General features: G+C 42.1%; 1 protein-coding gene across 2 annotated transcripts; it reads left to right on the top strand.

The window, feature by feature from the left end:
- The first annotated feature begins 48,646 nt into the window (after positions 1–48,646).
- Slc35f4 (solute carrier family 35 member F4) lies at positions 48,647–279,980 on the top strand. Of its 2 annotated transcripts, XM_041634085.1 has the most exons (8): positions 48,647–48,980; positions 255,914–256,099; positions 259,204–259,501; positions 263,706–263,925; positions 271,683–271,808; positions 274,000–274,192; positions 277,827–277,916; positions 279,541–279,980. In XM_041634085.1, exons 1-8 carry the CDS (start codon positions 48,878–48,880, stop codon positions 279,780–279,782), a joined length of 1,458 nt encoding a protein of 485 aa, XP_041490019.1. In that variant the 5' UTR covers positions 48,647–48,877; the 3' UTR covers positions 279,783–279,980. The 2 variants fall into 2 exon arrangements, with proteins under 2 accessions (XP_041490019.1, XP_041490020.1); XM_041634086.1 differs by lacking the exons at positions 48,647–48,980; positions 255,914–256,099; positions 259,204–259,501 and adding an exon at positions 259,808–259,832.
- The last annotated feature ends 8,378 nt before the right edge of the window (positions 279,981–288,358 follow it).

Below are 288,358 nucleotides of genomic sequence, written 5' to 3'. Positions count from 1 at the left end.
TATCCAAGGAGATGTTCCCAGCTTGTTCCTTGAGCAGCTGAGTAGAGGGCACCTGAACTGGCCCTATACTATAGCCACACTGAAGAATATCTTGTATATCACCATAGGGAGGTATTTGTACAGACATGTGAATGCCATTGAGCATTGTTGGTTTACAGTCAAGGTATCATGGCAGGACAAGAGATCACAAAGAATACAAACTCCTCAAGATTCCCTTCCTTAGGTTATTGGACACTCACTGACACTTCTAAGCACTGGTTGACTTTGGTGCACTGTAGATTCTGGAAGTGATTGCCAAGAAAAGCAGAAATAGACAGTCGATCCTATCTTCATTAAAATGGTACCTGAGGTTGATATGCCATGTGCTTGCCCAGTCTAAGTCCATCCTGGACGCTTGGGCCAGGTCTCTGTCTACTCACAGAAGTGTGGGCTGTACAATGGAATTCTGAGAAAGTTTCTGAACTCATTTGTTGTTGAGTGACCTTGCTGAGTACTCAGGAAGCCTCCTAGTCACATACCTGAAGCCATCTAGCATCTAACTGTGACCAATGTTGTGTGAATTAGGCACTCACTGCACATTCTTCTGCATGCTCTGTCAGGGAAATACAAGGAAAGGCTTGCACGCTGACTTAAGATAAATGATGAAGCGAAAAAAATCTGTCAGCTCTTCAGTTATATTAAGTTTTAGCAGTCAATTTCAATTAGCTGTCTATTCCTACAACTCCCAAGTGTTCTTTTACTTTCAAGACTCGTGAGGGAAGCAAGACTTCGTGATGCAGGAAGTTTTTACCCAAAAGAGGTGTATGAAAATGACTGGTGGTTTTTTTTTTTGGTAAGTAAAAATTAATTATTCCAATAAATAGTTTTGTGTCAGGATTTGGTAAAAACTTACTAGCAAATATTGTAAGTTTGGTGAAATGCAACTAGCTAAATAAATATACAACTCAACAAATCATCACAAGGGAGACCATTGGTTCAGCCCCACTTGTCTGTGTGCATTTATACTTTGGGGAGCTTTTTTGTTGTTGTTTTTATTCTGACCTTTGTGACTTAATGCTATATTATACATTTAGGCAATAACAGAATCCAAATGTCCTTCTTTCAAAGGTTGCCACACTGACATAAATAAACGAGCAGCAGAGCAATTCATCTCTCACTGAACATTTAATTTTCTATTTGTTCGCTACTAAGCAGTGCCACAAAGGGATGGTTTATTTACTCGACTTTTCTTTCAAGCCATTTTCTTAAAATTTGAAATTATGACTTATAGTTGTGAATTATGTTAGAATTGTCTTTTTCCTTAATTTTAGATTCCATGCCCTGACAGCAATCTAAAATGCCTTAAATAGTATTTACTTAAATTTGCACAATAATGCCAAACACAGAGTTCTTTTGCTGATTTTTATTGAGCTCTACATGTTTCCCTGATCCCTTTTTTGTCTCTCCTCTCCCCCTCAACCCTCTCCCAAAGTCCCCATGCTCCCAATTTACTCAGGAGATCTTGTTTTTTTCTACTTCCCATGTAGATTAGATCTATGTATGTCTATCTTAGGGTCCTCATTGTTGTCTAGGTTCTCTAGGATTGTGATTTGTGGACTGGATTTCTTTGCTTTATGTTTAAAAACCACTTATAAGTGAGTACATGTGATAATTGTCTTTCTGGGTCTGGGTTACGTCACTCAAAATGATGTTTTCTAGCTTCATCCATTTGCCTATAAAATTCAATATGTCGTTATTTTTTTTCTACTGTGTAGTACTCCATTGTGTAAATGTACCACATTTTCCTTATCCATTCTTCGTTGAAGAGCATTTAGGTTGTTTCCAGGTGCTGACTATGACAACAATGCTGCTATTAGCAGAGTTGAGCACCTGTACTTGTGGTACGATTGAGCATCCTTTGGATATATACCCAAAAGTGGTATTACTGGGTCTTGAGGAAGGCTGTTTCCTAATTTTCTGAGAAATCGCCACATTGACATCCAAAGGGGTTGTACCACCTTGCATTCCCACCAGCAATGCAGGAGTGTTCCCTTTACCCACAACCTCTCCAGCATAAGTTGTCATCAGTGTTTTTGATCTTGGCCATTCTTACAGATGGAAGATGAAATCTCAGATTGTTTTGATTTGCATTTCTCTGATGATTAAGGATGTCGAACATTTCCCTAAGTGTCTTTCAGCCATTTTAGATTCCTTTGTTGAGAGTTCTATGTTTAGGTCTGTACTCCATTTTTTTCTTGGATTATTTGTTCTTTTGATGACCAATTTCTTGAGTTCTTTGTATATTTTGGAGATCAGATCTCTGTCTGATATGGGGTTAGTGAAGACCTTTTCTGATTCTGTAGGCTGTCGTTTTGTCTTGTTGATCATGTCCTTTGCTTTACAGAAGCTTTTCAGTCAGGAGGGTCCATTTTTTAATTGTTTTTCTCAGTGTTTGTGCTACTGGGGTTATATTTAGGAAGTAGTCTCCTGTGCCAATGCATTCAAGTGTACTTCCCACATTCTCTTCTTTTTTTTCTTTTTTTATTGAGAAAAGGAGAAGAAAAAAAAAAACAAGTTTCCACCTCCTCCCAGCCTCCCATTTCCCTCCCCCTCCTCCCACCCTACGCCCCCTCCTCCCACCCTTCTCCCCCTCCCGCCACTCCTTTCCCCCTCCCTCTCCAGTCCAAAGAGCAGTCAGGGTTTTCTGCCCTGTGGTAAGACCTAGGACCTCCCACCTCCGTCCATATCTAGGAAGGTGAACATCCAAACTGGCTAGGCTCCCACAAAGCCATCACATTACGTAGGATCAAACCCCCGTGCCATTGTCCTTTGCGTCTCATCAGCCCTCATTGTTCGCCATGTTCAGAGAGTCCAGTTTTATCCCATGCTTTTTCAGTCACAGTCCAGCTGGTCTTGGTGAGCTCTCAATAGATCAGCTCCACAGTCTCAGTGGGTGGGTGCATCCCTCGTGGTCCCGACTTCTTTGCTCATGTTCTCCCTCCTTCTGCTCCTCATTGGGACCTTGGGAGCTCTGTCCAGTGCTCCAGTGTGGGTCTCTGTCTCTATCTCCATCCATCACCAGATGAAGGTTCTATGATGATATGCAAGATATTCGTCAGTATTGCTCTAGGATAGGGTCATTTCAGGTTCCCTATCCTCAACTGCCCAAGGAACTAACTGGGGACCTCAGCTTGGGCACCTGAGAGCCCCACTAGGGTCAGGTCTCTTGCCAACCCTAAAGTGGCTCCCTTAACTAAGAATTGTGGTTCCGTGCTCCCCTGTCCAACCTTCCTTTATCCCAATCCTCCTGTTTTCCCAAGGCCCGACCTCCTTCCCTTCTAACTTTACTCTCCCAATCTCCCCTTACCCCCATCCCACCCCACCACCAAGATCCCAATTTTCTCCCCGGCAATTTTGTCTACTTCCCTTAGCCAAGAGGATAACTATATGTTTTTCCTTGGGTTCCCCTTCTTACTTAGCTTCTTTAGATTCACCTATTGTAGACTCCGTGACCGTTATTTATGGCTAGAAACCAATTATGAGTGAGTACATCCCATGTACATCTTTTTGGGTCTGGGATACCTCACTCAGGATAGTGTTTTCTATTTCCATCCATTTGCATGCAAAATTCGAGAAGTCATTGTTTTTTACGGCAGCGTAGTACTCTAATGTGTAGATATTCCATACTTTCTTCATCCATTCTTCCATTGAAGGGCATCTGGGTTGTTTCCAGGTTCTGGCTATTACAAATAATACTGCTATGAACATAGTTGAACAAATGCTTTTGTCATATGATAGGGTATTCCCAAGAGTGGTATTGCTGGGTCCAGGGTTAGGTTGATCCCGAATTTCCTGAGAAACCAAAACACTGACTTCCATAGTGGTTGCACAAGATTGCATTCCCACCAGCAATGGATGAGGGTACCCCTTCCTCCACAGCCTCTCCAGCAAAGGTTATCGTTGGTGTTTTTGACTTTAGCCATTCTCACAGGTGTAAGATGATATCTCAAAGTTGTTTTGATTTGCATTTCCCTGATTGCTAAGGACGTTGAGCATGACCTTAAGTGTCTTTTGGCCATTTGAACTTCTTCTGTTGAGAATTCTCTGTTCAGATCAGTGCCCCATTTTTTAATTGGGTTAATTAGCATTTTAAAGTCTAGTTTCTTGAGTTCTCTATATATTTTGGAGATCAGACCTTTGTCTGTTGCGGGGTTGGTGAAGATCTTCACCCAGTCAGTTGGTTGCCTTTGTGTCTTAGTGACAGTGTCCTTTGCTTTGCAGAAGCTTCTCAGTTTTAGTAGGTCCCATTTATTCAATGTTGCCCTTAATGTCTGTGCTTCTGGGGTTATATATAGGAAGCGATCTCCTGTGCCCATCTGTTGTAGGGTATTTCCCACTTTCTCTTTTATCCTTTTCAGTGTGTTCGGGCTGATATTGAGGTCTTTAATCCATTTGGAGTTGAGTTTTGTGCACGGTGAAAGATGTGGGTCTATTTTCATTCTTCTACAGATTGACATCCAGTTGTGCCAGCACCATTTGTTGAAGATGCTTTCTTTCTTCCATTGTATACTTTTAGCTCCTTTATCAAAAATGAGGTGTTCATAGGTTTGTGGGTTAATATCCGGGTCTTCTATACGATTCCATTGGTCGACTTCTCTGTTTTTATGCCAGTACCACACTGTTTTCATTACTGTAGCTCTGTAATAGAGTTTGAAGTCAGGGATGGTAATGCCTCCAGAAGATCCTTTATTGTATAGGATTGTTTTGGCTATCCTGGGTTGTTTGTTTTTCCATATAAAGTTGATTATTGTCCTCTCCAGATCTGTGAAGAATTTTGATGGGATCTTGATGGGGATTGCATTGAATCTATGAATTGCCTTAGGAAGAATTGCCATTTTTACTATGTTGATCCTCCCAATCCAAGAGCAAGGTAGATCCATCCATTTTTTGGTATCCTCTTCAATTTCTTTCTTCAATGCCTTAAGTTCTTGTCAAATAGATCTTTCACTTCCTTGGTTAGATTTACCCCAAGATATTTTATGCTGTTTTTGGCTATCGTGAATGGTGAAGCTTCTCTGATTTCCCTCTCTGCTTCCCTATCCTTTGTGTTTAAGAGGGCGACTGATTTTTTGGAGTTGATCTTGTATCCTGCCACATTACTAAAGCTGTTTATCAGCTGTAAAAGTTCTTTGGTGGAGTTTTGGGGGTCGCTTAAGTACACTATCATATCATCTGCGAATAACGAAAGTTTAACTTCTTCCTTTCCAATTCGAATCCCCTTGATCCCATTATGTTGTCTTATTGCTATTGCTAGAACTTCAAGTACTATATTGAAGAGGTATGGAGAGAGTGGACATCCTTGTCGTGTTCCTGAGTTAAGCGGGATGGCTTTGAGTTTCTCTCCATTTAATTTGATGTTAGCTGTCGGCTTGCTGTATATAGCTTTTATTATATTTAGGTATGACCCTTGTATCCCTGATCTCTCCAAGACTTTTAACATAAATGGATGTTGAATTTTGTCGAATGCTTTTTCAGCATCTAATGAGATGATCATATGGTTATTTTCCTCCAGTTTATTTATATGCTGGATTACATTGATAGATTTTCGTATGTTGAACCAGCCCTGCATCTCAGGAATGAAGCCTACTTGATCATAATGGATAATATTTCGGATGTGTTCTTGGATTCGGTTTGCCAGTATTTTGTTGAGGATTTTTGCGTCGATGTTCATGAGTGATACTGGCCTGTAATTCTCTTTCCTGGTTGAGTCTTTGTGTGGTTTAGGTATCAGAGTAATTGTGGCTTCATAAAAGGAATTAGGTAATGACCCTTCTGTTTCTATATTGTGAAATACATTAAGGAGTATAGGTATTAGCTCTTCTTGGAAGTTCTGGTAGAATTCCGCATCGAAACCATCTGGTCCTGGGCTTTTTTTGGTAGGGAGGTTTTTGATAACAGCTTCTAATTCTTCGCGACCAACAGGTCTGTTTAGATTGTTCACCTGGTCCTGGTGTAACTTTGGTATATGGTATTTATCTAAAAAAGTGTCCATTTCTTTTACATTTTCCAGTTTTGTGTTTTACAGGCTTTTGTAATAAGATCTGATGATTCTCTGAATTTCCTCTGTGTCTGTGGTTATGTCCCCCTTTTCATTTCTGATCTTATTAATTTGCGTATTCTCTCTCTGCCGTTTGATTAGTTTGGATAGGGGTTTATCAATCTTGTTGATTTTCTCCAGGAACCAGCTTTTTGTTCCATTGATTCTTTGGATTGTTTTCTGTGTTTCTATTTTGTTGATTTCAGCCCTCAGTTTGATTATTTCCAATCTTCTACTCCTCCTAGGTGAGTCTGCTTCTTTTTTTTCTAGAGCTTTCAGGTGGGCTGTTAAGTCTTCAATATGTGCTTTCTCTGTTTTCTTTAAGTGGGCACTTATTGCGATGAACTTTCTTCTTAGCACTGCTTTCATAGTGTCCCATAAGTTCGAGTAGGTTGTTTCTTTATTTTCATTGAATTCCAAGGAAGACTTTAATTTCTTTCTTTATTTCTTCCTTAATCCAGGTATGGTTCAGTAGTTGACTGTTCAGTTTCCATGAGTTTGTATGCTTTCTGGGGGTAGCATTGTTGTTGAATTCTAACTTTAATCCATGGTGATCTGATAAGACACAGGTGGTTACTAATATTTTTTTGTAACTGTGTAAGTTAGCTTTGCTACCGAGTATGTGGTCAATTTTCGAGAGGGTTCCATGAGCTGCAGAGAAGAAGGTATATTCTTTCCTCTTCGGGTGGAATAATCTATAGATGTCTGTTAAGTCCATTTTCTTCATTACCTCCATTAATTCTCTAATTTCTCTGTTAGGTTTCTGTTTGATTGACCTGTCCATTGGTGAGAGAGGAGTGTTGAAGTCTCCTACTATTAGTGTGTGTGGTTTGATGGCTGCCTTGAGTTTTAGTAATGTTTCTTTTACATATGTGGGTGCTTTTATATTAGGGGCGTAGATATTCAGGATTGAGACTTCATCCTGATGAACTGTTCCTGTTATGAGTTTAAAATGTCCCTCTCCATCTCTTCTGATTGATTTCAGTTTGATGTCAACTTTGTTAGAAATTAGTATGGCCACACCTGCTTGTTTCTTAGGTCCATTTGCTTGATAAGCCTTTTCCCAGCCCTTTACTCTGAGTAGGTGCCTGTCTTTGTGGTTGAGGTGTGTTTCTTGTAAACAGCAGAATGTTGGATCCTGTTTTCGTATCCAATCCCTTAGCCTGTGCCTTTTTATAGGTGAGGTGAGCCCATTGACATTAAGTGATATTAATGACCAGTGGTTGTTAACTCCGGTCACTTTTTTAGTAGTAGGGTTTGTGTGTTTCCCTTATTTGAGTTGCGCTGGTGAAAGGTTCTCTAGATGACTGAGTTATTGTGGGCATTGTTGGACTCCTTGGTTAGTGATTTTCCTTCTATAATTTTCTGTAAGGCTGGATTTGTGGCTACGTATTGTTTAAATTTGTTTTTATCCTGGAAAATTTTGTTTTCTCCGTTTATAGTGAACGAAAGCTTGGCTGGATATCGTAGTCTGGGCTTGCAGCCATGATCTCTTAGTTTTTGCAGTACATCTATCCAGGACCTTCTGGCTTTCATGGTTTCCATAGAGAAGTCAGGTGTAAATCTGATAGGTTTACCTTTATAAGTAACTTGGCCTTTTTCCTTTGTGGCTCTTAATATTCTTTCTTTATTCTGTATATTTTGTGTTTTGATTATTATATGGCGAGGGGATGTTTTTTTTTTTTTGATTCAGCCTATTTGGTGTTCTGTATGCTTCTTGAACCTTCATAGGTACTTCTTTCTTCATGTTGGGAAAGTTTTCTTCTATGATTTTATTAAGTATATTTTCTGTACCGTTGAGCTGCACTTCTTCTCCTTCTTCTACTCCAATTATTCTTTGGTTTGGTCTTTTTATTGTGTCCCAAATTTCCTGAATGTTTTGTGATGAGAATTTGTTGGTTTTGCTGTTTTCTTTGATCAGTGTGTTTATTTTCTCTATGGTATCTTCAGTGTCTGATATTCTCTCTTCTATCTCTTGTAATCTGTTGTTAGGACTTGTCTCTGTCGTTCCTGTTCATTTACCCAATTTTTCCATCTCCATTCTTCCCTCGGTTTGTGCTTTCTTCATTGCTTCCATTTCATTCTTCATGTCTTGAACCGCTTCCCTAACCTGTTTGATTGCTTTTTCTTGTTTCTCTTGGTTTTCTTGCGTGTCTTTGAGCGGTTTATTCATTTCCTCTACCTTTTTGTTTGTAATCTCTAATTGTTTATGGCAGTTTTTCACCTCCTGTTTAAGGTCCTCTATTATTTTCATATAGTTCACTTTTGAGTCGATTTCTTCTATTTCTTCAGGAGTAGGGTGTACAATTCTTCTTATTTCGGGATCCCTGGTTTCTGGTGGTGTCATGTTGCCTTTCAGGTTGTTGGAGGAATTCTTGTATTGACGCCTTCCCATCTCTTCCTTCAAATGGAGCCAGGAGAGGCCTGGTCTCTTGGTCCAGTCTTTGCTGTGATTGACTCTCTGGGTATATCTCTTCAGTGTAGAAGCAGGAACCGTTCCCGTCCAGATGGGATTCCTCAGCAACTAAACAGGGCCGCCAGTAGCCCAATGATCCACGGCCAACAGGATGAATGGAGCAAGGGGGTGGGGGTGGTATCCAGGAGCGCGCAGGAAGCCTGGCCCGGAGCTGAAGGTGCCAGGCTCCCTTACAGGGGACCCTGAGGCCTGCCCGGCTGGCAGGCACTCACCGCTCTGGGTGGGTCGCCTTAGTTTAGGAGCTTAAAACTGTACTTGAGCACTGGTCCTAGCATACAGCAGGGCAGGGTTGGGGAGGGGTGCTGCGGGGGCTGGGTCGTGCGAAGGAAAGACAGCCCTGCAGAAGGAGCTGGGGAGGGGGTTTGTGCTCTCTTCCGGGTCAGTCTGCCCCTGGATAGCACACACTCACCCGTCCTGATGGGATTCCTCAGCAACTAAAACCCCACTTTCTCTTCTATAAGGTTCAGTAAACACAGAGTTTTATACATAGCTCTTTGCTTTAGTTTATATGGAATATGAGTGTATAAACTCCTTGCTCTGATCTATCTCCATCTGCTATTTTCTATCAACTGGCTGGCATGACTTTGACAACCTAGAGCAGGGTATCATCTAATCGTATCAATGCTCAAAGTATTTATAGGCATAAACAATTTAGTTATCATAATTTAAATTTACATCAAAATACTGTTGATTTTCATGAAAAAATTCCATCGATCATTTTGGATTAAGAAATAGGTTCAAATTCCTGTAGTACCTTCATTGAGGGGTGAGATTGCTGCTTGTTGTCATGGAGAAGAAAGTCCCATTTAACTGAAATCATCATTTAACTCTTTAAAGAGTAGAAGGGAAAGCAGTACTTCTACACAGCTGACATGCTTTGTTGTAGTGTTATATACAACATATATGCACTATGTGTATAAATAAAATATGCAGGCTATTTCCAGTGTGCATGATTGGGTATTAGTATTTTTGCTTGGATATAGTGTGCATCTAGTGGGTGATACAAAAATGAACCTAGAAAGGGAATTTATTGCTTCTGTGTCTCACCATGGTGGCTTCAGGAGAGGAAGCAAACCTTGGTGTCCTTCCACAGAGATTCCAGAAAGGTCTGCTAAGCAGGTGACAGAGATCCTAACTGTGACTACCAACTAATAGATTGGTTGAGCCGAGACTGTATTCTGTCTTCCACGAAGTCCACTTTCATTCTGTGGGGGTTTGCTTTCTTTTAAGAAAGAAACAGGGAGGTATAAACTAACCGCAGCAATAATGGAAACTGCTCACAGACTGACTTTTACAAGTCAGCATTTACAAAACTGTCTCTACTCAGATAGGGTTTCAAGTCATTAGAAACCTTGGTAAAAGTACAAAACATGAAGCATGGTGCTGCTTGTGGAGAAAGGATGATGGACAGGAGGGGTTGGGCTGTGAGTGTGGCCTGCACGGTGAAGATGACAGCTTCATGACCTCAGGGAAGGTTCCAGTGAGAGGCAGCAGCTAAAGTCAAAATTCTAATCTAATTCATATGTTCCTCAAACTCAAAGCAAAGTATCTGATACACTCCTCATCCCTCCTTCCAGGGATTGATTGGGTATTGATATCCATAATGGGTCTTGTAAGTTCTAAATGAATTGCTCCTATAACATCTGCCAGTTTCTCTCCTGCCAAGTGACCTGGGAGCTATGGCTGGAAGAGTGGGATTATTTTTGGCAAGCCTTTTAGCTTCCCATAACGTGATAATGGACTTGGTCGATAGGCAGCCACATCCTGCATGTGGTTGTGCAGCCAGATTGCTACCCCTGGAGTCCTCCAGGGGACAGTGGGGGGAGGACATGGAGAAAATGACTTCTGGTGAGACCAGAACTGTCATCCGGGTAATGCATTTCAGCATCGTTCTACTCCTGGAGTCCTCCAGGGGACAGTGGGGGGAGGACATGGAGAAAATGACTTCTGGTGAGACCAGAACTGTCATCCGGGTAATGCATTTCAGCATCGTTCTTTCCAAACTGGGAAGGCCAGGATACAGGCTTAATCACAGCACCTCCCTACAATATGGCTTCATGGAATCATACACGGTGTTCTCAGGCCACATTTTCCTGCTCTCATTCTGAAATGATTAAAAGGGAAGTGATGAAGGAGAATATATTTAGCCAAAAATGTGAAAGACACCCCCAAAACTAACTAACTTTATCATAGAATACTAGAAAGTTATTGATTAATAATCGGATACATAATTTTTTGGAAGATTATGTATATATATAAACTGTTTTCTCAAGATTTTTGGAATTCTTTAAAATCCTGAGAATTTTCTAACTTCATTTAATTTGTATAAGCAATAAATTCATTAAGAGGATGCAAGAGAGAGCAATGGGAAGTGAATTTGAGCAAAGTGCATGATTTGACTGTTTGAAAATATCACAAAATTAATGTTGTATTCAATGAGTATATGGTAATGACAAAATGATGTTTAAGATTATTTTATGATGAATAAATCGGTGGCTTTTCCACAGTATTTGAAGAGCTGCACACCTGACTAGAATGGGCAGCAGTCAGCCTGTTACCGTCACTGCTCTTCCTTATCTGAGTGGCCACACTTCTCTAGGACAGCACCTCCCCCAGCAGGTAGTGTGGCTGACTTAGGACCAGATAAAGCAATGCCAGCCGCACTGTTGTAGCTGCTTTGTGCAGCCTTGTTAATGGGTGACCTCTTTCCACTTAGAAATGAAGACAGTGGTGAGATAAAGGAGACTTTGGTTTTGCCCTTAGACACAAGAAGTGTTTGTTTGGTTGTTTGTCTGTGTATCTGTTTGCATGTCTGTTTATTGATTTGTTTGTTTGTTTGGGTATCTTTTGATACTTATAAGAGACAACAGGAGACTGGGTAACCAGAATTTTTACCCCATAAAAGAATTTAGAGCCTGGAAACACCCAAGGATAAATGAGTTGGTCCATTCTTCCAACACTGGGAAGGCTCCAGCATTCCTGGCTTTTCTTTTCCTTGTGTGAGTTTAGCAGGAACAAACTTCTCTGGGAATCTGTTTCAGTTGCTGTCTTTTCTTGTGTCTAACCTAAAACCACTGAGAGAGCTCATTTAATTTTGTTTCCTCTTTAGTAAGGAAGAGAAAAGATTCTGTCTATACCCTTTGCATTTCTACGATGTTTTAAAATATTAGTTTGCTCCTTTGTTGTTCTTTTCTGACATCAATCAATGGTATTTTTAGACACTAGATTATGGACCTAGTACTTTGCTTTCCTACAGTCCCATGCCTTGAATATAAGACTTTTTATATCAATTTTCATCATTTTTTATATGTTCTCCAATTTCTTTGCAGTTTGCCTAAACAGCCAGTCTACAAACTAGCCATGCAATGGTCAGTGCATGGAAGACAAATAGCTTGTGTCAAGATTGTCAGAAAGTATAATAGTTTTAATATAAACTCAAACCTTAAGAGTAACCAACATTTTCTTGATTCTGTATTAGCGCATCATCATTAAAATCATAGTGTGGGACAAACCAACCCCAAACTAGTGAAACCGCAAGTACTTACGCTCACTGTCATAGGTCTGGGCCTGCAGTTTATCTAACTTGGCAGGTGTCCCCAGTGCTGTCTGGGCAGTTCGGGTTTATCTGTCTTTAGGATATGGGTAGGTCCATGCCTTTACATTTTCTCATTATCTTGGACAGTGGTTGCCCAAAACACATTGTTCCCATCAAGAAGAAGGTCATGAAGGAGAAAGGCGTGTTGGTGGTGTGTGTTCACTTCTCAACTGCTAACACTCTCATAGTTTCAACAAATTAATAACCTATTTTAATTTCAACAACCAAGTCCAAGTTCAATGACTTCAAAGAGAATGAATTGCCCATAGTGAGAGGGCAGGGAACAAGCACTTGCTGAGCAGTAATTGAGTGATCACTGGGTCCATAGACCATAAACTTTACAAGGGAAGGACTTGGATCCATCTTGTTCTTTACTGCATCCATGGTGCCTGGCACTTGCAGTGGCTTCATCATCGTCTACTGTGTGAATAAGTCAATAATTTAGTTTTGGTAGTAGTAGATTAAGAACAGGCTCTTTATTTCTTGAGGCAGGAATTCATTGTATTGACCAGGTTGGCTTTGAACCTGTAGAAATCCTCCTGAATGCTGGGATTATAGGCGTGGACTGCCCTGTCTGGATAAGGACTCCATTAATGACCACAGAATAAGATACTTCTTATTTTTTTATAAAAAAGTGTCCATCTTAATAAGAGACATTTAAAAATTAGGACACAATTTATCTAAGATAGTTGCACATAACATAGAGTCTGCACATAACATAGACAGAGACTGCACATAACATAGACAGAGTCTGCACATAACATAGACAGAGACTGCACATAACATAGACAGAGACTGCATTCACACCTCAGTATTTGCTGAACTTATGTGCTCCCATCAGTGCAGCTCTGGCCCTGCTCTGGCCAGAATTCCTCTCCACACTGAAGAAACATAGTGGCATTCTGCAAGTTTGAAGATGGTAGATCCCGTCTTCCACTGAACTTCCTGTGCCTGTGCCCCCCTGTCTGACCAGTGTTTTTGCTGAACACGAATCATGTGGCAGAGATTGCTCTGTGAAAGTTTCCCCTCTTGTGCTGACCTTGACCATTGGGTCACATGATTTGAAGCTATGCTGCAAGGTACATTTCAAGTTTTTTGTGCTGTCCATTCTGGTTAGAGTCAACCAATATGGCTTATGCTTCCTTAGTGGCCTGCTCTTGTTGATGCTGGCACTGTACATGAAGCTGAGCATGGCTTGCTACTACTGCATCTCAGAGAGGTGTTAAAGATCCCCCTAGAGTTTATTACTCAGGGTTCTCTAGGGAAACAGGATGAATAGAATTTATCTACATTGTTGGAGCAGTCTTACTACAACCTATAAGCCACTCTCAATAAATCCCATGTCTAATATAATTACATATCTAATATATAATATACATATATATTTAATAATCCTATATATTATACATATAATAAATATATTTATGGGATTTATTAAGAGTGGCTTATAGGTTGTGGTTTGACTATTTCATGAATGACTGTCTCCCAGTGAAAAGTCTAAGAATTGAATAATTGTTTACTCCACAAGACTGAGTGTCTCAGGTGGTCTTCAGTATATGTCAGTCTCAAAGAAGTTGGTTCTAATACCATTGAAAGAATGAACTTACCAGTAAGAGCGAGAGCAAGCTGGCAAAGAAGAAAAGCTTCCTTCTTCCACATCCTTTATATAGGCTGTCAACAGAAGATGTTGGCCAGATTTAATGATATGTCTTCCCACCTCAAATGATCCAGTCAAGAAAAATTTCTCACAGACATGCACAGCAGCTAGGGTTTTAGTTATCCCAGAAGTAGTAGAGTTGACAGCCAAGAAGAGCCATTGCCTTAGGAAGACTCAAAGTTTATCTAGGGTGGATCTAAAAGTTATTGGTAAATAGTAGCTCAAGTATTGTAAGTTTGGTCTAGATGGAAACTTAATGCAGAAAGAAACATATTTCAACTACCTGAGCAGAATGTAAATTTGGGGCAGATGACTTATTAGTCATGTTTGACATTGTCATCTTAGTGTCTGGCACCAGGCAAAACTTACAGTGGCCATTCAGCTATTAATCTTTGAATGACGAGAAAGCACATGCATTTTCCAAACTATTTACACTTAGCTTTCAAATTGTTATTCATTATACCATAATATGGATGCTGTCTAGTGTGTGATGGTTTAAATGACAAGTTTCTGTGTTTAGAGCATTAAAAGGCACATAATAAAAATCACAGTGTTCACAGCTGAGTAACTATAATGTGAACCTGTCCAGGAAGATGTACCCATTGGTATAATAGTGGCATGACTGTTATAAGGATAATCAGCTGCTCTCTCTTTGGATTTGAGAGCCCACTCTACGGGAGTTAATCTGTGCTTCATATTGTAAGTACAGACAAAAATCAGTGGCTGAAGAGGTTTTAGGCCCTACTGATGTTCAGCTAAATTGACATGATGTTATAATGACTTCTAAATATTTATCTTTATATTCATAGACAAATGTTATTCTCAGTCTTAATCACAGAAATGTCTTTTTTCCATGAGTGGCCAAAATCAAGAGTAAGTGATGATTGAGTGCTCAGACTAAAGAGGACATTTATATCACTCCCTCTAAAGTTCAGGAAGAGAAGGGAAAACATGTAAGAGCTGGAAGGTAGAGGGAAGAGCGGAGAAATGTCACTCGGGCAACAGCTGAGGTTGGTACCCTGGGCCTGCACAGGACTGAGTCTGTCAACAGTCAACAGAGAATCATAGACAGGAAAAGAGATCATGAGGCCTGTGGTGGTTTAGATAAGAAATCCCCCATACATTCGTATCTCTGAATACTTGGTTCCAGTTCCTGCTCCTGCTGCCATACATTTCCCACCATTTCAGACATCTATTTACCTGGAACCACGGCCAAAATGAATTCTCCTTTCTCTATTTTTTTTTAATCTTGATATTTAACACAGCTACAGAAAACTCACTAATATAGAACCCTGTAACTCCCCACTGAACTAATGGCTGATAATGGATTCTGAGTGAGGAGAAATAGCTGTCTTCAGTTGCATACCTACTGATGAGCCCAACAGGCTCCAACAAATGGTTCTAAGCTCATGGTCACACAAATGGCCCTGGTGAAACCCAGTAAGTCATAAGATAAAACAAAAAGACATGAATGTGAGAAAGAGACTTGCAAGGATGAAGGGAAGTTGAGAAGAGAGGAAGGGAGATAAGAAGGGATCTGTGGGGAAAGCAATAAGAAAGCATTATGTATGTACATGAGCAAATTTAATAAACTTTATTTAAAAATCTATTTTGTTTAATAGGGTAAAGTAAGTTCAAAACAAGAATGAGATACATTTATTTTTTCCTATTTGAAACAGTGTAAACAGCCTAATTTCTCAATTATGGTTCTCTGCCTTCCAATGTCTTCCTTGGGTTGATCATATCATTTAAAACGATGATAATGACTGTGCCAACAATAATATACTAATGTTCACTCATCAGGCATGATTGTGTTACTTTAATTCTTACAATGAATGTATGCAATAGATCACACGCTGTTGTCTTTCTACAAAAATCTCTAACTCTCCATGGTAAACAAAGGCTGTGGCTTTTGCCACTGTGTTCCCAACAGCAGGAGACTATAGAGAAACACGCTGATATCAAGAATCAGCTGAAGAAAGAACACAGCCATTATCAGATACCTCTGAAAACCCATTTTTCCTGTTGTAAGCAGAAATAATAAAGGCCAGTGTAACTCCATTTGGTCTGAACTTCATGAGGAAACTAAGTCAACTTTCCTCTTAGGTACTTCTTACCTTAGACACCATCATAAGAAATGTGAAGAGATAAGGTAAAAACTAGGGAGGCAGGCTAGGTGTCCACCAGCAGATGAAGAGAGAAAGAGCAGCATGCGTGCATAATGGAGTTTTCTTTGGCTGTAAAGAAGAATGAAATTTATCTTTGCCTTTATTACTTTTTCCACAAACCCACCCAGGTACCTTTACTGAAGCCTTCTGTGAGTTCAGACTTGTAGCAAAAGTTTGGGAGCAACTGAGGGAAGGAGCAAATGTGCATGTAACAAGGTAGCATTGCTAGTAGAAAGACAGTCAGAGTGCAAATATTCCCCCAAAAGCCACACTGCCGCCCTAAACTGAAGCAGGTTTTTAAATGAGTATATTACAAACCACCTTGAAATCAAGATCATTTTGCCTCAGCTTCCCTAACTCTGAAATTACACATTTATGTAACCATCATAGTCTAGGTAGCTATTTTTAAATTAGTTCTCTTTTGAAGTTTCTTGCCTATTTGCCACACAGAATGTCTCTGGAACATATTCTATTAGGGTCATTTCTCTTTCCTAGCTGAACTCGTAACACCCAATATACTCCTGTATTCTTATGCACAGTAATCTATTTTGTATATTTCCTATTCATGCTCTGACTAGTTCCATTACCTGCAGCCCAATGCTCAATAATGAACTCTGCTAAAGAACATCCTCACCCCTGACTTTAGCCATACAAATAAATAGCAGACTCTTAGAAATTGCAATTTTTTCTCTGTAAATAGAGGTTTATCTGCCCCACCCTGTCCTGAAGTCACTTCTAAAAGAAAAATCACTCAGAGACTTAATATTCTGTAGAATGTTTGGCCTATAGTTAAGGCTTATCACTAACTAGCTCTTACACTTAAGTTAACCTATTCCTATTAATCTTTGTATTGCTACATGGTTGTAGCTTTACCAAGCTGCTGGCATTCTGCTTCTTGGGCAACTGGCTCAAGTCTCCCCATCACTCCACCCTTCTTTCTCCCTGTATCTTCATTTGACTTTCCAACCTGGCTTTATTCTGACTTGCTATAGGCCAAATCAGCTTCTTTATTAACCAATGAGAGCAACACACATTCACAGTGTACAGAAGATTTATATCACAACATTGCTCCTCAAATTCTTGGTAACATGACAGAAAATAGGGAGGAAATACATAAATCCCTTCCTCCCCATATCCTTTCTCCTATCCAGAAGAAGCCACAAGGAATACAACATCCCCTCCTCTGAGTTACATTATGATGTTGACTTCTAAGTGCTTACATTTGGGGCAGAGACACTTTAGACTATTTCTGTGCTAATTCTGAAAATTAATTCTGCCAAAAAAAAACCTGGTGAGTTTGGAAGCATATTTTCCCTACTTGTTCCAAATGACAACATTGCTAATAATGATAAGCAATATGTTTATCTAGTGAGCTCTTTTTAGGAAACACTGATATGTGCTACTGGTCCTACAGGAAGTCTTTGGCATTCCTGATGTTTATGAAGCCAGGTAACAGCAGAGGCAAGGGGGAAGAATTCTCCAACATGGGAATTCTTACCTCTCATGCTTTTCTATAAAGTGACTGACCTCTTACTAAGAAGGCATTTGCTATTATTGTTTGTCTTATGCTAATCATAATAGAAGAAATATCCCTGTTTCGGATCTTAGATTTTTAACAACTAATTTCTGAATTACATAGGAAAGCAACTGCCAAACACACTGTAGAGAGGTTTTAATGCCAAGGCATGACATAAATAAATTGCTGGAAATTAGGGAATGAAATGGGTGCTTCTGTCAGGAAATGCCCCATCAGGAAAATCAGAACTCTACCCTTTGGGAAGATATCTTGGAATCAGTAACTTGAGTGAAATGAAACCAAACAGAAAACAGCCCTTATCTGTTTTCAACATTGGAATCAGACTTCAAACCCAGTATTTGGAAATTATAATACTAGGAAGAGTGGGTGTGCAATTACTTATTCTTGAATTCTGACTACACAGACTTTCCTGGATGAGTCTGTATTGCTGTGAAAGGTGGTTTCATAGGTGATTAAAAGTCAAAGCCTATTGAGGAAGAACAGATGTCCTGATAATCTTTAGCTTTACTTGCTTGGAGTCCTAAAAATAAGAATCATCTACAAAAGAGTTATAGTCAGTGCTTGGATATAAAGGTACTCAAGATTTGTCAATATTGCTAAAAGGCTGAGAAAGAACTTAGAAAATCTAGAAAAGCTGCTTAAACAGTACAAGAACCTGACACTATAATTTCGAAGCTATTTTATCCACTGCTATTCTTAACTCCATCACCAGACCTGTAAGTTGGAGAAATTTTCCTTCTCCTTGCATTTGTGATTTAAAAGTTTAAAATTAGTTGGAGTTTATAAATAACTCTGACAATCAAGCACAAAGATTTAAAAAGGAATAGTGGTTAGAAAAGGATGGCTCTAAAGTGAGATTGGCCTGTAATTCTCTTTCTTGGTTGGGTCTTTGTGTGGTTTTGGTATCAGGGTAACTGTAGCTTCATAAAAGGAATTTGGCAATGCCTCTTCTGTTTCTATATCGTGAAATACATTAAGGAGTATAGGTATTAGCTCTTCTTGGAAGTTCTGGTAGAATTCTGCAATGAAACCATCTGGTCCTGGGCTTTTTTTGGAAGGGAGATTTTTGATAACAGTTTGTAGTTCTTTGCGACTAGATCGTTCACCTGGTCTTGGTTTAGCTTTGGTATATGGTACTTATCTAAAAAACTGTTCATTTCTTTTGTGGGAGCCTAGGCAGTTTGGATGCTCACCTTACTAGACCTGGATGGAGGTGGGTGGTCCTTGGACTTCCCACAGGGCAGGGAACCCTGATAGCTCTATGGGCTGACAAGGGAGGGGAACTTGATTGGGGGAGGGGGAGGGAAATGGGAGGTGGTGGAGGGAAAGAAACAGAAATCTTTAATAAATAAATAAATGGAAAAAAACCATAAAAAAAAGAAAAGATTGTTTCAGGTTCCCTATCCTCATCTGCCCAAGGAACTAACTGGGGACATCACCTTGGGCTCCTGGGAGCCACTCTAGGTTCAAGTCTCTTGCCAGCCCTAAGGTGGCTCCCTTAACTAAGAATTGTGCTTCCGTGCTCCCCTATCCAGCCTTCCTTTATCCCAATCATCCTGTTTCCCCAAGTTCCCCCCATCCTCCCCTTCTCACTTTTCTCTCCCCATCTCCCCTTACCCCCAACCCACCCCACCCCCAAGATCCCACTTTTCTCCCTGGCAATTTTGTCTACTTCCCATAGGCAAGAGGATAACTATATGTTTTTCCTTGGGTTCGCCTTCTTATTTAGCTTCTTTAGGTTCACCAATTGTAGACTCTGTGACCCTTATTTATGGCTAGAAACCAATTATGAGTGAGTACATCCCATGAACCTGAAACGACCCTATCCTATAACAATACTGATGAATATCTTGCATATCACCATAGAACCTTCATTTGGTGATGAATGGAGAAAGAGACAGAGACCCACACTGGAACACTGTACTGAGCTCCCAAGGTCCCAATGAGGAGAAGAAGGAGGGAGAAGATGAGCAAGGAAGTCAGGACCACGAGGGGTGCACCCACCCACTGAGACAGTGGGGCTGATCTATTGGGAGCTCACCAAGGCCAACTGGTCTATGACTGAAAAAGCATGGGATAAAACCGGACTCTCTGAACATGGCGAACAATGAGGGCTGATGAGAAGCCAAGGACAATGGCACAAGGTTTTGATCCTACTTCATGTTCTGGCTTTGTGGGAGCCTAGCCAGTTTGGATGTTCACCTTCCTAGACATGGACGGAGGGGGGAGGACCTTGGACTTTCCACAGGGCAGGGAACCCTGACTGCTCTTTGGACTGGAGAGGGAGGGGGAGAGGAGTGGGGGGAGGGGGAGAAGGGTGGGAGGAGGGGGAGGGAAATGGGAGGAGGGGGAAACTTTTTTTTCCTTTTCTCAATAAAAAAATGAGAAAAAAGGATTCAATGAAAATAAATTCACAACATAAAAAAAGAAAAGAAAACGGTTGGCTCTAGGCAAACTTAAAGGATGCACAATTAAAACAAAAAATACATTGAAGTGGAGCCTTCATCACCACCATCTCATCCTGAATACATATTTACAGAGAAGATTATGAATCACCAAAGATGGTTTTTAGACAAACAATGTTAAGCCCATTAAAGAAGTAGGAGCCTATTAAGACTTGAACCTAAATTGTGTCTTGACATGACTCCAGTGTGAAATTCCCCACACAGACTCGTGTTTTTAAACATGTTATCCCTGGGTAGTAGTGCTATTTGGGGAAACCATGAACACTGGAGCAGGAAACCTAACCAGTGTAGCTGAGTCAGAAGGCAAGCCTTGAGGGTCATCAGCAGGCCTGCTTCTGGCTTAACTACCTGCTTCCTGGTCAGGCCATGTAACAAGCAGCTGCCACAGGCCTCCACTGAGAGAGCCACCATGATATGTTGATATGTTGCTGACATTTTTGTTTGTCAGTCAGGTTGACACATATGGGAGAAGGAACCTCAACTGGGAAAGCACTTGGAATGGCCTGAAGGCAAGTCTGTGGGCACATTTTGATTAATGATTAATGTGGGAGGGTCTGGGCCACTGTCGGCAGTATCACTCATGGACAGGTGGTTATGGGCTGTGGAGGAAACGCAAGTTGAGCGAGCTATGATGAGAGCAAGCCACAAGCAGCATTCCTTCATTCTCTGTGCTTTAGTTCCTGCCTCCAGTTCATACTTGTGTTTTTGCGCCAATTTCCTTCAGTGATGGATTGTCACCTGGGAATTGTAAGATGAAATTAGCACTTTTCTTTTGACCACGATATTTATATTTAGTGTATGAATCCTTTGGAGATAATAGGTATTTTAAATGCTGTTTTAGTATTAGATTCATTCTATCATAGAGTTTGAGCAATCAGCCTTTTGAAAAGTGATCAGCCCTGGGAGTGCTTATCACCTGAAGATCATGATAATGAGGTAGATATGATATTATGCAAATATTTGGTATCCCAAATAGTTAATATTCCAACTTCCATCTTGAATTAATTAGCTCTTCGCTCATGTTGTATAGAAAATCTCATAGGCATACCCCTTCAAGCATGTATTTTCCACACTCCCGAAGTATAACGTAGTTAGGTTATGGCAACTGAACTCTGCTTGAGGCTTCAGGTCAGGCTCTTTACTCTAACACCCTCTTCTTGAGTCCAGCTGCTCCTGTTTCTCCCTGCCATCTCTTCTGTCTCTCTCTTCCCCTCCTCTCTTTCTCTCTCTCTCCTTCCGCTCCTCCTTCCTTACAGAGTAAAGATACAAGAAGGCACACACAATTGCCCTAGTTCCTACTTATATTTTTAGCCAAAACAAGTCACATGGTCAGGCCTGCAGTTAACATTGGAAGGAATAGCCAGTCTTTCCTGGGTAGAACAGCATAGACAGCATGGTTTCTGCTGTGTATACAGAAAGAGGCAAATGTCTGGGTACAAAAAGTCATATGTCCTTTAAAATCACGTCACTGTAATCTCTCACATTGAAACTTACCACCCAGAGGGAGACGGTGGAAACATGACCTCCATAGTGAGAAAACAGTCTAGAAAACCATGATTTGTGAAGAAAGAGGACTTCCACAAGCCTGCTGGCTTCCTTTTGACAAATCTATCATAGGCCAATGAACCTAGATTGTAGCATTTTCCAGTCCAAGGAAGACTTTGCTTGTAAGTGTTATCAGCTGCACACACTGAGTATCAAGGATGTGAACTAAAAAAAATCTCAAGTGTTTTCCCATCCAAGACATATTAAAAATAGAGAGTTTAGGTAGAGAGATGATGATAATAGATAGATAGATAGATAGATAGATAGATAGATAGATAGATAGATATAGATAGATAGACAGACAGACAGATAGGTAGAACAGACCACACTCAAACTGAGAAGTATGTGTTCCTCTGTCTTTCTCTCTCTCCCTTTTTCTCTCCTGAAGCATTGTGTAGGAATTGGGAGGTGGTTGGGCAGAAAGACTCTCCTCTGCTTCCTATTAGGATGTCTAGAGGATGTTGGCCTGACTGATCTGCTCCAGCATAAAACAGAAATGCCTGAAATGCAGACATGATATACTTTGGCAAATAATGGCTACAATGTGTTCCTAGATGGTGCGCTTCCTGTGTATCCTGGAGGGGAAGAAGGATTTTCTTAGTTTTTCAATGAGTCAAGTGTACATCTCAGAAGAAAGCTGATATCTGAGTTACTCTCCAAGAGGAACTGTGAAAAGAAGGGACACAAATATCCCCTGTGCAGTGAACCCCACCACTCAGGCTGGATCCAGATAGAGGCCATGTGTGAGACAGGATGTGAGAAAGCCCAGAACATGGCAAGGGAACTCAGAATTTCCCTCTCCAGGAGGCTGTGTAAGATATGCTCATCCTCACTCACTTGATAATGCCACCCAGAAGAGAAACTAAGGATGAAGCATGAAAATGACGCATGAAATCCAGAAATTATGTATACCTAAAGGAGTTATTTAAACTATCTATTTTATTAGGTTTGAAACCAGATTGGACCAGATTATAAAACCCCAAACCCATGTAATAGGGGTTCAAGAAGACCATAATAATGATGCACAAAATAAATAAGCAAGCTTTGCCTCTGTGTTTCTAAACTCCATACAGTGTAAGCAATATTTCCATTTCTATTACTGTGATAACTTCCATTAAGGTAAAGGGTGTGTGTGTGTGTGTGTGTGTGTGTGTGTGTGTGTGTGTATGTGTGTGTGATGCAAGTGTGTGTGGGTTATGTACACTTGTATGTGCAGGATCATGTACCTGTGCATATGCACAGAGATCAGAGAAAATGGGTGTTCTCCTCTATCACACTCCCTTGTTCCACTAGGAAGCATCTTTTAATAAATTTAGAGCTTGCCTTTTTTTACCTAAACTGGTGTCCAGAAAACCAACAACCACTCTAACTATCCCCTTTAGTGATGAACTCATAGGAATGTTTAGGACCAGCTCTGTCTTTGATATGGGTTCTGGGATTCAAATCTGATCTTTATGCTTGTACAGTAAGCAGTGTTATCCACTAAGCCATCACTCCAGCCAGGAATAAATATTTGTTTAGCACCCACTCTGTACGCTGAACATCATTTTCTTATTTAATCCTTATAACAAGAATTTCAGGCAGATGTTCTTAATATTATACCCATTTTATTTATCATTAGTTAATTGTATTTTCTTTTGGTTTTGGTTTTTTAAGGCAGGGTCTCACTATGTATCTTCCTGCATCAGTCTCCCAAAGATGACTTTAGGCATGAATCACAATGTCCAGCTTTATGCTTATTTTAAAATGGAGTCTGGGCCTTAAAGAGGTTAATTATTTTGATCATTAAATGTACAACAGATATTCCAACTGCATTAGTATCAACCCCTCATTATATATATGCAAGGAATACTTCGTTCATATAAATGTTTTGTGCTATCTTTACCTTTTGTTTCACATCAAAGTCCTGGTAAGGAATTGTTGGAGGAAAGCATCTGTGGAGTGGACAGGAGGTGCCCTTCATGAACAGGCAGTTGAAGCTAAAATCAACTCATACAAGATATGTTTCAAAGTCACTCAGGCACAAAGTGTTTTGGAAGTAAGAATTATGATTTAGTTACTGAACCCTTGTTGTAAGGAGGCTGCTTGTTTGTTTTCCAAGTCACCCATACTCCTGAAATAATCACACAGAAACTATATTATTTAAATCATTGCTTGGTCAATCACTTAAGTGAATTGCTAGATAGCTCTTACATCTAGTATTAACCCATTTTCAGTATGTTATGTTTTACCACGAGGCTCATGGCCTACTGGCAAGGTTCTGGTGTGTCTGTCTCTGGTGGCAGCTCCATGGCTTCTTCTTGAGTCCACCCTTCGTTCTCCCAGCATTCAGTTTAGTTTTCCCTGCCTGGCTCTCTTCTACTCTACCATTCCAAGATAGTTTCTTTGTTAACCATCAGAGAGGAATCCCACATCACTTCCCTTTTCTGTTTAAATAAAAAAAAGGTTTTAACTTTAACATAGTAAAATTAGATATAAGAAAACAGATATCAATCAAGAATTACAGTTACAAAATTTATATCTACTTTATATTTTATCATGACTAAGGAAAACTATAACTATAGCTATCTATTCCTCAACTCCATCAAAGACTCCAGATGGATATAATATTACCTAAGTTAACAGAAAGTACATTGTAAACAACTTCCAAAACTCTATAATTGACAGACACTCCTTGCTGCCTGGAGAGTACCTAAAAGTTCTTCTCTATCATTAGGGTATCTATCTTCAGCCTTCAGGCCCATAGTATCCAGCAAACTTTCCCACAACACAGGAAATTTCAAAGACAGTTCTGCCTATATTGGAAATTTGTTAGTCACTTTTTTCTGTGTCCTGCAGAATGTCGAGCAGACATTTCATGAAGCAGGAACCCTGAAGGATGGTCTCACTTTTAGGCAAGTTCAGCAGTCATTTCTCTGTGGGTCCTGCTTGTCCATTTCATACAGCATAACATCAAGCAATCCAGGCAAGAGCAGTTTCTTGCCCAAATAACTATCAAACTCCATAAGAAGCCTCTTCAATGTTCATCTTCCTTTTGAAGTAGTTGGTGCTGCCAGGAGCAGATGTGTCTTATTGTCATGATAAGCCCTAAATTATTAAAACATTTTAAATGCCATATTCTGTAGTCTTTGAAAGATTTGAACAATTTCTATCCATCTGAAATACCTCTCTGTACATCTAGAAAATCTAACTAATATGACTACAAGCTTGACTATTATAGATGACTCTATATTAACCTATATTTCTTAATTATATATTACATTTTTAATGAGCTACACAAACACAATACCTTAATCAAGAACAGAAATACATATACACAGTATAACAAAATTGATGTTAAATTTATATCAATAGACCAGGATCCATACCAATGCAAATCCCTATAGCATATCCCCCTTTAAATGTAAACAAACATTTATAAACAATTTTTTAGGGAAATTGGGGTAGTTTTCTCCAAACTATTTCCTGCTGTTTGTTGGGCAAAGTAATTTTTGGGGACGTGTTTACAACAACCTTTCAGAGGGTCTTGGTTCATCAAACCACATTAGTCTGGAAAAATTCCACAGGTTCTCATCCTGTGTGGAAACAAAAGAAGAACCTCTTTTCCAAAGCAACAGATCCTTAGGCTCAAATTTTGAAGACAGGATACCTTTAAAGTATTTAAAGTATATATGTTGGTTACTTAGCTCCTTCACAGTCAAAAAATTAAAAGAAAACACAATAATATACACAATCCAGGCTCTCTGTGTATATTTCATCCTTATGTGGTGTATTTTTTATTTTAATTTATGGCTGTCTATACTCTCTGTACTCTGTCTCTTTAAAGACTTTATCTTATTTAAAACAATTTACTTCTTTTCATAACTGTCTATATTCTTTTTCTTCTCTCTCCCAAGCCTACATACATTTATCCAACACCATGACCCATTTAGAGGTCTTTTCCATCTGAATTTGTCTTTATCATGTATTTATAATTATTTTTTGACCAGGACTGCTTATTAAAATGCTAAGAACTTCTTAAAAACCTAAGCTGCAACATTGCTAGAGCAAATACGGCTCTCCCCGCTTGCTCCACCCCGTCCAATTAGGTGGAAGTCCATTCACTGCCTCTGAGTCTGTTGTTGTCACCACCTCAACTCTGATAACCAATTGACCCTTGCTGCCACCAAGTAACTTACAGCATGCTGCGCACAACCTCCATTTAAATACTCAGCCTCCTGAAAGAGCCAGAGATCACATTGGCGGCACAGCCCAGGAAGCCACAGTTTCAAAACAGCATGACTTTTTTCTGCTACCACTGTATCAGAAAAACCTCTCTTAAAGGAGCCATGCCTCTTCTTGCTTCTAGCAGAGTCCACCCAAGAAAATGCTGCTACCAAATTAAGCTTAATTGTTCTTTTGTGTCTAGGATTCCTTTTTAAACTTCCTCAGGTTTTGCGTGGATTTAGTATATCACATTGGAGTGCCAATTTGTTGTATGGAGGCCACTTGTTTGTTTTACTGGCTGCCCAGACTCCCAGACTAATCACACAGAAACTATATTATTTAAATCACTACTTGGCCAATCACTTAAGTGTATTGCTAGCTAGCTCTTGCATCTAGTATTAACCCATTTCCAGTATTTTATATTTTACCATGAGACTCGTGGCCTACTGGCAAGGTTCTGGCATATCTGTCTCTGGCAGCTCCATGGCTTCTTCTTGAGTCCACCCTTCTTTCTCCCAGCATTCAGTTTAGTTCCCCCCACCTAGCTCTATTCTACCCTATCAGGCCAAGCTAGTTTCTTTGTTAACCAATGGTATTCACAGCATACAGAGGAGAATCCCACATCAGACCCTAAAGGTGTAATTGATGGTCTTATTATGTTGAGGAGGAAAGTATAAATTTAAAAAAGAGTTGGCAAGCATTAACTATGGGAAGATCTGGGTTCAGATCATTTGCTGATAGCTTTAGAAATGGTCACAGTGGAATAGACTCCATTGCATTTATAAAACACACAGCTTTCTTTGGCTCTAGATTCAATAAGCAAATTTCTGAATATACCTTGACTATTTAGGTAGATCTGTCAGTAGGAGAAATAGTATTGGTTGTCTCAGCTTGTTCATTCTCCCTATGCCCTGTTTTCATTATAGATTAATACTTTAGCAAATCAGCTCATTAATTGGGACACAATGACCTGTCTGAGTTGGTTTTTCTGAGTTATTTTTCAAAGAACTTGTTTGAGCCCTGTGCCAAGAAATTGAAATTTTCAGATCTGCAAAGATACGGGTTGAACTCTGAAAAGTGTAAAAACATAACTGTACCCTACAAGGTCTCCAGGCAATTGGAACAGCCTCCTCCTGAGAACACTCTGTGCACATTGGCAAATGTCAGCACTTAAAATAATGTCTTATTGTTTTGTATAAAAGATTAATGTCACTATCCAACTCATGCAGCTTCAAAAAAGACTTAGTTTAAAAAATGTTAACTACTATGGTCCATATTTTATCATTTAAAAAGTTTTACATTTTTATTGACTTGTGCAAGCATATGTGTATGAGTGTGAGTGCCTGTACAAGTCAGAGGACACCTTCCAAAAGTTAATTTTCTTACTACCATGTTAGTGTCAGGAAACAAGGACAGATCATCAGCCTTTACTACAGGCATCTTTGCTGGCTAAGCTGTCTCACTGGCTCACTGTCCACATTTTAAAACATAATGGGGGTGGGGAATATAGGAGTGGGTGCTAGAGAGATGTCTAGGTTGTTAAAAGCATTTGTTGCTATTGGAGAAAGACCTGAGTTAGGTTTCCAGCTTCTAAATTGCACTTAAAACCATCTGAGCCCAATTCCAGAAGGCCTGATATTTTCTGGTCTCCTCAGACACCAGACACTTACATGACACACATACATCCATGTACACTGAATAAAAACATACATTTTTAAAATCCTTAAAAGCTATAATGAAAATGTAAAACAAAACTACTCTGATGTCTCCTCTTGCTCCAGTAAGAATGACAGAGATCAAGGGAACAACCTACAACAAATGCTGGAGTTCAGGGTGGGAGAAGGAAACCATCATTCCCTCTTGGTGGGATTGCAAACTGGCACAGCCACTATGGAAACCAGTGTGGAGTATTCTCAAAATTCTTTTTTTTTTAAAAAAAACTACTGTATGATCCAGCTATGCCTAAAGGACTCAATGTTCTACTCTAAAGACATTTGAGCAGCCGCATTCATTGCTGCTCTATCCACAACAGCTAGGAAAAGGAAACAACCTGACAGTCCTTGATCAGACAAATGGATAATAAAAGTGTGGCACAAATACACAATGGAATTTAGCTGTAAAGAAAACATGAAACCATAATCTCTGCAAGAAAATGGAGAGCACTAGAAAAGGTAATAATCTGAGAGGCAACAAAGACACAGAAAGATAAAAGTCTCTCTCATTGGAGGCTCCCACCTCCAAATCTTCATATGTGAGTACATAGCCTGGAGTAACTAACTATAGAAGCCAGAAAAGTAAAACAGAATCATATCCAGGATAGGGGGTTGAAGAACAATAAAGGGGGATTATCAGGGTAAAGGTAAAATGGGAAAGGGGGGTACTCCTTCTATAGAGGTTATGGGATAAATTCAGAAGATGGTAAAGAGGACAAAAGGGAATAGTAGAATACACATGATCTGATAGGGAAAAAAGGGGGGCTCCCAAGAGAGGAGAAGGGAATTAAATACAGGAAAAGGAGGAAGGTCAAATGACAATGAGATTATCTGAAGAAGTCACACAGAATTATACTATTAACAATTTACCAAAAAATGAATACATGTAACTCAATGTATATAGTTTTAATGAACCTTTATTATCTGGGCTGTCTTCTTCCCTTGTCCTACCCACCTCACGCTTCCTACCTTCACTACTTACTCTGTTTTAGGTGCAACATTTCCAGTCAGAAAGACAGATGTTGGAATATTATTTCAATGCAAAAATTCTCACCAATATAATTGCCCAAATGTTTGCTGAGCAAGGATGAAACTAATAAACATGACAAAGTAGACAGAGAAAAGCTCGTGAGACATCAACTCTACACAAAGAAGCATAGACAACTGAAGAAAGCTGAGAATAAGAGAGGTGGTCTTCCCTGGAAAAGAGCACATCACTCGGTTGTCTAACATCAAAGGAACACCCCTGCAAAACAGAGAGGTAGCATTATATGGACAGAATATTTTATATTTGAAAATACATATGCATGTGTGTCTGTGTGTCTCTACATCTATATGTATACATATATGCCTGCAATAATACTTCTTAAAAATAAGAGACTTAATTTGAAGAAGAGTGAAGAGGGGTATATTGGATGCTCTGGAGGCAGGAAAGGGAGAAATGTTGTAATTAAATTATTATCTTGAAAATTTTAAATACACTTCTAAAAGTCAAGAATATTCCTATCCTGATGGAAATATTAACTGCATCATGAGTACTGACATCTAGTAACCATTTAAAATATAAATTACTGGTTAAGGAACAACCCAGTAACTCTCCAAAGGAGGCTAAGAATACCCTGTGATGGCGACTTTACTTCTTAAAGCAGTACACCCTGTCTCTAGACGTCTGTGGCCATGAGAAGCCTTCACATCAAGAAGGCTCCAGTTTTGTCCTGCATCTATCAGGCCCTCCTTTCACACTGTTCTGCATTCACTGAGTCCTTGCTGCATGCAGATACCATGCCGATTGCTTTACATGCTCATTTCATTCTATGCCATAATAGTTTCCAGGAAGAAAGTTGCATTTTTATTCCCATTACATAAATAAAATTTCAGAAAACTACGAAGCCCTGAAAATATTCAAAGGATATAATGATTTCATTCCTTCTTTCCTTGTCCTACACACCTCACCCTTACTACCTTCTCTACTTACTCTGTTCTTAGTGCAACGTTTGGTAATAGACACATCAAGAGGAATCCAGACCCAAACCTTGCTTTATAGCTATTGATTTCCAGTCGGGAAGACAGATGCAAGAGAATTATTTCAATGGAGTGAAGCAGAAATCATGAAAGGAGGTACCAAACATTATGGAATTCAAAGAATGAGGGAGGATTCCAGTGCCTCCAGAGGACTCAAAACATCTTTTAATGGAAGTTTTGCTACATTTATGACTTGAAAGAATTCCTTCTGGTGGAGAATGATGGTGAGGTTGGGAGAGGTCATTGAAATGCAAAATGCAAATAGAATGGAGTTCAAGCCTAGAGTTCAGAAACAACCTAGCCAGCTTGGATAAAGTGTGTACTTGGATGCATAAAAGACAACATTGGCAGGATGGCAATGCAGTGAGAGCCAAGAACTCTGTTGTTTGGGGGTAATTTTTAGAGATCCCCAGGATTTATTGCTCGGATATCAGGCAGAGCAGGCTCTGGGGAGGGGGAGTTGGGGTGTTGTCCAACTCTGGGGAAAGATTGAACCATATCCTAGTTCTCCAAATCAAGTGGGTGGTCAGTGACAGAGTCCAGATAAGCTCTATGTCCCCAAGTCTTCTTAGTGATGGGTTAAGATTCTCAAACTCAAATTACTTTATAGTGTTGAATATTTTGTGAATCTCTTGAAAATGTTGCATTCAGCATCATCTGATTACACTTTTTCCACACTAAATGACCATCATGGTCTAAAAGTATAACATGTGGGGCTCCATAGTACACATTGTATTGATAAACTGCCATGTGCCACTTGAGTTCACTGAGAAGTTATCTGTGGAATTAAAGCTGCTGGTCTCAAAGTGTTCTCCAAGGCCCCTTGTCTGGATATAGACTGTCCCCTTATCTCTGCAACAAGAAAGGAAGATAACAGCAAAGCATGCCAAGGGGGGGGGGGGGAAGCTGTGTCCTTTAACAATAACCAGAATGCAAATCATTTCCAACAGAGGTTGCTATCGTTTATCAAATGATATAAAAAGGCCTGCACGGGAGACTTGTCTACGGAGATGGGAGATGGAACGCTCAGTTGGGAGCTTTGGCTGACTGCTTCATTTTCCCAGATGGTTTCTTCCAGATGCTGTGAGTGCCTGATTTGATAGTTTATCTCTGTCTGTTGCCATTTGTCTTTTTACATGAAAGTCTCACCTGAAGGGATACCATCTTCAGCCTGGGACTCTCGGCATTAGAAACTCCAGCTGACTGCCTCAATGGAACTTTCCAAACAGCTGCTGCTGGATGCTTTAACACCCAAATTTGATGATGCTTCTCTGTCCGTCTTCATATCTACCTATCACTATTGGTTTGTTTACCTTGACTTGCTATGTGCTTAATAAGCTCACTCACCAAGACCAAAACCATTGCTGTTATAGTTCACTCCAGACTACAAAGAACAGTGCCTCAATATATGCCCATGTTGAGGAATGGGTTACAGCTTGTTTTATAAGGAAAATATTGGTCATGTATGCATGGAAATAGAAGAGATGGTATGTATTGTTTAGTTTAGTTCAGGGAGCTAGTTGGTCAATGTTCTTAAGTTATCAAAAATTTCTTTATATTTGTTTTCATTTAAAAGGAACAAATTGACCTTCACTTAAGGAGTAACATAGACTATATAGTTCCAAAGGTTTTTCTGTGGTAACTAATGTTGACTAATTAATCAATTAATAATGTGATATCTATTAAAAACCTCTCGCATTGTGCTGAGTGGGATTTAAATGAGCAAAAAACAAACAGAGAAGCTCTGTGGGCAGCGTTTACAGTCTAGAGAGGGAGACCAACAGGGAAAGATGTCCTTGTTGGGGAAACACCTTTTGTATTGAGCTGGGAAAGGAGCATTCCAGTCAAGGAAGGGGTCAAGGGGTTGATTGTTTCTGACAGAGGAAAAAAGCACTTATAAAATTGCGAGGAGCAAGACAGATAAGCTTCTTGGGGAACCTCAAAAAAGTTTGTTCAAGAAGCTGAACTGGGAACCAAGTGGAATGAACTCTTTGAGTGAAACTGAACTTGGAGATGGGGGCCTGAAACATACACCAATATTAGGAAGCTGGGTTTGCTCTAAGAGTTTTGTTGAGCCATTTGTGTACTTGGAGCTTTATTTTAGAGAGAGCAAACTGTCGTTTAAGAAGGGGGATTGAAATAGTCCAGAGGCAGTCTTCTGTTGTGTTATGCAGTGACACACACTAGAAGGAAGATCGCCTGACCTTGCCTAGCAATATTGGAAAATAAAAGAAAAGGCCTTCAGAGAATGGCTGTCTGAGGGATTTGGTAGTACTCATGCTTCTTATTTGAGGGAATCCATGTTTGCAGAGATTTCCTGAGGGTTAAGCGGCCCACTGCTCTCCAATCTTCGGTTTGGGATTAGTTAAAAATGATAAATAAGTCCCATGTTTAAAGCACACTCACATTATACACCCCACAGTGCTTTTGGTCCTATTAGACACTGGGGTCTTGTGTTTTCCTGTGCCTGCTCTTTGGGGTGCTGCTTGGAACATTGTGTGAGATGCTCTTTAGGGGCACATCTGGGAAAACTTACACTTGGTGTTCACATCAGGATTGAATTATGCTTCTTTCGGTCCTTAGCTTCTGACAGTTATGTAAAAGCCACAAGAAGGAAGTGTGCTCTGTTGTCTAGGAAGCCTCCAGACACATTATTGCTGCTTTTTACAAAATGTGTTGGCCTGCTCAACACTGTTGACCTCATTCTGGCTTTGTTTTCTGGCTTCTATTTTTAATTTTACTTTCTCCCCAATATTTACTTGCTTATTACTGTTGTTTAAAAACTAGCACTTTAATTCCTTTCTGGGATGAAACTGAATATAACGTCATAGATATGAACCTGTCTTGTCTCTATGGGCTAGACAGAAGCTAAGCAGTTAATACTGTGTGTGTGTGTCCTTTAAGTATTTGACTATAAATCAAAACTGTAGATGAAAAACATTTAATTCAAAGGTTTCAGTTCCTTTAATAAGCAAAAACATGTATTTCTCAATTCTTTTCCTTTTGTTTTATAATTTGATTATTATTTTCCTGATTTAAGGCAACAAGCTGAATTTTCTAGCGTTGAAATAGTAATTTATCTTCATCTAGCATTTCCATGTTTTCATATGTTAGAATATCTAAGTATTTGATTAAAATAGGCATTTAAAAATATAAATCTGGTTATATTGGGTTAGTTATATTGGGTGAGTCATAGAAACAATTTCGTCTGTCTTTCTCTTCTTCCAACAACCAGGTTCTATAATTAGAGAAAAGAAATCTGGATTTAAAAGATGTATTTGTGTTTCCAAGAAACTGGAAATACAGTATGTATGGTGAGAAGAAGCATCCATCAGACCTTTGCTCCCACACCCAGTAAGCAGAGAATATCCTAACTGTCCAGGTTCCCACTTTTATCGTGGCTGAGGCAACAGTCCCACCCACGTAATCAAACTCACTAGTCTTTGTTTGGTATATGTGATTGCACCTGTGTTGTGCAGGCACCAGCCTATATGGGTGTTAGATATTTTACTCCTCATTTTGAAGTCAGGGGCTTTGGAATTACATGTCATGCAAAAGGCTTCAGTTTCTCTTCAGATCTTACCTTACTGCTATGTGTAACTTTTCAATGCTAGACTAATAAAATCAGGCCTTGGTTAACCCTCTACTAGAAGATTACTTGGTGCTGATCTGGAATCAGGGAATTCTGCTAAAGGTCATGTTCTGGGAAAGAAGAATCAAAAAACAAAACATAAAATGAAGCTGTCAGACCCCTAATTAGTCTTCTTAGCAAGACTGATTCTGAGTTACCATGCTGGGTGTGGTAGAACAGGGAAATGGCCCTATTTCCTTACAGTAATACATCAGCTAGAAGGATTTGCAGTATATTACATATGACATATTCTGTTGGTCAAAATAAGTAACATGGCAAGAACAGAATAGAAAGGTAGAGAAATTGATTCTGCCCATCAGCATGTGGACCCCTAGGTAACTGGACAGTCTATGTGGCTTTCTCTCACCTGTCTACTACTATGCTTTGCTTCACAACACAAATGGTTATCACAAGCTTGCTCATGACAGCACAAAGTCTGGAGACTAATAGTCAGCTATACAAAACTTTGGAGATCTAGACCAGTTCCCAACTGGCCACTTGCTAACTACAACAATGCCTAGGTGAGTCAAGCCATAACCATCACGCCTGGGACTATCAGTAGAATCACTAAGTGACCAATAATGATAAGTTCCCAATGGTAATAAAGCCACTAACATTTCTGGTTATTAATAAGCAGTGAAAGCTAGACAATTGGAGTACAATTTTGATGCACCCCAGTCACAAGAAAGTCCTAACAGACTTCAGAACAGAACAGGATTAAGGAAAGAAGGAGGATAGGGAACAGACGAAAATAATAACCTGCATGCATTTGATCTGTTTCTGGGGGGCAGATGACTTTTTCACCCCCATCAAGGAAAACATGAGTGAACACATGTCTTACACATGAGATCAGGAAATTATACATAAAGGAGGAAATCCAAACCTCTTAGCTAGTTATACAGCCCAAGAAATTTGCAGAACTGAGCCCATATTGACTTTGGCAGTGAATCCCGAAAATATCATCCATGAAAATAAGGAGATGAATAATTCCATTCATTTGCAAATACTAGCTTTGTTTATTTCTACCCCACACCCCAAAGGATGAAGGACAGCACTTCAGCATGACTGGATGCTGAGTTGGTTAACTGAGTGGGTATTGGTCATAACAGAAATGCAACTCACCTAGATTGAGGAATAGACATCTTGAGTTTCAACTTAATTTGAGGATTCTTTGATCCTTCTATCTGCTGAGCACAGGGTTTGGTCATAGCAAGAGAGAATGAAGAGGAAAAAGGCAAGCAGGTAATCAGATTAGGAAGGGTATCAGAGAAGGATATATCGGAATAAGCACGAGGACAAGTTAGAAAGCCATGTAGTTAGACAGCATTCCACAGTGTCAGGGAAAGGATGCTTCCCTGAAGGGCTGCCACAGACTCAAGGAAAGGCCACTGAGCCATTGGCTTAGATGTCCAGAGTGCAGTATTTTCATTTTAAGCTCTGTAGTAAGGGTTTGTTACATCCCTGCTCCTGAGACTAGACAACCATATCAGTGTCTGTGCCTTGCCTCAACTTTTGGAAGGTGGATCAAGGCTACTCATGAAAGTTTTTGTTTATTAAAATAATTTATTTTGTGTTTCATGTATACTGACTGCCTAACAGTGCCAGACACTCTGAGAAGCACTGGTCACTTACTGGTCATGCAATGATGAACAAAACATAGTACCTACTTTTGAGGAATTTCATCATACAGCACAGCAAAATCATGTAGGACACAAAGAGCTATGTTGGAGAAAAGACCTGGCCCCTTCGGGAAAAGGGTGGGCTCATCAGGAAAGGCTCCTCAAAAGAAAATCTTTGTTAGTAGCCAAACAACTGATAACATTTTTCAGGTAAAAATGCATCGACCAAAACAGGACCCAAGAGCACTCAAGCAAGGATTCTCTCCTCGCTTGGTTCTTTTGCACAGCATCACCTGGCACGTGGAGCTGGACTGTTGTGAACCAGAAGCACCTTGTTAGTGAAAGAATCTGTAGGTTTTAAGGCTTCTTGGAGATTTAAAAACTTTTTATGCACTTGTTGTCATGGAGCTCTCAGTTATTATTTATGAGAACATGGAGAGATAGAAGAATTAGAGACCTTTAGGCAGACCTCATGACATTTGCTGGGATATAGATAATTGCAATTACCGAAGAGATTAATGTGCAGGCAGCACACAGCAGCCCGTGACAGCATGGTGCACATAAAACACTGGAGAACAGACTTTGGAAGGAATTTTAAAGGTTTGTGTGTGCATACATGTTTGTCCTAATGTAATATGACTAAATAATATTTTAGAATATTTTTAATCGTATTCATAATAGAGATTTTTATTGCTCCATGGTCTTTGCTACTATTATTTTAAGCTCTTCAGAATATTCTAATCAATAATTATCCTATCTTGACATTTGGGTTGATGCCAATCTTTTTTGTTGTTGTTGCTGTTGTTCTCAGTAATGTTCCTCAATGGTCAGAACTTTTTGTTGTTGGTATTATTTGTTTGTTTGGGGAGTTTGAGACAAGGGTTCTCTGTGTTACAGCCCTGGCTTTCCTGGAACTCCCTTTGTAGACTGGGATAGCCTTGGAGTCATAGAGGTCCACCAATAGAGTGCTCGAACTAAAGTTGTGTGCCACCACCACCTGACTGAATAAAGAACTGTGAGAACATTAAATATTACTTTAGTCTCTTTCCCTCTTGGAACCCAGAAGAGGTTGGGCTTCCATAATGCACAAATTGAATGCCTAACTAGACAATGGTTCCCTCCCCAGACAATGCTATTGGATGGCCTTGGCGACATAACAGACTGTATGCTGTAACTATATGGATAACAGAAAAATAAAAAATCTGTAATTTCAACCTCAGACATTAAAGTAGTTGTTTTCACAACTTATACCACTGACATGTAGCCCACTGCCAGCCTGACCTGTCCTTTCTCCACATTAGTTTCCAGCTCAGAAACTGGAGCAGATGATGAGAGCCTGAAAAATGAAAGTCTTTAAACGAAGCCTGGGAAAGAGGTAGGGATTTCTATACTAGGGCAGGTACTCAGAAGGGCAGATTATTGTACTGACCAGGACTTAACATTCAGACTGAGCAGTAAACTGATTCTTGATCTTGTAGGAAAGAAACTGATAAATGACTGCTTCAAAGGGCAAGCTATTGGAAACAGAAGACTTTATGAACCAGCGCTGATCTCCTGGTCTTGCAGCTTGGTCTGGTGCTACATCTGCCCTGAACTTTTGGGTTACAAGGCCTGATTCAAGCAGATGCACATTCCTGTCAGTATCAACATGGAAGCCCCTGGCTGACAGTCTCTGGCTCTTCTGAAGCCCATAGGAATCCACACAAAGCTGGACATTCCAAGGTTAAGCAAGAGAACCAGAGCACGAAAGAAATTTGACACAATCTTTTCCATGCCTTTACTGAGAGCTAGGCTGTCTCTAATTAGTCAGATGTCTCTTCCAGCATCACCATAGCCAGAGAAAGAAAGAGAATGGTCCAGTATGCTGCCTCTGTATCATCTTATGGTATTTAAAGAGCATTTTTGGATGAATACCACAGACATTGAAAATAATGGTGAAATAAAGCCTTGGGAATATATTTTCTAAAAATTATTTCTTGACACAAAAGCCAAAGTCTTTCTTAAATTTCTTTTAATAGCAGTCATTGTTTCAGATGTGGTTTTACTGAGAATATGTTGTGGGCTTTCTATCTTTTTGGTGTATTCTAAGGAATTTGAAATATTCTGTTCTCTATGATTTCTCTTCCATTCATGATGTTTCTAACAATGTGCTTTTGTCTTCTGTATGGTTCATTGATGAATTGCTTTAACAACTTATGATTCTTCAATATGTGTGGTATGTCTTTGGACAAGAAACATTTGTGGGGGGATGTATGCCTGTAATCCCAGCACTCAGAAGAAGGCTGAAGCACGAAAATTATGAACTGGAGACCTGGTCAGGACCATACAGAGAAGTCCAGAACAAGCCTTACCAAACAAAAAAATAAATAAACAAGCAAATACCCAAACAAAGGGAAAAAAATCAACCAAAACAAAACCCAAAGGATAAAGAGATGATTTTAAATTAAATATAGCATTAGTGAAAGGAATTCAAATTCCTTTCCATTTTAATATTTTAGTAACATTACATTTGTAGTTCAGAGTCATCTTTTTTTTTATTAAGAAAAGAAGGAAAAAAAACATAAACAAAAAACAAGTTTCCACCTCCTCCCAGCCTCCCATTTCCCTCCCCCTCCTCCCACCCTTCTCCCCCTCCCCCCACTCCTCTCCCCCTCCCTCTCCAGTCCACAGAGCAGTCCGGGTTCCCTGCCCTGTGGTAAGTCCTAGGTCCTCCCCCCTCCGTCCATATCTAGGAAGGTGAACATCCAAACTGGCTAGGCTTCCACAAAGCCAGCACATTAAGTAGGATCAAAACCCCCTGCCATTGTCCTTGGCGTCTCATCAGCCCTCATTGTTCGCCATGTTCAGAGAGTCCGGTTTTATCCCATGCTTTTGGGGTCACAGTCCAGCTGGCCTTGGTGAGCTCCCAGTAGATCAGCTCCACTGTCTCAGTGGGTGGGTGCACGCCTCGTGGTCCCGACTTCTTTGCTCATGTTCTCCCTCCTTCTGCTCCTCATTGGGACCTTGGGAGTTCAGTCCAGTGCTCATGTGTGGGTCTCTGTCTCTATCTCTATCCATCACCAGATGAAGGTTCTATGATGATATGCAAGATATTCGTCAATATTGCTCTAGGATAGGGTCATTTCAGGTTCCCAATCCTCAGCTGCCCAAGGAACTAACTGGGAACCTCATCTTGGGCACTTGGGAGCCCCTCTAGGGTCAAATCTCTTGCCCACCCTAAAGTGGCTCCCTTAACTAAGAATTGTGGTTCCGTGCTCCCCTATCCACCTTTCCTGTATCCCAAATCTCCTGATTCCCCAAGTCCCCCCTCCTTCCCTTCTACCTTTTCTCTCCCCATCTCCCCTTACCCCCATCCCACCCCACCCCCAAGATCCTAATTTTCTCCCCGGCAATTTGGTCTACTTCCCTTAGCCAAGAGGATAACTATATGTTTTTCCTTGGGTTCCCCTTCTTACTTAGCTTCTTTAGGTTCACCTATTGTAGACTCCGTGGCCCTTATTTATGGCTAGAAAACAATTATGAGCGAGTACATCCCATGTTCATCTTTTTGGGTCTGGGACACCTCACTCAGGATAGTGTTTTCTATTTCCATCCATTTGCATGCAAAATTCGAGAAGTCATTGTTTTTTACCGCAGCGTAGTACTCTAGCGTGTATATATTCCATACTTTCTTCATCCATTCTTCCATTGAAGGGCATCTAGGTTGTTTCCAGGTTCTGGCTATTACAAATAATACTGCTATGAACATAGTTGAACAAATGCTTTTGTCATATGAAATAACATCTCTTAGGTATATTCCCAGGAGTGGTATTGCTGGGTAGAGGGGTAAGTTGATCCCGAATTTCCTGAAAAACCGAAACACTGACTTGCACAGTGGTTGCACAAGATTGCATTCCCACCAGCAATGGATGAGGGTACCCGTTCCTCCACAGCCTCTCCAGCAAAGGTTATCCTTGGTGTTTTTGACTTTAGCCATTCTGACAGGTGTAAGATGATATCTCAAAGTTGTTTTGATTTGCATTTCCCTGATTGCTAAGGAAGTTGAGCACGACTTTAAGTGTCTTTTGGCCATTTGAACTTCCTCTGCTGAGAATTCTCTGTTCAGTTCAGTGCCCCATTTTTTAATTGGGTTAATTAGCATTTTAAAGTCTAGTTTCTTGAGTTCTCTATATATTTTGAAGATCAGACCTTTGTCTGTTGTGGGGTTGGTGAAGATCTTCTCCCAGTCAGTAGGTTGCCTTTGTGTCTTAGTGACTATGTCCTTTGCTTTACAGAAGCTTCTCAGTTTAAGTAGGTCCCATTTATTCAATGTTGCCCCTAATGTCTGTGCTTCTGGGGTTATACATAGGAAGTGATCTCCTGTGCCCATCTCCTGTTGGGTACTTCCCACTTTCTCTTCTATCAGGTTCAGTGTGTTCAGGCTGATATTGAGGTCTTTAATCCATTTGGACTTGAGTTTTGTGCAGGGTGATAGATAAGGGTCTATTTTCATTCTTCTACAGGATGACATCCAGTTGTGCCAGCACCATTTGTTGAAGATGCTTTCTTTCTTCCATTGTATACTTTTAGCTCCTTTATCAAAAATGAGGTGTTCATAGGTTTGTGGGATAAAATCTGGGTCTTCTATACTATTCCATTGGTCGACTTCTCTGTTTTGATGCCAGTACCACACTGTTTTCATTACTGTAGCTCTGTAATAGAGTTTGAAGTCAGGGATGGTAATGCCTCCAGAAGATCCTTTATTGTATAAGATTGTTTTGGCTATCCTGGGTTTTTTGTTTTTCCATATAAAGTTGATTATTGTCCTCTCCAGATCTGTGAAGAATTTTGATGGGATCTTGATGGGGATTGCATTGAATCTATAAATTGCCTTTGGTAGAATTGCCATTTTTACTATGTTGATCCTCCCAATCCAAGAGCAAGGGAGGTCCATGCATTTTTTGGTATCCTCTTCAATTTCTTTCTTCAATGCCTTAAAATTCTTGTCAAATAGATCTTTCACTTCCTTGGTTAGATTTACTCCAAGATATTTTATGCTGTTTTTGGCTATTGTGAATGGTGAAGATTCTCTGATTTCCCTCTCTGCTTCCCTATCCTTTGTGTATAAGAGGGCGACTGATTTTTTGGAGTTGATCGTGTATCCTGCCACATTACTAAAGATGTGTATCAGCTGTAAAAGTTCTTTGGTGGAGTTTTTGGGGTCGTTTATGTACACTATCATATCATCTGCAAATAACGAAAGTTTAACTTCTTCCTTTCCAATTCGAATCGCCTTGATTCCATTATGTTGTCTTATTGCTATTGCTAGAACTTCAAGCACTATATTGAAGAGGTATGGCGAGAGTGGACAGCCTTGTCGTGTTCCTGAGTTAAGTGGGATGACTTTGAGTTTCTCTCCGTTTAATTTGATGTTAGCTGTCGGCTTGCTGTATATAGCTTTTATTATATTTAGGTATGACCATTGTATCCCTAATCTCTCCAAGACTTTTAACATAAATGGATGTTGAATTTTGTCAAATGCTTTTTCAGCATCTAATGAAATGATCATATGGTTTTTTTCTTTCAGTTTATTTATATGCTGGATTACATTGATAGATTTTCGTATGTTGAACCAGCCCTGCATCTCAGGAATGAAGCCTACTTGATCATAATGGATAATTTTTCGGATGTGTTCTTGGATTCGATTTGCCAGTATTTTGTTGAGGATTTTTACGTCGATATTCATGAGTGAGATTGGCCTGTAGTTCTCTTTCCTGGTTGAGTCTTTGAGTGGTTTTGGTATCAGAGTAATTGTGGCTTCATAAAAGGAGTTTGGTAATGACCCTTCTGTTTCCATATTGTGGAATACATTAAGGAGTATAGGTATTAGATCTTCTTGGAAGATCTGGTAGAATTCCGCATCGAAACCATCTGGTCCTGGGCTTTTTTTGGTAGGAAGGTTTTTGATAACATCTTCTAATTCTTCGCGACTAACAGGTCTATTTAGATTGTTCACCAGGTCCTGATTTAACTTTGGTATATGATATTTATCTAAAAAAGTATCATTTCCTTTACATTTTCCAATTTTGTGGCATATAGGCTTTTGTAGTAAGATCTAATGATTCTCTGAATTTCCTCTGTGTCTGTGGTTATGTCCCCCTTTTCATTTCTGATCTTATTAATTTGCAAATTCTCTCTCTGCCGTTTGATTAGCTTGGATAGTGGTTTGTCAATTTTGTTGATTTTCTCCAGGAACCAGCTTTTTGTTTCATTGATTTTTTTGTATTGTTTTCTGTGTTTCTATTTTGTTGATTTCAGCCCTCAGTTTGATTATTTCCAGTCTTCTACTCCTCCTAGGTGAGTCTGCTTCTTTTTTTTCTAGAGCTTTCAGGTAGGCTGTTAAGTCTCCAATGTGGGCTTTCTCTGTTTTCTTTAAGTGGGCACTTAGTGCTATGAACTTTCCTCTCAGGACTGCTTTCATAGTGTCCCATAAGTTTGAGTATGTTGTTTCTTTATTTTCATTGAGTTCCAGGAAGACTTTAATTTCTTTCTTTATTTCTTCCTTAATCCAGGTATGGTTCAATAGTTGACTGTTCAGTTTCCATGACTTTGTATGCTTTCTGGGGGTAGCATTATTGTTGAATTCTAACTTTAATCCATGGTGATCTGATAAGACACAGGTGGTTACTAATATTTTTTTGTAACTGTGGATGTTTGCTTTGTTGCCGACTATGTGGTCGATTTTCGAGAAGGTTCCATGACCTGCAGAGAAGAAGGTATATTCTTTCCTATTTGGATGGAATGTTTTATAGATGTCTGTTAAGTCCATTTGCTTCATTACCTCCATTAATTCTCTTATTTCTCTGTTAGGTTTCTGTCTGATTGACCTGTCCATTGGTGAGAGAGGAGTGTTGAAGTCTCCTACTATTAGTGTGTGCGGTTTGATGGCTGCCTTGAATTTTAGCAACGTTTCTTTTATGTACGTGGGTGCTTTTATATTAGGGGCATAGATGTTCAGGATTGAGACTTCATCCTGATGAACTGTTCCTGTTATGAGTATAAAATGCCCCTCTCCATCTCTTCTGATTGATTTAAGTTTAAAGTCAACTTTGTTAGAGATTAGTATGGCCACACCTGCCTGTTTCTTAGGTCCATTTGCTTGATAGGCCTTTTCCCAGCCCTTTACTCTGAGTAGGTGCCTGTCTTTGTGGTTGAGGTGTATTTCTTGTAAACAGCAGAATGTTGGATCCTGTTTTCGTATCCAATCCCTTAGCCTGTGCCTTTTTATAGGTGAGTTGAGTCCATTGACATTAAGTGATATTAATTACCAGTGGTTGTTAACTCCGGTCATTTTTTTTAGTCGTAGAGTTTGTGTGTTTCCCTTCTTTGTTTTGTGTTGGTGAAGGGTCTCTAGATGTGTGAGTTATTGTGGTCATTGTTGGACTCCTTGGTTAGTGATTTTCCTTCAATTACTTTCTGTAAGGCTGGATTTGTGGCTGCGTATTGTTTAAATTTGTTTTTATCCTGGAAAATTTTATTTTCTCCATTCATAGTGAATGAAAGCTTGACTGGGTATAGTAATCTGGGCTTGTACCCATGGTCTCTCATTTTCTGCAGTACATCTATCCAGGACCTTCTGGCTTTCATGGTTTCCACGGAGAAGTCAGGTGTAAGTCTGATAGGTTTACCTTTATAAGTAATTTGGCCTTTTTCCTTTGCAGCTCTTAATATTCTTTCTTTATTCTGTATGCTTTGTGTTTTGATAATTATATGGCGAGGGGATGTTTTTTTTTGATCCAGCCTATTTGGTGTTCTGTATGCCTCTTGCACCTTCATAGGAATATCTTTCTTTAGGCTGGGAATGTTTTCTTCTATAATTTTATTAAATATATTTTCTGGACCATTGAGCTGCCCTTCTTCTCCTTCTTCTACTCCTATTATTCTTAGGTTTGGTCTTTTTATTGTGTCCCATATTTCCTGAATGTTTTGTGATGAGAGTTTGTTGGACTTGCTGTTTTCTTTGATCAGTGTGTTTATTTTCTCTATGGTATCTTCAGAATCCGAGAGTCTTTCTTCTATCTCTTGTATTCTTTTGGTTATGCTTGTTTCTGTAGTCTCTATTCGTTTACCTAGATTTTCCATGTCCAGCCGGCCCTCTGTTTGTGTTTTCTTCTTTGCCTCCATTTCACTTTTCAGGTCTTGAACTGTTTCCATTATCTGTTTGATTGTTTTTCCTTGGTTTTCTAGGGTATCATTCACTGATTTATTCAATTCTTCAAACTTTCTGTTATATTTCTCATCCATTTCTATAAGGGCGTTTTTTACATGCTGTTTAAGGGTGTCAATCACTTTCATGAAGTCAGTCTTTTCTCCTTCCTCTTGATTAAGGGGTTCTTGTCCTCCCTTTGTGAGGTCGCTAGTTTCTGGTGGCTTCATGTTGCTTTTCAGCTTGTTGGGTGAATTCTTGCCTTGACGTCGGCCCATCTCTTCTTCCAAATGCTCCCTATGGATCTTCTTTTACCGGATCAGGTCTCCGTGCCTACCAAAGGCTGTCTCTCCCCAATGTTGGCTCTCTGGCGACGAGAGGTCAGGCCTCCCTGCTGTTTGGGCAGCTCGCAAACAAAGCACCTACCCCGCTTGGTGCAGGCAGGCCACAGAAACAAAGGAACTGCTGCCCGCCCGGGAGCCCCGAGTACTCGGACCCAGCGCCCAGATAGGCTGGGCTGGGCGATGCCACGCGCCAAAAGAGGGCGGTGGGGCCGAAGTGGGGAGGGCTCTGGACGGAAGCTGGGTGGGCCAGGAAGAAAGAGGCAGAACCCAGGGAGTAGAGGCCCTGCAGAGAGCCCAAGCAGGACAGGGGGCCAAGAAACCCCCGAGCTCCCCGTCCCAGGCTGGCGCCGTGGGCCAGAAACTCACCCCAATGCTGTGTCTCCTGGCGCCGAAAGATCAGGCCTCCGTGCTGGTTGGGCAGCTCACAGACAAAGCGCCTACCCTGCTTGGTGCAGGCAGGCCCCAGAAACAAAGGAACTGCAGCCCGCCGTGAGCCCCGAGTACTCGGACCCAGCGCCCAGATAGCCAGAGTCATCTTGAATGCTGACGACCACAGTGCCAAAAGGAAAGAAAACACTTGTGTGTTGTACGACCCTAGCTGGGATGCCAACTGTCCCCTTTTGATCACAGAAGAGCATCAGTCACAAAACTTCTCACAGCCACAAGGGGGCAGGAAGTGCAACTCCACCCTATGGCTAAAATGGGAGAGAATGATAACTATTTGGCAAACGGTACTAATGATTACTTCAGCAGACTTGGCATTTTTACAGCTAATGTTATATTTAACCTCATGTCAAAAATAACACAAAGCATCTTGGAGACTGTGGCCTGTAGAACATATTTGGACATTTGATTACAGAAAAGCTTACTTATAAAATAATATAGCTATTCCAAAAGGTTTGAAACAGTTCTACTCTCTTTAAGTTACTGTAAATTTCACCCTAACTTCCCACCCTGATTAAAAAAAAAGACAGAAATTGTAGTCTCAGTATTTTTGGGGCTCCTGTATCAGTGCTAGACATCCAGAGAAGATCTTTGGCTAGATATAAACCCTGGGGCTATGACTAAGACTTCAGTTCTCTGGGCACTGCAGGGACCTACGTCATTCAAGCTCTGCTGCTCTGGACAAACTGGGCGGTGCCAGACATCGCTGAGGGTAAGAAGCCCAGTGGCAATTGTTCAATCTCCCACAGAATACCACAAAGATCTTCCAAGCATGCTCAACCTCCTTAGAACACTGTCACCAAGTCACGGCAGTGTCTAAGAATGGGGCTTCACTGGTTTTGGCTCCTCTCTTATCCTGAAGTCAACTCTTCCTGGCAGTGTAGCTCTTCAAATGATAGGAAGCATACTCTCTCTCCTCTGAGACTAGCTTGTTCCTTGGATAAAGAAGACTTGCCTCCCATGATTCCTGTCTTCATTCAAAGAATTGAAGAAGATCTGGAAAGTAACTGCCACAGAAAAATCCCAAAGGGCGTTAGAGTACGAATTAACGTAAGTAATAATCAATGGATGGAACAAGGGTAGGGTTGGAAGAACAGTATTAACGTTTCTCCTGGAAGCCAGGTTTCTGCCATGTTTTTATTTACCATCAACTTCACTGCCACAGAAATACAGTGAAGTAGAAACAATGAGCCAGTTTCACAGAAGAGGAGAGTAGCTCAGAGACTCCAGGTATGCACAGAGGAAAACAGTGCTACCCACCACTTACAGAGCTTATGATGTACCAGTCACTGCTGCTATGTGAGCAGGGTACCAAGAAGTGTAACTGTTCCTATTTTAAAAGTGAGAAAGTGGAGACATACATAATTTAAGAGACTTACCACCAAAGTTCCACAGCTAGAGAATGATGAGGTCCTATAGGACCCATGACAGTCTGGCTCCAAAGTCTTTGCTCCAAATGATTGTGCTGTTCTCATGAAGGAGAGGGAAGGGGAATTGGAGAAGAAGGAACAGAAGAATACAGACACAGGCAGCAAAGGTGTAGATATGTTCTAAACTTTAGCGTTTGCCAAAATTACTTAAGACTTTTTCTAAAGAAGTTTGATGCACTTCCAGGGAACTGAGCTTGGGAAATACGCCCTGGAACAAGTTTGCCACTTGGGGGTGAAGGAGCACAGACTCAGCCCTGACTTCCCACACAGACACCCAGATTTCTGGATCTCCAACACCTTTCAGCTGAAAGGTAAATTAGTAATGCTTGCCTTTGCCTAAGATTAGAATAGAAAGGCCCTGTCAGCATTCCAAATAGAGCAGCTGATGATGTAATAGCTAAATATTCAAAACAACTTTCTCTAAAGTGGTGTATGAAGGCCATGACATTTTCTTCCCAGGTGCCCTTTCTTGACAGATGGTTTAAACAGTAACCCTGTGCAAGTTGTTTGGGGTCAGCTCTGGGAACAGCCTATATGATTGTTATCCCTCAGAGAGAAAAGCTTCACCATTCCTGGTTGTCCAAGCAGCCTTATTACTTTTAGCTTGAGAAAGTATGCACACTACATTAGCTTCTCAGAGGAGTGGGGAGCAATTCCACTCCTTTCAGCAATATGAATGTATATTGTGTGTGCTTGTAATCATGTGATTGTGTGCAATGTGCCCATCACATGAACTACTTTGCAGATAATTTGATACATTTTAACAACACAGACAGGTTTTTTTATGCCCGAATTAGCATAAATATCTAAGCTGAGTCTACCAGATCACTAAAATAAATATGTCCCAGATATCAAAACTCAGAATCACAGTTGGATGCCCTTGGTTAAATGCCTTGAAGGTATGCCTAAAATGCCAGACAGAATCTAGAGAAATGACTCGATGATTAAAAACATTTCATGCTCTTCCAAACGACCCAGAATTCATGTCAGATGTTCACAACTGTAACTCCAACTTTATGTAATCTGATGCCCTTTTCTGACCTTTGACCCCAGCTGCATGCGCATTCACATACACATCTCCACATATGTTCACACAATACTTACATCTTTAAAACATCATAGGCAATTCTTAAGGTTGGAGAACAGTTTATAATGAGGAGAGAAACTATGTGAAAGATTACCATATGTATCATGAGTCGCTTTCAATCCTCACTTGTTAAATTACCTCTTATCTTAATTTTTCCAGAATAGACTTGAGGCGATTTTATAAAATTGACTATCTTGATTGTGGAAAGTGATGTAGCATGTAAGCACATAAAAAAACTTTACAAATTCTTCTCACCATATAATTTCTGTAATTTTACAAGAATGTCCAGAAGAATATCTGAAAAGCTAAAAACCCATTATTATATTTGCTAGTGAATATATACCTTCATTACCATCCCCTGACAAAGCATGTTCTAGATTATAATGTCTACTTGTACTTCAACTGACCATTTGGAATGTTTGTGAGTGTTCTCCTATTTAAAATTTTATTTCCAAGTCAGACTATTAACAGTTTAAGCACACATGGGAGAGAATCAGTTGCCTTTCAAGTCAACATATTAATATGTTTGTTACTTTTGAAGATTTTTTATCATTCTAATTACTTTTTCACTAAATGCACCTTAATGTGTTCTGTTATAATGAATGATATTAAATTCATACTAGATGCAGTACAGGCAATTTATGTTTTATAGAAACGTTAAACAAAAGGAAGATTTTAAACTAATGTGACTAGCGTATCTTTCTATGCGCAGTGAATGTGTTTTATATATGATTTACTATACAAATAGTAAAACTAACAACATCACGCTACGCATTGCGTCGGGGTGGGGACGAATATAATCCTTCTCTGTTTTGTTTTAAGCATTCAGTTTTCTCCCATGGCTCTGTGCATTTCTCCCATTGAAAGTGTCCCCTTTGACTCCATCTGATTGTTTTGCTCCTTTCACACTTCTGGTCTAACCCAGTCAACAGGTGCAGCAGGAAATTGGTTCCCTTAGGGACTCTCTTCACAGTCACACCCACCTGAGGTTCAGTCTGTTCTCAAGATGCCCTACAGAGCTTTGTGTCTGAACAAAGGTGACCAGCCCACTGTGAAAGGTAATGCTGTTTTTTTTTCACACACTTGAGCCCACATCACCTTAGGGCAATAGTTGGCACATGTCTTTGTTCTGTCATTTTGTTTTTATTTATTTGTTTGTTTGGGGTTTTTTTTTTGGTTTTAGTTTGTGTTTGTTTGGTTGATTGGTTGGTTGGTTGGTATGGTCTGGTTTTTTGAGACAGGATTTCTCTGTGTAGCCCTGGATGACCTGGATCTCACTGTGCTGACCAGGCTGGCCTTGAACTCAGAGATCCTCACGCCTTTGCTTTCCGAGTACTGGAATTAAAGGCATGTGCAGTACCATTGCCTGGCTGGGTTCTTTGTTCTTAAGAGTCCACACACAATGAAGAGAATATTGGGAGGCCTTTAAAAGGAGCTGGGAAATAAACTCACAGTTCTGCTCCTTGCACTCCATGGTCTTCAGAAATGTGGCAATTGGCAGGGATGTCGGAGACCTCTTGGGTAAGGTGGATCTGACAGCCTCTAAGCTGATGGCAGTCTCCCTTCCCCTCCCATGTCCTTTCCCACGGGAAGTGGAGACTGAAAGTTTATGAGACTGTAGCTGTACACTAGGAGCAGGGTAGTCGTTTGCTCCATGCGATCACCTAACCCCAGGACCTCTCATCAACAAAGAAGAGGCACCTGTGTGTAGCAGCTGCTCACTCTGATCATAGGGCTTCAAGAATGTTCTGCATAGATAGAAAGTCTTTCTCTTTAGACTGTAGCAACAACTCACATGCCCGGATACAATTTGAAAGGCCTCACTTTTGATGTCTGTGGCAAAAAAGAAAACAGTACTTTTTTCTTAGATTATTGGATATTTGGAACTGGACCAATGAGTGTGCTGTGCTCAGGTGCATGGTCCTAGCCTTTGTTTTGTTTATTGGAGGATAGAGAGTCCCGCGAGGACTAGAACTCTTAAAGTCTTTGTGTTTGCCTGGATAATCACTCTGCACACCACCTGCTGGGGATTTATTTCGTTTCCAATTCGCTAAAAGAAAAAAAAAGGATCTTTGGTTGTCTAGACAAGTTGCAAGGATTAATGCCCGTGAATGCTTTCATATCCTCAGATTCAAGGTGAAATGGGCAGTGGCGTGGAAGAAACGCAGGGTAGGGGCAGAAGTGCTGAACTACTGAGAGCATCTCTTGAATTACTACCCCCTAGTTCTGTTTGGGTCTCTGCTACCCACAGCTGTTCACCCTGAGCACCTGGTGACCAGCCCTTCACTCAAGTGGCTTTGGGGTGTCTACTTTCGGCCCTAGGGTTAATGGTGAAAGTCGGAGACCAGGTGGGGCGCCCACATGCGTCCCAGACCTGGGTGGGCGTCCGAGGTGAGGAGGCGCTCTTTGGGCAGCAGTGAGCTGGTGGCGGGCGGAGAGCTGCCAGACTGACAGAGAGGCCGGCCGGAGTGGGGGCCGTTCCGTTGCCGCCGTCGCTGCCGCCGCCGCTGTGATGCGAAGCCGGAGCTGTGCCGGGCGGTGGAGTCAGAGCTGGGGCGCGGGAGCACGAGCTGCAACATCAGCACCAGCGGCGGCGGCGGCAGCACCTGCAGCAGCTCCCGGGCCCCGCGCTTTGATCTACGCCCCGCGGCGCCGGGAGCCGCCGCCCCGCGCTCTCTATGGATGTCAAGGCGGCCCCCAACGGGGTAGCCACTATCGAGGACCGGATCCTGCGGATTACTGGCTACTATGGCTATTACCCGGGTTACTCCAGCCAGAAAAGTAAGACGCCGGGAGGCCGTCCTGAACGAGATGAGGGTGGGAGGTGGGCGCTCCGGGGAGCGGGGGAGCAGTGCGGGAGGGCGCATGGTGGGACACCTGCAGCGGGGGTTTGCGGGTCACTATCACATGCCTGGGCTTTTGAACCTTTGGGGCGAAAAGTATGTCCGCCGTCCGCTGTCCTAGGTGCTGAACATTGAGGCAGTCATGGGGGCTGGCTGCTTGAACCCAATAGTTTGGGGACAGTCTCAGTCGTGGGGGGTGGAGGCGTGCAGAGGACAGGACGAGCGCTCCTGTTTGTCGTCGGTCAGCTCACTGGTGGCTGATTTACGCCTGGAGGAGGCTAACATGGCTGTTTCACTAGCTGACCATCAGTCCTTGGGCTACTCACTTGGAAAGGCTTTACTGAGTGCTAGGGTTCTCTCACCTGGAGCTGGGGACAAAGGCGGTGGGGATATTAGTTGGTTACAGCTGGACTGGCTGAGTGGGTCAGCTTGTTCACCATGGGCCATGAGATGTTGCCAGCATGGAAACTGGTCATGATAAAACGTCCTTAGAAGGTCCTCTGTGCTGGGCAAAGAAAGAACCTGCTTAGGTACCTGAATTGCGAGCTTGTAGCGAGAAATCATGCAAAAGGCGGGCAGAGTGGGATTGGGAAATGAGACACAGCCACCCGCCCCCGCTGAACGTCGCGGCCACCACTGAGCTGTTGGATTCTAGTTTTATTCCGCCTAGGCTGAGATGCTCTCAGGCTTTGGGAGCAATTTTACACACACACACACACACACACACACACACACACACACACACACACACACCATGCTGTTGAGAACAGGAGTGACAGAGCCAGTGAGGGGCTCTATGTTCCAAGTCTCTACATTCTATTTTCTTGACATATAAACCCACCGCTGTATCTGCTGGGGTTAGTTCTGCCAACCACCAAAGTGAAGCCTGTTTTTTGTTTGTTTGCTTGTCTGTTTGTTTGCTTATTTTTGTTTCTGAACTGGGAGAGTAGCTTCATTTTCATTTCCATGCAGGTGTTATTTCAGTTTTTCTTTATCAAAGCATTTCTGCCAAAAAAGAAGGAACTTAACTGATGTTTTTGCTATTATTTTTAACCAAATGCATTTTATATGCATTTCTGATTGATATTTTTTCTCTGACAGCTTGGGGTGCCATCAATATTACAGAATCTGTGTGAAGCATGGGACCCCCTCTAATCTTGACACAGAGATGAAAAGTCACTTCATTTCCCATTAACTCTATACTGGGTTATGAGAGCATTGTCCTGTGGGACGTCCTCATACAGATGTTTTCCAGTTTAATATTTTATCTCCTCCCAGGAAAGGCCTGTCTACTTTGGATGTTTCTGTCTAGCTGTTTTTAGCAATAGAGGCTTACATTATTCATTTCCATACAAAAGTAATTATATAGTGTTAGAATTTTCTGGAAGGAAAATAACATGCTGTGGAACATTCTTTGAAATCTTTTTACTACAATCTCACAATTTTGTAGTTTTTTTTTTCCTTTCCTATTGGCAAAGGTTGTTTTCTTTAACCCTAGACACGTGGACTGAAATCTTGACTAGATCTTGTATAAATGACTTGAATGTCACCTTTGAATATTTAAATTAGAAACCAAGCATTTGGGTGGTCAAGAGAATGTAGAACTTGTCTCTAAAATTACAGAGTATTATAATTTCTGTGACAATGGTACTTTGGTTAATGAAGAGCAACCCAGAAAGAATACTGGGAAAGTGGCACTTTAGATAAGAACATGTTCATATTTTATTTTTGTACTTGCTAAAGAGCTGCACATGTTTCATTTGCAAGACAATAAAAGAGCAAAAAAGGGAAGTGCATTGGCCAAGGCTGTAACTGGAAGCAAAATGTGGGGGGGATAAAGATACTTTTGGCATTGCTATTAGTGGTGGGCACTTGGCTAAACAGGATAAATGCTAATCAAAGTACAGTGGATAACCTTGAGTTATCTGCGATTGATAGCATAGGAGGAACAGACTTTCTCCTTATTAATTGTTAACTGAGCAATTCCTACATACAAGGATGGGTCAGGAAAGTGTTTTCATGTTTAGAGTTTGAGTTTCCATGAGGAAAGAACCAGAAAATAACCTTATAAATATGTTTTGTACATGTCAAGGTGATAGTGATTTTCAAAAGGGCTGAAATGGGGGTCGGCAGAACTTTCAGGATGTTAAATAGGAACAATTAAGCAGGGGTGTGGGAAATGTGGAGGAGTCAGTCATGTGAACGTCAGGAGGGAGACGTTCCAGGCAGTGGGGCCAGCCAGTCGTATGCACCTGTTTGGCATGGCAGAGAAACAGTAAGTGGGCCTTGCATGGTGGACTTGCAGTGAGCTACTGGAAGAGTATCCTGGAGATAAAGAGAGTCAGATGAAATAGAACCTTATAGGCTCTTGATAGTTGTTTGGATTGTTCTCTGAATGGCATGGGGAACCTTGCTTGGGTGCTGAAAATGGAATATGATAATTTGGCTTGCTTTTCAAAAGGATCAGTTACATCAATTAGTACATTATTTTGGTAACCTAGGTGAGAGATGATGGGGGCCTGAATGAATGCATTGGAGGTGGTGGTAAGTGTTCAGACTCAGAACCAATAAGATCTCCTGGTGAACTATTTCTGGTATTGATAAGAAAGAGAAAAATAAAACATGGTTTGGGGTTTGACTAAGCTTGAACTGTCAAGAGCAGTTGTGTGGAAAGCATCATGATGGATAATGTTTCAGATATTCTAGATATGCTGGAGAAGCGGGTAAGTTCAGAGTTTCAAGAAGTCTGGTTGGAGATGCATTGGGGTGGTCCAGCATTTGACTGTGTATTTTTTCTTTTTTAAGTCTGAGACGGAGTGAGATCTCCCAGGAGTGTTTGTAGAGCAGAGATGAGGTACAAGGACTGAACCTGGGAGCCCTCTGGCATTGGGAGGTCAGGAGGAAAAATAAAAACCATTAAAGGAGGGCAAGACAGCCTTCCAGGGAAGGTAGGAGGAGACTTCTGAAATACAATGCAGTGGAAACCAGTGTTTCAGAAGGAACAGGAATGTCAAGTATAATGAAGCCGACAACTGACTGCACTCGGCAATAAAGGGCCATAGAGACTTAATGAAACTATCGACATGTGTCGATCATATGCACTAGAATGCGTATAAAAGAGGCTTAGAGGGAAAAATTGGGAACTGTAAATATAGATTCTTCAAGGACTTTGTTCAAAAGGAAGAGAAGAAATGAAGGCAGTCGGGTCAAGAAGGAGTTAAAGTAGCTGGACAGTGGTGGCTCACGCCTTTAATTCCAGCACTCAGGAGGCAGAGGCAGGTGGATCTCTGTGAGTTCAAGGCCAGCCTGGTCTACAAGAGCTAGTTATAGGACAGCCAAGGCTGTTACACAGAGAAACCCTGTCTCAAAAACCCAAAAATAAATAAATAGACAGACAGACAGACAGATTAAAAATTAATAAGACATTTACACGGAAAGGTGAATGACTCAATATACAAAAGTTAGTGATGTCAGCGAGACAGAATATAGAAATGGCATTATTTTAAGAGGAATGTGGGGAGAGGAAAGATGTGAATCAGGCTCTAGAAGATGGATCGCCGAAATGGTGGTTGTCTTTTGAACTTCTCTTCTGAGTGTTTCAGTGTTCTCCAGACTGCAAGAAAAACCATCACCTGAATGTGGATATGAAGGAGGTAACAGAGGTTGTCAGGGAGGAAAAGCATGAACTGGTAAAGCAAACAGACAAGTAGATGAACCATGCAAGCTTAGGGGTCACCAGATTTTTCAAATTTCCGGTCATAGATTTAAACTGAGACTAGTCAATAGATTGTCCTTTTTCTAACACAACAAAGGCATGGAATGAGTGAAGAGGATTTAAACTGAGTTGGAGAAGGTTATCCATGCGTTTAATAACAATAACATGGCAAATGAATTGTTTCTAAGGAGACGGTATATGACTGAACGTGGAGCTTAAAGCTGGCAGAAGCAGAGAGGACAGAAGATAAAGACAGTTAGGGGCAGTTGGTGGAAACATGAGGGGTTGAAGGTCTCAACATCATGAGAAACTGGTGGAATAAAGTGAAAAGTTATGTGGTTAGAGGGAGGGCTGAAATATAGGGTTAAATGGGACATGGGGCACTTCTCTGTTGACATAAAGCTCCTTGTTTGTCAGAGAGGTCTGGAATCACTGTCTGGAATCTCACCATAGCTCTGCTGTAGGTCAGTCTTGGCTATCCAGAGACCAGGAGCCCTTCTCAAAAGGATCCATCAGGAACTTCGAAAAACCCTCCTACTTACCACTGAGTGCAGACAGCCAGTAGTCTTTCTTTGACCCATGCATTTGCTCTTGTCTTGTTTTCCTATGTAGACTGAGATTGAGTTCTACAGTGATATTATATTAGCAACCGAAGACTTGTAGTAAGCCCTGCACCCTTGCTCTAGGCCAGGTCTGACCATACTCTATCCAAAGAACTCTTCCCACTTCTAGGAGAGACGAATTTAAATATGCTTGCCATCAAGAAATGATAAATTTAAGGTGACAGATCAATATTATCTGATGTGATGACTTCCCAATGTATACACAAAACATTAAAATATACCATTGTGCCTCAGAAATATGTATCATATATGTCAATCAAAATAGAAGGAAAGAATTTCACCTACTTCTGACGCTTGGTTCTGAGTGTGCCAGTGACTGCTTCAACTCAGCAGTTTCCAAGGTCCTGCTTACTTTCTGCTTTATCCAATTGAGCTCACTCAATCTCAGGCTTCTCCATATCTTACACAAATGTACTCTTAGGCCCCTCTATTTTCTACATCCAAGCTCATATTCCAAACTTCCTAGTAGCACACCTACCAGAATATCCTCCAGACACATCACATACAGAAACAAGTCATCATTCTACATTTTTCCTTTTTGTTATGCTTGTTGGCTTCCAATAACTGTATAGAACCAATCACCCACACCAGAGTTCTGGAGTTCTTTCCCATGTCTATCCTTTCCTTTTGTAGTTAATAAGTCCTGTCTGTTCTACTCCAGTCATGTTTTCTGTCCCTCCTGCCTCTTCTGCAAATGTCTGTGCATCCAACTTCCCTAATTGAATACCTGGAATAATCTTTCATTTTCTGTGAAATAAAATCCAAAGTCTTTAGGATGTCACGATTCAAGCCCAGCTTATGAATTCTATTTTAGTACACACATTCTTCTCCATCCAAAGTGCCAAATAATGCATGCTTACTGCAGAAGATCTGGAAGGCACAGAAACAAAGAGAGATTAGGAGAAAATTATTCATAATTTTACCACCCAGAGGTGATTAGTGCCAACACTTTAGTATTCATCCTTTCGATTTTTATAACTTCACATGTACATGTTTTTATTTTATACCAAACATTTTTCCTATTTGTCTATATCAATAACTTGATTTTAATTTATTTACCCTTTCTCATCTATGCAAGCATCTTAACCTACTTAACTAATCACCGGCATGTGCTTTTGGGCCTAACTTTTCTTCTCTCATATCCCATCTGGTCTCTACGCACCCTGCTCTGAGTCCCATCAAAAACTAGATGGCTGTTTTAATGACATTATTGCCTACACGTGTTTTTTTCTTTCTCTGAGCCTTATTAAACACTGGCCCTGAAGCACTCCTCCCAGGCCCAGGTGCCCCTCCTAGCAGGGAAAGCTCCTATTTATCTACAAAGTCTCTGTTTTAAATGCTGTCTTGAGGAAGAGTCTGCTGGCCCCAGGCTGGGTTCATCCTCCCTCTGGGTTCCCAGTGTTCTGGACTCACGTCTCCTCTGGCACTTAGTCAGCTGTCAGCTGTAGGTTTTGCATGAGACTGTCCAGTTCTCAGGGTCTGGAAAGGACAGGAACCTACTTTTATTTCAACTTGGGCAAGTTGCTCAACTCTGTCAAGTGTTGATGCTAGTGAATGAATGATTTCAGCTTCCTTTGAAAAAAAATTACCTTTTCCATTGTGAAAGAAACAAGGCAGGGTGGTGGTACTGGGAGGACAAGAAATGACTCACCAGTGACTGAGTCAAGAGGAATGCTGCAAACATCAGTCAGTGATCAGCTAACCTCATGACTGAAGCTTGCGAACTCCTGAGTCCTTATGGCTGCCTTAAGGTTTTCTGTTTTAGAGTAAAGAAATAAAAGGTAATTGCTAAACATACAGAAGACTACATTGATGAAAAGCACAAGAAGGAAAATGGAGTTCCCTCCTCTTTAGAAATGGTCCTATTGATCCTTGGGACACAATATTAATGTATCTCCCAAGTGCTTCCTCCACGGTGAGTTATGCAATTGCATCTCACTAGTGAAATAATAGCAATAGATATTTATTTCTGTTTATATTTAGTGTATATCCTGGCGACAAGTTTTGTGCTTCTTTATATATGAGAGGTGAGTCTTGTAAGCAGTTACAAATAAGTGCCACTGACATGCATCACTGACCAGAATTTTTGCTGTGATGTTGTAGTATGGTGTTGTAATTTATTATAGTGTGTATTTGTATTGAAAACACAAAGGTAAAATTAACTAGACAAATATATTGTGGTGATTTGAATAAAAACACCCCCAAAGGCTCATAGGGAGTGGCACTATTAGGAGGTGTGGCCTTGTTAGAGTGGGTGTGACTTTGTTGGAAGAAGTGCATCACTTGGGGACGGGCTTTGAAGTCTCAAACATTCATGCCAGATATAGTGTGATACTCCCTTCCTGCTGCCTGCTGATATAGAATGCTCATCTCCTTCTTCAGCACCATTTCTGCCTGCAAATCACCATGCTTCCCTCTATGATGATGGACTAAACCTGTGAACTGTAAGCCAGCCCCAATGAAATGGTTTCCTTTATAGGAGTTACCGCAGTCATGGTGCCTCTTCACAGCAATAAAACCCTAAGACCCACATTATACAATGCCACTGCCATTTACCCACATTAGGTTTAGCATTACACTTCTCACATATGTTGGTTGCCTATTATGACCCTTTGAATACCGAGATCTAACCTGAAGGCCATAAACTTTGGCAACAGGAAAACACAGAATGGCATGCCTGTATAATCAGCCACATGGCAGCCTTTTAAATTTGTGTACAAAGATTAATTTATCCACGTTATTTCTGTAAAAAGAGGTCATAAGATCTGTTTCACAGTGTATTGTTTCTGGCTTCTGATGACACTGATCAAAATGAACTCAGGGAAGACAGGGTTTGTTTCATTGTCCTTCAGTGAGAGAAGCCAGGACAGGATCTCAAGCAGAAACCTGGAGCCAGGGACTGAAGCGGGCACCATAGAGGAGTGCCTCTCACTGGCTTGCTTCCCTGATGTTTTCCAGGACAACCTGCTCAGGTACAATATTGCCCACAGTTTTCTGCACCCATCTCTCAGGTAGGATCTCAAAAATAGCGCCACAGGCATGTCCACAGATGAATATGGTGGAGCAGCTCCTCAGCTGAGGGTCTTTCTCCCAGGGTGTATCAAGTTGACCACCAAGATTAGCTACCACACAAGTGGTTGAGAGGACTATATAAATAAGCCACAGAAAATAGCTGGCTATTGATGCCCAATTCAGTATGTGAAAGTTGCTAAGATTTTGGAGGAAATTAAGTAAACAGATATGTAGTTCCAAAGGAACTCATTTTTTTCCTTAAGTAAATTATTTGTTTCTTTTTATTCACAGAGCATTTTGCAAGGTTATGGCAAAAATGTATGTTATTGAACTGTTAAAGGGAATTTGCTAATTATGATATTCACAATGCCTGTTTTGTGGACATTGCCTTCCCCTCCATTTATTTGTGATTGACCCAATGCTGTAACCAAAACATTTCTACATGGACTGTACCAAGACATATTTTATTTTAAATGTACTTAAATTCGTCTGTCACAAATGTTTGCATCATTGACTAATCCAAAAAAAGGGGAGAAAATCCAGAATTGACAAGAAATAACATGAGCCTGCATGTCCAAAGATGCAGGAACTCAGGCACCAAAGAGGCAAAGGGGGCTGGAGAGAGAAGGGAGAGGAGAAGAGTGAACTCCCAGAGACAGGCTGTATGCCCAGAATGGGTGCGGTGCAGGTTGCATAAGAGGCAATGGAGGAAGTGATAGGTAAGGCAAACTTGGTAATGGTCTATGGAAAGTAGCATTCTTCTTCTCTGTGGACTTTTAAGGGGAAGGGCTTTCTAGATGCTGTTTCTACAGCAGTAAATATAACGAACGGGCTGTGTCATGCTGTGGTTAAAAAATATCATTGCAGTCCCTAGAGTTATAGTTTTTTTTTTAATTGAGAAAAGGAGAAAAAAAAACAAACAAGTTTCCACCTCCTCCCAGCCTCACATTTCCCTCCCCCTCCTCCCCCCCAACGCCCCCTCCTCCCACCCTTCTCCCCCTCCCCCCACTCCTTTCCCCCTCCCTCTCCAGTCCAAAGAGCAGTCAGGGTTTTCTGCCCTGTGGTAAGACCTAGGACCTCCCACCTCCGTCCATATCTAGGAAGGTGAACATCCAAACTGGCTGGGCTCCCACAAAGCCATCACATTACATAGGATCAAACCCCCGTGCCATCACAATTCTTAGTTAAGGGAACCACTTTAGGGTTGGCAAGAGACCTGACCCTAGAGGGGCTCCCAGGTGCCCAAGCTGAGGTCCCCAGTTAGTTCCTTGGGCAGTTGAGAATAGGGAACCTGAAATGACCCTATCCTTGAGCAATACTGACGAATATCTTGCATATCATCATAGAACCTTCATCTGGTGATGGATGGAGATAGAGTTATAGTTTTTTAAGTTAAAAGTAGTTAATTACTTCTAAAAATAGAGGAATATAAAGAAGAAGAAAAATGATCTTTCTTTCTTAACATAACTATTGATATTTTGGTTAATTTCTTTCCAATCTTCTTAAATACATATATGGCTTCCTGTCTTGATCTTTGAACAAAGAGAAACTATAGTGTTACTATTGTAGCCAAAATTCTAACTCTCTCTCTCTCTCTCTCTCTCTCTCTCTCTCTCTCTTTCTCTCTCTCTCTCCCTGCTTTTTAAAAATACCTTTTTTTGATTATGAATTGCTTAACTGCTTTGAGAGGCCAAATTGAATTCTTTCAGAGCTCTTGGCTTATAGAATTTGTACAAACTGGTTCTCAATCATTTGAGACTAAATACAATGAAAAGACCTGAAGTGTTAATAATGGCTTGTTTGGTTTGGAAGCTGTTGAAGGGTCCTGTGGTGTCTCTGTGGGTTTGAAGCATAAGAATAAACTGCTATAAGTGGGAATCAAGCAGTATCCTGTGATTGGGAAAGCAGGAAGCCCTCCCTCTTTTCTGGTAGGTGTTCTTCATCTTTTCTCTGCAGCAGGCTGGCTTCTCTGTTTCCTTGCCCAAATGGTCAAAAATAGCCACTGCCACCAGTTTTAGTGTTTACATGTCCTCTATTCAAGAGCACAGACAGATTGAGCAAGAATCTCTTACTTCTAAATCCAGATTCTTGGGAAAAGCCACTCTTTGTTCCAATTTATGGCACATGGCATACTCTAGATGCTATCGATTGTGGTAGGGCAGACTTACCGCATTCTGGCTACCAGACTGACCTGAAATATTGATGGTGGGAGCAGGGGAGTTTTTAGGGAAAAGGATCAGTTGGCCAGAAAGTCATTTTGAAAGCAATTTGTTTCACAGGGCTTTGTATACAATTGTTTTTTTTTATCAAATTGTAGACTTTAATACACATTTAATCTAGAGCTGATAGATAGCACAAACAGTTTTTGTTGTGCAGGCCCAAGGCCCTGAATTTGATCTCCAGAACCCATGTAAGACAAATGTGTACATGCTTGTAATCCCAAATTTGGGGAAGTATATACAAGCAGATGCCTAGGGCTCACTGCCTAGGCTAATGGATGAGTTTCAAGTCAAAGAGAAACATTGTCTCATAAAACAGGGGGACAGAGCCTCAGGAATGGCCCCTGATGTTAATCTCTAGCCTTCACATACAGACCCTGTATGAGAGCCCCTTCTTCCCAAGTTTTCATCTGTTCTTCTGGTCCTGATAGTCTTTTAACATGGATCTATGTCATGTTTAGTGAAGTGATAGACACTGTCCAATCTTAGAAACTTGAAAATTTCAGGTGTCTGCCGAGGGTGAAGTTTCTAGACCACTTGCAAATGGCACTGCAGGTTGCTTATGAAGCCTTATGGAGGGTCACCAAATTAAATCAAACTTGGAAGACATATTTCTTTTTCTAGGTCAGAGAGGGAAACATGCCAGTGCCTTCGGACTCAGCGTACTGTAATCAAGGATGGCCTTTAACACTGTATATTTTAAACAGGGGTTGAAAAATACAGTCTTTTGTAGCCTGGGGTTTGCTATTTTTAGACTTGGGCTAGAGCCAAGATGGCCCTAGTGAGGTGTCAATAATGTTTTCTCAGCCCTGAAAATTGGACATAGAAAGTAAGATTGTTTTGCCTTAGGAAAGATGAGATTCCTAAGGCTGTGGGAGGATGAACGTTTTGCTGCAGCCACCCCACCATTCTCCACGCCAAACGGTAACTCTCTTGAGCTTTTGCTCTTGCCTGTGTTTAATTGCAGGCATTTAAGAGGTAAGATTCAGACCCAAGTGAGTTCAAAAATTATTTGGAGCACCATCATCCCTGCTTAGAATGAGGGAGGTAGGTTCTACAAAAGTGGCATGCACACCTGAAATTGTGCCATTAGAGTTGCCAGAGTCTTTTTAGAACATAAATACTTGGAAGTTGAGAAAGTTTTCATTTTCAATTTTACCTTATAACTGCGAACACAAGAAGTGAATTGCTTGGTTTGATCTTTCTGATCCACATCAAATTAGTAGCCATGGTGATTTAGAATAATGCTGGTGGGTTTGTTGTTGCTGTTAAAAAGTACCTTTCTATGTAGCCCAAGGTGATCTTGAACTTGAGGTCCTCATGCTTCCACCTTCTAAGTGAAGTTATGGCTTGGCACCATCATCATGCTCACCCCATGGCCATCTTTCCAGAGCTTCACTTGGTTCTTCCCATTCCTCTGGTTAAGGTCTCCAGAGGTGTGGCCATTTGAGTGAGAAAGTCCCTCATGGGGTCAGTTATTCGAACACTTGGTCCCCAGTTGGTCACCCTGTTTGAGGGGTTTAAGTTTGTCACTGTAGGTGGGCGTTGAGCACTTAAAACCCCTATCTCTCCCTCTTTGCTCTCTACTCCCTGCTTGGTTTTGAGGATACAGCTCTTAACTTTCTTCAGTGGCTTTGCTTGCTGCCATGCCTCCTGCATTAATAGAATCTTATTCTTCTGGAACCATAGTCAAAAAACACTCTTTCCTCCATAAGTTGCTTTGATTATTATTTTTTAATAACAGCAACAGAAAAGTAACAAATATGAATGGTTTTGGAAGTTCTTCAGAAAACTATAAAATTCTGGACTCAAACCACAGAGTCCTGTGTAGCTGGCTTTTCAGCAGGCTCTGCTCCTCTCCACTCTAAGCTGGGTCATCTTGGCACAGGCTCCAGAACCTCCATGCCTTCAGACTGACAAGTACTTTCTTCTCTCTTCCTGGACTGCTACCTGGTGGCCTCCTCCTCACTTATCAGGCCTTTACTAAGTGCTGTCCCCTCAGAGGGGGCTTTTCAGCCGTGCACTCTATCGCTTCATGTTCTCTGCCTTTAGAACACTTACTGCAGCCTGCACTACAGCTCGTGTTCATTTTTGTGACTGTTTAATGTGTTCCCTGCCTGCTAGACTTTTAGTTCCCTCAGGGTAAGGATGGGTCCATTTGTTCAGCATTGTGCTGCTAGCACAAAGAACAGTACATGTGTACTTTAGAAATCGTGTTGAATGGTTGAGCCTTATTAAAAACTTCAAGTAGACTCAAACAACCTTTGTGTTTGGAATATCTGAGGTGTACAGGGAAGTTATGACTGTAGCATGGAGTGTTCTCATGTTCCCCTCACTCTGCTTTGCCCACTGTGAGCACTGCACCACAATGTTACACAAGTCAAAGCTATAAACCCAATACCGGCACTTTGAAATTAATTAAATTCTAGACTGTAGTTGGCTTTCACTAGTTTATTTTTTATTCATCTTCTCTTCCTTTCTGGCTTTTAAACTCTGGGCACTGCATTTAGTTGTTTTGTGTCTCAAGTAGAACTTAATGCATTGCATGTGGAATGAAATTTCAACTTTAAAGAAATTTGCTGGATATTTTATGGCATGGATAAGGTTAGATTCTAAAATTTGACTACTAGTTTTCAAAATAATGTAGGATTAAAGTCATATTAGAAATGATCCATGATATGACATGATGTGGCATCTTAAGGACTCTTCTGCAAAATGGAACAGTGGGCTTTTTTAAAATATTTCAACTGTTTAATATTTGGAGGGACAAAGACATAGTTGAGAATATAAATAAAACTATGAATTATTAATTCACTCTAAATGCATACACATATGTATGCCAATTTTTATTTAGTTTATTTTATCATGTGGGAATTTTACTTCTTTAAACAGACTATTAAAATATAATTCCATTGAATTTTATCTGCTTTTTATATTTTATTATTATGTATGTAAAGTATAATGATATTGCTTAGGAAACTGAAATAACTCAAACTTGTTAATTGACAAAGAACCTCAGTTTTACTCAAAATCTGATTTTAGTAAGAAAGCATCAGTGGTGTGGATGCTGCAGTTTGGAGTGGTCCAGACACAGTGACCTGTATCCCGCCTTTGACATTCAGCCTCCACTTGATGAACTCTGAACAACTTCTAAACACTCTGGCTCATTAGGACGTGAATTAGTTACTTAGTTTAGAGGTCTCACCGCTTGTTTTGCAGGAAGAAGGTGAGCTTGCCTCAAGAAATACTAGATTTCCCAAAAGACCCTCTTAGGGAATGAGGCACTCAAACCAAAGAAGAGGGTTTTGAGGAAAGGTCTTTACCAACGATGCTCTCTTTTTCAGCAGTGAAGGAATGATGTAGTCATGTCTCAAGTTGAGGTCATTCAAACAGCGTTAGCATTCAAATATCCCGTAGCACATCCAGGTAGCCTCAAGTTTGTCCACAGAGACAAGCTATTGGGGACCTTATTCTCCCATGGATCTGAATCTCAAAAAATAACCTGTGCTTTTTCAACTGTTTTATAATGGACTCTGTAAAGCTCTGAGTAGAGAAATGTATTGATCTCACAGCTATCAAGAAAGCAACGTCATGGGCAATCCTTCCTCTTGTTAAATTACACTAGGAGTGGGTTTCTCTTTTCTCTGAAAGGTGATACAAATATCTTCCTAAACATCATTTAAAACTTCAAGCCATGGTTTCTTTAAAACACAGAAGCATCCACGTGGTCCGAGTAAATCCTACACTATCTTCACTTTCCTTGCATCTCCTTGAAGGTAATGAGTTAGATCCTGATTCTGATAGTGCTGCCTTGAAAGCCAATGGGGACGGTTGCTTGTGGGGTCATTGACTATATTTCAGGTGCTCCTGCACATGGATGTATAAGGTGAAAAGCTGCATTGATGTGCAAAGACAGCTTCATCACCGAAGCAGTGCAACCTATTTCTCTCTTGAAGTACAGTTTTGCTTGGCCTTGCAACTCTTACTGCTTTCCAAAAGACTCACAGAGTGCTCACTTCTTTCAGACACTCACAAAGAGTCCTAGAAAATATGGAGTTTAAAGCTTTGTAAGGAACTCAGTTTTGCTGGAGGAAAATAGCATAGTTGCTGACTTCTCTAATATTTGCGTCAGAATTAATGCAAATGAGTGAGTTTGAGGAGAGGATTTTATTTGATAAAAGCATTGCTTCCATTTTTATCACCTGCTCTCACCACAGACCAGTTTACTGATCTTTTCCAAATCTCACTGGCTCCCAAAGTTTCACCAGATGATGAACAGTTGTGCTGCTCAACAACCAGGCAGAATACTTTAGGGTGCAAGCGAAAAGAACTCAACTTATACTGGGTAAGCAATAACAAAATTACTGTCTCAGATCATAGGAAGTGGTACATTTCTGACTTGGTAGCTGATGCTATAAGGAAGTAGCCAGGCTCTAGTTCTTGCTTTTTTTTTTTTTACCTAATTTCTGTGTTGTACTTTGCAAAAGATATCTATCTATCTATCTATCTATCTATCTATCTATCTATCTATCTATCTTACTTCTCTATCTCTTTCGCTCTCTTTCATTCTCCCTTTCTTTGTATTTCTTTCTTTGTTTGTTTCTTAAATCATTTTTAATTGATTATTTGAGAATTTCACATCATACATTGATTGCACTCACCTCCCAGTCTTTCCATGGCTGCCTCCCCTCCCTCATGACTTACCCCTCCACTTCAAATAAAGAAAAACAACTCCATTTTGTTCCGTTTATATACTCGCTGAAATATGGTCAAATTCCTGTGACCTGGCCCCCAAGAGATGAGGAGCCTTTCTCTGCTGGCTTCCATGCCAGAAGCCATCAACTGGGAAAAGCCATCGGGTAGTCAGAGAGGGACAGAGCCAACTCTGCCCTCCCTACTCTATCACCTGTGTTGTGGGGCTGTCTTTCCTGCACTCATTCCACTGTTGGCATGCTTGTGTGGCCGCCACTGAGGAGAGGGGCTTATAGTTCTCCCATGTTGAAGCCACAGCCAGTTCCTCTAAATTTTGTGGGGAAGAGGTCTTCTGTGAGAGATGGGCCTGCTCTTCCAGGAAGGACAGGATCAGTTCACCCATGCATTCCGACATTAAGTGTCTTCAGGCAGCAGGCCAGACCACAGACATCCACCTATGCTTAGATGATGACCTTGGCCACAGACATTAACTTGGTCCATGGCTGTTATCAAGACCATCGACCCATGCATGACCCTCATGAGTTTCAAGGGCCACTGGATCTCAACATGACCTCAGATGGCTACATGGTCCACCCACTTCAGGATGGCCCCCAGAGGCAGCAAAGCCCAAGGACATCACCAAAGCATCAGGCGGTAGCACAGACTGCATACAGTCACATGCATCTCAGATTTCATGGTGCCAGGGAACAAGAAGCATGGACCACAGGCATCAACATGGTCTCTTGGTAGCATCATGGGCCACAGTGATATGTCAATAAGGTCCAAGTCAGGTATGGAAACTCCCCTCATCTGCTGCCTCCCTAGTTGCCCAGAGCCAGTGGGATCCCACAGCCAAACAGCAGGTTGAGAGGTGGAGTCTGCAATTGCATACGCTTCAAGACTATTGTACACCATCCTGCAATCTCACTGCACCATGGCACCATGTTTACCTTAGCAAAACATTGCTTCACTTCAAGGCTCTTAATTTTCTCACTTAAAATTTCACTGAAATTTTAATAGCTCTCTTTTGTTTTACAAATACTTGTTTTAAAATATGTCATACTATTATTATTTTATGTGGCCTATAGGCAAACATACCTAAACTTTGAGACACTGGATAATTTTCTTGGTTTGTTTTTAGGTTTTTGTGATAGAACTCTCTTACAAAAAGCAACTTGAGCTAGAAAATGTTTATTTTAGTATATATTTCTAGGTCATAGTTCACCACCGTTGGAAGTCAGTGCAGGAGCTCGAAACAGGAACCTGGAAGCACAGGCCTATGTGGGAACCACGGAACAACACTGCTTACTGACTTGCTTCCCGCTTTTTATCAGCTACTTTCCTTAAGCAACCCAGAACTTCCTGCCCAGCTATGGTTCTGCCCACAGCTGCCTGGCTCTTCCTGTATGAATAAGCAATAAAGAAAATGTTCCACAGACATGCTCACAGGTTAGCCTGGAGGAGGGAGGTCTTCACGTAAGGGTCTCTCTTCGAAGATGTCAGGTTGACCACTGAGGGTGATTATTACAGGTAACAAACTTGTCTTCTGGACTGCATGGACATTATTTTATCCTTCCTAACCTAGTCACTAAATAGGATCTTGAGAAGATTCCAGAACCAAAAGTTTTCCTTGCACAGAATGGATAGGAGTGTAAGAGAGATCATGGACAATTGCCTCCCAATAGGTACCCATCTAGGACCTCACTGTTGAACAACTGGGCTTCTTTGACTATTCAGTATCATTTTGTTAAGATCTACTCTCTTGGATTACAGGTTTTCTTAATCTCCTGATATCCTGTATTCTGAGAGTTGAACTTCAAAGAAGCCTCCATGTTCTAGTGGTCAGTGTGTGTAGGTTCATTTAATTCTCCTATGATTTTAGTTTGGCGATCCACTTTTCACCCATGCCTGGTGTCCCTGTGGACTTCTACTTGAGCATCTACAGAGGCTAAAGCTGTTGTCTTAGCCACAGAAGGAAGCACAGTCCAGTGCTGTACAGAACAAGAGTTGAGGTTAAGAAGCTAGGTATCAGGGTATCGGATAGACTTAGCTACAAACACCACTTTGTTCCCTGTTAGTTGTGACTAGTACCACAATTCTGTGGCTTTGAAAATCTTTGTTGAAAAAGGAGGTAATTCCCATGTTGTTCCCATCTGCTTAGGCTCCTGTTTTCTCAGACTCACCAAGTCATTTTTTGCTTTCTAGAGACTCAAATTTCATAATCATATCTTCTATTGATTACCTCATTCTTGGGGATTTATCCCTCTAAAACTCGGTTATTGAATATTCAGTGCAATCTCCTAAATGAAGAAATATAGAGGGATGCCTTACTCAATCTGCTATCTTTCCCTGAAAGAATTACTATGCTTTCTATTCTTTCTTTGAAATTTTCTGACTTGAATTAGATTTTTATGAACCCAAATAAATAGCATGTTCTTAGTGACAGAGTACAATATCTCTGTTTCCTCTCAGTGGGAAGCTGTTTTACACATCACGACATGAAAGCAAATAATAATATACTGCCTCTTGATCTGAATGTTGGCTACACAAATGCTTTTGCATTGCAAAATGTCTTCAAGATGTACAGCCAAAGTTTGTGTTCTTTTCTGTATGCAGGTCATATTGCAATATAAATTTTGCTTTAAAATTTTCAGTTCACAACAGGCATGATGGCACATGACTTTAAATCCAGCACTTGGGACACAGAGGCAGGCAGACCTTTGTGAGTTCGAGGCCAGCCTGGCATACAGCGTGAGTTCCAGAACAGCTAGGGAAACCCTGTCTCAAAGAAATTACACCTCACAGTTAGATGTGGTGGCACAAGCCTCTAAAACCAACACTCAGAATGCAGAAGCAGATGACTCTCTATAAGTTTAAGGCCAGCTTGTTCTACATGGTGAGAGCCAGGCCAGCCAAAAACTATGTAGTGAAACCTTGTGTCAAAAATAAAAATAATTGCACCTCACATAATTATATATCTTAGTATTCTGGGCCATTTTATCTTTTCTAACAAGACTGAAGTATAAGTGAACTAGACATAATAAATTCCTTCTTCAAACTTCCAAAGTAACAGAACATAAAGGATTACTTTCATAGATACGCTCAGTTCCCCAATCCCTAAATATATATTTTATTCCTTACTTCTATGAATTAAATGATTCTCAAATATTTCATTTTATAGTCAAAACATCTTGGAATTAAAAATATCTCCACTGTCCTCACTGCATCCTGTCCTGGTTAAAACAAATTCTTTCAGAAGGAGACCCAGGCATCTGTTCTCTTTTTTAAAATTGTTTTTATTGAGCTATATATTTTTCTCTGCTCCCCCTTTTCTCTCCCATCTCCTTCCACCCTCTCCCATAGTCCCCATGCTCTCAAAAAGCATTGTCTTTTTCTACTTCCCATGTAGATTAGATCCATGTATGCCTCTCTTAGGGTCCTCTTTGTTGTCTAGGTTCTCTGAGATTGTGAATTATAGGCTGGTTTTTCTTTGCTTTATGTTTAAAAGGCACTTATGAATGAGAACATATGATATGTGTCTTTCTGGATATGGGTTACCTCACTCAATGTGATGTTTTCTAGATCCATCCATTTGCCCACAAATTTCAAGATGTTATATTTTCTGCTGTGTAGTACTCCATTGTATAAATGTACCATGTTTTCCTTATTCATTCTTCAGTAGAGGGGCATTTAGATTGTTCCAGGTTCTGACTATAACAAATAGTATTGCTATGCACATAGTTGAGCACATGTCCTTGTGGCACTATTGAGCACCCTTTGGATATATACCCAAAAGTAGTATTACTGGGTCTTGAGGTAGGTTGTTTCCTAATTTTCTTAGAAATCACTATACTAATATCTGAAGGGGGTATACCAGTTGCACTCCCACCAGCAATGCAGGGGTGTTCCCTTTTCCCCACAACCTCTCCAGCATAAGTTGTCATCAGTGTTCTTGATCTTGGCCATTCTTACAGGCATAAGATGGAATCTCAGAGATGTTTTGATTTGCATTTCTCTGATGACTAAGGATGTTGAGCATTTCCTTAAGTGTCGTTCAGCCATTTTAGATGTCTCTGTTGAGAGTTCTCTGTTTAAGTCTGTACCCCATTTTTATTGGATTATTTTTTCTCTTGATGATCAATTTCTTGAGTTCTTTGTATATTTTGGAGATCAACCCTCTGTTCAATGTGGGATTGGTGAAAATCTTTTCCCATTCTGTAGGCTGTCATTTTGTCTTGTTGACTGTGACCTTTGCTTTACAGAAGCTTCTCATTTTCAGGAGGTCCCATATATTAATTGTTTCTCTCAGTTTCTGTGCTACTGGGTTTATATTTCGGAAGTGATCTTTTGTGCCAATGTGTTCAAGTGTACTTCCCACTTTCTTCTATGAGGGTCAATGTGACTGGTTTTAAGTTGAGGTCTTTGATCCATCTGGATTTGAGTTTTGTGCCTAACAATAGATATGGTTCTATTTTTATTCTTCTGCATGTTGATATCCAGCTATGCCATCACCATATGTTGAATATGTTTTCTTTTTCCATTTTATATTTTTTACTTCTTTGTCAAAAGTCAGGTGTTTGTAGGTTTGTGGGTCTTCAATTCACTTCCATTGGTCCTCCTGTCTGTTTTTATGCCAATACCAGGTTGTTTTCAGTACTGTAGCTTTGTAATAGACTTTGAAGTCAGGGATTGGGATGCCTCCAGAAGTTCCTTTATTGTACAGGATTGTTTTGGCTATCCTGTTTTGCTGTAGGAAGTCTTACAACTTGTAGTTACCCACCTACTGGGGCGTGGCCTCTGTGTCTGCCCTCTTTTCCAGCCACTCTTTCCAGTTGCTGGACTCGCTTTCTGTTCTCCAATCAAGCAGAGGATTTTGATTTGTGAGTTTACCTACCTCTAAATAAATAACCATCTATTTCTCAATTCTGAGCTTGTGTGGGATTTCTTTTAAGCATCCTTCCACACTGGTTGGTTTTTGTTTGTTCGTTTGTTTTTGTTTTTCTTTATGAAGTTGACTGCTGTTCTTTTGAGGTCTGTGGAGAATTTTGCTGGAGTATTGATGGGAATTGCATTGAATCTGTAGACTGCTTTTGGTAAGATTGCCATTTTCACTATGTTAATTCTACCTACCAAAGAGCATGGAAGATCGTTCCACATTCCAGGGTCTTCCTCAATTTCTTTCTCCAAAAATTTAAAGTTCTTGTCATAAAGGTCTTCCACTTGTTTGGTTGGAGTTACTCCAAGTTATTTTATGTTATTTGTGGCTATTGGGAAGAATGATATTTCTCTGATTTTTTTCTCAGCCCATTTATCATCTGTGTAAAAGGAGGGTTACTGATTTTTTTAATTAATCTTGTATCCTGCTACATTACTTAAGGTGTTTGAGTTGTAGAAGTTCCTTGGTAGAACTTTTTGGGTCGCTTATGTAAACTATCATATCATCAGAAAACAGTGAGAGTTTGACTTCTTCTTTTCTGACTTGTATCCCCTTGATCTCCTTTCGTTGTCTTACTGCTCTAGCTAGAACCATAGGTACCATATTGAAAAGATATGGAGAGAGTGGACAGTCTTGTCTTGTTCTTGCTTTTAGTGTGATCGCTGTGAGTTTCTCTCCATTTAGTTTGATGTTGGCTGTTGGCTTGCAGCATCAGTACTTCCTAAAGCTCCCCAGAAGAAGTGAGTAGCAGAAACATGAATGGAGTCTAGGATTGTGTTCATCCAACTATTTGCTTCTTCACCAAACAATTTGTGTCCTAAATTACCAACATATTATCTATCAAAGGTGTGGGGAAATCAATAAAAGTTAACATTTGAAAACACTACAATGAACTGAGTGGCCATGGTGCTGTAATAGCCTGAAGGGTTGAGTTGGTGTACTGATTTCTCAGTATTTCAGTTTCTATCCTCATCCTGGATTGGTAGCAGCTGGAAGCCAGGAATAGTCCACAGGTCACTGGCTAAATTCCCTTCTCCAGTTACAGCAGGGTTTCTACGTCTTCTCCTCAGGCATTTTGTAGACTCAGAAGGATCAGAGTTGGGTCTGTAGTGTGTATTCCTCCATACTCTCTGTCCTTCCCTTACACATTACCCTCCCGTAGATGTATTCCCTAGCTCTCAGATGATGTGATGAAAATCGCTGTAGATAACTGACTCCTGTCTTCATTTGAGAGTTCCCGCGTACTGTTTCTCTTTCATCACCTACAATGTGGCTTCGGTCTCTTTTTCTGAGAGGAACACAAATCAGGGAGAAAGCAGACAAGCTCTGTGCCTTTGTACTTTGTAAATTTCTTTTTGCCATTTGTTTATGTACATATGTGTGGATCTGTGCATGTTTGTACTGCTACCTGTGGGGACCAGAAGAGGGTGTTAGATCTCTGGGGGCTGGTGCTATAGGCTACTATAAGCCCCCTGATGTAGATGCTGGGAACTGAACTCAGGTCATTTGCAAAGAGCAACAAGCACTCTTAAGTAAGGAGCCATCATCCCCATCACCACCCAGAATAGTTTTTGACTACAGAAGTCTTACTATGACCTCGTATATCTTTATGGGGGTCTAACCTGTAAGGTGAGCATATGAATTTCAGGGAAACTGCAGTGTGCTGCCTATTGTTCATACAGTTTACATGAAAGGAAGCATACTGCAGCAAGCAACTTGCCCTGGGAACTAGTCCTGCTATTCTGATGACATGCCCATTTGTCAGTGTGGAAGAAGTCTCATCAGGTCTGTGAAGCATGGGGGACAGAGTGAGGCTTAGAATTGGAGGGGTCTGCATCTCAGGAGGAGTTCAGAACAACATATATGGACATGTTCTGATTTGGACATGCTATCGCGGTGTTCAGCTGAAACAGCTTCTCTGATCGCCTTCATCGACGATTTCACCTCTCTGCTCTCAAGGACAGATGCAGGGTAGCACACTAGGGAATAAAAATAGCTTCAAACCCCGTGAATTGCCCTCTCTGCCCCTGGTGTCGCCTTTAATAAAGCTGTCCTGAGCAGCCTTATTACTGCTCTTGACTTGTGTTACTTTCCAATTTCATTTCTTGGGCGAGTAGAATGGATGGTTTCTTTCCTAGTGTGGCTTAGGTCTCTTTTCTGAGAGGTACACAAGCTCTGTGCCTTTGTACTCAGGTGTCTCACCAAACCCTGTGTGGTTACCTAATAAAAGACAGAAAATGAAGACACAGGGTCTCAATCCTTCTTTAGACTTCTGTCTTCTTTTAAGTTGTATACTGTTTGTAAAGCTCATACAAACCCCAGTACACATTACATCTGTCATAGACAGCACATAGAATGCTAATCCAAGAAGTAAACCAAAAATTTGGGGATCTCAGCTTACACTATAACTGAATACTTAACATTCCATAGTCTTTAATAGAATATTACACACACACACACACACACACACACATATATATATATATATATATATATATATATATATATATATATGTAATATTCAATCATAATAGGATTATAATCAATATCAGGCTGAAGTCTTCTCAGAGTAACTTTTGAGACTGAATGAAGATTGGATGTTTCTAAGACCCTAAACCAGCACAATGAAATAGCAAGAGTCTTAAGTTGCTATGACACATGGAGCACTAAGGATGCTACAGCCACTACTCACTGTGGTGCCCATGTTAACCGTCATCATGTAATGACACCCCTGATGGCACAGCTGCTCTTTGAACTGCAGACATTATAACCCTGGGACAGGTGACAAATGGTGACTCGGAAAGATTGCCGGGCCCAAGGGCTGCCATTGGGTGTTGGGGATATAACTTGGCTTTAGAGCAGACTGCCTGTTCCCAAACCTGTTCTCCAGTAGAGGGACCTGAAGTCAACATGGTGGACTTCACACCTTCCTTCCTTCCTTTCTTTCTTTCTTTCTTTCTTTCTTTCTCTTTTGTTTATTTTTTTTAGTTGTTGAAAAAAAATTTCCGCCTCCTCCCCATTCCCCATTTCCCTCCCCCTCCTCCCACACATCGCCCCTCCCCCCACTCCATTCCCCCTCCCTCTCGAGAATGAAGAGCAGTCCAGATTCCCTGCCCTGCGGGAAGTCCGAGGTCCTCCCACTGCTATCCAAGTCCAGGAAGGTGAGCATCCAAACAGGCTAGGCTCCCACAAAGCCAGTTCATGTATTAGGATCAAAACCTAGTGCCATTGTCCTTGGCTTCTCATCAGCTTTCACTGTCCGCCATGTTCAGAAAGTCCGGTTTCATCCCATGCTTATTCAGTCCCAGTCCCGCTGGCCTTGGTGAGCTCCCAATAAATCAGTTCCACTGTCACAGTGGGTGGGTGCACCCCTCGTGGTACAATGGCTTAGGTCTTCTTCTACCTGCAGGGCTGAAGAAAGAATCCAGATTTCTACTTTGTCTTTGACAGAATGCAATTCACATCTCTGGTACAGTCTTAATTCCAATACCTAAGTGCAAATTCAGCTTTAAAGATTTTGATTATGAAATTAAAAGAACTGTTCTGACTGCCTTAAGAAAAGTCCCGGATGGAGATCAGCTATGACTCAGATCCACTCCACTCCAGCCTCTCTTGTCTTTCTCCCTGTGGCTCTGCCTTCCTGGTATTTTTAAGTGACATGGAATTTTGTTTTCTTCCTAACAATATCCAGACAATCCCAACTTGTTGAGCTGTTTCAAGGGCAATCTGACCTTATTCTCCGAGTATTTAGCCAGGAAATAACAGCCTCATCTGTTACCCTCGAACTAACAGATTCCACACTAATTCCACAGGATTGTCCATGGTAGCTCCGTTACCCACCCATCTGCCTCAGGAAGAGGAAGCTCTGGAACAAGACTGAACAATATTCCATCCATGTTCTGGCAGAAAATAGATAAACCCCCAAATTGGTTGTTTAGAGGGGGGATAGCAGAGGTAGGGAACAACAAAAAATTTAGGTAGTGGATCATGAGAGTTCAGGGAGAGGGGACACTTCACCACGCATGCCTGTGTGGAAAAGGCTGCCTGACAGGACCTATATGGAGGAGGCAGATCATCTACATCCTTCCACAAGTTCATGACATACCCTTGCTTATTTGTACTTGATCTAGTGCCTTCCCAGTAATCCCAGTAATAGCACTCACTCCTTTCTTTCCCATTACCCTCAGATGGGTGCTTTCCATGGCCAAACATAGAAATCACAGATTAAGGGGTCTCCTAGTGGGAGCTTCAACTGTTCTGCATCTAAGGCAAAAAGAGGGTAGGATTGACTGGGGATTGGATCTGTGGAGGTAAATACAACATCTCTGACACTCTAACAAGAGAAATTTCTTCTTAGATTTACCTGTTTTAACTCTAACAATTTTCAGAATGCTTTTTTTATTGGCGAAACTAAATTTTTCATTTGTTATAAACTAGATTATATGGTGTGTGAAAATGTAAAAGTAACACACAATGTTTTTTAAATAAACATCATAGATGAGCTATCAGCCATGCTATTTTCTGTTTGATTTATAACCTTTGAAGCTTGGCTATTTTTTCTATCATTTTTCATATTCTCAGCATCAACAGAATCTAGCTCAGCAATTCTGTTTAAAAGAGAGAGACAAAAACACAGAGATAGAGAGATATGGAGAAATAATTTAATATATAAATTATCTATAGTGAAGAATTTGCTTCAGCTGGGAAATTGATTATATTTTTTTCAGAACCTGATGAGAAAAAGCAATAGCATAGTGTTAGAAGATACTAAAAAGCCCAATATCCATCAGACAAAAGTTTATAAGTATTTAGCTGAAGGTTTGTGCCAGTTTTTCAACCAGTTGGTTGAAATAGGCACCAAGTTTTCCGAATAATGAAAATATCTTGTAGTAGCTCACTGTCAATAACCCCAGCTCAGCTCATGGGTTTATAATCCCACGCCGGATGTGAGCATTCAATACTTAATCACCGTTTGCACTTGACCATGGCTCTCCATCCTGATGTTTGACCTTGAGGAAGTGCAAATTTTGAGAGTCAGAACATGCAGACTACTGGGTCCCAGTTCTGTTCCGTGTGAGACAAACAGAGGTCTGGTTCTAAACTTGTTGTGCTGAAGTTCAAGATCCTGCTTATTTGTATTTCATCTAGAACCTTCCAAACCTTGATGCCAATGAGTGGATCTGGGTCTTCCTGGCCTGTGGCCTCCAGTTCTGTGGTAGCTTCCTGCCTTTGTCCTTGAGCCTGGAAATTGCTCTTCATCCCTGATCCAGATCTTCCTAGGGACCAGACACCTGTGAACAGTTCTCATCCCCTTTGCCCGATCTCCACAACTGCCGAATTTTCCAGACATATCTGATTCTTACCTTTTATAATTAGCTGTCATCATCTGCAGCTCAAATATCCCTGCCATTCATGGTGGATGGACTGTTATTAGTTGCTAACTTATCTTTGATATGATTTTAAATTCTTGTAATAAATGTGATTTCTATACTGTGGATGAGGCCCTGTGGAACAAGGTACTTTTCATTGTTTTTTTAAACCAAGTTACATCTAGAGCCTGAGTTAGCTTTCATTTTAAAACATTGGTACAATTAGAAGAAAATTAAGTATTGGGTTCAGTGAGTAACCTTTATCTACAGATTTACTCATGGATTGCTATGCATTGTTCTGAGACTCTACAGAGGGTGCTTCACTTCCTCAGTGGGGCCCCTCATCCTCAAAAGATGAATAACCTCGGGGATAGAACCCATAACCAGCTCTGTTCAGGCTTAAAATAGCCTCCTAAGGATAGGTCCCATAACCAGCTCTGTTGAAAACATTTGTTCTTTCGGGATGTTTGGTATTCTTAAAAGCACATTAAAAATCAATCAATATTAAATGACATTTTGGTGATACTCAGTCATGAGCATGGGGTTTCTGTTTAGGGATCAATGAGGGTGAAATCTAATGGTTAGCCTCCAGCCTCCTGCAGTAAACAGAGACGAGAGGGACTGAGACTCAGAGAGCCTGGACCCTTGGAGGTCAGCCTGTAGCTCATTTCCTAGAAGTTATGTTTGCATGTTTCTGCCACTCTGGCCTACACTCTGAAACCCTCTCTAGAAAACCTGATTTTCTGATAGCAAAAGTTTTGTTCATTTTATGTGTAACAAAGCTTATTGTTCTATTTTTTAGCTTCTTTGGTATAGTCTCTGAGATAAATTTTATCTTTTAGAACTCCAAACTGCATGCTCTCCTTTTGAGAGTATGGATATTGATTCATGCTGTGTGTGTGAGGGCACAGTGCCTGGCTTAGAGATAATGGTCCATCACATAGTCAGTGAATTACTGGTTATTCTTTGTTTGGAAATTCAATCTAGTAGAATGGCCATAAAGAGCATTTATTTTAGAGCAGCAAACTCCTGGGTTTGGGTTTGGGCTCTCCGGTCTAGCTTTGTGCCTTTAAAAATGGTACTATCAAAGGTTTTTTCCATATTGGATTTTGTTAGAATCAAATCAACAAATATGTACACAAATAAAAACAGCATGGTTGAAGGCGGCCCTGCTAGTGTCCAGGCAGGGAAGTGAACCACTGGAACAGATGTGGGGAGTCTGATACCAGGTGATTCACTGTCAGTGTACTCAAAACACAGTTCGATTTGATTCCTGCCATTCCAAGTGTTCTATGTGTTGTGGCAGCATGGGCAAGGGAGCGATGCTTTCACTGCCTCCACCACACACCCACCATACCTGAGGCAGGTGGAAGAGTTGGCCTTGAGCGCCTAAGAGCAGGGGAGCTGTCCCTGTCGCTCATCAATGGCAGCACTTGGGAGAGGGACCCCTACACCTCACCTGGGAAACACAATGGAGCTGGCTCTGACGGTGTAGATGTGGGAGAACCGACCCTGAGTTTGGGAAAGCCTGAGAACTGGCCCCGCCCCTTGCTCATAGCTGCAAATGCTGAACCAGCAGGACAGTGCTAGAGAGCCCACCCTGGTGGTGAAGACTGGGGAGACCTGGCGAGCTGACCAACCCTGCAACTACCCAGGCCCAGAACCAGGGTTATGTGTTGGCACACCCCAACATCCAGCCCATCTGTGAGCATGTGGGGGAGGGGTCAGTCCTGTGGACCCAGGGTTTCAGGATCTCCAAGCCACAGAACAGCAATGGGATGTCCAGGAAGAGTCCTAGCAAGGGCCCAGTGTCAGTGGTGCCGTAGAGACCAGGAGCCTTGACCAGTCCAGTGATTCTTTGTGCTGAACGCCTGCAGGCAAAAATATATGGATAAAGAGGTTTATGTTGTGACACACTGTGTCACACTGCAGCTTCCATAATGAGATACTCCCCTTCTTCCTTTGCTACCTTTTTTCTCTTAAATTTTATCTTGTTTTCTTGGGGAAGGGGAACAGGTGGGATCAGAAGGCATGATGTGAAAGATACAAAGAATAAATACATACATGCATGCATACAATGTTAAAAGAGAGGTAGCTGTTAAGATGGGTGCAGTGTTTCCATGATGGTCTCATTAGTATCTTGTTAGCTCTTACCTGGACTGCATATAGGAGACTAAAGTGTGCACTTGTGTGGTTTTCCAGGTCTTTGGTAAGAAGGCATTGGAAAAAGGTGAGATATTGGGTATTCAATTCCTGAGCTCTGTCTGTGTGTCAGGCTCCTCTGAAACATTTTCAGTGATTCTTGTACCTGGGCTTCGATTCCCACCTCTGGGGCAGGACCCTAAGCACGTGCATTTTCCAAAGCCCAGCAGATGATTCTGGGATTCAGGTTGGGCCAATACTTATAGCCACAATGGCTGTGGAATGCAAGTTACGCACAAGACCTGAAGACAGATCGAGGTTTTCTAATGTTTGATCTATTTTGACACTAAGTACAGAAAAATCTTGGTAGATTAGCTTCCTTGGCTCAAAAGTCCAGGATTCATTTTTAGATCATTCACTGTAGGCTGTACAGCAGCTACACTGCAAGCCTTGGGAGGCAGAAGCCATCCCTCTCTTTGGCATGTGGACATTTCTAGAAAGACCTTACACAAACAGCTTCTCTAAGATCCCTTCTTTGAGAGTTCGGCTGCAGCTTCCTTAGTGGTATTCTGTGGTCCTAAGTGTTCTCGCAGCAGCTGCTTTCGTCTGTGTGGCTTTATCCCTGGCATCCTCAGACATGATCTTTAGCTAGTGTGGCACCCCATGCTGGGAATCTCAGCAGCTGGGAAGGTGAGGTAGGAACATCATGAGTTTGAGGTTTGAGACCGACCTGAATTACATAATGAGTCCTTGTGTTGAAAAAGAGTTAGCTCACAGACTAGGTGTAGTGGCAATCAACTTTAATCCCAGCACGTGGGAGTCAGAGGCAGGCTGATGTATTTGAGTTTGTGGCCAACCTGATCTACATAGCAAGTTCCAGGCCAGCCAGGGCTACAAAGTGAGACCCTGCCTGAAATTTTAAAAAATGATCTCCACCTATTTTTCTGGTTCCTTAATTTCTCCTTTTCCCACCTCCATTTTCTATTTCAGCCTCTTGGATTTATTGACTAATTCTGACATTTTCCTGCCTTGCAGTGAACACATATTCTGTTTCTGTGTCATTTCCATGCCTTCTCCCCTGGCCTATGAATGTAAGATGATCGTTCTTTTAAAACCATCCTTGGGGCTACATTTATTTTGGTGCTTGGTCATGTGTTGCACGGGCCTGTTATGTTCTGTTGTGAGATTGAACTGCCAAGATTTTTATAGTATAACTTTCTTTAAGCATGGCTTACAAGACAGACTGAATTTAAACAAACACTGGACCTTGAAGGCAGAGGCAACGTTAAATTGTATTTCATGTAGCAAGAGCTCAATAACACAGTGTTGATTTGGGGGAAAATATATTGGTTTGACTCTAATTTCTTTCATTTTTTTCCTTTTCCATTGTGGACTCTTTATCAAAGTCCATGTTTGTCAAAACCTTTAGGCACTTGTGCCTTTGGCTTTGACAAGAAGATTGTTTAAACACTTAAAACATTTGGGAAACAAACCACGTTTGGGGGATTCTGATGTTTCTTTCTTGCCTGCCTGGTAAATGCCTCTCACTCCTGGAACTTTGATCTTGTGCTCCTCATCTTCTCACAACCTCCCTAGGAAGAGTGAGTTAGTCTTCTGCCCAAGCTCACAGGCCCAAGCTCTCTTAGGGAGTTTGCCTGCTCCCCCTCCCACATCATTCACTTATCCATCCCACTGGGCTGTGCACAGATGAGCACACAAATGTTTCCCTGAGTCACCTGGATACCCCAGGCATTTGTATACAACAAAGTCAACTCTAGCAAGTTCAAGCAAAAATAGAGCTTAGATCCAAAGAGATGGTCAGTGGTTAAGAGGACTTCCTGGTCTTGAGGAGATCCCGAATTTGGTTCCCATCACATATGTGGGGTGGTTAACAACCACCTTTAACTTCAGCTCCAGGGAACTGGACACTCTTATGATCATGTAGGCTCTTGTTCTCAAATCCATATACCCACAGACATAAATAAAAATGTTTTAAATGAATTTATTGAAAGATGTATAGATGTGTAGATCTCATGCAGATTTGGCCCAGAGAACATATATATGCTAAGCCACTCTGAAACCCCAAGGAAGGTTTGAGATGTAACGTTCCTAGGTAACTGGGAAAGATGGGGAAGTCAATGGGTAAAATATGGCAGTTGCATTAAACCAGTCTCCATAAATGATTCTGTGACTGATATGTCTGAAAGGCAGCCATGAAAAGAGGTCACCCAATGATGAGGTCTCTGAAAGAATACCAGGGAGCAAATCTGAAGGAATAATGAGAGTCTGTGCTAGCGTCACCACTGTGGCCAAAACACCCAACAGAACCAACTTTGGGAAAGAAAGAGTTCTTTCGGTTCATCCTTTCAAAAGGTTCAGCTCATGTCATCTGATTCCTGTGTCCTCAGGAAGGCTATCATGTGGGCTCTAGCATCTGGACAATCCAGAAGCAGATAGTAAGACACAAGGAAAATCTACCTAATTCCAACTCCCTATGACCCATATCCAGCAGCTAGGCCTAGCTCCCAAGGTTTTCATAACCTTCTAAAATGGTACACCAATTGGAACCAAATGTTCAACACATGACCACATGTAAAAGAATAGGTCAAATTCAAACTGTATCAGGGAGGTTTGAAAATAACAAAATAGAGACAGTAAAGATTTCCTCTGTGAAAGAAAAGTCATGGGAATGTTTGAATGTCTGGGTGGGAGACTGGCAGTAAGAAGTAATCTACAAAATGTGATACTATGACCTCATCAAAAGCTTGGAATTTACTCAGACAAAGGTACTCATGAGGACCTGAAGCTTGGCATTGAAATTCTTCCTGGGGGAAGTTGTCTTGGAGAGGTAGAGATAGCAGTAAAATTCAAGAAATGATGTTTTGGGTGGTTAGAGAGATGTTTCTGTGGTTAAGAAAATTTGCTGCTCTTGCAGGGGACTTGAGTCTACTTCCCAGCATCAAGATGTCAGCTCACAACTGCCTGTAACTCCAGTTCCAAGGGAACTACCCCTTCTTCTTGCTTTTGGGGAGGTTCCTGCAAGCACATGGTGCACATACACACATGCACACACACACACACATGCACTCATACAAATAAATTTTAAAAAAGAAATGATGGCATGGGGTATGAAGGCCAACCATATGTAGCATCAGAAATCTTAGTGATTGACATGTTTGATTTGGCTTCTTTGGTATTCTAGGTGCTGTCTCCGAATTTCCCCCCTTATATCCATATGTGTCCCTTCCTTCCATAAAACTGTGGTATCAGCCAAATTCAGTAATACTCCCAGAGAAGTCTATTTTTGGTCAAGACTGTACAAATACTAAAAGACCTCTTCTATCAGGACCAAGCAAGCTCTCAGGCAATAATGGATTGACGAGATCATCTCAGACATGGTAAGGGGTTTTCCATTCCTCTTTCATGCCTGCATCATATCTTCCTTCTGCATAGAATACTTTTGCAAAATTGTAAATACTTTCAAACCAGAATTCCCAGATGATTTCTTATTCCTGGTAGCAGAATCTTCAAAAGTGAAAGAGCAATATTCTTGGGTAAATGTATGATTTAGGCAGTATTAAAACATGGAATTAAATATTAAATGAGAAATGGATTCCTTTAAAAGCAATCTTTTAATGTTCCTGCTGTTGACTATCAGGAATTACAAATCCACAACAGTACACACAACACTTTGTAATCTCTATTTTTAAGGAGAACAGATTTCAAGTCAAATGTTTCCTCAAAATAAATATATTATGCTAATATTTTCTCTTAAAAGCTTATGACAAATTTATTTAGTTTTCATAACGGCATTGACATAGAACTTTATTTTTTTTAATTTATTTATTTATTAAAGATTTCTGTCTCTTCCCAGCCACTGCCTCCCATTTCCCTCCCCCTCCCCTAATTAAGTCCCCCCCCCTCAGCCCGAAAAGCAATCAGGGTTCCCTGTCCTGTGGGAAGTCCAAGGAACCCCCCACCTCCATCCAGGTCTAGTAAGTTGAGCATCCAAACTGCCTAGGCTCCCACAAAGCCAGTACGTGCAGTAGGATCAGAAACCCAGTGCCATTTTTCTTGAGTTCTCAGTAGTCCTCATTGTCCGTTATGTTCAGAGAGTCCGGTTTTATCCCAGGCTTTTCCAGACCCACGCCAGCTGGTCTTGGTGAGTTCCCAGTAGAACATCCCCATTGTCTCAGTCTGTGGGTGCACCCCTCATGGTCCTGAGTTCCTTGCTCGTGCTCTCTCTCCTTCTGCTCCTGATTTGGACCTTGAGAATTCAGTCCTGTGCTCCAATGTGGGTCTCTGTCTCTGTCTCCTTTCATCGCTTGCTGAAGGTTAATATTCAGGAGGATGCCTATATGTTTTTCTTTGGGTTCTCCTTATTTAGCTTCTCTAGGATCACTAATTATAGGCTCAATGTCCTTGGTTTATGGCTAGAAAGCAAATATGAGTGAGTACATCCCATGTTCCTCTTTTTGTGTCTGGCTTACCTCACTCAGGATAGTGTTTTCTATTTCCATCCATTTGTATGCAAAATTCAAGAAGTCCTTGTTTCTTACTGCTGAATAATACTCTAATATGTATATATTCCATACTTTCTTCATCCATTCTTCCATTGAAGGGCATCTAGGTTGTTTCCAGGTTCTGGCTATGACAAATAATGCTTCTATGAACATAGTTGAGCATATACTTTTGTTGTATGATAAGGCCTCTCTTGGGTATATTCCCAAGAGTGGTATTGCGGGGTCCAGGGGTAAGTTGATCCCAAATTTCCTGAGAAACCACCACACTGCTTTCCAAAGTGGTTGCACAAGTTTGCATTCCCACCAGCAATGGATGAGTGTACCCCTTTCTCCACAACCTCTCCAACAAAGGCTATCATTGGTGTTTTTGATTTTCGCCATTCTGACAGGTGTAAGATGGTATCTTAAAGTTGTCTTGATTTGCATTTCCCTGATCGCTAAGGAAGTTGAGCATGACCTTAAGTGTCTTTTGGCCATTTGAAGTTCTTCTGTTGAGAATTCTCTGTTCAGTTCAATGCCCCATTTTATAATTGGGTTGGTTAGCCTTTTACAGTGTAGTTTCTTGTGTTCTTTATATATTTTGGAGATCAGACCTTTGTCAGTTGCGGGGTTGGTGAAGATCTTCTCCCAGTTAGTGGGTTGCCTTTGTGTCTTAGCGACAGTGTCCTTTGCTTTACAGAAGCTTCTCAGTCTCAGGAGGTCCCATTTATTCAATGAGGTCCTTAATGTCTGTGCTGCTGGGGTTGTATGTAAGAAGTGGGCTGGTTATGTCCCCCTTTTCTTTTCTGATCTTATTTATTTGCATGTTCTCTCTCTGTCGTTTAATTAGTTTGGATAGGGGTTTGTCGATCTTGTTGATTTTCTCCAAGAACCAACTTTTTGTTTCATTGATTCTTTGGACTGTTTTCTGCGTTTCTATTTTGTTGATTTCCGCCCTCAGTTTGATTATTTCCAGTCTTCTGCTCCTCCTGGGCGTGTCTGCTTCTTTTTTTTCTAAAGCTTTCAGGTGTGCTGTTAAGTCTCCGATGTATGCTTTCTCTGTTTTCTTTAAGTGGGCACTTAGTGCTATGAACTTTCCTCTTAGCACTGCTTTCATAGTGTCCCATAGGTTTGAGTATGTTGTTTCTCTATTTTCATTGAATTCCAGGAAGACTTTAATTTCCTTCTTGATTTCTTCCTTAACCCAGGTGTGGTTCAGTAGTTGACTGTTCAGTTTTCATGAGTTTGTTGGCTTTCTGGAGGTAGGATTGTTGTTGAATTCTAACTTTAATCCGTGGTGATCTGATAAGACGCAGGTGGACACTGATATTTTTTTGTATCTGTGGAGGTTTCCTTTGTTTCCGAGTATGTGGTCAATTTTCGAGAAGGTTCCATGGGCTGCAGAGAAGAAGGTATATTCTTTCCTATTTGGGTGGAATGTTCTATAGATGTCTGTTAAGTCCATTTGCTTCATTACCTCCAGTAGTTCTCTTACTTCTCTATTAGGTTTCTGTCTGATTGACCTCTCCATTGCTGAGAGAGGTGTATTGAAGTCTCCTACTACTATTGTGTGTGGTTTGATATCTGCCTTGAGTTTTAGTAATATTTCTTTTACATACATGGGTGCTTTTTTATTAGGGGCATAAATATTCAGGATTGAGACATCATCCTGACAAATTGTTCCTGTTATAAAGTGTCCATCTCGATCTCTTCTGATTGATTTTAGTTTGAAGTCAGTTTTGTTAGAAATTAATATGGCCACACCTGCTTTTTTCTTAGGACCATTTGCTTGAAAGACCTTTTCCCAACACTTTACTCTGAGTAGATGCCTGTCTTTGTGGTTGAGATGTGTTTCTTGCAAACAGCAGAATGTTGGATCCTGTTTTCGTATCCAATCTCTTAGCCTGTGCCTTTTTATAGGTGAGTTGCGACCATTAATATTAAGTGATATTAATGACCAGTGGTTGTTCATGCCAGATATTCTTGTTGTTTTTGGAAGTAGAATTTGTGTGTCTCCCTTCTTTGAGTTGTGCTAGTGAAGGGTCGCTAGATGCTTGAGTTATTGTAGGCAGTGTTGGCAATGTTGGATTCCTTGGGTTGCGGTTTTCCTTCTATTACTTTCTGTAGGGCTGGATTCGTGGCTACGTATTGCTTAAATTTGTTCTTATCCTGGAATGTCTTGGTTTCTCCATTTATAGTGAACGAAAGCTTGGCTGGGTATAGTAGTCTGGGCTTGCATCCATGGTCTCTTAGCTTCTGCAGTACTTCTATCCAGGACCTTCTGGCTTTCATTGTTTCCATAGAGAAATCAGGTGTAAGTCTGATCGGTTTACCTTTATAAGTTACTCGGCCTTTTTCCTTTGCAGCTCTTAGTATTCTTTCTTTAACTTGTATATTTTGTGTTTTGATTATTATATGGCGAGGGGATGTTTTCCTTTGATCCAGTCTGTTTGGTGTTCTGTATGCTTCTTGAATATTCAAAGGAATATCTTTCTTTAAGTTGGGAAAGTTTTCTTCCATAATTTTGTTCAAAATATTTTCTGGGCCTTTGAGCTGTGACTCTTCTCCTTCTTCTATTCCTATTATTCTTATATTTGGTCTTTTTATTTTGTCCCATAATTCCTGAATGTTTTGTGATGAGAATTTGTTGGCTTTGCAGTTTTCTTTGATCAGAGTGTTTATTTTCTCTATGGTGTCCTCAGAATCTGAGATTCTTTCTTCTATTTCTTGTATTCTATTGATTATGCTTGTTTCTGTAGGCTGTGCTCGTTGACCTAGATTTTCCATATTCAGCTGGTCCTCAGTTTGTGTTTTCTTCCTTGCTTCCATTTCAGTTTTCAATTCTTGAACTGTTTCCATTACCTGTTTGATCGTTCTTTCTTGGTTTCCCAGGGTATTATGTACATATTTACTCATTTCTTCACATTTTTGGTTATACTTCTCATCCATTTCTATAAGGGCATTTTTCACATGTTGTTTAAGGGACTCTACTGCTTTCAAAAAGTCAATTTTTTCCACTTCTTCTGTGTTAGGGTGTTGGAGACCTTCTGTTGTAAGATCATTGGGTTCTGGTGTTTTCATGTTGTTTTTCAGATTATTGGGTGAATTCTTTCCTTGACGCCTGCCCATCTCCTCCTATCGATGCTATCTAAGGGGTCTGTTAAAACTGGTTCAGGTTTCCCTGCTGGCCAGGGGCTCCTCTTACAAAATGCCCTTGCTCTGTTTCCTGGTTCCTGCGGGGGGGGGGGGGGGGGGGGGCAAGATCCCTCTCACCCCTCAGAAGGGTCTTCAAGAATAGGACCGGGCTCCTCCTCTGCCAGGGACCTCCCCAACCGAATGCCTACCTCTTTGGTTTAATTGTAGTGGGGCGATCTGTTCTCGGTGTTTCGTGCGGTCCCTGCAGCCTGCTTCTGCTGCTGGGATGGTTCCTGCCACCAGCAGCCTGTGTCCTCTGCTGCCGCTCTGGACCCCGCCGGTTCCAGCCTGTCCCAGTTGGTCCCCGCCGGCTGTGCTGGGCGTCCTCCGGCCGCCTTCCGCCGCCGACATAGAACTTTAATGTGCTGAGCCAGAGATGATCTTTAAAAACTTCAGTTAACTTCCTTAGGTGTGGTGATTGTATTATGGATGTATTAAGAAAAAGTTGTTATCCTTTATGTACGTACAAGTGAAAATATGGACTGTCTGTGGTCTGCCTAGTGGAGGGATGCATGTGTATATGCAGGAGAACGCTGGTGGTGTTTAAGGGGATACAGACAAAGTGACTTTGGGGTTTAGTTGACATTTGTTTGCTGTGTACGTGTTTACTATAATGTGCTGATTTTTTGTTTTAACAGAACAACTGAATCAAAACAATGTTTAGAGATAAAGTATTTGTCTCTTGATTTGGAGGCTTTAGTTTGTTACTGGCCATCCCTGTCCCGCGTGTGTGTGTGTGTGTGTGTGTGTGTGTGTGTGTGTGTGTGTGTGCGCGCATGCACATGCATGTGCATTATGTGTGTGTATATGAGTATGTGTATATGTGTGTGCATGTCTGTGTGCGTGTGCATGTATGTGCGTGCATGTGTGTATGCATGTGCATGTATATGTATGTGTGTATGCATGTTTGTAGATATGTAAACGTGTATAGATGTATACATGTGTGTGCATGTGTGTATGTGTATGCATGTGCATGCATTGTGTAGGTATGTATACGTGTGTATGTGTGTATGCATGTGCATGTATGTGTGTGCATGCATGTGTGTAGGTATGTATACGTGTGTATGTGTGTACATGTGTGTGTGCGTGTATGTGCATGCATGTGTGTGCATGTACACATGTGTGTGTGTGGTAGTGTAGACATAGCATGAGTGAAACATGTTGTTTATCCATAGCAGGAAAGAGTAAAGAGGAGAAACTGAGGCTCCACAGTTGCCCTGGAAGGCATACTCCAAGTAACCCAAAACTTTATGTTACGTCATTTTAAAATAATTAGCATCCCAAGTTGAGGTCTAAGTCTTTGATACACAGGTTTGGTGCAATATTTTAGATACAGACAACAACATAGACCAATTTTTCTATGGTATATATTACAGACTATCTATGATAAAATGTCTAAGAGTTAAAATAAACCTTTGATGTTAAATAAATTAACATGGAAAAATAAGTTAATTTGTGAAAAAGTAATCAAGAAGATAAGAATATCATAAAAAGTACATGAATAGTTGTAATTCAAATTATTGACTTGTGAGGCACTGGCCTGCTTGAAGTCCAAGAGCTTCACTCTGTGCTTAAAGATTCATTCTGCTTGAATCTTTTCTTGCCTCCTTTCTGGCTACCTGGGACTGCAGCCAGGTATGTCAGCAGTAACCTCAATGTGCCTGGTGCTCAAGCACCTGCTTGTTGATGTGGACAGTTCTATTTTGTAGAACCCCTCCTAACACGTTTTCTTAGAACATTTGTCTTTGCTCTCTATCTCTCAGTTTAAACAACACACAAGAAATGAAGGAAAAGAAAGATGCACTCTGTGACACTCACAGGCTTGTGATAATTGCTTAGAGCTGGCGACCTGGTGTGGGGCCAGATGGAGTCAGGACACTGGTGTGGTTTTAGTGGTATGATGGAGCCTTAGAGTGGGGGGCTACAAGAGGCCGTGTCCTTAGATAAACAGTGACACAGGAGGTTTCGGTCATGTTGAATTTGGGGTATTCCCTGAGACTCCAAGATATTGGAAATAACAGAAGGTGGGAAGAGGTCATGCCTCTTGAGCCAATTTTTGAGTCATTGGTAGCTAATTATAGCATAGATATGCTGCAGAATATTGTTGCTCCTCTTGCCCTTTCTTGTCAGTCACTTTAAAATATTATTCTGCTGACAGACAATGAGGCAGAGTGAGAGAAGGAAGGGGGTGTGAAATGCAAATCAGTCCTTTGTTGCGTTTCAGGAGTGTTGAGAAAGGCGTGGGGTGGGAGAGTTAGAAATGTTAGTTTCTGGAAAGTTCTACATCAGGACTGAAGTCTGATCCTGCTCCCCATCCACTCTGTTGTGATTTCAGGTAGTTAAGAGGCAGCTGTTGATTGTATGGCTGCACCATGGTGTTGCAGGGAGAGGAGCCGCTTGTTTGTCCCGGCTGCCTGGCTAGCTTACACCCAAAATAACCACACAGAAACTGTATTAATTAAATTACTGCTTGGCCCATTAGCTCTAGTTTCTTATTGTCCAATTCTTACATCTTAATTTAACCCATTTCTATTAATCTGTATATTGCCACGTGGCTATGGCTTACCAGCAAGATTCTAACTAGCATCCATCTCAGGCTGAGGATCCATGGCTCTCTCTCTTTGCCCTTCTTCTTCTCAGCATTCAGTTCTGTTTTCCCCCGCCCACCTAAGTTCTGCCTTATCAAAAGTCCAAGGCAGTTTCCTTATTCATTAACCAATGAAAGCAACACGTAAACACACATACACCACCATGACTCCTACAGAGTCTAACTGGACATATTTCACAAGATCCACCTGGACACTGTGGCATTTTGAGTAATCTGATCTCTAATAAGGAGGAATACTCTGATGATAACTGAGGGGAGAAGAGATGGCTCCCTTCCCCCAGGCATGTGTCGCCTCACAGACACACTTACTGGCATCAGTTCTGTTTTCAAGTTTCCTGGCAAAAAGACATTTGTATATTGGTCTTCTAGCTCGTTAGCTGCTCCACGTTGGGTCCCTCTGTGAGGCAGCTCTCTGTACTGGTTTGCCAGATGAGGAGGATTTGAGCTGATTTTAGTTGGAGTAAATATGCTACACTTTTTCACAGTATTGGGACTTTCCATTAATAGAAGGATGGTTTTGTTATGTCACCATCCTTTCTAACATCCATCCCAACGTCTTCCCTCCCTTCCCTGGCAGCAGAGATGAAGGGCCAGTTCCACTGAGGTGTTTTGCCGTGGCTCTCATTTCAAATGTAGGCACAAAGCATGTTTTCCTCTGTGTTTAAATCTGCGTGTTTGCCACTCCTGACCTCCCAGCAAGTATAGCATTTTTCACTACCTGCTCTCTGTAACTAATGATATTTTTATAGCTTTCTGCTAGGACGTGTATAAAGAGAATGGGTGTGTGGGATGAAAGGGAAATCATGTACACGTTGGTATACTGTGGCTCTTTGGGCAGACGCAACATTTTGTAGTCATTTCTGTTGAGTCAAATCTTACTTGTCTATTCCCTTGACCAACTCAATCCTTTTGGTGTTAAAACTTATATGCTGAAGGTTTTTAAAACTATTGTATGTTTCACACACCATATTAAGTACCTGGTACAGAAAATGGCGATGAATCCCTTGGACCTGGAGTTAAAGATACTTGTGAGCCACCATGTGGGTGCTTGGAGTCAAATCTAGGTCTTCTGGAAGAACAGCCAATATTCTGGACCATTGAAGCAACTTTCTAACTTTGTGTGCTGAAGTTCTAAGACATTCTCAGTCACTTGTTTTATGAGAAACTAGAGCTTATAATGCCAAGTTGTTCTCAGGCAAAGTTTGGCGTCTGTCTCTGGTGTTCTTTTATTTAATAGGAAATATCGTTTTTTTATGTAATGTTCATATTTTATGTTTAATTCAGCATAAGTTCTTACAAACAGATTCAAATTTATCTTAACACATTAAGAGAGAGTAAACAAAGGATTTTTAAGGTTAAATTAAGCACTTTTCAAATGGAGGCTGTTGCTGTGGTCGCTGCTTTTTCCTTAATGTACGCTTTCTTATAATTTGGTGTGGAGTTTATGTTCATAAAGGTAACTTGTATATATCTGAAGAGATAAAAGATATATCAGAGTTGCCCATGGAATCTCTGTGGCATATTTAAATACACACAACAGCTATCCCACAGAGCAAACAGTGTTATCCCAATTGGAAAGCTGACAAGAGGCTAACTGTGGGTACAGTTGATGTCTGTTCTCGATATTCATTTAACATGGTTTGCTGCTCCAAGATAACCCCCGATAGTGTGGGAAGATTTATAGCGCTTAGTTTAGGAAAAGATTTCTCACTCTTTGGAATGCTTTTGAGTCACATGGGGGTAATCTTTTCACAACAAAGATCTGCCAAGTCAGAAACTCCAGAGCTCTTGGCGGTCATTTGGGATGAAGCCCAGGCATCTGCTTTGCTTTATAGGCATCACGCGGGCCATGTTTACAGCATCCTGGTACCTGGGCTCCATCAAAAACACTAGTCAGAGCCCCTGGACACCAAGTCTGAAAACTCTGTCTGGACAGCCAAAGACAAAAGGAAAGCACCAGGCTTCTGAAGCAGCGGTGGTCAACCGCAGATGTCATTCACTACCACAGGACATGCAGAGCTAGACATGAGCCTTGGAAACACTCATCAGCATCTATGAGTAGACTTCAGAATTCTGTCTCCAGTGAAATTGCCTTGAAATTAAACTATGATGATGGTCATGACCATGCCAGCAAATGGCCATGAGCTTCCTATCAGTTGTGTTCTTATTAGCTCTAAGCAGGTGACCTTTGTGCTGCTAATGTTTACTTAATTAGCATTGTTCAGGGAGCACCTGCTTTGGTCTTCTTACAATGTTTGTCATTAGCTAAATGAGCAAATTCTCTAGCACCTATAAGAACTTGGAACAGGTAAAAAATGCCTTAGGTCTTTATGAAACACTTTTCTGAAGAGTAAAGATTCTATGAAATGTACAAATTTCTGTTCTGTGAATATAGTTATACAAAGAAATTATATTGCTAAATTTCAGCTTCACAGAACTGTCTTTTTATGATTGCAACAACAGGTTTATTGCTGTCAGACTTGTGCAAGGAATTTAGGTTTCCCATCCCATCCCATCTTACCCTATCTCACCACATCCCATCCCACCTCATCCCTTCCCAGCCCATCTCATCCCATTCCATCTGAAGGACTAATGAAAACTAAATCACAGTTGCTAAAATTGTTGTGCCAAGGCTTTGGTTGTAGTCTTTTGAACTGTTCATTTGGTTGTAGTCTTTTGAACTGTTCATTTGGTTGTAGCGTTTTGAACTGTTCATTTGGTTGTAGCCTTTTGAACTGTTCATTAGGTTGTAGTCTTTGAATTCATTTTTAACCTTGGGTAAGCTGCTTAAAGACTCCAGATCTTGTTTTCTTAGAGTATCTAAAAGGAGAATCTAGGTTAGATAGATTACTAAGTTACTCCACTGCAAGTTCATGTTCCGAGTCTGCAGAGAATGAACAAGGCCATGTGCAAAGGGTGGGTGGGGGCATGGGCTTCTGAGCTTCCAAAAGGCTGGTGTTCTTGACAGCATGTCCTTCAAGCACTGCCCATCTCCCCAGTCTTGCCCTTGGTTGCTATGGTTTTCTGCATCTCCTGTCTTGAAGAAGCTTGGATTTGCTAAATAATGTGTGTTAAAACCTCAGTGGCATTTCTGAGTCATTTGTGAGGGATTAAAGACAATTTTCCAAAGTTGTTTGCTGGCTCAGAGAGTTCCAGTGGGGGGAAAAAAGCACTTCTTAAGCCACAGATATACATTTATGATTAGGACACATTTAAATGAAACATTTATGACTACTTCGTACATTTCTCTGGAAAAAAAATAAATTCAGCCACAGTAGGGGTTTTCACTCAATTGCTGATCAGAACGCTTTCTTCTGCCAGGGTAATATAAAGATGCAGTTAATATATTTTGTGTTTTGCAAATTGGGCCCACAAATACACCCTGGCCTCTAGAGAAGAAAAAAGCACCAGGGTTTTCATTCCTGAAATTCATGACATAAGGAGGTATGATCACTTGCTGCTTGAGAATCCCACAGAAAACAGTAACACTGTAGTAGTTTTCAAAGCTGCCCTACTGCAAACCCTCTCATCTCTTATTGTCACCTGTACTGAAGAGACACCTTCCCTCCTCCCCCACACCCCAGGTTCACTTGCTGTGCCCGCCCACCCTCCCAAGTGTGCTGAGAGGCTGTGCCTAATGACTAGATCTCCCAGCATCTTAGTCAGTTTGGAGTGCTGTCAATAAGACTCCCATAGACTGCATGCCTCAACATCTGTCTTGTATGTTTTGGGAGGGGGAAGTGTAAGATTAAGGAGTCAGAATCTTTGATGCCTAGTGTTTTGTCTTCATGATGGAGAGGAGAGGGGAGGGGAGGGGAAGGAGGAAAAGAAGAGATAAGGGGAGATCTGTTCTCCTCCTCTTTGACCATAGCTACTAATCCTCATGGGACCTCTTCTTTTGAGACCTCACCTAAGTCAAATCACTTCCCCAAGGTCCCCTCAGCACCTTGGCTGCCACAACTAAAGCCGGTCTCACCACTAAGATTTTTCCTACCATGATGGGTTGTACCCTCAAACTATGAGCCAAAAAAAAAAAAAACCAACTTTCTTTTCCATCTACTGTTGCTGTGCTAACACATCATGACCAAAAAGCACCTTAGGTGGTAGTTGGTCAGGAGACATAAATGTCAGTGCTCTACTGACATTCCCTCTGTGACCCCAGCCCATGGGGTGCTGGCTCCTATGTCAGACTGGGCCTTGCCTCCTCATTTAAACCTCCCTAGAAATGCCTGCACAGACCCAACGCCATTCCAGTGGAGGTAGTTCCTCAGCTGAGATCAACTCTTCCCAAGTGACAAGTTGTCCAAAAACAAGCAGGCGTATTTCCTTTACATTTCTTTCTGTCACGTATCTTGCCAGAGCGATGAAGAAAGTAAGTAATAGCACCTAGCCAATCTGTGCAGTGAAGCCCTCCCCAGCCCAGTAACGCTTGTGCTGTCAAAATGAGAGTCGCAATCAGCCACTAAGGGGTGGCACAAATATTCTGTCCACTGCCACCAAGTTCCCTTGTCCCACCCTTAGGAGTAAAGCTGAGTTTTAAAAGAAGAACTAGAGACTGGAGGAAAATGAAGTCGGGGTGTTCACTTGTCCACTCCCCACCAGGCTGTCAGGCATCTTACTGTTCTTGACTTCCTTAACCTCAAGGGATGGGGAAATGGTGGCTGTGTCCTCGGTTGTCCTCTGCCCCACCCCTGCTAGAACACATTCAGCTCCATGGGATTTTTGACTGATTTGCTGTGTAAAGAGTTGACTGTGAAGATCACTTAAGAACATCTCTGATAGAGTGGAACTATGGCTCATTGGTCAAGCACTTGCCTAGCATGAGCACGACCCAGGATGTTCCTCAGTACCACAAAGAAAACACAACCACACAAACACCAGAAGCTTACCTGCAAGGCACTCCCTGCGATTATACTCAGGGGTACTTAAATCCATTCCTGTGCTTATTAGGGGGTAAATGGATGCCAAAGTGTTTTGTCAAAAAAAAAAAAAAAACATGAACTTCCCTGATTCAAAAATACATCTCCTCCATTTTCTTGTTTTATAAATAACAGTTATTGCATGGAGATGTGACAAAATGAACATTTTTCATTTTAATGGGATAATAAATTTCTACAAACTTGATGGAAAGAAATTTGACATTTTTAGTAAGAACTTCAAAACATTTGAATGCAAGTGAGTTTAAAAATGGCTCATTGCAGACCAAGAGAGATGGCTCAGTAGTTAAGTACACCGACTGCCCCTACGAACCCTGGCTTAACTAGGGGTGATGAGAGAACAAAGAAAAGACAGTAACACAGACGAAACAACAAATCCACAGTCTGGGATCAGCTGGGCCACAGTCATTCTGATGGAGGAGCACCAACTACAGCATAACCGTGAGGATCCAGAAATGAAACAAAATTGAAATTTATGCCCTGGCAGTGCTGAAGCAAGCATGGGCAGCCCCTATATGGCAGTTCTGTTAAACTTGTCCATATTGGGTTTCATGGTCTAAGTTGATGAGGACGACTGACCAGGTCTTTTCCTCATGAGGAATTTAGGTACATGTATTATGTACAACATAGGGGGAGGGGTTAGCTAATGTCCTAAGAGGTCTCTGTGTGGGAGCAGTCCCAGGCTAAAATCGTCTAAGTAGAGGAAGTTGCGCTTGCTAGTTTTTGCACACATTGCCAACATTCACACTGGGACCGGAGAAAGGCTTTGCCAATTCCAAGCCTGACCCATATACACAAGGTTTTGCCAATTTCCCACGGGTCTAGATGTTTTGGTCCTTGTCAATAACATTCACTAAAAGCTTCCCTAGCTCCTGACAGGATGCTCTTGCAGAGATCTCTGGTTCATTTCCCAGCACCATTTAGTGGCTCACAGCCACCTCCAATTCCAGTTCCAAGGGATCTGATGTCCTCTGCCATCCTGTGTGAGCACCAGGCAAGACATCCATACACATAAAATAAAATTTAAAAAATTAAAAACTATCAATCCCATATTAATCTGATAATTCTCCTTCTAACAATTTATCCAAAAGATTATTACAATCACATAAGAATTTTACTTAATAATTTCATAGTAATAAACAGTTTTGAATACTCAGCAGTGGGAAGTAGTTTCATAAATTAAACTATATTCATATAGGATACCGTACAGTCATAAAAACTAAGTTTGCAAACAAAGCAATACTGAGTAACATAAAATCACAACACAAAATTGTTTATGTATGATGAGCCAGAAAGTTCCATGTGGGGGGAAGGGAGTAGGAGAAGAGAAAAAGTTTAGAAACAGCAGAAGGAAACCTCTCCATTCCAGAGTCTTCCATGATTATCCAGTAGTATACAGACTATCAGTGACTCTGATTTTGTTATTTTCTATATTCAATAAATATATATTCCTGTAGATGAGAAAGCATTAAAAAAATAACACCTTCAGGAAAATGGGATTGAAAATAAAAACGAGTCTAGTTCTGTCCACCAGTGTTCATGTCAAACCCGTTTTAAAGAACTGCCTTTTCTAAACTTCTCCCTTGCCAGATGGATCCAGCTGTATGTGTTACCTTTTCCTACTTTTCTTCTAAAGGTGAAGACAAAACAAAGTTACAATAACAACAAAAAAAGTATCTTTGAATTTTCCACCTCCATTCAGCAATAGGACCTTAACATAGGTTTGAGGAAAGCAATCAGTAGCATGACAATATAGCCTAGGTTGTTTAAGGGTTCCCATGGCACTTCTTTGGCCAACAGCTTGATTAGATGTAACCCATTCCTGGAACTGGAGACCTCATTTGGTAGCAAGAGATGTCCAGTGGGAGCTCTGTCTCTCGCATCATTTCACAGTTTTTTGTAGATCTTCTTCACATATGCATACATCTTAGGAAGCTTCTCCTGCATTAGGTTTCCGTATGAAACACTCAAATGGCCCTTAGTCTTAGCCGCGCTTCCCTGCATTTTCTTCCTTACCTTCCTCGTCGTTCCCATTCTAGTTGGCCCACCTTATCCACCCATAACCATCTGTTCTAGTTTTCCATCCTAGGACGATCCATCCCTCCCCAAGTCCCTGACTCTGTATCTAATCTCTGTGGTTACATGGACTATAGAGTTCTTATCAAAACACCTAGCATCCACATGTAGTTGCCTAGGTTTTTAATCTAACTTGAGTTAAATCTTTTGAATTTAGACAAGTACAGGTCTAAATCTTCTGCTTCTTTGCCCCTTCCTCCTCCTTGTTTTTGTTTTTTTTTCTTCAAGTATCCAGTTTCCTAACACCATTCAATAAAGAAACAATGCTTTCTCCCTTGTGTATTCTGGGCATCCCGACTGAAAAATCGCTTGGCCAGATATGCAGAGGTTTATTTATGGTCTTTTTAGGCTGTCCCAAAGCTATGTTTATCTATCTTTATCTCTACTACACTCTCTTCATTACTGTTATTTTTGTAGTATGTTTTAAAATTGTTCCTATAGTTTTTAAAAGGAAACTTCGGTGTTTCCTCAGATCTACCTCATACACTGATTTTATTTCTGAAAAGACAACCTAGAGAGTCTTTTCTACCCTCTCCAATTCTTTTTCCTTGTGAATTTTGAAAATATTCTTTAGTGTGGGGGTATGGAAATTAGTTTTACTCCTCATTCATGAATCTTGCATTCACTAAACCAAGCCTGATCCAATCTACTAGCTTACTATGTAGGGAGACAGACTGTGGAACTGTTGGCTTCCAATAAGATGAAGAGATCCCAAGGACAATTTTACAAGTAGTATCTTTGTTACAGTACCATGTCACTTTAGAAAGCAGAATCTGGAAGAGATGAGGCATAGTCGAAGTTCACTCACGTGGGAAAGGAAGGTGAAGGACGAAGGGTTTTAAATACCTGAACCTGAAGTGCCAGTGTAGGAGCAACATCTAAATAAAAAACACGTGGAAAGGGGTGTGGCCAGAGTCTGCAGACAGATCTTGCCTTTTATTAATATCTTCTAAGCACAGCTTGATCGCGAAGTAGCTACTGATGCGCTGAGAGGTCAGGTTGCCTTCTGGCTCAGTCTGAAGGGTACCAAACACCAAGCATCATAACGACTTGCATTCATCGGGAATGTGCTGTGTTGAGGCAGCACGCCAAGCACGCGGGGTCTGTCTTTTAATCCTCTCAATAATGCAACCGTGCTCACTTGGGAGTTTCCATTTCATTGATGGGGAAAACGAAGCACAGAGAAAAGAAATAATGTGTCCGAGGTCCATAGTGAGCAAGTTTTGAGTTGAGTTCTGAATTCAGAGCTGTCTTCTGTGACGCTGCTGTGGTCCCGAGTTTGCGACTCACCTCCTCAGGTTGCAGAGCATCCTCCTTGGGGTTACTGCTGCTGTTGTATTAGGAGCGGCAGGCTGCGTCCCCACCACCCTGTCGCCTGCACGGCTAGCTTTATACCCAAAATAATTACACAGAAACTGTATTCTTTTAAACACTGCCTGGCCCATTAGTTCCAGCCTCTTATTGGCTAGCTCTTTCATATCGATCTAACCCATTTCTAATAATCTGTGTAGCTCCACGAGCTGGCTTACCAGGAAAGATCTTAACCTGCTTCTGTCTGGAGTGGGAGAATCATGGCGACTCCTTGACTCAGCTTCTTTCTCCCAGCATTCTGCTCTGTTTACTCCGCCTACCTAATTTTATGTCCTATTAAAGGGCCAAGGCAGTTTCTTTATTTAACCAATGAAACAACAGATAGAAAGATGACCCTCCTCCATCATGCTGCTGTGATAAAACACCTGGAACAAAGCAACCTGGGGAGGAAAGGGTTTGTTTTGTTTATGCCCCTCCATCACTTTCCAACATTGAAGAAAGTCAGGACAGGAATTGAAAGGGGGCAGAAATGTAACATGAACGGGACAGCTTGTTGTTGGGGTTTTTGTCCCGCCTGGTGTGCCACAACTGTTTAGCCCCCCAAAAAATCATACATAGGTCTCTATAAATTATAAGCTGATTGGCCCATTAGCTCTAGACTCTCATTGGCTAACTCTCACATCTTGATTAACCCATTTTTCTGATCTGTGTTAGCCATGTGGCTCAGGACCTTTTTTCAGTGGTTGCAGATCACTTCCTGCTGCTTTGCTGGTCTGGGCAGGAGTGGGAGAAATAAACTTCCTCCTTCCCAGAATTCTCCTGTTCTCATTACATCATTTCTACTTTCTGTCTTGTTTTCCTGCCTATATTTCCTGTCTGGCCAATCAGCAGTTATTTAAAACATGATTGACAGAATACAGACAATTCTCCTGCACCACAGAAACATGGAAGATAGAGCTGATGCATGGGGGAGAGCTGCTTACTGACTTGCTCCCAGGGCTTGCTCAATCTGCTTTCTTATGGAACCCAGAACCACCTGCCCAGGGATGGCCCTGCCCACAATAGTCTGGGCTCTTTCCCATCAATCACTAATTAAGAAAATGCCCTGCAAGCTTGCTTGCAGCTCCCTCTTACAATCTTCCACGGGCATTTTCTCAAAGAGGGTCCATCCTCTCTGATGATTCTGGCTTGTGTCACTCTGATAGAAAACTAGCCAGCACACAGTGTGACCTTCCACAGCACCAAACATCTGCAATCAGCTTCCTGTCACAACAGAATCTGTAAAGCAATCCAAGCAGATTTTTACGCTTGGTCCACAAAAAAAAAAAAAAAGCAATATAAATAAATTATGCCTTTTCCGTTAGCCTGTTTTATAATTGCATCGATAGTTATCAGAACTGGAGAACTGTCAGTCTGTGCACAGTAAAGCTGCCCCCAAAAAGCCCGGTACTAGTTAGTCCTGGTCCTGCAAACTGAATCCAGAGGGATAATGAGAGTCTCTTTCCTGTCCCCAGAGGCACACATAACGGAAGCTAATAGAAAGGAAATTCCGACTCCTTCACTCGCAAGGGCACCTTCCATGGTTCCAGGAACAGACCGGGAAATGGGATTGTCCTTTCTCTTCCACCTGCCCTCATCCACTGCAAATGGCTTAGTGTAACTAACAGTTGTGAGTTATGGGGCCTAGGTAAGGAGAAGTTGGTTTGAGAATGCATTTAATCTGAATTTAACTCATTATTTTCTAAGTGTTCCAGCTTTGTGTTTTCTGTGTTATGTCTGTCCTGACACTCCCCTTCCCCAATACTTTGTGGTTAAATTTCCAGCGATCATGAAGCTCAGGTTTAATTTCTCTGGTTCTCCTGAAGGGCAGTCATTCTCTCTGTGGACTCATTGAGCTTCATGGAAGTTTTCATAGAAATCTCTCTGGAATTGTAGTACTCATTTATCACCTAGCTATGGTTTGGTTTTGGGCTTTGCTCATATCCCCAGTAGACTGTAGTGTCCTTCAACACCCTCTCACTTTCTCTTTAAAAATTCTCCAACTCTGTGGCATGCTCTCTTTCCAGCATCTTCTTGTTCAGACTCTCAGTGTCTGATGGCAGGCAGCCAGCCTTCTTCGGCTTTTTATTCTCCTCCGAGACCATGTGAAGTAGCTCTCACAGAGGAGACACTCATCAAATCCCATCAAACAAGTAAATATTCCTTCTAATTTTCAAACAGAAATTAGATATGAGGAGATAATTACCTATTATAATATCAAATTATTTTTTAATTGCACGCTCAGCAAAGGCAGCTACTGCTGATTCGTTGCTACTTAATGAATTGCCCTACACTATAAGGGCTTATAGAAAAACATATTTCATAGTGTCCGTGGATCAGAAACACAGGCATGACTCCCTTGCATCCTCTTGTTCTGTCTGAGTCTCTCCCAGGGCTTCTGTGACCTTGAGAGTAAACTGAAAATGATTCCTTTCCTGGGGTTGTGGGTAGGATCCAGCTCCTTGTTAGCTATTGGGTGGAGGTTTTAGTTCTTGGTGAACTATTGGCCTGAGGCTTCCTTTAGAACCTTGTCTGTAGGCTTTTCTCAGAATATCTTGCCACATCGAAGCAAGCAAGCAGGAATGGAAAGAAAGAGCAAAACAGATGCCACAGTCTTTTACAGGACCTTCTTGGAAAAGAATGCCATAGATGTTTCTGTGTTGTACTTCTTGAAGGAAGTCACTAAGTCCAGTCCATGCTCATGGGGAAAGATGCACACAGAAATTTGAGTGTCAGAAACCCAGGCCACTGGGAAATATTTTGGAGGCTGCATATTGGACAGCATGCTCTTGTTTTATATATTGCAACACTTTAAAAATTATTCTTTGGAGCAATGCCTTCTAGAAATGAAACACAGCAAAGCAGTAGAAGAAAAGGTTAAAAAGAGAGAGAGAGAGAGAGAGAGAGAGAGAGAGAGAGAGAGAGAGAGACATCAAGGCACCTGAATCTTGAATGGCAAGCGAAGAGATTTAGGTTTTACAATAAAGACAGTGAGAAGTCTTGGGCTTGCAAACATAACCATCATGTTAGAGTTTTTCTCAAAAGTCACACAGAATGGAGAAAAAACAGACTGGAGGCCAGGAGATTGGCTTCTCAGCAATGGTAATTGCTTTGAGTGGAGAAATTGCAGAGGGTTTTCAACAGAGCAATAAAATGGAGGAGGAAGCTAGAAAGTTTATGGAGTGAGACTGCCAGAACTCGGTATCTGCTAGTAGTGAGAGCTGGGAGGAATCACCCTACCCCTTGTGCTCTAGGCTGAGTAGCTAGTGTGATAACCGAGGTGTAAGAGCACAGGAGGGAAATGAGAGCTAACTGGGAAGACGGTAAAATCTGGCAGAACTGTGAAACATCTTCTTAGCAGTCGGATAGTGGTTTTCCTTTTTCTTTGGCATCCCCCCAAATAACAACTGGTCCTGTCCATACCAGCTCTATTCATCTGTGGGTGGTGGAGTCCCCCCCCCATAGTAGGAAGTCACAGGGGCAAGAGCTTGAGGGAACTGGTACCATCTCATCCATAATCATTAACAGAGACCAAGCAATAAATGTAGACATGTGTGCTGCTAGTCAGCCTGCTCTCCCAATTCTTAGATAGTGTGGGATCAAATGGCTAAAGAATAATGACACTAGAGGGAGAAGGCCTTTCTACCTCCCTTAATGGAGTCAGGATAACCTTCCAGCATGCTCTGCAGCCCATCTCCACCTCCCTTAATGGAGTCAAGATAACCTCCCAGCATGCTTTGCGGCCCATCTCACCTCCCTTAATGCAGTCACGATCACTCCCAGCATGCTCTATGGCCCATCTCCACCTCCCTTAATGCATTCATGATCACCACCCAGCATGCCCTACGGTCCATCTCCCAGAAAAAAATGAAATAATAAGGTGAATGGCTCCCAGAGAAGGACACTGGAAGTTGGCGTCTAACCTCTACATGTACATGTAAGTGCCACATCAGGGGGGCTGTGCGTTCAGTTGTAGGGACTCTGACAAAGCAGTCCTGGATGGAGGGGTTGGAAATAGCAAAACAGAGCGCAATTCTTTGTCTTGTCATGTCCTCAATGGTGCCAACTACATAATCTGAATATTTTCAGTGTTTTTTTTTTCTGTTTTTCATATTCTCAGCTGTCACCACTCTAGAAGTGGTGAGACCTGGGGAAATGGGGCCCATAAAGGAGGCAGACTAAAGTGTCACACAATAGCCAACTTTATTTAGAAAATCAGACAGTTTATACTCTGAAGGTTAAGGTGTCCAATAACAAAGACAAGCGGCACGTGACAGACAAGCCATACACTGCCAAATCCCTGCTTTTCCATGGAGACATAATAACAATAACGAGTTGAAATGAATAATCTGAAGTAAACTCATTCCTGTATGCTTTACCTGGGAGGGGTATGAAAGCAGGTTCCAAGAACAGCTCCATGTTTATGAAGAAACTGAGCTCATAAGACTCGTTTTCTTGCCGTTTTCTCACAAGTACTCACACGACTCCATTCATGTTCCAATAACCGCTTTCTTTGAAATAGTAGAATCTTGTACTACATGCCTGGGGGGTTAGAATGCCAGCTCCAGCCAGCGATCTCTCTAACACAGTCCCTGTTACAGTGGCAACTTGACTCGTAGCATGCAGAGATGCAGCCCCAGGCAGCTTGGCAGCCCATCCTTGCATCTCTCATAGAACATGGCACTAGGACCATACTTTCCTCTTAGGTTCCAGAGGGAACTGTCTTCCCTTCACTTTTGGACTTCCCCCTTGGTACAGCAAGTCTGAGAGCTGTTTTCTGTGGATTTCACCTTGTACTCTGGCCCTAGACAATGGCCTTCCTCGGTGGTGGTATTTTTCTTATAAACTCCGATGGCTGCACACCAATTGAGAGACACTTCCATTGGAGTTGTTTAAGCTCTGACTTACATCCCACCATTTTAGCTGCCTTCACTACCCTCCCCCATCTATAGAAACTCTCTGCCCCTCCCAGAGTGATTTGTCTAAAGTAATCCCTGCCGTCTAGTTTCCTCCTCCTTTGATTGGAAGCCTAACTACTGCTCAAGATCTGGTTGTGGTACCTCTAACATCTTTTGTAGCTTACTGGTCATTTGTCTATGACAGGCTGTGTGTGTGTGTGTGCGCGCACGCACACACACACACACACACACACACACACACACACAAACGCGCACATTCCTGGCTCAGCAACGTGTAAGTTGCTTGGGGAGCAGGCCAGCTTGTTATGTCTCTCATGAACTGCAGAACCTGACAAATGTTGCATCTTAGGTGGAAAACAAATACTGAGAGCATTAAGGCTTAGCCAAGACTACCTACTCTTGCGATGATGAAGACAGCTCCTTCTGACAGCACTATAGAGTACCTCATGGGTGAGCTTGGGGTACAGGGAAACCCTGGTTATCGCTGCTGCGCGATCTTGTTCTGTCTTCAAAGATGTCATGCAGAGCTCCACTAACCTTTTTCCTCAGATGGCAATGCCAAGTCCCATCTGTGTGGCTCGCTCACTTTGCAGCTTGTAAGAATGGTCTTCTGATCCCTGTCCAGATTTCTAGATGGCTACGTGTGAAAGAACATGGGCGCCAAGGCCAGGGGAAGTTCTGGGAAACACTTTGAGACGTAACGATTTTTCCACATAATCATAAAGAATTTGGCCAGGAAATGGACTGCTTTCATGAGATTTAGAAGAAAATTAAATTGAAATAATTATGGGGGTGTAAGAAGCAGGATATTCTTTCTGCTGCTGGAGAAAGACAATCTTTATATCACTTCATATTGTAAATATACCATTGTCTATGTGTTGTATATAATTTGCCTACCCGAAGTTTCTTATGGCATTGGATTACCAGGCACTATCTAGAATGTTCTTTTCCAATGGGTGTTGTAATTCACATTATTTGTTTGATGTTTAATGTGATTATTTTAGTCCTAGGATAATAATCTTATGTGGAGCTTTGAAAAAACTCTCTCTTTCTACCCAGACCAAAGAAATCAGAATTTCCGGCATTGGGTCTGGGGGATTTATTTAAAAAAAAATAGTCTTACTAAAGATTCAAGTGTACAAGGAAAGTTTGAGACCACTTAATTATCTAGAGGATCCTCTGGTCTCTCAGCTGGTGCTCCTAACATCGCACAATGCATGACACGCTGTGCTATTTTGTGCCTAATTCTTTATTTCTTTTTGCAAAAAATTGTCTGAGAAGCAGCTTGGGAGAAGAGCTAATTAGAGGGGTTTGGGATTCATGGAAGTGCTCCTGCGTGACCAAAATGTAAATCAGGTTATCAGTTGAAAGCCACAGAATCTTCAGCTGAAGAAGTCGTTCATGCATTTAGAAAGGCAGGTACCCAAGGGCCCATTAAACAACTTGTTTATTTGCTTTTTCTTTGAGTCTCATTCGTGGGAATTTCATATCAGTTTCAAACTCTTTTTTTCCATGACCTTCAGTGAACAGATAGACTACTTGGTTAAAAAAAAAAAAATCCTGAGGTTTGCACCTACCATTATTATGGACTTAAAGATTTATATTTAATGAGGATAGAAAATAAATCCCTCAGAGAAAAAAAAGTAATTACTTTCTTGTTAAGGAACATGTCCTAAAGCTTGTGATGGTGTATTTTTATAGGTTGATGAATTGATCCATTCTGGGAAGCTACTATAAGTAGGTAGGAAGAGAGTACCAAATCCTTTGGATAGCTTTTTAGAGACCCGTTAAAATAAACACATCCAGTATCAGAGAAGAATCATTGTTTCTGTTTATGATTTAGGTTATTTAATTCAGCAGTGGCTAGCCTTCTTTGTCAACATGATTTGCTTGAAAATCACCTGGGAGACACACCTCTGGCTGTGTCCGGGATCACCTGAGAGACACACCTCAGGTTGTGTCTGGGAGTGGAGTGTATCTTCAGGGATGTTTCCCTGGGGAAGGAGGAACCACCATCCACCCCATGGGCTAGAGTATTCGAATGAGTAAAAAGGAAGAAAAGAAAAAGCCAGATGAGCAACAGACTCATCACTCTCTGCTCCGTGATCCTTTTGAATGGGAGTGCTCCCACTGCCCTAGTCTTGGGCCGCTCCTGCCACCATACTTTTTCTTCTACTGTAGGTTATATCCCTCAAACCATAAGCTAGAATCATTCTTCCATCCATTGGACAGCGGCTCATCGGTTGTTAAGTCACAGCAATAAGAACGAAACTAAATTATTTCCCCACTTACCTGCACTTCTTACTCTGCCTCCTACTTTTTCTTCTTCAATGCAATCAAATAATTACTTCTCAAACATTCCTAAGATTTGAACATTTTTGTTGTTTAAAATTATCCCTAGTTGCAGATGCTATGCTCATATATAAGACCCTGGAGACTCTACTAACTAAACACCTTCAAAAAAGCAGCTGAAAATAAAGTCAACATACAAAATTCAAAAACTTTTCTATATACCAATAATGAATATGTTGAGAAAGAAATCAGAGAAGAATACCATTTATCTTAGCCTTTAAATTTTCTACAAATAGCTGAGCATAATGTCACATACCTTTAATCCCAGCACTTGGGAGGCAGAGGCAGGTAGATCTCTGTGAGTTTGGTCTACATAATGAGTTCCAGGATAGCCAGGACTACATAGAGAGACCCTGTCTCAAAAGACCTAAAACGAAAAAAGTTACAAATAAACTTATTCAAGGAGGTGAAAGATGTCTGCAGTGAAGATTGCAGAGCATTGAGGAAAGAAACGGAAAAAGACACTAGATAGTAGAGAAGCAAACCTTGTTCACTAGTTGGCAGAATCAATGCTGTAAAAGTGGCTATATTATGGGATGTTATTTACAGATTTGTGACAGTCCCTGTCCAAATTTTAACAACATTCTTCACAGAAGCAACCAAGTCAAAAGGAAGTCATGGAGGCCCTTAAATGTGTTCATATCTATGAGATGCATATATGGAAATGTCATAATAAACTTAATCACTTTGTAAGATACATATGCAAAATAACAAGCTAATTAATAACAAAATTATTTTGTCTTTAAACAAAACATTTTTACCTTGGACGGTGCAAACTTTCCTCCAAACCTCTCTCTTTTGATCTCATAGAAATTACAGTTCCTCTCTTCCAGTTGCCTACAGAGGCTGGAAAAGGGCACCAAAAGCCCCGGGAACTGGAGTTAAACATGACTGTGAGCCACCATGGAGATGCTTGGAACTGAACCCAGGTCCTCTGGAAAACCAGCCAGTGTTCTTAACTACTGGACCATCACTCCAGCCCCAAGAAAAACATTTTTTTATTTCTTTTTTTATTTATTATTTATTTATTTATTTATTTATTAAAGATTTCTGTCTCATTCCTGTCACCGCCTCCTATTTCCTTCCCCCTCCCTCAATCAACTCCCCCTCTCTCATCAGCCCAAAGAACAGTCAGGGTTCTCTGCCCTATGGGGAGTCCACCTCCTTCCAGGTCTAGTAAGGTGAGCATCCAAACAGCCTAGGCTCCCACACAGCTAGTATGTGCAGTAGGATCAAAACCCAGTGCCATTGTTCTTGACTTTTCAGCAGTCCTCATTGTCGGCTATGTTCAGCGAATCCAATTTTATCCCATGCTTTTTCAGACCCAGTCCAGCTGGCCTTAGTGAGTTCCTGATAGAACATCCCCATTGTCTCAGTGTATGGGTGCACCCCTCGCGGTCCTGAGTTCCTTGCTTGTGCTCTCTCTCCTTCTGCTCCTGATTTGGACCTTGGGATTTCAGTCCGATGCTCCAATGTGGGACTCTGTCTCTGTCTCCTTTCATCGCCTGATGAAGGCTAATATCCAGGAGGGTGATCAGGGAAATGCAAATCAAGACAACTTTAAGATACCATCTTACACCTGTCAGAATGGCTAAAATCAAAAACACCACTGATAGCCTTTGCTGGAGGGGTTGTGGAGTAAGGGGTACACTCATCCATTGCTGGTGGGAATGCAAACTTGTGCAACCACTTTGGAAAGCAGTGTGGTGGTTTCTCAGGAAATTTGGGATCAACTTACCCCTGGACCCCGCAATACCACTCTTGGGAATATACCCAAGAGAGGCCTTATCATACAACAAAAGTATATGCTCAACTATGTTCATAGCAGCATTATTTGTCATAGCCAGAACCTGGAAACAACCTAGATGCCCTTCAAAGGAAGAATGGATGAGGAAAGTATGGAATATATACATATTAGAGTACTACTCAGCAGTGAAAAACAATGACTTCTTGAATTTTGCATGCAAATGGACGGAAATAGAAAACACTATCCTGAGTGAGGTAACACAGACCCACAAAGAGGAACATGGGATGTACTCACTCATAATTGGTTTCTAGCCATAAATAAAGAACATTGAGCCTATAATTCGTGATCCTAGAGAAGCCAAATAAGAAGGTGAACCCAAAGAAAAACATATAGTCATCCTCCAAGAAAAACATTTCTAAGAGGATGAGCAAGAAAATTGCTAAATTAGGTATTTAGGCCATGATTTAACAAAACAGGGAAATTTAAAGTGACTTATTTTCTGATTTTTTTCAAGTCTGTATTCAAAATGCTTTTATAACTCAATCAAATAATATTTCAAATAATTATAAAACTGAACTGAAATGACTTGGAAAAGTAGTGGGTACCAAGTCATACAGGGCTTGGGGATGATGAAAACACAGAATGTGAATGATGTTGAGAGTACCATGGGGGCTGTGGGTTTTATATAAGGGCATGCCATGATCTGGATTTGATGCAAAGTCTTAGCAGTCACAACCTTGAACCTGGAGTTCACATAAAAATCTATATTATAGGTGTGTGTTTAGAATATGCCAATATATAGCTGTATGGTCTCTGGGAATACTCAGGGAGCAAACTTACAGATTTAGAGGAGGCTAAACCTGAACAAAAACACCCAAGGTACCCCAGACTTAGAAATCTGTCCAAAGAGAAGACAGGAGCAACACAGGTGGGGAACATCGCCTAAAGGCAGGAAGATGACTGAAGGAATTGCTTTAACCCAAGGATTTTAAGGTATGCTGATTTGCAGCAAGAAATACCTGGAGCCCTGGGAGACCTTCAGAACATTTGGTTCGTTTATCCTTAGGACAAGCAATATTATTTCTTTGCTGATATTGAATTACTTGTTTTATTTAGAACTGGAAACATGCTAATTTTTAAAACATATAAAAGGAGAGAAAGACAGGACGGAGAAAGGAGAAGGAAGTGAGTGAGAGAGACATATTTGAGAAACTGTCTAATAATTAAGAACCAGAATCTTTATCTGCATGTAGAGAATAGGTCTGCTGTTGTGTGAACTGCTCATACCTGCAGTTCAGTCCCGCTCTTCCCACTGATGACTGACTTATTTTCATTCTCTTCTTTGACTTAGAATCCAATTTTAGTGCTGAATGTTTCACAGGTGAGTCTACAGGGCAATGATATAATTGACAGACACAGAAAAGGACAACAAAACTGTAGAAGTCTGAGAAATTTTGCTCCAGGCAGGTGAATGTCCACATCAGACAATGCAACATGTTCCGAGACAGAGGTAAAGACCTGCAGGTCCCCAGGGTTTCCCACAGGGACTTCAGCTGTCAGAGATGCTTCTGCATGGCCTTAGGAAGCTGCAGAGTACCAACTCTGTTTGTGTACTCCAGGCCAGAGCTGGAGTGAAGACAAGAACCTAAAATGTAAGGAAGCTGTCTGAGGAGTGTCCAGATGCCAAGCTGGTACCCGACAGTAAGAACTTTCTCAGATATTCTACAGCTGGCCCTTTACTTGTCCACTCTGGACCTGTCTCTGCTCCCACTTTCCTCTACCTGCTGGATTCCCCACATACTGGCTTCCTCATCCAGGAGATTGATGCAGAGCAAGCATGTAGCACGGTAATAACTTTGGAAGTCACATAAATGGGTCAGCTTCCTAGATACCCCTAAATGCATAGACTAGAGTCAGGGTTTTAATTTTCATGTTGGGGGTTAACATAATATTTGGTTTAACTAAATAACCCATACCTCTAGATGGAAAGCAGAAGGTTGACTTTGAAGCTACACTTGAATGATCAAATTATTAGCAAACTTCCCTGCTGGGTTCATCTTTCCAGGACCCTGAGCATCTGTCTAATGTCTTTTGAGATGCTCTTACTACCTGCAGCTTCTGTTCCCATGATGCACTTGGAGCACGCCCCTACCCCTGGAAGCCTGAGAATTTATTGGTAACTTAAAATTTGTTTCTGCCTAGTGGTACACTAAGAGAATTTTCTACACTAAGTTTTAATCGCTGTTAACCAAAAGAGCTCCTTCTAAAAATATGAATTCTAGTGTAATCTCAGGTTCAAGATGATGAGAGTAAGATTTTGAAACTGCATTGTTTAGCCTTTAATGTGTTTATGGAGCAAATGGGTGAGTGACAGGTCAGAAAGAAGAGTTCCATCACAAAGATGTTGTGATATGAATACGAGATGGAATGATCCTAAGAGTAAGAGAGTCCTGGCAAACACATGCTTGGATTCCCTGGAAGAACGAGATCTTTTATGAGGTTTTTGGAATAACAACATAACTCTTTTTTTGTTTTTGATGTTGTTAAATTTTAAAGCATATACAATGTACTCAAGATCACAGTTGGCCTCCATTCCAGCCCATAACACTGGAGTTTACTTAACATACAGCGTGTCCCTAGAAAAAGGTAAAGGCTTCTAGGTTCTCAAGTTTCCCGAGGGGATTTCATCTGACAGAGATGTATTGGCATGGGCTCTTGATATCTCACACAGACCTTCAAGGCTTAGGCATACGAAAAAAACTCAGTTCTTCCTCTACGGTACATTTGCATCCTTGCCAAGACTTTTTACTTCTTTAATCCATTTAAGTTTGTGGGATTGATGATCCCTATAGAAGGCAGTGACTCATCCTGCACCCTGACAATGACAAGATACTCAGATGAGCTAACACACGCCATATTATAAAGCGTCTTCGTATGATACCAAATATATAAATCTCTCTCTTCTCTGTTCCTATCCCTTTGACAAACACTTGCTTTAAAAGAGGAAAATATGACAGAATTTAGGTTGCTGAATTATAGGTACTCTGGAGAGAACTAACTGATCTTCAGAAGATTTATAAACTACTAAGATATACAAAGCTTTGCATAACCTCTGGTCACTGGTGAGAAATGAGGATTGAATTTGCTTTAAGCGGTTTGTCTTTTCTGTGGCCTGCACCATGCTATGAAAAATTCTCCTACATAAAACCTATTCTTTTCTTCCCGTGCCTCTGATCTCACGTTCTGTCCTCCGCATCAACCTTAAGAACTCGTTTCAAGTTACTCTTCAAGATCTCCATTTGTTGGGAACAAAGTGTAGCAGGTGATATAAGATTTAATTGTAGTGTGCATAGAGAGGTGCTCTTATTTGGAGTGAAACTGTGGACGTCTCTTTCTTTTGTAATATGCATGATTACAAAAATCATTGCCTAGCAAAATGCCACACATAAGAAGTATTTCTAATAATCACCATCTTGTTGCTTGCGTATAGGTTAGGATTAACATTTTAATGACACTGAACACCAACGGGGATCAAACTTTATTGTCTTTCCCTCATAGATAACCAGTTGTCTCAGAATATTTCTTTCCTTTTTAATGAAAATATTTTAATGCAACATATTCTGGTTATGATTTATCTTCCCTTGTCTCCTCCCAGGCTCTCCCCATCATTCCTTCTCCACAATCTTTTTCTCTCTCTTTAGGAAACAAAGAAATTAAATAATAAAAGTAAAACATATGGACACAAAAGAAGAAACACACATACCATTAAAAGACACAAAATCAAAAAACAAAATATGCAATGTAGGAGGAGGGCCTGCTTGTTCATCCCGGCCACCCGGCTAGCTTAGCCCTGAATTAACCACACAGAAGCTATACTAATTAAATGACTATTTGGTCCATTAGCTCTAGCTTCTTCTTGGATAACTCTTACATCTTAATTTAGCCCATTTTTATTCATCTGTATATCACCATGAGGTTGTGGCCTACCAGCAAATTTCCGGCGTGTATGGCTCTGGCAGCGGCTCCATAGAGTCTCCCTCTGACTCCATCCTTCTTTCTCCCAGTATTCAGTTCCATCTTCCCCACCTACCTAAGTTCTGCCCTATCAACAGGCCAAGGCAGTTTATTCGTTAATGGTATTCACAGCATACAGAGGGGACTCCCATATCAATACAGTCAAAAGACCGATAAGATAAAAACTGCCAGAATTTAACAATATGAGGGGGAAAAGTTTCCAAAAATATCACCGAGTTTGTTCTGTGTTGGCCAACTACTACACACATAGGGCCTGACCTTAATTGTGGTTTGTATACCCAGTAAAACTCCTTTGGAGAAACATGCTGTTTTGTGAGCTCTTGTAACTTGGAAAAAGTTTCTGGGTTAGAGATGGAGGCTACTGTCCACTTCCTTGCTCAGTGCTGCAACACCATCTGACTTTGACCTGCTTAGGCCCTGTGCATGTCACCACCATTTCTGTGAGTTTGTCTGTGAGTTCACATGGGTGTCAGTCCTGGAAGTCTGGAAGACAGTGTTTTCTCGGAATGATCCATCCCCTCTGACTCTTACAGTCTTCTGCCTCCTCTTTCACAGGATATCCTGAGCTGGAGAGGGGAGGGATTTGATGGAGAATTCCCATTTAGGATTGACTGTTTCAAGGTCTCTCAGACTCTGTATAACGTCTGTCTCTGTATTTGTTCCCATCTGCTGCAGGAGGAAGCTTCTCTGATGATGACTGAGTAAGACGTTCATCTATGAGTATAGTAGAATGTTTTAAGGAGTGATTTTATTGCTATGTCCTTTTAGCAGAACAATAGCATTTGTTTTTTCCATAGGTCCTTGCCCAATTTGGTCTCAGGTTGGCTACCCAAACAGTATTGAGGATAGGCTCCACCACACGGTTTGGACCTTAAATCCAATCAGATATTGGCCGTTGACTCCCACAGGCTTTGTACCCCTACTGTAGCAGCATATCACACAGGAATGTCACCACTGTACACCACAGGGTATGTAGCTGGGTTGACAGTTACCTCTCTCCTTGGCTGTGTGCAAAGTACCACAGCTCAGTTTCTCCATGTTCAATGAGATATGCAATGTCTTCTTCAGCATTGGGGCCTTACCATCAGTTTGTGGAGAATAACCAACAGTATTGGCAATAGTGTGTGTTATTTAAGGGTTTCCTTGGTGCTTCTTTGTCCAACAACACAATTAGATGTAACTTATTCTGAGCAATGGGGGTTTCTGTTGCTGGCAAGAGATGTGTAGTTTGGGGCTTTGTCTCCCATTTTATATTTCATTCATATATGTATATATTTTATGAAGCTTCTACTGTAGTAGCTTTCTCTATGACCCTTTCAATGGTCCTTCGTGCTAGTTGTCCTTCTCCATATTCCTTCCCTGTGGTAGTTTGAACGTAATCAGTTCCCATAATCTCACAGAGACTGGCACTATTAGGATGTGTAGCTTTGTTGGAGCAGGGTATTGCCTTGTTTGAGGAAGTGCATTATCACTGTGGGTGCAGGCTTTGAGGTTTCTTATGCTCAGGATACCTCCCAGTGAGTCAGTAGACTTCTTGTTGCTTGCAAAATGTAGGACTCTCAGCTGCTATTCCAGGACTAAGTCTGCCTGCACACTACCATGCTCCCCATCCTGATGATGATGGACTAAACCTCTGAAACTGAGCCAGCCCCCTCAATTAAATGTTTTCTTTCTTAAAGTTGTCAAGGTCATGGTGTCTTTCATAGCAATAAAAACTCTAAGACATTCTCTAATCCACCTCTTCTCTTCCTTTCTCTGGGTAATCCTCCTATTAAGGTTCCCCACTCTCTCTTCATAACCATGTATTATCTTTCCCTTGGGAGATCCTTCCCTTTCTCTAGTCCTTTATTCTATACTTAAATGCTGTGACTATATGATTATAGAAAGACTGTCAAAGGCTTAAAAGCTATAATCTACATATAAGAGAGTACATACCATTTGTTTTGGGGGAACCTGAGATACCTTATTAAAATAAATTTTTTTTCTAGCACTGTCTATTAACTGATAATTCAGTGGTTTAATGTTTAACAGATGAAAAATGCTCCATTGTAAAAATATACCACATTTTCAGTATCCTTTCATCAATTTATAAGCATCCATATTCTTTCCAATTTATGGCTATCATGAACAGAGCAATAGAAAACATGGATGAACAAGTATCTCTGTAGTAGGATGTAGAGTCCTTTGGTTATACACGCAATAGTGATACAGCTGTATCTTGAGGTAGATCTATTCCCAGCTTCCTAGGGAAGCAACATACTGATTTCCATAATGGCCAGACAAGATTGCACCCAATCAGAAATGAGTAATGTTCCACTTTCTCCACATCTTTTCCAGTATGAGCTGTCATTTGTTTTATTGATCTTGTCCAGTCTGGCTGGCATAAGATGAAATATCAAAGTAGTATTAACTTGTATTTCCCTAACACCTTAGGATATTGAACATTTCTGGGTTTTTCAGCCAGTTGTGTTTCATCTTTTGAAAAATTCCCTTTTAGTTCTATACACCATTTTATATGGGATTTTTTTTGCTATGTCCAGGTTTTAAAAAATTCTATATATTTTATACATTAACCTTCTACTGGATATATAACTGATAAAGCTCTTTTCCCATTCTGTACACTGCTATTTTTTTTCAAATGATTGTATTTTTTGCTGTACAGAAGCTTTTCAGTCTCATAATTTCTAGTTTTCTAATTGTTGGTCTTAGTGTCTGTACTATCAGTGTACTGTTTAGAGAGTCCTTTCCTGTGCCAATGAATGCAATACTATCCCCTACTTTCTCTTTCATTGGACTTAGGGTGATTGGTCTTATGTTGAAGTTCTTCATCCATTTAGAGGAGGTTTTTTTTTGGTTTTTTTTGTTTTTGTTTTTTTATTGAGAAAAGGAGAAAAAAAAACAAGTTTCCACCTCCTCCCAGCCTCCCATTTCCCTCCCCCTCCTCCCCCCCTACGCCCCCTCCTCCCACCCTTCTCCCCCTCCCGCCACTCCTTTCACCCTCCCTCTCCATCCAAAGAGCAGTCAGGGTTTTCTGCCCTGTGGTAAGACCTAGGACCTCCCACCTCCGTCCATATCTAGGAAGGTGAACATCCAAACTGGCTGGGCTCCCAGAAAGCCTACACATTACGTAGGATCAAACCCCCGTGCCATTGTCCTTTGCGTCTCATCAGCCCTCATAGTTCGCCATGTTCAGAGAGTCCAGTTTTATCCCATGCTTTTTCAGTCACAGTCCAGCTGGCCTTGGTGAGCTCTCAATAGATCAGCTCCACTGTCTCAGTGGGTGGGTGCATCCCTCGTGGTCCCGACTTCTTTGCTCATGTTCTCCCTCCTTCTGCTCCTCATTGGGACGTTGGGAGCTCAGTCCAGTGCTCCAGTGTGGGTCTCTGTCTCTATCTCCATCCATCACCAGATGAAGGTTCTATGATGATATGCAAGATATTCGTCAGTATTGCTCAAGGATAGGGTCATTTCAGGTTCCCTATTCTCAACTGCCCAAGGAACTAACTGGGGACCTCAGCTTGGGCACCTGGGAGCCCCTCTAGGGTCAGGTCTCTTGCCAACCCTAAAGTGGTTCCCTTAACTAAGAATTGTGGTTCCGTGCTCCCCTGTCCAACCTTCCTTTATCCCAATCCTCCTGCTTTCCCAAGGCCCAACCTCTTTCCCTTCTAACTTTTCTCTCCCCATCTCCCCTAACCCCCAACCCACCCCACCCCAAGATCCCAATTTTTGCCCCGGCAATTTTGTCTACTTCCCTTAGCCAAGAGGATAACTATATGTTTTTCCTTGGGTTCCCCTTCTTACTTAGCTTCTTTAGATTCACCTATTGTAGACTCCATGACCCTTATTTATGGCTAGAAACCAGTTATGAGTGAGTACATCCCATGTTCATCTTTTTGGGTCTGGGATACCTCACTCAGGATAGTGTTTTCTATTTCCATCTATTTGCATGCAAAATTCGAGAAGTCATTGTTTTTTACCGCTGAGTAGTACTCTAATGTGTAGATATTCCATACGTTCTTCATCCATTCTTCCATTGAAGGGCATCTAGGTTGTTTCCAGTTTCTGGCTATTACAAATAATACTGCTATGAACATAGTTGAACAAATGCTTTTGTCATATGATAGGGCATTTCTTGGGTATATTCCCAAGAGTGGTATTGCTGGGTCCAGGGGTAGGTTGATCCCGAATTTCCTAAGAAACCGAAACACTGACTTCCATAGTGGTTGCACAAGATTGCATTCCCACCAGCAATGGTTATCGTTGGTGTTTTTCACTTTAGCCATTCTCACAGGTGTAAGATGGTATCTCAAAGTTGTTTTGATTTGCATTTCCCTGATTGCTAAGGAAGTTGAGCATGACCTTAAGTGTCTTTTGGCCATTTGAACTTCTTCTGTTGAGAATTCTCTGTTCAGATCAGTGCCCCATTTTTTAATTGCGTTAATTAGCATTTTAAAGTCTAGTTTCTTGAGTTCTCTATATATTTTGGAGATCAGACCTTTGTCTGTTGCGGGGTTGGTGAAGATCTTCTCCCAGTCAGTAGGTTGCCTTTGTGTCTTAGTGACAGTGTCCTTTGCTTTGCAGAAGCTTCTCAGTTTTAGTAGGTCCCATTTATTCAATGTTGCTCTTAATGTCTGTGCTTCTGGGGTTATACATAGGAAGCGATCTCCTGTGCCCATCTGTTGTAGGGTATTTCCCACTTTCTCTTCTATCAGGTTCAGTGTGTTCGGGCTGATATTGAGGTCTTTAATCCATTTGGACTTGAGTTTTGTGCACGGTGAAAGATGTGGGTCTATTTTCATTCTTCTACAGGTTGACATCCAGTTATGCCAGCACCATTTGTTGAAGATGCTTTCTTTCTTCCATTGTATACTTTTAGCTCCTTTATCAAAAATGAGGTGTTCATAGGTTTGTGGGTTAAAATCTGGGTCTTCTATACGATTCCATTGGTCGACTTCTCTGTTTTGATGCCAGTACCACACTGTTTTCATTACTGTAGCTCTGTAATAGAGTTTGAAGTCAGGGATGGTATTGCCTCCAGAAGATCCTTTATTGTATAGGATTGTTTTGGCTATCCTGGGTTTTTTGTTTTTCCATATAAAGTTGATTATTGTCCTCTCCAGATCTGTGAAGAATTTTGATGGGATCTTGATGGGGATTGCATTGAATCTATAAATTGCTTTAGGAAGAATTGCCATTTTTACTATGTTGATCCTCCCAATCCAAGAGCAAGGTAGATCCATCCATTTTTTGGTATCCTCTTCAATTTCTTTCTTCAATGCCTTAAAGTTCTTGTCAAATAGATCTTTCACTTCCTTGGTTAGATTTACCCCAAGATATTTTATGCTGTTTGTGGCTATCGTGAATGGTGAAGCTTCTCTGATTTCCCTCTCTGCTTCCCTATCCTTTGTGTATAAGAGGGCGACTGATTTTTTGGAGTTCATCTTGTATCCTGCCACATTTCTAAAGCTGTTTATCAGCTGTAAAAGTTCTTTGGTGGAGTTTTGGGGGTCACTTAAGTACACTATCAGATCATCTGCGAATAACGAAAGTTTAACTTCTTCCTTTCCAATTCGAATCCCCTTGATCCCATTATGTTGTCTTATTGCTATTGCTAGAACTTCAAGTACTATATTGAAGAGGTATGGAGAGAGTGGACATCCTTGTCGTGTTCCTGAGTTAAGCGGGATGGCTTTGAGTTTCTCTCCGTTTAATTTGATGTTAGCTGTCGGCTTGCTGTATATAGCTTTTATTATATTTAGGTATGACCCTTGTATCCCTAATCTCTCCAAGACTTTTAACATAAATGGATGTTGAATTTTGTCGAATGCTTTTTCAGCATCTAATGAGATGATCATATGGTTATTTTCCTTCAGTTTATTTATATGCTGGATTACATTGATAGATTTTCGTATGTTGAACCAGCCCTGCATCTCAGGAATGAAGCCTACTTGATCATAATGGATAATTTTCCTAATGTGTTCTTGGATTCGGTTTGCCAGTATTTTGTTGAGGATTTTTGCGTCGATGTTCATGAGTGAGATTGGCCTGTAATTCTCTTTCCTGGTTGAGTCTTTGTGTGGTTTTGGTATCAGAGTAACTGTAGCTTCATAAAAGGAATTAGGTAATGACCCTTCTGTTTCTATATTGTGGAATACATTAAGGAGTATGGGTATTAGCTCTTCTTGGAAGTTCTGGTAGAATTCCGCATTGAAACCATCTGGTCCTGGGCTTTTTTTGGTAGGGAGGTTTTTGATAACAGCTTCTAATTCTTCGCGACCAACAGGTCTGTTTAGATTGTTCACCTGGTCCTGGTTTAACTTTGGTATATGGTATTTATCTAAAAAGTATCCATTTCTTTTACATTTTCCAGTTTTGTGTTATACAGGCTTTTGTAATATGATCTGATGATTCTCTGAATTTCCTCTGTGTCTGTGGTTATGTCCCCCTTTTCATTTCTGATCTTATTAATTTGCGTATTCTCTCTCTGCCGTTTGATTAGTTTGGATAGGGGTTTATCAATCTTGTTGATTTTCTCCAGGAACCAGCTTTTTGTTTCATTGATTCTTTGGATTGTTTTCTGTGTTTCTATTTTGTTGATTTCAGCCCTCAGTTTGATTATTTCCAATCTTCTACTCCTCCTAGGTGAGTCTGCTTCTTTTTTTTCTAAAGCTTTCAGGTGGGCTGTTAAGTCTTCAGTATGTGCTTTCTCTGTTTTCTTTAAGTGGGCACTTAGTGCGATGAACTTTCCTCTTAGCACTGCTTTCATAGTGTCCCATAAGTTCGAGTAGGTTGTTTCTTTATTTTCATTGAATTCAAGGAAGACTTTAATTTCTTTCTTTATTTCTTCCTTAATCCAGGTATGGTTCAGAAGTTGACTATTCAGTTTCCATGAGTTTGTAGGCTTTCTGGGGGTAGCATTGTTGTTGAATTCTAACTTTAATCCATGGTGATCTGATAAGACACAGGTGGTTACTAATATTTTTTTGTAACTGTGTAAGTTAGCTTTGTTACCGAGTATGTGGTCAATTTTCGAGAAGGTTCCATGAGCTGCAGAGAAGAAGGTATATTCTTTCCTCTTCGGGTGGAATAATCTATAGATGTCTGTTAAGTCCATTTGCTTCATTACCTCCATTAATTCTCTAATTTCTCTGTTAGGTTTCTGCTTGATTGACCTGTCCATTGGTGAGAGAGGAGTGTTGAAGTCTCCTACTATTAGTGTGTGTGGTTTGATGGCTGCCTTGAGTTTTAGTAATGTTTCTTTTACATACGTGGGTGCTTTTATATTCGGGGCATAGATATTCAGGATTGAGACTTCATCCTGATGAATTGTTCCTGTTATGAGTATAAAATGTCCCTCTCCATCTCTTCTGATTGATTTAAGTTTGAAGTCAACTTTGTTAGAAATTAGTATGGCCACACCTGCTTGTTTCTTAGGACCATTTGCTTGATAAGCCTTTTCCCAGCCCTTTACTCTGAGTAGGTGCTTGTCTTTGTGGTTGAGGTGTGTTTCTTGTAGACAGCAGAACGTTGGATCCTGTTTTGTATCCAATCCCTTAGCCTGTGCCTTTTTATAGGTGAGTTGAGCCCATTGACATTAAGTGATATTAATGACCAGTGGTTGTTAACTCCGGTCACTTTTTTAGTAGTAGGGTTTGTGTGTTTCCCTTCTTTGAGTTGCGCTGGTGAAAGGTCTCTAGATGACTGAGTTATTGTGGGCATTGTTGGACTCCTTGGTTAGTGATTTTCCTTCTATAATTTTCTGTAAGGCTGGATTTGTGGCTACGTATTGTTTGAATTTGTTTTTATCCTGGAAAATTTTGTTTTCTCCATTTATAGTGAACGAAAGCTTGGCTGGATATAGTAGTCTGGGCTTGCATCCATGATCTCTTAGTTTTTGCAGTACATCTATCCAGGACCTTCTGGCTTTCATGGTTTCCATAGAGAAGTCAGGTGTAAGTCTGATAGGTTTACCTTTATAAGTAACTTGGCCTTTTTCCTTTGCGGCTCTTAATATTCTTTCTTTATTCTGTGTATTTTGTGTTTTGATTATTATATGGCGAGGGGATTTTTTTTTTTTTGATCCAGCCTATTTGGTGTTCTGTATGCTTCTTGAACCTTCATAGGTACCTCTTTCTTCAGGTTGGGAAAGTTTTCTTCTATAATTTTATTAAGTATATTTTCTGTACCGTTGAGCTGCACTTCTTCTCCTTCTTCTACTCCAATTATTCTTAGGTTTGGTCTTTTTATTGTGTCCCAAATTTCCTGAATGTTTTGTGATGAGAATTTGTTGGTTTTGCTGTTTTCTTTGATCAGTGTGTTTATTTTTTCTATTGTATCTTCAGTGTCTGATATTCTCTCTTCTATCTCTTGTAATCTGTTGTTAGTACTTGTTTCTGTCATTCCTGTTCGTTTACCCAGATTTTCCATCTCCATTCTTCCCTCGGTTTGTGCTTTCTTCATTGCTTCCATTTCATTCTTCATGTCTTGAACCGCTTCCCTAACCTGTTTGATTGCTTTTTCTTGTTTCTCTTGGTTTTCTTGCGTGTCTTTGAGCGGTTTATTCATTTCCTCTACCTTTTTGTTTGTAATCTCTAATTGTTTATGGCAGTTTTTCACCTCCTGTTTAAGGTCCTCTATTATTTTCATATAGTTCACTTTTGAGTCGGTTTCTTCTATTTCTTCAGGAGTAGGGTGTACAATTCTTCTTATTTCGGGATCCCTGGTTTCTGGTGGTGTCATGTCGCCTTTCAGATTGTTGGAGGAATTCTTGTATTGGCGCCTTCCCATCTCCACCTTCAAATGGAGCCAGGAGAGGCCTGGTCTCTTGGTCCAGACTTTGCTGTGATTGACTCTCAGGGTATATCTCTTTAGTGTAGAAGCAGGAACCGTTCCCGTCCAGATGGGATTCCTCCACAACCGTCCTGATGGGATTCCTCAGCAACTAAACAGGGCCGCCGGTAGCCCAATGATCCAGGGCCAACATGATGAATGGAGCAAGTGGGGTGGGGGGGGGTGGTATCCAGGAGCGTGCAGGAAGCCTAGCGCCGGAGCTGGAGGTGCCTGGCTCCCTTACAGGGGACCCTGAGGCCTGCCCGGCTGGCAGGCACTCACTGCTCTGGGTGGGTCTCCTTAGTTTGGGAGCTTAAGACTGTAGTTGAGCACTGGTCCTAGCATACAGCGGGGCAGGGTTGGGGAGGGGTGCTGGGGGTGCTGGGTCGTGCGAAAGAAAGACAGCCCTGCAGAAGGAGCTGGGGGAGGGGGTTTGTGCTCTCTTCCGGGACAGTCCGCCCCTGGGTAGCACACACTCACCCGTCCTGATGGGATTCCTCAGCAACTAAACAGGGCCGCCGGTAGCCCAATGATCCAGGGCCAACAGGATGAATGGAGCAGGGGGCGGGGGGGGGGGGGGGGGGGGGGGGGGCGGGGGGGGGGGGGGTGGTATCCAGGAGCGCGCAGGAAGCCTGGTGCCGGAGCTGAAGGTGCCCTACTCCCTTACAGGGAACCCTGAGGCCTGCCCGGCTGGCAGGCACTCACCGCTCTGGGTGGGTCGCCTTAGTTTAGGAGATTTAGAGGAGTTTTGTGCAGGGTGATAGATATGGATCTATTTCCCTTCCTATGCATGCAACCGTACAGTTTGACCAGAAGCATTTGTTGAAGATGCTGTCATTTTTCAGTGTGTATTTCTGGCTTCTTTGTCAAAAATCAATTGTTCAAAAAAATCAGTTGTTCATGTATGTTGGAATCTTCAATTTGATTCCATTGATAAAATTGTCTGTTTTATGCTAATTCCATGTTCTCTTGGTTACTATAGCTCTGTAGTACAATGCTAACTCCACGTTTTTGGTTACTATAGCTCTGTAGTACAATGCTAACTCCACGTTCTTTTGGTTACTGTAGCTCTGTAGTACAATGCTAACCCCACCTTCTTTTGGTTACTATAGCTCAGTAGTACAATGCTAACTCCACACTCTTTTGGTTACGATATGCTGTACTACTGCTATGTAGTACAGCAGTTCTTCAATATTTTTCAAGATTATTTTAGCCATTCTGGGCTTTTGGTTTGATTTTGGTTTGGGTTTGTTTTTTTTTTTTTTGTTTTTGTTTTTTGATTTTTGTTGGCTTTGTTGTTTTGTTTTGTTTCTTGTTTTTTTTTAATTTTTCTGTTTTTATTTTTTAGTGTGTGTGTATGTATGTATGTATGTGTGTATGTGCATGCTCTTGTTTGCCTTAAGAAGCTTAAAATTGCCCTTCCAAATTCCCTGAAGAATCATGTTGGAATTTTGATGGGGACTGAGTTGAATCTGTATATTGCTTTTGGAAGGATGATCATTTTCACTATATTAATCCTACCAATCCATGAACATGAGGATATTCCCATCTTCTGATATCTTCTTCAATGTCTTAAAGTTATTATTATACAAGTTATTCAATTATTTGGTTAAAGTTACCCCCAAGGTATGATTTTAAGTCTATGGTAAAAGATATTGTGCCCCTGATTTCTTTCTCAGTCGGTTAGTCATTTTTATATAGGAGGGCTACTGATTTTTTGTGTTAATTTTGTGTTCTGATACTTTGTTAAAAGTCTTTATCAGCTATAAATGTTTCCTGGTGGAGTTTTAGGGTCATTAATATATATTATTCTATCATCTGCAACTAAAGATTCTTTGACTGTCCTTTCCTACTTGTATGCCTTGATCTCCTTCAGTTGTGTTACTGCTCTAGCTAAGACTTTAAGTATGAAGTTAAACAGGTAGAGAGAGAATGAGCAGCCTTGTCTTGCTTCTGATTTCCCTGGAAATACTTGGGTTTCTCTCCAATTAGGTTGATGCTGGCTGTGGGTTTCTGTTTATTGCCTTTATTATGTGGAATATGTCCCTGTATCCTTAGTCTCTCTAGGATTTTTATCAATTAGGTTGATGCTGGCTGTGGGCTTCTGTTTATTGCCTTTATTATGTGGGGTATGTCCTTGTATCCTTAGTCTCTCTAGGATTTTTATCAAGAAGGGATGTTACATTTTGTCAGAGGTCTTCTCTGCATCTAATGAGATGATCATGTGGTTTTGTCTTTCAGACTGCTTATGTAGTGAATTACATTTATCAATTTAGGTCTATTAAACCATCCCTGAATCTCTGATGAAGTCTACTTGATCATGGTGGATGATATTTTTGATAAGTTCTTAGATTTGGTTTGCATGCATTTTATTGCTAAATTTTTATCTGCATTCAAGAGAAACTGGTCTGTAATTTTCTTTCTTTTATGTTGGATCTCTGTGTGCATAAGTATCAGGGGAATTATTTCCTTCTTTTAAAAAATAGGTGATGTTTCTTCTGTTTCCATTTTATAGAATAATTTAGGAAATATTGGTGTTAATTCATCTGTGAAGGTCTGGTAGAATTATATGCTGAATCCACCTAGCTCTGGGTTTTTTTTCTTTTTTGGTAGTTTGGCAACTCTTTTAAAAAGAGTTCTATTTCACTAGAGGTTATAGGTCTATTGAATCCTTATTTCTTTGATAGGTTGTATATATAAAGAAATTTATCAATTTTTGTTTGGTTTGGTGTGGACTCCAATTTCATGAAGTACTTGTTTTTAAAGTATGTCCTTTTGATTCTATGAATTTCCTTGGTGTCTATTATGATGTTCCCTTTTATTAATTTGTCTTCTTTTTGTGTCTTTTAGTGAATTCAACTAATGATTTATCAACTTTATTTATTTTTTCAAAGAAACAGCTTTTTGTTTCATTGTTTATTTGTATTGTTGTGTTCTATTTTATTGATTTCAGTCCCAAGTTTCATTATTTCTTGCCATCTACACCTTTTGGGTGTTATTTCTCTCTTTTTGTTCTAGAGCTTTCAGGTATGCCGTTAAGTTACTAATATGAGATCTCTCCAGTTATTTATGTAGGAACTTCGTGCCACCTTCATTGTATCCCATAGGTCTGCATATCTATTATTCATAGATTTGAGTCTTTTCATGGTGTCCTAGATTTCGAGGAAGTTTTGTACCTTGATTTATTTTTTCATTTTTAAGATTTAACATTTTCTTTGACTGTGGTATCCATTTCTTCTGCCTTGCCTTCAATGGCTGTGATTCTCCCTTCCATGTTTTGTATTCTGTTGGTGAGACTAATCTTTGAGGGTTTTCTTTGACTTTCTAAATTTTCCATTTCCATTTTTTATCTCAGTATGGGTTTTCTTTAGTGTTTCTATTTCTACTTTCATGTCTTGAACTGGTTTAATTATTTTATTCCTCTATTTTCTTGTTTGTCTCCCCCTCCATAGACTTTCTTTCGGATCTTATTTAAATCTTTTTTTAAGATCCTTGAACATATTCATAATTGCTATTGTGAAGTCCCTGTTTTGGACCTCAGTCATATTGCATTTCTCAGAGCCTACCATAGCAGGGTACTGGGTTCTGGCGTGGACATATTGTCTTAGTTGTTAATGCTTGTGGTTTTGAGCTGATGTCTAGGCATCTGGCATTGGGATGTTTGCGGTAATTCTGAATGTTGTTATCTGGTCTTATCTTTGTTGAGTGAGTGTTCTGTTCTTCAGCTGCTATTGCCCTCTCTAGGTCATGGGGAAGTGTGGTGGCTATGGGTTGCCTAGTATGGAATGCTTCTACAGGTTAGTCACTCTCAGAGCAGAAAAGAAGTGAGAAAGGCTTGGGGGCTCAGGCAAAGGTAGGGGATTCTGTTTATACCTAGAGGCAAGGTGTTCAGGGAGTTGGCGATGTGATGGGAAGAGAAAATACTGCAAATAGGTTGCAATTAAGCAAAGAATTATCTAGAGACCGTAATAAGGGACTGTGGGGACCCTGGACCTGAACTAAGAGTTGAAGTCTTCAATGGAAGAAGTTGCGGTGTGAGGAGGAGCACCTCTGAGCAGGTTGTTACCAAAATGAGGGTAAGAATAGAGAGATTTTAAGGAGAACAGAAAGAATAGTGAAATACCTACCTGAGTCCCTGCCAAGTGTGGCCAATGAAGGTCCTAGACAGAAAGTGTTTCCAGGTATTGGGACTGCCATGAAGGAGAAGGGATGGAATCTGGTGGGAAGGAAAGCTGAACAGGTGCACCAGAAGTAGAAGAGCTGAATCTACACCTAGGTTTGGTGTAGTCCTCCAGGAAAGGAGGTGGAGAGCAGGATAGGCTCCTGTAAGTAGGCTGCTACAGGGTTGAAGCTGTGATTGGAGAGACTGAAATTGAGGACAGGAAGGAGAGTGAAAGTCACCTACCTGAGTCCCAGTTCTATAAATAATTATCTGGAGAGACAGAGACAAAGGGGCCATGGGGACCCTGGGCCTGAACTAAGAGATGAAGTCTCACTAAAGGACTGGGCATGAAACTGGAGAGATTGTCACTGAGGCCAGGAGGGAGAGTGGAGCACTCTTACCTGGTATGGCCACTGGGGTGGCAGCTAGAGCATGTTTCTAGGTATTGGCAGCTGACACAAAGGGATGGAATGAGCTAGAAGCGGGAACTGAGAGGATCTACGGAAACGAGGAAAGCTGGGTCTGTGCAAAGTTTGAGGGAAGCCCCAGGGAATGAAGGTAGAGTGGAAGGACAGGCTCCTGCAAGAAGTCTGCTACAGGGCTGGGGCGAGACCAGAGAAACTGGAATGGAGGATGGGAAGAGAGTGAGGATTGTCTACCTGAGTCCCAGCCCAGTGTAACTCTAAAACATTTATTTCATTATTCATATATCTCGTTATATGCAATTCTACACACGCCCCCACCATGAGTAGTGTTTTACAGTAGGAATAGGACCATTTGTAAGCCCTCTGTTCTATTAGTTTCCTGATTCCCTTATCAATATGGCGGATTCATAAGTAGCTTGAATATTGTGGAGATAGTTTTTCCATCTTCTGTATATGCTTCCTGTGGTGACATTTTCCTTAACTTTTTTCTTAAAATCCAATGTTATAAACACATATGAATTATTGGTTTTAGAAGTTTATTTCACAGCTTAGCCTATCTTATTATCAATTCTAGTAATTCCTTGAAAGGTTTCTTGCTCTTTTATATACTGACAATTATACTGTGCATAATGCTCATTTTATCTCTTCTGTTCCAATTATCATTCTCCTTAATTTTTTCATGAGTTTAAGTTATTGCTTGGGATGTCTGCAGGGTATTAATTAGCTGTCTTAGTAGTAGGAATTCTCAACCACATTTATAAAGAATGTTTTTAAGGTTTTATCATTGAATGTGAGACTTGCTATGGGATTTATGGTAAAAAGTCTTTTTCTCGGGCTCTCAGCAGAATTGCTGCAATTCTCTGACAAGCGTAAAACAGCAGTGTTATTGGAATACACCACAGTCCTCACACGCAATTGGTCCCAGGGCTGCAATTGATATTCATCATCTGGCTCTTGTGTAACCCACTCTAGAGTCCATTCAGTCTTAGACAGTGACTGAGCACATCTAAGCCGCTCACTTGTTTGCTCATCTGGCCAATAAGCATCCCTCAAAGGTCCAGACTTCTGTTTATTTTTACTTTTAACACCTGCTGAACCACCGTTGCAGAAATATCCCATTTAATGTTACTACCAGGCACAGAAGCATAAGGACAACCATCCACCTATAGCGAATTTCTTGTATCCAGGCACCCTCCTTTCTGTTCATATTGCATGGTATCAGTCCTGGGCCTATAGGGCAATCACGGTGAATAGCTTAGACCTTTTCAGAACCCTTTCTGTGCTCCTTAGAGTGCTTGAGGGACTCAAATAACCACAGCTCTTGGAGTTATGATAGCTTCAACATCAAAGAGCTATGACTACATTCACTGGTAAGAAACTAGTCTCTGGGAACCAGGATTACAAACAGGTCAGGGGGTTCTGGAGAGAAGAGATATATATTCATTAAGTGAATTAAAGCCCCAAACATCCATTCTCATCCACATTCCACATTCCCTGGACTCTTGCCAGTGCGCATTACCAGATCCTGAAGTTCTGTGAGCTTATATCCTCATTCCTACCAGAGCAACACATATTTCTTCCCACAGGCTCTGGTACTGTCATAGGTGAAGTATGAGGAAGAGGAGTGTTCACTGAAATGGACAGAGCTCATCACATGGAGTACTTGCTTTAAGTGGAGTTTTTTCAGGATCTCTAGCTGAGACAAGATTATTCTCCAGCTGCTGTTTATCATAGAATTCAAAATAATGTAGATACTCAAGATTTTCAGTTTTCTATGTCTAGGGATTCAATATCCATGCAGCAGGCTCTCCTCATTTGTTATTAATTCATCAGTGTGTTCAGGATATGAAATTAGCAACTTCTAAATATTAAAATACATAATATGATCTCTGGTTCTCAAACAATAAATAGATGCTGTGTTCATAAGGATGAAATGAGAGATCTAAAATTAGGTAGGTACTGACTTCCAAATATTAAGAATATGCAATGCAAGGACATTCATATTCTGTATGAGTGGGAAGAGGGCAAGTTGAAGAGAACCGGGAGCTACTGTCTGAGTTCAGTGTTTGATGTGGGTTTTTCCCAGAAGAATCAGGACACACTCATCTCGTCTAAATGAAAAGTAAAACAAGAAAATATGTTTGAGACCTCTGAAAGTGTATTGGGTCCAATAAAGATTCCGAGAGAAATTGCCACCCACCCTGTAATTCCCCCCCCAAATTGCAAGTTTGTGGAGTACAGCAGAAGGTTCATTCTCTCCGAGACAAATACCATGTGTCTGGAAAGAGCAAAACCACAAGACATGTGCCCTGTGTGAAATCCAACCATTGCATGTCACTTCCTTTTCTTCTTCATGTCTAAACCAAGGCCCTGGTAGCATAAAGATGGGCCTGAGACCTAGACATAGAAAACTCAGATTGCAGATTGCACCTTGCCTTCCTTCCTTTCTTTCTTTCTTCCTTGATTGCTTCTTGCAAGGAATACGGTTATGCTCCTATAATCCTGCACACTTTGCCCCTCTTCTCACCTTGTTTCTTTGCTGCATACTGACTTTTCACCACTCTCCTGCTTTCACTCTTGAAACCCACGTCCCTTTTCTCTACTTTTCCTCTTGTGTGCTGTGTGCTCGTGGGGGAGACGTAGGGAGGGCTCTGGTGCTCTTGCTGTTCCTCTCCACTGCTCAAGCTCCTTGGGAGATGGTGAGATGGTGTGCTCAGGGAGAGCTTGAGACAAGGGCAGGGAAATTTAAGAGAAGGGGCTCTCACAGGGAAATACCACACAGAGAGATAACAGACATCATCAAAAAGTGCTGAAGGTGCCTGGGCCAAGCTGATGACGCTATAACTAGATAAGCATCAGAGGCAGATAGAAACATTGCAGCTTAAGAATTGACGAGATGATTTTTCCGTTGTTTCTTTATCCTGCATTTCAGTGGCTTAGACTGTTTTCCCCCATCATGGAAGTTAGGAAATGGAAAATACTCACTTATTAGGAAAATACAGTAAAAGAACAAATATGGTCTGTGCATCATGTTAGATGCCAATTGCCAGGATCAACAGCAGGACCCTTACATTCCATTCTCTCCATTAACAGCCAGTGTTCATTCCTTCTGTGAGAACAATGGAGAGTTCGTGGAATGAACTATATAAAATATCGAAAAACATTTGACGGCTCTAACTAAAGTCTCCTGTCTGAGGAAGCTGGGCTGTGAGCTGTTTAAAGGGGTTTTCAGCATTCTGAATTGCCACTAAGAACTCAGCACCTCTGATTCTGGCATAACTCTAAATCAAGGTCGGGAGACTTTCTGTGGAGTGCTGGGTAATAACTACTTGTGGCTTCAAAAGGGGCCATTTTATCTCTTGCAGTTTGTCCTCTCCTCAGCAGCTGCAGGGTTGCAAAAGTTCCCATAGACAATATAGAAACAAATGAATGTGGCTGGGTGCACTGCAGTTTTATTTGTGAGAACAGGAGACTGGCTGGGTTGGGCCATAAGCTGCATGTTCCAAATGTTTACTGAGATGCTGTCATGCACAGAACCCCAAAGCCTTTGTTCTTTTCTTTCTATCCCCCCCCTTTTTTTAAACCAGGGGATTTTCGGTTTTCATACCAAAGACCTGCAAGATTGTGAAAGAAAATGCGGTCCCACTTACACTTTGTTCATTCCCTCACAGTGTGCCCCTGTCCCACACCCACATCAGGAGTTTAGGTGTGTGGAGAGATGACTTGTGTTTCAAGCTAACCTTAATTCACCATTTTACATTTGAAAACCGCTGGTAAAGAGTGAGCGTGCAAATCTCACCAACTTCTTATTCCTGAGTCAGACACCAGCTGTTAGTTCATCAGAGGATTTGATTTAATTCACTTAGAATTGTCAAAGTGCAAGCACTCGGCATGCTGCTGGGAGGGAGTCCTTTGACCCAGGGGAAGCAACCAGGTGTGGGAGGGTGTGTACACACAGCTGTGGCACACATGTGGTGGTCAGAGGATAGATTATTGAGAGTCCATTCCTGGGGATCAAACTTAGGTTTCCAGGCTTGGTAGCAGTTGCCCTTCCACCCTAAAACAGCTTACAAGAGCCAGATTGAGCACTCTCACATTCTTTTGGGGTTACCCCTCTCTCTCTGAAGAGGAAAGGTTCTGTGTTTGTTACTGTTGTATTTTGAGACAGTCTTCCTATGTGGATCCAGATGGTCTGGTCCTTGCTATGTTGTCTAAATTGACCTTGAACCCGTAGCAATCCTCAAGCCTCAGCCTCCCAGACCACTACCATGACTGGGCCAAATTCTGCTTCCGTATTAAAAAGTGCAGCACAGAGCTGATGCACAGGCAGTCTGTTTAGGGTTTGCTTTAAGTCTTCCATTTTGCTATTATGCTTTCCTTTTCCCCTTAGTTTATCATTTTGCATTTTGCATTACCACTGCCTATGCAAAAGGAAGCTTCGAAGCTGAAGGTGCAAGTGCTTCTTGACCTTCAAGAGGTCACATCTCAGATGAAGACCTCTGAAGCTGAGAGCACGTTCAGTATGCTTGATTACCAGATGTCTTGGGTCAGCACATCTGACTCTGAGCAGACTCAACGTTCTTTCATTAGTCTCCGGTTGGGTAAAATCATCTAACGCAAACCTAACTGTTCAGGAAGCAGCAGGTCTCTCACGGCATCTGTCTCCGTGCTGAGAGGGAAAGCAGAGTGGCAGTGTGGACGCTCTGTCATACGCTCCTAAGATCACACAATCAGAGGTAGAAATGTTTGAATCCACTGTCTGTCTGTGGGACATGTTCAAGTGTGTTGACTGACTCGATTCTTTATCCATGACATTCTGTGTGAGCACAGGCCTGTGACAACTGGGACTGTCAAAATACAAGTGACACGTTCTCTGCCTTTCAGAAGTTTAGTTTCCAACCAGCAAAATAAACATCAAGGTCAGCAGGCACTCCCCCGCTCCCCGTACCTGATCTTCCAATGTGGGGGTCACAGTAACAGTATTACCTACCGTAGAAAGTAGAATGGGTTTAATTCTCAGCACTATAGCTAGACTTCTCAACTCCAGAGAGCCCCACCGTGATTCATTAACCAGTGATCCCTAGAGAATTCAGCACTAAGGCAATTTACTGGTTTCATCCATCTTCAGACTTTGTGTGGTTCAGTAGAATGTACATTATAGTGGTGCGTTGCTGTATTTTGTATTTTGTTTGAGCTCACTGAGAAGCTGGCTCTGGTGCAGAGTTCACCCCCACCACACTGTGGACTTGGGCAAGAATGTCTCAAAGTGTCTTGTGTCTGAGTATGATCTGACCCCCTCACTCTGTGACAGCAGAGAAAAGAGCAAAACAACAGCTTCAGGTGTTTAAAAAAAACATTGTGTTCTTCACAAAATCTAGAAGGAAAATTATTTCTGAAGATACAGTTGCCTTTCCCAGCAGTTCTCACCCTGGGGGTGTGACCCTTTGGGGGTTTGAAGGATTCTTTCTCAGCGGCCACCTAATATCATCAGAAAACACAGATAATTGCATTATGATTTATAACAGAAGCAAAATTACAGTTATTTTATTGTTATTAACACTGAAAATAATTTTATGGTTGGGGGCCACCACAACATGAGGAATTTCATTATTAGACATTAGTAGATTCATATTAGACTCATTATTAAAGGGTGACAGCATTAGGAAGGTTGAGAATCACTGGCTTATCCCATAATATATATAAAATAATATATATAGAACAATAATATAGAAACACATGCAGTGGGCAAGCGAAGGTTCAGTGCTGGGAAGCTCATCTCAAGCAGAAAGTTCAGTTGGGTTTTCTAGTAGACTGCCTCGACCTCCCCAGTCAGTTTTTGCTGGATGCCTCTACGTCCCTGATGGATGATGCTACCTTTCAGCTTGTGGTTTGTTCTTCACTTGGAAACCTCAGCTGAGGGAACTGTCTGCTTTGCCCAGGACTCTATTGGGAACACCAGCCAACTGTTTCTATGTGGCTCCCTGAGTCAATTTCTGACATTTTGCTATAGATAGATAGATGGATGGATGAATGTGTGGGGTGGGTGGATGGATGGACGGACAGACAGACAGACAAACAGACAGACAGATAGATAGATGATGAATGGATAGATAGATGATGGATGGATGGATAGATAGATGATAGATAGATAGATAGATAGATAGATAGATAGATAGATGATGGATGGATAGATGATAGATAGATAGATAGATAGATAGATAGATAGATAGATAGATAGATGATAGATGGATGGATAGATAGATAGATAGATGATAGATGGATGGATGGATGGATAGATAGATAGATAGACAGACAGACAGACAGATAGATGATAGATGGATGGATAGATAGATAGATAGATAGATAGATAGATAGATATCATCTAACCATCTCTCTCCCACTATTTATTCTTTACTTCTGCTTGCTACATATTCAATAATCTCGCTCATTCAAAGCTTTTCAAAACTCTAAGTATGGCTATTGTAGATGATTCTCTAAATATACAGAACTTATGTTTTGCCATAAACCAGCCCTGGCAGTCCCTCTGTGAATTGTTTCTATAATGAGCTGGGCTGCTGCTTGATTCTCTGAACTGTCTTGCTGTGTCGACTCACTCACTCTCTGTATCCTTCGGGGCTTCTGTCCATATCCTCAATGAGCTGCGCTTCACATCTATTAATGTTCGTTAGCCACCAGATGCCAAGACCTGTGAGAAAGTGCACCCTGGAAGGAACCTCTGGCCGGGAGTTGGGTATCTATCATGATACTGAGATATTAATACAGGGAAGGGCGAGATCTGGATTTAACTACCTGGCTTGGGCCTGGCCTTGACAGACTCTGTGTAATCTCAGGCAAGTCTCTCAATCTCTCTGCCTTTGATGCATGTATGAAAATATGACAATGAAAATCTTCCCATTGCTGAAGACTGCATTGAGAGTCGAATGAACCAAATGATGTGAAGTACTTAGAACAGAACCTGTCATGTGACAACCATCACATAGATGCTGCTTACTCTTGGCCATTGATATCCCTTGGTCCCTAGAGAGAAAGGTCCCACGGTCCCAGAACTTCTCATGCTGTTCCCTTTGGGACCACGTGATCACATTATGTCATAAAGTTATAAAGCATCCTGTTGTTCTCTGTAGTCATGGTGATGTGAAGAACAGGAAGATACATTGCTTTGAAGAAACTTCTCTTGGAAAGATTCTTTTTTTTTTTAAATATTTATTTATTTATTATGTATACAATATTCTTCCTGAACTTCAGAAGAGGGCACCAGACCTCATTTCAGATGGTTGTGAGCCACCATGTGGTTGCTGGGAATTGAACTCAGGACCTTTGGAAGAGCAGGCAATGCTCTTAACCGCTGAGCCATCTCTCCAGCCCTCTTGGAAAGATTCTTACGTGGTGCTTCCTGTTTTGAGTCTACTTTACAGCTGCTGCTGAGGTGAACAGGCTTAGTTCAAGTCATGTACTTCAAAATTTGGGGTTAGTACAAATTCATAAGGCCCCCGGGTACTTGATCATTGGGTGAAAGGACATCATGTTCTCCTGGGACATTTTGTCTCATTTTTCATGGGTTCCCAAAGCAAGGCCACCTGCTACAGCCAATATCTCTCAAATAGTTTTTCCATGCAGTTTAGAGTAAATATCTATGGCAGTGGATTTTGTTACACCCATTTCTCTATATTCCACCTTTCAAAATCCAAGGGCCAAAGAGCAGTAGTGACTGGCCGGAAGGTGGGACTTTAACAGGATCTGTATTTTAGGAAACTCTGAGAGACTCTGGGCAAGCATGTGTAGAAAGGAGGGGGAAGTAGGGGCACAGTTCTGGCTTCAACTGGGTCTCCTTTTTAAATGTAGTGAAGCTTTGACTTGATTTGATCTTGAGATGCAGAAGAGTCTAACAAACATGGCACTACGAAGGCTATATTTAGGAAGCTGTAATAGGATAGCCTGCCTCTGTCACATCCCTGGGGTCCCACTGGGGACTACACATCAGTGATTAGCAAGGCCAGGTATACCACGGTCGCTCCAGTTGCCTATAGTTGTAATAGGAAGATTTCTTTCTCCTCCAAACTAATTTCTAGGTCAAACCCACAGCCAACTCAGATGTCTGACTTATTGTTTTAAGTGGAGGCTATTTCCTGCCGACTTCATTTGTGAGCCTGAGGACCACTGCATGCCACAGCCTCAGATCCGGTGGAGCCAGAGGCGTGTGTTTTTGTTATGTAACATCCTGTGCTACTTCTACAGTTCCTGATTTTCTTTTTTTACATCAGGTCCTTCCTTCTTGTCTTCCTGCCTTCCTGTTTTCATACCTTCCAGCCTTCCTTTTATTCCTAATAAGAAACAAGGTAAGGAAACAGCTGTGAAGGTGTTGGCGAAGTTGAGAACACTGTGCAAACCTAAGGTGCTTTGTACCATATGTCTGGTGTTTGGTGTGAGCTCGGAAGGCTATATGCTCAGCATCTGTCATGCATGCATCTGGAAAAATATTAGTTGTTGGTTAGCTCTTGGTTGTTGTTGTTTATTTATGTTCTTTTACTTGTCATCTCAACCCTGGAAAGGCTTTCTCTTGACATGGAAAACTGAGCCTTGGAAAGGTTATGTAATTCCCATCTCAAGTCGTGCAGCTACAAGGGGAGACTGTGGATTGGAATCTGCCCCCTGAAATCATTGTTCTTTACGTTCTCCTCTCCCTTGCTCTCTCTGACTTACAGTGCTGAGTGGCACAAACCTCCACTCTGAAGCTAGGGCTCCTGCCAAAGCTCCACATCCTCCTTTTTACCTCAGCAAGCCCTTCCTCCCACTGGACTCTGCCAGGGAGGCTTGGGAGGCACACAGAGACTCTTGTTTTGCAGTCAGGATGCTTCTGGGAAATCTATATGCTGCGTATTTTCTCAAAAACTGGCATTCAGGACTCATAGAAGCAGAAAGTTTGCCACCTGAAAGCATTAGAATTTTTCAGTCTTATACAAATTAATGCAAACTATCTGTTTTGGATCCTGGGAGGAACAATTTAGCATAAAGCTAATTTGTATACTTTCTTATATACCCACGCTCCCAGCCTTTAGACACAGCAAGCCAACATCACCATCATGTCCTCCTCTTGTCTTACTCTCCTGCCAAAGCAGAGGCTTAGTTGTAAAACAGCATCTGCATGTCTTTTCCTCATTGTAATTCCTCCTTACACTAACAAGCTCTTTCTGGGACAGCATCCGAGTTCTGGTTGTAAGTGTTATCTTCCACAACAAAGGCCAAGCGATGCCATCACAGACTGTTTACAGCACTGCCCATTTGTGCTGCTTTCAAAGACCGCAGTGTGCTCGTTCTCCATACCATCAGCTGACAGAGGGATACCCTCTTCACTTATTAAGATGTGAGATATGCCATCCTGTATCATATAGAATAGGACCATTCATGTACATGCTACTGTGAGTGTAACAGCCTTAGTTGTGTGTCACATAATCACTAGAAAGGACATTGCAGCCACTACAATAACAAGAAGGCATGCCATTCCATACCCTGTCAGGATTGCCCCGGGGATGCTCTGCTCTCAGCTGGCCTAGCTTTGTGTGTCTTGTCATCTATTGCATTCCTCCAAAGCCCATGTTTTATGATGTAATGTCCCTGATTGAGTATCAAATGCTTTTTCTATAGAGATAGGACACATTTTGGTCATTCAGATATATCACCAATAATGTGCCAAAGAAATGTTTCTACACAGGGTTAATTGGGGTTACTTACCAAAGCATGAATGACAGATTACGAACAGGAACATGAAAGACAAGTCTTTCCAGCAGCAATTGTGAACTGCTCATGTGTCCCCCAGGAGGGGACTTCCCTTATGGGTCTCATGGGCAGACTCTCGAGCTGTCTTGTACAACGCCTGATGCACTGTCCTATCTTCCATGTTTGGAGGTTAGTGGGCTCAGTCTTAGAAGACTCTCATGCAGGTAATCCTAGCAGCATGGCTGCAAGATGGCAGCAGCCATGTCCTGCCTGCAGAGCAGGTTGTCCTCAACAGGTGCTAACTGAACTCATTCCCTCAAGTGGAGACCATCTTGCTGTGTTCAGGATGGGAGGAAGGACATGTGATAGAAATAAGTCAACTCAGAATGGTCACTGGTCATTGGTCTCCATCCAACAGAGCGATTTGCAACACTACAAATCATTATTTATTACAATTGTGATTGTATGTGTTTGTGTTTGGTGTGTGCCTATGTGTGTGCATGTGAGTGCACATGCGTGTGTGTGTGTTCAGGAATACAAATATCACAGTGTATATGTGGAGGTCAGAGCACAGCCTTGAATGTTGGTACCTTACATACCAGGTTAGCTGGCCAATGAGCTTCTGGATGATTCTATTACCTCTGCTTCTCATCTCCACTGTAGGAGCCCTGGGATTAAAGAAACATAGCTTTATGTAAGTTCCAGGGATTCAAGCTTAGGTCCTCAGGCTCATATAGCAAGTACTTCACTCACTAAGCTATTTTCTAGTTCCTTTAATTTTGATTCTAAGTTTTAGCAGACATTCTTTTACCCACACAGGATCTTTTCAAAGCTAGGACTGAAGACAGAACCTAGCCAGTACACTGGTTTGGCTAGTGAGCCCCTGGGGTCCTCCTGTCTCATCCTCCATCCTCAGCCCTGGAGCTTATGCATGACTCTACCCACTGAGCCATCCCTTCAGTCTCTGTAAAGCACCTATTATCATTCCTTGCATAATAATCAAATGTTGTGTATTTTGGATATTAATCTTTTTGACAAATGATATGTGCTTTCCTTTCACGGGATTGAGATGGCTGAAATATTTTCCTTTTAGCACAGTACTTTAAAGGGGAAAACTCCAATGAACATTTTCAATGAAAAGCATTAATAAATGATGGCAGAAAGAGTAGAGAAAAGTGTTGGAGATGAATCATGCACATGGGACTCCCTATATTAAGTGTTGAGTAATAAGCTCTCTTACAAGTCAGGCAGTGAGGAATGAAAGTGCCTTTCTGAAAGGATACAGTCCTGTTGGTTTCTGAACAAGTTGAGGTACAAAATGTAGGTTTAAAGATGCGCCTAAATACAGATCGTGCTCTATGGGAGAGGCAGGGAGATGCTGAGAGTGTTGGCTCTCTTGGCTACCTGGGTAGGTGAAGATACTCAGCAGAATCCCTTCAAAGTATTCCCAGGCGTGGTTCTGGGCATGGGAGAGCCAAGAGAATGCTGTCCTTGAAGAAGAGCTGAGCAGAGTACAGTGTGTCCTTTCCATTCCTTTCATGTATACCCATCCTGTTTGCAGCTCCTCTTCCCCAGGTGTGCCATGAACGAAATGAGAATTGCTCAGGCAAAGGCCATCTTGAAGTAAGGAAAAAAACTGTTTCTCACCAATAAAGTTCTCAAACCACCAAGGTGTCACTAAGGTGTTCTCTTACAAGGGTTGCCTTGTAAAATTAAGAGTGTAGAATGTCAGCACTACCCTGTGGTATTAATTCATCACATACAGTATTCTCATTCTTCCCATTAATCCTGCCAACTCTTCCTAGACAAGGTGACTTGAAGCATCTTCTCCTTAATATTATATTTAAAAATATAATGCAGTCCTGCTCTAGAAAAAGAAATAAATCCGTGGGTCTTGGCAGTTAGGATGTAATTGGTTTGTTGGATACATAGGAAGTCATTTTTATTCTTTTTTAGCTCTTACAGATCACAAAAAACTTATGCATTAAACAAATGCCAACAATTGTTCCTAAACTCTCTCAGAAATTTAGGAAAAGCTTTGAAGTGGGAAACAGTAGTCTTGCATTGTTAATTTTATGAAATACCAGCAAACAATCCTGAATGCTATTAAAGGTTGCTTATGTTGCTTAATCTATTCTTCATGAATCTTAGCAAAACTTTTAAATTCTTCTTCTTATTAGTTTATGTGCATGGGTGTTTTGCCTGCATGTATTTCTATACACTCTGTATATACCATTTGTTCTGTGGGGTCAGAAGAGAACATTAGCTCCCATGGAACTGAAATTATAGATGGTTGTGAGCTGCCGCCATGGAGGTGCTGGGAACCACATTTGATCCTCTGGAAGAGAAAACAGTGCTCTTCACAGTCATCCCCAGTGTTACTAGATTTTGAGTTCACAAAATGATCAACTATCAAAAGCACACATATTTTCATGCATATTTTCATGAAGCTAAAATCAGTAGTATGTTTTTTACTTATAATCTGTTCTGTCCAGCTTATTACTATCAAGCAATCAGATGGAATATCATGTTCTTACAGGCTATTTGACAGCAGTTATTAGCAGCAATTCCCCCACACAGTCAAGTGCAAAATCATTTTTGTTTTTTCAAGTGCTTGCTTTGGAAATGAAAACATTAAATATTGGTTTTAAGAAAATTACTTTTGCCACACGAGAATGTTAAGAAAAAGAAACATCATTGCTGCATAGCCAGGGGTGACATATTTCCAAGTTTCCAATGGTGCACTTAGGAGACATTCATAAATCAGTAAGAGTCTGGCATGACTACATTTAAGTCTATGGCCTTAGGAAATTCATTCCATGTTGCTAGTTTCTATTTGTCTTTGAAGAAACAGAGATCAAGATAGTCTAGATAGTCTATTAAATAGCCTTTGAAGTTATATGAGATAAACAAAATGCTAATTATTTTTGAGATGACATTTATGATTTGCTTTAATATAACTTTTGAGTTGAGCTAATCTGTTCTGTTGAAAATAATTACAAATTTATTAGTATATCTTTGAATTACAATACTCTCTTGTCATTTGTGATGTCAAAATACACAATAACGAAATGATACTTTCATTTTTAGTGACTGCTATAAAGCACTTTCAACTCTTGTGGAAACTATATAATTTCATTATTTTGATGAGTGCTAAGTTTTAAAAATTTTAGCTTTCATTTTTTTTCTATTTATTTATTTATTAAATATTTCTGCCTCCTCCCCGCCACCGCCTCCCATTTCCCTCCCCCTCCCCCGATCAAGTCCCTCTCCCTCATCAGCTCAAAGAGCAATCAGGGTTCCCTGTCCTGTGGGAAGTCCAAGGACCACCCACCTCCATCCAGGTCTAGTAAGGTGAGCATCCAATCATTTTTAGCTATAGAATAAAAATGTATTGTTACAGATGTGATATGAATATGTAAAGCTTAATTTAATATTAATTTACCTCTTTAGGGAAACATGTAAAAGAAGACAGAACAAAGTATAATAAACAAGAAAAAATTCACATTCTAAAATTAATAACCAAGTCATCATTTAAGAAAAAAAATTTCAAATGATGCTTAGTACAAAAATATGTGAAATACAGAAAAACAGAAATAAAAAGCACTCCACAAACACATTGTGTGATTAATATTCTGACAATGCTTCCAAACCTGGGCTTTGAAGGCTCTCTCTCTTATGTCTTGTTACCCGCCATTTTCTGTGCTGCTTTTACACTTAACATTATAGTCATGCAATTATAACAAGTTGTATAGGTTACCATAAACTTCAAAACTTTTATCCCAGTTCATTATTCATTTAGTTTCTTTTCCTATTGAGTGATAAAATCTCTGACAAAAGCAGCCTAAGAAAGAAAGGGATTATTTGGCTCATGATTCTTAGGGCGTCCAGTCTATTATGGCAGAGAAGGCATGGCTGTGGGCAGAGAAGGCATGGCCGTGGGCAGAGAAGACATGGCCGTGGGCAGAGAAGACATGGCCGTGGGCAGAGAAGACATGGCTGTGGGCAGAGAAGACATGGCTGTGGGCAGGGAGACATGGCCATGGGCAGAGAAGACATGGCTGTGGGCAGAGAAGACATGGCTGTGGGCAGGGAGACATGGCCGTGGGCAGAGAAGGCATGGCTGTGGGCAGAGAAGGCATGGCCGTGGGCAGGAAGGTATGACCGTGGGCAGAGAAGGCATGGCCGAGGGCAGGAAGGTATGACCGTGGGCAGAGAAGGCATGGCCGTGGGCAGAGAAGGCATGGCCGTGGGCAGAGAAGACATGGCCGTGGGCAGAGAAGACATGGCCGTGGGCAGAGAAGGCATGGCTGTGGGCAGAGAAGACATGGCTGTGGGCAGGAAGGCATAGCAACTAGAGCAAGACGCTGACTTATCACACTACTGCTACACTCAGGAAGCAGAGAGAGAACAGGAAGTAGGGCCAGGCCAAAACCTCAAGTCTCACCTTATGTGAAGCAGTTCCTCCAGCAATATTTCACCTGCTAAAGTTTCCTCAACTCTTCTGAACAGCACTACCAGCTGGGGACCAAGTATTCAAACAAATGAGCGTATGGAGGGCATTTCACATACAGACCACCAGAGTCATCAAACCTATTCCCTCCCGGCATAAAATAGTAGTCATGCCATTGTTCTTAGGGTGTGGGATGCTCTGATAGGGACTGAGCTTTGTGATTACCCTCCCTTCCATTTACCCACTGGTTCTGTTGAGTCTGTTAGATAAGAGTTTGTTGCGTTTACTAAAAAAGCCCTAAAACTGAAAAGGTTGGGAATGTATCCTGCCTCCAAACAACAGGAGAGCATAGAAGTCAAACGACAACATGGTAACAACATCATTTAATTATAGGGCAGATTATGTGCGTATGTTTCACAAAGTTTGTTGTGATTTAGTGTCTTCTGGATCCCGGGAGAAGTTGAAACATCTTCTCAGCGGCAGATGCATGCAGAATGCTCTGTGGATTAGGGCATACATCTGCAACATTCTTAACTGAGAAAATAAGAAAGGCAATATATGATAGCTGGCAAAAGCAGATGTTCCAAATGAAACTTCAGGACAATTTAGATCTTTCTCATAATGCCACCTCTTACCCAATAAAGTACTGATTTTGTCGTCAAACCAACAACATAGGATTATTAATTGTGCTTACTTTAAATTTAGTACAAAAGATCTTGCAATTTATGTATGGTTCTCAATTCAATATCATTGTGATTTTTGCACATTTGCAATCATGCTGAGAATGGCTAATTTTAAATTCTGCACTAGGTAGGGTAGGGTTCAATATAGTTAGGTAGGTGTTCATCATCTTTGGTCCCTCTAGGTGGTTTATTCTTTTTTCATATTTTGCTTCTTTACAGTCTGTCTGTCAAATTTTATTATAATAATGTTTGGCTGTAAATCAGAATCTCAGTGACTTAGAGCACACTTGTGGCACACACAGCTTGGTGAGGGATTTGCTGTTCATCTGGGCTCAGCTGGGCTTGCTTCAGGGCATGGGGCTACTTTGGGACTGTCCCATGGATCAGGCTCGTGGGCATTGGTCACTATGGTACATTTTCCCACTGGCAATAGCTAAAGCACAGGAGAGAAATCCAAACTCAACAAGCATATTTTAAGCTCCAGTCTGTGTTACTTTCACCAATATCCCACTGATCAAAGCAAGTCACATGCCAAGACAAATATGAATGTGGAAATACATTCCAATATCCTCAGGTATGACCAGGAACCGATTAGAAGAGACAGAATGACACTAGCAATTCTGTTTACCACAGTGCTTAACACTGTTAGGAGGTTCAGGTTTTGTTTTTCCCCCCCCTCTGGATTGACTTGCATAAGTCAGCCTGAATTTTTCTGTGTATTTTTAAAAGTGCCTTTTATTATTCATTTTGTCTTCTTCCTAAGTAGCTTTCGGTTCTGTTTCATGAGTATGCATTGTCCTATCACCCAACCAACTGCGCTCCATAGAATCTTTGAGCAGAAGGCATTAGTCTATCATTTCACAGATGAGGAAATTGAAGTCTGAAGAGATTGTCACAGGAACACAGGGCTAGTCAGGGACAATATAGTTTAATGGCCACAATGAATAGGACATTCTAAAGTCCCTTTTCCCCTTAAACTCAGATGTGTAGTTTCATTCTGCACCCCATGAATAATGCCGATGCCACTTCCCAGGAGGGATCCCGCTGGCCTCCCTACACTGGAATGCTGAACACAGAATTACCTGAGGCAGAAGGAACCCCAGTGAGCCCTGCCTGCAAAGTGCCCAGCAGGCAGCAAGCTTTCTCCTGCTCAGGCAGGGGCTGCAGAACCCAGGGCTGTTGAGTTCTGGGTTAGACTCACTGATCTTCTGAAGGCCAGCTTTGACAAGTTACTTCCAAAGGCGCCTTTGAAAATGTTCTTCTGAGTCCTCACTGTCACTGGGATGCTAGAGCAGTGTCTCTGTGCAAAATTTTAGACACGCTTGATCAAACTCTCCTGTGTAGTAAAGAGCTATGAAATTAGGATGATTTCGGTATTTCAGAAATGTACAAGTTCAAATTAATGTGTTCACGTATTTTGCCTGAGTGGCAAGAGCACTCTAATTTTATTAGTGTTTATAAAGTGGTTAATAATTTAATTTATGTTCTCTATCCATTTGAGATTCCCAGAGAAACTGAGTAGTTCATGAACATCACACAAGATTTGCAAGGAGAAAGGACATACCTGCTCACTCATGGGCACATGCTCCCCTCAGCTTGCTCTTTGGCTACTTCACTGGTTTCCTTCTGTGCTCTATGGCCAGGAACCAGCTGTGCCTCCTTGCTGCATTCAGCAGGCATAATTCAGTAGAATGGCAATGTTTGCATGTAAAAAAATTGGGAGGGGAAAGAACCACAATTTATTTGTTTGGTGTTTGGTGCCCTGAGGAGCACCTTCTGCTGTCTTTTCTGTTCTTTCGTATTTTGTTCACTCATTCTTAAGGGTTTTGCTCACAAGTCTGACATCTTAGGTGTCAAACTTAAGTGAGGCGTGGATGGAAATCATATTGTCATCATGTGATCTAGTAACACCCCTGTTTCTGACTTAGGCTGTGAAAGTGTCTTATAAGAGTCATGGTACTTAGATGAGAATTAGCATTTTATCCGTTAGCAGAGGTGACGAAGTTCTCTGAGCTGGATGAGAATAAACAGTGACTATCAGTTACAAAGCGCTGGGTGGAGAGGTCTTATTCTCTAGAAATGAAAACTTTAACTTTCCAATGATGAATCTCTTATTTATTCATAAGTTTAGTCTGGAAATACTTTCACATCCTAATTCATTTATCACTTCATTCATTTAGCTCTGTTTAGAAATCAAAACCACATTTTCTCATGGTCTTTTGTTCTGTATAGAAGAGATATGATCTTGTCTTCTCCATCTAGTAACTTCCAGTTTGTTGGGTTAGGAGATGACTTCCCGTAACTGAAATTTCAGAAGGAACCATGATGCTGCGTCTTGGTTAACTTGGAATTTCTTTTATTTAATTTATTTCATCTAATTTATCTATTTATTGGTCTTTTTAAAGAAAGAGTCTCACTATACAGCTCTAGCTATCCTGGAACTCACTACGTAGACCAGGCTGGCCTCGAACTCACAAAAATCCACCTACCTCTGCCACCCAATGGCTAGGATTAAAGGTGTGCATCACTAGATTGGACTGGGATTTTTTTTTTAATCATACTGCATTAACACATGATCACATTTTCTAAACAAAAAAGTTAAATATGCAAATTTGGTCAGAAATTCTGACAACTTCACTGTGGTTGGCTGAAATATTGAGATGAAACCTTGAAGGAAGCTTTCCTGGTTTCCTTGAATGGCTATAACCTGACAGCTTTGGAGAGAGAGTTTTAATTTGGCTCAGGCACCAAAGGCTCTCTCAGTCCACGCTAACAGAAAAGTCATAGAACATGGCAATAGCAGCATGAAGTAGGAGTTCCTTACATCACAGTAGACCAAGTAAAAGACAATCAGGCAAAAATCAGGAGTGGGAATAACCTTCAAGGCCTATAATTTACTTTTGACAGCCAGGCACCACTTCCCAAAGCCTCCATTGCCTTCAAAGTAGCACTGTAAATTGGGGACCAAGCAATCAAAACATGAGCCCATGGTGGCTACTTCAGACTCAAATTGCTGTAACATTCTGGGTGGTCCTAGAACATTTGTGGCCACTTAATAATGCAAAAATGCATCTAGTAAAACGTCAAGAACCCATGCAGTTTTAATAGACTCAAGACTGCTTCAAAGGTCCCAAATCTCAAATTTCTTCTGAGACTCAAAACAAGTGCTTAGAAGTAAAGTAACTATAAAATCACAACACCTGGCACCCACCACCAGCAGCAGCACTCCAGGGACCCTCTAAAGCTCAACCTTCACCTTCAAAGCTTTATGCCTTGCCCATTCTGGGGCTCCCTACATGGTACCTAACCCTACTAACACTTGCCTGTTCTAATCTGTTCCTCTGTGAAATCTGAGTGAAAGGCTCCATGATCCCATTCCATATGCCTGTAAAACTAGCACCATGTAGATGAAGTCAAGTTTTTCCCAGAGCAACACCCCTGTGGCCTGCAGCTGCAGCAGCCTCTAAGTGCCTGCAAAGCTAGACATGGGGAAATACATGCCTAGGTGGGCCTTTCCCAGCAGGGCATCCCTTCCGCTCCCCTTTTCAAATGGTGTTCTTAGTGGGTTTTCATTTTTGTGCCATGTGGCCCTCAATGGGGGAGGGTTTGCCCTCAAACCTCCTTTCCTTGTGTCTCAATGCAGAATGTATTGTGTCTGTCTGATAAAACAAATCTCTTTAACAGTTACACCTGCTTCATCTACATTTGCTTTGCCTGCAGACTTAAATAAATGTGTGCTCCCAAACTGCTTGTTTCCAAATCCTTCTGGACCCTTTGCTCCTGACTCTCGCTCTAAACCTAGCTAAGACCGTGAGCAATGACTCTGAATGCTGTGCTCATCTAAAATTTCTCCCACTCTATCTCCAGGCCCAGAATCATCCACATTTCTCCTTCAACTCCATTCCAAAGGCCTAACAGTTCCGTGGTCTGAATTTGGTGCCATAACATTAACATCCCCACTCTTCAGTGTCGACTTTCCTTATTAACTCTTCTTCCATTTCTGTGACCAAATTTCTGACAAATCCCTTTCACAGAGAGGAAAACTTTACTTTTTCTCATGGTTTCAGAGGATCTTGGTCCATTATAGCAGAGAAGGCATGGCGGAGAGGCTCAGTACACAGTAAAGGAGAGTGCAGCATTTGCATGGCAGCACATTCAGGCTGGAAACAGTGGCAGATAACCTTCAATGGCCTACCCCTAATGATCTACTTTTATAAAAATCAAATCCAAAGACACACTGATTGATATTTATGTGCTGAAGGGTAGCAGTGGGAAAATATTGAAAGTCTCTGATTTCCATAATTCAAGCATTAGGTTTCTGTCATATCCTAGACCTTTGTATGTAGAGTAAAAACACTGTGATGCATAACACACCACTGTCTTGAATCATAGCTGACGTGTTTCAGGTGGCGTTTGTTGGCATTGCATGCATGGCAGCTGCATGGTGCAGTGCGAGAGTGTTCAGAGACAAGGCTGGAGTGAAGTCATGGGATGCAGCTTGTGTGAGCACCAGGAACAACTCATGCTCATGCTCAAGAACCTGGCTGGGATGGTGCCTGTTACCTCGTCTACAAGATGAGCCTGATAGTAACTCCTTCTGAAGTCGAAGCTGTATACGATCAATATCTGTGCTACATATGCCTCGTGCATTGTTGAGTTCTCAATAAACACTGCTCTGTATTATTCAGCTTGCATATGTGTCTCTGGGGAAGTTTCAGATGCTTGGGTTTCATCCGATTGCTTTTATTGCCAAAGTAATTCCCCAAGTTTGGCCTTGATTATGTCTTCTTCTGCGATTCAGAAGAGAAAACCTGAAAATAAAATTTCCTTCCTTTTGTTAACTCACTGTGCATGGCATTTCACTTCTTGGCAGCGGAAACTTGACTAGCAGCATATATTGTTCGGTGTGTTATGTAAGCCTGGGGTGCATCTTTGCTGGTGGTTCTCAGACATGGTTCCATATTTCTATGTGCAAATGTGCCTGGATACACAGGGATAGACAAGGCATTGGAGAAGGGTTCAGAAAGCTAAAGATAATGCATGCTATTCTAAGTGGGATTGTGAATATGCTCTGAGAAATATAGCTACTGTCTCTAGAAAAATATAGCTGTGCTTTTTAAACTATGGGACAGTTTTGTAAAAGGGGAGCCTATAACTTTAGGAAAAATTTATAGCAGATTGTATGTAGGTGGACTCACCTCCATCTTTTCTTGGCCTGTTGACTAGCATATCATCCCTGGGCTGGCAAGATGGCTCAGTGGGTGAATGTGTCTGCCACCAAGGCTAACAACCTGAGTTCAATCTCTGGGACCCACAAAATAAAGGGAGAGAACTAAATTCCTCAATTTATCCTCTCTGGTCTCCACCTACTCTCTCTCTCTCTCTCTCTCTCTCTCTCTCTCTCTCTCTCTCTCTGTCACACACACACACACACCAAATAAAATTTGAAAAAATAAATCTCACCTTCTAATTTCTGTGTGTGTTACAATGGTGTTGGAGAATTACATTGTACCCCCACAGCACTTTCTGTCTGAAGCACCTTATAAACTATAAAATGTATCTTTGTCCCCACTTACAAATAGCTGAGGAATCTGAGACCTCATGTCAGGAAGATGGTTTTAGGCCTGGGGATGTAGCTCAGTAATCAAATGCTTCCCTAGCATGCACTCGACCCTAACAGTGTTTATAATTATCAAATGGAGCTGTGTAGTATGAACTCAAGTGGAGGTGAAGTGCACAAGGTGAGAGATTTCCTGTCAGGTTAATTTAGAGTCAGGAAGTTCAGAATATGTAATAAGGTTTGACTTAATGGACCTGGAGAGACTAGACGAAGGAGAAAAGGTGTTAGACGGATATGAAGTAAAGCTATACTCTCTGAAAGAGTCATTTATCCCAGAAAACTCATCAGGCCCTGAAATAACAGTGGAATTGGTTATGAGATGTGGAGCTCCTGGGAGATTACAGGAGCAGCCAGAACTGAAATCTAAAATTGACCGTTGAGATTCTGGGCATGAGAAAGAGTGCATGGAGTTTCTCATTAAGAAATTGGAAGTGTAGAGATTCTGTTCTCCCAATATGCAGGGCAAACAAAAGAGTGAATATTTCCCACCGCTGTGAATGCATGAAGATAGAGGTAGCAACCAGTGTTTACTATCCCACACTCAGACTTTATGAGATAATCAACTGCCCTGGAAGTTCGGGGACACATACTTAACCATCTATCTGCCTCGGAGAATGCCAAGGTTTGATTGGCCAGTCCTTGAAGGTCACATATACATCCCTCGTGCCACTAACCCATCTTTGCCCCAGAGACTCCCCATCTGCATAGCTCAAGGACCTTGAAGAGCTCAGAAGGAGACCATGACAGCACAAAATAGCAAAGGCCAACCTCTGTCCTTGCTTTGATCCTGTCCCTTGGAATGCTTGATTTTCTACTCTGTTTCTCCAGAGTCCTGACTACTAGTTACAAGACACTTATTTCAATAACTGCTAAGCAATTATTCCTAGCTTTTCCACTGAAAAATGATGCAAGCCATGCCCAACACACACAAACACACACACACACACACACACACACACACACAGAGAGAGAGAGAGAGAGAGAGAGAGAGAGAGAGAGAGAGAGAGCACAGCACAGGTTGGCAGAACATCATCACATTAGACAGCAAACAACAAAGCCCTGTCCTTCAGAAACCTTTGCCTTCCCACTGCCACCACTTGTCAGATGGGGAGAGCTGCAGCCTCAGCACTTCCTGCAGCCTCAGCACTTCCTTCCGAATGGCCCCCTGAAGTGCACTTTCCTGCCATTGATGAGCTGGGTTTTAGCAGGCTCTTCTCTTGGTGGAGTGGGGCTTCCATTTCCTTGTTCCAAATGAGTCACCTGAGACCCACTCTGTGTACACAGAACTTATCCGAGGCTTAATGTTTTCAGAGTTTGACTGAGGGATTTTTATTGTACTTCCTCATCTAAATACAGACTGGGTCTCTTGGCAAAGAGACAGATGGTATTTTTCAATGACTAATGCAAAGCTCGGTAAAATACAGATGCTATGTTTGCTCTTTTTTAAAAAAAAAAATGCTTTGACCTCATACTATGTGACATTGCAACTGAAACTCATTCCAAGTACTAATATTACATTGAGTTTCACAAAAGGGATAGAAGATTCATGTCCAGTTCTTTCCTAGAGTAAGGTGAAGGATGGCTGCAGGATCCCTAAGCAGCAGACAGCATTGTGAAGACGAAGTTGCTGGTCCAACACGGACCGCTTCTCCGGACACCCTTGTGGTCTTGTGTCGGTCTTCTTGTTCAGGGAAGAAAAGCAAAAAATCCTCTTCAAAACCGAGAAAGGCAGGTTTCTATTTATTGTCTGTTAAATAGAAAGAGACAGCGGGTGAAATTGTAGCACTGACATTAAACATTTTTCATGAGGTTTTGGGCTAATTCTACATGGATTCCGAAGCTTTGGAAGACTAGCATTCTGCGGCATATTTATCAGAGAGTAAATCCACTTGCTTTTGCACAGAAGCACATTAAGGAACATAGGGATGTTAGTTAGGTCTTGTGACTGACTTCTAAACAATCATGCCTGCAAAGGACAGCTGTTTGGCCCAGGGCTACACTGGCTCCGCAGCTGTGCTTGCTTATGGGAGCCCACAAAAGGAGCTTGTGCACAACGTGGTGATGCAGAGCAGGCAGATGGCTTCTTAGTAAGAGCTGTGTGTTGTTCCCCTCAGAATGCACTTAATGATGTGACTACACTAGTACCCTGAGGTAGACGAGCTGCCCTGATCTGAAGGGAAAGCATGTTTTATTTTTTCCTTTATTTTTATTTTTAATTCATTTTTCTCTTACAATACAGAATCTTTAAAGCAATTGAAGATGAGAACCAATGTTACCTCTTTCAGAAATTCCCTTCTTTTGAGATATTTATTAAAGGTTTTTTCATATTTTGATCATGTTTTCCCCTCCCCAACTCCTATAAGAGCCTTCCCACCTCCCTACCTGCCCAACTTTATGTTCTCTCTCTATCTCTCTCTCTCACACGCACACACACACACACACACACACACATAAGAAAGAAAACAAAATTTAAAAAGAAACAAGGAAAATAACCCACAAAAGTGAAAATCAAACAAGTAAAAAATAGATAAGACAAATAAATTGAAATAAAACCAAAAATCCACAAAAATATCACTGAGTTCACTTTGTGTTGGCGAACTACTCCTGGGCATGGGCCTGCTCTGGAGAGTCACTGACCCACCCAGCAGGACTCCACTGGGGAAGACTGGTTTTCTTTTTGATACTGAATATCAATAATAGACAGTTTCTTGGTTAGGGGTGGGACCCCATTCCATCCCTCCCTCCCAGTGCTGAAATCCCTTCTAATTCTAAACCTAGGCCCTGTGCATGCTGTTACAGTGACTGCACGTTCATGTGTAGATCCATCTGCTTGTGTCTGGAAGACACTGTTTCCTTGGAGTCATGCATCACCTCTGATTCCAACATTCTTTTTGCCTCCTCTTTTGCATAGATCCTGAACCCTGAGGGGAAGAGTCTGATGAAGACCTATAGCTGAGTGCTTCAAAGTCTCTCATTCTCCACATGTCTAACTGTGGACCTCTGTTATAGGATACTTTGATAGCACTGTAATGCTCCAGACTGCCCATGAAGTTTATCATGAATCATGTGGGTAGAGCCAGTGACTAGCTGACTAGAATTTGCCTTGGAGAAGTCAGCAATTTGGATAGAGGAGATTCACAGGAAGGAAAGAGCAGGGACTAGAGTTTGAGCTCCCTTTTGGTTCTGGGACGAGGGAAGAGCTGTGTCTTTTTTGTGTCTCCAGTCAAAAGCATTCCGGCTAGTTGTTACTTAGCCTCTCTGAGCTAGCAGGTTTTCACCCCGGCCTTTGATTCCCCAGGCTTATTGATAAATAGAACAATAGAGACTAATTTAAAGCTTCATATCATGGTTGCCAGGGCCACAGGACTGAAAAGCCCACCAGGCTGCAGCCTGGGTGACTAGCAGGATACTGACTGTGCAGCCACAGATGAAAATTAAAATATCAGTAGATTCATATGCAGCTGCTAAGCCAACAGAAAAACGTCACACCTCTTTGTTAATGATGACCTACTATAAGAAGAAGACCCTGTGATGGGGGCTGATTGAGGCATTGATCTGTGGATATAGCACTGGATCACTAGGAGTCATTTCATTGCTAGCTTCCTTTAACAGAATAATAACTAGGTTTTCCCTTAGCTCCATGACCCATCTAGTCCCAGGTTCTTAGCTACTTCCAGAGTGTAAGGTATAAGTTCTATCTCATGGAGTGGGCCTTAAATGAAGTTACTCCCATAACATTTGCGCCACTGCTGATCCAGTATATCATGTAGGGAGATCACTGTTATAGGTTGAAGTATTTGCAACTGGGTAGTATTAATAATAGGGGCACAAGAGATGGCTCAGTGGTTAAGACCTGCTCTTCCACAGGTCCAAAATTCAATTTGCAGCAACTACATGATGGCTCACAACCATCTGTAATGAGATATGGTGCCCTCATTGTTGCGGGAGGTCCTCCCACTCCTCCAGCCTATAGCCACTGAGATACCACGCCCGGTCTCTCAGCGGCTATAGGCTGGAGGAGTGGGAGGACCTCCCGCAACACCTCATGAGTAAGAGACAGGGTCAGTAGTCCTCATCAACTTAGACAAATATGGACAAGTTTAACAGAACTGCCATATACGCCAAAGCATAAATTTCATTTTTTTCCCAATATTGATAATAGCCTTTTTTATCTGGGAACATGCTGAGTACCTTTCTGTGCCATGAACACTAATCAGTAGAGGTGAAGCTTCTAGTTTGGTGACTTAAATGTTGTCTTCAACAGTGGTTGTGGAGAACAACCAATAGTCCTGGCAAGAGCCTGTGATGTTTAGGGGTTCCATAGGACCTATTTAGTCAATGACTCAATAAGGTGTAACCCATTCCCAGAACTGGAGGTTTTACCTAATGGTATAAGATGTCTAGTTGGGGAATTGTCTCCCCTTTTATGTAGTGATTCCATTTATATTTCTGTCATATATGTATATATTTCAGGAAGTTTCTATAATAGTACGTTTCAATATGGTTTTTCAAATAGTCCTTAGTGTCAATTGTCCCTTCCCATATTCTCTCCTTTACTCTCCTCTGTCACCCACTTTCCCTCTTAATCCTCCTATTCCTGTTTCCCTTTTATCTCTCCATAACACTATATTTTATTTCTCTTACTAGATACCTACCTTTTGTGGTTACGTAGATTATAGCACACATGTCAAAATCTTTTTTTTTTTTAAATATTTATTATTTATCTATTATGTATACAATATTCTGTCCGTGTGTATGTCTGCAGGCCAGAAGAGGGCACCAGACCTTATTACAGATGGTTGTGAGCCACCATGTGGTTGCTGGGAATTGAACTCAGGACCTTTGGAAGAGCAGGCAATGCTCTTAACCACTGAGCCATCTCTCCAGCCCCCACATGTCAAAATCTTAAAGCTAACGTTCATATATAACGTTCATATATAAGAAAGAATGTACACTATTTATACTTAGGGGTCTGGGTTACCTCATTCAGGATACTTTCTAGTTCTATTTATGTAAACTTAATTTTTCACAACAGTTGGATAATATTCCATTGTATAAATGTACCACAAAATTATATTTAACAAAATTTTAATTCATCAGTTGATAAAAACATATCTAGGTTGTTTCCAATTTCTGACTATTTTGAATAGAGCACCAATGAATATAGATGAATACCTCTATAGTAGGATGTAGAGTCTTAGAGGTACATGCCCAAGAGTAGCATAACTGGATGTTGAGGTGGATCTATTCCCAGCTTCCTGTAGAGCCCCCTGCACTGATTTCCATAATGATTCTATGAATTTGCAGTCCCACCAGAAATATATGTGTTTCTCTTGCCCACATTCTCAGCAGCATGAGCTGTCTTTTGTTTTATTGATGTCGATCATTATGTCTCGTTTAAGAGGAAACATCAAATCAGTATTAATTTACATTTTCCCAACAGGTAAGGATGTTGACTACTTCTTTAAGTGTTTCCCAGACATTTGTGTGTTGCCTCTTTTGAGAATTTTTGTTTAGATCTGTACTTCATTTTTAATTTGTTTGTTTTCTTCATGTTCAGTTGCCTTGGTTCACTATATATTATGGATACTAGCTATCTATCAGATACATAATTGGTGAAGATCTTTTCCCATTCTGTAGCCTGCTACTCTGTCCAAATAATGGTATCCAAATGATATAGGAACTCTTCCAGAGTTATTACTTGTTGAATGCAGTGCCTGTGCTGGTAGCATCTTGTTCAGAAAGTCTTTTCCTGTGCCCATGAATTCAAAAATATTCTCTACTTTCTCTTTTATTAAAGTCAGAGATCTGTTCTTAATTGAGGTCATTGATACATTTGGAGTTTAACTTTATGTAGGGCAATAGGTTTAGATCTATTTTCCTTTTTTTCTACATATATCGATTTTGACCAGCACTATTTGTTGAAGATGCTGTCATTTTTTTCATAGCTTCATGGTTTCCCATATTCAACAGGCTTCAATGCTCAGTTTTATGGGTCTGGCTTCTCTTAGGACAGTTTTGAAGAATACTATTACTTCATTTTGGAAAAGCATTTCTTTCTTTGTCTCTCTATTTAAAATTGGAAGCTACTTCCTCTGAAGTGTGGGATTAAGAGTTGGAATGGGAAAAGAAACTTTGTTTTTTAAATATATTTCTGGTACTCTGCAGTTATGGGCACCTGTTGTCCTTGTGACCATGTTTCGTTACCAGCACCTATTTGGTGACTCACAACCATCCGCAACTCCAATTGTCCTCTGACCTCTGCAAACACCAAGAACACATGTAGTGCACATACCTACTTGAGAGCAAAGCACTCATACACATAAAATAAACAAAGCTTGTGTGTGTGATTGTGTGTGTGTGTGTGCTTCTGTATTTTATCAGATGACCTGCAATAAGGGCATTTTACCATGGGGAAAACCAACAGAAAATCCTGAAAAGCCCAGTTTTGTGCTTTTGTTTGTCTCTGTCTGGTTTTGTTATAAAGGTAACACTAACATCCTCAAATAAATTTAGAAAATAAGATATTCTGCTTTTAGGCCAAAATTATTTAAAATTGATATTTACTTCACACATTTGACATAATTCTCCAAAGAAGCCCTATCGGCATAAAGACTGATTTTGCAAGAACTTTTAAACAATTGTTGCTGACTATGGCATCCCACACGTATATTCTTAGGGATAATAGGATTATTTGTGTTATCTATTTTATCTTGACTGAGTTTTGGTAGTATTTGTAACAGCTTTTGAGAAAATTAATTTAAATTTTCATTGATTTTTTTGAAAACTATTTTTCTCTATTTTTAACTGTATTTATTTTTGCTATTATCTTTATTCTCATACCTCCCTCTACTTAGTTTTATATTTCTCTTCTTTTTCTGATTTCGTGGTTGATTTGTGACCTGTTTCAGCATCCTCATTATGAGCATTTTAGTATAATAAAATTTCCTCTCAATACTCCTTGAAATGAGACAACATACATATTTTGGTCCCTATTTTTTCATTTTGCTTCAAACCTCTTAAAATTTCCTTTCATGTCTTTCTTCCTTACATAGATTATGTAGAAATATACTGTTTTACATTTTCTAATTTCTGGCTTGATTCCACCATATAGAGAGAATATACTTCTTGATTTCTATTTTTTAAAATTCATTAGGTTTGTTTTATGGTCCAGATTATGGTATATTTCAGTCAACAATCTTTGGTTGTTTAAATAAGAGTAGCACCCAATAGGTTCATGTGTTTGAGGTCTTCATCACCAGGAAGTGGGAGTGGGACTTTTTGATAGGATTAGAAGGATTTGGAGGTGGGGTCTTATTGGCTTTTTTGAGGGGCCCACCACCTAGCTTTTAAATAAATCATGCACAGAGAGACCTATTATTACTTATAAATGCCCAGCCTTAGCTTGGCTTGTTTCTTGTCAGTTTTTCTTAACTTATATTAATCCATCTACCTTTGGCCTGCTGACTTTTATCTTTCTCCATTTCTGTATACCTTTCTTTACTTCTTAGTGTGTTAGTTAGGCTCTGTGACTGGGTGGGTGGCCCCTGGTGTCCTCCTCTTCTTGTTCTATCTTGTTTCTCCTTCTTCTTCCCAAATTTCTCCTCCTCTTTATTCTCTCTGCCTGCCAGTATCCTTTTTCCTTCCTCCATATTGACCATTCTGCTCTTTTTTAGACCATCAGGTGTTTTAGCCAGGTAAAGAATCACAGCTTAACAAAGTAAAACAAATGCAGCATAAACAAAAGTAATACATCTTTACATTGTAAAACAAATGTTCGAAAACATAATGAATATAACACATCTTAAAATAATATTCTACGACATGCTGCACCCTGAACAAGGAATCGCACGAGGCTGAAATATCCTCTTTCCTACACTGTGAAGTTCTGTTCCTGGTTGGAATTACATCTACCTGGAAGAGTGACATTTTTCTAAATCATATAAAGTTGATAGTTTTTAAGTATCCCTGGTTTCTCCTTGCAGCCAGGGAACTACTCACCATAGCTGAATAGGCTCTGGGAAATTAGCTCAGCACTCAGAACTATCATTGCTTCAAGACTCACAAACTTTCTGAGACCACATTTTACCTCCTGTCAAACATGTTGACACATACCCACATCCCTTATTAATTTGATACTGATGATATGGACAGATTTTTAAAAAATTATTTGGCAACTCATTTAATTTAGAGTTAGGAATGATTTCTTGGCAATCATCATGAATTTCTGAGAATTCTTACAAAATGAGATAATGTGACCAATTAATCACTTTCAAAGTATAATGACATTTTAATGAATACTAATTTTAACAATTAATGCTGTTGACACAATGGTGTATTTCATAGACATTTAATTAAACATCTATTAAGATTGATACAGCAATTTCAATATTTTGCAGACAGTAGATTTTCAGCTTTCATACTTCTTATGGGTTCTTAGGAAGCTTGGGTCTGAGGCTCCCACTGTAGAGCATACTGAGGACTGGGCTCATCCCAGGCTTTTCTTGAGGCTCTGATGTACGGGAAAGGGGTGTAGTTTCTTGTCTAAAGCCAGGAACATACTTGGCAGATCCAGTAGTAGGCTGGGGTCAAGATCTTGGGAGCTTTACCCTGAGGCCCTGATATAGAGAAGAAACACAACTCCTTATCTAAAATCAGAGACATGATTGGCAGAGCTGGTAATGACCTGGGTCTTGAGGGAGCTGTGGCTTCCGACCTTGAGAACCTACCTTTTCCCAATATAAGGGGCTATGGCTACCAGTCCCAAGATCACTGTGTTCTCAGTCTGTAATGTTCTTGAGATGCCCCATGTTTCTCTTGTGTAACATTGTTTGATTGGCTTCCCACTGACTTCATCCCCTTGTGTGATAGTCTCTGTTGACTTTGTTTCTTTCTGTCTTAGAAATAGTACAATAAGATGCTGTACTTCTTAATGAATTTGCTTGAAACAAGACATAACTTACATGCTGGGTGGTGGTGGCACATGCCTTTAATCCCAGAACTCAGGAGGCAGAAGCAGGTGGATGTCTGTGAGTTTGAGGCCAGCCTGGTCTCCAGAGTCAGTTCTATGACAGCCAGGATTGTTTCACAGAGAAACCCTATTTCGAACCCCCACCCCCAAAAAGATATAGCTTAGCTAAGACCTCCCAATCTCAAACCTAGCTGTCTCCTTATCTTCTGATTCTCTAGTCTTCTCTCTCAGGACCCTGTCACTGAAGAATGACCTGCAGCTGTTCTGTATTTGACTGACAGGAACCTAGAGAGAGAGTATCTTTACATTCCTGTAGGGACTACTTTCTGAGTCCTCGTTGCTTCCCACTTAAGTTGGTCTTTTTCCAGTCAATTGATGGCATCAACATCTCCCCTTCCAGGCTCTGCCATTTTGGTGATATTAGATTACCACAAGACATCATTAATACACTTCACAAAACATGAATTTTTTATATCTGGAACAATACTATTTGTAGAAAATAAATGATTTGGCTCACTTATAGTCATTGCATGGTTCATATGCTCTCTGCATTCAGGGTCATCACCAGCACCTAGAACAATACCTAGAATGTAGTAGGTGTTATATCCCTATTTCTTTTATGTTTTTATATAAGCAAACAAACTAACCATAATATAATAATGCAGACTATTTCTAATATATCAAAAAAGCAATTTGGGGTCTGGGGGATATCTGAGAAGATAGAAGCATTTGCTACGCTTGCAGAGGACTGAAGTTTGGTTTCCAGCACATGCATGTTGCTTCAGAACTGTCTGTAACTCCAGTTCCAGAGGATCCAATTCTCTTTTAAGGCCTACATGGTCACTGCATACATGTGGTGCACATACACACATAAAGTTAAAACATCCATACACATAAATAAAAATAAATTTTTAAGAAAGAGTGGGTTTCAAGCTTGAAGGCCCCTGCTTTTAAGTTATTACAAAATGAAAGCAGCTTAACAATAAGATAAATCCTACACTCTCATTCAAAACACTCAGCTCTCTGGAGTGGCAGGCTCACACCTCTATGTCTTTAAAAGAGTCTTGGTGTTAGCTTTTTATAACTCTGGTTTTTCCATCTCTAAACCAAAGTTTTGTCTGCTACAAAGGATCATCTACTATAAACAATCTACAGGTTTCCTCAAGAGATAAAAATTACTTACAGTGTTTCATTTGTTTTTAAATGTATTTATTTTATTTGTATGAATATTTTGTGTATATGTATGTAAGTGCTAGCTGAAGAGGTTATCAAATCTTGTGGAACTGAATTACAAATGGTTGTAAAACACACATGGTCATTGAGAATAGAATCCAGGTTCTTTATAATAACAGCAAATGCTATGAATTTTTGAGCCATCTCTTCATCCCTTGTTTGCAGTTTTTGAATAGTGTGCTTTCAAGTTTTTTCCCCAAGTAGGATTTCAAAAATCTTGGCCCTCAATAAAAGCCATGGTTACTTTGATGAAAATGCAAATTCAGAATTCCTAGGAGAATAGAGTTCAAATCAGTAGTCATTCAAAAAGACAACTTATCATTATGAAATATTTATGCAGGGAATGACTACAAGTGAGTTGTGAACCTATATCCTACTTACCTCATGTCTGAAAGGAATAGTGATTTGAAATGACTTGAATTTTAGTTTGTAGTTACTTACAATGTGTTCTTTACTCTGAGCCATTTGCCAGTAAGAGATAAACCAGAGAGATCGTATTCTTAGAGTTCATTCAAGGAGATTAAATATGTATGCAGTAGTGGTCCACTGTCACATGACCAGAGATCCCAAAGCTCAGTGCTTAAACAAATGTTTGTTGTATCCACCATGGTTCTGCCAATTGGTGGAGCTCAGCTGGAAGTCTCTTACTTGGAACGTCTCACGTCACTTCAGATGAAAGCTGGGACTAGAATCATTTGAAGGTTTATCAGACATGCACATTAAAAATAAACCAACCACATGTTTGACAGCTGATTTGGGCAATTTTCTGAAGGTAAAACTGAACAGTGAACTAGACTGCCCACAAGCTGCCTTTCTTGTGACTTGGGATTCTTAGGGTGTAGCATCTGGGTTCCATGAGCAAGTGTTCTCTAAGATGGATGGATTCTTGTGCTCCAATTCTATAAACTTCAGAATGTCACTTCTGCCACATCCTGTTAACCAAAAAGTCACTATGAAGATGCTCCAAGTTTCCATAAGGTAAATAGATACTTTCTTGATAAGGAGATGGCAAGCCTACATTCCAAAGTATTAAATGAGATGAAAAAGACCAATGTCTCTGTTTTGGAAGATATAAGCTACCATAGTGCAAACTGGCAGATAAACCAGGAAGTGGTACCATTTACTGAGTGAAGAGTTTAACTCAGTACTCTGTGGACCTGAGATGCAAATTTAAATGATTTGAACCATAGCTGTCTGTTGTTTTCAGATACTAAACTACACTCATAACAGTGTATTTGAGTGACAATGGCCCCAATAGGCTGTGTTTAAATACTTGGTCCATGGTTGGTGGAAATGTTTGAGAAGATTTAGGAGATGTGTCCTTGTTGAAGGAGGTATGTCACTGAGTTGGGCTTTAAGGTTTCAAAAGTCTTCACTATTCCCAGTTAGTTTGCTCTGCCTCACACTTGTAGAACAAGTTGTAGAATCTCAGATACTGCTCCAGCACTATGCCTGCCTTTTTTTTCTACAAGTTTCCTTGGTGTGTCTTAAAACAGCAATAGAAAGTAACTAAGACATAGCCTAACAGATACTATCATAAATTTATAGAAGGGGAAACTTATTTAAAAAATGAGTTACTTTCACAAGACCATGGAGTCAGTAAATAATAGTTACTCTGGATATTAAATACATTTTAATCTTTGTTTTTCTAGTTGAAAATATTTTCTATGTCATAGTTGTATTAAGAAGATCCACTTTCCCTCTCCCCACCACATATATACACAAAAATATGAAACATATTTACTCATCGATTAGCTAGAGAAATAGAGTACCAAGATGTGTTTAGGGGCTGGGGATGCAGGTGCTAGAGAACAAATTAAAAAAATATAACTTTCAAAGAATGAAAAACATGACTCACAAAATCAAAAGTGAACTCACGTCTAGAGTATATTCATTGTGATCATGGGAAAGCTATCCTGGAAGGCCGATTTAAAGAAAACTTTACAAACAGCAATGTTTCTAGTTACTGAAATAAAAAAAGCTTGACTGAGATAGATCACTTGGCTTTAAAAGTGGTTAGTAGGGGGAACAGGAGGAGGGGAGGGAGAGGGAACTGTGATTGGTATGTAAAATAAAAAAATGTTTTTAAAAAAATAAAATAAAAATAGATAGATAGATAGATAGATAGATAGATAGATGAATGGATAGATAGATAGATGAATAGATAGATGTGGATAGGGTTCCACAAAACAGAGAAACTGCATTCACATTCCATCTTATCTCAGAGAGAAATGATTTGTATCTCTGTGTCAGTTAATTTGTGGACTATGCACCTTAGTTTGCTTTCTATTTCTGATATAAATGCCAAGACAAAAAAGCAACTTGGCAAAGAAGGGATTTATTTCACTCTACAGGTTCAAGTCCCTCATGAAGGGAAGTCATGGTAGAAACTCAAGGAAGGAACTTGGAGGCAGGAACTGAATGAAGTAGAGACCACATAGGAATATGCTTACTGGCTTGCTGCCATACAAGGACAGCTGTCCCTAAGGGGTGGCAATGTCCTCATTAAGCAAGAACCCCACCCTCAACAGACTTTCCTAAAGGCCAAATTGGTAGAGGTATCTTCTCAATTAAGGTTCTCTCTTTTCAGATGACTCCAGTTGGTGTCAAGTTGACCAAAAAACAAACAAACAAAAAAAAAAAAACCAAAATCAAAAAAAAAAAAAAACAGTGATGAACCTTGAGACACTCTGTGCTAACTTTAGCCACCATTGCAGAGTCATAAAATTCTTTTATCAAAAGCATATGGCCAGGTACAAATACAGGTACAAATCTCTGGAAATTAAGATTTTTTTTCATCCTAGTCTGCTAGACGCAATCTCTCATGACACAATAAGGCTCTTAAGAGACAATATGCATTGTATCCAAGCCTTAAACAATTTTTCCTGAGAGAAAACCCATTGGATCTTCATCATTTTATTTGCTGCACTGAATCTGAATGTTTTATTGTTGAATATTTTTTCATCATTCAAAGAACTTAGTACTGGGTGAGTCCCACATGAATAAAGAATTTTGTAGTCTTAAAACTGACCTAGATAGAGTAAACATAAAGACTAGAGTAGATGGCCTGAAGGAAAGAGTAGATGGGCATTGGTCTTGGCAAAGATCTCTTCGATGTGACATTAAAAGCACAAGCGACAAAGGGCAAGAACAGACAACAGGTGCAACAACACCAAACCGCAAGCCTCTGCACAGCAAAGGCAACAGGCTGAAAAGGCCACCTTTAACATTAGAGAAAACACTCACTAAGCATTTATCTCATAAGGTTTGTGGTGATCTGAAAGATGGCCCCATAGACTCATAGGAAGTAGCACTATTAGAAAGTGTAGCCTGCTTAAAGAAGGTGTGGCCTTGCTGGAGGAAGTGTGTCACTAGGGATATGAGGTTTCAGATGATCAAGCCAGAGCCAGTGCCTCACTCTTCCTGCTGCCTTTGGATCTGGATGTAGAACTCTCAGCTACCTCTCCAGCACCATGCTGCCCACCATGATGACAGAGAACTAAATCTATGAACTATAAGCCAACCCCATTAAATGTTTTCCTTTGTAAGAGTTTCTGTAGTCAGTGAGCAGGCTCTGCATCTCACCTGGGCAGCACAATAGAGCCAATCCTGTTGGCAGAGGTATGGGAGAGCCAGCTCCAAATTTGTGAGCATGGGGGAGCTGTCTCTATTACTCATCTGTCATGTGGTGGTGGCAGGAGCAAGGAAAGAGATGTCCTGATGTGGGATCCCCTCTGTATGCTGTGAATATGTTTTATTACCATTGGTTAATATAGAAAGGTGGGAAATTCAAATAGAGACAGAGGAAGAAAGAAAGCAGAGTCAGGCAGATACCATGTAGCCACCCAAGAAGCAAGAGGTAAAACAAACCATTTGCCTCATGGTAAAATATAAAATAATAGAAATTGATTAATTTAATGTAGTGAGGGGGCGAGCAGGCCTGCTTTTCGTTCCACCTGACTCCCACACAGCTAGCTTTACACCCGAAATAACACACAAATTGTATTCATTTAAACACTGCCTGGCCCATTAGTTTCAGCCTCTTATTGGCTAATTCTCACATCTTGCTTAACCCATTTATAATAATCTGTGTAGCACCACGAAGTGGTGGCTTACCTGGAAAGATTCAGCATGTCTGACCTGGTGGCTGGCTCCATGGCATCTAACCCAGAGAGGAGAGGCATGGCGATTGCCTCACTTCCCTCTTCCTCCCAGCATTCTGTTCTGTCTACTCCACCCACCTAAGGGCTGGCCTATCAAATGGCCAAGGCAGTTTCTTTATTAACCAATGAAATCAACACAGAACAGAAGACCCTCCCACATCAATTTAAGATATAAAAGCTAGCTAGGATATGCCTGAGCCATTGGCACAACAGTGTTATAATTAATATAGTTTCTGTGTGATTATTCAGGTGTGGGCAGCTGGGAAATCAAAGCAGTCTCAGCCTACAATGCCCCCTACCCATCAAGCCTAAGGCAGGTGGGAGAGCTAGGCCTGAGGACAGAAGGGTGGGGGAGCTGCCTCTGCCTACCACTAGCTGCAACACTTGGAAGAGCAGGCCCTGCACCATATGTGGGCAGCACACTAGAGCCAACATTTTTGCAGAAGTGTGGGCAATCCAGGCAAGATATTGTGAGCATAGAAGAGCTGTCCCCATCACTGACCTGTCTCCTGCCCAGGCAGGTGATGTCCCCTCACCACCAAAGCCTGAGGCAGGTGGGAGAGCTGGTTCTGAGGTCATAAGAGCTGGAGAGAAATTGCTGTCCATCATCTGCTGCAGCACTTGGGAGAGTGGCCTCTACACCTCTCCTGAGCAACACAGTAGAGCTATCCATGAAGATGCAAGTGTGGAAGAATGGACCCTTAGGACATCAAAGCAGGAGAACTTGCCCCCCGCCTCCTTGTTCAGAGCTCCAAGGGATGAACTCACCAGGGCAATGCAGGATTGTTCACCCTGGTGGTGAGGACAAAGGAGAGCTGGCAGGCTGGCCAACTCTGAAACTACACAGGCTCAGAACCAGTATTATGGGTTGGCCCACTCCATTGTCCACCCCATGTATGATCTGCTGGAGCATGTGAAGGGACCAGTCCTGTAGACCCAAAGCTGCAGGGTTTCCACAACTCAGGACAACAGCAGGATAACCAAGAGGAGTCCCAGTGAGGGCCCAGCAGCAATAGTGGGGCAGAAACCAGGGGCCTTGAACCAGACCAATGACTGTTTACAGTTCTGAAGACTTGCAAGCAAAGATGTATGGATAAAAGGCTTTTCTGTGTGACTCACGGTGTCACACTACAGCTTCCATGATTAGATTATTTTCCTTTTTTTCTTTCTTTTTTTCTCTTAAATTTTATTGGGAGGTGCTGCAATGACAGAGGGTGGTAAAGAAGGTACAAGAAATGAATAGGACAGAGATATATGATGTGAAAGACACAAAGAATAAATAAAAAGTAAGTTTTTAAAAAAGTTGCCATAGTCATGGTGTCTCTTCAGAGCAATGGAAACCCTAACTGAAACAGAAGTTATTATCAAAAACATGTATGGAATAACTGGTTGCTCAGTGGGCAAGGTGCAAGGAAGTTCCTGGAGTCTACAGCATAGCATTCTGTTAACATAGATAGCAAAACTGTTTCATAAACAGTGCCAGGAAGAGTGGTGTATCGGGAAAAGAAAATCACTAATAGAAACTGACCCAGGACTGACACAGACATTAGGATTGGCCAACAAAACATGAGCAGTAAGACAGAAAGAAAAAAAGCCAGGCCGATGGTTCATACTTACAATACCAGATCCCTGGAGGCTGAAGCAAAAAATGCCAGTTCAGGTCAGCCTGGCCCAAAATAAATTCAAGGTCAGTTTACACGATTTAATAGTATCGTGTCTCAAAATTAAAAGAGGCTAGAATGGCCATCTGCAATGGTGCGTGCTAATCGCCCCGTCTCTGGCACAACAGGGCCACGTTTAAAAACCTCTTAAAGCAGTTCAGAACAAAAGAGAGTCCAGATCTGAATTCTTCATTTTTCTCCCTGTATCTTCTGTCTCTGTTGCCTATCATCTGTTCCCAAAGAAGCACTTTGTATTTGTTTTTATTGAATAACACAGAAAAAGAAGTTATATGGGAAAGGAATGAGTAATCTCTTATCTTAACCAGAAAACAATTGAGTAGAGTTTACAAGGAGAGAATTTACTTGACTGACCTTCTGGGTCAGGGCATGGAAGACTACATAATTTAAGATTGAAGAACGCGTTTAGCTTAGCTGTAGACACTGATTCCTTAGGAAGTCCAAAGCATTGTAAGGCTTGTTGTGTTGTTTCCAGGCAAGTTCCTCAGGCTCAATACACAGTAGGGAAGCAGACTGACTGCATGGCTTCACATGGTTTCAGGGCAAGGTAAGGCAAAAGTTCAGTTCTCAAAGCAAGAGGGCTTTCAGAAAGAAATGCTCCCAGCTTGGGGGTGAGAGCAGAGGATCAGCAGTTGGTTTCTGGCTGTCCTCACTTGCATAACCAGTTACAGCCGATGTGGGGTCCATGATACCTTGTTCCCAAACAGCAAAAGCAAGAAACAAAATTTTAAAAGTGCGATAGGAATATTTGTTACTCGGTAGTAGAACTTTTACATAGCATGAGCAAGGCCCTAGTTTTGTTAACCATCCTGAGTTTTCAAAAGAAACAGGGGTGAGAGTGAGGTGGGTAGAGAAGGAGAAAGAGGAAGAATAAAAAGAAGAGAAGGAGCTGGAGGATGATAAAAAGAAAAACTTCTGGATGCATATAAAGTAATGTAAAGTCAGGAGGCTAAGTCTGTGTGAGCAAACAGCTAAGGTTGTTATATGTTTTATGATGTCAATGTGAATCATTGACTTGCCAAAATCTAGAGCCAACTCTAAATCTTCTGAAGTGAGTGTCTTGATTGCATTGGCTGAGGTGGGAAGTCCCAGGATGGGATCCTGGGTTATACAAGCAGAGACAAAGAGTTGAGTGGCCACACGCATTCATTGCTTTCTTCTTCTGACTATGGGCAAATGTGGCCAGTTCTGTCCAGCACCTGTTGCCCTGATTTTCACAAATTTGATGGATGACACCTTAAACAGTGAGCCAAAATAAACCCCTTCTCTCTTAAATTGCCTTTGTTGGGCATTTTATCACAGCAACAGAAACTAAGATACATTTTAAATTGCCATGAAAAGTCATTGTTCTTTACAGAAAACATTTAACAGTGATGTGTGGGGCTGAGCACCTAAGTAAAAATAAAGAAGGTAATAACAAATTCAGGGAATCTGGGGTAGAAGAGATGGAAGAAAATGCTACAAAGGTCTAATCTACAGTGTGTTGTATTATTGCTTGAAAATGAATCACAATGTGTGTGCACTAAAAATGCCAAATAAAGTATAGAATACTTCAGTGAGAACCATCACATTCATAGTTAATAAAGCAACAATGGAAACAAAATGGGATAATTAAAACTCTCACTTCCTGTGAAACAAGGAAGCACAAAAAAGGAAACAGAACAAACAGCAGATGGGACAACAAAAAAACAAACAGCAAGATGTCACATTTAAACTTAACTCTGAAATGCTATACATTAGAAGCAGAAGAACTGAGACAGGCTTCATTCTGATCAGGATAACAAGTCTTGAGTAAAAAGGGACGTAAGTAAGTCAAGAATGGAAAGTTCTTTTCCTCAGCGGAGTTAAGTTAGAAATCAGTAACAGGCAGGTATTTGAAATTTCTCCCTGAAACATTTGGAAACTTACAAGGAAAGGGGTCCACAATTCTCTGAAGTTGGAGCTAAATAAATGAAAACAGCACATGCTGCTGGAGCAGTATTTAGAGGAAAATTCGTAGCCTTAGGATGCTTATTGTCTGGCTGGCTCCCTGGCAGGATGACGGTGTAATGAAGAGAGACACTTGTACCCCTCACTTTGGCTATCAGACTGTTGAAACAGTGCACCCCAAGAAATAGGAATATAATTTCACCCTGAGAGAAGCAAAAAGCCAAATGTTGTGCTGCTCAGAGTAGGGGAACTTGTTTGTCATGACTATCCGAGAGCCTTGCAGGAGGAACTGAAGCCCAGACAAGGCTATCCATCCTGAGTGGGACCACACCTTGGAATGTCCTGCTTTCTATTCAGAACCCTGGTCCTCTGGTTGAACATAAACCTTATGCAAAGACCCTGAAGATACGCTTGGAGAGGCCCTGGCTGTCCTTGTTCCTCTTCCCAGCGTGGCCATATTGAATATAATGCTTTCCTGAGTTTCACGATTACTTTGGCCCATTTATTTGTTACATATTTTAGTTTTTCAAGACAAGGTCAATGTACCCTTGACTGGCCTGAACCTGTTATGTAGGCCTGACTGGCCTCAAACTTATACAGATCCACCTGCCGCTGCCTCCAAAGTGCTGGACTCAAAGGTAAGCATCACTGCCTAGCTCGCTCTTCTAATGTGCTTACTGAGGACCAGTTGCTAAACCTGGCTCGTTGGTGCTGCCAGGATACGGCCTCTGACCTTAACTCCAGTAATACTGTTCCATGGGATGAAAGGTCTCAAATCAAAGTCCTCAGTGTGCATCTTCAGTGACCAGCAAAGAGGAGAAAGAGAATTCAAAGCAAGCAGATGTGAGGAAACACTAAAGCCAGAACAGAAGCAGATGAAAGAGAAAACAGAGCAGCTACCCCAAGTTCTCTGTCTCTGAGGAGACATGGATTAGCAGAGAGGAAGAAGCTTGGGCTGCCTCAGCCAAATGTTAGCAACCCCACGGAAGATATCAGAAAAGCATGCTGGCACAGTTCAGAGCTCTGGACAGGGAAGCTGGCCTGCCTTCCCAGCTTGGTCCTTTCTCCATGACTCTGAATTTGGACAAAGCACTTCGCATGTGCACATGCCACACAACAGGTACCCAATGGTGGCATTTTCCTGACAGCCTGAGAGAGTTGAGAGGCTCCAGGAGACAGAGCATTTCACACAAACCTATAGTCAAATGTGAGCTATATGATTTGTTGAGGAGGGATTTGGAATTATTAAACTGAAACTTTACAAAATATATATGCACCAAATTTTATCTTCGCACATTTTCTTCGTGCTCTTTTATAACAGAGAGCTGAAATTTCCGTGTGGCACTTGAGAAAATGTGCACTGTAACAGGATTCTAATGAGGTTAGATGAGCAAGCTGAATCTATTATTCTCCTTTATCATCAGTCCGGGCTTCCGTATAAACTCCCACCGTCAAGGCGGCAGGAAAGAATTCATTCAGCCCCTCATTCCACTGGCAGATGGCATCTAACTCAAGTCCTCTGGAATATGCTTGCCACTCCTAACTGTTTCCCTAATTACTTCCATCTCCAGTCATAGTGGTGGGGGGACCCTGTGCTTAGATTTTGGTGGCCGAGTTTTCTTGCTCAGAGCCTGGCTGACTCCGTTTCACTAATGATAGGGTTCTCTATCATGACCAGCCCTTCACAGTGAGCCCTGCTGTGACTAGGGGCTGCTGAGTGGAAGTTCACTGGGGCAGATGCCCAGGAGACCCGAGGAGCACCTGCTGCCATTCACAGGGCACCTAAGTCAACTCATTTCTGAGGTACCTTTTGTCTAGCACACCACAGCCCATTTCTAGGGCCTACCACTGGAAAACAAAATTGCTTACCCATCTGGTTCCCTCAAGTCCATTTCATGTACTCTCACCTCCTCTGGCTGCTGGCCAAAGTGGCCATGCCCCTGCCTCCTGAAAATACTGACTTTTTTTTCCATTTTCACTCACTGGCTCTTACCTTCATTCCCCTAGAGTCCTCAACGCTTTTGTTAGATAGCTAACTAAGAGGCATGGGATCAAGAAGCCCTTCTTTTAAAGCTGGTTAGGAATGTCAGGAAGACACTGTGCAGATGAGAGACAGTACTCTGGGGTTCCAGGCCACTACCTACAACCGTGAGCAGGGTCTGCGTGAGAACTGGAGGACTGTAGTAAGTTTGTCTTCTCAGCAAAGCCTGCAGGAGTTGAAGGAGGCCCAAGTGGAAGTTCTCCTCCACCCTGGGATGCTAATCCTCCCAGGAGGCAGCACTGAGTCAGGACAGGATTAACTCCTTGCTGTAGTAATTAGACGGGATCTTGTCCCTGCATGAAGAATGTGTAGGGGGACTGATTGTTTCCTGTTGCCCTGGTGTTTTGACTACACCTGAAACAGGAGGAAAATCTTTGTTGGACACTTCCTAAACTGAGGGAGAGAGCTGCCCATCTGGGAGCACCTTCCTTCCCAGCAGTTCAAGAATTTCCTGCCTCAGACCAGAACACAAAAGAGTTAAAGTAAGACAGTCCTGTGGACCCTGGGGAGGGACTGATGGCCGGATGTGGGCTGTGGGTTGTTCAGTTCCTCCTTGCTGTTGCCCTCAGTGTGGTATGAGAGAATTCTTAGGGGTGTGTGTGTGTGTGTGTGTGTGTGTGTGTGTGTGTGTGCTGTAGAGGGGAATATGCTCCTGTGAACATGCACAGAGGGCAGGGCAGGGATAACATCCCTGTGGCATCACTGTCCACTGCCCTCTGTGCACACTGAGAGGCTGTTCATGGGTCAATAGGAATCAAAGTAAAGCTATTGCATCTTTAAGTCATTCCATTGCAAAAGCCCAGCACTTCTCCAGCTATCTCTATGGAAGGGTCTGTTATTTTCCCCATTATAACAAGAAGGAGTGCACAGACATGCTCTGTAGATCTACATGCGGCTGGAGACATGCAGGATTCTGTTAGATGCTTGACATTCTGAACCGGTCTGTGTTGTGCTTAGTGAGACTCTTGGCTATCCCAGCAAAGTCAAATTGCTATGAAAGTTTGAAAGTGCTTCCCCTCCATTTTTATACATCACTTTTCGGACCACACGGTTTGCGTAGTACTGCCCTATCGTAACTCGCCCCCCAAACTCAGAGGATGACAAAAAAAAGCAGCAACACGAAGATCCATTTTCAATTCTAAAAATAGAAAACCTGGAGCAGGTTCGTGGCAGCCACTCCACGTTTTATATATAAATCTTGGCATCACAAAGCCTGAGTATTGATATCAGGCACACCTGTTTGGTGCTCGTAGCTTCCAAGCGCACTGCTCGCCCACTGTAACTCTGCTGGATATGTCCTTCCTCTGAGCTTCTGTTTCTTGGTTTGTAAAATGTGGACCTTGTGTATTCCTGACACAGCGCACAGGAACCAGCAAGAAATTTCATTTCATGGGGAATACTTGAGGAGTCACAGCCGAAGCTTTGCAGTGTTAGTTGACCCTGCATGCTGTGGCTCAGATGTGGGGTGAAGGCCTTCAGAGCTTTCACCTACTGACGTGTGATCTTCAGTGGGTGTGAAGAAGGAGGTGAAAGCCTACCTGGACTGTAGCACTTGGCGGTCAGGCCTTTGGGCAGTGGTTAGCATTAGCAGATAAGGCCATCAGGGTAGGGTCCTGTTATTAAATGCTGCTGGCTTTGTAAAGGAGAGAGAGGGAGAGAGAGACACATCTATGTAATGTGCTCACTCTCTCTTGTCATGTGACAACCTATGCCACCTTGGGATTCTGCCAGCAGGATGGCCATGACTAGTTATGTGCCATGAGCCACCAAAACTGAGAGTCCAAATTAACTTCTTCATAAATCTCATCCATTTGGTTTATATTGATTCACTGTGTTTATACGCAACTGTTTTAATTGTCCTTTATGACAGTTCTGGATATGTTCAGGTCTAGTTTAAAGAATACTATGTATTAACACTGTGGGACTGTAGCAAAGCTTCTCAGCTCACAACACAGGCAAATGTTTCTTCAGTCGCTTGGCTAATGTGATGATTCCAGAACCCGGCTCTCAGCATGTTGAGTCCAGCTTTTCTTGAGTGGGGCCTGGGTTTGGAAGTACCACTTCATCCCACTTCAAATGACTGTGATGCAGGTGGTTCCTGAATAACGCCTTTAAAACACTGGTGTGAAATGGGGAGCACAGCCCAGGCAGTGGTGGCTCATGCCTTTAATCCCAGCACTTAGGAGGCAGAGGCAGGTGGATCTCTGTGAGTTTGAGGCCAGCCTGGTCTACAGCAAGTTCCGTAACAGTCAAGGTTGTTACATAGAAAAACCCTGGCTTAAATAATCAAAAAAGGGGGGATGTAGCAGAAGAGGTTCTTGGATGGGAATATTTCTGTATCTTGAATATGATGATAAATACATGGAATAAATAAATACATGATAAATACACATGCAAAAAATCCAGAGATCAAATACACACATGACATCAGTCTCAGCCCTCAGTTTTGTTAGTTCCCATATAGTTCACAATTCTGAGTTTTCTAACCAACCATGAAAACTTCAGACAATTTTTCTTTCATAAACCAATGAATTAGCCAACTGCCTGCTTGGTCAGGCTGACTTTGTTAGAGTTCTGTGATGTTCTCGGTCAGGTACACAGTTCTACAACATGAACCTAAAAATAAAATGCTTTCTGTTCTCCATGTGCAGGCCCTCCATCATGTTTAGTTAAGTGGGTGGATTAAATTGCTGTTTAAGGACACGAGGGAAGCCAGCGCTCCAGAAAGTGGGTCGCTTTCTTCACCAAATAGACTTCTGTTCTTGCAGCCCTACTCCACGTGGTCTTCTCCATCAATAATTAAAACTGATGTAGGGTGTTAGAGATTTGGGTTTCCTACTGAGGGCAGTGGACAGTTTCATGTTAATGTATTCATTTGTATACAACTAACCCTGTATGTTTCTTCAAAGAGGAGTAAGGTTGTATGTAGCCAACAGGGAATTACTATGAATGTTGTCAGCTGCCACGACAGTATTGTGATTAGGCTTAAAGACAGAATTCTGATATTTTTAAAAACACATGATTAAATATTTATATGTAAAACATATAATGTATGATTTGCTTCAAAATAATCCAAGGAAAAAGTGGGGAGAAGCATAGAGGGAGGACGATTGGACCCAGATAACTCATTACTAGATCCAGATGTCGGGAACATGGGGTCCACTATTCATTTCTTTGCTTTTATAACCAATTTGAAATATTTAGCATGGAAATATTTAAAGAAATGTGGAGGTCAAATCAGAAGCATCCTTAGAGAAGCACATAAGACAGGTCTAGCCTGCACCTTGTGCCTGTCTGAAACATGCAGTTAACCTGTAGGATTTCACATTCCTTTCAAAGCACATAGAGTCCTCCTGAACTGACCACTGAGGAGCAGTGGGCTGCGGTCTTCTGCAGCCTGAGGATGGCAACGTGTCCAGCTCAGCCCCTGCAGTAAGCACCAGCCCTTTTGAGAGCTCAGCTTTGCATCCAAAGTCTTCACATCACAAGTGTGCACCGTCAGTTCTGGACAAGCTAAAGGAGAGCAAGAGGAATGTGCTTTATCCCACAGCCAGCATTTTGAAAATACTAACAAAGAGATAATGATTTTGGTTCTTTACATCCTCAATCCATTTAGGGAACAGGCTATCTCAAAAGCACTCCTGCTTAGAGTTTCTTTTGGTCCCTTTCTTTGTTGGAAGCAGGAGATAGCCATTGGCAGCCTGCCCCTAAGAGAAAGGTTTCAGAGCCTTTAGAGAGAGTTAACGGGCCACAGGGAGATGCTAAGGTTGCAAAATGACTGCTGCATATGCGTGAGGACCTGAATTCCAATCCTCAGAACTCAAGTGAAAATCCAGGCACAATAATGTCAACATGCACTTCAGGGCCGGGAAGCAGCTGGCAGGGAGAGGGAGCAGACCTAGGGAGATCTCTGACGTTCCACTGGCCAGCCGCTCTAGCCAAATGCACAGGCTTCACAGTCACTGAAAGACCTTGTCCCCCAAAATAAAGATGGGGAAAAACAAAGGAAAAATACCCAATGTGAACTCTCACCTCTATGTGTGCTCACGCACGCGCGCACACACACTTGCTGCACACATTGGCACTAAAAAGATGGTACACAACACACAGAAAGGGTGGAAGGAGAGAGGGGGAGAGGAGGAAAAGAGAAAGGAGACATACAAACAAGAGAAATAAGTTAGAGGATAAGTATACCTAGTAAAGAAATGGATTTGAGCCCAGGATTGGCACATATACTCATGACTGCATGTACCCTTCTCCCACTTGTAGAAACCCTCTTGTCTTTTAAAAACCCATATTTCCTGTCCTTGCATTTCTGGTTGACAACTGGTGCTTACAAATAGCTATCCCTTGAGTCATTTTGAAACTGCACAAAGCTTTGGAAGACAAAAGCAACCAATCAGTCATCAATCACACACGCACACACACAAATACACACACACACACAAACACACATGCATGCACACGCACGCACATGCACACACACGCACGCATGTACACACAACTAAAGCACTGGCATGGCTAGCTCTTATCTTTCTTCCAGCAATTATTCCATGAGGATTTCCAGGTGTAAAGTAGTTTAGGTGGCTCAACAGTTTCAGCCTGTTTGGAGATGAAACAGGCGAGCCACTGGAGAAAGCACAGCAACAGTTAGAAACTTCCCCATGCTCCTGAAATAACGTGACCCACATTATGTCAGTGTATGCTTGTAAAATGAAATACATGGCGAGTGATCATAGATTTTTAAAACCATCTCAGAAATCGATTTCTGCAGCCTAAAAAACAATGATTCCAAACAGATGCACCAGTCTCCCAAGAGTCAGTGTGTCACTGACCCTCATTTTAAATAAAATATAATAATAGCATTTGCTAAAGGTTTGCGCTCTACAAGGTCTTTTTTCTCCTCACGTTGAATTTGAAGGTAGGAGTCATTACCTCTGAGTTTGAGGAAACCAACAAGGCTGAGGGATGGAATCAGTAGTGTAAGGAGGTTTAGCTGGGCCAAGGCTGGGACCCCACAGTGTTTTCTTTTAAATCACACATCTCAAGTGTCCCTGCTGAGTCTACTACAACACCATGTGGGCAGAGGTGGTTCATTCTGGAAAGAGGGTCTTTGGAGTCTGGAGTCTTGCTGACCTTTGCCAAACAGCAAAAGGATGTGGTTAATAGACCCTATTGTTCTTGCTTGTGGAAGAAAACCATGGCTCTCCCTGGTTGAAACTAGTCATGTGGTTAAGAACATACATCCCTGGAAGCAACGTCAATGTGCTAGGTCGTTTTATGCCAGCTTCACACAAGCTAGAGTCATCTGAGAGGAGGAGACCTCAGTTGAGGAAATGCCTCCCAAAAATCTGGTGGAGAGCATTTTCCTAATTCATAATTGATGGGGAGGGCATACTCCATTGTGTGGGGCCACCCATGTGCTGGTGGGTTCTATAAGAAAGCCGGCTGAATAAGCCATGAGGAGCAGCCAGTAAGTTCATCCTTGGCCTCTGCATCAACTCCTGCCTCCAGGTTCCTTCCCTGTGAGAATTCCCGCCCTGACGCTCTTGACGGTAGACTATGACGCAGAAGTATGAATGAAATAAGCTCCTCCCCAACAAGCTGCTTTTGGTCATGGTGCTTATCACAGCAGTGGAGCCCTAAGACAGCCAGGTTGTTTCACTTTACCATGTGTTTTGGTTGCTTTTTCATTATGATGACACCAAACTAAAACAGCTTGAAGAAAAGGAAGATTTACTTTGAGCTCATGATCTCTGGGGGTGGGGAGTGGTCAGTATAGTATGACAGGGAGGGCATGGCAGAGACATTCACAGGGGTAGGGGAATTTGGTGAAATCTACTCACATCATGGCAGAGGAGAAGAAGACAACCAGGAACTGCATATAACCTTTAATGTCCCAACCCTTAGTGACCTACATTGAGCAGACAGACTACAACCTAAGCGTTCCCAAACAAAAGAATCAAACTTGAGCCTACAGAGGACATTCCAGATTCAAGTCATAACATCACCCAAAGAAAGATCCCAGTGACCAAGGGGATGGAGGGGATGAGTGTTCAGTGAAAGCTGAACATTGAGGGATGAATGGTTCTTTAGCAACTTGATTCTCTAGGAGCCCAGGTTTAAGGCATCCTTCTGCTGGATGATCACGGGTGTTTTATGAAAATTTTATGACACTTGGAATTCTGAATGATGTCATCAGCACTGAGAGCATCCAGTAGATTCTATCCCAACACCACCTGCTCCTGAGTTCCATTCTTGGAAGCGAGAACCCCTACTTCTGAGCATAGTATACAGAGTGGTCGGAATAAGAATGGCCCCATAGGCTCACGGTTGAATACTTGGTTCCCAGTAGGAAGAACTGTTTGGGAAGGATTAGAAGGAGTGGCCTTGTTGGAGGAGGAGTCACAGGGAGTGGATTTCTCTTGCTCCTGATTATGAAACAAAATATCAGTTCTCAGCTGCTCCTGCTGCCATCCCTTTGCGTTGCTGTAATGGACTCTAACCGTTTGGAACTATAAACCCAATTAAATTCTTTATTTTATAAGTTGCCTTGGCCATTGTGTTTTGTTAAAGCAACTGAAAAGTAATTAAGACAGTGTGTGAGCCATGAATGTTCCCAGGAGATTCTGAATAAATGGAGTTCCGGAGTGCTTGTGGCCAGTGAATTGTGCAAAGGAAAAGTATTATTTTTAGAAGTTGCAAAGAGAGGTTGAAAATAATTTCTTCATGTGCAGTCTGGAAGAAGGCCACCCTCAGCTCTAAGGCCCTCCTGAATCACACGGCAGGCTACAATTTTAAGTGTATATATAAGTGTATATGTGTGTATTTATGAAAATTTCAAATGTATGAAACAAAGCCTGTCTGTGGGCGGTAATCAGTTTGAAATGTTAAACCTGAAATTGGGAAGACTTCCAGTTCCCTACAATTTTGAGAAATAAAAGTTCATTTGGCTGAAAGGCTGGCTGATTACATCCGCTTGTTCATTTTATTATTCCATAACTGCTTTTCCTTGTAATAACCCACACCAGTTCATGGGTATCCATGGGAACACCAGAACTTAGTGGGTCAGGAACCAGCCAGGTCGGTGAATGCAGGTGGATCTGCTCAAAGGAAAAGTTTCAAGCCAGGTGGACTATTAAGGACTCCTCTTCCTTTGATGGGGCCATTTTTTCTTTCTGTCTGGATTCCCACTGCTTGTGATATTGAGATGAATGGGGGCTGTATAAACAGGCACTTGCAATGATTTGTTGAATCAATAAGTAGGGGCAGGTGAGACAGCGCTCCATAGGAAGCAGATGGAATACAATGTCCCCCAGAGTAGGAATGCGCCAGCATTTGGGGATTAAGAAATCAACTTTGTAAATTTGAACCTGTGCCTGCAGACATAGTTAGGATGCCTCTCAAACTTTCTTAAGGCATAAATTACTGATGTATATGTATCCTTGTTCAAAGATTTCTTTCTCAGTGCCTGTTTAAAGCCTTGCCCTGATGTAATTTTCTTTCTTCTGACCACCCTAGTTCATGCTGAGCCTTCCCTACTTATGAATAGTGTAATCTAATAAATCTTATCGCTGTTTACTTCAGAGTAGAACATCCAATTAGTTGCATTTGGAAACGATTAAGTCTACTGCTCTGCCCTTAGGTACAGTGGATGCTCGGCTGCAGTTTCTGTCCAACTGTCCTGCTACATCCTGCTGAAACTGTTTGCAATTCAGGCTCTGAGAAAACCCAATGTAGCATGGCTTACAGTAATAAAATGCGCGTTAGGACACTACAGGGGTTTCGAGTCATGATAATATGTCCCAATCTGAGGTCTGCACTCAGATATTCTAGAGCTGGGTGCTTTGGTAAGCCCTGCCAGCTACAGGCTACATATTTGTCTTCTAACACCTAACTGCATCATTTTACCATTGCTATTAGCCCCTTTACAGTTACCTGTAGCTACCTGTTCACAGTTCTCGACATTGTTCACCCTTGAAGCACCACCCTTCACAGTCGAGAGTCAGAGATAGTGGCAGACTTTTCTCTTCAATTAATAAATACCTACTTTCAGTTACCCTTGAAAAGGAGGCAGGCGATATACTGAGGAGGAGATGAAAAACCGTGGTAGATCGCCTCCTGCTGTCACTTATTAAAAAGATAAATAACCAGTCAATAGTTGCTTTAAGAATTCGATGAAAGCCCGGTCGGTGGTGGCACATGCCTTTAATCCCAGCACTTGGGAGGCAGAGGCAGGCAGATCTCTTTGAGTTCAAGACCAGCCTGGTCTACAAGAGCTAGTTCCAGGACAGGCTCCAAAACCACAGAGAAACCCTGTCTCGAAAAACCAAAAAAAAAAAAAAAAAGAATTAAATGAAATTGTATTCTCTCTCTCTCTCTCTCTCTCTCTCTCTCTCTCTCTCCCTGTGTGTGTGTGTGTGTGTGTGTGTGTGTGTGCGTGTGTTTCTCTTTCACTCTCCTCTAAGCTGGACATCAAACCCAAGGCTTCTGAAACACTCACACCGGGCAAGCACTTTGCCACTAGGCCATGCCTCACCCCCCATTACTGTTTTGTCTCATCACGGACTCTACATGTTTCTACATGTCTTCTGCATATTCTGTGGGCACCTGTACTGTCACCATAGAAAGACAGACATAGGCAGGGAAGGATACATGTCTCAAATTCACAGTCTGATCACAGTGTGTAGCCGTAGCATTGGCCAGAGTGTCCAGGCTTGAGTCAGCAGGCACTGCTGTTCAATTGCCTCTTAGCTCTCGTCAGTTTTGCTGGGTGTGTAGAGAAGGAGCTCTGCTCACAGTGACATCCTTGAGGGCAGACTAACGACTACTACGCCATCCCATTTAAACCAAGGAGGTCTTGTGGATTTTTCTGGGCTCCTGGTTTTCCAAGTCAACCTTCCTTCATTTTCCCCAATTTGAAGGAGAGGGAGGAGTAAAAGCAAAAAGAAGAAGAAAAGAAAATATAGTTACTTTGCCTCCTCAAACCTCTCCTTGTAGATACGGAGAGCTGAAGCACCTAAGCCAACACTTTACCAAGTGCAGGTGTTCCTCTGTCCATCTTAACCCTTCTGAACACGGGACCATGGGTGAGTTCAGCTGAAACCAAGAGAGGAACAGTCCCGCCAACCTGGGAGTCAGAAACCATAATAAAGCACTGGGGTTTTAAGCCAATAAGTGGAAGGCTGGTTATACGGCATAGGCCAAGAAACCCTCAATAAATGGCCGAATGTTTAGGCTTTTGGAGTAGAGCCCCCTTCACGGCTGTAGGACATCTGGGGGGAGAAGGAAAGTAGAAAAAATATTCATGAGGGAAGAGAAAAAGAAGGCCAACAAATGTGCTACCGCTGGGAAATACAACCCAGAGAGACCCTCAAATGGCTCAGCGTTCTGTGCAGCCAGTGCCCTAAGTGTCAGTACTCATCACACAGCGGGTATTCATAGGAGGAGCTGAATTCTTAGCTATTGATTATTGTAGAATAAAGGGACTCTTGTGACTGTTAGAACTTGCCTGACTTGGGAGTGAGGATTAGGACCAGAGAGCCTGCTATTCCTCAGAGAAATGGTGATCACAGGCGCCAGCCTGCTTGGGGACTCACCGTACACAGAGGGCTCACACCAGATGTTCCCAACGTGAAATACTGACCACTGTGCCTGGGCACTAAGCTAGAGAGAAAAGGGTAATTAAAAGCCTGATGTACTGAAGGATTTTCCCGTTTTCTTCTCATGGGATTCTCTTCCTTTCTAGCAAGGTTTTGTTTTGTTGCTGTTGTTGTTTGTTTTCATTTTCCAAATTCGCTGTAGTCTTTTGAGACAATGACTCAAAGGAAGAGATGACGGATTTGATGGCAATGAACCTCTGCAGTGACTCGCCCAGTGTTGCTCTGGTTTAACGTCTTTGAACTCACAACATTCCTGGATCCCTTTTACCTATGACTTGCAGGGGCAGGGGGAGTTTGGCCATAGCAAAAGCTCCACCACATTGATATTTCAGTAGCTGCTTCTTCCCAGACAAGGACTGGAAAGTTACTCAGGCTTACATTTTCTTCTTTGGGTCTGTCTCTGTGTGTTTCCTTTGTGACTGCGGAAAAACACAGTTAGGGAAGAAAGGAAGAAGAATAGAAGATGCCCATCAAGCACCTCTTATGTGCTTGACACTTTATCTGTATCACTTAACTAGGTGCTGACTCTAGTCCTGTGCTGACAGGGTGGAGGCTCACACAGCAGGCATCATGCCAACCCAGGTCTCTTTGTCTTCCAGACACTGTCTCCACATCGCCATGATTTTCAGTGTCTTATGAGCTTCAGTCTATGTCACCATCTTTCTAGGGAGGCCTGTTATCCCATAATGTACCCCCCAAAGTGTGTGTGTGTGTGTTCACACACATATATGCATATGGTTGTATATGCATGTGGTTGTCCTGAATAGTTTTTTGTTTGTTTGCTTGCTTGTTTGTTCTTGTTTTTTCTCAACATGAACAGGCAATCTGAAAGGAGGGAAGCCCAACTGAGAAAATGCCTCCATAAGATCTGGCTGTAGGCAAGCCTGTGGGGCCTTTTCTAAATGATTAATGTGGGAAGTCTACTACCCCTGAAGTAGATAATTGTTTTTTTCTTTTGTTTTCTTTTTGTTCTTTCTTCTTTTGCCATGACTTCATATTTACACCAGGATACCTGCTCTTCTTTAAATATTTAATTCCAAAGCTCCATTCATATGTTGTTACACTTGAGACTCATGAGAAAAGACCAAATCCATGATCTTGGGGTGCACCTAAAACTGACCAGCCAGCTGTCTCACCCTAACTAGGGATGTGAGAGAGTGGCCCCCGCCGGCCTCTTGAGGTCCATTTCCTAGAGAAATGACATGTTCACAGGGCTGAGAGAGTCAGCTGCTATAAACAAGAGCAAGGATGGACATCACGTGAATGGGTCCCAAGTTCAGTGCAGGTTGAAACATTTTACACTTTATTTCAGCTCTAAGAAACAGGAACTTATTCTTAACTACAAATAGAAACCTTCACTTGCAAGGACTTAATACAGGACAAGGACCTTGTTCTTCAACTACAAACATGAACTACAGCGCGCACAGGACAACCAGGAACTTAGCCTTAAGTGTCTTAACTGCAAACAAAAACCTTAAGCTACAAGGTGTAGTGTTCCTATTTTGGTCTCACAATACTTTTCTTCAAAGACTTTAAAACGTTTCGTGGAAGGAGCAGGTGTCCTGTTCTCGGAAAGCAATGTGAACTTTGAAGTGAACATTTCATTCCTCACACAGACTCTGGAAGTTGTTTTAAACTGTTAGAAGTTGACACTGAGTTCTATCTTCTTGTACAACAATTTGATGTATGGTGTTCCAGATAATTTTTTTGTGAGGAGATTTCCCTTCCAGTAAGATGAGAGAATTTTCCAGATGAGTCTAGTGTGTAAAATCTTTCATTTCAGCTCCTGCCTGCTGCTCCTGCTGCAGCCTTTAACTCCAGTGCCATCTGCCTGACCACTGCAGGGGGGGACTCAGCTGCTCTCCAAAGGCTGCTGGTGCAACACTGTGATTAATGAATCTTTGGATGGCGTCTTAGTTAAGGTTACTATTGCTGTGATGAAACACCATGACCAGCAAGTTAGGAGGAAAGGGTTTATGTCACTCACACTTCCATGTGACAGTGCATCATCAAAGCAGTGAGGGCAAAAACTCAAGCAGGCCAGGAGCCTGGAGGCAGGAGCTGATGCAGAGGCCGTGGAGGGTGCTGTTCACCGGCTGCCTCACTATGGCTTGCTCAATCTGCTTTCTTATAGAATCCAAGACCACCAGCCCAGACGTGCCCCACCCACAATGTGTGAAGGCTGAGCCACATTAGTCACTAATCAAAAAAAAAAAAAAAAAAAAGGCCCCACAGGCTTGCTTACAGCCAGATCTTATGGAGGCATTTCTCAATTGAGGTTCCCTCCTCTCTGATGACTCTAGCTTGTCTCAAGTTGATGTAAAACTAGCCAGGTGCCATAGGCCTATAAAACTTGGGAGGCAGAGGTAGGCAGATCTCAGAGTTCAAGGCCAACCTGGTCTACAGAATGAGTCTTAGGATAGCCAGAGCTACGCAAAGAAGCCCTGCCTCACAAAACAAACAAACAAACAAACAAACAAAACGTAGCCAGGACAGATGGAAATCAGTAAACAGTAGAATTTGATTGACCTTAATCTAACATACTTTAACTGTCACTCTCAAAAACCTTCTCTAACATTCTGGAACTTAATAACTCTTTGTATCACATGAAATGCTTTTTTCTGGTGGACATACAAGTTGAGAGTTTCATCGCCTTTTTATTATAATTTTCTCTAGTCCTGACAGTTTCATGCATATGAATATAATGTAATCTGATCCTCTTCAGCCCCATTTCCACCCTTCAGCTTCTTTACATACCCTCAACAGGTCTTCCCCCAAACCCAATGGCATTTTTCTTTTACATAGCCTACAAGTCTAATTGCTTATTCCACATACCTGGGTATGGAGCACCCACTGAATCATGGGAAACCTACCTGGAGCCACGCCCTCAGAAAGATTGCTTCTCCCTTCCCCAGCAGCTATCGGCTTCCATCAGCTTCTAGGTTTGGAGTAGGGCCTTTGCTGCATTTTAATTTTTTGATCTTTTGAGGCATTCATACATGATGCATTTATGTCACGTCACCCCTTCCCTTTCCCTCCTTCAGCTCCTCCTGTGTCCCCACCCCACTCACTCTTGAATCCATGTCCTCTTCTCGTGCGTGTGTATGTGTGTGGTTCTCTCATCTTATACTTTACATTCCATCATTGAGGAAAGTAGTCAAGGCAAGAGCTCAGAGCAGGAACCTGGAGGCAGGAGCTGAAGCAGAAGACATGGAGGTGAGCTGCTTACTGGCTTGTTTCCCTTTTCCTTTCCTATACAGTCCAGATCTAGCTGCCCAAGGATGGCATAGTGGCTTGAGCCCTACTACGTTTAGTAATTAGTAATTTTATTATTAAATTAATAATTTAAATAATACCCTCATAGACATACCATAGGCCAATCTAATGAAGCCAATCCCTTCCCTCTACTATGATGTCCTCTTCACGGGTATATCTAGGTCTCTGTCTAGTTGACAAAGCAATGATGATCAAAAGAGCTGCTGAATCCTGCTCAACTTTGCTCCTGCGTACATGTGTTTAGGGTTCATCAGCACCTACAACCTGCAGCGTTCCATCTAGGCATAGGGCTTTATGGAACGTCCCATGTACACTGACATATCATCTGCTGTGGTCATGATGCAGGTCTTGCATAGACAACCATACCATTGGTATTTCTTGGGTGCACTACCCCTGTCATATCTAGAAGACACTATCTTCCATCAAGCATCTTAGTCCTCCAGATAGTAAAATTCTTTCTCCCTTCTCTTCTGCAATAGCCAGTGAACTTCTAACATGGGGATATGTTATAGATGTGCCAACTGGAGCTGGTCACCATGCAGTCACTTACTTATTCTCTGAATTTACACCAACTGTGAATGTCTACAGTTGCCTTCATCTGCTGCAAAAGGAGCTTCTTTGATGAGAATGAAAGGTACATACCTGTAGGTATAAGGATAACTATTTAGAATACAATTACACCTATATGGATTTAGGAAAAATAGGAGCAATAAGTTCTACACTGGGGTCTAATACCTAGTTCTCTAGCCATTACTAGCTGGCTGGGTTTATAGTAGCAGGCCTAGAGTTCCATTCCATTGAACTGGTCTAATCAGTTTTGTTGGTTACCCCGAAAATACAAATACCACTGTTGCACCATTGGGGATATCTTGTCTATCCAGTCATCACTGAGATTTGTAGACTTTAGACTAGGTAGGCTTACTGATCCCTTTTCTTATTGGATATTTAAATAGCACCTCCCAATACTATGGGAATAACTTCCAGCTTGGTTCTTCCAAGTTGCATGTGTAAAGTGTGGTATCATCATCAAATTCTTGGAAGCAAGGGCAATGGCAACAGCCTATATTATTAGAGGGGTCTCTGGCTGTCCTGAACAACAACTTGAAAGGTTCTTCCCTTATCTAGCACTGGGATTTTTGTTAGGTAGTCTATGGCTTATGATAAGGCACTCTTACCTCCATGCGGCATAGCTTCATTGAAATAATATAGACACACACACACAACATATGTATTTTAAGTAAGGTTATAAAGTGATGTTTTCTTAAGGCTTTTCAAGCATTCTTTGTGTTATTTATCTCTCCTTCCTCCCTCTCCCTCTATATTACTTTTCCTCTCCTATCTCCAGGTAAGTTCTCCCACACCACCCTTTTCCCTTCATGCCACCAGTGTCCTACTGGCCACTTCTCTAAGGACATTATCCCTCCCACTGTTGTTCCTTTCTACATTCCTGGCTTCTGCCATTATTGCAGGTCACATATTCAGACCGAGGATCCACACATAAGAAAGGGCACACAGCGTTTGCCTCTCTGCGCCTAAGTTACCTCACTCAGTATTTTCCAGTTCCACCCATTTACTTGCAAATTCCATAATTTCATTTTCCTTTACGGCTGGACAGAATTACATCAAGTGCACACGCTATGTCTTAGTTAGGGTTTCTCTTGCTGCTGTGAAACCCCACAATCTAAGCAACTTGGGGGAAAAAAGAGTTTATTCAGCTTTCACGTCTACAACACTATTCTATTCATCTTCAAAGGAAATCAAGACAGGAACTCAAAGTGGGCAGGAACCTGGAGGCAGGAGCTGGTGCAGAGGGTATGGAAGGTGCTGCTTGCTGGTTTGCTTCTCGTGACTTGCTCAGCATGATTTATTATAGAACCCGGGACCATCAACCCATGGGTAGCATCACTGACAATAAACTTAGTCCTCTCCCATCAATCACTAATTAAGAAAATTCACTACAGGCTTCCCTATAACCCAACCTTATGGAGAAGGCATTTTCTTAATTGAATCTCCTGCCTCTCAGGTAACTTTAGCTTGGGTCAAGTGATTATCTATTCATTAGTTGAGGGACATATAGGCTGCCTCCATTTCCTATGCAGCGTGAAACATGACGAACAAAGTATCTCTGTAGCAGGTTGTTGAATCTTTTGGGTGTATGCTGAGAGGTGGCGTAGCTGGGTCATATGTGTAGATCTATTTTGATCTTTTTGGGAATTCTACCCCTAATATCCACGGTGACTGCTCCAGCTTGCGGTCCCACTACCACGTTCCTCTCTCTCTCTACCATCCTCGCCAGAGTGTACTGCCAGTTATTTTGTTGATCTTGGGGTAAGATGAAATCTCAAAGTAGCTTTAATTTGCATTTCCCTGATGGCTAAGGATGTTGAACATCTTTTAGATATGTGTCAGCCATTTTCATTTCTTCTTTTGAGAAATCTTTGTTCAGATCCATGGCTCGTTTTCAATTCGGTTATTGGTTTCCCTGGCTTCTTCTTGTTTTTATATTCTTTATATGTGCTGGGCTTTGATCCTCTATCAGATGTCCTGGGCTTTGATCCTCGATCAGATGTGCGACTCTATATGTGCTGGGCATTGATCCTCAATCAGATGTGCGACTCTATAAGTGCTGGGCATTGATCCTCGATCAGGTGTGCAGTTGACAAAGATTCTTTCCCACTTTCTGAGCTTCCTCTTTACTTGATCAATTCTTTCCTTTGATGGACAGGATATTTTTAGTTTTATGAAGTCCAGTTTTCAATTATGCAGTCCTTGATTTCATATTTTGATTGTAAGTTTAGATTTTGAAACAAAAACCCATAATTGCAGCATACGTACCACCAGAAGGTTGTGATTGTTATTCTTGTTTCTGCCTTTCTTGTCTGCGGGGGTTAGAGAGTGGAGAAGTTATGCGAGACACACACAGCGGTGCGGGGTTAGGAAGGAGACACAGACACGCGGCAGTCCCACGTGGGTGCACTTTAATGGGGGAGGGGTAACGACAAGTAGGGTACGGGTGTGCAGAGACGAAAGGAGAGGGTGAAAAAGAGAAAGGGGGCTCGTGGCGACCCCCGCCTTTTAATGAGGAATGCAAGGGCGTCTGGGAGAAGTGTCCTGTGCCTTTGCGGCTTCCGGTCCAGGGGAATGCTGGGAGCTGTAGTTTGCAAAAGGAACAACAGTGATATCCTTCAAAAGCATTTTAGTAAAGACTCAGCTATAGAAGGGTTTTTTCCCCCGATATAATTCTTCCTTTTACCATTTTGTAATTCATCATCTTTTATATTTCAAAAAAAATTAAATTCCAAACAGAAAAATTCAACAGTTTAAAACTATGAAGCAGGGAGTAGATAATAATATAAAGAAGATATTTTAAAGGAATGTTAAAATAGCAATAATGTCTTTCCAATTGGTTTTACTGTTCTCTCCTAAATTTTAATCTAGCACTCATTTAGCTAGATTGTGGTTTGCTTTTCATTGTGGATTTTATCTTGAAATTTAAATTTTGTCCTCCTAAAAAACTCTGGTTTCAGTGGTTTTTAACATCAAGATAATACTGGTAGGACAGACAGTGAAACTTGTCACGCCTGAACGTCGGCAGATTTCTGCTTTTCTCTGCTTTGGTCACATTTCATCAGCACACGAGTCTGCTTTCATAATCTGTAGGAGTCTCAGCTGTGAGTCATAGTAATCAATTCTATTCTGACGAAAAAGAAAACAGGTCATATTGTTTTACTGCAAACATGTAGGAGAATGCCTTCGTCGACAGTGTCTCTGAATGCACACTCAATATGAGAGACGGTTGCTAAGGGTCAGGATGGACATCTAAGCATCTTGCCTACCAGGAAAGACCACAGTCCTGCCTCTGGTGGTTGTAAAAGAGGAGGAGGCTCCTGCAAAGCAAGCTCTAGCAGCTTTACCTCCAAGGGGAAGGATAGGGGTCTAGATTACCCTCTACCAAGAAGCCTACAGAAGAATTCACATCACTTTAGAAAATAATGAGGGTGCTCAAAAAGTTTAAGTGGTTGTAATTGTCACACAGGGTTTAGTGGAAGCCTTGGCTTTATCTTATGCCCAGACACGAAGGCAGGCACAGCATTGCTCCCCTCTTAAGGAAGAGGCTGGATAAACACACCAGCTGTCCCTCCCCTAGGGAGTATGGCTTCCAGAATATCACCTGTGTTATGACACCCAACTCAAAGTCTCCAGGTTGTCACATTTCCCTCAATAAAACTAGGGGACATCCAATGATCACGTTGGCTTGTCAAAATCCTCTCTTTGAAATCACCCTTTTCTGAAAAGTAGTCCTCACTTTTGCATTAATTTAAATATAATATACCCTAGCATGATGGCTGGGAACCATCCCCATAGCTCCAATAAGCGGCATTTTGAACAGCATGTGTCTTTGACCACACAATATGACATTTTGGTCTGAAGTATAGAATCCTTTTTTAAAAGGGCACTGGCCTTTTTTGTATCTGTAGACTCAGCTCACAAGGCAACTGCAGTATTTTTTGATAGACTTACGAGATAAATATAGGTACCTGTCACTGCAGAAGCGTGTGGATCTAAATAATAAAACAGGCAGAGATGAAATAACGCGTTCTGTGTTGCTGCCACTTTTCAGAGCCGCACGAGCTCAGGCAGCGGCGGTTTTTTATTAAGGTTAGGTCATTCACAGTGAAGAGTCCTCATAAGAACAAAAGAAAAGTCCTTTTATTTCTACACAGTCAGGAACCAGATTGCATCTTCTCTATTATTTTGATTGCTATTTACAAGGAGTTTAACCCAAAGGAAAACCCTAACAATGTGAAAGCGAGAGGGCTGTGGAACCCTGGGATGAACACTGTGGAAGTTTTTGTACAGGGCTCTCACCATGTCTAAGTTGGTACTGGATGGGTGGGTGCTGTGGATTGAGATTTTTCAGTATGCACATGCAAAATACTTGTGACTTATTTATAGTCATTGGTCTTTTTATCCCCTAACACGTGTTAATGACATCTAGTAGCATGGTAAGTTGCAGAAAAAGCAGTGTCTCCTCAATCATTTCCTTAAGAAAGAGTGGCCTGGGGGAGCCTTTATTACGATAATGAACCAGACTAATCCTGGGCAGGAGTTGCTGCTGAAGTCAGGGTTTGAGAGGAAAGCTGCCGAGGCCAGCTAAGCGGTGACAGGCCAGGATCTGAGAGCAGGAAAAGGTGAGTTCCGGCTCAGATAGGATGTGCAGATTGTCTGCATCAACATTGGGAGTCACGCTAAGCTGACAGGCGCAGCTCCAGGGACAGCGATTTGTTCGTTGGTCTCTGACACATGCACCAGCTGTCACATGATGGGTTGTTGTGGGTCATGCCATTGCCACGTTAGAAGTCCATCACTTCACGGGACGCAGGCAGGGAGTTCCATCTTTCCTTCAGGCTGGGGTGACTGCTGAAGTCTTGGGTTGAGTGTTATGCCCAGACGCGAAGGCAGGCACAGCACTGTTCACCTCTTAAGGACGAGGCTGGATAAAGCACACCAGCCGTTCCTCCCCTAGGGAGTATGGCTTTCAGATTATCACCTGGGTTATGACACCCGACCCAAAATTCCAGGTTGTCACATTTCCCTCAATAAAACTAGGAGGGGACATCCAAAGATCACGTTGACTTGTCAAAGTCCTCTCTTTGAAATCACCCTTTCTGAAATGTATTTCTCACTTTTGCATTAATTTAAATATAATATGCTCTAGCATCATGGCTGGGAACTATCCCCACAGCTCCAGTAAGCTGCGTTTTGAACCGCATGTGTCTTTGACCACACAATATGATGTTTTGGTCTGAAGTGTAGAACACTTTTTTAAAGGGGGAGAAAATTTAGGGGGAAAAAGACATGGTATAAGAGAAATTGTCTGGTTCCATTAATACAGCTATCAAAACTGAACTGGATTTTTTTTTTTGATCAACTATCTAAAGTGACCACCCATCTATCACAGACTGATAAATGACCTCTTCCTGGGAGTAGAAAGGGAGCCACTGTGTAAGTTTATCTGGTAAACTGAGGCTGTAGGACACGGGTGGAATGAGTCATCTAGGAGAGACCAGGCCCAGGGATTTATCAGACACACCAGACTGAGGGAAAGATGAAACTACTCACCAGAAAGAGTTATGATCCTTGACTTAGAGAATCTTCCCACTCTTCACCTTTCATTGCAGATTTATGTCTAGCATACCTCCGTTACGACTCTGATGAGTCCCCTGTAGGTTAACCATGCTGTGTGTGTGTGTGTGTGTGTGTGTGTGTGTGTGTGTGTGTGTGTAGAGAGAGAGAGAATATGAATGTGAGCAGCTCTCTCAGAAGACTTATGAGGTGGAGGGGGGTCACAACTTCAGAGACTTGAGTGCATTGTGGTGGGAAGGCGTGTGGAGCTGAATGGTTCCCATCAAGGCAGCAGGAATCACAGACACAATGCTAGTGTTGTGAGCTTCCCTTCTTTTCTTTCTTGCTCTGCCCAGGCCCCGGACTATGGGGTGTGATGCCTCCCACAGTCAGGTATATTCTTCACTGAAAACACCTTCACAAATCCTCAGATGTACCTCTCTGACCTTCTAAGCACTTCTCAATCTAGCTGACAATCAAGATTACCTATCACATTCCACCCATCATTTCATATGAGTGTAGTATATACTCTCACAAGAAGCCTCAGAAAATATGAAACAAAATCCAGAACAATGCTTACTAAACCCCCATAGGTGAGGAATTATGTCTAGTCAATGACAACTAGCCATCCATATGCTGAATTTTTATTTTTGTTTTGTTATGCTTTTGTTTTATTGATTTTATTGAGCTATGCATTTTTCTCTGCTTCCCTCCCTGCCCTCCCCTCCCCAGTTTTTCAATCTTCTATCAAATATTATAAATTGCTTCTACTTTGAGCAGTCATTTACAAGTTCTATCATCATTATTCCAAACTGTAAATGTGGGATCCTTTCTAGAGAGAGAAAAACAAATGCCCTATGAATTCAAAATGTTCCTTTCCTACTTAAAACACACACACACACACACACACACACACACACACACATCTATTTGTTAAAGCAGCTCAGAAATAACAGGAAGCACAGAAGGTAATTAAATGTGAGGTATGAATTTTCCCTGGGGATGGAGGAAAAAAGAAAACATCCACACTAAAGCCAATCTGTTCGTGTATCTTCACATGGAAAATATTGTGTGTGAGAAACCACACACAACATGTTTGTGCTGGATATAGAGCTTGCTTAGGAGAGCGCCTGCCTAGCACGCATAGAAGCAAGCCTGGGTTTGACTCAGCAGAAGTTGGACACGGTGGTGTGCACCCCCAGTCTCAGAAGGTGGGAGGAGGTGGAAGCTGGAGAATCAGAGGCTCACAGTCAACCTTGACCACATAAGAAGTTCAAGGCCACATTGGTCTTGGTCTATATGAGACCCTATCGGAAAGAATAATACATAAATAAATGATAAAAATTGTTTATATTAATGCCTTGAGTGACTCTTAAGCTAATAGATTAATATTAACTTAGGCTAGTAGCTAACTGCATCAAGACTGAGCCATATAAACACATAACTTTACTGTTCACTGTCCGCATACTTCCATCAATAAAGTAGCATACCAGCTCCAGACAGATGCAAAGTAAAGTGAATCCCAGATTCAAAGTGACCTTCGGATGAGACTGTGTGCTTTGAGAACAGTAAAATGGTTACAGTTGTGATGGAGCTTAAAGAGAAAGGCAGTGGATCCTGGGACTGCATAGCAGAGGACGCGGTCTTAAAGAAGTGGCATATGCCTCTAAGAAAATCAAGTACAGCAGCCAGGCTTTGGCAAATAGACCTCACTGTCCCTTATGGGGCCTTTTCCTGTGCAAGATAAAGACAGCTGACAGCTGACAGGCATGTAGGATCTAGGATGCCACCTCCATATGCCACACTGTGGACCCGTTTCCCTAAGTCATCTCCAGAGTGAGAAACTGCGTTCTTCCTTAAAATTAGAAACAAACACTGTGCTCTCTTCCCTGCCTCTCCCGCTATTAGCATGAATAAGTGTGAAGCAAGTTTTAAACCTGAACTTCACGGCAGGCTGTATATTAATTGAATAAGTGTTTTCCGATACTCCTAAAATAGCTCCGGGGTACATGAGATTGATTTGAGTTAACACCGTGCTGCATACGGCTTAATCTTCTTCCCTTGAGTTCGATGCTCTTCTGCATCATAATTGGCACTGATCAGCTCAGTTTGTATGGGTATGCATGTTTCTGGGTGCCCTTTCTGGAGTCTTGTTGATGGAAGCTGCAGGGAAGTTTTGGAGTGAGCCACATCGGATGGTCGCTCTTACAGAGCGAGTTAGTCCCTGAAGAGAGGCACTGCTACATACATCAGTTTTATCCACCAGCTGTCTGACGCTGGCAGTCAGGCATGGTTTGATCTGCTGTGTCTCCCAGCAGCTCTAACTCTTCTCTCTTCAGGAACCCAAAGGACAGAGCTCCCCTTGCTCCAGCCCCGATCTCATGCCATGCCCCCTTTCTCAGGAAGTGGCATCCTCACCTGTCTATCAACCGAGACACGTAACTTTGACAGAATGTTACCTTCCTGATTCCCCACATCCTCTCAACTCCCACCTCTTGTCAGCCCTTTTCCTCAGTGTTTCTAACTCCACCATCACCACCGCCTTCTTGGTCCAACAAGATAATCCTTTGCTTTAACTGAAAGTGTTGGCTGTACATCAGTCTCCCTTCATCTGTTCAGACCCTCACCAATCCATCCTCTCCACTGCCATCAGAGGGATTTTAAAAACCTGGAAGTGTGGCTCCCTTCTCATGGGCCCTCAATAACTTCTCATTGGCCATAGGAGAAAATCTACATTCCTCACCTAGTCACAATGTCCATTGTCAGGCGGATTCTCCAGCTTCATCTTGTGCCTCCTGCCACAGCCACACTGACTATTTCACCTCTTGAACATGTGGTCTCTTTTCCTAGCTTCTGCCCTCCTGTCCATTGCACATACTCCTCCACTTATTTTCCAACCTCAGCACTTTGGCTTTCCACTTTACTCCTCCAAAAGCCTTTTCAACCACCTAAAGTAAGTTACATCACCTGCCAAGTACTCTTCTAGCATCCGAATTTCTTCCCCAGGATGCTTATAAGGTTTAGCAATATGATTCCTCTCTGGGTTCTCTAACATCATATGGAAAGATCCTGGAAGTCAAAGAGTATTTGTCTAATTGGCTGCTTTCTTTTCTGTGGTTAGGTTAGGGCCTGCCACACGGTAGACTTAACAAATACATATTAAGTGAATAAATGATATTATCATAAACATTTCCAGCACAGACAACAGGGCTCTTTGCTGGTTTGTTGGCAACTGAATGTTTTTCCCCCGTTCACTGTAAAGAGAAGTTGAAGGTTTCATTTGGGGAAATGGAGTTGAATGAAGCACTAGCCATGTGAGCCATCCCTTTAGTGGATGAATATATTGTTCTTTGTGTTCAAAGTGGGAAAGAGGCAGAACAGGAGATGAGATGAAGCAGAAAAGAGTCAAATGCCACTCTAGCAACCTGTAGATAGGGAGAAAAGACTGACTTTCAGAAAACATCTACATAAAAAAAAAAGGTAAGACAATGTGTCAATAGGCAACAGAGGACACAGTCCAAAGATTTTTGACTGAGTTTTGTGGACAAGTTTCAGAACTGTGAATGAAGGAGTTAAAGACAATAGCATGGGATGGTGGGGAAATCTAGAGACAGTTTTTGTTGGACCCTGAAGTCCAATCATTGAAGAGGAGTCGCCCCAAGAAAACACTCTCATACCACAGTTGATGTAAAAGCATGAGCATTTAATTCCATCGTGACAGGGTCCTTCAGCATTAAAGAAGCCAAAAGACCCCGAACGACTGTTACAAAGTATTTTTAAAGCAAAAAGCCATAGAAACAAGGGGGGAACTCGGGGGTTGTTTTTTTAACTATTGGGATTGGCTTATTCAAAGGGCTATTACCAATAATTGGCTGGAGAGCAGTTGCCAGATCAGGTGAGGAAAGAAGGAACATCTGAGGGTAACTTTGCTCCCTTCCCAGGGACTGAGTCAAAACATCTGTGGACATCTGTGGGTTATCTTGTCCCAATTCCAGGAAGGGAGCTCTATTTGGAGAACACTCACAAGGACTCAGGGAGATGGAAAGTTCCCAACATTCTAGTACATGCAGGTGCAGTCGTTAGGTCCTTGGTTCCCAGAGGGGGGAGCACTGATGCTGAGAGGCTTCAGAGTTGTCCTAGAGTTTTTCATTTGTAGCAGGAAATAGAAGTCCTTGGTAAAGGGTTAAAGAAAACCAGTCCAATCATATATAATTGATGTGAGATTTTATGGTAACCATATCTGCATCAGAGTCAGAATTGCCTAGATAAAAGGCCATGCTGTGCCTGAGTCATACTTAGTGAAAAGGCATGGGGTGGAACCTGATAGCCTTGTTTGTCTGAAGGCTTGTCCGTGTGTTCTCAGTTCTCTTGTGTTGTAAATTAGCTGCTTCCCCTGACTGATAATAATCAATGTTATGCTAGTACTGGGCCCTGCTTAGAGTCCTTCTCAGGTATCAATTTATGTCCTTCTCAGAACAGTTTCCCCGAACCACATCTAACATGGCCTGATGAGTAGCCAGTGCAGACCTGTCCATTTATTCTCAGTCCTTATTTGTTTAATGGGGCATTCCTGGTTGTAAGCCACGGCCTGCACAGAGGTGCCTAGTATCTCACTCTAGTTATGAAAGAGTCCCTGGCTAAGAAGTATTCCTCACTGACTCTGTAGCAGGAAGCATTGATGGACCATCAGTATGCAAAGTGGGCTTCTGCCAGTCAGAACTTCAAGTGGGAGTAACGAGGGCAGGTGCACTTTCTTTCTCTCTCATACATATAACATCAAAAAGAAGTAAGATATTATAGCTGGCTTCCTGTGCAGATGTGCAGACGTGAGCTCTCAATTTGTATAGAGTTCTAAGTTTACCTACAGGAGAGTAAGCCTTGCTTCCCTCTTGCTTCCATTTCTTTAATCAGTTCTTCCATCTCTCCTGCAACCAGAGCAATGGGGGCAAGGACATGAGAAAATGTCAAGGAGGCATATCACCTCAAACTCTCAGGATAAATAAGGACAGTGGCCATGGAGTTCTCAAGTGAGCAGGATGTGCTCTGGACAGTCCAGCCTTCATCTGGAGCTGTCTAAAGACAAAAATGACTGGCTGTCATGGACTCGAACTGTATGAAGAGACACCATAGCCATGTAGGCACAGAAGTCAAGGTCCTACAGAAATGTTATCAGAGCTGCACGTGGGCCTGGATCCCAACCCTAGGTCCAGAGGCTTGCATTCACAAGAGACTGGAGGGAAGGTGCAATGGGAAGCTCGCTACCATCCAGCCACGAGGAGTCAGGTGCTCGCTCAGGGCAGCCAGTGAGCTCCTGTTCTTCCAGATTACTGAAATCACACGCGTTGCCATTCTCTAGTTTTAAATGCAGTACAGAGAAGTCGTTTTTCTTTTAGAAAAGAGAAACGCTTGGGTTGACAGTTCATAGTTTGGGATCTGAGAAGGCAGCGGTGGGAAATTCCAGCAAAGAACTTTAAAAATGCAGGTGGTGGGCTCGCTGTCATGCCCATGTGGCCTTTTCTGGAAAAGGAGAAAGATACCTTTAAAGCACTTCTTTTCAAATTGCTCAAGTATAGCAATAGAAGATACTGGAACAACAGGGAAGTGGTTTGCAAGCCGAGCTCTCAGATCTACGGTTCCCTTTCGAGGAATGCACAGCACTTCTGGAGTAGCTGTTTGCTCATGAGTAAGAGGAAGTAGTAAAATGCTTTGCTTATGGGCCAGTGAGGTGCCTTCAGTTGGGAAAGGTGCTTGCTGCCAAGACTCATGGCCTGAGTTCAATCCCCAGAGCAGATCCCTCATGGTGAAAAGACAGAATAACTCCCACAAGTCGTCCTTTGACCTCTGCACATATACCATGGCATGAACTTATGCATCCACACACTAAATAAATAAATACATGAAGTAAACATAGCCTATGTAATGTTCAGAGTAAAGAGAAGTGTTTATAGAAAGGGGCTCTCGATGTGTGCAGATTCAGCTCCTGACTTGACTGAGAATCACCGTAGTTCTGCCCACAGTGGCTTACCTCTCTCACTGTCTACATGTTGGTATCTGTCACCTGTTGTCTGAGTTTCTGTCCTGTCCAGTTCCCATAATCGTTAAGTCCCAAAGAAATCACACAGAGGTCTACATTAGTTATAAAGCTGATTGGCCCATTAGCTCAGGCTTCTTATTAACTCTTATAACTTACATTAGGCCATTATTCCTGTCTACGTTAGCCATGTAGCTTGGTACCTTATTCAGTGAGACAGTCACATCTTGCTTCTTCTGTGGCTGGGTCATGGACTGCAGAGGAACAGGCTTCCTCCTTCCCAGAATTCTCCTGTTCTCATTGACCCACCTCTACTTCCTGTCTGGTGCTCCTGCCTATACTTCCTGGCTGGCTACTGTCCAATCAATGTTTATATTGACAGAATATAGATGATTGTCCCACAACAGTCACCTCTATGAGTGCTTTGGATGGAATGTAATGGCATGAACAAAGAGATTAATGCCACCTGTCTGTTGACCACATGAGAGCAGTTTCTCTGTGGGCTACACATGTCTAACCTACCCTGCCCTGTGTTCTCTGTGGGCTACACATGTCTAACCCACCCTGCCCTGTGTTCTCTGTGGGCTACACACGTCTAACCCACCCTGCCCTGTGTTCTCTCTGGGCTACACATGTCTAACCCACCCTGCCCTATGTTCTCTGTGGACTACACACGTCTCACCCACCCTGCCCTGTGTTTTCTGTGGGCTACACACGTCTAACCCACCCTGCCCTGTGTTCTCTGTGGGCTACACATGTCTAACCTACCCTGCCCTGTGTTCTCTGTGGGCTACACACGTCTAATATACCCTGCCCTGTGTTCTCTGTGGACTACACACGTCTAACCCACCCTGCCCTGTGTTCTCTCTGGGCTACACACGTCTAACCCACCCTGCCCTGTGTTCTCTGTGGGCTACACACATCTAACCCACCCTGCCCTGTGTTCTCTGAAGGCTGCACATGTCTTACCTACCCTGCCTTGTGTTTTCTGTGGACGTGCATGGCAGCCTTGTGCACCAACATTTGTTCACAATCAGTACCAAAAGATCCTGATTTGCTTTCATTGCCATTGCTTTTTAAAAAAAAAATAATAATAATAAGATATGGAAGAAAGAGGAAAACAGGAAGATATCCAAACAGCTCCTGGGTGCCAGTTTCTATACTTGCTCAGTATATCAAAATTCATCCCTGCAAAGGTAGCACCATTTGTCCCACTTTACAGATAAGGAAAATAACATTTGAGTGGGGGTGTTATAAAGCTGATAGGTGGCAAAGCCAATATTTGAATTGGCCTACATGATTCTAAAATTCCAATTTTTTTGTTACTGTATCATGTCATATGATTAACAAAACAACCATGACTCCATTTTATCTACTTGTAGGTTCAACCGGCTATCTTTGCTCAAATGTATTCATCCAGGAGGTGGGATTAGATTGATCCATCTCATGGAAAACTATGGAAAAAAATGTTTTTCATAATGAAAAGCACTTTGAAAAGAAGGGATACTGGCTGGTATTATACTTAGCTAGCCTGCAAAAAATTAGCTTTGAAAACCCTCCATCCTAAAATGTTTGCATTAGAAGTTGACATGTTTTCCACATTTCTGTTAATATAAGCTCTTCTGACAGAGGTGAAGAGCAGACATGCTGATAAACTATCATTACCAACTTGTAGGATGAGATCTTTTGTGAAACCAAATCAAAGATGACAAAAATATTGCTTGGAATTTTCACCTGTCATATAGGCAGATGCAGCCACTACTGGCACCAGCAAATTATTAAACTGTAAGGACAAACAACGACTAGAGCAGATTCAGATCTGACACCTGCTAATTTAAGTGAATGGCTTTCCAAATACCCCACCCTGCAGTCAGGCAATGGGCTTGCTTGTGGTCTCTATTAGGGTCGTCTTCCTCATGGTCCTGTTGTACATTTGGTCTCTTTTGCATTCCCCAAATGCAGACAATAAACAGAATAAACAAGCTGTTTGTGCAACTAGACTTAATTTTACACAAAAGTTTCACTGGGCTGGACACTAGAATATGCCTATAACCCCAGTACTCTGGAAGCAGAAGGATTATGAGTTTGAGGTTTGGCAGAGTTACATGACAGTGTCTCTGTAAGGGACTGCACCAAGGGTAGGCTTGTAGAAGAATAAGTCCATTATGTCACCAAAGGGTAATTATTCCTCCCTTCTCTTTATCATGTCTTCAGATAGTCAGCCTTCCTGTTGGTTAGATCCCTGGTCATGTCTAGATAATTCAACTTGAGAGAGAAAAAATAACTGTTTGTAATTTTTTAATGTTTGGAGTAGATCAGAATGCCATGTCTCTACCCAGAACCATTGATAGATTCTATTCTTTTGACCACAGCTTTCCCTTCATGGGCCTCGAAAGAGCTCTAGTGTCCACCTTTGATGGCTGCCAAGACTATTGTAAGCCCCTAAGAGTTGAGACCTTAATAATATTTAAAAGATGGGCTGAAATTGGGGAACATAAACAACCAATTTTGATGTGGGAGGTCCTTCTGTATATGTGTTGCTTTTATTGGCTAATGAATAAAGTTTCACCATTAAAACCTAGAGATTCAGTTCTAAGGCTGTTCACCAAAAGGGATTAAGTTCAATGACACCTTCATGTCCAGGCAGGCTGCTCATTCAGAAGAGACAACAAGAAATAAGAACTCTCCTGGCATCCCTGACCTCTGGCCAGGATGGAACCACCAATGTTTTCTGCTTCGGAACAAGCACAAGGACAAGAACTAAAACTGTTCCCTTTCTGTTTCAGTACCTGCCTTTAAATCTGTCTAACTTGCTTCTACCTCCTGTTGTCATTGCATATACTCCAAGAGAACCCTATCATTAGGAAAGATGGTGGACTCACTAATGTGGTTTCTGCTTCCTGGGTAGGGTGGCTCTGTGTGGCAGTTGAGGTATGCTGTTGTTCCCTTTAAGTAAGATGGTAGCTCTGGAGCAACATCTCTTTGGTATGATTAAATGGAAACTTTTTATTTATAATATTAATGACCCAAGCTACCTACCTTTGAAGCTTAGGTCAGTATACAGAATAATGTCTGGACTGATTTCATAAGCCAGTTTTGTCTGGTAATCAATGATTTTTATTTTTCTTTAAAAGAATCTTGGGTTTGCTCATATATTACTGCCCAAAATTTTTCAAATATTTTTTATTCAAGAGAAAATAGAGTGGAACCTAGAGGAATGCAGAGATAAAAGCTTGAAGGTCTCTCCATGGCGTACTCAGCTGATGGGGAAATCCAGCCAATCACGTTCTGTTTAGGGTGTGTCCCCCTGAGGCCAAGAAAAACAGATAAAACACCCAGGTGCTCTCGCCCCCTCCTCTTTTGTTCTCTGCACTCCTGGTGTTTGCTGGAACCCTGGTTGTGTGAGTTCCCCTTTTTCTGTTTAAACAAAAAAGAAAGGCTTTAACTTTAACATAGTAGAATTACATATAACAAAACAGTTATCAAGCAAGAATTAACAGTTATAATATTTATATCTATTTTATTTTTATCATAATAATGGAAAACTATAACTAACCATTCTTAGCAGCTCCCTGAACATTGCCATTGGTATCTGTTTCCCTCCTGGTTGGCTGGAAAACTGTCGTTCCCCCTGGTTCTGTGACTTTATGAACGAGTTGAGCTATTCCAAACTATTTTATTATGGCTTGACTCAGCCCAAGTATCGTAAGTGAAGCAAGTTTAAAATTCTTGGGAAAAGATTCGTGTCTGACCTGTGCTCAGGTCCTGGTCAGGTTCTGATAAGCTCGGCTAAGTCCATGCAGGACCTCCCAAACTGAGGGAAGATTCTGGATCCAACGCGCATCAATGGATAGTTCTTCCCTAACAAAAATTTAGCTTTAAGGCCTAACTCATTTGGCCACTTCAACTCTTTTCAGAGAAATGTAATTACTTCAAGACTTGAGTTGTGTGTAAAAACAATTGGCCCCATTCATGATTTTTTTGAAAGTCTTTTCTGTGGGGCTCACAACAGGCTCTCATACTCATGATTGAAAGGCCAATTAATCAAATAGCTTTGAAATAATGAAACAATAGGAGTTTCCTTTTTATTGCTATGTTTAAAATTCTTAAATAGGTAAGCGTCAAACACTGTACAATGAAGCACATGTGTAGGTGATGGAAGCGTTAATTCAACCAACCCCAAAAGCACATTCATGACTTCCTAGCACACTGGCTCCTCCTGGAGGGGCAGGCTCACACACAAATCATAAAAATGAGAGACATCATTGCACTGCTGACTGGTGCTTAGCCCTTAACTTAGTGAGTGAGGGTTCTTTGGGTAAATCCTATCTCCTTGTTGGTGTGTTGTTGTTCCAGTATGAGCAAAGAGAAACCATCTCTCATCGCAAGGATTTGTGGATAAAGGAGGTACACCTGGTCCTGGGTTTGACTTCCAGCACAGAAAGAAAGAGAAACAGAGACAGAGAGGCAGAGAGATACAGCGACTTACTCCTCAGAGTAGGCAACTGCAAGTTGTGTTTACAGCAAACCTTGTTCTACTGGTGAAAAACTAACACAACAATTGCACATAAGTAAGTGGTTCAACAGTCCACATAAATGATTAAATAGCCTTCGTTAATGTTTGCTCAGACAAAGTATTTCTAGATTTGTTTCTGAGACATGAACACACATTCTTTCCCCCTTCCTCGCCCCTCCCTCCCCCTCTGCTATTTCTTCCTTTTCCTTCCCAGGAGCTCCTGCCTCCCTCTCTTCTTCCCTTTACACATTCCTTCCTTCCTCTCTCCCTTCCCTCCTTTCTTAAATTCTTTTATCAAACATATATTGGTCCCTTACTGCAAGCCAGACACTGTACATTAACAAATAATGTTATTTGTTAAGTTACAAATTGCTCACATACATTTACAAATAAGATTTCATTGCTGTTTTGTGGGTCGAAATTAAAGGACACCAAGGACAGTTCTCAGCTCCATGTGTCTCTGTTAGATTTCTGTCTCCATCTCACTAGAGAGACTGTTCTTTCTGTTTATTGACTAACTGGATCACACAATTTGAATATTATTTCCGGGAAAATACGATCTTATCTCTTTCCTGATACTATATTCGAGCACGCAGGAGGTACTTAATACTTATCAGCAAGTTACTCACCCACTGTAAGAGTCCACAAATTGCTCAGGGGGAGCCACCATTTATTCCTCCCAAAGGATGTGGCAATGTAATTTTACATATTGGGTTTGTGAAAGAATTGTTTATGATAAAAACACGAAGTGCAGAAGGATATTTTAGAAAGAGGGAGTAGGGTGTGGAACCAAGAAAAAAAATGAAATTCTCCAGTTCGGATGGGGATAAACTGTTTAGAATTTATCTGTTAATGTGATAGGAAATGGATTCTGTTGTGGCAGTGGGGCAAGGATCCCAGGACAGGGGGATTGGTGTCCCCACTGCTGTTTTGGTTCAATAACTATGTCCTATTCCTACAACAGCTGAGCAGTTTGGGCCGCACTCCCCTGGGAGATGGCTGGAATTCTACCAACATATAAGTAACCTAGTGAATTAAAAGATGGTAGAAGAGACCTACGAGAAAATTAGAGACCTTACTTGAAGAAATGGATGGGTGTGTTAGGGTAAGGAGGAAGAAGCTGGTGATGGAGTGAGATGATCTAATTTGATTGGACAATATTGTTAACTGAGGTCACCTGAAGCCAGCTCTTCACTGTCGAGCAAGGGGAAGTGACTTCATCTTGAAAAGTGCCAAGTTTGAAGTCCTTAAAGGATATTTGGGTAGGAAAAGATGGGAACAGGGAAAAACCTATGGCTTCCTTGGTTATTTGTATTTAATATCTTTATAAAGAGATCACTACTACAGCTGTGATAGCAACCTAAACATCATCTCAGTCAACTTCCCTGGTTGACTATTTTCCCTGGTGCTGTTATGGAGTTTGTGACCCCTGGGAAAAGACTGTACACCTGATCTGGATTAAAATTAGTTAAATTTCTTTAAGAACAACAATCTCTGATCCAAATCAGAGATGCCTCATGCGAAGCAGGGTGAAGGGAGGGTTTTTAAAAGGCAAAAACCTCAAGAATTCCTTGAGTATCTGTGCAAACAAGCCAAAACTGTCTGCTCTGCCAAGGGTGGGTGGTCATGGCAGCCTCAAAACAGGCACCAAATGTCCGCACACGCAGGTTACAGCAGCCAGAAGGCAGTTACCACTATCATAACAAAGTGAATGGTCAAGGCTGTATATTTTTGGGTGAGGGTCACTGGGAACTTACCCTCCCAGGGGCTGAAGTCAGAGTCATATAGCTAGTGAGCACCAGGATGGATGCCCAGCATAAAGTGGGATTTCTTCAGCCGTCCAGTGCTGAGCCGCATACTGTCACGGCGCTCTTCTAATGGGGTTATAGACTTTGTTGATATGCATAAACTTGATAACTATATTAGCATATACATACATGCTCATGTTTTAGTCAGAGGCTTTAGGAAAGTCTCCAAATTCTCACTTTCACCTTTTCAAGCCTGTAGCCTGCAGCCTCTGTTGGAGTAACTATCCTCTGGTGTTCTTTATCACACCAGTCCCCGGCTTTAATGCTTTGATTAACTTATTATTAAGCAAACTGTGAAAAAAGAATTAAATAAAGCATTGAATGTTGAAAACTAAATACTAAAGTAATCTGTTCGAACTAAACTGTACTGTACTTGATGTCATTATTCTCTTCTATTAATGAACATTACTTTGCCTGCTCATAATCTGTTAGTCCATTAGTTACTAAAGGAAATGGTTTTATTAAATTATTTAATTAATAAGCAGCAAAATGTAATTATGAAGTGTTTTTATTTTTAGTTTCTAAAATAATATTTTTGTTCTTTGAAAATTTCATACAATGTCTCTTGATCATTTTAAGCCCCTCCCCTAACTCCTCCAGTGTTCACCCCACCTCCCTACCAATCCAATTTCATGTCCCATGTATTTATTTTTTTTGTTTGTTTATTTATTGTTTACTTTAAAGCCCATAGAATCTACCTTGTGCTCCCCAAATATTCTTGAGGGTGGGCCTTCTCCTGGAGCAATGTCTACTTTTTAGGGATCACACCCTTAAAGAAATCTGACTCCTCTCCCAGCTGATGCCAGTTGTCTATAGCACTACTTTAACCATGTTCTTCTTTTTAATCTTTCAATAGTTTTCCCTTTTTTATTGATTTTTATTGAGCTGTACATTTTCCTCTGCTCCCCTCCCTGCCTTTCCCCTCCCCTTCAACCTTCTCCCAAGGTCCCCATGCTCCCAATTTACTCAGGAGATCTTGTCTTTTGATCTATGTATGTCTCTGTTGGGGTCTTCATTGTCGTCTAAGTTCTCTGGTATTGTATTTTGTAGGCTGGTTTTCTTTGCTTAATGTTTAAAAACTACTTATGCATAAATACATGTGATAATTATCTTCCTTGGTCTGGGTTACCTCACTAAGTATGACGTTTTCTAGCTCTATCCATTTGCCTGCAAAATTCAAGATGTTGTTATTTTTTCTGCTGTATAGTACTCCATTGTGTAAATGTACCACATTTTCCTTATCCATTCTTTGGTGGAGGGGCATTTAGGTTGTTTCCAGGTTTTCAGGTTCTGGCTATGATAAACAATGCTGCTATGAACATAGTTGAGCACATGTCCTTGTGGCATGATTGAGTATCCTTTGGATATAAACCCAAAAGTGGTATTACTGGGTCTTGAGGAAGCTTGTTTCCTAATTTTCTGAGAAATCACCACACTGACATCCAAGGAACTGTACCAGATTGTACTCCCACCAGCAATGCAGAAGTGTTCCCTTTACCCTACAACCTCTCCAGCATAAGTTGTCATCAGTGTTTTTGATCTTGGCCATTCTTACAGGTGTAAGATGAAATCTCAGATTGTTTTGATTTACATTTCTCTGATGATTAAGGATGTCGAACATTTCCTTAAGTGTCTTTCAACCATTTTAGATTCCTCTGTTGAGAGTTCTCTGCTTTGGTCAGTATTCCAATTTTTCTTAAATTATTTGTTCTTTTGGTGGCCAATTTCTTGAGTTCTTTGTATATTTTAGAGATCAGTTTTCTGTCTGAGGTGGGGTTGGTAAAGATCTTTTCCAGCTTTCGTTCTTCTACATGTTGATATCCAGTTATGCCAGTACCACTTGTTAAACATGCTTCTTTTTTCCATTTGATATTTTTTGCTTCTTTGTCAAAAATCAGGTGTTTGAAGGTGTGTGAATCAATATCCTTGTCTTCAATTCGGTTCCATTGGTCCTCCTGTCTGTTTTTATGCCAATACCAGGCTGTTTTCAGTAGTGTAGCCCTGTAGTAGAGTTTGAAGTCAGAGATTGTGATGCCTCCAGAAGTTCTTTTATCGTATAGGATTGTTTTGGCTATCCTGGGTTTTTGCTTTTCCATATGAAGTTGGGTACAGTTCTTTCAAGGTCTGTGAAGAATTTTTCTGGGATTTTGATGGGCATTGCATTGAATCTCTAGATTGTTTTTGGTAAGATTGCCATTTTTACTATGTTAATTCTACCTACCCAAGAGCATGGGAGATCTTTCCACTTTCTGGTGTCTTCTTTAATTTCTTTCTTCAAAGATTTAAAGTTCTTGTCTTCCACTTGTTTGATTAGAGTTACTTCGAGATATTTTATGCTGTTTGTGGCTATTGTGAAAGGTGACGTTTCTGATTTTTTTCTCAGCCTTTTTATCATCTGTGTACAGGAGGGCTACTGATTTTTTTTAACTTAATCTTTTATCCTGCTACATTACTGGAAGTGTTTATGAGTTATAGAAGTTCCTTGGCAGAATTTTTGGGGTTTCTTATATAAACTATCATATCATCAGCAAATATTGAGAGTTTGACTTCTTTTTTTCTGATTTGTATCCCATTGATCTCTTTTTGGTGTCTTATTGCTCTATCATGTTCTTCTTGTTGCCAACTAGAACAGTTAACAAACAAGATCATATTCACTTATACTGGAAGATAATGGAGAGTCATTTGAACAACTTGCAGTCCTACTTGAGTGTTTTATGTATTTATCATTTGAACAACTCAATGAGATCAACTCCTCTTAGCAAGTAGGCAGAAGCTGGGCTGCAGTTAGAGGGCAGATGACTGGTTACTTCTAGGTGGAATCATGCTCACCTTGACTTCCAACTGCATTATGAAGCAAACATGTTCTGGAGATGCAATCTCCGTTAATTTCTTCTTGATCGTCCTTAAGGGCTTCTTCAATTGAACTATAAACATACACAGTTGTATTCTGTTATTATTCCTGTCTGAGTAAGCAATACAAAGAACCCACAATCTCATCAGAATAACCCACTGTACCCTGTAATTTATAAAGCTGTCTCATGGTGATGCTGTAGTTAAAGATAACATCCATTTGCAATGCAACAATTTGGCTTGTTTTTCCAAGGCTGTAATATGAAGCTCTTAGCTGCAATCAAACCTAATTTATTCCACATTTTGCTTTCAAAGGCAATGCTGGGTCCCACATGTCTAAACACAGTAGTCAGGAACAAAATAAATCAATGTCATTTTCCCTCCATTTATCTCTCAGACTCTTACAATCTCTGTGTCTCTCTTTTCCACCAGCCCCACCCTCCTTCCCTCATCCCATCATTAAATTCCTGGTATATTTTGGAGATGCCAAGTAATGCACCTCACTCCATACCAATTAGCTCTGGCTCCAAGTGAAAGCTGTTAGAACCCTGAGCGCAATCCTCGGGAGATGCTAATATCTACCCAGAACTGAGCCACCCTGCTATTGGAGCAATGCATAGCTACAACTCCATAGTCTTCAGTGTGGCGATTCACCTACGGTTGCCACACTTTTAACGAGCACACATGATCTTCACATAGTATTGAAATATTTGCCCCAAATTAAGGTTCTCTCTTTATAGTCTTCAGAAAGGATATTTCAGTGTGTTGATGAAGTTCCTCTTCCTACAAGAAGGGTCGCCTTGGTACTGGTTTATTGGTTCTTAGTAGCCTGTGTTAAGATGAAAGAGGATAAATCACAATATTTTGAAAGGCAGTACTTGAGCCAGGCAGTGGTGGTGCACGCCTTTAATCCCAGCAGATCCCGGGGTAGCAGAGGCAGGTGGATCTGTGTGAGTTCAAGGCCAACCGGGTCTACAAGAGCTAGTTCCAGGACTGACTCCAAAGCCACAGAGAAACCCTGTCTCAAAAAAACAGGAAAAAAAAAAGCAGTACCTGCCAAGGCATCCCTCTTGTAAAAGGGGCTCCTCTGCCTTGTGGGAGGGGCTCCTCCATCTTGTAAGAGAGTCTTCTCTTTTCTAGATGATAAAGGAATACAGGAGTTGGCTCCATAGAGAAGGAAACATTGATTTTGCTGGCACACAGCTATGAAGCAGTCAACAAGAATATAAAGCCTGCAAGTGCAATGACCTTATCACATGCTAGAAAGTGAACATAATGCGTGCAATGGGGAAGACATTTCATGTTTGGAACAGGACAGATAAGGGCTACCTACTGGGAAAATGCTACACATGATTTTATTCTTTTGGTTATTTTATTTTATTTTTTGAAGCATAGTCTCATGTATCCCAGGCTGGGCCTCAACTTGCTACATGTTTAAAAATGACTTTGAACTTCCCTGAACCCAAAGCCTTGTGCATGCTAATCAAGAATTCTACCAAGTGAGCTATATCCCAAGCCTCAGGTAACATTTAAACAAGTTCAGTTGCTGAGCAAAATGTATTTCCAAATTATAACTCAAGCACTCTCTACCCTTGGTACTCCTGCAGTTGCTGTGTTGATCCATTCTCTTCTAACTCTAGTCCGGGATATAGATTTCCAACCAGTGAAATCTTGTATTATGGACTGGCAAGATGGCTCAACTGACATCAAGACACTAAGCTGCTCTCTGGAACCTCCGTGGTAGTAATAACTGATTCTCTAAAGGTTTTCTGTCACCTCCACAGGTGCACCTGGCATACAGTACCCCCATAAGTAAGCAAAAAATGCAAAGAAAAAATAATTTAAAAAGAAACTTTGTATTCACTGGCTGTAAGTATCATAACAAAACATTACGAACCCGATGGCTTACACAATAGGAATTTATTTTTTATCATCCCTTGAGGCCAATATTCCAAGGTGGAGGCATCAGCAGAGTTGAGGTCTCTCCTCTCAAGTGTGTCAGTACCTGTCTTCTCTCCATCGACTTCACAAGGTCTTCTCTCTGTGCTTACCCAATCCCTTCCTGAGGGCATTGGTTATACTAGATTAGACTCAACCTTAATGCTCTGGCTGACTTTGGAGACACTGGAGATAATAACGGATATGAATTGGGAGAGGGAAAGAACTCAGTCATTTCATGGGAGGGGGTAATCCCTTGTCTGGTGGAAAGAAATGAGGAGATGGTGAAAACAGAGCAAGGTACTTATTAATAGCTAGACAGGCAGGAATCATTTTTAATAAATCGGAAATGTTATTGGACAATTGCTTTAGTGATTATTTTTCTCATTATAGTGTGAGATCTCTGTTTTATAGTCTTAAACTTAATCTATAGCCCCATGCCTCAACCAGAATATTTGAATACCCCTGGCACATGACAGAGGAAACAGAACTCTCCCTTTGGCTTTTGGAGCAAGATCAACGTCATTGTAAAACTTTGATTCCCGAAGCACTTCGTACTACATGCTTACCTGCCTGCTGCTCATGCTGAAAGCAATCAGAAAGGGGGCTCTCATGCTAAACATCATTGTTCCAAGGCAGGAGAGTTCACAGAAGAGGGAGCTGTTACCAAGAGAACTGTGGGTTTCTAATGGCTCTTGGTTATTGAATCGGCTGAACTAATTTGATTTTTTTTCCCTGAAAACTCCAAGATACTGCCCTGAATGGCTTATGCCTGGAAATAGCATCCTTTAAAGTATAGGTCTAGGGATAGCTCATGTTGCATAAATAGCTTTAGGAATTAATTTCAAGATGTGGGGCAGGCCAGTAACTGCCTCTTTAGTAACAGTAAGACATTTCCTTAGGTCTCCAACTCTCCATGTGTCTTAAAAAAGAAATAACCCAGTGCTGTAGGGAAAGCGCCTTATCTCTGCACCAAGTTTCATTCTAAAAGTTAAGTAAGTAGGTTCCTTACTTGGAACTCAGGTTTCTGGTAAACTTGCCAAGAACCAGGAAACATAAACCTTGGGCAGCAAACCTGAGCATGAAGTGCGCTGAGGGTCACACATTTTATGTGTTGGAGATCTGCTCAGGCACTCTTGTGTGCGCTTATTAACTCTTCTGATCTCTGGGTTCAGTGAGCATCAGATTTTATTGGCCAGAATACAGCAGTGAGGAGGGTCGCCTGGTTGTAAGGAAAACATTTCTGAAGACAAGTTTCTAACTAAAATTGGATAAATTTGAAGGTTAGTGTATGGATCAAAAGTGCCTGTTCCTAGGCTTTTGGGACCCTCCTCTTCATACTGGGTCACCTTGCCCAGCCTTAACACATGGGGATGTATTTAGTCTTATTGCAACTTGATATGCCATGTTTTCTCGATACTCATGGGAGACCTGTCCTTTCCTAAAAAGAAACAAAGGAGGAGTGGATTGTGGGGTGGGAACTAAGGAACAACTGAGAGGAGAGGAGGGATGGGAAACTGTGATCAGAATGCAAAATAAATAAATTATTTTATAATTTTTTAAAAAAGTGCCCGTTCGTGTCAAGGGTCCTGAACACCAAATGCAATTTGTAATGATGACCTTGAATTAAAGAGACTGAGGAGTTAAGGAGAGTGTGATGTTATTGTCAGACGTTGTTTATGACCATAAAGAACTACAATGCTCTGGATTCACATTCTGAATAAACTGCTGAAAACTTAAAAGCATTTGACAAAATTCAACACCCCTTTACGTTAAAGGTCTTGGAGAGGTTAGGGATACAAGGATCATATCTAAATATAATAAAAGCAATATACAGCAAGCCAACAGCTAATATCAAATTAAATGGAGAGAAACTCAAAGCCATTCCACTAAAATCAGGAACAAGACAAGGCTGTCCACTCTCACCATATCTCTTCAACATAGTGCTTGAAGTTCTAGCAATAGCAATAAGGCAGCATAAGGAGATCAAGGGGATTCTAATTGGAAAGGAAGAAGTCAAACTTTCATTATTTGCAGATGATATGATAGTGTACATCAGTGACCCCAAAAACCCTTCCAAAGAACTCCTACAGCTGATAAATACCTTCAGTGATGTGGCAGGGTACAAGAACAACTCAAAAAAAAAAATCAGTTGCCCTCCTATACACAAAGGATAGAGAAGCAAAGAGGGAAATCAGAGAAACTTCATCTTTCACGATAGCCACAAATAGCATAAAGTATCTTGGGATAACACTAACCAAGGAAGTGAAAGATCTATTTGAAAAGAACTTTAAGGCTTTGAAGAAAGAAATTGAAGAGGACACCAGAAAATGGAAGGATCTCCCATGCTTTTGGATGGGTAAGATCAACATCGTAAAAATGGCAATTCTACCAAAGTCAATCTATAAATTCAACACAATCCCCATCAAAATCCCAACAAAATTCTTCACAGACCTTGAGAAAACAATAATCAGTTTTATATGGAAAAACAAAAAACCTAGGATAGCCAAAACAATCCTATACAATAAAGGAACTTGCAGAGGCATTACCATCCCTGACTTTAAACTCTATTATAGAGCTACAGTAGTGAAAACAGTTTGGAATTGACAAAAAAACAGAGATGCTGACCAATGGAATCAAATTGAAGACCCAGATATTAACCCACCAACCTATTAACACCTGATTTTCTACAAAGGAGCTAAAAGTATACAATGGAAGAAAAAAAGCATCTTCAACAAATGTGCTGGTGTAACTGGATGTCAACCTATAGAAGAATGAAAATAGATCCATATCTATCACCATGCACAAATCTCAAGTCCAAATGGATTAAAGACCTCAATATAAACCTGACCACACTGAAACTGATAGAAGAGAAAGTGGGAAATAGACTGCAACACATGGGCACAGGAGACCACTTCCTATTTATAATCCCAGTAACATAGATAATAAGAGCAACAATGAATAAATGAGACCTCCTGAAACTGAGAAGCTTCTGTAAAGCAAAGGACACTGTCACTAAGACAAAAAGGCAACCTACTGAATGGGAGAAGATGGTCACCAACCCCGCATCAGACAAAGGTCTGATCTCCAAAATACATAAAGAACTCAAGAAACTAGACATAAAATTCTAATTAACCCAATTTTAAAAAATGGGGTACTGAACTGAATAGAGAATTCTCAACAGAAGAAGTTCAAATGGCCAAAAGACACTTAAGGTCATGCTCAACTTCCTTAGCAATCAGGGAAATGCAAATCAAAACAACGTTGAGATACCATCTTTAACCTGTCAGAATGGCTAAAATCAAAAACACCAATGATAGCGTATGCTGGAGAGGATGTGGAGTAAGGGGAACACTCGTCCATTGATGGTGGGAATGCAAACCTGTGCAACCACTTTGGAAATGAGTGTGGCGGTTTCTCAGGAAATTGGGAATCAACCTACCTCGGGATCCAGCTATACCACTCTTGGGAATATACCTAAGAGATGCCCAATCATACTACAAAAGCATTTGTTCAACTATGTTCATAGCAGCATTATTTGTAATAGCCAGAACCTGGAAACAACCTAGATGCCCCTCAATGGAAGAATGGATAAACAAAGTGTGGGATATATACACATTAGAGTACTACACAGCGTTAAAAAAAATAATGACATCTTGAATTTTGCAAGCAAATGGATGGAAATAGAAAACACTATCCTGAGTGAAATAACCCAGACCCAAAAAGATGAATATGGTATGTACTCACTCATTAGTGGACTCTAGCCATAAACAAAGGATATTAAGCCTATAGTTGGTGATCCTAGAGAAGCCAAATAAAAAGGTGAACCCAAAGAAAAACATATATAGATCCTCCTGGAAATAGGAAGCAAACAAAATCGCCGGGCAAAAGTTGGGAGTATGGGGGTGGGAGTAGGGTTAGGGGAAGGGGAGAGGAGGAGAAAGAAGTGAGAAGGGAAAGACTGGGGAGAGCTTCAGGGAGTGGGAGGGTGGTGATGGAGGAAGGGTGGATATAGGACCAGGGAAGAAGATATCTACATTAAAAGAGCTATTTTAGGGTTGGCGAGAGACTTGGCTCTAGTGGGGATCCCAGGTATCCACGAGGATGTCCCCAGCTAGGTCCTTGGACAGCAGAGGAGAGGGTGCCTGAACTGGCCTTGTCCCATCGTTACACTGATGAATATCTCGAATATCACCATAGAATTTTCATGCAGTGACGGATGGAGATAGAGACAGAGACCCTCATCAGAGCAATGGACTGAGCTCCCAAGGTCCAGTTGAGCAGAAAAAGGGAGAAGATTAGGAAGGAAGTCAGGACTGTGAGGGGTTGGTTCAAGCACTGAGACAGTGTGCCTGATCTAATGGGAGCTCACCAATCCAGCTGGACTGAACAAGCATGTGATCAAACTGGACTCTCTGAATGTGGCTGCCAATGGGGGCAGACTGAGAAGCCATTGATAATGGCACTGGGACCTGTCTCTACTGCATGTGCTAGCTTTGTGGAACCCTGGTCTATTTGGATGCACACCTTCGTAGGCCTGGATGGAGCAGGGGAGGGCCTTAGACTTCCCACAGGCAGGGTACCCTGTCCTCTCTTAAGGAGGGAGGGGGTGGGGGAAAGGGAGGAAGTGTACATTTTTGAATGGAAAAAAAAACCCATTAGTATTGAAGAAGATTTTCACTTGCAGGAAATCACACATCATTGCCAAAGAAGATTAACTGTCCATTTCTAGCCAAGAGACCTTCTCTGTAAGTCCACTCCTGCCACATGGTCAGGCCCAGGGACCACCCTGCTCTTTCTTTGAGGCCATACCTGACTATGCTTCCTTTCCTACATTACTTTTTAATTTGCAGGCTGGCACAGACACATCAGTCCCTGCCACCAAAGGTTGGGAGGCCTGAGGTGCTTAGAGTTAATAAGATTGCTTACCCTTATTTTCAGTAAAATGTAGTTAGCCCACCTCTCCTGCAGAACAATAAGAAGTGGATTCTTCTCACATAAATTGTACATATGAATCCATTTATAGTCTTATATCCTCTTATATCCAGGTTTCTAGAATAGTCAAGTCATGCAGTAATATAAAATGGGGCATGTCTCAGGATTCAGATTTCCAGGTTAGGTGTAAAACTGGAAACAAGAAGGGCTCCTTAGCCCACCAGTCACCCAGCACTAGGGCTGGCTGATAAGGAGCTATATACAGTATCTGCTTACAGGCCCTTTGTGGATAAGATAAGGGACACTTCTCTTCCTCAGACTCCCGGAGGATGACCCTTAGCCGTGAAGGCACCCTCTAGACTGGAAGACTGGTCGTTGTCGTTGTTTAAACTCAAAGACCATTTGCCAAGGGAAGAGTCATGGGGAGCCAGTTCTGACAGCAGGGATGGGGTTTATGACCTTAGAGGCTGCTGGTGCTTCTGAGCGAGAGAGGTCCTAGAGGAAAGCCTCTGGCCCACTGAACTATGGGATACTGGAGAGCCACTGCAAGCTACCCCATCCCCCACCTCCTTCAAACTTAGTTTGGAAGACTGGCACTGCCTTTCTAGGGGGTTTCCGCAAGAGAACGGAGAAAAATGAAGAGGAAACGTTACAGAAAAATACTAATGGGGGCTTCTCTTACTGATGCAGGGACCTTAGAAAGAGCATGGCCTCCAGAAAGTCATGCAGACCTCCTCCAGTATGAGCGCTGAGAGGTGCAGCTGAGCCGGGACAAAGCCCTCTGCCAGCGCACCTGAGACCGAAAATAACACTTCGGCGCTGGCTTTTCCTCCTCTGATCTCATGCATCTTGCTTCCTGTTTGATTTTCTGTGACCCCAAGGCTAGTCTGCAAACGGGGCGGGGGTGCTGGGTCTAATACTGTACTAACACATTTAGTGGTGGCAGAGAAGTGATAGGAAATGTCCCTGGTGCAAAAGAAGAACCCGGAGTTGAAAGCACGATTTGCAAGTGTCCTGACTTCGGGTCGTATTTCTAGGGGAAAATGTATCACAGTTTGACGTCTGGAGCCTTCAGACGATATTTTAAAATAGATTTTCATAGAGAAATCAGGGATTCTTTACACAAGAAGATATACTTATCTAAAGAGCTCCTGTTTTTGTTTTTGTTTTTCCGCAGACATCCTTCCACTGTGAATGTTTCGTTGGGGCCCAGTGTGTTGCCTTCTGACATGCACCTGAACGTACTTACGGGGTGGGGTGGGTAGAGAAGCCCTCTTAGCACACAAGTAACAAACGCTTTGATCTTCCGGGTTAGAGATGAGGACATTGAGACGCGGTGAGGTTAAGAACCTACGCCACTCATGTGTAACCTGGGGGCGCTGGGTTCAGGCTCAGGCCTCCAGGCTACTCAGCCAGCCTCAGTTCACACCAGCTCGGTTGTGAGACGCGCTCATACGAAATTGCTGTTGCCAGTTCCTAGTGCTGATGTGTTAGTTTACATCTTGGATTGTTGATGATGCTCCTTATTTTGTTATTGTATTGATATTGGGCTCCTTTTTAATTATGTGCTTCTTTACAATCCTTACCTATAATGGTGGTTTGTTGGACACAGCCTTGGCTTGCCTGAACCTCACCATGTAGCCCAGGCAATCCTTATGACTCAGCTCCCCAAATGCTAATATTACAAGCACGGTAATCCTTGCATTAATTGGAATTAATAGTTTTCTGTATTTTTTATAAGAACTCTTTTTCTTAACAACTCAACTACTGAATAGATGTGAATATTTTCTACAATGTCTTTTAATTTTGCTTATGTGCCAATGATGTTTTTAGATTATGATATAACCCTGTAATTATATTTCCCTCTCTTATGGCTTATCATCTCTGAATGTTCATCAATGTCTTATTATTCTTACAGATTTTCTTTTATTTTTCAGCATCTTAATTATGATTGTTTTCTTTTCTTTCTTTCTTACTTTCTTTTCTTTCTTTTTTTTTTTTTGTTTTTTGAGACAGGGTTTCTCTGTATAGCTTTGGAGCCTGTCCTGGCACTCACCCTGTAGACCAGGCTGATTTTGAACTCACAGAGATCCGTCTGCCTCTGCCTCCCAAGTGCTTGGATTAAACATGTACACTTCCACTGCCCAGCTAATTATGGCTATTTTCAGGCTGAATTTTACATGGAATTCTTATAAATCCATCACTTAAATGTCCACTGTGAACATCTTCTTGTACTTGCTGTGAGCACAGGCATGCGTCTACTCATCCCTTTGTCTATCTGTTCTCTCCGCTTACTTTTCATCCTTTCCTACAGAAATTACAGCACACGTCCACTCGAAGTCGACACTGTTGGAATCTGAAACTTCTCATACTGCAAACTCCACTGCACCAAGGGCCATGTGCGCGCCTGCTGGTAAGAGGCGAGCATCCCATGGAGAGCTTACTCCAGCACTGTGGAAACCTCTCTCAGTCATATAATTAACTAGACCCTAATATTTGCCTACACAACTTTATGTTGTCAATTTACTAAAGATGAAATGAGAAAATTTTAAGTGCACTTCTACTGAGTTTTGACAACTCTACACACCTATACAAACCAAAGTTCTCTCCCAGAGTTCCCTGCCACAAGTGCCTCTCTGACAACTACACAGAAAACATTGGTCTAGAATCTTGTGCATGAGTGATTTGTCATCTATAGAATTTCCGCTCTTGGTGAAAACATTTCTCAAGGCTATGTGCACAGTGAGGGGTTTTGTAATATGCGGATGCTGTCTCCTGGAGGAGCAAAGGGCATGTGTGCTTAGCACTGACTCCAAAAATGCAGTTTGGTTAGGTTGGACCTTCTTCACCAAAATGGCAACCCAAAAAATTGTCCCCTCTGGCCACCATTGTAGCGGTGTGCAATAGGAGTCTGTGTCCTCTATCAGTATGCATTAAAATGTGGTGGGCTCTGCAGATGGCTTACAGGTAGGCTAAAAGACTAGATCCTTTGTGGCTCTTAGCACACACTTGTTTTGTTTTCGTCATGCAGTAATACCCTACTGTAGCATAGTTTATTTCTCTGTTCCACTGGGGATGGATGCCTGGACTCCGTCCAGTTTTGTTTTCTTTTCTTTCTGGGTTTTTTTTTTTTTTTTTGCTTGTCTGTTGCTTGCTTTTGTTTGGGCTACTATGGATTAAACTTCTGTAATCCTTGTGCAAGCCTTTACATAAATACATTTTCACTTGGGGGATGGGGCTCATCATAAGTGAAGGAGAATTGTTAGGTTACAAAGTAGGCATGTGCTTAATTTTGCTAAAAAGCCAAGCCCTTTCCCAAAGAGATTGTGCCATTTCTCATTCCTACTGATGTGCATGAGAGGCCCAGGGGATCAATAGCTTTGTCAGTGATTGATGCAATCCACCTGCTCTGTTTTAGCTGTTTCCATGAGTATGCAACAGTATCGCTTGTGGCTTTCATTTGCATTCTTCCAAGGATTAATAGCATCAGATGTCTTTGTGAGATGGACCATTCACATTCTATCAGAGAGGACTGTATGAGGTGGTCCTAGGTCCTCGTGTTCCTCATTAAAGAAAAGTAGTACTAGTCTGTTCCCTTTCCCCAGTGTAACAGCAAGGTGGCTGGAAACAGCACTCAATTTGATAGCCCGTCTATCAGCACTTGGGACTGTACTCACATGGTTCAGCAGTAATACCTTTTCCCTTCTCTTCTCTCCCTTCCCCCATATGTACACCATTCCCACAAATCCTGAAGAGCATAGGAGCCTCTGTGTGCAGTGCTATTATGGGTGTTTGTGGGCTTTGCACAATATGCTCTGCTCTTCTTCATTGGCCTAGGTAATTCTTCCTTATCCTGAAGAATCTTAATCAAAAATTTGTCTTACTTGCTGCCCACACCATACTTCCTCCCACTGCAGGCTTCATGGCTCCAATTCTTGTTTTAGACCTTTCCACATATTTGGCCTTTATAGAACTTTTCACACTGAGGCTCCTTGCTTGTAGTCTGTCTCCCTATGAACAAATACAATGGCCAATGTTTTTGCAGCCTCTAGAAATCCTGCCTTCACTGAACTGAAAGTCAGGTACATGTGGGTTCCCTGGACACTAACAGTTGAGAAAGAAATGACACACTTCGCTGCTTTGATGGGAGGCCTGCCTTTCCTTTCCTTCCCAAGGAGTATTCTATCAGTTGAAACACAAATCAGAGATTTTTTTTTGAAGGGCATAATCCTGCTTTCATCGTTCCTGTCTTTGTAACAACAAACCTGATGCTCAGGTACACATACACTCTCACAGTTTCTGTAGATTAGGAGTTGGAATATAGGTTAATTGGACCCTCATCTCAGAAATCCCCAGAGCTAACATAGAAGTGCCGATCAAGCTGTGTTCTTTCAGCTATTGGGAAGTGTGTGTGTGCATTCAGATGTTGGCTGGGTCTTTCTTGCATGTATTTCATTGTGGCTGCATGACTTAGGCCCTGAGGTTTGCTGGGCAGAGGCTGAAGTCCTTGAGCCTCAATGTTAGATTTCTAAGGAAACATAGAGACAGAAGGCAGAAAGAGATGGGATCTGACCTTCGACAGATGGGATTGTCTTTATTAGTGTACATAACAAGGGGCAGCCTCTCTCCCACAAGAAATCGAGGCACCTGCCAGGAGGAAATTTGTCCTCAACCCCTATAAGGGCAGGTAAGGGCTTGGCAATAAGGACGTTGTTGCAGCTGTAGGGTCTGCTGAGTGTCCCTCCTGCAGTCTCTCCTTCCTGAAATTGTTTGTACAAGGCCTACTCCTTCACGGGATGACTGATCAAGCTCACCTATAATCTCGTAGGGATCCTGTTTTACAACCTATCACTCGATTATTTAATTCTCTCATTTCTAAGATTCAGATAATGACTGTACTTACCTCATAGGCGCTCAAGAGGATTAAATGAAGACATCTTAAATAAAGGAATATGTAGTACATCTATCTGTCCACAACTGTGTGCCTTGTCAGTGATTGTTAGCTGTTGTTATTGTTATTTAAAATGGTTATGGTGCATGTGGATTGGATGTTGGGAATTAAGAACTCAAGACCTGAGTTAAGGATAAATTGTTCTGCATTCAAGAACATGTCTCTTTCTCTATAAAGTTGTTTTCCCAGCAGAAGTGGTGGTGGTAGTGAAGTATGAGGGTGGTTTACATGTGTAAACCATAGAGGAAAAGAGGAAGAAGAGAGCTGAGAGAAGATCCCCAGGGAGTTTCTGCCTCACTAGGATGTGGAATCAACATTGTTGAAACAGGGATCACATGAACCCTGCTGGCCAACCTTTAGGGAAATACAGCAAATCAATGTCATTTTCTTATATTTCTCTGTTTCGTTGTGCTGTGCTCAAGCCCAGATCTCTTCTGTAACCATGATCTCATGCATGTAGGCCAATGGGACTGGCCTTGAGGTCAAAATGACCTAGTTTTCAAAGGGACACATCAAGGTCACTGTTACATTTACTTTCATTGAGAAGGGAAAACACAGGCTCATTCTATACTTGAAGTAGTCCATGGTTCAGAACTGGGATTCTTAGCATTCTACAGCACTCCACATGCTAAATGGTTGTTTGTCATGGTGAGAGAAAAAGTAACGCCCTTAAACAGAGCCATTCCTTAGGAACTTTGAAGCCACAGTTAATATAGTTGAATGTGAACCTAAATGTGGCCGTCACTGGATCCATGACTAGCACGTCTCTAGGTTGTGGCAACACTAAATCCTCCTCATGCCTTAGTCCCTTAGTTTATATCATGAATATTCCCATCAACTAATCAAATGTGCTGTCATATGTACAGGGTTGTATTGCTAGGAAAATTTCATTTTTAATAAAAATGAACATCTACATTTTTATGTAAAATCTCCCACATTCTGTGTTGATAACCAATTTTTAAAAATGAAAATACCCTTTGGGCCACATGAACCATGTGTGTGACTTGTGCCAATTTTCAGTCTCTCAATCATACAGCTACAAGGATTTAAGATTGCACAAAGTTCCAGAGTCAGGAGCCTAACAATGCCTTATTCTGTTGTTAAGGGTCTAAAATCAATAAGGAGTTGGAGTCAGTGTTTGGGGGGCTTGACTAGATTGCGTGCTGAAGGAGGTCTACTCTTTTGCCACATCAGCCTCTCCCCTGTGATGTGGGATTCCCCTCTGTATGCTGTGAATATGTTTTATTACCATTAGTTAATAAAGAAGCTCCTTTGGGCCTATGGCAGCACAGAATAGAGCAAGGCAGGAATTCCAAGCAGATAGAGGGAAAAGGAAGATGGAGTCAGGGAGATGCCGTGTAGCTGCCTAAAGAAACAGACACCCAGGAACCTTACAGGTAAACCTTGAGCCTCGTGGTAAAATAAAATAATAGAAATGGGTTAATTTAAGATGTAAGAGTTAGTTAATAAGAAACCTGAGCTAATAAGCCATGCAGTGTTGTAATTAACATAGTTTTGTGTGATTATTTTGAGTCTGGGTGGCCAGAAACCAACAAGCAGCCTCCTAACTTCACCCCCAGGGCTGCTCACAATATTTGGCAGCTGGTTCTTCAGAACAAGTATTCCAGTAAAAAGTAACAGCAGCAAACACAGATCATTTATAGCTTAATCCTGAAAGTGACACACTATCCTTTGCACAGATGCTATTAGTCATACAGATACAGACGGAGTCACCCAGTGTGCACACCAGGAGGCAAGGTGCAGTCTCGTAATGATGGCTCCCAGGACTGGCTCTAGCCTTCTCTGGCTTCTTTTCCAGGAAGGGGATCTCGTTGACTTCCACTTATTTGACAGCTCTATTTCTATGTATCTCTGCCCCCTCCCTGTGTCCAAATATGGGAGCAGGGGGAGCAATGGGCTTAGCCATTCATTCATAAACATATATGGGCTTGCTAGTTGCCATTCTAGAAGCTGTTCTGGGCCTGTTTGTTTGCTGTTGTTTTATTTTGTTTTGTTTTTTGTATGGGGGGCAGGTGTTATCAAGGGTGATATCTGTGTTTTTATGAAGTATAGCTCACTGGGTCAGGCTTCCACACAGATGCTGTCAAGGGGTCATCTCTGTGTTTTTATGAAGCATAGCTCACTGGGCCAGGCTTCCACACAGATGTTGTCAGGGGTGATATCTGTGTTTTTATGAAGCATAGCTCACTGGGTCAGGCTTCCACACATTTAGCATTTCTTCTAAGCAACCTGGCAGCGAGAGCCATCTCTGGTTTAAAGCTAGATCTCTCTGTAGGAATTGTTCAGGTTGAGAATCAGGGTTGAATCTTCACATTTAAAAACTGAAGAGTGAACATAGCAGGAGGCCTCTGAGAACCTGAGAGAAGCTTCTGCTGTCCTGTCTGCTGTCTCCTTTGCACCACCAAAATATCTTTGTTCTCTAGTTAATTGTCAAGCGTCTTCAGCATATGCAGACCCAGAAGGAGACTTACTGTAGACCTGACAAATGCTCCTGTCACAGTGACAAGCACTGAATCAGAGTTGGTTCAACCCAGATGTTTTCACTTGATAAAGAGGCACTTAAAATAATGAATTGGGACGTTTGGAAGTGTACACACTCAGCACTGGTCTTATTAATGTGGTATCAGGAAAGCAAATATTTCATGGTAAACCGTGGCAAACAGCTTCTCTGAAGACACTGTATTTTTCGCTTCACGGAGAGGCTTTTATCCAAGACCCATCCCAGAGCCCTTGATAGATTTTACACTCTTATTGGGTGACACTCAGTGACAACTGTGATCTTTATTTGGGAGAAGAATGGTGTCTCCAAGGGAGAAAGCTTGCCTGAGTCTTCATAATCCTAATTATATCATGTAGTTACGTTTTATAACTATTCTTATTTGATTTGCAAACTATTCTATGAATAGTGATAATACTCGAGACTCAGAAAGGTTAAGGAACTTCCTCAAAGTGGTACAGTAACTTTCTGTACTCATAGCACAAGGCTAAATCTAATCAATTGATGTGGAATTATCCTCTGTATGGATAAAGAACTGCTTTGAGCCTATAGCAGAGCGGGGTGGGGAGGAGCAGAGCTGGGTGGAGAGGACTGGATTGAACACTGGGAGAAAGAAGGGCAGAGTCAGAAAGAAGCCATGTAGCCCTGCTAGAGACAGATGCCACAACTTTCCCAGTAAGACACTGCCATGTAGCCATACACAGATTAATAGAAATGGGTTAAATTAATATGTAAGAGTTAGCCAATTAAAAGCTAGAGCTAATGGGTCAAGCAGTGATTTAATTAATACACTTTCTCTGTGGTTATTTTGATTCTGGGTGGATGGTATGAATAAGCGACCTCCTTATTACAGTCAATTAGTGGGAAGCAGACAAATTACCTTTATGGTACCCACCTAACCTTAGATTTCTTTCTTTGAGTATTTTAGAATGTTTAAATCTGTTTTGTATTGTTGTGTTAAATAAATCACAGTGGTGGCCTGGTTCCTACGTAGAATCTTTAGCCTATAGGGAGAAAATCCATCCAATCTCAAATCATAGCATGGACTTCCATAGCCACAGCATCTTGTGTGTGATGTTACTGCTGGGTCGTTGAGGAGAAGAACCAGGATCTAAGGAAGGCTGTGTGTGTGTGTGTGTGTGTGTGTGTGTGTGTGTGTGTGGTGTGTGTGTGTGTTACTGTGACTGTCTTTCCAGAAATATGTCAACTTCATATGGAATGTAGGTCCCTTCCTTATGAAGGGACCAATTGTATGAGATAGCTCTCAATTCTGATTCACAACTTACATGGCCATATCAGAAAAAAAAAAAATCTGTGCTGGAGAGTTCTCCTCAACATATTCTACAAACAGGTGGCAGTCACAAGTGGGAGCCACTCACCTCTTCCTTCTTTCTTCTCACTTCTGCGGAAAGATAGAAGGCAAAGGGCAGACTTGGAAGCTCCCAGAACCTTGGCACGCAGTGTATTTGGAAGCATGGGTTTTAACATTTCTAACAAGTTGAGATGAATGGAGCAGAGTGGGAGGAGAGTCATATAATCTGACTTGTGCTCTGTGAAAAGCGCAGGGCAGGGGACATTTGGACAGGCATGGCCTGTGTAAATATGAAGGCAGAAGTTGGAGGACACTTCTAAAAAAGCATCATAGATTTCCAACAATCTACAAGAATCTCGGGCAGGATTCTTCACAGCTCTCAGAAGAAGCCAAGTCTCATGAAACCTTGGTCTCAAAACTCCAGAACTGTAAAGCAATACATTTCTGTTGTCGAACCCACTCCGTGGGCCTCTGTAGCTCTACAGAAGCTATCACTAGCCAAATGTGCCCCCAGCTCAAGACATTCGCCCATCTCTGTAGAGCTCTCTTGACAAATGGCGGCAGATAGCAACTGCTTCTTGTCATTTGTCAGTATAAGAATTTTCAAGAACCCAGGTCACTCTTGAGTAGGAAACTAAACAATTTTATATTCCCAGCAGTTTAAAGAAATCAAAACCTGGGATGATGGGAGGTAAACTGAAAGGCTGGATATAGGCAGGTCTGACAAGTTTGGTCACAGAGCACACAGCAGGTGGTGGTGACATGGCATACCTATTTCAGAAGCAGAGCAAGTGATGTCCCCATTGATTGTAGGACCTTGGTTCTTTAGCATGGGAGCTCTGCCTGCTTCTCTCAAATGGTGCCCCATCATGAGTTCTTCCCCCAGTGTGACCAGACAGTTCTCATCACACTGAAGTAGCCTCACAAGCCTTGCTTTATGGGGCCCGCAGGTTACTGTGAGCCCTTCATGGCAAGAATTCCACATTTCTTTCTTCTCTGATGCCCCAGTCCACTAAACATATCATTTATTTAATAGCAACCATCAAAAGCCTTTTAAAGCAACCCTTGTAAATGGCCTTGCAACTTTGGTGAGACTGGACTTCCTCAGAAATATGTACCCGAGGTTTTTTTTAATATAGCAAGGGTAGAGCCCTCCAAGAGTCTGACGGGACTGACTGCAATGTAAAGGGGAATTAGTCAACGGGATGGAAAATGGTTAGAGGAGCAGAGGAGGGCAGAGTCCTCCACGGCGTGCCCCAGCTCTAAATATAAAAGAAATGGAGTAGCTGCTTAAACCATCCCAGATTAAAATCATTCACAAGATGAACTGTCCACCAGCTGGCTCAGTGGCACAAGACTTTTCTTGTACTTGTAATTAGAGCTGGAACAGAGGAGAAATCATGGACATTGTTAGTCAGGGCTTCTCCATCTCGACACTATTGGCTTTGTGCACAGGATAATTGAGGGAAATACTGTCCCTTGTATCATGGGCTATTTAGCAGTACCCCTCATCCCATACACTACAACAACCAAAGTCATCTACAAACACGGCTAGAGAGTCGCTAGAGGCAAGCTTGCCTCCTGCTGAGAGAAGCCAATCTAAATGGAGGAAGAAAAGTGCTTCCAAACCACTGGTGTTGCATTCCTACTGGAAAAGAATGAGGGTAATCATGGTACCACAAGGAGGTACTCACCTTAAATATGGCTGAAGACCTACACAAAAGCTCAGAATGCTGACAAGCCTGTTCATGGGGCTTATTATTTGTTGCTTCTGGTTCAGTGAGTCCTTAAAATGTTAAAGCTTGCATATACTATAAAAATCAGTCTTTTTCACATATAATACAGTATTTGATGTTACATGAATGGGATATGATGTTAGCATCCAACTGAAGATTTATGTTAGGGCTCAGAAGTTAGAGCAAATGGCTCCCTGTTTACTCCTCTTGACTCTTTCCAAGGTCCTCCAGGTGTCTAAGGATTCTGACAAAGTCCATTTGACTCTTCTCTTGAACTGAAAAAGCTTGTTCACCCATTGAGACTTTCCCACCCTTGAACCATTGCTGTAATAAAGTCATGTTGAGCAGTCCAGTGCTATCTCTACCCATGAGCCACCTGCTGACTGATGAGAGTAAATTTCTCTCCCTTGTGTTTCACTTATTGATGGCCCTCTTGGACCTGGGCTCTGAGAACTAGAGAACTGGAGGTAGTGTCTTGGCCCACACATTCACACAGAAACACATTCCCAAGTCATAGCTGCAGAGTTGAAAAATGCGTAAAGAATATGCCATCTACACCTGGTACCTAGCCTGAGTCCTTCCCTTGGAGTCTATGGAGGGATGCTGGGCTCTTCATAGTCAAGGGCCATTGTGGGATCTCCTTGCTGCCTGTGAGATGGGGTTGCTCTCAAGCAAACTGGGGATGTAACAGTATTGGTAGCTGTTGCTACATTGACTGTCCCAGCACCAAGGAAGGGGGCAGTATCAGACATACTACTGCTGTCACATAGCCTGGATTGTGTGGCAGCAGGGACAGCTCAACCCAACCAGCATCCCAAGTCACTCTCAGGATACACCATTCCTCAAGGGCCTCCGTGGTCAGGACACCAAGCAGATCTTTTCCAAAGTAAAGCAGAACAAGGCCCATATATTTTTTAAACTCTGGGAATTTTGTCTTATTAAATGATTTGACCTTTTGGTCAGTAAGACAATAATATTCGTCCTAGTACCTACAGTGTGTGAGGCGAATGCATTGGAAACAAGGTTAAAAAGTCCCTGTCATTTTCATAAGTTCCTACCCGACTGGAGGAGATTTGCTGTGTACATTTAAGCACACAGATGAAGATCACTTAGGGTTGTGATATAAGCCAAAGAAAAGCAAATGGGACACTTTCATGGAATGCAACCAAGGGATACTGTATTGGATAGTGAATTAGGACATCGTCACTGGAGATTTAGTCTTTGCTCAGAGAACCCGGAGAGTACAACTTCCCAGCTCTGTGAAGTAGCAAGGAAGAATTGACAGAGAGGAAAGAACACATTCAAAGGCTCTGCCATTTAAACACTTGCTCAGTTTGAGAACACCATGGAAGCGGGGCGCATGGGAAAGGCAGAAGGAGTCCATAAGATGGGCTGAAAGACCACACCAGCTTCTGGGAGGAGATAAGTGTAAGTGTGATGAAGGTCTGGAAGCAAAGACACTGTCAGCAGAGCATGGTAGCTAGTGGTGAGGGAGGTATGGGTTGGGTGCAGGGCAGAGGTGAGGGTGGCAGCTAGTGGTGACAGAGGTATGGATTGGGTGCAGGGCAGAGGTGCTGGAAGGTAGATGGATTGGAGTATGGCTTTGACAGAAATAGCAGACCATGCTGAGTGGGATGCAGGAGGTCTAGGAAAAGAATGTCAACTGGCTGGGGATGCTGTCCTTTGTTGAGATGCAGATGCCTGAGAGAAGAAGCATGGTTGGGGATGAGAGGATAAACAAGTCTTTTTGGGATATTTAAAGTGTCCTGAACCATAGCCTTTGTACTTAGAAGAGTGTAGCCAGAAAGCAAACTAGAAAGGTGACAAGAGGAAGTCCAGGAGGCCATGGCATCCAGGAGTCTGAGGGGTCAAAGTATAGAAACAGAAGGAAAGGACCAAAGCATCCTGCACTTGTGAGAGAGACAGAGGTAGGCTTCAGCACACCAAAGGCATATCTGATCCCTCATAGCCCTGCCTCTGGGCACACATCGTAGTCCTTGCCCATCTACATAAGAAATGCTTTTGAAGCATAGAGGCTCTAAATAATCTGTCCACACGCATTGGTTCTTTTTAGTAAATCATGTAAGGGCTTGTTGTTTGCTTTTAAATAAAGCAACAGAAGAGATAATAAATCTAGTGTCTGTTCTATGGAAGCACCTGAAGTACCAACAAAATGTCATTATTGTTGGGAACTATGAACCCCCCAGATCCTGAATTTCTGGTAAACAACTTGTAATGCTTGCAGCTGCTCTGAGCACAAGACCCTCAGGAGTTCCTGATGACAGGGGAGTGGTTTCTGGTGCATTTGGCTGGGGTGTGGATATCAGTTAAGGATCCCTATATAAGCTGCCCCTGGATGCACTAAAGGGGCATTCTGGGGGCATTCCTATTTCAAGGATTCTGGTATCAAGGATGACCCATGTCTCTGTCTGTGTGTCTTTGTGTGTTTCAATCTCCAGCCCCTTTCCCGGTTCACGAACTGTATGGTAGAGCATAGAACACAGACAGGCTTGGTGCGCTACAATTATAGGCAGGATAATCACACCCCTCAATGATGGCCATGTGCTAATCCATGAATCATGTGACCTTATGACAAATGGGACTATCTAGATGTGAATGAATGAGGATCATGATTATTCTGGAATATGGGGAGTGGCCAGGAGCCTGATCTAACCACGAAGTTCCTTCTAAGCAGGGGAAAGAAGTCAGAGAAAAGGATATGTAAATGAAAGCAGGGAGGGCATGTGGTCATGAGCCAAAGAACACAGCTTTTAAATTCTGAGAAAGCAAGCAAATATTTCCTGGAGCCTATGGAAGGTGATAGCTGCCCCTTGTCAGAGACCTCTGATGAGCAGCCCTGGGCAAAACGTGTTTATGTTATTTCATATCGCCAAATTTCAGTCATTGTTATAGCAGCAAGAAGAAACACAGAAGGCACCATCCCACAAGCAAAGCCAATTAAGGGTGACATTGCAGCTGTGGTACATGCAGGGAAAGGAAGAGGTATGAGAAACATCCACAGAGTTGGTGGTTTATGTTCAGCAGTCAGGAAGGCATCTGAAGTGTGGTCCTGAAGCTGTGACCCGAAGGATGGAGGAGGAGGTGGGATCTGAAGTGTGGCCCTGAAGCTGTGACCTGAAGGATGGAGAAGAAGGTGGGATCTGAAGTGTGGTCCTGAAGCTGTGACCTGAAGGATGGAGGAGGAGGTGGGATCTGAAGTGTGGTCCTGAAGCTATGACCTGAAGGATGGAGGAGGAGGTGGGATCTGAAGTGTGGCCCTGAAGCTGTGACCTGAAGGATGGATGATGGAGGAAGGTCATTGGTTAAGTAATAAAGAAACTGCTTGGCCTCATTGGTTAAAACATAGGTGGGAGGAGTAAACAGAACAGAATGCTGGGAGGAAGAGGAAGTGAGCTCAGACTCGACAGCTCTGCTCTCTGGAGCAGAGACGCCATGCTCCCCTCTCCCGGACAGAGGCGATAGCTCTGCTCTCTGAGGCAGATGCATGAAGCTCAGACCCAGGACGGACGTAGGCTAGAATCTTCCCGGTAAGCACACCTAGCGGTGCTACACAGATGATTAGAAATGGGCTAAATTAATATGTGAGAATTAGCCTAGAAGAGGCTAGATAGAAATGGGCCAAGCAGTGTTTAAATGAATACAGTTTGTGTGTTGTTATTTCGGGCATAAGCTAGCAGGCGGCCAGGGTGCTGGGGACGCAGCCCCGCCACTCGTATTACTACAGATGGAGGAGGAGGTGGGATCTGAAGTGTGGTCCTGAAGCTGTGACCCGAAGGATGGAGGAGGAGGTGGGACGCTTGGCATTTGAAGAACAGACAGGAAAATAAGTGACCAATGCAGTGTAAGTGAGGGCTAAATTTCATAGAGTTAGCCAACAAAAACTCACCAGGTTAAATTTGAGTCTCAGCCCGCAGAAGTCCATCACATACATACAGTGCAGACGAACTCAGGAAGAAGCTCAGGAGCAGTGACTAAAATTTAGCCAGTCAGAGAATCCTCATTAGGGTAAATGAGAAATTTCAGACAGCATCCACGGTGCTCTTTGCGTGCTCTGATGGTCCTTAAATGATGGACAGACTCAAGGAGACATCAAAGGATTAAAATTGTCTGGTAATGCCGCTAGGGATTGCCACAAAGGACACACACTCAAAGACATTGTCATTAACCCTACAACAGCACCATGGCTAACAGCAATTGTGAGATCATTAGTTCTAAGACAAAAGTTGATTTGGGAGGTGTTAGAGCATGAGGGGAACATCTGCATCTTATGAAGTATAGTGATCACCATTATGAGGGTGCCCTTAAATAGTCCAAGCACCTTGAATCTTCCAGAAAAAAATTGAAATGACTTAAAACAATTTGTGTGGAATCAGCTCCCAAAGAGCCCCCAACATTCAGTTTGCAGTGCCTTTGTGACCAACGGTGGAAGTTAAGCAAAGAAAGACATGGCAATGGCAGCTGAGGTTAATTAAAAGTTTGTCTAGACAAGGTCTAAAATCATCTTCTCATTTCACCCTAGAAAGTGACTCTACTGCTCTTTTATTTATTAATGGACAACTATGGGACCAGCTAATACGATGAAACTAGGTAGTTAAGCTCCACTGAGGTGCAAGGGTCAGGAAGTGCAGATACACAGACATCCCAGGAGCTGCATTTGTGTCAGTGCAATGGATATGTATTTAGAGATTTGGGTTGATTAGGAAAGGGTGTTGGATTTTGTCAAAGGGTTTTTTGCATCTAATGAGATGGTTTATTTCTTTAAGTTTGTTTATATGAAAGGTTACATTTACTAGTTTTCATATATTGAGCCATCCCAGCATCTATGGGATGAAGCCTACTTCATCATGGTGAGTGATGTTTTTAATGTGTTCTTGGATTCAGCTTGTGTTTGAGTATTTTTGCATCTATGTTCATAAGAGAAATTGGTCTATAATTTTCTTTCTTTCTTGAGTATCTCTTGTTGTGTTCCCCTTTTCAGTTATGATTTTGTTAGTTTGGATATTCTCTCTGTCTTTTATTTAATGTTGGTAAGAGTTTGTCTGTCTTCTTATTTTCTCAAAGAAGCAACTCTTTGTTTCAGTGATTCTTTGTATTTCTCTCTTCATTTTTATTTTATTGATTTGAGATCCAAGCTTGATTACTTGCCATCTACTCCTCTTTGTTGTAGGAGGGCCACTTGGTCATTCTGGCCGCTTGGCAGCTCGGACCTGAAATAACCACACAGAAGCTGTATTAATTAAATCACTGCTTGGCCAATTAGCTGTAACTTCTTATTGGCTAACTCTTACATCTTAATTTAACCCACTTCTATTAATCTGTATATCACCATGTGGCTGTGGCTTACTGGGTAAATTTCCAGCATCTGTTTCTGGCAGGGCTACATGCTTCTACTCACTCCGCCTTCCTTCTCCCAGCATTCAGTTTAGTTTTCCCTGCCTAGCTCTGTTCTACCCTATCAAGCCAAGCCAGTTTCTTTATTAACAAATGGTATTCACAGCATACAAAGAGGAATCTTGCATCACTTCTTGCATGCACTTTCTTCTTTCTGTTCTAGAGCTTTCAGGTGTGCTATTAAATTGCTAATATGAGATCACTCTGATTTGTTTATGTAGACACTTGGTGCTATAAACTCTCCTGTTAGCACAGCTTTCACTGCATCCCATAAATCTAAGCATGCTGTGTATTCATTCTCATTGAATTCAGTGAAGTCTTTACGTTCTTTATTTTGTTTTGAGCCATTTTTCATTCAATGGTGATAAGTTTAGTTTCCATGAGTTTATAAGCTTCCTGTTGTCTCTGTCGTTGGCGATATCTAGCTATAGTCTGTGGTGGTCTGATAGGATGCACAGTGCTATACCATTTTCTTGTATCTGTTGAGACTTGCTTTGTGTCCAAGTATGTGGTCAATTTTGAAAAATGTTCCATATGGTACTGAGAAGATTGTGTGTGTGTGTGTGTGTGTGTGTGTGTGTGTGTGTGTGTGTGTTTGGATGAAATGTTCTATAAATATCTTTTTTGTTTATTATGTCTGTTAGCCCCAGCATTTCTGTTTTAGTTTTTGTCTGAATAATCTCTCCTTTGATGGGAGTGGGGTATTGAAGTCTCCCACTACCAGTGTATAAGGCTCAGTATGTGATTTAAGCTGTATTAGTGTTTTTTATACAAACTTTGGAGCCTTTGTATTGGGGAAATAGATGTTAAAAAATAAAATATCATCTTGGTGGATTTTTTTCTTTGATGAGTATGTAGTGTCCTTCCCCATCCCTTTTGGTTAGTTTTAGTTTGAAGTCTATTTTGTTAGTTATTAAAATGACTACACAATCTTGCTTCTTCAGTTTATTTTTTGATATATCTTTTTCCAACCATTTACCCTGAGACAATGTCTCTCCTTGATGTTGAGATGTGTTTCTTGGATGCAACAGAAGGATAGATCCTGGCTTTACATCCATCCTGTTAGTCTGTGTCTTATTGGAAAATTAGGACCATTGATACTGAAAGATATCAATGGCTAGTGATTATAAATTCCTATTATTTTGCTATTGTTGGTGATGGTGATGGTGGTAGTGGTGATGGCAATATGTGTGGTGTTTCCCTTCTTTTGGTTGTACTTGTGTGAAATTATTTATTTCCTGTGTTTTCATTGGTGTAGTTAACCTCCTTAGGTTGGAATTTTTCTTCTAATACTTTTAATAGTGTTAAATAGGGTTTGTAGATAGATATTGTTTAAATTTGACTTTATACTGGAATATTTTATTTTCTCCATATATGGTGATTGAAAGTCTTGTTGGGTATAGCAGTCTGGGCTTGCACCTGTGGTCTGAGAGTCTTCAGAACATCTGTCTAGGTCCTCTGACTTTTATAATCTCTATTGAGAAGTCAGGTGTAATTCTAATAGGTCTGCCTTTTATGATACTTGGTCTTTCCCCTTGTAGTGTTTTTCCCCAATATAATATTTTTATTAATTATTTGAGAATTTCATACAAAGCTTCTTGATCACAAATGCTTCCCATTCCTCCCAGGTTTACCCTTGAACCCTCCCCCCACTCCACCCCTAAACCTACCAAGTCCAATTTGTGTTGCCCATATATTCACTGGAGCCTGGACAAACTCCCAGTGACCATCCCCTTAAAGAATATAAAGTCCTTCCTCAACTCCCCACCCCCACCATAATCCATCAACTGTTAAAATTTTCACTTCGACATCTTTACCACACTTTTTAAGAACTCTCTTCAGTAGCTTCCTGTTTGAACTGTTTCTTTTGGAGATGGTTCACAGATACCTACAATGTCTTTTATTCTCATTATGAGTTTGCAGTTATCAATACTACTGCAGTAGAAGCATCCTTGCTCATAGCAGCCAGCACCAGCAGGAATCATGAACTTCTACATGGTTGCCAGCGGCAGCATATATCATGGACATCAGCATAGTTTCACAGACATAACCTGGTCCCTGGTGCCAACATTGATCACACACATTACCATGGTCTCAGGTAGAAGAACAGATCCCTTGCAGCTTTTAATATCCTTTTCTTGTTCTGTATGTTTAGGGTTGATTATTATGTAACAAGGAAGGTTTTCTGTCTGATACAGTCTATTTGATGTTCTATAAGCTTCTTGTACCTTAACAGATATCTCTTTCTTTAGATTAGATAAATTTTCTTCTATGATTTTATTGAAAATGTTTTTTGTCCCTTTGTTTAAGTTGGGATTATTCTCCTTCTTCTATTCCTATTATTCATAGATTTGGTATTCTCATAGTATTCCAGTTTTCTTGGATGTGTTATGTCAGGAATTTTTTAGATTCAACATTTTCTTTGACTGATGTTTCTATTTCTTCTACCATATCTTCAGTGTCTGAGATTCTTTCTTATATCTCTTGTATTCTGCTGGTGAAGCTTGCCTCTGTAGTTCTGATTTGCATCCCTAAATTTCTCTTTTCCAGAATTCCCTGTTTGTGTTTTAAAGAAAATACAAATAAATAACACAAATAAAGACTGCTTCTGTTTTCATTTTCAGGTCTTGAATATTGATTTCCTGTAGTAGGAGCTGCGGGCTGTGTTCCTGCCACCCCAGCTCCTGGTCGCCTGGCTAGCTTATGCCCAGAAATAACAACACACAAACTGTATTCTTTTAAACACTGCTTGGCCCATTATATCTAGCCTCTTCTCAGCTAACTCTCACGCCTGGACTAGCCCATTTCTAATAGTGTGTGTAGCACCCCAAAATACGCTTACCAGGAAGATTCTAGCCTACGTCCATCCTGGGTCGGAGCTTCATCGTGTCTGCCCAGGAGAGGGGAGCATGGCCTCTGAGCTCACTTCCTCTTCCTCCCAGCATTCTGTTCTGTTTACTCCTCCCACCTATGTTTTAACCTATGAGGCCAAGCAGTTTCTTTATTAATTAACCATCAATTAATAAATTTCCTCCAACTGTTCGTTTATTCTTGACTTTCTTTAGCTCATTTCCACCAAGAATTTGTGTTTTCCTGGCTTTCTTTAAGGATCTCCATAATCTTTATTATAGGTCTTTTCTTGTGCTTCATTTATTTTGGAATGTTCTGGGCCCTGTTGTGTTAGGATAGCTGGGCTCTAGTGAAGATATATTTCTCTGGCTGTTATTGTCTTCTTACATTTGAGTCTAGGTATCTGGGTTTGGGAAGATTATAGGTCTAGGTGATGATTTCTGGTTTTGTCATTGGGTGGGTTTTGTTTCTTGGTTGCTGTTTCTTCTCTGGATTTTTAGAGAGTGTGATGGGTGATGGGTGTGTGTTGCCTGTTTTAAGAGCCTGATCAGCTGGTGTGTTCACAGGGAACGCCTGATGGTGTCAGATCCTGGCATACACCAAGGAGTCGGGGAGGGAGGTCAGAAGTGGATGATCTATGGAACCCACAGGAGATGTGGGCAGAGGGAAAGGGAGGCTGCAGCTGGTGTTCTGTTGCAGTGCTCGTGACTAGACGATGTGATTGGGTCTGGGAAACAGCGAGGAGAAGGTCTACAGAGGGCCCGCCTGGTTTCCTGGTGGGCCAGTCCTCTCTCTTCTCAAATTAGTATGTGCACGACCACCTTTCCTCTGAGAAAGCCGTTAACATGCAGCCAATATGTCTACTATTGACTAGGAAAGGTCTCACCTCTTGTGACTGATCATCTTTGTTTCCCCTTTGTGCTTGTTTATATAAAACCAGTTTTTCGGTAACACACTATTGATTTTCAGGTGTGATGATAATGCCTTCTAGTATGAAAAATGAGTTGATGAAAAGACCAGCAAAGCATTGGTACCCTAACCAAGTCCTGTTCACCAATTAATTCACAAGTGAGCCAACCTCCTACTGACTGTGCATCATAACTTTCTTGTTATCTCTGCTATCTGTCTTCAATCAGTTCTGCGTCAGTTCTATTTTTATTTTAACATTATTTATTACACTGGTTGGTTCCTTTCCTGTCCCAGACGGCTTTTTGAAAACTGAAGAAAACTATGTTTTCTAGACATCCTTCTAATAAACATAATGTGCAAAATCCAAATGTATGGAGATTGTGTTATCTATCATGATGTATCAGGGTTATGTGATTTTTTTTTTATACCGGCTATAGAACATTGTATTTGTTGTACTTAACATCTCTGAATCTCAATTTTCATAAAATAAGGATAATGTCTTACTGAGTGAATAGCAAATGTCTTTGAAGTGGAATTTGGCGCATGTACAAAGTTGTTACTGGAATTTGTTGGGTGCCAAGGATTAATCCTGGAATAAGCAGAAGAGTTACTCTGACTCAGATTTCAAGAGGCAGAAAATGCTTGAGTCTAGAGCTGATTCAAGCCCTGTGTATCTGTGTGTTTTCTTGACTTGGAACTGTCTGACATCTCCCTACCCCAAGATCTGGAAGCATTTTGTATGTAGTTTCCCTCGGCGCTGGATCCAGATGCTTACGGGTAGAGTCTTTACTGGGTCCTCATTTGCTCAGTTGGATTTATAGAAGTTGAGCTGCCATGCTGGGAGGAATACCAGGAACTCGTGATATTGAGGGCAAATAGATCCGTCCGAAACATGTCTAGGGGTTAGGAGGATGGCTTGGTATTTAAGTATGAGGACCTGTGTTTAAATTAACAGCACTCAAGCAAAAGCTTGAAGTGGTTATATATTCTGATCAGTTATTTGTTTGTTTGTTTTGTCAGCTTTATGTAAAGGTTGGGGCCATCTGGGAAGAGGAAACTTCAGTTGAGAAAATAGCTCCATAAGCTCGATGTAGGCAAGTCTGTGGAGCATTTGCTTGATTAATGATTAATGGAGAGAATCTAGTTCATTAGAGTGGTGCCGGTCCTGAGCAAGTGGTCCTGTGGTGTGTAGGAGGGCAAACTGGTAAGCGATGTCCCATAGCATCTGCTTCAGTCCCTGTTTCCGGATCCCTACGTTGAGTTCTTGTCCTGACTTCCCTCAGTATCAGACTGTGACCTGGGCTCAAACAAACTCTTTGTTCCCAGGTTGGTTGTGGTCAATGTTTTATTCCAGCAACAGAAAGCAAGCGAATGCATCATTTATGATCGTGTAAGCCCCCGTGTTACAGAGGGTGAAGACAGAGGACCCTGGAATTTGCTTTTCGCCAGGTTCACTAAGAAACCTCATCTCAAAGGACTGATGCAGGAAATGATAAAGCACACATCTGACGTCTTCCTTTGTGTGTGTGTGTGCACCTTGGTGTGCACAAATGCACTTTGTATGCATGTACACCACACCACTGTTCTGTGTAGTACAGAGAATACAATACAATACACTTTTGGTTTTGAAAGAATGAGTTTATAAAGTATATATCAAACTGAAGGAAAAGCATAATAAGAGAGAGAAGATAAGGGGAGGAAAGGAGATAGAAGGAAGGAGGAGAGAAAGAGTGGTATAAGCAAAGTGTAATCAAATCAGGTGCTCAAAATAGCTGGCAGAAGCGAAAGAGGAAAGCCCCTTTAAGGCAGTCAGCCAGGGTTCTCTACAGAGAAAGTCCTGGGTAGAGCAGAGTGCCCCCTTGGGTGAGGCTTCTAAGTAAAAGAACAAATAGCAGCCAATAGAGGTGATGTCATCAAATTGGGCTCAGAACATGAAGCAGACACCAAGTGGGAAAGTTGCAGCAGTCAGCTAGAGGTCCCAGTTGAGTCCTCTCTCCATAGTGAGCTTCCCATGGCTGAACTTCCTGTTTCTGTTTCCCTCTACAGTGCTTATATACCGTGGGGCAAGCAGTAGTAACCTCTGTTGGAATGGCTCCCTCTCCAGCTGGTCTGCTCTTCTCTTTGCTTACTGTCAAAGTTAGAGGGGACAGTCCATGCTAGATAAGGGTCTTTGAGAAAACTTGGAGAAAGACAGTCTAGGCTCAAATGGATTGGGTTTGGGGGCAACCCTGCTTCCATGACCACCTTCTCAGTGAGCTCAAAATACACCAATCTGATGAACATTTCACAGCCATATGCACACACATAAAACTCTCCCACACACAACATACACATACAAACACACACACATACATACGCGTGCGCACACACACACACACACACACACACACACACACACACACACACAGCTAGAAGAGTTCCCTCAAGAGAATCCTTAAGTAGAGACCCTTGGAGAAGAACTTGAACTGTTCCTCATAGCATGTGCCTGTCTTTCGAGACTAGGGACTTGATGATTTGTTGTGAGATATAAGTTGTCATGATCAAAGGAAGGGATGTATTTTGAGGAGATTTTAAAAAATATAGTTGGCTTTGAGGGAAGGTTTAAGTGTCTAGTCCAAAGAAAACTCCAATTCACTAAACTTGAAAAGGCGGTCTAGATATGCAGACTGGAGCTCTACCTGGACTATAGGAGGATTTCTGGAGGTTAGAGAGAAGCCAGCATTCCCCAAAATGTGTGAAGCCAACTCCCATCTACAAAAAGGAGTTGTTTCTCTTACCTCTGGCCAAAGGGACATATGGCTCTCCAGTTAACATATACCTGTGGCACCTGTGAGCATCAGGCTCCCTCAGTCCCTTCTCCCACTACTTGTTAAGCATTTCAAGGTGCCCAACCAGCCTCCTGGCCCTCCCCTACCTCCAGCTCCTCACCTTTCCTGTACCTGACTAGGTTCACTGTTCTCGGCTTCTGGTTCTGCCGTTCTCACTATGTTCTCTCTCCTCTGCATTCTCTGGCCTCTCCCCTCTCACACAGTTATCCCAGGCCCCCCTGGCCTTGCTCAGTCTACGTCTTTTTCTCTCTGCTCTGGACTCTTATGGATGCCTCTGACTGCTCTCTCTCTCTCTCTCTCTCTCTCTCTCTCTCCCCCCCCCCCATGGGTCAGTCATGTTGTCAGTTTATACAATGAGATGATACCTCACATCACCATGATGTTCATGGTCACCATTAGAGAGAAGCATTTTCTAGGGATCTGTGGATCAATCAGTCTGTCATCCCCTTGTTGATCCAGAACATCAGAAAACCAAGTTTCCCGAGGCAGGGGGCTTGCTGGTAGTCTTTTTCTTAATAGTAGGCAGTTGCCATCTATAAAATACATTGGGATGACACCTGTCCTCTGCTGCATCAATAATCAATGATAGAGCCCCTTATCAAGAAGGTAGTCGTGTTCCTGGAATCATTTTTATGTGGATTATGACAGCTTCAAAATGAAAGCATATTTCAAAGTTTTTCTGATGCCAATAAAACAGATAAATGTGTCATTTGATTGATTGGATGTTCTATGGCCGTGTATTCCCCTTAGCAAAAAAAAAAAAAAAATATATGTCATGATGAAGCCACATGAAGCCGTAGAGACCCCACTGGTCTCAAGCAAATAAATGCCTTTTAAACATGAATGCAGAAGAGATGGAGACATCTCAGTGACTCTTACGTGTGTGTGTGTGTGTGTGTGTGTGTGTGTGTGTGTGTGTGTTTAAAAAGGGAATGAGAAAATGACCTCAGAGGAAAAAATGAGAAGCCTTGTGACATGAAAGAGACGAGATGGTGATGTGTGGCTCTCTCCTTTTCTCCTATCAAGCCACATTCTTAGCTTTTTGATATGGCGGACTAATGAGCCATTTTTCTAATTGCTTTCTAAGTGCTGGCAACAGCTGATTAGGTCAAATGTCACCATCACTAGCCTGCCTTTCTGTGGGGCCACTGAAATGATAGGATAGTCTTTATTTACAAGTGACAAATCCCTAACTCAAATACATCCACACTGCACATACACACATGAAAAAAAAAAAACACAGAATTTATCCCTTCATGAAACTAATGAGCGCAGGGAGACTATTGACTTTGGTAACAACACACATCTCCATACAATAAGGACTCTGTCCCTCCATCTTCTGCGGCAAATATAATTCTGACGAAACCACACTTGTATTCTACTGATATAAGCAACCCTGACAGCCTATCTGTGATCCAGAAGAAAGCTTTTGGTGCAGACAAGAAGAAAATTTGCTCCCTCCAGTCACCTGCCTTCCTTTGCAGCGGCCTGACTAGCAGCTTAATCTCATTTGACTTTAAAGCACCAACCCAGCTGGCCTCATGCCCTCATCTTCTCAGGAAGTGTTTGAAACGATGCTCATGTTATTAAACCAGTCATTTGGAATGTGTAATCTACTGGTGGAAAGTCCTTTAGGAGGCGACTTTTAGCCTTTCGATCTCTTAGTTTAGGAGCTGGAGATGGACGTCACTTTGATTTCAGTAGTCTTAGCAAAAACCCCTCAGAAAAGATTACATTTCATTCATTCATACATTTGTGTGTTTCCATACAAACTACATGGGATTACAGACTCTTTATTTTCTTATGTAAGTTAAAGTTAAATTTTCTTTTATTTCTTGTCGCTTCATTTTTCACCACGTATCTGCCTCCGGATGCTGGGATACAGTCCAAGACTGCACATAAGACCAGTATTTCTGCAGTGTGACTTTACAGGGCTCTGTCTTCATTTATGTTATCTGTGAAATGGTCTCGAGAGCCTGTGGGGGTAGGAGACAGGGAATCTGACCATATGCTTCCATAACTGGGGAAAAAATGTAGCATGTCTCCTTCCATGGTACCAAGTCTGGCAAAATCAAGAAAAGGAACAGTCAGTCTTTGTAACCAGACATTTCTCTCCTGCCTGCCAGTTCCTGAATTACTCAGAGGCTTAATGTTATTCAATTTTTTGACTGATGACTCAGGCAATATTTAAACTAACCCTTTTCTGTTAATCTATGTATTGCCATGTGGTGTTATCTTATTTCCTACATGTCTTGCTTCTCAGTGGTTGGCTGGTGTCTTCTAGGCTCCACCTTTCTTCTCCTGTTTCTCGGCTTGGATTTCCCACCTAGCTCTATCTTGTCTTGCCATAGGTCAAAGCAGCTTTATTTATCAACCAATGAGAGCAACACATATTCACAACATACAGAAATACCATCCCACAGCAAATCTTTATGTGTGCTCCTTGACCATGTAAGCCAATTGTTAAGAACCTTTCACTTCATAGTTTATAGACATGAATAAAATTAATTATAGAATAATAATAGAGTTATATGGAAATGAAATAAAGTAAGGATCTAATGAACCAGTCTCTGGACTACACTTCTCCAGTTCTAACATTGTGAATTTAGGGACTGTCCCTGTATACACAGCTGGGTTCCTTGGCTAAAATGTAGATAAAATATAATCCTAGTGGTTGGTTCTCAGGTCTGTGGTGACAATTAGAATTAGTGGCTACAAGGTGCTTCAGAGAGTTCCCAGCAATTGCCTCTCCCCACACCACAGAGTGGGAAACTGTCCCTAACTCTATCCCACGTGGTCATGTTGCCTCTTGTGGCAGTCATCATCATGAGTAAGATCCCTCTGAAGACCTCCAGGCCAGGTCCTTCGTGGGTCCGTTGCAGACCCTGGTCATCAGGTCCCTAGTGGGTCCCTCACACAGACCCTGGGTCATCAGGAGAACCACTTGCTTCCTTCCGGTGTTACTCTTTATCCTCTGCTAACCCACAAGGCCATCTTAGAAATGAATTCTACTTGTGAACTTCTCCTTGGGAGACTCATCTCAATAGCACTTATGAACTTAAAACTTTGGTGGGCACACACCAAGAGCCCCAAGTGATCATGTGTTGTACCTTCCTCTTCATTGAGAGGGGAGCACTCATGGAGGGGAAGGAGCTGAAGCTCAACACAGAAGTGGCTCCCCTTTCTTTACAGTGTGGTTTTAGGGTCTGAGGAACACTTGAGCCTTGCACTATTATTCTCTGAGCCTGGGGCTTTGTCCAGAACTGAAGGAATGGGAGTCCAGTTTTAGGATCCTATGTTAGCATCTCTTATTGGCATCAGCATCGATCCTCTGGGAAAAGAGGCCTTAGAGCTGGAAATTCAAAAACAGGTTCACAGCTTAGGTTTATTGTTTCCTCACAAGTCACCTGGTCTCTCCTTCATCAGGACTCTGAAATCAGTATCACTCACTCTGGCCAAGGGCCCATGAGATGATGCATGCACTAGCTCCTTATTTAAAGAAAAAGCATTTTACATGTGATGAAGGAAACTCTCATTGACTAAGGTCTTCTTCTTCATTGCCTGCTTGTGATGTGGTTTTCAAATGCCAGCTTGTGTTTCGCATTTTGTCGGTAGATAGACTTAAGCACTTAAGTACGTTACCTTATATAACGTAAAAAATAATAGAGGGCTCAAGTATCCCGGCACTTCGTTAAAAGTCTAGTCTTCTCAGAGATTTATAAAGTTCTCAAACTTTATAAACAAATAATAAAAAGAATGTTCAGTTAATTTTGAATCAAATAAACAACAAATGATGTTTAGCTAAATCTAACCTGCACATTGCGGGAAGTTGTGCCTGACAACTCTGTGAGTATTTATCAGTAGACTGTGAGCTGAAATCATCCAGCTGACTTCTTACTTCGTAGTTTCTGCTCTTAAGACAATGTCTGACCCCATAGAAAATATTTAGCATAGGATTCTGAGATAAAAGGATTATTAGATTATTTATTTGGAAAACAGTAAAATGAAAAATTGCTTCTATCAACTCCTTTGAGGTTTGCGTGTTTGTTTTGATCTGTCAGCAAAAGTGAAAATAGTCATCTCACTTATTAACGGGTGAGTGGCAAGAGATGGTCAACAGGAATAGTCTTCCTGAGCTGTTGCGGTTTCAGCAGATGTGGTGTAAACACCACAGGAACCGAGGGACGGAAAAGTGAGGGGCTTGGGGCATCACGCAGTGGTAGGAGCTCTCCTGGAATGCATGAATTGTATCCTCAAGGCTGCAAGAAAGAGGAGAGAGAGAGAGAGAGAGAGAGAGAGAGAGAGAGAGAGAGAGAAGCTGCTAGTAAGTAGGTCTTTAAATGTGTTAGGACAATCTACTTGATGAGCTGACCCTCTCATTGTTAAGCAGTTCCTGCCCTGCTGTTCCCATTTGTTCCTGGAGAGGGCAGCATTTGGGCTTAAGCAAACTGCCACGAACAGAAGTGCACCTTTCTTTTTTTCCTATAACTAGTTTTAGAAGCATTTTAGGTTCCCTAGAATGGGGCAGTTTTCTTGACGTATCTGCTAAAGTCATGTGAGACCTAGACTAGCCAATCGGTAACCAGGCCCTACAGGGAAAAGAAAGCAATCTTTCATTTCCTGGCGTGGCCAGGATGCTCTGAGCTGATCCCCATCTTCTCTGGCTTTATATTCACTTTTGCACACTGTGGAATTACCGAGCGATTTTAGGAACTGTCTGTGCTTCTATAGTTGTACACATTGGCGTAAATTGTCTGAGGCAGTTTCTAGAACTTATTTAAATTTGTTCTCAGACTCATTGACTTCCAAGAACATGTTTATAACTCCTGGAAAAGAGTTCCTGTGACATTTCATTTTTTTTTCTTTTTTTCCCCTTCCTGTTCTCTTTTCGTTCCCCCTCCCACTTCTTTCCTACCCACTTCCCCCCATCCAATCCTCAAAAAGGGTAAGGCATATCAAGTTGAGGCAGAACCAAGCCCCTCTCCCTTGCATCAAGATTGGACTAAGCATCCCACCACAGGGAATAGGTTCCAAAACGCCAGCTCACCGTTCCAGGGACAGATCCTGGTCCCATTGCTAGGGGCCTTGTAAACAGACCAAGCTACACAACTGTCGCCTACATACAGAGGGTCCTTGTGACATTTCAAGTGTGGCATAAGTTACTGTCTTTGAGGGTCTCCTGAGCTGCGGGCTTTTAGACGCTAACAGATGCTAACCTCTTGAGCACAGGTCTCCCTCGTTGGTCCAATCTCAACCTCGTTTCTCATTTTTTTTAATGATTTATTTAACTTTATTTTATGTGCATTGGTGTGAAGGTGTCAGATCTTGTGGAACTGCATTTTCAGACAGTTGTGAGCTGCCATGTGGGTGCTGGGAATTGAACCCGGGTCCTCTGGAAGAGCAGTCAGTGCTCTTAACCACTGAGCCATCTCTCCAGCCTCTCGTTTCTCATTTTTAAATGTTAATGAGCTCAGCAGTCAGCACTGGTTCCTCTTGCAACCCTGTCTAGGTGTAAGCTCATCTTACCCTAGCTTGTAGCTGCTAAAACATCTCAGTGGGCCATTTCATACTTCTCCTTCCCAGGGTTATCTCGGTAAGCAATAGGGTGTTTATGCCAACAGTCTCTACTCAATTCTCTCATAAGCTTCCCAAGCTTAATACACTTACACCTCCATACACGCATGCACACACGGGCGCGTGCACACACACCAAAAAAAAATAAAAATAAAAAAAAATTAAAAAAAAAAAAGATGACTAAGCCCCCTTGTACCTGTATTGCCGTAGCACTGAAATCCAGAGCTAGGGGCTGGGGGTTTGTTATTAGCATGCATTCATTCATTCTCAAATGGCTTGCATGAAATGCTCTGTCCCCAAACCTTGTCACTCTCGTCTTTGAGACTGCAGTCTTCTTGTGACTTATCTCCACTCTACCGCTAAGCACAGCCACTGTGGCAGCTCACCTGAGCTCACCCCTTCATCCTGTCTACTCGCCACAGCTACCCTCAAGAACTTTTCAGCCCATGTGTGTGATGAGCAGAGTTGTTGGTACCCCACATCAGATGTCATTAGGGAAACACATGGTAAAGCCAGTGGAATGCCACACCGTGAGGCTGGGTGTGGGAGCAACAAGAGCCCTTATTCATTGCAATGGGCATCCTAATCGTAACAGCTTTTCCAAAGCCCAACATATTCTTTCCATAACATTCATGTTCCTGGCTACTCACTCACGGAAACTGAATACTTATACCCACCCCAAAAAGTATGCCCTTGTGTTTATAGTGTTTTTTATTCATAACTGCTCAAACCTAGAAATAATAAAGATGCTCTAGTATGGGTAAACAAACACCAGAATATCAATCCAAGGCAAAAAGAAATGAGCCGTCAAGATGTGAGACAGCATCATGGGAAGCACAATGGAGTTCACATCATGAAAGCAGCCAATCAGAGAGCACCGCATATTGAGTAGTTTCAGTTATATGATGTGAAAACATCAGCACTGTCTCGGAGTTGGGGGCAGGGAAGAATGTGTAAGCAAAGCAAAGAGGCTTTCTGCTCACTGTAGTGGTTAAGAACATGGTTTGAACATGAACTGTGCCTCCACAGGCCCACGTGCTGACCCCCTGGCCGCCAGCTGGTGACCACAATTTGGGGAGGTTCTGGAAACTTTAGAGGGCAGGGTCTTCAAGGAAGTAGATGACTATAGACATGCTTACTTGAAAGGTTGTCCCTAGACACAAATCTCTTTCCCGTCTGTTTCCTATCTACCATAAAGTGAGGAGTTTCCTTTACCATAGACTGTGGCCTCTGGTACTCAAACCAAGCAGAATCTGTGAGCCTGAATGGATCTTTCTCACCATAAGTTGTCCTTTAGGTGTTTTGTTCCAGACACACTGAGAAAGAAACCAATGCAGAAACTATTGGGAAGGACACTATGAGGATGGCTACATGCCATTGTATACATAGCAAAGGTTGCGGTTTGTCTAGCAGCAAAAGAGAAGCCTATTGTTATTGCAAACTGTGGGCTTTGACTGATGATAATAATGTGTCCTGTAAGTGTATCAATAGAAATGTGCTTATTGTTGGGACAAAGCAAGAGAGAAGTTGAAAATCTTTGGAATCTCTGCCCTGTTTTGCTGGGAACGTAAAAGTTCTCTAAAAAACGTAATTGATCTTAAAAGGTATTCTTGAAGGCAGTCTCGGGTCTCTGCTCTTCTCTCCCTCCAGTAAGCGCTAACTGGAAGTCTTCCTCCAGCCGTGGATTTAACCCCTCCCAGATGCCCTGTTTATCTGTCCCTGCTTCCTGACTCTGGTCTTATGTACCCAGATGTACAGCAACTAATGGATCTATTCTCGCTGGTTGTGAGTAAACTGGAGCACATAAAGCAACTGCTTCTGTCATCCCTAAGTAAGAACATTGTGTTTCTTGCTGTGTATGGCTGTATGATCCGAGCAAACCCGTTTCATCATCATCAGACATATGGCAACTCTTCCATCTGTATGTTCTGAGCAAACCCATTTCATCATCATCAGACATATGGCAACTCTTCCATCTGTATGTCTGAGCAAACCCATTTCATCATCATCAGAAGAAAGAACACCATGGCATGGCAGTCATTGCATGTGCCAGGCACAGAACACTCAACATTTTCTGGTAGTGCCATGGGCATCCTGCTCTCGTCCACACTGACACCCTTAGGAAGAAAGGGCTTCAGGCTGGTTACTCACACTTTACCAACAAAACAATCTTGACTTCTTTTATTTTTTTGTACAGATTCTCACTCTGTGTAACAGTTGATTAAAAGAAAAATTGTAGTGGAGGTCAAGTGGTGTTTGACTGTGTGGCAAATGGTTTCCAAGGAAACAGCAAATTAGCACTTCTAGCTCTCAACAGCATCTCCAGAAGGGCATGGGGACACCAGCTGCAGCATGGTGTCTCTTCTGAAACAGACTCAGAGCAGTCAGAAGAAGCACCAGGAAGGAAGTTATCTGTCTCTGTAGGAGCAGTCTATTCCACCTTCTTGTGTTCCAGCATGTGTGTGCTTTTCCTGGACATCTGCCCTGGTGGGCTTTAGCTCCTGTGGTCAGGGTCACCAGCACAGCATGGTTCTCAGTGAGTATCCATGAAGCATGACTGGAAGTCTGCTGGTTAAATTAGTTTTTACTTATACAATTGAAGGTTTGGAAATTACTTCAGAGAAATCTGACAGACTCTCCCCAAAGCAAAAGTGTTTGGAAAGTTGCTTAGAGTTTGTTTATTTAGGTGCCAGGTTATTTAGAATATGAGCTCTTTTCTTAATTCTTATCACAGTGATTTCGGTGGATTTTAAAAGATTTTACTTCTTATTTTTAATTGTGTGTTTGCACATGTGTGTGCATGTTCATACAGTGTCCATGGATGCCAGAAGAGGGATTTGGATCCCTTGTAGTGGGAGCCACAGGCAATTGTGAGCCATCCAATGTGGTTCTGGGAACCCAACTCTAGTTCTCTAGAATAGCATCTAGTGCTCTTAACCATGGAGCTGTCTCTCCAATCCCCAGGCTACTGTGGTTTTAACTTAAATGATATTTGAGTAATTTACCTAGCTGTTAGTAGGTAAAGAAAGGACATGAAGTGGAATCTGTAAGAGCCCAGCACCTGGAGGAATAAAGGAATACAAACAGAATCAAATAAATGTTTGCTTTTCTACATTCGAATCATCATCCTCATGAGACTGGCAGGTATTCCAAGTGAGTCTGGGCTGACCCTGTTTCTAAAGAGTGAAAGAGAAAACAACGGTATTAAGATGGAACTCTTGGTTCTTTTGAGTCACATAACAAATAATTAATACTGAATATTTTAATACATTAATTCATTGAAGGCATTTTAAAGGAAGAGAATTAAAATTCTCACTTGTTAGCAGCAATGTCTTTTATTAATTGAACCATCTTGTTTTGTAAGTAAATAGTGTATTAAGTAAAGGAATATTTTTGAATTGCTTTTACTGAAGCAACTGTAGAAATATTATATTTGAGAGCAGATAATAAGGTAGTTTTATATTACTCATAGGGTTCATCTAAGAATGAATATTTCTTTCATATTTCCATGATGAATAACAATAATATAAAATAGCTACCAAAAAGATTGTGTAATGTTTCATCTTTAAGAAAAAGACAGCAGTTGAATGTTTACCTAATTTGTTTTTGCAGTGAGACAGTGCAGGATGTATGTCGTTCACCTGTTCTGGTATGCGAGAGAGTACATTGTGTATGTCGTTCACCTGTTCTGGTGTGTCAAAGTTAGATGACATATTCCCCCTTTAACCTTTAAGAGGATTTCAGGACTGAACTTAGGTGGCCAGGCCTGCATGCCTAGCACCTTTACCCGTATGAATGAGTCATCTCACGAGTCTGAACACTGAAATTTTTGTGATGAACACAATCACAAAAGGACTAACAAAGCTGATGTGGTTAGTCTAAGGACTGATGCCATAACCAGGTGGCATTTTAAGGCCTTGTGCTTGATCTGTCGGTAGGTGCTTGTGAGCCTTGCCAGTGACGCACGGTTCCCCAGTGTCGTTTCTGTTCTGAATGCTTCTACTAGACCCAACTGAACTGACAACCTAAGTGCTAGTCTGGATAGTGTCCAAATGGTCATAAAATGTAGATTAGTTGGAGATTTGTTTCCATTCTAAGACAAGTTACGGGCCCTGAAGTCTTCCATTACCCTTTGCTGGAAATACTTGGAATACAGATGCATCATTTTCTGGCGTGTGGCTTTCATATACACGCCATAGGCGCTGTGGTCTTCAGATGGGCTTGTAATTTTGTTTGCTGGTGTGTCACTAAGACACCTATGAGGACTCTGTGTCATGCTATCTACTCTCTGGAGCTAGGAAACATTTAATACAGTAGATAAAAAAAACTACATTTTTTAATAAATATATATTAAGAAGATGGCAAAACTACTTGACAAACATGGACTATGATCACTCCTTCATTACTGTTTGATTCTTTCCTGTACTCAACTCTATGCTAATCCAAATCTTTCCTGTCATACGGTGGGAGCTCATTTAGTGTGACTATCATCCATGCTGCTTGTTTCCTAATAAACAAGAGTGAGTCATTTCTGATCTTCAAATCCAGGGAAGCTCTACAAGTCTTTCCAGAGTCCACTTCCTTGTGGAGTGGACACTGAAAGCAATGGAACTTCTTCCAGTGTGTGGCTGAGTGTGTAAATTTTAGATATAATTTCACAGTTTGGGGGCTTTTTGAAGCCTTCCAGATATCCCAGAGTCCAGATAAGGAGCCCATATAAAAGCCCACACTTCTCGCCCTATGTGAACACGTTTAATACATAGTTGTATTTAGTGGGGTGTGTGAGTGTGTGTGTGTGTGTGTGTGTGTGTGTGTGAGAGAGAGAGAGAGAGAGAGAGAGAGAGAGAGAGAGAGAGAGTCTGTCTGTCTATCTGTCGGTGACTGTGTGTGTATGTCTGTGTCTCTGTGTATGTCTGTTGGTGTCTGTGTGTCTATGTTTCTGTGTCTATGTAAAGGCCAGAGGACAACCTTAGCTGTCATTCCTGGGGTGTCACTACCTTGCCTTTCTTCTGTCTAGAACTCACCAAGTAGGTAGCTGACTGGCCAGACACCGAGGTTACATCATCTGTTTCCAATGTGAGATTGCACAGATGTGTCTGCTACCCCAGGCTTTTGTGACATGCGTTCTGGGGCTCAAACTTAACTGATATATGATTTTAAAACTCCAACCATGGGGCTGGATTAAGAGCGCAAAGTCATATATACAGGGCGTTTTTAATCCTAATTATTAATAAGGCTGAGCAAATGTAATTTTAATTTTTATGCAAGATGAAGAAGGCATTGTAGTTGAGGAGTAGAGAGAGATCTGGCAAATACAGGCAAGGAAAAATATGGAAGCTAGGATGAGCAAAATGCCATAAAATATATGAGACATAGAAAGAACGAGATTCATGGTGAATAGTTAATTGAAGAGACAGTTAAGATGCAAACCTGGGAAAGATCCCAGATGGAGTGGAGAGATCTATCCAATCCACCCAGCCCCCGAGCTTCCCGTGAAGGCTGACCTGTCAGCTTTTACATGGTTTTTATTTACGTTCTGCCCTGTAATGACTGAGTATCATATTGGTGTATTCTTCAGAAAGGGTCTGTGCAACTCACAAAATTCCAGTATTCCCCGCTTTAAGTGTAGCCCAAGTTAGGATGGGGGCTTTTAATCACCACAACTTGCTGTGCCCGCCCTCTGACACACTGGCATGAAGCTAACTCGTCTAAAAACTCCACCTCCTTATGAGGTGGAAGAATTATATTCTCATCTCCACACTTGGTGTGGCACACCCTGTGAGATCTGGCAGACTGATTTTTTAAGTAGAGAAGAAGAATGCTATTAAATTCCGAGGACAGGAGTAGAGTGTGAGTTCGAACAGATGACAGTTCTGAAGGGGTGTGTGGTGAGCCCTCTGCAGCAATGCAAAAGCATTCGATACCATGGCTTCAAATGGTAAAACTGATGAGCTTAATGCTGTGTGTCATATGAATTTGATGTGAGGAAATAACGTGGAAAAATCAAAAGACAGAGACATCCACAGGCGGATAGGATCCTACTACCAGCGGTCAAACTGGCCAGGAAGCCCTAGAAACCCCAATCAATTTTCTGTTTACTTTGTGTGTGTGTGTGTGTGTGTGTGTGTGTGTGTGTGTTGTGTGTGTGTGTGTGTGTGTGTGTGCACATGTGGTGGGGGTGTGCCCATGCCTGTGGAGGCCAGAGTGCTTTCCTTGGTTGCTTTTCTGCTTTCTTAGGGTCTTTCACCAAATCTGGAACTGTCGCTGGGACTACAGTACTAGCAAGTCCCTGGGATCTGCCTGGCCTCACAACACACCCAGCAAGCACTAAAGTTAAAGGCCCTGCGCTGTGCCAGGAATTTACATGGGTTCTGGGGATGAGTGATCAGATTCTCATAGTTGCATGGCAAGTTCTTTACCAACGCCCTGAACCCCAGAAATCCAGTTTCTGATATAATATTCTTTCTAGACAAAACCCTCAAACCCAAACCTGTATGCATAAATGATATTCTGAAGTCTTCATGTTTTACCATATGGTGAGCTTCACACTATGTATAATGGATTTTAAAAGCCATGTTTTCTGATAGAAGCCCTTAGGACTAACTTTAATAATTTTAACTTATGTCCCATTGAATTTTCCAGGGATGATACACTCTTTAAAGTAGTTAAGACTGCCGAGTAGGGGCTGGAGAGATGGCTCAGTGGTTAAGAGCATTGATTGCTCTTCCAGAGGTCCTGAGTTCAATTCCCAGCAACCACATGGTGGTTCACAGCCATCTATAATGAGATCTGGTGCCCTCTTCTGGCATGCAGGCACACATGGAAGAAATGCTGTACACATAATAAATAAATAAATCTTAAAAAAAAAACTGCAGAGTATACGCCATTTATATACTAACAGAGAAATTCAGCCTCTTCTTCCTGCTGCTTGTGGGATTTTTGCATCTGTCTTTGGTTCCAGGGAAGGCTCTGTTGCACTGGAGTTGTGACCAGTGACTGGGTATAATTCTGAGCGTGCCCCTCCTAGGATGGAACATGGGGTTCTTTCTCAGCTGCATGCTGGGACTTGGGGAAGAACCCCTTTTAAGAAAATGAGGCAGAAGAATTATTTTGGATGCACAAGCAGTCTGTGTGCACTGCTGAACTGGAAACTATGGCATCAAGTATGAGGTCATGGTCTCCTCGTCAGTGTGTAATATTTTTAGTCCGGACGTTCCGTAAGAGTTTTTCATGTCACCTTCTCAATCTGCAGATAAAAATATGCAAATCTGGAAAGCTGAAGTGATTTTCCAAATCCCCCCCCCAACTCCCCACTATACACTGTTCCAAGTCCCTCCTAAGCACGTGTTTGAAAGAACAATTAGCTTCCCAGCTGAAAGTGCTTTGAGGGAGTTCTGGTCTGAACTCTCTTCTCCAAGGCCATTTCCACATCAGAATGTTCACACGCCATTTTCATCTGCTGTGACAGCTGGTTTCTTCATTAGAATGATTGTCTGATGTAGAATTATATCACACACATACGCACGTGTGTGTGCTCACACACACACACACACACACACACACACACACACACATGCACGCCTACTTTAAGGCCTTATGCCCAACTTTAAGCCCTTATGCTTCCAATTCTTTTCCAACATGCCCTAATTCTTTTTAAATGTTTTACTTTATTTTTGTTTATGTGAATATGTGCGCCTGCTTGTCTATAATTGCTTTGCATGTGTGTAAGTGCTACGGATGTCAGAAAACAGTGTCAGGTCCCTTGAAACTGGAATTACCAGTGAGTGAGAAGCTGTCCAGTATGGATGCAGGGAACTGACTCCTGGTCCCTTACACCAGCATCAAGAGTTCATGACCACTGAGCCATTCTCTTAGTTAATTCTCTTTTGTTGTTGTTAAACACCATAACAAAGCCAGTTTATAAAATAAAGTATTTAATCTGAGGACTCACAGTTCCTGAAGGATTTGTCCTTGACCATTATGGTGGGAAGAGTGGCAGCAGGCACACAGGCATGGTGCTGGGTAGTAAATGAGAGCTTCCATCTGATCTACAAGCAGGAGGCAGAGAGAGCGCTAACTAGGAATACAGTGTGCTTTTGAAACCTCAAAGCCCACCCCTAGGGACACACCTCCTCCAACAAGGCCACACCCCCAATCCTCCCCAAATACCAGCTGTGGCCCAAGTGGCCGAAGGATCAAACACAGGAGCCTATGGCGGCCATTCTCATTCAAACCCCTGCAGCCATTTCTCCCGCCTTGGCCGCCTTAGTTAAAGTCTGTGTTTGCTCTGTTCCTCTTTCACCCTTTTCTATTCCTGGAGGAATAATGACTTTCCTCGACTCTGCCAATTATGAGCTAAAACAAATGTTTGTCCTCACGGAGGGAAAAGAAATTGATGCCGGCTGGGAAGTATGTTTCACAGAAGGCAGCTTCAGGGGTTCATGGGAATGGAGCAGAACTAAGGTGCAAGGTGTCAACACTGAGGACATTTGGAAAACACACAAGGGTTTCTCTGAGGGCCCTCTCCAGTAACTACCTACAGCCTCCTCCTTAGATCAAGCCTGCTTTCCCTCCACCAGTTCCTTTCAGGAGAATCATGAAACCACTCGAGTCAATGTTTTCTTACTTATTTTTACGACTGGGTCGGCTTTACATGATTTTCACTTACAAATATACAGGATGTCAGCACTAGACCACACTGATGAGGATTTAGTGTTAAACTGTAGTCAAACCTCAATCTGCCCCTTGATTTCTGTGTGGAATTCAGTCCCACTTGGAAAAGCATATGTTTGGGGCTGGGTGTGAAGACAACAGTCTGTGCGTCCACAGAATTCCCAATTGATTACAAAAAAATGGAAGTTTTCAAGTCAGTTATTGCCTCTGCCTTGATTTCTCAGTAAAATTTAACTAGTAAAGATTGATCAAAGCCAGTAGTCCACATGCTATAGCATTCTGCAAATAAAATAACCAGCATGCTAGATCATTGAATATTTATAACAACCTCCCCCTCTGCCGATGGACAATCTACGGTAAGGAGAGGGAAGACAACCTGCTCTCCAGAGAGAATTGAAGATGACCTTCAACCCAGGTCATGTGACTCCCAAGTCCAGGCTGGTCAGTATAAAGAATTTATGATCTCAGTAGACAGGGTTGGACCAAACTACACATTCAAACCCCCTAGAAACTGCTATGGACAAAGATAAGCCTCGTTCTAAATCTCAGACAAAACACAGTCCACAATGACTATTGCTGTCCTAGGAAAGCCTTCTCTTGAATGTTTACCCAGGTTTCTGAGGCTGAGAAGTATCCTTAAAGTAACCAGGACTCCAGAAGGACAGGGAGACCCTGAACCCTGTGACTGTGAATTGTACATTGCAGGAAAAAGAACTGTAGGAAGGGACAAAGTCCCACTTTTTTTTGTTGTTTTGCTTTGTTTCTTGTTTTTTGAGGCAGGGTTTCTCTGAAGTTTTTGGAGCCTGTCCTGAAACTAGCTCCTGTAGGTCAGGCTGGCCTCAAACTCACAGAGTTCTCTGTCTCTGCCTCCTGAGTGCTAGGATTAAAGGCGTGTGCCATTGCCGCCCGGCCAAAGTCCCATCTTCTAAATGGCATGATTAACAGATTCCTTTGCCATTAGAAAGAATTCTTTTCTAGTCCATCATTATCAAGTCACAGATATTTCACTTTCATCTAAACCCCTGATGGAGCCAAACACACAATAAATTATATTATGACCGTATTAAATTTGCCAAAACTCTTTGAGAGCCAAGTCTGTTGCATGTATCTGTTGATCAGACCTCTCTACTTATCTTTTAATGAACTCCATCCAGAAGGTGGAAACTCGGAGACCTCCCAAACAGAGTGAGCACATGCATGCACTCAGCTCCCCTAACAGACAGGAGCAGAGGGCCAAACAATTCCACCTTTGTGACGGGCACAAAGGGCATCGCTATGCAGCTCTAGCTGCTCTGAAACTCTTTATGTAGATCAAGCTGGCCTCGAACTCATAAGCTCTATCTGCATCTGCTCCTGAATGCTATCACTGAAGATGGACAGTACCACCCCTGGCTTGCTGCCCAGAATCAGGAGGATCTAAAATAAGCACGGCATCATTAAGTGTCTACCTCTCAAAGAAAGATATTAGGTGACACCTGATTGTATCTGAAGCTTGCTCACTTTTCTACGAAGGCCAACTTCATAAGCATTTACTAAATATTCAATGAGCATCCAATACCCTTTCACAGAGATGTCAAGGATCCAAAAGAAAGAGAAACTGGGGCTGGGCATGGTAGCACAGGCTTGTGATCCCAGCACTTTGGAGGTAGAGATAAAATGAGCAGGAATGTGAAGCCAGACTCTGCCGCAACAGTGAGTTTGAAGCCAGTCTGGACTACAAGTGCTATATTTAAAAAAGTAATAATAAAATAAATACATAAATAAAAGTAAAAAATGGTCCTTATCCTTATTTACGTCATGTATAATGTTGTTTATTTATTCATTAGTCCTTTGACAAATAGCCCTTGAGCATGCGTGGTTGGGAGCTATAAGAGTATACACATGAAAGCCGATGGACGTTACACCTAATATTATCTTTGTTTCCTCACCAAGAGTCAAGTTATTACAGGCAGCCACCAGAGATGATCACACACAGTTTATAGTCAGCTGAAAGTCTTTATTTCAGCTGGTTGTGTCTATACACAGGTATTCAGGCACATAAGTGTAGCCCCAGGAACACAGGGATTTTGAAGGCAGAAACCATGTCCTAGCATCTTGATCAGCAGCTGGGGTGGGGCAATAGAAAATTAAGCAGTTTAATAGAAGCTAAGTGGTTAACTGGAGGGGGAGGTTTGCACAAGTAGGAATTTAACAGAAGCTAAAATGAGTTAGCTGGAACACCCTGACCTTGGGTTCCTAGAATAGAGTACGGCAATTCTCCATGGGATTCTCTATCAACATCAAATTCTAGTTAAAGCTGAAATAACCTCAACAAGAATACAAGATGTCCTGTCACGTTCCCCACTGAACCTATGGGAATGGGTCAAATCATTGACTCCTCCTGTTCTAGGATGACATATTGGTCCTAGGGACCAGTAGCTTTTTTGGCCCTGCCAGTGAGCATGCAGGATCCCACTGTTAGCTCCATCAGAATAAAAACCAATGATCTGGCTAATTCTGGCAGTAAGAAGGTCAGATAAGGGGCCAGATTAACAGAGACTGGCACCAATTATTTGATCTGTGCTTTCCTTTTTCCTTTCTTTGATGTTTTCTCTCTCCATTTCGTTCTCTCTCCCCTTTCTCTTCTCTCCTTTTTTCTCTTTCATACTTTTTCTCTTCCTATCAGTTACTCTTTTCCCCTACCTTTCTCCCTCCGCCTGCATTCACTCATCATTCCTCGTGATTCCTTCAACAGTTGCCCCGTGTGTGTTCTCCAGAGCACTGGCATTCAGCCCTCACGGCACTTCCATATCTTCCCCCTACCTTAGAGCAGCAGGTTCAGAAACCCCAGCAAGTCACTGAGAGCCAGACTTGGCCCAGGCATTGGTCCACCACCTCCCAGCAGCCTCATCTCCTATGAACAGAGGCCAGAGGATTTTCAACATCTGGACTGTGGTGAATACCCTCTGTCTCACATCTGGGACTACGATGAATACCCGCTGTCTCACATCTGGACTATGGTGAATACCCACTGTCTCACATCTGGGACTCTGGCATGACTACCAGGGCTATAATAAATGCCCAAGGAGCGGGGCTGCTAAGCTACAGCAGAGCAGGTCTGGGGTTTTGAATACTTTCTGTCTGTCTCTGGGTTGTGTCATGTGGTGGGTTTTGCCTCCCCTGAAACTCTTCTCCTAGACTCTCTCCTGGCCTCCACGAGTCTGCTTCTGGTTTGCCTACTCTTCCCTTTTGGTTGAAGGCCTCAGTTTCTCTCATATCTTCAGAACAGAATTCTCCAGGATGTTCCTCTGGATAGCTCTACCCCACAGCTTTGCGTGGCTCACTTCTGGTCTTGGTCCCCATGGTCTCTTGTATGCTAATGAGAACAACTGTGTATGAGCAGTGCAAACTTTTTCTGTCAAAACTGATGGTTTCTTTAGCCTGTCCTTTGCCTTTCTGTTGTCTATATCACTTCCTCTACCCTGGCATGCATTTAATTCTTAGTGCATCTCCCCTAGTCACTCAGCTTTTATGTGTCACCTCCTTACCCTCGAAGACCCACTTGCTCTGCTCCATCTTCAGCGAGACGTTCCTCATACCCTGTTCTCCTCTTCTCGTTCACTCTCTCCTCTTACTCTCCTCATAATACACAGAGCATAGGTTTCCTTATTGGTACATTTGCCTGCCCATGCTGTATCCGTATGTCCATCCACTTACTATACACCTTATTAGCTGAGACTATGTCTATTTTATCAGCTTGGCATGATGGCACCCATTATGGTGCCTGGTCACAGTGGGTCCTCCCTTGGATGAGTGGGTGAGCTCAGAAGTAGATTCATTTTCCAGTTCTTCCCTTTAAGAGAGAAGAAAAACCCTCCCAGGCCTGCTGTCCTAGGTGCTGATGCTGGAGACAGCCTTGCAGACTTTGGCTCATATACTAATAAACCAAACATCTAAAATCATGGGATCAGAGAGAAACTGAGAGGGTGGATTCTGCAGGATAAGGCTTTCAGGAAAAGAGATGGTTTATGAAAAATTTAAAACTTAAAAACCTAATTTGATCTGAGCTCAAACTCTACCTCGTGGTGAGCTGGTGTTGTCGCACCATTGATGTCTGTGGCTCACTCTCGTTTCATCTGACTGACAGAGTTGATGCCACAGACACAAGAAACTGACCGGCTGTTTTCCTACAGGCTTTGACCACTTTCTCAGAAAGCCTTTGTTCCCTAGGGACTGTTCTCATTTCTAGGGTCCTACCCTTTCTTCTCCTTTCCAGAGCCAGGAGCCTACAGATTCTATTTTCTTTAAGAACCAAGATTGTTATTGCATTACCACGTTGCATGATGGATTATACTTCACCTCTTCCCCCCCCACCAGTTTTTTACCTCAAGAGAGTGTAAACTGAGGCACAAGTGTGTTCTTTGCTGTCTTTGGAGGCCAGAGCTTGGTTTAGCACTGGGTGTACAGGAGCGTTGTGTGGGTTACTTTTCTGTTTCTGTGATAAAATATTATAGTCAAAAGCAGTTTAAGGAAGGAGTCTATTTTGGGTTCCAGAGGGCTAGAATCCATAATAGTGGAATAGTCATGGCATGCCTAAGGGAGCAGGAGGCTGGCTATGTGGTGGTCCACAGGCTCAGATATTTGAATATGGGGTCCCCAATTGATGGAACTCTTTGGGAAGGATTAGGATCATGGCCTTGTTGGCAGACGTGTGTAACTGCAAATGGACTTTAAGGTTCTAAAAGTCCATGCCATTCCCAGTGCCCTTCTGCCATGCTCCCCACCATAATGATCATGAACTCCAACCTTCTGTAAGGTAAGCAAGACCCTAGCAAACTTACCCTTCTATAAACTGACCTGGTCATGGTGTCTTTATCACAACAATAGAAAACTAACTAAGATACAGGCTGATCATATTTTCAACTATACACAGGAAGCCGAGAGTTGCATAGATTCAAGGTCGGTTACTTTTGCTGTGTAGTATGTCTTTATTTATTTGATTTTTATAATAAAACTTACAAAATTCTTTTTTTAAAGGAATCAGAAACAGAGAGAGAACAGGAAGTACGATGAAGCCTCAAAGCCCACCCCAGTCACATACTTCCTCCAGCAAGGCTACACCTCTTAATGGCTTCATAACCTCCCCCAAACAGCACCACCAACTGGAGACCAAGTGTTCAAATGCATGAAGCTGTGGACACAGTTCTGATGGAGGAAGGTCATTGGTTAACTAAAAAGAAACTGCTTGGCCCTCATTGGTTAGAAGATAGGTGGGAGAAATAAACAGAACAGAACGCTGGGAGGAAGAGGAAGTGAGCTCAGACTCCACAGCTCTCCTCTCGGGAGCAGATGCCTCAGGGAGACGCCATGCTCCCAGCTCCCAGGCAGACGTACGCGATGAAGCTCCGACCCAGGATGGACATAGGCTAGAATCTTCCCGGTAAGCGCACCTAGGGGCGCTACACAGATGATTAGAAATGGGCTAAATTAATATGTGAGAATTAGCCTAAAAGAGGCTAGATAGAAATGGGCCAAGCAGTGATTAAATGAATACAGTTTGTGTGTTGTTATTTCGGGCATAAGCTAGCCAGGCAGCCGGGGTGCTGGGGATGCAGCCCCGCCATCCTTATTACTACACAGTTCTCACTCAAACCACCATAAAAGCCCTCAATAATGCTCACACGTGAGCAGTTCTGCTGAATCATAGCAAGGAAAATCAGCCTGTTGTTGTGAGGGACAGGGCTGACCCACTGGCTCTCCAAGGCAGCCTAATATCGTACATAGTAGTTTCTCTCTACAGTCCTGGTCCCTGGAATGGTGGGCAATTGGTTACCCCAAACAAAAACAGCAAGAGCCTAGTGGAGGAAAGTGGAAGGATAAGGCTAGGAAGAGGAACTGGCTTCAAGGGATGCTTCAAAGATAAGATGAAAGGTACCTTTTATTCTGTTCCAGGATCACTGTTGCAAATTTAAATTGTCTCCTAGACACTGAAACATCAGAAGAATTATCTCTCTCTCCAGCAGAGAAATGTAAGGTTTCAAGAGGACAGCATGCATAACGACACTGTAAAAGGAAACCTCTATAGCGCACTCAATTGTCAGCAACGGCGCATTAAGCATCCTAACGCTTGCAGAGCTGCGGTAATTTGCCTCACACGACTGACTTACACTGCTCCCGGGAGATAATTTACCCCTGTTTGTGTACCAAAGGAGCAGAGCAAATCCTGTAATATCCTTTCCCCTCATCTTCAGCCAAGAAATTATCTTGGTGGTGAGGATTTTGATGAAAGCTTTGCAACAGCCATGGGAGCCAAGAGATGGCAAAACCCCAACTTATTCAAAATCCTGCATTCTAGTTAGGAAACTGTTAAAGGAGTTAAACTATCCTATACCGTCTCCTGTTAAATCACAAAACCATGCTGATTTCCAAAAGTCCCTTGCACTGTGGATGAGGATTGCCTTTCTTCTAAGGAAGCTACCCTGACTTGGCTATCCCTTTCCGTCTCTACATGTGTCCATCCATGCTCCAACACCCACCCAGGCATCCATACCTCCAACATCCACCCAGGTATCCATGCTCCAACACCCACCCAGGTATCCATGCTTCAACACCCACCCAGGTATCCATGCTTCAACACCCACCCAGGTATCCATGCTTCAACACCCACCCTGGTATCCATGCCTCCAACACCCACCCAGGTATCCATGCTTCAACACCCACCCAGGTATCCATGCTTCAACACCCACCCTGGTATCCATGCCTCCAACACCCACCCAGGCATCTATGCCTCCAACACCCACCCAGGCATCTATGCCTCCAACACCCACCCAGGCATCTATGCCTCCAACACCCACCCAGGCATCTATGCCTCCAACACCCACCCAGGCATCTCTGCCTCCAACACCCACCCAGGCATCTATGCCTCCAACACCCACCCAGGTATCTATGCCTCCAACACCCACCCAGGTATCTATGCCTCCAACACCCACCCAGGTATCTATGCCTCCAGCACCCACCCAGGTGTCCATGACTCCAACACCCACCCATGTATCCATGCTCCAACACCCACCCTGGTATCCATACCTCCAACATCCACCCAGGTATCCATGCTCCAACACCCACCCAGGTATCCATGTTCCAACACCCACCCAGGTATCTATGCTCCAACACCCACCCAAGCATCCATGCTCCAACACCCACCCTGGTATCCATACCTCCAACATCCACCCAGGTATCCATGCTCCAACACCCACCCAGGTATCCATGCTTCAACACCCACCCTGGTATCCATGCTCCAACACCCACCCTGGTATCCATGCTCCAACACCCACCCAGGTATCCATGCTCCAACACCCACCCAGGTATCCATGCTCCAACACCCACCCAGGTATCCATGCTCCAACACCCACCCAGGCATCCATGCTCCAACACCCACTCTGGTATCCATGCCTCAAACACCCACCCACCCAGACATCCATGCTCCAACACCCACCCTGGTATCCATGCTCCAACACCCACCCTGGTATCCATACCTCCAACACCCACCCAGATATCCATGCCTCCAACACCCACCCAGGTGTCCATGCCTCCAACACCCTCCCTGGTATCCATGCCTCCCATCCACTTATATGTTCCTCTTTCCCCCATCCACAGAGCAGACGTAAGATTTCTGCGCTTGACGTCATTTCTACATATCTAAAGCCCCGTATGCTCTATGGACTTGTCATTCTCTTCTCTCTGCACCCGTGTGCTATGCCGCCTGTTTCTTCTCATCTCCAAGCAGCCCAGCTGTGACCCTTTCTACCAACAGTGCTTTTTCCAAAATGACATTAGCTGGCATGTTGCTAAAGACTGCATCCCGTCTCCTTCTCCTATTCTCTTCTATTGTCTTCTAGACACTTATACAACGTGCTCCCCTCTCCCGACCATTCTGTGTGCTCTTTCTTGGGTTTGCTGCTGTCTTAGCTAGGATTTCTATTGATGTGATAACCAGGATAGCCAAAATCACCTGCGGGAGGGGTGTTTCACCTTACAGCTTCAGTCCATCATAAAGGAAGTCAGGGCAGGAACTCAAGACAAGACCTGGAGGCAGGAACCGAAGCAGAGGCCATTGATAAATGCTGTTTAATGAATTGCTCCATGGGTGGCTCAGCCTGCTTTCTTAGGCAACTCAGGACCACCTCCCCAGGGGTGGCTCAGCCTGCTTTCTTAGGCAACTCAGGACCACCTCCCCAGGGGTGGCTCAGCCTGCTTTCTTAGGCAACTCAGGACCACCTCCCCAGGGGTGGCTCAGCCTGCTTTCTTAGGCAACTCAGGACCACCTCCCCAGGGGTGGCTCAGCCTGCTTTCTTAGGCAACTCAGGACCACCTCCCCAGGGGTGGCTCAGCCTGCTTTCTTAGGCAACTCAGGACCACCTCCCCAGGGGTGGCTCAGCCTGCTTTCTTAGGCAACTCAGGACCACCTCCCCAGGGGTGGCTCAGCCTGCTTTCTTAGGCAACTCAGGACCACCTCCCCAGGGGTGGCTCAGCCTGCTTTCTTAGGCAACTCAGGACCACCTCCCCAGGGGTGGCTCAGCCTGCTCTCTTAGGCAACTCAGGACCACCTCCCCAGGGGTGGCTCAGCCTGCTTTCTTAGGCAACTCAGGACCACCTTCCCGGGGGTGGCTCAGCCCTCATGGGTGGGCCCTCACCCTCCCACACTGATCATTAATTTAGACTTGCCCATGGGTTGGTCACACGGAGGCATTTTCTCAGTCCCTGTTCCCAAACAACTCTCACTGTGTCACCGTCTCGTGAAACCCGTCTGTGCTGCTGCCTTTTTACCTTGGGCTTCTAGAGGCCTCAGCCTTACTCATCGGCATTCTTCAGTTAACATTTTCCCTTAAAATAGCCTCATCTGCCTGCTTATCACTTTCCAGGACAGCCTACAAAGTGTAACTCAGTACATTAGCCAGCCAAGATCTATGGTCTCACTGCTCGGAAGGCTGGACGCCAAGCTGGCACTTTCTTCAGAGGCCATGAGGCTGGCATCCACTCAAAGCCACTTGCTGAGCCTCGGGTAGTCTCTTGGGCTTTGGGGTATCCTTTGGCTTGTGGAAGCATCAGGCATATCTCTTTTTTCTTCTTCACATGGGGTCTTTTCTCCAAGTGCAGTGTGTACTAATTTTTTATGAAGTCACCAGTTATATGGAATGAGTCCCAGCTCTATGTCTTCATTGTAATTTGGTTGCCTCTTGCTGTCTCAAAAGAAAGTCACATTTTCAGGTTCTGGAGGTTAGGTTTCCAACATGTGCCTGGAAGGAAGCAAGAACGGTTCAACTCATGGCTGTTCCCATAGCTACTCTCATGTGTTACCATGCTAGGGAGCCCACACTTGAGCCCACATGTGTCTCATGTTGTCCCCCAAGTCATCTTCCTATGGATGAGCTTCATGGAAGGTCTAAGACCACGTTTCAGCATCCTTCCTCAAAGCGGGTCCTCCGAGCTTTATGAACGGTGTTTTGCAGATTTAACTGTCTTAGACAGAAACTAAGGTGTGCGTGTGTGTGTGTGTGTGTGTGTGTACCCTCATGACAAATGGGGCACAACACAGTTGTGTGTGTGTACCCTTGTGATAAATGGGAGCACAGCACACACTTGTGTATGTACCCGCATGGTAAATGGGAGCACAACATAGGTGTGTGTGTGTGTGTGTGTGTGTGTGTGTGTGTATACCCACATGGTAAATGGGAGCACAGCAAAGGTGTGTATGTGTGTATACCCTCGTGGTACATGGGGCACAGAACAGGTGTGTGTGTGTACACATGTGTGTGTGTGTGTATACCCACATGGTAAATGGGAGCACAGCAAAGGTGTGTATGTGTGTATACCCTCGTGGTACATGGGGCACAGAACAGGTGTGTGTGTGTGCACGTATGTGTGTGTGTACCCACATGGGTGCAGATACATGAGGCACAGCACAGGTGTGTGTGTGTGCACGTGTGTGTGTGTGTGTGTGTGTGTGTGTGTGTGTGTGTACCCACATGGGTGCAGGTGCACGGGGCACATGACAGCTGTGAAAGTCAGACGGCAACCTCAGGTGTAGTCTTCATATGCTCCCCATGTTTGTCTGAAATAGGATTTCTCATTGGCCTAGAACCTCACCAAGTAAGCCAGGCTCACTGGCTTTTGAGTTACCAGGAATCTACCCTTTCTCTGAACCCCCTTTCATTCTCTAAGACCATAAGAACACACCGCCATGCAAGTGTTTTCCATGGATTCAAAACTCCAAATGCAGGCTCTCAGTTATGTAAAGCAAGTACTTTACCACTGAGCCATACTCCCAGATCTGCCCCACATCAATTAACAATGTAACCAAGATAATCCCCCACTGCCTTTTGAGTGGATTTAAGATGGAAGCAGAATGGTCATGTTTGGATTCCTGGAAGACTGTTCTGCAATGTGAAAAAAATGGACAGAGTTAGAATAATTAATGGGGCCGACGTCACAAGACAAGTAGTATCCAGTGGTCCCACATAGTTGGCTTTCGACCTTGAGACCTATTTTGGGGGGAAAATTGGATTCACTAAGTGGGGAAGAGTCTTGTGGTGGCTGGAGCTGCCACTTTACAAAACTCTAAAATTACCCTGGAGATAGACCTCTGAGCACGCCTGTGGTGGGTTCTCCTGACTACATCTTCAATTGATATGGAAAAACCCATCTAGCCGGGAGGTGGTGGCACACGCACGCCTTTAATCCCAGCACTCGGGAGGCAGAGGCAGGAGGATCTCTGTGAGTTCGAGGCCAGCCTGGTCTACAAGAGCTAGTTCGAGAACAGGAACCAAAAAGCTACGGAGAAACCCTGTCTCGAAAAATCCAAAAAAAATAAAGAAGAAGAAGAAGAAAAACCCATCTTAATTGTGTCAGGTCTGTTCCCCGGGTAAGGGATTCTAGACTGCATGACATGAAGAAATTAAGCCAAGTATGCAAGCTTACAACCACTGTTTGTTTCTTCTGGCTGTAGTTCTGAGTCTCACTGCTTCAAGCTCCTAACGACTTGATTTCCCTGCCCTGATGGACTGTAACCTGGGACTGGGAGCTGAAACAATCCATTCTCCTTCAGTTGTCTTTGTCAGTGAGTTTTATCACAGCAACAGGAACCGAAGCCAAGACAGAGTTTGTGTGTCGGACAGGGACTTGCCAAATGGGTTGGGATTCAAGAGCAATTTCTGCCCACCCACCTGGTACGTATGTGTAGGTGGCCATGATGGTTATGAATATGGCCCAATGCTAGCTGTTTAGCTTCTCCCGTTGTCCGCAGTAGCAGAGCTGCAATACAGTTCTATTTCTATTGTGTCTCAAACCACAGAAGACCTGCCTGAGCAGCTGCCTCTGCCAGCTTCTGTCCCGCCTTCCTCCTCAGGTGACTGACATTTGTAAACACCATTAGCTCCTCCCTGGCAGGAATGTCTGTCCTTTTCATCCCCTGCTCATGAAAAAGACATAAATATTCTGTGAACTGCTACATAGACTTCTGGCTTGAAAGCCCAACTCCTAAAGGAGACGACTTCTGTGGACCATTAGCCCTGGCAAGAGACTGTCGTGAATTGGCTCCTGGAGAGCAGCTTTTCCACCCACTTGGCATTTAGCTCACTTTACAAAAACTGCTTCTGTAAATTGGCTTTTCCCCTCCTGGACCATAACAAAACAAGGACAGGCGCCTTGCCTTCTTGTACTTCCCTGCATTTAGCAGAGGGCGAAGGCACAGCCTGGCCCACCTTAGGCCTCAATCATGTTGATTACAAGGCCATCACAGAAACAGGCCAAGAGACAAAGGTTTCTCTCGAACTGAGGTTTGGACTAACAATGAATGACGAGGCTGCATTATTAATGTTCTGTCAAATCTGTCAGTCAACAAATGTAATAGGGCCATTTGGAAAGGAAAGTATTTCAGAAGAGCTCCAGGAATAGACTTGTAAGCAGAGGTTTTCTAGAACCAGCAGTAGGTGCTTCCCACGCTTGGTGAGCAATGGTGACATTGCAAGAGGGTGGTAGTGATACTGGAAGGTGCATGAGAATTACATGTCCCTTTAAAAGCCCTGTGTGCGTGAATGAGCAGCCTGGTTTAGGTCACAAGAAAATCAAGGCTTCAGGGAAGGGGAAACAGAGGCCCAGTCACTATAGAAGAAAGTTAGAGTGTCACCTAACACAAACCAAGCAGGTGATTCACAGAGAGGAGCCTAGCTTGTAAGAATCTGGGCCTTACCTATGCTGACAGCTCTTCAATCTCTCATCCTGTCCAAACCCTCCCCTACGCTACCAATGGCTATAATCTAAGCCCAGGCAGAAAAGGTTCTCTGTCATTTTTCCAGGATCACCAGCTTCTCATGTATAGAAGTGGTTTAATAAAACTGACTTGCTAAGCTGGAAACTCTACTAGAGAAGATGGGCTTTTTGAGTAAGTGTTTATTTGTGCCTGAGCTGTTGGAGATTCACCATCAGCATCTGTAAAATGGGGAGAGTAAAATCAATCCTGCAGCATTTTTAACACCTGGAGATCGTGTGTGTGAAACTTCTTGGCACAAGGAGGTATTAAGCATATGCGAGGCATTTTATTTTTCTGTCACAGAAATCAGTAGTGGAGCTAAGTCTTTGGTAGTAACGTCAACTGTAGATACACGAGATGCATCCTACTCTAGGCAGAATGAATGAATACCGTTTTAGGTGCAAGATAGGTGTGGTTGGACTATTCTATTGCTTTTCCTCTCACACACAGATTTTAGGCCAAAAAAATCAATTAAAATGTTTTTAATGTGCAAGTACCCAAATCTTTCAAATACATCTCTTGAAAACCTAACTTTTTAGTTAGATGTTTAATATTTGAAATAAGATAATCAAGAAATCTTGAAAAACCTAAGCATAAAACGAAGAAGACCTACAAAAGTACACTGATAGAAACAGCAGGTGTTTTAACAAGGTATTTATTTAAAAAATGCCTAAAATCATCAGCTATAAGAGGTGGAGGGGGTGTAACAAGTACAGTGGATAACGCTGGGGCGGGGATGCTGAGTTTCTTAGAGAGCAAAGTGCTGAGCTGGGAATGAGGCTCACAGTTAAAGCATTGGCTTGCTATGCCCAAAGTCCTGAATTTGATTGCCAGCACCATAAACACAAACAGCAAGTAAATAAACAAACAAACAAATAGAATATATGAAAATGAAAAGCTGTAGTCTTACCTGCATGGGGAGCACCTCCTGGGACAACTCTTCCATTGCTCTAACACTATCTGTTTAACTCAGAGCAAGGTGACCTCAGGCTAACCCCACGAAAGCTTTTATAAATGCCTCGCCAGTACAGTAATCCTGCTACAGTCAAATATCTTCTGTCTGTGAAATTCAACACAAATTATTTTTGAGATTTATTTTTAATTATATGTTTGTACATGTGTGCTGGAGTCTTGTGTAGATATGTGTGGTGGTGCCTGCAGTGGTCAGAAGAGGGTGTTGGGACCTGTGGAGCTGGAGTTACAGGCAGTTGTGAGCTGCCCAACATTGGTGCTGGGAACTGAACTTGAGTCTTCTCCTAAAGCAGTATGACTTTTAAGCAACTCTCTAGCGCAGAAATGGCTTTTTAATGAAATAAAGCTTTCCACCTAATGTGTTGTTGAATTATTATATCTTGCTGAGAAAAAAAGCCATGTAATTATGACTATCAACTAACTCAAGCAAAAAGTATAGAATTCTATTTCTGCTTTCTGTGGTTCTTTGTTAACTCTACCATCTTGAAAAAGATCCCAGCTCTTCCAGCCACTGAAAATTGTTTGCCAATCTGAAAGTCAGTTCCACAGTCAGCACATTATTTGAAATTTTTGTCAGAAGAATCCTCCACCAAAGAATCTAGTGTTCCAGGTAGACCATGGGCATGCGTGCGATAGATAACATAATCCAAGGGGGTGCAAGGGAAGGAGGTCGGTGCTCCCCAGCACCAGATCTACACAAGGTAGTTGCCTAATAATCTGGGAAAAGATGTTTGCTGATCTGCTCAGAGGGGCATTTGTGAGACCCAAGTTTTCATTGATGTTTTGTGCCCGTGGGATATCAAGGCAGATGGTAGAGTCCTTGGTTTAGACGGTAATGGTGAATTTGACCTGTTATCATCCACATTATCTTTGTCCACACAGAAACTGCCCTGTTGCTTTGTGTTTCATTCACAATGCTTCCCAAAGACTTCTTTCCTAGTTATTCTTCATCTGCTTGACTTTTCCATTTATCTGAGAACACCACACATCACATTCAAAGTACTCAAGCAATTGCTTCGCTCAGTCAGCAGCTGAGCCTCTTGTTCCCCTTGGCTTTGAACTCGCTAGAGCAGATCTCCAGGGAACCCCTGCCTAGCACTTCCCAGTCTTTCCTGTGAGCTTTTTACAATACCCCACTACCAGCCATGGGAAGTAGACAAGAAGTCAGACAATGCGAAGACTTCCCCCCAATTGTTTTACTCATAACCTAAAGCTATGAGAATGAAAATCTGGACACTTGCTGTTTTCTGCAGACAGGACAAGCCTCAGATAATTGAGAAGCAATGAAGTCGGACCCTACAAAGGAAGCTAACACTGTGAAGAGATGCTACCAGAGCTGGGTCCAGCTGTTCCTGCTTCAGGGATGGCTTAGCTATTCTGTCCCTGAGTTGCTAAACCCTAAAAACTCCCCTTTTTCATAACCTAAGTTAAGGTGGCTTTCTAATGCATGACGTCAATGTTCTTGACTTCCACTATTGGTCACTGTTTTCACCTGCTCATTGTTAGTCACCATCTCTTAAACTCCCTGGTACTTCCTGTGAACTATGTAATCTGAACAGAAGAGGAAACAGAAGGGTGGAGATTCCCAGGGTTGCAATGGGCTCGGTATCTACACATCCATGTTGCTGAGCCCAGATTCCTACCCAATCTCCCCAGATAAGGCAGCCTGGGCTTTAACTACTACCTGCTGCTTTGATCTAGTTTGGGCAGAACTTCCTTTTCAGAAAGAGGCAGAGGCAGAAAACCAGGAGTCCCATGCTCTGTAGACTCTTATTGCAGAATCTTAGAGTTGGGCATTTGCTGGAAGGCCCCACACTATACGCTTCGTGTATTCCAGTATTCAATCTCTTCTAAGTAGATAGCCCAACCTTCAACTCAGAACTCTGCCTGCTAACGTGTTGTCCATTCTCCAAGGCCACTTTTGATGTAGCCACAGAAATTTCCCTGCTCCATGCTTGACGTGAATTCATTCCCTTCTTGGTCCACAGTTCAAATAAGGTTATGGCTAATTGGTTGCCTATCCAACTTTAATACTGAGCTGAGAGCTCCAGGTAGGCATGGATTATGTATCCTTCTGTTGTTTGACTTTGCTACTGACACAAACCTACTTAATAATAGATGTTTAATATCCATCTGTTGAGTCAAAATGAATTTGGGAGCATGCGGAGTCCCATCACTGCAGACAGAAAAATATTCTCCAGCCTAGATAGTTTTAAAACATGCCCCCTAATGTCCCTACTACTGTGGCTCATGTCTGGTTTGTGGAGAACTGATGGCAGTTCATCTACTGGAGAATTTTAGTTATTAATTCTAAAAAAGTGAGCCTTAAACTTCATAGCCAGACCGAGAGACACACTAGGAGTTTGAGCTGTGAAGCAGTCATCTCCAGTTTTGGAAATTAAGAAACCTCACAAATCCCACCTTGACAAGTTGGCCATAGTCAGCATCATGACTGACTGATAACACACATGACTGATAACAAAAAATGATACTCATCTCTCCATCATAGCCCAAACACATCACTAACATTATCATGAAAAAAAAAAAAACCACGGGGCAAATATCACTTGATGGAAATTCTACAAAATAATTTATAATCACCCCTTAAAACTGTCAAAATTATTTAAAACTAGGGAAAATTAGAAGCCATCACAGACCACAGGTGACTAAGGAGATGTGGTGACTGGATGTAACATGGCATCCCAGATGAGACACTGGACTATAAAGGAACATTAGTGATGAAACTAGTGGAATTCAAATGAAGGCTGGAGTCTCGTCAATAGCAATGCACCAATGTTTATCTTGCCATGCTGCCAAAGGCATCATTTGGAGTGGAAGAACCGAGTTGGTTGAAGCTCATCTTGAGCACAGTTCCTGACAGCTGTTCTGGTCACAGACCTGTGGAGTCCATCCTGTGTTGATGAGAAGAGGAATGGGATATGGGGAGGGGGGATCCTGAAGGCTGAGTTTTCATCTATCACATTGGACAAAGACTACAGGTGAAACTGAATTTTATCAGTCAAACTGGGAGGAAAGGGGGTGAAAGCAAGTGTGACACAATGCTTTGCTCCCCTTAAACTAACTGTGGGGCTGTGTGGACAGTTTTAATTTAGAATGCGAGTTTCCACCCAAGCATCATCTTCTAACATCACCGCCAGTGAATGAATCTATCAAAGCAAATGTCTTTAGAGACCCAGGGCCTCCCTCCATGTGTGTCCTTCCTTGAGGTTCCTTCACAGAGTAGAAATGAGTTTCTTGAGACTGTCACGGTCATGTGTTTGACTGCCAAGGATTTTGAAGACACTTCTGACTTTTTCTGCTCAGAAGTTCTCAAACTGGTGTGTGCTCTGTCTTTCCAGGTACCTCCAGATCATCAGTCACTCGATGCAAACCAGGATCCAACTGCCCTAGTTCCCACAGCAGCATCAGCAGGCAACTGTCCCCTCTAGCTGTTACCGAAGACTCTGCTGCTCCTATTCTTGAACTCCAGAGCCGAGGACCCTCCGGAGTTTGTGGACACAGGGTTGAGAGACAGAGCAGAGCAGGTATGTGTGTGACCTCTTCTTGAGCAGTATACTGTAGCAGCCTTCTAGACAGCCATGGAAATGCTGCCTGGGGCACAGGAGGCAGAAATGTTTCACAGATCATGGATGCAGGGATGGCTTATCAAATGGGAAGAGGGAGAAGTTAGGACATAAGACATGCAATTTATTAGGGATAAACAATGCCATAGAGAACCAAACTCAAAAATCTATTGTTAAAAAAGTTACATCATAGACTGTCAGTAACCTCTGGTGAAATTTACAAGGTAGTTCATTTTCTCATCTTCAAATGCCAAACCCAGCATCGTTTAGCTCAGCTCTGGGATCCAGTGATAACATTCTGTGTCCAGTCTGAAGAGAATGAAAACACCAGCCAAATCACACGCTGTGCTTTTGTTCTGGTCAGGACTCCTGGTCCCTGGCACCCATTCAGTCTTCCCAAGTTCCTATGCAGCAATGAACTGTTCAGCCTTTTCTGCTCACTTGAAACCTTAGTCCTTTGTCTGGTCATCACTCACTAACTCTGGGCTACTAGAGAGATCTCAGCCACACCCATGAGCTTCGCAGCGAAGCATGACTTTCTAGATGCAACTGGATTCACCCAGATGTTGCTAAAGATTCTGTGATTCTGTAGTCTTGGACACGTTATCTCCTGTCTCAAATAATGCTCTAAAGCCCCAAGTTCACACTCATTTCCTATCTTCTCAACAAATGACCACACATCTACCTCCCCAGAAAGGAAACAAACAAACAAACAGAATAAAGCAAAAGTCCCCTCTCTGTGAGGGAGACTTTGTTCACCAGGTAACATCATCACAGGATCTTCCCTGGCTAGGGGCTCCCTACCTGTCTGTGGCAGGCACTTCCTTCTCCAGTGCGCACCCCCTTCCTGTGCCCCTTCTTTTTGCATCCACAAAGCCCCCTCTATCTGAGCCTTCAAGTGCTGCCAACATACCAAATCTCCTTCAAATTTCAAAACGTAGTAAAGATAACAGCAGAATATTTATTCATCATAACTGGCTAGTAAAAGAAAACAAAAGCATAGAGTTAAGAAACTGTTTTTAATGAATAAAAATGACAGTTTGTGAGATTTAAGTGGGGAGTGAGTGAATTTTAAAATGAGGCTGGAAAGGGGATGAAAAGCCCCTTCTGAAGCCCTCTGAACTTATGAATAGATTATTTTATATGAATAAAACCTAGACTGAAAGCGTGCTCAGAATAGAAAGACCTCAAGTTCTACTGACTTGCAGCACCTTTCACCCAAGCCTCTAGACTGAGTTGGTTCGCGTTTCTTTTCTGGCCTCCTGACACAATAGTCTCTCATTCTAACGCCTTCATTCATCTTCATTTTCCCTTCTTCTCTTGGCATAAATCACAGGACATTTGCAGAACTGTTGCCAAGGCAGACCCTATCTGGAGGTAGTCAAGTGAGCTAGTTAAACCCTGCTTCCTTGCTCACTGCAATGTCTCTGCATTGGGGACGTTTCTCCCAACCACATTGCTTCTCTGCTCTACGCAACCTCATCTCCGTACGAACTGGCCCATGTCATCTTGTGTCCTTATGCAAACTCAAGTCTTTCACCTTTGAACCCCTGGGACACAAGGAACAAAAGAGATCTGAGTGCCTCTGAAGAGTCTATCAAATAAATAAGTCAGAAATGACAGTTTCAAACTGCAGTTATTCAAAACCCCAAGAATTCAGTACCATTTAGAAGACTAAGAAGTTCCAGAGTGATTTTTGTGCTCACATTTATATTCAGAATTCACTTTCAAAGATTATTCTTAAAAGCCTCCACCCAGGGTGTGAGGGGGAGTCAGTCTGACTTGGCTCACCAGGCAGTAGGAACATGTCCAGACAGGTTCTGGAAAGGAAAGGCCAGGTAAAAAAAAAGCCACAGCCATCACTGCTTGCACCCCAAGTATAGTCCTGGGTCTCAGTTAAGTTCCTAGGGACAGAAAACAACCTTGCAGCAATTCTGTGTCCCTGCAGGAAGCTACCATGTGGGGTCTCAGCTGGGAGGATGTCCTCCTTCTCAGCTGCTGAGGGGTGTATGAATCTGTTTCTAACTTACTTGTTCTATCGAGAGAAAGGGCAACGATGGCTGTCAACTCCAGAGAGTTTGGGTGATTTTCAGGGGAAAAATGCTCCTGGATTCTCTTGGTAAATGTTAAAATTCAAGAAAGTCTGCTATGTTTTCAGAAACACAATTGGACAGTAATCTGTTATAAGATGGGAAATGACTTTGTATAGTCACGGTTCACTGTTCTTGGCCCACACCGGTTTCAGTTTAAGAGTCATCTGGTCCCATTTGTAAAAGATCCCCGGAGACTATAATAACAAGCATGCACTTCTCAGACCTTTCATGTTGGTGGGTACAGGGCAGCTTTGACTCAGTTGTGTTCATCCCCCACATAAACTGAAAGAGCAGCTTGGTCTATGGTGGAGTTTCTGTCTTAGTCACAGAGAGGAAGAGAAGGAGACCTGGTAGAGCCCCAGATGTCTCTTAGAGCTTCTGCTAAGGGGCAGCCACTGGATATGTCCCTTGGGACTATGTGAGGCCTACCACAGGTCTTTAGAAGCTGAGGTGTGGAACCTTCTTAAAGGCAAAGTATGTATATAATATAACACACACCACATGCATGTGCATCTTTACCTTCTGGGTGGGGTCCAAATCCACACTGGACCCTGTCAAGTGAAGTCCATATAGAGGATAAACTCGGGGTGAGGTGCTGGAGGTGGCTCAACAATTAAGAGCACTGGCTGCTGCTTTTCCAGAGGATCTGGGTTCAATTCCCAGCATCCACACGGTAGCTTCCAACTGGCTGACTCTAGTTCCTGGGGATTAGACAACCTCTTCTAACCTTCACTGGCCCTGCACACACATGGGGCACAGACATACATTCAAACACTTTATATTTATAAAATAAAAATGAGAAAAATCCAGAAATGTAAAAAACAAACCCAAGAGATGAGCTGGGGACCGTTGTTTTCTTCCAATCATGCTGGTCATGCTCACAGTTGCATACATCTTCTTAAAGGAGCCAACACGTGTGATTGCTGTTTTACATCCCGCTCCTCCACATCTGTATTTCTCTCCTGTTTCCAGGGGATGATGGGACACAGACTCATCCTGAGAGTAATGGCCAAGAAAGCAGACTCAAGGCTCGCTGCCTGTCCTGCACGTCCGTGGTCCTGAAGGCCGTCTGGGGACTCTTGATCATCTTCTCAGTGTCATCATCTTGGGTTGGAACCACGCAAATCGTCAAAATTACTTACAAGAATTTTTACTGTCCCTTTTTCATGACATGGTTTTCGACAAACTGGAACATTATGTTTTTCCCCGTCTATTATTCTGGCCATCTAGCCACAGCTCAAGAAAAGCAGTCACCAATGAAAAAATTCAGGTGGGTTCCATGTTTAATGACCAATAACAGACGTTTCAAAACCTGTGTGATGTAAATGTGTCTATACTCACTGCTTTGGGATATGAATTGACTTTGTTTTGAAGTGAAGAAGCAAGATCTATGGTTGGCAGGGAACAGGAGAAAACAGAATTGGTCCCCTCTGGAAACATTGTGTCTACATGTGGCAGGCATTGAGATGGTCGGTGCTTTTGTGTCCCTTACCTTAGGTTGTCATCATCGTCATGGTAACAAACACCTTTCCAGGTGGTATTAATATCCTCATCTTAACCAAGATGAAACAGATTCCCAAAGGCTGAAAGTCTGCTCCAAGGTTAGTTGTATATAAATAGAACCCTGATTTACGTTCAGATTTATTTGTCTCTGAAGGTCATATGTTCAGAATGTCTCAAACTCTAGAGGAAAAATATCTATATTAATACATCTAATTTCTGTGATATGCACATGTTTGCTTGCTATTTCCAGCACTCTGATGTCTTCGTGGATGAAATGGCCTTGCTTCCTAAGACTGGAGGCTTAGCACAAAGCAACTCAAAGAGATACCCATCTCTGTGGTGGGAGCACATGGGCCTTGTCTGTTGCTCGGTAAACATACAGAAACATACAGGGTGGTGGCTAGCCTACTAGTTGCATGGTTCTGGTGTTTGTCCAGTGCTAAGTCAGGTCCCCTCTGGGTGTGCTCAGGAACATGGCCGGGCTAGTATGAACTTTGTTCAGCACTCCTGGAAGGCAAAAGCAATGTTTGGGTCAGAGTTTCTTTGTGGACTGCAGTAGGTCAAGTGTTTGCCTTGCAAACATGAGAATCTGGTTTTTATCCCAGAACAAACAAGAAGGCAATAAAGAAAAATCTAAGTATGGTTGAGCATACTTGTAATCCTAGCACTGGGGAAGTGGAGACAAGAGGAGCCCTGGAGCTCACAGGAAGGCCAGCCTACCAAGACCTTGTCTCAAAAGACAATGTGGCTGGTGACTAAGGAATGACAGCCAAAATTGTCTGTCTTCTGGCCTCTGCATTCACACATACACCCACACACACACACACACACACACACACACACAGAGAGAGCTAAGAAACAGCATCAGCAACAAACATGCTCACTGAGGGCCCTCCGTAGATCACAGCAACTCGTCTTCAATAAGATGATAACAGTTGGTCATACAGTAGCTCAAACAACCCTTCTTTATTCCCCCTGTGCTCAACAAGAAAAAAATGACTATTACGATTGGTACATTCTAAGAACAGATTTTAAAACAACTTCCATTTCTTGTCACCAGCTTGGAAGTGTGAGGGAATGCCGAAGTCATACTGTGAGCTGGTTTTCTGTATGTAACCATAAACATTCAATTTTAAAGAAACAAAAATTAGACCTAGAGAGGTGGCTCAGCGGTTAAGAGCACGTGTTGCTCTTGCAGAGGACCTGGGTTTGGTTCCCAGCACCCACGTGGTAGCTCACAGCCATCCATAACTTCACTTCCAGGGGATCTGATGCCTTCTTTTGACATCTTTGGGCACCAGGCACACACACAGTGTGTATGCATATGTGCACTCAAAATAAAAATTTTTAAATCTAAATTTTCAATAAAAAACTAAAAACAACAAATATTCTTGTTTTTAAAGAAAAGTCCTTTTAAAGAAAAGTTTGTAGTTGTGAAAATAAATTTTCTTTTTTGTTGCCATTAAAATAGAGGTCATCTTTTGGGTATGATTTTTTCCCCCCAAGACAGGGTTTCTCTGTGTAATCCTGGCTATCCTGAAACTTGCTCTGTAGACCTGGCTGGCCTCAAACTCAGAGATCCACCTGCCTCTGTCTCCCAAGTGCTGGGGTTAAAGGTGTGTGCCATCACTGTCTGGCATTTGGGGCATTATTTTTTTTGTTTTGTTTTTTGGGTTTTTTTTTTTTTAAATTTTCGAGACAGGGTTTCTCCGTAGCTTTTGGTTCCTGTCCTGGAACTAGCTCTTCTAGACCAGGCATTATTTTTAATGTTGGCATTTAAAAAAAAAAGATACCAAGGAAGTGTGATTATCAAACTATAATTGTCATATTTGAAAACAGTTGTGTGTGCCTAATAATACTGGCACTTTTCTCCAAAGCTCCTGTGTTTTAGATACACATGTGATAAAAAAAAAAAATTAAAAAGTTCAGAGAAAGGAGAGCAACTTCAGAGCATGTTAAACAAGCCATAGTGCTTTATCCAAGACGCACTGGCGGCAGCTGAACCTCTGCGCAGGGAGTGAGCCGCATCTCTCCACATCCCTCGCCTTGGACCAGCTCTGAGCATTGCTGGGTCCGTGCCTGGACAAGATGCCTCCACCTGTTAGTGTAGGTAGGGCGAAGCTGGCAATTTCTGAAACTGAATCAAAAGGTTTTTCCTGTGAGCACTGTCTCCGAGAGGACTGTCCCCTAGCCAGAGCAACGAGAGCTGAACATTGTGAGGAGACATCTTAGCTCTTTGAACTGTTTTCCCTGCAGACTCATTAAGGCCGGCTGCTCAGGAGGCACTCCCAGGGCCTTCGGGGCTGAACAGGGACAGATGAGTCAGTGTGCGAGACTGAACACACAATCCTCCCAGAGCGCTGGGTATTTTTTTTTTCTTCCGAGTAATGTGAAAGAATTTCATGGTTTTTTTTTTTCTTAACACTAACATCAAAGGAATTTTCAACAAAGTATCAAATCTGGGTGATAAAACATATCCCCTCAGCAGTGGACTTTGATGAATCCGTTGTTCCAATTAAATACTGCCAGAATTCAAGTGCCCCGGGTGCATTTGAAATTTGCAGAGAAAAAAGTTTTCACTATAGTTTTAACAAGAATGCTTTGTTAGTTCAAAAAAAAATCTCTAGAAACAATGAGTTCGATTCGAAGAGATGGCAGTCTCTGATGAAATACAGTTAAAATACCATTTGGCATACAAAGGGTGCTCAATGCCTAGGTAAGTAGCTGATGTTATACAGGAGGGCTTGATTAGTTTATCACTTCCCCCAGCTTCCAGCTTCATTCCAAGCAGCGCCACCTGTCAATGCCTCTTGTGCAGAAATTCTTCTCTCGTCACCCCCGAGGGAGGCACACTGCTCATTGCTTCTTAGTGCTCATCCGTTCTTTGGGTGTTCACATCTCTCAGTAGCCAGTGCTTACCCTACATATAGCTTTACATGGGTCACCTAGCATTTGGCTATAGAAGGGGTCAGAGGAAGAGTTCTAGTATCTATAACAGTAGTTACAGATGGGGCGCTAGGTGGCAGGGAGAAGGAGTGGGTGGAAAAGGAGACCAAGGAGAGGCTGGCTACCTAGGGCACGTGACCAGCTAGAGAGGAACAGCCTTTGCTAGGAATCAGTCTCAGGACCACTTTGCCCAGGAGCCTCTCTCTCCTCGCTGTAGAACTGTGTTTCTTCCCTGCCCTCCTGGCTTTCCTTGAGACTCTCACCCTGTGACTCTGGGTAAGAACCATCACAGGGCCAGGGATAAGAAGAAAAGAGAAACCGTTCAATAAGAAATGGGTTTCTTCATGGTTTTCCATGAATGTGTAGTTACAAAGGCATCCAATGGTTGCGGATAAAATAATAAACCCGGACTCTCACTTCCTCTTAGTGTCTGACCAGGCAGATGTCCTACCCTTCCAAGAGCAGACTTTGTGTCTGGTACAGTCTGGAAATGCTGCAGCTTGCCTGCTGTACAAAGCTGCCCCTTACTAGCACAAGCGGCTGAGAGCCCTTCTTGTTTCTATGATACGTAAGACTTCTGTGTGCTCTCCCCAAGGCTTTGGCTTTAGGAATTGATTCCCATTGTTAAGGTTGTGTCTCTGTCAAGTTAAAAGTTCCCTGTGGGAAATTTCGTTTTCCTTTCATGAAAACTCCCAGCTCACATGAAAACCAACCCCCATGGGACACAGTGTGTGTGTGTGTGTGTGTGTGTGTGTGTGTGTGTGTGTGTGTGTGTTTCAAAAGCAGCGGAATGCCTGGCCATCTCAGGAGACTATGATGGGGTCCTGCTCTGTGCTGAGCAGCTGTGGGCTCTTTTCAAGGACCCCCGTGTACTTCCAGAAGCTCCCAGGTGACAAAGCTGGCTTCCGTACATTCTAGGGAGCCCGCGCTGAAGGACCCCAGTGTTTGCGCTCTTGCCTAACAATGGGCATAGAGTCAGCCAGACAAGATAAGCACCTGTGCCTCACCCTCTTTTTCTTTCCTAGGGAATGCAGTCGGATTTTTGGTGAAGATGGCCTGACGCTGAAGCTCTTTCTTAAAAGAACTGCTCCTTTTTCTATTTTGTGGACTTTGACAAATTACCTGTATTTGCTGGCTTTAAAGAAGCTGACGGCCACTGACGTCTCTGCTCTGTTCTGTTGCAACAAAGCCTTTGTCTTCTTGCTGTCCTGGATTGTGCTGAAAGACAGGTTCATGGGAGTGCGGGTAATGGCATGCTCAATTCCATGCGCATGCGCGGTGCCGCCCTGCTGCCTAAATCTTAACCACCGCGGCTGCTGTCCCATGGAGTGTCTCTAAAATGTCCCCTACCGATTCTGAGTACAAATTGAAATTTGAAGATGTGTTAGGAAAGCCCCGGCAGTGGCAGCATCATGAAAGGAGAAAGGGATGTTTCTACTGGGAAGTCAGTTGATCACAACAGTAGTCTGAACCCGACTGAGAAATTCAGTTCCTTAGAATTAACTTCTAGAATTATTGTCACAATCAATTCCTGTCCTCAGCAAAGAGAGGTCTGAGAAAATAAGCCACAGTAAAGATTGGGATTTGCTTTTGTCAATCAGCATATTTTGGAACAACCCCCAACCTGTCCTTACCCAGATGGATCTAATTAATATTGGTGTAAGTAGATAAGATTACCAAACATTAATTAAAGTCACTGGTAATGGCACAGCGCTATTCAAAGTGGCTATATATCTAGCGTGACTAATCTAGGGATGGAAAGAAAAGCAACCACTTTTGTACTTTGGGGTACAAATCCTTAACTGAACTATGTTAAATGTGTACTACCACCACAGTTCTGAGTCTCTCCCTTTTAGTAGTGAGATGGAATTTTAAATATAATTTAATATAAGTTTTGTGTGCTTATTCCATGTTAGAAAGAGATTTCTCAAAAACTATGGGGGATTTTAGGAGCTGGATCCCATTCCTGTCTGACACGTTCTAATCCATAGCAAGCCACTAATACTTGACAAGGAAACTCACACAAGGAGCCTTCGTTTCTGAAGTATCAAGATTGTGTAATCTATGCTTTTCTGGAAGAGCTGTCCAAGATTGGGTTTGAAATGTGTTTTTCTCCCCAAATATTGCTCTAGTTGACAATATGCCTAGGTCCTTGACTGTTTCCAAATGCTGAAGTTAACATCTATAAAAACACAAAGTGCCCAGCGGACATTGAATGGAAACGAATGTCTATGGGGAGACACAGTGCCTGAGAGCCAGCCACTAAATCCACTTCCACTTTAAAGGGAAATTAAGAGCCAGGGGCACTGGTGTTGACTGCAGTAGAGGCTGAAAAAGGAGGTACACTGCAGACCAGGAGTTCAAGACCAGCCCGGTTAATAGAAAGACTCCATCTCTTTAGGGGGAAAAAAAGAGAAAAAAAAAAGTTACAAAATTTCTAATTGTGTTTGAGAGATATTACCCAGAAATTCAAAGTGGAAACATGACCTGAACAGTGAAAAGATAGACTTCATAAGAAATAAAATAAAATACTCTTTCTTCTTCCCTTTTTTTCTTTATTTCTCTTTTTAGAATGCACATACTCCACTGAATAACCTCATATTTACATCCAAAGGGCCCAGGGTTGTGTATTTATAGCAGAAGTACTATTGTGGACTGTCACTATGAGGAAGTTTGACAAACCCATGTGAACAGGGACCCTTCCTGCCCTGTTCACTGTGCCATCCAGGAAAGGCTACCTCTGTTTTTAGGCCCCGTGCAATATTCAAATGTGAGCACTTGCTTTAAAATTAACTATTTTCAGGTGTCAACAGCAGAATGTTAAGCTAAGTAAAGGGACCCTCGTGCAGTTCCCATTTAGCTACCTTGATCACATTCATCAAGTCAGCCACCAGTGCTTGCAGCACTAGAATAACATAGAACACAAAGTCCAACCTTAGCTGCTACTTGAAGATTTAATCCACTTTATTAGTAATGATCATACAAAAGAGAGATTGTCTTAGATAACTAGGGTAAGTTCTAAATCCAAAACTCGGGTATCATATCCCTGTGAGAGACTCTGAGGAGAAGACACCGTGACTCCAGAGAGGCTGGAGAAATGGATTCACATGGCAGGGACTGGATTCTCTCTTAAACTTGCCTTTGGGAGTATAGCCTTGCAGAAGTCTGAATTCCGGGCCTCCAGGTCTGTGTGAGACCTTATCTCTTTTGTTTCTGGTCACCACGGTTGTGGCCATTTGTCCCAGCCGTCTCGAGTGACTGGTAGAGATTAATAAACCCAGAAGAGAAAATTCTAAGTAGCTGACAAACACTTATCAGTAAACCTGCCCACAAAGTGGAGATGTTAGAGACGTCAAAGCAGTGTAAGTGTCAGGAAACCTGGTAGAAGTCTAGGGCTCACCACGATGTGTTAGGAAGGGGTCCATGCCCCCACTCCTGAAGGATATCGGGATCCAGTTTTAGCAATGCCCACAAACAAACAGTAGAGTTGGGAAGGCACCAAAACATATTCTGCATGTTACCTTTTGACAGATCAGCAATTCTTTTTCCTCTCAAGGCATAGAGAGCACACATATAATTAGATCACTTGAGAAATGAAAAGAGGTTGAACACACAGAACTAGCAACCTAAATGCTGCTCCAACTGTCCCCATGTGTAAATAATCCAAGGCTTTGTCGGCCCCCTCACACCCCACCAAGTCATTCTCCTCAACTCCAAAACACAAAGGGCTGCTTCTAGTCACAAGGCTAACATTTCTCTTTCCTCCTCAGGCTAAAGCTTGGGAGTTGGGGAAGGCTTGAGGGGGACAGGGATGTAAGCAGGTGTCTTTGAATTTAAGCTCTCATTTTTGGCTCCTAGAAAGATCCTGTTTAAGATAAATAATGATGGCTTTCTTTGCTTTATTTTTTTTAATTTCAAAATAACACCATGGACAAAAGAAAAGATGTTTTCGGCTATAGCAGTATCGATAAACACAGCCTATGTCGACTGACGGAGAGTACTCATGTAATAACAGACATGTAAACATGACTTATGTGGACCACTGACGGGTAGTACTCATGTAATAACAGACATGCAAACACAGCCTATGTGGACCACTGACGGGTAGCACTCATGTAATAATAGACATGTAAACACAGCCTATGTGGACTGACGGAGAGTACTCATGTAATAACAGACATGCAAACACAGCCTATGTGGACCACTGACGGGTAGCACTCATGTAATAACAGATTATCCGTTATGAGTCACTTGTCCATACTTTGTCTCCTTGGACTACTGATTGAAGTACACATAGAAAGAAAAAAAACATTTTTCTATTATGAAGTCATTTCATCCAATTTATTGGTAATCTGTGGTGTGTCAGACAGCTCTTTAAGGAGGAGCAGTTTACAACTAATTTGATTATCCCATGGAAATTTGCAAACTTCCTATTTAAAAGATATTAAAAAGCCACAATCCACCTCTTGCAGCCTTTCGTGAGGCTGTTTTCCTACCTGTGAGATTCTGTGTACTTAATTATATTTCTTAAAATCGTGGAAGCCACCACTGCAGTTGCTCCACCAAAGAGTGCTGACCCTGGGCTCTGTCACCAGCAACACAAAAGCAAAGAACACAGGCAGGAATGCCCTCTGACTAGGGCTTTTCCTTCCTGTTACAGGCTCACTCCAACAAGAACTAGCTACCAGAATAGAAATTTAGAACCTTCTTCTGATATCTTGATCCTCTCTTACATTTTGCATCATTATTTAATTTTTTTTTCATTTTCAAATTAGTGAAACGGAGAGTTCTTAGGTAACTGATGGTTGGAGAATGCTGAAACAGATTCCAACTTTCTTAGGAATACAGGGAATGAATTTATGTTCCTTTAACATGTATTCCTGTGGCAACCAAGCCCCCCCATTATGTTAGTTCCTAGCATAAAGAAAGTGATCTCACTTTGAAGCAGATTTTATGCGGATAAAAGTAGTCCTGGGGGGACTGAAAGTGCAGAGGCCCAGCTCCCCGAGTGTCCTGTGGACTTGTTGTCTAGTCTTGATGGCTAGGGATTCCCCACCCTGCTTTGATTTCTCACGTTTCAGCTCTTGTTCAATTTGTGGTTCAGAATGAAAGATACAGTTCCTTCCATAGCTTTAAATATAGCACTGTAGAAGTTTAAGGATTCAGTGGATCCTTGAAAAGAGGTCTATTGAAATCCACCCAAAAGCTCTGTTCATACAGCTCTTGATGGCTGAGCTCTTAATTGGTGCCTTGGTCTCAACCACTGATATATAGCCTTGAACTTGAGGGAAACATGGTCAACAACATAGTTTAGTATCTTCATTCTAGGACTTCTTGTTGTCTTTGAGGCTCAAGGGTTTCTTGTAAACCAGTGAAGTTTTCCACACTCATCTAACTTCAAAAAGCAGAATTGTCCTCAAGGAAACAAGTTAAGATTACAGTTTCTCACTTAGACCTGTAAGCGTCCTATGGGAATTTTGTAGGAAAATTGTGGGGTGAAGGTTTATTTCAATGACTTGGATCCTAACATGGGTGGTTTTCTGAGACAGTAATTCTGGAAACCATTTAAGAATGGGAATCAGAGAATGAGATGACAAGGAGAATCAGATCCTGTGGCTGTACGGGGGCTGCACAGAAAAAAGGAAATATAAAGACACAGGAAAACACAAACAGCCAAAGTCCAGATACTCCTCTTGACTTTAATGGGATTTTTGTTTGTTTGTTTTTATTTTTATTTTCTTTTTGAAAAGTAAAAGAAGTCTTATCCTCCTGCAGGACTGCAGATGGTATTTAGCATAACAGGCTTCAGAAACGGGGCTCAAATGGCTTCACAGCCCCTGAAAGTTAATGCCCATAACTCTAAAGGATGGCTTGCAAAGAAGAGAGTTGACTCAGGGCTGTGTCACTGGGCTGGCATGAGCACCAGATGTGCTCAGTTCAAGTAGTCACACTGTCTATAACAGAACAGAGAACTCTGGGATGTTATAAATGGCAGCACAGACAGTTTTGTGGTCACAGTGGTGACTAACGTTGTCACCCAAATCAGATAACGATGATCACAGTTTTACTCGTCTTACTTAGATGCTTATAGTTGGTTAGGAAACTGAATCCAGAATAATCTGTAAGAAAAATCATGCTTTTCAAAAGCCAAACACATAACCCCACTAGATATTTCATTTTTTGGGCAAAGAAAGTTTTCAGGGGAGGTAGAGTGTCATGGTTTTCCTGGATGTTCAACATGAGTGTGTGGAAGAGCTTTAAGATGTAGGCTTCCTGGAACTTCCCGACTCATGCTAAGCAGAGTCCTTCTGTGTTCCTGTTAAATCAGTGTCCAAGCCTTTGAAGACTGATTTGGAAAATGGATGTGGCTTACATCTGTGCTTAGGGTGTTCGTTATATTAAGGTTTGGAGTGTTTACTCTTTGAAGTTTAAACCAGAGATACCAAGCAGAGCTGTTCTAGGGTCATCCAAGTGATGTCTCCAAATAGGCTTTCCAGCCAATGCATTCCTGCAGGCTCAGGATGAGCTGAGATCCATTCCTACCTTCCAGCTCTGTCCACCAGAAATACACCGAGAGTCTCTTAAAGAATGAGGTAGAGAATTTATCTATTCAGATTATTACAAATTTAAACTTAAAATATAGAAAAAGTTTATCTGCTCACGAGGAATGTACTATATGCCTTATAAATCAACCATCCCTAGCATGGAGATGGGTTTTTCTAATCCCTCATAATACTCAGATTTTATGCTTTCAGAATTTAACGAAGAGTTATCTGGCCCCCTAAGGGGAAAACCACCTCTCCCCATGCAAGCAATTGAAACAGATGCTGGTGTAATTGGCATGTCAATTCAAGTAGTTCAGGCAAATATTTTCACAAGCTCTTGAAGATGCTTGCTACGGCTATAATTTCCAATTGCTATGAAAATATGTCCTCTTTAGCCATATCCAAGTCTCTTTTTGAGAAAACTCTTCATTCACATTTATTTTTTTTTTTTTTTTACTTCTGGCTAATGAGGAAAGGGACGCTCCTACCTGTGCTTGTCTTGGAATTAACCATATCATCTGTTTAACAGTTCCTAGACAAGGGTTTTCTTTATTCGATTGTTGGGGCAGTGCTTTTTTCCCTAGTTCTCTTCATTCAGGAAAAATATATTATATATATAATATACAGTGCCCTAAATACAATTACCTTATAAACACAGCTAACCATGCTCAAGTTCATTAGTATTAACACTGTTTTATTAACAATATTTGATCAAAAAATAGAACTGATGGTTGACTAGCAACATTTTAATCATCCAAGTTCAGTGTTCAGAAGGAAATCTGTTTCTGCACAGGAACATGTTAGGTGGTAAAGATGATGTAAACACAAAATCAAATCAGAACGCAGCTGGCCAATATTCCTTTTCATTTCTCTGAAACGACACTGCCCCAAAATGGTCACATTCTATATAGCTGAGCAATAAATTCCAAATCAAAGCAAGTGATTGCCTTCCAGAATGCTCAGATATAGATAACCTCCTCATGGGTTTACTTATCAGCCTATGACTTTTTATTTGTAAACTGTCCCCAGTACTTTCCAATGTGTGTATTAATTCCTACACACACACACACACACACACACACACACACACACACACACACACAGGGGCAGGTGTTAAGGAGAAAGCCAGGCAGCTAGCTTTTGCTCACCTCCCTGGTATCTATCTCTAACATGTAGGGTCTGTTTTCAAGGGTTCCTCCTGGTTTTTATAAAAGACACTTAAACATAAAGCTGTCCTGAGGCCACCATGGGCTTGCCAGTGTGTAAATAACAAAAGCATCACTGGGTTGCCACCACCAGGAGCACACTCTGAACTGCCTTCAAGGTTTTACTTCATTTTGTATCATAATAATGCAATAATAGCATTCAAAATGACCCAAAACATCCCAAATGTGAAAAAGTACCTGCAGAGGCACTGGTTTTGAAATACTCAGAACTAGGAGGCTGGAGGGATAGCTCCAAGGACCCGAGCTCAGTTCCCAGCAACCACATGGTGTCTCGCAACCATCTTGAATGAGACCTGGTGCCCTCTTCTGGTGTGCAGACATACATGCAGACCAAACATTGTATACATAATAAATCAATCTTTAAAAAATGCTCAGAAGTTCATCTCCCTACTGTTAAATCCCTTACAGATTCTCATCTTGAATTTAAAGTCGGTGAGGAAACATTATGTTCCTACTACAGGGTGCTTTTTTTACTGTTTAAGTAACTTTAAGTGCTTTCCAGTGGGACAAGTTCAGGAAAAGGGATAAAGCAGTTGTAAGCACAGGCCACTCCAAATGAGCTCCTGAACAAACCCACAACACACTCCTGACAACAAACCATTTCAGCCTTGTCAAATTATTCGCATTTCTAATTGTAAAGTTAAGAATGCTCTAGCAAGGTGATAAAAATAAAAGGAAATTAAATTATCTTTCTGTGGTTTATTTTTTTTAAATCAATGAATTTGCATGTGAAGAAAGGGAGAAGAGGCCTCAGAGGGCATTCCAAGTGACTGATGCCCATTTAGCTCTCCCCGTCTATGTTGTTGAGAGGTCTTTCTGCCCTTCATCCAGGGCTTCCTCATCAAGTCTTGGTGATGTGGGCATGTTCAGAAACACAAACTGGTCCTAGGAGCTAGTTAAGATGTATACGGAATTAGTAGATGAAAATGCTTAGATGTGACTTCCTGCTAAATCCATTTTACCAACAAGGATATTAATCTCCAGGATTAATATTAAGATGAACAGTACAAGCTCAAAGTTCCCTTAATCAGCACAGCTTTTCCTATTCTATGCCTGTGGCGTGAGCAGACTGGTCTCTTTGACACTGACCCTTCTCAAATGTAAGCACTGATGACAGAACAGGTAATTGGCCTTAAGGAAGTACTTAGCTGCTTTCAGGGGCTTGAATAGCTTGATCTGGGATGTAAATACATATTTTTTTTTCTCTGCTTCTTTCCATTCTGTTTGACAGATAGTTGCCGCAATAATGGCAATTACGGGCATTGTCATGATGGCATACGCAGACAATTTCCATGCTGATTCCATCATAGGTGTGGCATTTGCAGTGGGCTCAGCCTCTACATCTGCATTATATAAGGTATGTCCGTGTCGTCCTCTATAGTCAACTGTCCCTCATAGCTCAGGATGAAGCCACAAAATAGGGAAGGGCAATGACAACCCTAAAAAAAAATACAGGTGTGTTAAATAGTGGTAACTAAGTTCCTTTTTGGTCAATACTTGTGTGGTGGGCATCTCACAGGAAATTTCACCGGTGTTGACATGTCCTTACTTACCATTGATCCTAATTCTACTTACTGGATGAAAGAATTGAAGCTTTAAAAGATTAACTCTCCAAGGTTGTAGTGAGGTAGCAAAGTTGGACTGGAGCCAACAATGCACCCCACCCCCCCAATCAGGCAGTTACAGCAAGAATGTAAGGAAAGCAACTCCTCTCTTCTATATTATTTTTCACTTGGGTATATGGTAATTGTGCTAACTCCATGGAGGTATTAAAAATAATGAGCTCTCATTTGAGGGGATGCTATTTGCTACTAGGGAGGCCACACGATAAAGAACCCATGGCATTAGCAAAATGAAGACACCGTGCTCTGCTATGTGGACTTGTGTACTGTCTCCCCTGGATTCCCTGTCATCCAGGAAAATGTCACCAGGGTCACCGCACCTCACTTCAGAAGCAAGGTCTCTGACAGCAAATCTAAAAGGTTATTCTCCCAAAGCTCAGCTTCTTTAGAAGCCAACTTTCTGAGGAAAACTAAAGGGCAATGCCAATTTCACCTCTCTTCGAGTTTCAATAAGATGAATATCACAGATGAAACAAACTCTCTGGAAGATAGAAACAGCCCTCACTTCCCCTCCTGGAGGCTGGCTTTTTCACCACCACTGTGGCCCATGGACATTGACATATTTGGGGTCTGGGGCTGGGGGAGAAGGGACATTGATTCTGACAGGCATTGACATTCATTTACCACGTGTGTCTAATTTGTTCTCCCATGGAAACTCCACTAAAATTGTTGATGAGATCAAAGACCAGCAAGATTGTCTTCTAAGGAAAAACACTAATACATTTATGAGGTTAAAAATCCAGACAGCACTGGAATGGCCGGGAAAGCAGGATGGCTATTCTATAGAGAGAATCTTCCAGTCAGGAAAGCAAGATGGCTATTCTATAGAGAATCCTCCCGGCCAGGAAAGCAGGGTCGCTATTCTATAGAGAGAATCTTCCAGTCAGGAAAGCAAGATGGCTATTCTATAGAGAATCCTCCCGGCCAGGAAAGCAGGATGGCTATTCTGTAAAGAGGATCCTCCCAGCCAGATCACAGGGTGGCTATTCTATAGAGAGAATCCTCCCAGCCAGATCACAGGATGCATTCACTCTAGGAGTAGCAACAGTTAACAATCCCAAAGTCATATCTGAGCCCAACTCCAGGCAGACAAAATCTGCTCCATTTGATAGTGTATGTTAGTGGGTTAGCAAAGGGAGAACAGGGTTAAGAAACTAAGAATACAGGCCTCGGGTCTGGCTTCCTCCTTCCTTTCTGTGAGTTTACGTTAGCCCATCACTTGTTATCTGCCTCTACACAGGGACTTATAACCCAGAAAAAAAAAGTTGTCTTTAATCCAGAGAGCAACAGGATGCTTGTGAAGACATCTACAGCTCAGAAAGGATAGTGCTTTCGAACCTAAGGCCTCAAAGCTAGGCAGTGGTGGCACACACTTTTAATCCCAGCACTTGGGAAGCAGAGGCAGGTGGATTTCTGTGAGTTCAAGGCCTGGTCTACAAACTGAGTTCCAAAACAGCCAGGGTTACACAGAAAAACCCTGTCTCAACCCCCCGCCCAAAAAATAAGCTAATAATGGGTGTCTGCCCAATTAGTTTTCAGCATGTCATAATCAGGACGCAACAAATCCCAGGGTTGCTAGAAAGGATTGTTGGCATCTCAACACTACAGATTTTTATGGGCTCATATAAGCTTTATTTATCCTTCACCCTATGCCCATCTTGGTGGTTTTAGTTTCATACTATAGAATACTCCCAGAAACTTCTAACACCACAAGAAAACCACCTCTTGGCAGTCACTGTATCGTGTGAACAACACAGAGAATTGCCTCGCCATCCCAGCCCATGTAGTTCTCTGTGTTGTTCACACGATACAGTGGCAGGGCAGGAAGACACAGAGGCTACTCTAGGCCAGCACGTTCAGTAGGATTCATTTTGTGCTGTAGCGACAGCTCTCAATGTGCGTCTGAAGAGCTTCTCTCCTTTCCAGGTTCTGTTTAAGATGTTTCTTGGAAGTGCCAACTTTGGCGAAGCTGCACACTTCGTCTCCACCTTGGCTTTCTTCAACTTGGTCTTCATCTCCTTCACTCCCATCATCCTGTACTTCACCAAAGTGGAGCACTGGTCCTCCTTCGCAGCTCTGCCCTGGGGCTGTCTCTGCGGGATGGCAGGGCTATGGCTTGGTGAGTAGCCCTTGCCTGTGCCTGCCGTTCATCATGGGGTTGTTCCCCTGGCTGTTTTTGTGTTGCATGACCCAGACTGCACTGGTTATAGACACTGAATATGTGGAAGATTCTTGGTGGGCTCTTTCTTGGTTATCTCAGGGCTGTACATGGTGTGCCTGCCATGGATTAAAGTATCCAGTCAAAGCCCAGGTCACTCTCTCCATCATGACATGGTGTGTGACCTGGCATGTGGTGCGTGTTTCCTAAGTGCATGGTATGACAGGCAGAAATGAAAACGGATGATACAGTCAAGTGTTCAGCGTAGCCAGAGCACTGGGTTCAAGTGAGAAACAAGCGGGGGAGGAGAGAGGAAGGAAGAGAAAAGAGGGAAGGGAAAGGGAAGGGCAGATATTCAAGAGAAAAGCAGATCATGAATAAACTGGAAAGCCATTTTGAAGAAGCTGGGTTTAAAATCCACTTCATCTTGGAGCTGGAAATGAGAGGCTCACACCTGATATTAAACCACTCACTCTAGTGTGTAAGGAGAACGGATTTGCACCAAGAATCCCTCACCAGGAGAGCGCTGAGCTTGGTGGCCCTGGCTTAATACACTGTGTCCAGTTGAGGGCAAAATAAAGGTCACCTGGAGTCTTTCTCTTGGGCATCCTGGAACTCTGGATATGTATGCGTCACCTACTAGTACCTGATGTACGAGGAGTCTAATATCTAAAGACCCTGCTCCCCCTCTCCAGCCATTGAAAACAGCATAGCTTAATATGCCAGTGCTTCCTCTGAATAAATCAGCTTCATTCTGTGTTGTAGTAAGAGCGGCGGGGCTGCATCCCGCCACCCGGCTGCCCGCGCGGCTAGCTTTACCCGAAATAATTACACGGAAACTGTATTCTTTTAAACACCGCTTGGCCCATTTCTATCTAGCCTCTTCTAGACTAGCTCTCGCACCTGGACTAGCCCATTTCTAATAATCTGCTGTAGCCCACGAGCTGGCTTACCAGGAATGATCTTAACCTGCGTCTGCCTGGAGTGGGAGAATCATGGCGACTCACTCACTCAGCTTCTTTCTCCCAGCATTCTGTTCTGTTTACTCCACCCACCTATGTTTTAACCTATGAGGCCAAAGCAGTTTCTTTATTGCTTAACCAATGAAATCAACAGATTGATATATGACACTCCCACATCAATTCTGCTCCTTCCATGTACCGCCCATGTACGGCCCCTCTACTGCCACACATTTACCCACCACACGCACCCACTCCACAGGCTCCACTGACCTTCTGAGCCAGGGTGGCACTGAAAACACTAGCAATACTGCAGTCCCAAGAAAAGCATTGTCCTTATTCCAGGAAGACCATTTGATTGGCTCATCTTTTTCTACTCCAGCCTAGAACCCTCAGGGAAGGTCTTAAACGGAAAACATTTCAGAGAAGGATCAAGCATTAATTGTTAGTCCCTGGAGTTGTGCTTTCCAGGGCCCAAACTGTATGATTATCATCTCCCATTGCCTCTAAGTTGAGTGAAAATCAATAACATATTTGGAAGTTCATAGCATTGCCATAAGATCAAAGAATCCTAATTAAAAAGTGCTCAGTTTATTTCCTGGCCAAAAATAATGTAGCTGGGAACAATCATAACAAAAATGTCACTTATTCTTAGCTACCTCTTTGCACGTGGAATTTGTGCCTGCTGCAAAGTAGCCCTCCCCCAATGAGAGTCACTGGCCCATCTCGTGTGTCTTCCTAAGTAAGTCTTCTCAGGCTGGGCCACACCCATGCCGTTCCCCAAGCAGCATGTGTCCACACTCCACCAGGCATGGCACCAGCTGGCATTGCAGCTGTCCCCAGGGCACAGCAGCGTTCTTGTGCCAAAGCAGAGCTGTGACAGATTGAAGAGACAGCCTCTCTCCTGTGCTGCGTACTCTGGGGCTTTAGAATCCGCAGCGCGTTGCTCACAGTGTTTTAATTCCCCGTCCTCTCTTCTCCGTGGGAATCCCACATGGTCTAGCTGGGACCAGTCTGAGAGCCGGAGCTGAAATCCCAGTGTGTGCTCTGAGCACCCACATTTCCCGAAGCTGTGGCTGTGGCCTGCCCTCTAGGACGTTATCTTAGACTCAGTCTCAAACATTCATCTGACCTATCAGGATTGAATTTAAAGTGGGGCTGGATCCCTTACTATGGAAGCACATCGAATGGGTTATCAAAGAAGATGATTCCATCTGAAGAACTAAGGAAAACAGACAGCACATGGCATGGCAGCCCAAGGCTCTGTTCGGAAACACCATCACTTTCACTCCGGTTGCCAAAATCCAATCTGTCAATAAAAAAACAGTTGAGAAAGTCAGCAGAGTTTTGATGCATTTAGCAAATTCTTAACTTGTTAGAATTTTCCATAAATGACTCCATGAGCTTAAGGAAAGACCCGAGGTGCTGGAATATTCATTCACAATGAGCCTTGCCATGACAAAGGAGCCCTTACACAGCAAGGAAGGACCCGTGTCTTTACTGCCCTTGCTGCATACTTGTGAGTCTCAGAAGGTCCAACCCGCTGCCTCTCGTTTCCAGGTACAGATGACTCTACATTGCTAAGGTGGTGAGCTTAGTTGACAACATCCTCATTGAAATAGTTCTAGAACTTTCTTTGAGTCTAGACTCTTCAGAAATATGGGCAACATGCTTCAGCTGTGTTCATAGAGACCATCTCATATTAAAGGACCTTTTGTACTTGTGAAAATTCATCTCTACAACCTCTGAAAAGTTTAATTTAACTCTACTAAGATGGCAGTCTAACTTATAAATCTTGGAAAAGTATAATTTTGGTAATTTCGGATGGGGTTGGGTGATTATTTTAAGTAATGGTCTTTAACTAAAGAAGTCCAACCGTATTAGTTAAAGAGCATCAGCTTACTCTGTCAGTTTATTCTGTGGCTCTGACCTCTGCTGACCTGTACAAGGTCAGGGTGGGAAAATCGTCGCTGGGCTCCAGAAAATTAGCCTGAGCTCCTCCTCATTTGTTTACGTTGAAATAAAAGGGGGGAAAAAGGATTCGCAGCCGGGCAGTGGTGGTGCACGCCTTTAATCCCAGCACTCGGGAGGCAGAGGCAGGCGGATCTCTGGGAGTTCGAGGCCAGCCTGGTCTACAAGAGCTAGTTCCAGGACAGGCACCAAAGCTACAGAGAAACCCTGTCTCGAAAAACCAAAAAAAAAAAAAAGGATTCGCTGACCTTGGACAAACCTTATTTTAGACAGTAGTACCACACTCTGTAAATTGCCCAGGTTTATAGTTTAAATAGCAAAGTAACAAAGAACAAAGAATCAAGACTTAGTCAACCACCTGTTTTTAGCCTCTGACTAGCCCCAGACTGTCCTTCCAGCGCTAACACGTGGTGTGGGAGATTGATGACGTCACTCTTCCATATCCCTTTGTCAGTCAGCTGGCTGGAGCTCAGGCAGAGTGGCAAAGGAGGACCAAAGAATTTGACAGATTTAAGCCAGCGATTCAGGCTCCCATCACCAAACTGAGAAAACTGAACAAAGGTGCAGACCCCTGAGAAAGCACATTTAGCAAAAGTATTGGTTCTTGTATCTTGAGTGACTGGTGTGCCAACCATTTCATCCCGTGTACCTCCCTCATTTTACAGCATTCAACATCCTGGTGAACGTTGGAGTAGTGCTGACATACCCAATCCTCATCTCCATTGGCACAGTGCTCAGCGTCCCTGGCAACGCAGGTAGTGTATCATTTGGGTTTCATGTAATCTCCCTGATGACCTAATTTCGTGGGTATTTTTAGAGGAAGTCCTGTGGAAACAAAAGGCATCGCAGCACAGGGCTGTGAAGTCAGCATCCCTAATGAAAGTGCAAGCGATGCACAGGGTGTCGGCACCCCATCAGAGCATCCTTGGGGAGCCATGGACACTCTCCTGGGGGCTGAGCAAGCAATGCAAGGGTGTCGGCTCCCCATCAGAGCATCCTTGGGGAGCCGTGGACACTCTCATGGGGGCTGAGCAAGCAATGCATAGGGTGTTGGCTCCCCATCAGAGCGTCCTTGGGGAGCCATGGACACTTTCGTAGGGGCTGAACAGGTGGCCCTCCAGGAAAAGCTATTTGTCTCACTTCAAGGCCGAGAGGAAAATCTATTAGTGTTTTTCTAGGATGTTTCTAGTGGAACCTGCCACTGAAACTAGTCATGGAAATTAGTTCTCTGGGTGACCGTTTAGTCATTTTGACTTTAAAATTCTGTAGTCCCAAGTCTCTAGAAACCGTCATTCTTTTCTTCAGAACAATTAGTCAGTGTTTATTAAACACTTACTATGTGAATGGGGCTGTGTACAAGAAAAGAAAATAAATTACATTGTTGTTTCCTTAAGAAACTTACAGATCAATTTAGAAAAGACAGTAGACATACACAAAACAGTTAGGACCTCTACAAAGAAATTTTTTATTAAGTGTAAAATTGTGTGAGATAGACTCCAAGGGCTGTTAGATATTCAGAGGAAAAGTATCAGACAGAAGTGGAGTTGTCAGGAAGTTCATTTATTCATTCTTGGGTTCGTTTATTCAACAAATAACTTCTAATGTCTTGGCATATGTCAGGAGCCAGGCTGATACTGGTGACAGATCCTGACTATGGCACAGTTTCCACCCTCAAGACCACGAGAGTAGCACAGAGTGGGAAACCAGAGGAACTGAATAACTCTAGCACGCAGAAACAATTGCTCTGGTAGATGTTTGCACAGAATACAATGAGCACACATAGGTGTGGCACTCTTTGCAGGAGCCCTTTGTACAGAGGTCTAAAGAATAGTTCAGCAGAAGGAAATGGCATGTGAGGATGTGGTGGTGGGGCGGTGAAGCCAGCAACATTGTGAGTGTACTAAATTCACTTTCTAAAGTTGTTTAATTTTAGACTATATTTAGACTATATGAATTTTACCTCAATTAAACCCGGGAAAAGTACAGCATATTAAGGCCAAGGCAAGAACAGGTTTAACTCATAAAAAATAAAAATAAAAATAAATAAATAAAATAAAAAAAATCAGCGGTCCAGTACAGCAGAAGAAAGGTGAAAGCATGCCCGGGAAAAAGGGCTTAGAAAGCAAACTGAAGATCTTCCTGAGCCCAGTTGCATGGACTCTGAGCTGAGCCTTGAACAAGTGTGGATCACAGAGAAGGAACAGGACGCAAGCAACTAGCGATAGAGAGTAACTGTGGTATTTGCAAGTCTTGAGAAGGTCTCTGGTTTTCAGAGATGCACACAAACAGCCATAGATGGGTGTGGCGGGTGTGATAGGTGTGGCGGGTGTGACGGGCGTGGTGAAGACAGGTGTGACGGTGTGACCTTTCCTTCCCTAGCTGTGGACCTCGTGAAGCAGGAAGTGATCTTCAACGTGGTCCGCCTGGCCGCCACCATCATTATTTGTCTCGGGTTTCTTCTGATGCTGCTGCCTGAGGAGTGGGACGAAGTCACCCTGAGATTTATCAACAGCCTGAAGGAGAAGAAGAGCGAGGAGCACGCAGAGGACCTGGCAGATGTCAGCGTGCACCTGCGGAGCAGAAGCAGGGCCAACGGGACAGTGTCCATACCGCTGGCGTGAAAGGAGATGATGTCTGGATGCACATGTGTGTATATTCTGTGAATATAACATTTTCTCACTACCTGTACACTCAAACGACAGTATCAGCTCTGAGTTTGAATAAACCATATGTGAAATATTGCCAAATAATAAAAAGTTTACATTTATATGCATATCAAGGAACTGATGTAAATAATCATAATAAATTTTTTTATTAAAAATGCATTTCCTTGTTTTGTTTATCCTACTTGGAAAACAGTTCACACAAGTTCATAAAAATAAGAGGTTTGGTTAAGTCATAGACTCATCATTTTCTTAAGTGTAACTGAGACCTTCTTATTAAGAATTAGGTGCCAAATAGAAAAACAGCAGAGAAAAACAATGACATCTTGAAATCTGTAGGCAAATGGATGGAGCTAGAAAACATCATGTTGAGTGGGGTAACCCAGACTCAGAAAGACAATTATCATATGTATTCACTCATAAGTGGTTTTAAAACATAAAGCAAAGAGAAACCAGCCTACAATCACAATCCCAGACAAAAATGAGGACCCTAAGAGAGACATACATGGATCTAATCTACACGGGAAGCAGAAAAAGACAAGATCTCCTGATTAAATTGGGAGCATGGGGACAATGGGAGAAGGTTGAACGGGAGGGGAGAGGCAGGGAGGGAGCAGAGAAAAATGTATAGCTCATTAAAATCAATTTTAAAAAAAGAAAAGAAAAGCCTATGAAAACAATAGATATTTTATATTTACTTCAGCCTGGAAAGTCATTAAACAATACCCACAGAGTCCTTCTGTACACAAGCCTACACTGGAATGGCCAGGACATAGACAGAAAAGACCCAGCAGAACTCTGCATACTCCAAGAAACACAGTGACATCTTCACAAGGGAGACATTGCACTGGAGAAGAGGTATGGAAACCTCACAGATCTCTACAGTCCCTCACCACCAAGTTCCCTGAGAGAATTTTCTATCCTTCCCATCATTCCACTTTGTACCCTTATTCTTTCCTGAACCCACTACCCTTCACCCTCTGTCCCCACCATTGCTCTAGAGTTCCCTTCTCTCAAGTCAGTAAGGGATTATCTCCAACAAAGTCATAGTGGCAATCCCAACTCTTTACTCATTCAAAAGCAGTTGATACAATGATCTTCTACCCCTGACCTGCTAAAATAGTCTCAATTCTTGGACCCACCACCTCCTTGTGGTTATCCTGCCTTTGTCTCCCTAGGCTGGTCCTATTGCCACCAAGGTTCTCTGGTCACACTTCCTAACTCTTTCCTCTGGGTTCAACTTTTTCCAATGTTGATGACTTAAAAAATTCTTTTTATGCAAACCAAGTTTGTACTTGGAGCTTCAGATCCATTATAATTTCCTCATCAGCTCATTTGGACACCTCAAATGTAGGAAATGCAAAGTTAAGTCAATACTCCTCTCCAGACCTAGTCCTCTCTGCTTCCTGTCTAAGTTAATGACATCCTTCTTCAGCAGCTACCCAAGCCAGGGATCCGTCTCCATGCTCGCCTCTTCTCTTCACCGACACCTAACTAGCAGCCTTGACTCTCTGTAGTCTTTGTAGAGTGACTTTCTACTACAAGTTTGATTCTATCTCCACTCCATTAAACACTCCAGTGGCATCTTATTGGACACAAAATCAGATCTAAAGATTTTGACATATCCTCCAAAGCTCATCATTGCCTGGCCTTGGCTAGTTTGTATCGCAGTAATTGCCGCTAGAATGTTCTATGTTAATGGAAGATATCCACATCTTCCATACCTGCTGGATGTTCTGTGATGATGGGCATTGTCTGTATCTGTCTATATAGTCTCTGTTTATGTAGGGATGTATGTAGCCCATCACTCTGTCTGGGACGGTAGTTATGAGCGGCTATTAAAAACCTTGGATGGAGAAACTCTATTTTCCTTTTTATCCATTTACTATGCATTTGCCGTTCAGTTACCATGTTGGAATCTAAGCAGAGAGCCTACTTCTGCCCCCAGTGCCCTGGACACATGATGCTTCCATGGTACTATGCCTCTTGTGGTCATTCAGTTAAGCCATGCTGTCTTTCTTATGCTCATTTCTTTCCCTCTCTCAGTGCCTGAAACATGGTACCTTATTTACACCCCCAGATATTACCTACAGCTGTTTTCCTAAGGAGTCTTTTCTTACCCCCAGTCCAATAATGTGGCTTACTTAGCCCCGCTGTAGTAATGACTGCCTTCTTTGTTACTCAGCTCTCTTTGGCTGTGACAAAAATATCTGACAGAATCAACTTACAAGTAAGAAAGGTTCCTCTGTGCTTGCCGCTCCAGAGCTTTCCGTCCACAGACATTTGGCCCTGTTGTTCGTGGTGGCAGAAGCACAAGGTGGAGGAAACCTGATCACCTCATGATAGCTGGAAAATAGAGAGGAAGAGCCCAAATTCCAATATCCCTTCAGAGTCAAAGCCCAGTGGCCTCTCTTCCTCCAATCTGTCCCATCGCCTATGGGTTTCACTACCTCTCCATAGCGCCCCAGTCTGGAGACCTAGCGATACACTTGCTCAAACTCTAGGCCTGTCTATGCTCACTGCCAGCCTACTGCTCTGGGTTTCCAGCAGACCATGAGCAGGGCTATGTGGCAGTCATGGTTGTGTTCCCAAGTTTTAGCACCTGCAGACATCCCGTAGCAAAATGCTCACTAGCAATGTGTTGGATGTCCTCGTGCCTGAACTGTATGAGTTCAGTCTTAGGGAGGGACAGATTAGCACAGATAAGATTGGTTAAGACTAAACGACGGCAGGGCACCACAGTCTCATTTTTCTTTGAAAGGCTGCTGAACTGACAAAAGGGACTTTGACCCTGAGAGGCTGGTTCTGCCTCTAGCACAGAAGATATTCTGTGCTTCGCAGGAACTTTAGGACAACAAGTCAAGCATTTATGGTCTCTGCCCCCACTACCTTCAGCTTTTCTAAAAGTGTAAGTGAACCAATCTCCAGGCAAGAGAGAGAAATTCCAAGTGCCTTGTTGGCTGGGTGTCATAATAAAAACTTTAATGTATCAAATCTTTGATTTTTCTGTTCCTTTTGGAGGAGGCACTGCCAGTGTCCTGGCATAGCTAAATGACACGGTATTAAATCAGATAACGAACATGTTAAGCTCCAGGACATGTTTTTAGCTTCGTGAACAATAATACAAAGGAAATGTAATGTTGTTAATACATTGAATTAGTTCCTTATCTATGGATAGTCACTTTGGGCTATTTAAATGCCACATTGATGCAAACATTGTTCTTGCCTCATTAAATTACTGTTAAATTGTAGTAATCACTGCCTAACTCACTAAGCTTGTGTAATATACATGACATTTAAAATTGCATTTTGACAACTTTAAGCAACGAGTTCTTTTGGTCTTTAAACGTGGTTCCTTTTGAGAGATGGTATCCACTGCGCTAGAAAGCATTCATTCATTATACGGTGAGCTCTTAGAACTCAGCCTGTATGGATCCCTGGAACTAACTCAGCTACTCGAAGAAAACATTTCCATTGTGTTTTTCACACATTTACTCACTCAAACGCTATTGTTGTTTGGAATTGGCTCTTATGTAAGATGGTTATCAACTGGTCCTTGCTGTTCTCTAGCACTGGAGGCCGAGATTCCTGTAGTCTTAGCACTAATCTATATCTCATAGACAGGGAGGTGAGCACACAGGAATTAGGCTGTGTTGTAGGCACTTGCTACCTCTGCAGGTAAGCTGTCACCTGACAAAGCAATAGCTTCAAACTCTACTTAGATCACCCTTAGGATTAAAGGCCTCCCCTTTAATTCAGGCACTGGAAAGGAAGGACAACACCTTTCCTTGTTGCCACTCACGGTCATCATGAGAATCAAAGGTGATGTTGTATCTTCAGTAACTGGGCAAATAGGATTGTGTCTGTGTTGTGCCTTAACAAGCCAGCAGCTGGATCGTGGAGGACACTAGAGGAAGTCAGACTAGCCCCTGCTCCGCAGTCGGAAGCACCTTGCCGAGTTCTCGTTACGGAAACATCTTTCATGTCTATATAGTCCCCGAAGGCAATGGCTTGTGTGGATTCCTGAGTGGCCAGTAGAGTTCAGGGTAAGAGTGATCATGTATGAACATAACATGCACTTCTTCCAGAGAATATTCTGATGGTAGACTCTCCTTAGGACTCACAATCAGTAAAATAAGACAGTACTGTCGCCTGAGATTACTGAAAATTAAAATAACGTGTGGAGATCTTAACAGAATGCCAGAGTCAGAAACAACGACCCTGCAGGGGCCTGTCTTCCTTCCTCTAAGTCCTTGTCACAACCTTTGTGTACAGCTTGGCTCCCAGGCCCGTCCTTTGGCCACTAGGCTCATGGCAGGGTGCCCTCACAAAGCCACGCAGCCTAGTGATGAGCAGAGAATTTTACCAAAATAAACCAGACAAAAGAAGGCTGGCATAGGGCAAAGTAGGAAGAGGCCGAGCAGGCTCCAGCAGCATTCAAGTCTGGTCCCCAAGGCACTGTGAGTCACAGCATTCATGCCCAGCCAGTGGAACTAATTACCTGACAAAAAGACAGACTAGCAACGTCGGCTCTGAAATTAAAATCACTCCAACCACGTCCTGATCTCTTCACAAACAGATTACAGGCGAATCAATTTTGCTCATCCAGGCTTTCATGCCTGTTAATTTCTTGCAGGCACTTTGTCAAGATCCAGAGGACACCTATGTGTTTGTCTTTGGATTCACCTTCTTATTTAGCTTCTCTAGGAACATGAATGGGGTGCACGCACACACTAAGACAATGGGGATGTTCTATTGGGATCTCACCAAGGCCAGCTGGCCTAGGTCTGAAAAAGCATGGGATAAATCCGGACTAGCTGAACATAGCGGACAATGAGGAATACTGAAAATTCAAGAACAATTGCAGTGGGTTTTTGATCCTACTGCACGTACTGGCTTTGTGGGAGCCTAGGCAGTTTGGATGCTCACCTTACGAGACCTGGATAGAGGTGGGCACTCCTTGGGCTTCCCACAGGTCAGGGAACCCTGATTGCTCTTCGAGCAGATGAGGGAGGGGGACTTGATCGGGGGAGGGGGAGGGAAATGGGAAGCGGTTGTGGGGACGAGGCAGAAATCCTTAATAAATAAATAAATTTAAATAAAAAAAAAGAACAAAACAGGAGGTTTGACCTAGGGAAAAAAAAAAAAGATCCAGAGGACAAATGACAGGGAGAAGGACAATGTCTGAGATAAAAGAGGGGATGATATAACCAGCAGAGCATTAGAATGTCCCGCTACTTAAGTACAAATCCTCTTTCTTGAGGATCCATAAACCCCTATCAGAAACACAAAGAGTGTCTGATGCAGGCCCTGCAGTTTATCTCTGGCAACCAAAACAAGAAGGCTCTACTAGCTGTGGTTCCGTTTAGTTTCTTGAATTTTCTCCTCCATCCCTGTGGCAACTGAAATTGACGTAAAAAAGAGAAATTATGGTGTACAGTTGTAGTGCTAAGAGCCCAGAGACAGAAGGGGAGGTATGTTTTAATGCTGGTTGGTAGCATGCCCCTAGAACAAAGCAGCTTGCTTGAGACAGAAACATTGGATGCTTCCAGAGTCTAAGGAATTGAAAGAGCAAGAATCCTTCACCTTGGCTCTAAGAACAGACTTCAACAGCTACCCCAAGGACCCTGATTAGATTATTAGAGTAGCAGAAACTTAGTTGCTTTATTCTGGAAGACTAACTTCAGAGACCTCTGTGGGTCTGAGGGCACATGCTCATATACATTAGGCACTAGCTAGCCACGTATGCTTCTTGAAATATGCCAAGTGCTAACCGAAACGTGTTGTGCCAAACACTGTGAGTTTGGAAGGCTTTGTGTTTTTTCAAGAGAATGCAAGCTGGTTCATATTAGCTTTGTACTCACTAGATATTGGAAGTATTTTTGAATATACTTGGTTAAGTAAAGTGTATTTTAAAGGCAATTGCATCTGTTTATATGTATTTTTTAGCAACGATGATTAGATCCAGGGCCTTATGCTTGTTAGACAATCACTCTACCACTGAGCTACACTTCCAGCCCTGCTTCTTTTTTTAACTATAAAGGAAAGCATTAATTTGGGATTCACAGTTCCAGAGGGTTAGAGACCATGACTATCATGATGAAGAACATAGAAGCAGACAAGCAGGTGTGGTGCAGGAACAGTAGGGGAGGGCAATCTCCATTCACAAGTGTGTGTGTGTGTGTGTGTGTGTGAGAGAGAGAGAGAGAGAGAGAGAGAGAGAGAGAGAGAGAATAGAGAATGAGAATGGCGGGAGGCTTTTGAAACCTCAAAACCTGCACCCTGACATACCTCCAACTCCAACAAGTCCACACTTCCTAATCCCTCCCAAACAGTTCCCTCAGCTACATGTATATGAACCTATGGTGGCATTCTCTTTCAAACCACCACATTCCACTCCCTGACTTCATAGGCTTGCAGCCATATCACCATGAAAAATCCATTTAGTCAAATCAAAAGTTCCCATAATCTTGATCAGTCTTAAAAGTACAGAGTCAGCAGGGCTTGGCAATGCATGTTTTTATCCTTCAATTACAGCACTCAGGGGACAGAGCAGGTGGATCTCTGGGAGTTTGAAGGCAGCCTTGTCTAACAAGGGAGTTCCAAGACAGTCAGGGCTGTTACTCAGGAAAACCCTGTCTTGAAAAAGCAAAAAAAAAAAAAAATAAAAGTGCAAAGTCTCTTCTTAGATATAAGGCAATCCCCTAATTGTAATCCCTTATTAAATAAAAAAGCAAGCCACATACTTCCAACATACAATAGCACATACTTCTTCTTAATATAATCAGGTTTTCTTTTGCTCATCGCACTGGATAGTCCAGAATGGCGTTGAATAGGATTGATGGGAGCAGACACCCTTACTTGTTCAAGTCTTAGAAGGAACATGCCCAGTCTCTTGTTGTGATACTAGCTGTAATTTTCTTGTGTGTGTTCTTTGTAAGGAGGGCTTCTTCCATCCTATTTTCTGTGAAATGATATTATAAAAAGCTGCTGAATTTTCTCAGATGTTTCTTATATGTCTTTTGAGAGTTGTGTGATTTTTTTCCTTCGTCATCCTATTGTGACTATATTGATGGACTATTTCATGAATATATTCCTAGAATAAACCACATGTGGCTATAATACATTTTCGTTTGGGTATTTGTCTTGCTACATAGCCCAGCCTAGCTACCCTCAAACATGATCCTCCTCTCCTAGCCTACTAAGTCTTGCAATTACAGGTATGCACCCACACCTGGGATTTTAATCCTTGTATGTGTTGCTGTACTTGATTTAGTAATACACTGTTGAGAGTTTTTATAATCATTTTTGAGAAATACAGTCATTATTTTTTTTCTTGTAAAATCTTTGTCTTGTCTTGGTATTGGAAGGATGCTGGCATCCTCAAGCAAGTTGGAAAGCACATTTTCTTCTAAAACTGGAGTGGTTTTTGTAGAAGTCATGTCAATTCTTCCTTTAATTTATTTTTCCATAATATTTTTATTAATTATTTGGGAGTCTCACATTATGAACCCCAAGCACCCTCACTTACTAGTTCTCCCAGGTCCTTCCACCTCTACCCTGGAGACCTCTCTCCTACAAAAAAAAAAAAAAAAAAACCTCGTGGTGGTCAGACCCTTAAAGAAAACTGAGTCTTTCCGCACCTGGACTCCCACCAGAAGCCATCAGCTGTGGAGAGCAAGCTATACTTCAACTCCTTACCATAGTTCTTAGGAATTCTATTCCATGGCTTTCTGTCTAGGCTTGTCCAGACTGCTACCCTTTTGAGAAGGAGACTTGCCACAGAAGCCTTCTATGCCCCTCATTCTCAACTGTAAGTCTGCAGTCATCAAACCATGGCAAAAGTAGCCTCCTTGCCCTTTACGGTCAATAGGAGCACAGGTCATGGAGTTCCCTGTGGTTTCTGGCATCAACACACGGACCTCAGCATAGGCTCTGGTGTATTACACACCTGGACATCAGCCTGGCCCTCTGCCACTGCATGGACCGTGAACCCCATCAGAGCCCTGGGCAGCAGCACAGAACAAGGGCATCACCAAGTCCTCAGATGGCAGAACAGGCCACTTACATCAACATGGCCCTTGGCAACAGCATAGCAACAGACATCAAAATCTGAGCTTGGTTCTCTTGTTGAGTGTAGCAACTAGAAACTTTCAGGTCACACAAGTGACTCCCATCTGTAGCTTATACAATATCTCTCTGGGCTAGCCCTGCTCTGCCAGGTTAAGAATCATTTATTTCAAGGTTCCATTCGCCAATTTGGGCTGTTAGAATGAAATATCTGGGCTTAAGAAACAGCACATATTTCTGACAGTTCTCAAAGCTGGGAAATCCAAGACCAAGTAGCCAGCACTTCTGAGTCTGAGTCTGGTGGAGGCGTTTTTTCCTGGTTCACAGAAACAATCCTCTCTGTGTGGGGGAAGGGGTAAGCCTCAGCCTCATTCATGAAGACACCAAGCTTCTTTGTGAGAGCAGAATCCACAATCCCCTCCCTCAAGGCCCCCTCCTTATAACATGTCAGGGTTCACATTTCA

The sequence above is a fragment of the Microtus oregoni genome, unplaced genomic scaffold (genome assembly GCF_018167655.1).
Source record: "Microtus oregoni isolate MIOR12 unplaced genomic scaffold, Mior012 000045F_ref0000178, whole genome shotgun sequence".
NCBI lineage: Eukaryota > Metazoa > Chordata > Mammalia > Rodentia > Cricetidae > Microtus > Microtus oregoni.
Note: the sequence above shows the minus strand (reverse complement) of the source record. Positions and strands in the feature narration are given on the sequence as shown.

Coding starts and splice junctions, on each gene's coding strand:
- Slc35f4 (XM_041634085.1), top strand. CDS start 48,878: ATGGATGTCAAGGCGGCCCCCAACGGGGTAGCCACTATCGAGGACCGG. Junction 48,981..255,913: donor GGGTTACTCCAGCCAGAAAA/GTAAGACGCCGG, acceptor CTGTCTTTCCAG/GTACCTCCAGATCATCAGTC. Junction 259,502..263,705: donor TCACCAATGAAAAAATTCAG/GTGGGTTCCATG, acceptor TTTCTTTCCTAG/GGAATGCAGTCGGATTTTTG.